The following is a 270325-nucleotide window of genomic DNA, read 5'->3' as shown; positions in this document are numbered from 1 at the left end:
TTGCAAGAATAACCCAGCTTCTGTTATATGCCTTCTTTTATTATATCTTATCATATCTATCTATCTATCTATCTATCTATCTATCTATCTATCTATCTATCTATCTATCTATCTATCTATCGTACAAATACCATTTTGGAATGCTGTTTCATTAACATAAGTACAAAACAATTCTCGGTTTTCATTGTTTTTGGGCACTGCACCATGGACTTTTGAACATGTAGGCTACCATGGTAATACAATGATATTCTTTTAATTTCCATAGAATCGCATGTAAATAATGTATGGTAGTCATTCAATAGCAAGTTCTATATCAAAGTATCACTTTACCATGGTATCACCACAACATAGCTTTCGTCACTCTATTTTGCACTATTTTGTTGTCATGTATTAATAATCAGCATTATTTTGTGCTGTATCGTTGACAATTTCCTTTGAACCCAGTGTGTTAGTACTGTTCTGTTCTATTCCACCATTAGGCCTAAAGGCCTGTTTTTTTGTTTGTTTGTTTGTTTTTTGCAATGAATGTGATTGTCTGAATGGAGTAGAGGGCATAAACCTGTGCAACGGGATAAAGATATAACAATGAAACAAGGTATTTCAGGAATATAGGCTGATAGTTTGACCTTTTTGGATTTGTGTAATCAGGATTATGTGAGGATCAGACAAAAGCAGACTAAAAATATTTGTTATTAATTGTTTGGACAATCAAATATCAGAAATGAGAAGAAAAGCAGGTAAGGCAATAAATAATTACAATGCATCAGATTAAGGCAAATATATTTCAATATATATATTTCTCAATATATATTGAGGTCATGCAGGAATAAACATAAAAAGCATACCTGTAAAGTGCAAACAGATTCATGTGGCATGCTTAAAAGAATTAGTTCAAATAATAAAAATGATGCACAGCAGTGGTCCCTAGTTACACACACATTCCCTCATCTATGGGACGATAATCTCGTATTTTGCCGCGATAAACCATTAATTTGTCAAATATCCCTCCGCACTGGTGAAACTTCCTCTGAACGAGGGTATGTGTTATTGCCATTCATCTTAAAATTGTATAAACTGTTTTGCTCATATGGATATGAGTCTCATGAACACCACTTACAATAAACATCTCGACATACTTATATCCACCTAATTCTCTCCATTTTATTACTGATCTGAAAATGAAGCTCGTTTGTCGGCTCGAAATGGAAGCGTTCAAACACAGGCTTTCATTTGGGCTCAATAAGCGTTGAAGTCGCTGAGCGCGATCCGCCATTTTGGCGCCGTTATTGCATCAGTTTCGTGATTCACTACCGCACTATCTAGTAACTGGCGTCGGCGCGCAATCTGTCCCCGGCGACTGCGTCCATTGGCGGAAGGATCTGATTAGAGCAGCGCAGAGTGCGTGATGCGGTAGCTGCTCGCTGCTGCCGCTGCTGCAGGAGGAAGACCGAACCGCTACCAGCACCACCTTTCAGTTTCGCCTTCAAATTACACCAACCGGCTCCGTCACACACAGAACACCGACTGAATTATTACCCCAAGGCGTCCCTTGTTAAGACACCGGAGGGGTTGGTCGCGTCGAAATTGAACAAGTGCTGTTTTAATCGAGTACAAGGCGGGTTTTGTGTGTTTTGACAGCAGTAACAGCACAACAATGGCTCTGAAAAGAATCCACAAGGTAAGAGAGAAGGAAGTCACGGGCGCCATTGCCCTATTCCGCATTGAACATGCACTATCCTTCCTCATTTACGCCAGAAAGGCGATTTAAGGGATGTTATTGAGAAGCTAAACGTGGGAAGTGTGGCGCTGGTGGGATGACAAGTGTAGTAAAGCTCGACGGTTCGGCCCGGGCTAACGGTTAGCATGATAGCTAGCTCCGTCGAACTGTGTGTGACTGATACGAAAGGTGTATTCGGTCATTGCTTTTGTATTTCCCTTCTAGTTTTTATCCTAAACGGATATAAACAGCCATTTGAAATTGAAGTCGGGTTGAAATGGCTCACTCGAGGATTTATGTAAGATCATGATAACGTGTTAGCATGCTAACCCCTCGTTGCCACCAATGCTAAAGGCCCATTTGGAAACCTTGAACAAAGATCGTTTATATCCACCACAACTTCATCAATTTACTGTATTGTTACTATTAATATATTAGTGTACGGTATTATTATATAATACTTCATTATTTCGTGTTGGTTTGTGTTGTTAACTGGCTAACCGCTCCGGAAGAGGCACCTGGCCTCAGTTTGCCATCGCGTTAATGTTTTAAATCATTTTCAGGATGTATTGGTGTTGTTTATATTGTATATCTGATTATCCTCACCGGCATCTAAAGATTTGGTCCTTTAATGCAGCTGTTTATTTTACATTATGTATCTGGAGATTTGAGGTTCGCTCGTGGCGCAAGCAAATTTACGTTATGAACCTGGTCTAAAGCATTCATATTCACATTTCAGACCTCTTATTGTGCTTTTCTGATAATTTTGAATGTTTCAATACTCTTGGGTTTCAGTAGAACAAACTAATCCGGAAAAATCTGAGTTACATAAGATGTGGTCACCTCTCATGTCATTACAGCAGCAATAACTCCATTACACAGACTGTTATGTGTCTGATTTGATATTGACCTCTTTATTCTCTAAATTATCCATCCATTGCGTGTGTTCTGTGTGTTTTACTGTAACTTTATCAAATGCACAGATATTTAGAGTATTGAGTTTCGGTGTCAGTTTCTCAGTTTCATTTTGGTGCTTCGTTGTCAGCAGCGTGCACTGCAGGTGTTTCAGGAAGGGATTGGGACAGGTGATGCAGAGCTTTACTTGCTGGTTTTAAAGTCTTGATAGGTGAACCATTTTTAAACTACTATTTTGTTTTTGGTGTTTTGCAGGAGCTGCATGATTTGGGTCGTGACCCACCTGCTCAGTGTTCAGCGGGCCCAGTAGGGGATGACAGTAAGTAACTCATTTTGCCCACCAATGAATTTGATATACTATTGATTTTTTATTTTTTTTCAAATTCGAGTTACAGGTATTTTGAAGATAATCATTGCTAATTTCAGCTTTGATGGTGTAACAAAAAAAATCCAAGTTTTAACTCTTGCTGTGCTGAAATTTCTTTAATTTCTTTTCAAAAAGTTTTAGTGTAAGTCTCTTATGCAATATTATCACCAAATCTAGGATTTAATGTTTTTGTCAACTTGTTTTCTTTCAATTACCACAGGTTTTGTATTTCTTTTTGGAATTGATTGGTTGTAGGCCTCATTGATCGAATCTTATGCATGTCAGTTGTTGGGTGAATATTGTCAAAATGAATCACAAATAATGCTTTTTCCCCCACTCAAACTGAGGTACATAAGCTGTAATCAGTGTTGTCTCAGTCAGTTCCAAAAGTAAACACAGAACCTCCACTGATTGAAGGAAACAAGTTAAAGAAAAGATTGTGTCCCAGGTAATAATATAGCATAAATTTATAAGATTTTATACTGGCTGGTAATTTATGACTGAGGAGCACCATGACTGTAACGAGACGTAATGTCCCTCCTTTTTCAGATCTTCTTTGTCAACCATATAGAATATGGTTATGATTACAATATAGTAGAGGCCTCTATATGTATGCATGTTAAGTTTGAGGAGAAATACTGGTATGTTATGGTGTAACGGCTAGTTACAACTAAGGGTGTGCGACATTGAAAAAAAAAAAACTTTTTTTTTTCGATAACGATAATTGGATGATATTTTGCAGAGCTAATCAGTCAGTTAAGAGAATGCACATTTAGGCTGTTACCAAACAAATGAAACCAATATCATCAAAATTAATTTTTGCAGAAGTTTACACACTATTTAATGCAGCTCAGAGGGACATGGAGTGCTTTAACCAGTTACAAATGCATAATTTTTTTTGACATTTTAAACATAAAACATTGAATACTGATATTTAAAAAATGAAAATCGACTTTAAATGTGAAATTTAAACTGCCAGTAGGTGGCAGAAATTCACTGGTAATAAGTGAGACATTGTGACTGGACCGAATCATTTAACAGTTGATTCATTCAGGAACGAAGCACCGTCATGTTGCTCAGAGACGCAAAACAGTGCTGTAGGTGTTTGGAATTATTTTATTGTCGGCGAAATGGAGCAAAAACGGGCAATATGGTGTCTAAAACGTAAGTCTCTTAATGTTAACTTATTATTTATTGAACTGTTGTATAAAATCAATATCACATTTGTAATCATGCTTATTTTTGAAGAAAAAAGTCACGCTTTGTGTGATTTTTAACTGTATGAAACGTAAATATATACATTTTCTACCCCCATATCTTGAATTTTGTGATCATTCTTAATGCGTTTTAATAGACTGAATCATGCAGTGAAAGAACACACTCTAATGTGCACGTACACTGTTTAACCCGCTTCATCACCACGTTATTATTTTTATTTTTTTAATTATTGCCTTATTTAATTGAATCAGCTCTGCAAGGTGTCTTATGTATACAGCACTTGTAGGAACTGAATGTCATAGTAGCTTCAAACACGTTGTCAGAAGTGCTTTTTCCTGTCTGATCGTACTGTCAGAAGTGCTTTTTCCTGTCTGATCGTGTTTTCTGTGTGTCCTGTGATAGATGGTGCTCATCAATATTTAGTGTAAAGCTCAGCCACAAGATGAGGGATTGTTTGAACCAACAAATAGCATATATAGCTTCCCTCAAAAGAGTCACTGCTTTATTAAACTGTGACTCAAACACCATCTGACCCACTTAGTGCCTCGGAGATTTGACTGAAATATGACAACATAATTGTACCCAAATTTGCTTCATAATATTTTATACTGTATTCGTCAGTGGACTCTTTTAATTCTGACAAGACTGATTCTAAGCTGGCAAGCAAAAATTTTACCTTTTTGAGTTGACATGAAAAAGACATGATGAACATGTTGTGACTGATATGCACTTTCCCTGACAAATTTTTTCAAAATTTTTCAGTGTTTCATTGGCAGGCCACAATAATGGGACCAGTAAGTATTTATTTTTTGTTTCCTATAGTAGACGGCAACATTACAGGAATCCCTTGGAGTATGATATTGTTGTCTTGAAATATTGAGTAAATGTAGATGTTTTTGAATTGTGATATATGCTAATTAAACGTGTTTACCCTACAGAATGACAGTCCTTACCAGGGCGGAGTGTTCTTCTTGACCATACACTTTCCCACAGATTACCCCTTCAAACCGCCAAAGGTCAGTAACATCCACACCTGTTTGACTCGGGCACAGCTTCTCAGGTGTTTTGGTTATTCTCAGGAGCTGCTTAATTATTTGTCACTGTGAATCCTCAGTTTACCAACCTGTACTTTCTTTGTCATGACGTAAGGAAATGTTTTTCTTCCCACTATATATTCAAATAATTAATCTTATCATGACTGTATATCATATGCAGTTGTAGAATGCAGGGAATCTTGTTGATGAATTTAAGGAATGTGTTCGAAGGAAGTCAGTGCTTGTTTGGATTACAATCTTCAGTAATTAGGACCTGTTCTAGAGTTGGCTGTAATTTTACTGTTTAGCCTGTAAAGGTGATTTGCAAGCTTATTTTTGTCTCGCTCCTTTCTCAGGTTGCATTTACCACAAGAATCTATCACCCAAATATCAACAGCAATGGCAGCATTTGTCTGGATATTCTGAGGTCACAGTGGTCACCGGCACTCACCATCTCCAAAGGTACACCTTAATTTTTTTAAAGATTGTTTTACAGCAATTAATTAAATGGAAATGTTTGTTTCTTAGCCTCAGTCTATATCTTCCCATGGTGTAGCATGTATGGGGTTTTAGTAGGATTGTATTGTTACCCACAAAATTTAGCGTGTAGACAAAATATTAAAATGTGATGTTTGAATGCTCAGGGGCTGTAAGAACTTATTTAAATAATCCACCCAGAATCCTATTTCGTATTCAGATTCGTTCAAAGTTCAACTAAAAATCTTTTGTAGATTTGTTGTTCAGAATTGTTACCTTTTAAATATATGAAATTATAGTTTGGATGGTTGATTGTCTGTATGTGCCATGAAGTAGTCTTTGAAGCTTTATATGGCAATAAACTCGCACACAAATTGAAATTTGTTATGCTTTTACACCAGAGGAGAGTGTAAGACACTGCCGGTTTCTCATTGACATAACATTTGCGGCGTAATTGTTTCTAATAATAATCTCATTCTTTAGTTTAAAACTCGATCTTTAACACAAACAACAACAAAAAAGAAAAGCTAGATGAAGTGATATTGGAGAATATTTTTTGAGTTTCTGAATTTACTGCAGTGTCTAAATGTAAATGCATGCAGCTAGCGCTGAATGTGATTAATTTGCTGCTATTCACATGTTAAGTGGTTATGTTAGGGACAGTTTGGTGTTTTGGAGAGTAATTTCCAGCTACATTGATTATATTTTTATTCATGTGTAGTTGAACAGGTTTTTGGTGCCTAAAATATATAAGAAACAAATGTCCTTATATAAGATGACAGCTGTTTAAACGAGTATATTGTTCTTTTAACTTTGTTTTTCTTTTTCTTTTAATGTTTTTATCTTGCGCTTCAGTTCTCCTGTCCATCTGCTCCCTGCTGTGTGACCCCAATCCGGACGACCCCTTAGTACCTGAGATCGCCCGCATTTACAAGACTGACAGGGAAAAGTGAGTGTCCTCTTCTGCACTAGATCTCTACCGCACACTGTGTTTGCCCTAATGCTGTTCCCCATAGGTGCTGTCATGCAGTCATTTGCATTATTAGCTATGTTATTTTCTATGCAGTTTCCTGTTATGACACTTGTCACCTTTCTTCCCTGGGGATGTTGTGTTTATACACTGAAGTCCTGTTTTGTGAATAATTTACTTTTACTGTTGCTGAGCTTTGAAGTTTACAGAAGTAGAGACAGCAAAAGTGAAAATGTTTTCAGCTTGCTGTAATTCCAAAAAGCAGGCTTCAATAGCTCAATGAGCAACAGTGTTTTATTTTATCTAAACCAGACTGAGCTGGCTGTAATAATTTGAACTGGAGGATCATTCTAATCAAATTCAACAAAAAAGGGAATTAAATGCCAGCAGACTCCCATTAGATCCTTATTGTTTTAAACTGGTGTTATTGGCAAATGTGGGTGGAAAAAGCAATTTGAGGTTGAGGGCTGGACCTTGTAAGAACTCAAGGGAATACTGAAGAGGTCTTTTGTAATAGATTTTAAATTATCGGCGATGCCCAACTTTTTCCAAATTTCCTTTAAAACATGAAGAGGGCTATTGACAGTGTCAAAGGGGACAACTTATGTTTTTCTTTTAGATAACTTTTTGTTCTTCACATACACATGCTCAGGGCTCAGAAATCAAATTCATTTGGCCCTTTACTTTCCCACACTGATATTTAGTTCCAATATAGTTTTACTGCCACATTTTTCAACATGTTGTTTGCATTAAACTTGAAAAATAAGAGTTCTTTATTGGCGTCTATGGTTCCAAGAACCTTTAGTGTTAATAGAATCCTTCTATTGTACAAAAGGTTCTTTATGTAGTGAAAAAAGATTCTTTTAGATTTTTAAAATCTTCACACTAGGAAGATAATGGTTTAAGAACTGTTCACTGAAAGATTCTTTGGGGAACGAAAATTGCTTTTGGAGTCTTTATTTTAAGAGCGTATGTGTCATGCAAATGCCTTTCTGACATGTGATAGTAATGTTTTTATTTCTCTTCCTTCACAGGTACAACAGAATAGCTCGGGAATGGACACAAAAGTATGCAATGTAGTTTTGGAGTTAGAATCATGATGGGAGAAAATTACACCTCTCCATCTTAAGGTTAGGGGAGATTTTGAACGTTCAAAAGATAAAAAAGAAAAAAGCTTAAGAAAAAACAGATCTTGTTGGTTTCCATTGGAGTGCTTTCTTTAAGCCACGCCTCCCCTCACCAGAGCACCTTCCCCCCCACTCTTAGCCCTCTGGCAGCCATGGTGTACATACTCAAACTACAACTGTAGCTTCTTTTCCTCCCCAAATGCAAACCTCCACTCCACAGCTCCTGCTTTACTTTCTCCGTTGCTATTGCGACGTACCCGCTGCTTAGGATCAGTCCGTATCAATTTTGCTGTAGAAGATGTTTATGGCTCTAAAAGCATTCCTTGTTGTTTTTAAGAACTGGGAAGGGAGGGCTATATTATTATCATTTTGTTTTCTCCCTTCAATTTGTGATAGTCTGGACATAGAGGGATATGTTGTTTTTTACAGTTCACTTTTTCATTTACATTTCCTGGGCTTCCAACTGTACATTGGATCAGGAAGTTTTTTTTGTTTTTTTTTTCATTATTGCAGAGTAGGGAGGGGTATGCTGGCTATCTTTTTTGTATAAAATCTATAAGGAATTCTTTTAAAATCATAGCAGTTAAAGGAAAATGGACCTCCTGTCCTCTCCTCCGGAGTATTCTAATGGACTTGAAAACTATGAATATATATATTTTGTTTCCATTTGTCATTGCAAAGACTCTCTACCCCTTTCCTTAGCCAAGACCAACTTCACAAACATTCACCACATGGAGGATTTCGGACCAGTTATTTAAAGCAGTCTCTATAACATGCATCTTACAGTTTTTTTTTTTTTTTTTTTTTTTTTTTTTTTTCTTCTCTCATTATTATCATTTTTAGTTTTTTTTCCCTCTCTGTCCCCCAAACCACCCTTGTAACTCTTAGGTTGCTTTTTTTGCTGTTTTTTTTTTTTTTTGCTTTTTCCTGCTCTTGTTGAATTTAGATGCTAACATGGTTCAGCCAGACTCGATTGGGTCCCTGGGTGAGAGGACACAAACTCCTCACAGACAAACTTCTGTATATTTAATTTCCTGACAGGCTCGTTGAGCTTTGTGTGTTGATTAAAACTGTGTAATAAAATGATTACTAAAGTCCGAAATGCTTTGTTTCTGCATGGGTTTTCTGTTTGTTTCTGTTCTGTTCTGCATGGTTTTACGTGTTTGTTAAACCGGTGATGTGGGTCTTGTTGTAAACACTGCATGTGAGGAACTTTATCCTCTTGGGATTTTAATCCTCAAGGCTTTCGAAAGCTCTGTTGAAAAAGGAACATTTCTCTGATCTCTTCTGCTTGTCCATTCGGTTGTTCTTTCGATAGAAAAAAAAAAGAGCAATGATTGCTTAATATGTGCCTCATGACAGCCACTGTCACAGTTACGGTACAATGGTAAAACAAAGTTGCAAGGGATTTTCGAGCAGCAAGTTGTACAAAAACCTTTTATAGGAGCCTTTTCCCTGTTTGCTGCGGTGGACCAACACACTTAAAATTACTGAAACAATTAAATGCACCATCTGATGTGAAATAATTATGGAAAGAATAAATGAATTATTGTTTTGTGCAAGTGAGTATCATGAAATGCTTTGTGGTAAATGGGCCAATACAAAATAAATTTATTTGTATTATATAACAAGTTATTTAATACAGGCTGTCAGTTCATGGACAAATTGTTTCTATTGAAATCTTTTCAGATTTCTTCGTTCTTTTAAAGGTTTTAAATGCATTATGAAACATTTAAATATCAGGGCTAAAAAGTGTATAATAAAGAAACCCTCGCTACCAAACTGCCTGGTGCACGCTAAAGGGGGATTTGGGCCTCATGTTTACATTAATCTGAGCTAGCAGTGCGAGTGAATCACGCTCTCCAGCCATTGGTCAGATATCCAGTGACGCAATCACGCAGAGTTTCCGCAGTGACGGCGCCATTCAGGTTCAGCGTCTCTCAGACCTTGTGGTGCACTTAAACTTGTAGTCCAAACAACTCTACCGTCATGGCATGTCAAGTGCCAGGGCTTTCAGCTCTGACTAAACCGGGGTTAATACGGGGTTTTAAGGTTTCTAAAGGTAAGAGTAGAGTTTTATTTTAATATAAAGCCCATTGCAACCTTGTTCGATTGCAGCAAGAATAAAGAATCATCACATATTTGTCAGCATGTTCGATTCTATGTTGTGTTTGGGAAATTGTCTTAGGTTATTCTTTCTAACATACTTTTATTCTGTACTGCATATGTTTTATAGTGCACTAAACGCTGTATAAGTGTGCTATAGATGTAATATTTATGTGCAAATCATTGATTTGATTGAAAGGTTGTAGACTGTGTTTCTGTTGTTTGGGCACTGAGTTTGTTGGTTTACTGATAAAGTTATTTTGTCTAAAGTAGTTTGCTCCAAAGGGCAGTATTGCTTTGGTTGTATAGCTGTTAGTTAATAACTACCTGGTGTGTTTAAGTGAAATTTATATTCATGTAGATTTTCTTAATTCGAGAAAATAATAAAGCAATTATATGGAGCTACTGGATCAGGCTGTTTGAAATAGAAATATATAAATGAATGATACTGAAGATAGAAAATCATAGCTTTGAAAGAATGAACTGGAAACAGGGAAATTTAAAATATGATCGCAAACTATTCAGATTGATTTTATTTATTTAGTCATTTAGCAGGTGCTTTTATCCAAAGCGACTTACAAATGAGGACATAAGAAGCAATCAAAAAAACCAACAAAAGAGCGACAACGTGCAAGTGCTATTTCAAGTCTCAGTTAGCCTAACGCAGTACAGATAAATATTATTATTATTATTATTATTATTAATTTTTATTTATTCTTTCTTTTTAATAAAAAGACATAGATAAAATAAAATTAGAATAGAGAGTGCTAGAGTTAGAGGGTCAAGTAAAGATGGAAGAGATGAGTTTTTAGCCGTTTCTTGAAGATGGGTAAGGATTCGGCTACACGGATTGAATTGGGCAGGTCATTCCACCAGATGGGAACAGTTAATGAAAAAGTCAGAGAAAGTGTTTTTGTGTGTCTTTGGGATGGTACAATAATGCGTCGTTCACTTGAAGAGCGCAAGCTTCTAGAGGGCATATAAGTCTGAATTAATGAATTTAGGTAAAGGGGTGCAGAGCCAGTGGTGGTTCTGTAGGCAAACATTAGTGCCTTGAATTTAATGCGAGCAGCTATTGGTAGCCAGTGCAAATTAATGAACAGAGGCATGACGTGCATTCTTTTCGGCTCATTAAAGATTAATCTTGCAGCGGCATTTTGGATTAATTGTAGAGGTTTAATGGAATTGGCTGGAAGACCTGCCAAGAGAGCATTGCAATAGTCAAGTCTGGACAGAACAAGAGCCTGAACAAGGAGTTGTGTTGCATGTTCCGAGAGAAAAGGCCTGATCTTCTTAATATTATATAATGCAAATCTGCAGGACCGGGCAGTTTTAGCAATGTGGTCTGAGAAATTTAGCTTATCATCAATCACAACTCCAAGGTTTCTGGCTGTTTTTGAAGGAGTTATGGTAGATGAGCCTAACTGGAAGCTGAGATTGTGATGAAGCGATGGGTTAGCTGAAACTACAAGCAGTTCTCTCTTAGCTAGGTTGAGTTGAAGGTGATGGTCCATCATCCAGCAAGAAATGTCTGTTAGACACGCTGAGATGCGAGCAGCTATCGTCGGATCATCAGGATGGAATGAGAGGTAGAGTTGAGTGTCATCAGCATAGCAGTGATATGAAAAGCCATGTTTCTGAATGACAGAACCTAGTGATGCCATGTAGACAGAAAAGATAATTGGTCTAAGAACTGAGCCCTGAGGCACCCCAGTAGTTAGATGTTGCGACTTGGATACCTCACCTCTCCAAGATACTTTGAAGGACCTATCAGAGAGGTAAGACTCAAACCACTGGAGTGTGGTTCCTGAGATGCCCTTTCTCAATAGGGTTGACAAGAGGATCTGATGGTTGACCGTATCAAAAGCAGCAGACAGATCCAGCAAGATAAGTAATGAAGATTTGGAAGCCGCCCGTGCAGGTCTTAGGGCTTCAACAACAGAAAGCAAGGCAGTTTTGGTCGAATGTCCACTTCTGAAGCCAGATTGGTTACTGTCCAGGAGGTTGTTCTGTGTGAGAAAGACAGAGACTTGGTTGAACACAACTCGTTCAAGTGTTTTTGTAATGAAAGGAAGAAGGGAAACCGGTCTATAGTTCCCTAAAAGAGTTGGGTTAAGAGTGGGTTTTTTAAGAAGTGGAGTTATACGAGCCTGTTTAAATGCTGAGGGAAAAATTCCAGTGTGAAGGGATGTGTTAACGATGTGAGTGAGTGCAGGTACAACTGCAGGAGAAATTACTTGAAGGAGATGAGTTGGAATAGGATCAAGCGGACGGGTAGTAGGATGACTGGAAAGGATGAGTTTAGAGACCTCTGCCTCAGAGAGTGGAGAGAAGGATGTGAACGAGTGTATGTTTGCTGGAACGATATGTTTGATAGATTGTGGTGTGGAAAATTGTGCATTGAGGTTTGTAATTTTATTAATGAAGAATGTGGCAAAGTCGTCAGCTGTTAGAGATGATGAAGGAGGAGGAGGACAAAGGAGGGAGGAAAATGTTTTAAAGAGCATGCGAGAGTTAGGCGAATTGTTAATGTTGTCATGATAGTATGTCCTTTTAGCAGTGGAAACATTAGCAGAGAAGTCAGAGAGGAGTGATCGATATAAATTAAGGTCAAAAGGATTTTGTGATTTGCGCCATGCCCTTTCTGCGGCCCTGAGTTTAGAACGATGTTCGTGGAGAACATCAGATAGCCAAGGGGCAGAAGGGGTGGTACGGGCTGGCTTGGAAGATAAGGGGCAGAAAGTATTTAAACAAGACGTCAGAGTGGAACAGAAAGTATCAGTAGCACTAAGCTATTTTCTGAGCTAAAGAGTCACTTATTTCTAATGCTGAGGTAATGCAGTATTCGGACCTGTGAAATAATTGCTTAATATAAGCTGAATGAAAGCCACTGTCAAAATTACTGTACTATTAGTTATAGTATTAACATTGTAAGTTTTTTCTCCAGGTGTGGAGGACCAAATTTACATTGTGATTTTCGATAAAGGCACAATTTCCAAATGACACGTAATGGATGAATCATGTTTTTAAAGATATTTTAACAAATGTATTTTAATAAAGCCTTTATTGTTACAAATAACATTTGGAAACACTAACTGTTGTGAAAAAAATAAAATATTGAAGTATGGTTTTGGGCAAGTGGATATGGTGAAATGTTTTAACGGTTGTTTTTTTGTAGGCTATACAGATCAGAGTGCTTTAATTTTAGATGTCAAATGCAAGGTTACACTACACAGTGCTTTTCCCATTTGCAAGTTTATATATGAAAAGCACTATTACTGTAAAATTTTCAATAAATGACTGAAAAACAGGAAGCATGGAATTTGGTGAGAAATAAAACAGAATGTGGAAGAAAAAAACAAAAAAAAAGATTCCGAAAAAAAATTTCAAACGTGATTTTTTTTTTTTTTTTTAACATTTGTTGTAAATTATGTTTGTATACATTTCATAATTTAAAATAGTTAGAAATGCACCTAGGTTATCATGTTCAAAATCCAGTTTCAGCATGGCTGGGCTTGACCCAAAGTTTAAACTAAATCTTTTCTAGAAAATTGTAATGCTCGTAGAATAGTGTGCAGGAACCTCCCGGCCCTGTCAAAAACGAGCGCCGCCTCATGTGTACATTTACAGATCAGCTGACCACCATCGTTCCTGTTGCAGTGGCCGCAGCTCTGAGCACCTACCTGCAGGGTCAACATGTCAATCAACAAAGACAGCCCCAAAGTAGTGCACAGCTTCGATATGGAGGACATCGGCAACAAGGCCGTCTACTGCCGCTGCTGGAGGTCCAAGAAGGTGAGTGAAACCGCCTCAGTGGATCACGTGTCTGAGTTCATATAGGATGGTGTGGTGATTCTTCATGCCTGCTGAATGATCCCGCTAGCTTGTTTGGAGATCATCTGTATAAACCATTTTTCTAAATTTGATACATGAATTTTAAGGCCTCTAAATTATTAACAAGATTAAAACTTTACTGAAAAACCTTTTATTATAAACAATATAGCCATATAGCTTTTATATTGTTAGAAATATTTCAAGATGAACGTTTGACGGACAAACAATTATCCATACATAATCATGTTAAGATATGAATATCACACATCAGACTTTTGAGGAACGTTTATTTGTTCATCTCTTAATCATATTTGATTACATAAATATCATCTTACTAAGACATATTATTAGGAGTGACAAAATATATTTATAAGCATTTTATGTAAGTAGTCTGTTATACTCATAAAAAAATCATTGTTTTACATAAGTTTTTTGCAAAATGCAAGTTTTTGCTTAATTTTCTAACTGTAAAAAAAAAGATACAAAGATTTTATACCTTGCTGCAAAGATATAAAATAATAAAATTGAAAAAATTATTAAAGTGGAGTTTATGCTTAAAACAAGAAAAAAAATGTTTGCCAAGACAAATAAACTTAATTCAAAGGAAAAACAAGTTTATTTTTCTATCCCCATTGGCAGACTGATTGTCTTGTTTTAAGCGTAAAGTCACTTAATTTTGATTAAAAAAAAAAAAAAAACTGTAATTTTGCTTCTTAATTGTATCTTCATTTAAGATAAGAAAGACAAAAATAATAAGAATATATATATATATATATATATATATATATATATATATATATATATATATATATATATATATATATATATAATTTTTTTTTTTGCAGTTAGAGCTTCTGAATAACATGGAAATGTATTTTTTCTTCAAGTATGAGCTCCATAATCTCACTATATCATATTATATTAGCCATAAAAATCCTGATGTATCAAATATGATATTCAACAACAACAACAACAAAAATACGTATGCAGACTTTTCTCTAAAGGTTCAATGCATTGTTCCATTTTAAAAAAGGTGATTTTTATGGCCATTATTCCACATGACAGGCTTTATAGTGTTAATGGTATAATTCCCCCAGAATTGTGATTTCTGTCTTTTATGCACCCTCATGTCACTGTTTGTCATATCCTGAAGCACCATAGTGATCAAGATGAGCTTCCTGCAGACGTACCAATGCAAAGTGTTGGAATAAACATTAAAACCGCAGGAAGTGTACAGATCCGTCATCACACACTCTGAATGATCATCATGTGTGCTTGTGAATTGTATGTATTTGTTTGTTCCCTGGACAGTTTCCATACTGTGACGGCGCACACACCAAACACAATGAAGAAACTGGTGATAATGTCGGACCTCTGATCATTAAGAAGAAAAACCCCTAAACACTCAGTGAGTGTGTGTGTGTGTGTGTTTGCATCAGTGTTTTCCATCCGCTGGCGATGAGGATTTAATATTACAATTGTAATTCTCAATGTTAATGCGTCTCATCATCAGCAAACATACTGTATTTCCTGTAAACATGCGGTTTTACCCTTGGTCTTTCTCTCTGCCTCTAACACAAACCATATCATTTAAATGTGCTTTAAATGTACTCAAAAATAAGTTTGCACTACAGCGCAGCTGAATGTGGATGAGAGGTCAGAGCTACTACGCACAGTTTGATGAACATTTTGGTGGTTATGACTTGAACATTTGTGTAGTTTTCACCATAGGTGTAAAACTAAACCAGGCTCCATTTAAAAACAGCATAGAGATATTATTTCTATGTGTAATCCGGAGGCCATGTGTATTTTGCTGTACGATAAAGATGTGCATTTTGAATAAACATGATTTGAAATGTTCACCCTTGTCATTTTGTCAGGGTTGGGATTTCACTCTCTATATTCAGTAAGCAGGGTTATAACAGCCAGAGTTTTAAAACAGGATGTGGGAGATAATGTGCTCTACTTCCTGTTTTGCTGCAAAACACAGGAAATTAGAGATCGCCCTGCTGCAGTACCGCTTACAGCCACCAGATAGAGCCACTGTATCAGTTCAGTGCTCTTGAGTTTATTTTGAAGGGATTTGGGGGCAGCGTCACTTCTTTGGCTCTGCAGGAAGTGTGATGTTTATAAATATATAGATTTTTAAATGCTGGACACCCCAATCTTGCATATTTATTAAGAGGTTCTTCTGTGTTTTTTAAATATTTATAGTCATTTCTAAAGTACAGGTACGTCTCAAAAAAATGGAATATCGTGAAAAAGGTCAATATTTTTTTGTCACTCATTTCAGAAAGTGAAACCCATATATTATATAGATTCATTACACATAGAGTGAAATATTTCAAGCCTTTATTTCTTGAAATTTTGATGATTATGGCCTACAGATAATGAAAACCCTAAATTCAGTGTCTCAGAAAATTTGAATATTACATAAGATCAATAAAAAAAAAAGATATTTTAAACCGAAATGTGTTCATTTATGCACTCAATACTTGGTCAGACCTCCTTTTGCATGAATTACTGCATCAATGCGGCGTGGCATGGAGGCAATCAGCCTGTGGCACTGCTCGGGTGTAAGGGAAGCCCAGGTAGCTTTGATAGCGGCCTTCAGGTCATCTGCATTGTTGGGTCTGGTGTCTCTCATCTTCCTCTTGACAATACCCCATAGATTCTCTATGGGGTTCAGGTCAGGCGAGTTTGCTGGCCAATCAAGCACAGTAACACCATGGTCATTGAACCAGCTTTTGGTACCTTTGGCAGTGTGGGCAGGTGCCAAGTCCTGCTGGAAAATGAAATCAGCATCTCCATAAAGCTTGTCAGCAGAAGGAAGAATGAAGTGCTCTGAAATTTCCTGGTAGATGGCTGCATTGACTGTGGACTTCAGAAAACACAGTGGACCAACACCAGCAGATGACATGGCAGCCCAAATCATCACTGACTGTGGAAACTTCACACTGGACTTCAAGCAACATGGATTATGTGCCTCTCCTCTCTTCCTCCAGACTCTGGGACCTTGATTTCCAAATGAAATGCAAAATTTACTTTCATCTGAAAAGAGGACTTTGGACCACTGAGCAACAGTCCAGTTCTTTTTCTCCTTAGCCCAGGTAAGACGCTTCTGACGTTTCTGTTTCAGAAGTGGCTTGGTAGCCCTTTTCCTGAAGACGTCTGAGCGTGGTGACTCTTGATGCACTGACTCCAGCTTCAATCCACTCCTTGTGAAGCTCTTCCAAGTGTTTGAATCGGCTTTGCTTGACAGTATTCTCAAGCTTGCAGTCATCCCTGTTGCTTGTGCACCTTTACCTACCCAAATTCTTCCTTCCAGTCAACTTTGCATTTAATATGCTTTGATACAGCACTCTGTGAAGAGCCACACCTCTCAGTAATGACCCTCTGTGACTTACACTCTTTGTGGAGGGTTTGTTTGTCTTCTAGATCACTGCCAAGTCAGCAGTCTTCTCCATTATTGTGGTTTCAAAGAACAAGAGATACCCAAAATTTATACTGTAGGGATGGTCATTAATTGAAACTCAAATGTAAATATTCTAATATTTTGAGATACTGATTTTTGACTTTCATGAGCTGTAAGCTCTAATCATCAAAATTAAAACAAAAACACTTTTTAAATGTTTTACTTACATGTAATGAATCTAAAATATATGAAAGTTTCTCTTTTTGAAATAAGTTAAAAGAAAAACTTTTTCACAATATTGTAATTTTTGGAGATGTACCTGTATATATATATACCCACGAATTGTTGTTTAGTGGGTTTATGTTGATATGTTTTATATTTAGCTGTTTTATGTATTTTGTGCTGTGAATTTACTTTCTACAGTGTAGAGGTGCAGTCACGTTAGTGAATATATGTTTGCACATAACAATTGCCTATTGTCAATGTATACTGATGTATGAAGCACATTTTACACAGAAGTTACTTTCAAACCAAGCCGCTTTCTGTTGGTCAGCATGTGTTAAACACGTTGTGAAATCTTCGATGGCTTTTCTGCATTGAGTTTTTTTTGGCCTCACGCAAATCCTGATCATGTGGATTCTTTAAATCCGCAGGTAAAACTTGCTCATCTCAATAAGAATCCGATCTGGAATTTTGTGAGATTTTCATGCGAGTAAAAAATGCCCCCTATGCAGATTTCGCACCGGATTCAAATTTGCTAAACTTTTAACATGGATATTCACAATATTTAGCAATATATTTATTAAAGCTGACTGGTTTATTAGTGACCTTTGAGTAAGGCATGTTTCCATATTGGTAAAGGGCCTTTCTTGACTCATCCACACAAAACCAGAGCTTTCCCTATTCAATCTTTTTTTCTTTGTTCTAAAAAAATTCCATTAACACTTCATCATCTCAAGAAATATCTGTGTACACACGAAACCATTGAAACCGACTCAAAACGATGTAGTATACATGCCAGACCAGTATGTGGCGCTGTAATTCTACCAGACACACTAAAAACAGAGAAGACTTGGAGCATGTGCGGCAGTGTTGCCAATTTAACTATTTTGTCCCTGCCCCTTTTAAGACTTTTTTCAAAAGTTTAAGGACAAATATAGCAACTGCTTGGACAATCCTTATCTAAATTCTCATCTGCTTACTGATGTATATTCATGTTTATATAGATCAATGAATTTGCCATTATGATGTCATCTAGTGACATTTAGCTAGTAGTTTTAGCTACTTTCAATTGAAAGCAGTTGTGCATAAACCTTGCGAGACATGGGGTGATGACATCGTTTCACAAAATCTATGGATTGGCTGTACACACGTTTTCAGATTTATCCACTCTAGGACCCGGTTTCAAAAAAATAGCGGTTTCAGGCTCCAAAAATGCCAGATCCATCCAGATGAACCATAGACTGTAAAAAAAAAGATGGACGACTCGTCTCCGCTTCCTTCCACTATAGAAAAGTGAAGCCAAAGCATCTCAAGTATGGCCGCTGCCATCATGAGTAAATGACGTCGTTTGGAGCCAGATTCTGCGCAGTAGATATTCGTTTGGAGCCAGAGTCTGCGTAGTAGAGATTCGTTTGGAGCCAGAGTCTGCGGAGTAGAGATTCGTTTGGAGCCAGAGTCTGCGCAGTAGATATTCGTTTGGAGCCAGAGTCTGCGTAGTAGAGATTCGTTTGGAGCCAGAGTATTCGTTTGGAGCCAGAGTCTGCGCAGTAGAGATTTGTTTGGAGCCAGAGTCTGCGGAGTAGAGATTCGTTTGGAGCCAGAGTCTGCGGAGTAGAGATTCGTTTGGAGCCAGAGTCTGCGCAGTAGAGATTCATTTGGAGCCAGAGTCTGCGCAGTAGAGATTCGTTTGGAGCCAGAGTCTGCCCAGTAGAGATTCGTTTGGAGCCAGAGTCTGCGCAGTAGAGATTCGTTTGGAGCCAGAGTCTGCGCAGTAGAGATTCGTTTGGAGCCAGAGTCTGCGCAGTAGAGATTCGTTTGGAGCCAGAGTCTGCGCAGTAGAGATTCGTTTGGAGCCAGAGTCTGCTTCGTTTGGAGCCAGAGTCTGCGCAGTAGAGATTCGTTTGGAGCCAGAGTCTGCTTCGTTTGGAGCCAGAGTCTGCGGAGTAGAGATTCGTTTGGAGCCAGAGTCTGCGCAGTAGAGATTCGTTTGGAGCCAGAGTCTGCGGAGTAGAGATTCGTTTGGAGCCAGAGTCTGCGCAGTAGAGATTCGTTTGGAGCCAGAGTCTGCGCAGTAGAGATTCGTTTGGAGCCAGAATCTGCTTCGTTTGGAGCCAGAGTCTGCGGAGTAGAGATTCATTTGGAGCCAGAGTCTGCGCAGTAGATATTCGTTTGGAGCCAGAGTCTGCACAGTAGAGATTAGTTTGGAGCCAGAATCTGCATCAAACTCCCGCAGCCCTAATCAACCATAATGACACGCCACGTTTTTATAGCCTCAAATTACTAGCTAAAATGAAACTTATCACAAAACTGAACAATTTAACATATATCAGCATGATAACAACTACCTTAAATGACCAAAACCATATTTCGGAAAATTGTATTGGAAGTGTAATTTTTATTTTTTTTGTTTTGACTAAAGTCCCATTCGTTTACATGGAGAGGGCGGGGTTTATGACCTGTACTGCAGCAAGCCACCAGGGGGCGATCAAAGAGCCTGCAGCTTCACTTTTCAGGACGTGTGAGGCACACTTGAGACAAACCGCTGATACGATACAAAATTTACGTTTGCGGCTAAATGTGTCTCTATGTGTATGGGCTTTTAGGCCCTGTCCCAAATGGCACACTTCATGTGCACTTTTGGTCTTGAGGACTTACAATGGCCGCTGCATGCGCATATCCGTTAAGTCCACAAGACAGTAGGGTGTCCCATTTGTCATTTTAGCTTTCGGATGGGTACTCGCGAGCGCCCGCTTTGCGGCTGCTATGCGCCCTCGATGTGCACTTCTGCTGAGCCCGTAAGCCTGTGAGCTATGCAGCCTTTTCTACCCAGCAGTCAAAGCACCATTACGTCACAAAAGTGCAGAATCTGCAGAATCTGAGAAGTGAGGGTTTAGGGTGCCATTTGGGACAGGGCCTTAGCCTGCAAAATCTGGCAAAAGTTTTGTTAATGTGACCAGGACTTAAAGGGATAGCTTACCCAAAACTGAAAATTCTGTCTTTGTTCATCTTCGGAACACAAATTAAGGGTTAGAGAGCTTTCTGACCCAAAAATGTAGTAAGAACATTGTTAAAGTAGTCCATGTGACATCTGTGGTTCACATGTAATTTACTGTAATTTTACAAAGCTATGAGAATACTTTTTGTGTGTAGAGAAAACAAAAATAACGACTTCATTCAACATGAGAGCACCATGATGCATGCGTGTGCATTCCTCTGCTCGTAAACAAGGTGCAGCGTACGTGTTCTACATCAGCAGGACTGAGAAAGAAGGTCCTACGGGTTTGTAATTAATGACAGAATTTTCATTTTTGGGTGAACTATCCCTTTAAGTGTGTAAGGGGATGTTCACACAGAATGTGATTTGTATTGCACTGTACTATTTTTTCATCTTTTTTTTTATGAAAGCATGCACTAGATGAATTTGTTTGGCTGTAGCACTTGTCTTGTGCAGTGTTTTGTGCATGATGCAACATTATAAAAATGTGATGCTAAAGTTAGGGGGTGTTCACAGAAAGCGTTTTTCCATTTCAGTGTTTTTCTATGAAAATATGTCAGAAGGATGTTTTTGACCACTGCATCTCGCGCATGACTAGGTGTTCTAAAAACTCAATTTTTGACTTTTCGACATTTAAAAAATCTCGAGACCTTTCTCTTCCATTCCACTTGCTGTATTGCATTTTTCAAAGTAAAAACACATTATAAGTGAATAGCCCATTAGAACTTAAAAAATTAGAGCTTAGAGCCCATTAGAGCTTAAAAAAAGTAAATATATCAATACATGATACACAAATGCGTTCTGTGTAATTTGCCCCTAGATACTAATATTAATGTATTTATGTGCACGCCAAGGAAAGTTTTTATTTTTTTTGCTACAAAATTCGGCACAGTGATCCTAAAGTACTGAAATGAGGTTGATATGGTGTTCTAAGTTGTTGATAGCATGTTGTGGGTGGTTGCTAGGTGGTCAAAACAGCTTTTAAGTCTTAAATTTTGACATAGGGCCGTATTACAGAAACATGTTACCATTATTAAGGATGGCAATCAGTGAGAGATGTTTTGGCCGAATTCAGGTGCCTATTTCAATGTAAATCTAAACAAATTTCACCATTTTATCATCTGCTAGGTGAAAATTGCATGTCTAATTGCTTAGAAAAATACCAGCATAACTCTCCTGAAATAAGAACACAATTTTGGCTACAATTCATCTCTGAAGCACAATTGGCACGGGACGAGTAAAGTCTCTAAACAAATCTCTAAAAAATAAATTGCTTGTGAAATAGAGACCAATAACAAGACTATTAACAGTCTGTAGGTTATTCCTTGTCTAATAAATCCTTCTGAAATAGTATGTGGATGGGGAGCCGTGGAGATATCAGTCATTGAAGAACAGGAAGCTCTGACAACATGGTGCCCAAAACCACAGGTAACTCACAGGAGTGAGAAACAGAAAGAGCAAAGAAATAGGGAAAGTATCTCATGGGGGAACGAGTCTATTGCATTTCTGCGTTCAAGAAGCAGGCTGACGGCATTCCTCAGCGTCTGAGAAAACCGGACGTTTGCTCCATCTCTTTCTCTTTTTTTCCCTCCTCCTCTCCCTCAGTCTCCATTCCGTCGTCTTTCAAGTGGGTTTTATCCCCTCCTGTGGAGCGGGTCATGTGTCTGGCTGCCAGAGAGAACCATGTGACGTTAATCCAACGTCCTCATCCACCCCCCCTCTTCCCACTCACCACCACACAATCCCCCCCCCCCCCCCCCCCCCCCCCCCCCCCCCAACTCAGAGAGGAGGGGGGCTGAGGTCTCAAAGTTATCTGGGAATTATGTGGCCACAAGGATAGGCAAGTGTTTGTTTATTTATTTGCACATTTTAATGATCTATCATGTGGCTTCATTTGGAGATGATCTGTTATCTGTCACATAGTAGGGACGTCTTGTCGTGCTCCAGTGATATATCAGCTCAATACTACAGGAACGTCCTCCAGGGTGAACTCAGGGTATGATGCAACTCAGGATCCAAAGGTCTGATCAATGAGCTCACAAACAAACCTGGCTCAAGTCAAGCATCCTGGAATAGTTCTCTGAATAGTCCACTTACACCCTGATTGGTACTAAATGCTAAAGAAAAACAATTATATTGATGTTTGTATTTATTTATAAAAATATTATTATAAAAACATTATAGTTTATCATTTTTTATTTGTATACAATCTATTATATATTTAAATATAAATATTGTTGCATAAATCTATTCATTTTTTCTTATATATTAATATATATATTTAATTATATAATGTTATATTTGTAAATGATAATAAATTATAATGTATTAATAATATTATATAAAACATGTTAGGTACTTTCAAGTGCCTTGTATATTTGATATGTGAATATGCTAATCATATACCGTGGTATAAATCAAATTACCAAAGTACCGTGTTTTTGGACACAACTAGGCTATGCTGTAATAACATGGTATTCATTGAAATACGTGCCATTCCTTACAAAAAGTACTGTGGCTGTACCGTGGTACAGTTGTGGTATGAGTTCCAAGAGTTGTATTATACTTCCAAGAATACAATGGTATTACCATGGTGAATGTCCACAAACATGGTAGTACCATGGTACTGTTTTGTAGGTGCTTTAAACGCTATTGTATTTTAATATAATAATCACATAGTAAGGTACATGATACCATGATTTAGGAAACTACATTGATATTTGTTAAAAGTATTAAAATGGTATACGGATATAACCATACATCTGAGCACAACCATGTATGTGTCCAAAAAATGTTAGTAGGATTACCATGGTACTTTTTAGTATATTTTTGTGATGTAAATACATAGGCTATATGGATATGGTAATCAGTGTATATTTGATAAGTCCCGTATCACGATATTTTTGGACAACCATGATGGTAGGCCTATTTCTGAATTGCCTTGAAGAGACATGTAGCCTAAATACCATGGTATATTAATCTGTTCATACAGTTTATACATACTACCATGGTATAAACACAGTCTTGTAGGTGAAAACTTAATCCCATACGCTTAGAATAGAGTTTAGCCTTTTGTGATTACAGATAGACCTAAATGGAAAAAAAAGAAGAAAAAAAACATGATGAGAAGTAAAGCCGTAAAGTAGTGTCACTTTACTAAACTTTCCCGTTAATGCAATTGTGGAGGACTGTAACACGCAGCCCCCTCAAACCCGCAGCCAGCAGCAGCGCCGGCGCTGATCGATACGCATTGATCGTCCCTGACGAGCTGCTCCACTTTCCAGCCAATGCACGCTCGCCCGTCTGCGACTGGGATGAAGCCCGAAACGGAGGAAAATTTCTGCCGCCCTGGCGGTGTCACTTCCCCACACTTCAGCTGGCCGCCTGCCAGACACACAGGACGCTCACAAGAGGTGGAGTGGACTCCAAGCGACGAGGAGGAGCGACTGGACTGACGGACAAATGGACCCACAGCACAACGGCTCCTCGGTCACAGAGAAAGTCATCAAACACTGAGAAACAGGACGACTGTGGTAACGAGTCCAGTCCATTTGATTTCTTCACAAAGATTAATGACTTTTTATATGCTGACTGTTAGAGAAACTGAAATGAATGCATTTTTAGGGGTAGTTTATGGGTAGCCTACTCGTATTAAATAGCCTACATTAATAAATTAAATAAATAATTAAGCAATTACTTATTCAAATAATTAATTTAAAATGATAATCAATTAGGCTAATATAAACAATATGGGTACTCCTATTAAATACATTAATAAGTTGCTTTGATATTCATTAATGATAAAAACAGTTAATAAAAAGTGAATATTAATATATGCCTAGGCTAAAAATAAAAGTAAAATAAACAATGATATACAACTAATACAATGCGTTGATTTTAAACGCATTTATAAAAATACATTTATAATATGAATAAAAGATCACTAAAAACGAATGTATGTTGATTTAATAATTAATGCATAAATTATTATAATTATTATTGATACGGAATAAATATTAATTTTATATCAAATATGCTACTAACAATAGCAAATTGTTTGTACACAAATAATAATAGCTAATTGTTGTAGCCTATGATTGCTGTATTATTGCTATTATTATTATTTTTTTTTTTCATGAACGTGCAATTATTATTTACAATTTGCATGTTATTTTCATTAACAGGGCAGCCAACAGGATTATATTTCAGATGAGTGAAAGGTTACTTGGGAGCCGTGTATTGCATATTAAAATATCAATCAGTCCCAAGTTCCTGGAAAGCGTGAAAATGCAAAAGTTCTGATATAATAAATCAGTCCCGAGCGCAGCCAACAGCCGTTAAGAATGGAGTCAACAATGGGCTGAGTGTCCAGCCCTCTCAAACTACACTTCATTCATTATTCCGCTCTCATATGCACAGAGAGACAGACAGCCTCACCGCAGAATGCCCTCGCGCTCATCCACACCTCTTTAAGGTTTATTTATTTTTTTCCCCGACGGAAAGTCCACTTCGGTTTTTGTATGAAGCTCCAAAAATCTATGAAATGTGTTTGCATGTTCTTCTCCGGGCGCGAGGATGTGGAGGTGGGATAGAGAGACGCGAGAGGCTGGAGGAGCGCACGCGCTCGCTCTCGGACAAAGTGCTTTCTGCGACTATCTGCCGGTGTTTGGGCTTTATTGAAGGAAACAGCGAGAAGAATTCAGTTTGGGTGAGCATTTGCTTTCGTTCGGCTCTTTTACCTTTTATTCTCTCTCTCTCTTTTATATAAATCTCCGCAGCGCGTGAGAGCACCGGACCGCTCGGACAGTCGGAACGCTCCCCTCGGCTCACGAGCGGCGCGAATGAAAAGACGCCTGTGTTTGCAAATACGCAGATAGATACCCTATGTTTATCACAGGGAGGGGAATGAGACTTTGTTGAGGACTGTTCAAAGTTACAATGACATCCAGCCAAGACGAATAAGTTGGCAGTGAAATAACAAGGAAATGTGCTTAACCAACGCGACGTGTTGGCGCATACCGCGCGCTGTCACCATAGACACATCGGTCGAGATGAGACAAAAGGGATTTTGTTTTACTTTCTAAATGATCGGCGTTACATCTGCTTGACAATTTGCCCATATGCATTAGATGCATTGGTGCAACTTTGTCACGCGTAACCAAATAGGCGCACAGAATAGTTGCATTTACTGGTAGCCTGTTTGTTTGTTGTTTTGCTGTACCGTGGTCACCGTAAACATACTATTGTGACATTTTCTGTTTTTATTGGTTGTCTGGATTAAAATATGAGGGATTTACCGATCGGGAATGTCTGAAATATTCAGAATTCCTCTTGGAGAGAAGTAAGTATGAATGCAAGTTATATGTGCTGTTTATTATTAATCCATTATGAGTTGCATGCAAACTTTTTGTGTGTGGTGCGTATTTGCATTCTAATTCTTTAAATAATCTAACCTGAATATTTGCAGTTAATCAAGGTCTGTGTTTGGGATTGATCTGGGAAGGGTTTAATTGAGGTGATTATTTGACAGAACATGTAGATCTTGATAAGCAGGTCATCTTGTTTAGCCACAGTTGGGCTATTTGTGCAGGTTTGGCTATTGTTCCCTGGTGATGTCCAGATCTCTCTGTCGCGCTATTGTCCCTCTGGCTTGCTGCAATACTGGACACAGCAATTTCCATGTGCATGTGAGCCTCCTATGTTTGACATGCATTTGACTTTAACCAGTTGCTGAATGGGCATTTTAACTGTTGCTAGGAACTTATTTATCTGTAAGCCGGGTCAATTATTTACTGAAACCCTCAGTAGATGCAGCTTTTGTCCTGGTTTACCTGCAGATGAGGGCTGCCTGTCTCCAGTAAGTTTTTATTCCCATCATGACTCCTTGATGTGGATGTGATGTAATCGTAATTGATATGGTCATGTGCTTTGCTAACGGATAGAGTGCTCTGTGAAAATGTTTTGGCAGGTAACTTACAGTAAAAGTATGCCTCATATTGTTTTAATCAGGTCAGATATATTATTTAATGACTAAATTAACCTTTAGACAATAGGATTCACCAATTAATTGATTTTTTATTTATTTTTTTAGATTAGTAAGAAATAGCCTAAAGGAATGACCAGGGCTAGTTATCACTATAAAGAGGTTTATTTTTGAATAGACACAAACTTTATAGTCTTTATTACAAAAAACAAAATAATAAAAAAAGGGGGGGGGGCTAAGTTTCCTATGTTGTTAGCTGATATTATCACGCTGACCTATTGTGACAGCATACTCCTGTAGTGGGGCATGTTGTCACAATGGAATCTGCCATTAAATAACAAAAGCCACATAGTAAAACAGTTATGAATCCAAAATTAATGAAACATCAAAATGGAAATGTACAATAGTATTAAACCATTGTTTAGACAACATGACTATAAGTTATACCATTTAAGACATGTGACAACTTACCCCAACTCATTTTTTATGAAAAATACTCATTTTGAACTAGATATTTGAAACCAACATTTAACACCTTATAGTCACTGAGACAACTAGCCCCACTCTCCCTTACATTTATTTATTCATTCATTCATTCATGCATACATGTTTGTATGAATGAATGGCCAGTTACCTCATCTTCATGGGCAGTCACTCACAACCTAAATTATTTTTTTCTGTAATTATTACCATTAGCATGATTTACTGAGCCTTGGCAGTTAATTGAAATGTTAAGTCGTTGACGAGCGAGTGTACGTGCGTCAGTGCGGCTGAGCTTGCACCTAGACATCCTGATTTCACTGTCGGCTCACCCCAGGGGCTTTGCGCTTGAGCTCACGATTCCGGTTTCGTGATAGAACAGACCGCCTGTGGACCCTGATAGACGTCTCTCACTGAAGGGGAATTGCTGTCACAAGGAACGGGCTTCTGCACGTAAAGGTTATGAAATATAACAATTTAACAGACTCAAACCGTCCAATTCAAAATCCACACAAAATCTTTCCTTTTTTTTGTCATGAGCTTCACAGTCAGTTTCAGTTCCTTGGAAGAACACCGAACAAAGTGTAATTGTCACTAAATCAGATATCTAGGACAGATATTATGTATGAAACATAAATGTTGGCTAAGGAATCAAAATGGGTCAGATGAGGCCACAGCGAGCAGTGGCATGATTATTATGGAAGAATTAGATTCGTTAAAATGTTTTTAGCAGTTAAGGATGAAGTGTGATGCTGTGCCGTGAGGAATCACGCAGATAATTCATTTTGCGGTTGATGGGTAAGGCCGATGTGACGGGTTCTCCATGCTCTTTAGGTTCGGATATACACTACTGATTAAAAGTTTGGAATAATTAATGGTAACACTTTTATTTTAAGGTGTCCTTGGTGTCCTTGTACTTACTATTATAATAACAATAAATTATGCATAATTGCATGTAAGTAACCCTAAATCAAACCCTAATCCTAACCCTAACCATATAGTAAGTACATATAGTTAATTAGTTAATTAATATTGCTCAGCACATAAATATATAAATAGTGTAACAAGCACACCTTAAAATAAAGTGTAACCTAATAAATTTTTTTTAAAGTAGTCTCATGCTCACCAAAGCTGAATTTATTTGGTCAAAAATACAGTAAAAACTTTAATGTTAAGCAATATTATTACAATTCATAAGAACTGTTTTCTATTTTAAAATGCAATTTATTCTGTGCTACCATTACTCCGGTCTTCAGTATCACACGATCCTTCAGAAATCTTTCTAATATGCTGATTTGATGATCAAGAAATATTTCTTATTATTATCAATGGTGAAAACAATTGCTGCTTAATATTTTTGTGGAACTGCAATACACTACCATTCAAAACTTTGCGGTAGATAAGATAAAAAAAATAAAATAACAAAAGATTTGTATTTCAAGTAAATTTTGTTCTTTTGAACATTTTATTCATCAAAGAATTCAGAAAAAAAGCAAGAAAATTGTTTTCAACATTTATTATAGTAAGACCCATTAATAATAATTTAGCAAAAATAATAATTGAGCATCTCAATCAGAATCATGTCTGTGACACTGAGAACTGAAATTTCAGCTTTGCATCACAGAAATAAATAACATTTTAAAATATTTTAAAACAGTTATTTTAAATTGTAACAATATATTTCATTGTTTTTACTGTTCTATTTTGATCAAATAAATGCAGCCTTGGTGAGCAGAAGAAAAATCTGAATTATTCCTCTCTGCATGTACCATACATTTATTCAAACCACTCTGGCTTTAACCTCTCTGTGCATTATCTTCCCTTTCCAGGATTCTCAGGCCTTAGTGAACGGATCCGTGAGATGTTCTTGAGGCTCAACTAGTGTGGACCGCCGCTCCAGTGGTCTGATTCTCCAGCTGTGCACGCATCAATCTCATCTTGGCTTTGGTCTTTGTAGGAACGTTGCAACTCTATCCCCTGTTCATCTTAAGCTCCCTCATCTCCCTCTCCCTCCCCCTCACGCCGCGGCCCATGTCTGCCAGCGGTGGGTCCATGGAGGGAAGTCGAGCCGTTGAGGATGAGGAGGCGCAGGACAGCTGCTGCGGGGACGAAGACTCATCCCCGGTGGTGGAACGGAGAAACCGCAGTGGCATCATCAGCGCTCCGCTCAGCAAAAGCCTGAAGCGCTCGAGAGCTCTCTCACAGTATATAGCGACCTGCTCGGCCGCCGCTGTGGCCAGTGTCGCTAACGCTAACAGACTCGCCCAGAGCTCAATGGTGGCGGCAGGCGTCAAAGCTCACACTACCGCCAGCCAGCACAGGTCACAAGTGGGGTACGCCAAACTGGACCGGGGCGCATTAGTGTCCGGCCTTCTGGACTCTCCTAGCGGCCTGCATCTCGCCCAGGCTGCCGAGCTCCTGCGACGGGCGGGGATGCTGCTTCCTGTCAGCGACCCGTCCAATGTCAGCCTGGGCGGGGACATGGAGACAGTCTCGGCTTCTGATTCATTGGGCAGTGTGATGGACTTCCCGTTGCTTGGCAACGGTGGAGTGGGTGGGAGTTTTCCGTATCACCCGGGGCTGTTTATAATGACGCCGGCGGGAGTGTTCCTTGCCGACGGGGCGCTCTCTCACATGACGGGCGCGTCGGAGCACCAGCAGACGCAGAGCGAGATTTCATCGGCCATCAGTGCCAACGGGAAGAAAAAGCGGAAGCGATGCGGCCTGTGTCCACCTTGCCGGCGCAGGATTAACTGCGAACAGTGCAGCAGCTGCCGCAACCGTAAAACCGGTCATCAGATCTGCAAGTTCCGCAAGTGCGAAGAGCTCAAAAAGAAACCTGCTGGCGGGCTGGAGGTAAGATGGTGAGCAATGCACAATAAATTCATAAATGTTTTCACTGAATGCTAGCCGGATGCAAGCTAGCATCATCTGCATGGGCACCACAGCATAATGCTTGTGCTAAATCAGTAGGCCACACTTCTGCGCTGTGATGCTCATGCAGGTGTTGCAAGTTTGTGTAATTTCTTGATTCTCTTCCCTCATCTCCTTATCGTTTAATCAACTGACAAAAGCAGCAAAAGTTGAAAATAAAAGTTGTGAAATACAAGCAGAGCAAATTTCTGTGTAAGTAATTTGTGGAATCAGTTATGTGTTATGATTTATTTGAGATCAGTGCAATCCATTGCATAATGGATTAATGGAAAATTATGGATTTTACTATGGATTTTTGAAACTATAGTTTAATGTGTTATTTTAGTGCAGTTAAATTAAAAAATAAATAACAGTATAAAACCATTAATACTGTAAAATCATGACCTCTGACACATGTAAAATCTGTAAGAAAGTATTTTCTACATTCTGAGCAATTTACACGACTGTTCCAACGTTTGAGTTTTTTTTTTAAGAAATTAAAACTTTATTTAGCATGAATGCATTAAACTGATCAAAAGTGATAGTAAAGACTCATTTTTGATAATTCACTTTCAAATAAATGCTGTTCTTTCCACAAGAATATTAAGCAGCACAATTGTGATCAACACTGATAATAAGAAATGTTTCTTGAGCAGCAATCAGCATATTAGAATGATTTCTGAAGGATCACATTGAAGACTAGAGTAATGATGCTGAAAATGTAACTTTGCATCACAGGAATGAATTACGTTTTAAAGTAAAAAACAAACAAAAAACAATAAAGAACAGTTGTTTTAAATTGTAATAATTTCTCAATATTGCTATTTTTACTGTATGTTTGTTTAAAAAAAATCAGACTTAGTAAGAATAAGAGACTTCATTTAAAAAAAAAAAAAAAAAACATTATGATCTCAAACTTTTTTGTCTCACTAAAAAAACTGGCGACCAAACAGGTCCATCTCACAACTTAATATCATGCAACTCCGTACATGACTCCCGAATCGAATTAGTTTGCCACAATGATATAATGGCTTTAATTTTTTCAGCATATATTGTGATTAATTTAGTTAATTAATCTGTGTATTTCGTAAATAATTTGATTAGAATATTTAATCGATTGACAAGCCCTAGTTTTTACAAACAGTCTACATAGAAATTAATGCTGCTTGTGTTTCATAAATGTTAGCATATGAACATTACTCATCCTGACAAATGGCAAGCTGAATGTAGTTTCCCCATCTCCAAGGCAGCATAACTTGAGATGTTTCTGCCTTGTTTACAGGCAGGTTCAGGTGTGGGAAAATGAGCTCTTAGTCTGTGCTGATGTAAGCTAATTAGGGTCTAACTTTGTGAGAATGGTGTGATGGTAAGATTGGTCTAGTTGGTTTCTTATTTTTTTCTTGCAAGGAAAATGTTAAGGCATCATGACGTTCCACAGGTAAGGTTCCCCTTCACTGTCTGCTATGATGAGATGATTCAGCTATCAGTTTCAGCTATCACATTTAATGAATCTGAATGAATGTGCTGAATATAAAATGTTGAAATAACACCATGTTCCAACCAGGCATAATGCACAAGTTTCCAGCATTAAGTGTTGCGCCTTTACTCAAAGTACTGAATGTGGGACTTTGGACAAATTAAATTTCACAGTGGGCAGGGCTTCACAACACATCAAGACAATAGAATATGGTGCTTTCAAGTCATGTCAGAAAGATTGTATTTACAAGCTCAACGAACATGAACTCCACCACAAAGTTGTAATTACAACTGGGAAACCGAGAACTGGGGGGTGTCAGTGAGTTTAAAAATCTTTTAATTTAATTTTTTTTATATATATATATTGTTTAGACATGTTAGTCCAAGACTAAGTAAAAACAAGACTCTTGAGATATATATATATATATATATACACACACACACACACACACACACACACACACACAATTTGAATACATTTGAATATAATTTTATATATAACAAAACAAACGAACAAACAAGCGAAAAAGTACATCACTGTCACTGTTACAAAGTGATTTGAATGCACTTGACATCGTAATTCCATATTTCCCAGGAGGACTTGAACACACCAAAACCATTTCTAAGGCTGACTTTGGAAATAGCATACTAGCATACCGCTCATATTTATTACATATGTTCTATTTCTATTCATTACATATCATGTATATGTTTGAAATGGAAAACTAGCATACTATTTACTGAAAAGTGCACTGAAAACTGTAGACATTATTCCACAATAAACAGTTCAATCAGTGGTAAGCTAAACAGTTGTCACATGACCTCATCACATTGCATATGACTGCTAATAAAATGGTAATTTTGACTATTGTAGGAAACTGTACCTAGTGTTTATAGTATACATAATATATACTAAATGGCCCCGCCCACAAGAGAAATCTCATTGGCTCAAAATTCTGCTCTGTATATCTGTATGATAAATATTAAATAGGTCCTGATATTGTTGCATGTGACCATATTTTTACTTAATGCTGGAGACTTGTTCTAAATATTTGACTCAGGGACAGTTAATGAAAATAATTTGTGAATGTACACATGGGGCCTTTCATACATGTTGTGTGACTGTTTGTTTTTTTTGACGCATGGCGGTTTTTATTTGCACATATGAGTTTGTTTTCATGCGTGTTCACATACATGCATGTGCATGTGTGCGTCTCTGTGTGCGTGTGGCAGCCTCATACGGTCCATCTGGCCTTTGCGTCTGTCATCTGGAGCACCAGGTGTCAATGTGTCCCAGAGCCCCTCTCTTTCTCGTCCTCCAGAGGCCCTGAACCGCCTGTGTGTGTCTGTTTGTGTGTACAGCGTTGCAGGAAGAGGCAAACACAGCCCCGGTGAAAGTCATTATGAACTGCGTGTGTGTGAGAGGGATTGTGGTTACGTGTGTACACTCCACTGACCAGCCCGGTTTCTTTGAGAATTACAGCAGTGAGGAGGTAAAGATTGAGGTGTTGGTGTGCGCCAGAGCTTAGAGGGCTCAGTTTGTGTGTGTTTGTGTTTGTGTCTCTATAAAGTCTAGGGCCCAAAATACACACATGCAAGCATGTTAATACAAAGTTTCTTGCTGTTTTCACACTTTGTATAATTCGTAATATATAATGTAAAACAAATATGTTGCCACAAGGGGCACTATAGAGCATTAGCATAAATCTATAGTGAGTTTTGGCTACCAGGTCAACTACTGTCATGGCAGGCAACAGTTTCAAGATAATCTCACTAAACTATGTAAAGTTAGTTAAACTGGACATATGTTTATGGATAGATAATTGTTAAGAAATCATTCACACAGAATATATATATATTTATTATTATTATTATTATTATTTTCCAAAAACATGGGAATCAGGGCAGTGAAATAAAAAAGATGCATTTTTAAAGCTACACTGTGTAATTTTTTGTTGTTCAGATTTAACAAAATTTAAATAATAAGTGAGCACATCTTAAAACTGTTTTTACCCTAAATCACTATGATAAGCCTATGTTAATTCATATTTTACAACACCTTCGAATCCCGAACCAAAATGAGTTTGCAAGCTGAAAGGCAAAGCGATAATATCCGTAATAAAACATGAATCAACATCACATTTGCTGTGCACTAGGTTCACAAAACAATGTTTTTGGTAACAGTGCCAGACTTTAAACCAGTTTCTACTTTGGTCTGTTTGCTTATATTTTCATATGGGCAATATTTTTTGCCTGCATATGAAAATATAGGCCTATATTTTTCTCAAACTGATAAGGCGATCGATCAGATCCATCAGATTCATCCGTGCAGAGCTGAAGCACAACTTGCATAATGACCAACACAATGTTCCTCTGTAAGTTAGTAGGTTTGTGCTTCAAAATTGCTGGAGGGCCAAAAGTAACATAGTGTAGCTTTAATTTCAGTGTCACATTTTAGAATGCTGTGTCATGCGCAAGCGCTTTGGGACAGTGCGCTTGTGATGTATTTGTACACTCATTTAGTGTATACCTTTTGCCTAAAACCCTGTTGACATGCTCAGTGATTATCCCTGCATGTTGCTAGTTCCTGTACTGCTTGGTCACTTGCTGGTGTTGAGTTCTTGTAGGTGTAACAGTAGCACTAGCAACATCAAGGTCATGGGTTCGATTCCCAGGGAATGCATGAACTGATATCATGTGTGCCTTGAATGCAATGTAAATCGTGTTGGATAAAAGCACCTGCCTAGTTTATAAATGTAAATGCAGTTACCCTAATAACACATATGAACATCACTACAATTAAGATGACATTACATGATGTCTTTGAATCAGTTTTTTTTTTGTTCTAAAAATTAATATTCTGGAGAAAGCAAACGCAAACAAATTGCATATACAGTTGGGCAAAAAAGTATTTAGTCAGCCACCAATTGTGCAAGTTCTCCCACTTAAAAAGATGAGAGAGGCCTGTAATTTTCATCATAGGTACACTTCAACTATGAGAGACAGAATGGGGGGAAAGAATCCAGGAAATCACATTGTAGGATTTTTAATTAATTAATTGGTAAATTCCTCGGTAAAATAAGTATTTGGTCACCTACAAACAAGCAAGATTTCTGGCTCTCACAGACCTGTAACTTCTTCTTTAAGAGGCTCCTCTGTCCTCCACTCGTTACCTGTATTAATGGCACCTGTTTGAACTCGTTATCAGTATAAAAGACACCTGTCCACAACCTCAAACAGTCACACTCCAAACTCCACTATGGCCAATACCAAAGAGCTGTCAAAGGACACCAGAAACAAAATTGTAGACCTGCAACAGGCTGGGAAGACTGAATCTGCAATAGGCAAGCAGCTTGGTGTGAAGAAATCAACTGTGGGAGCAATTATTGGAAAATGGAAGACATACAAGACCACTGATAATCTCCCTCGATCTCGGGCTCCACACAAGATCTCACCCCGTGGGGTCAAAATGATCACAAGAACGGTGAGCAAAAATCCAAGAACCACACGGGGGGGACCTAGTGAATGACCTGCAGAGATCTGGGACCAAAGTAACAAAGGCTACCATCAGTAACACACTACGCCGCCAGGGACTCAAATCCTGCAGTGTTAGAGAGCATTTGGATGATCCAGAAGAGGATTGGGAGAATGTCATATGGTCAGATGAAACCAAAATAGAACTTTTTGGTAAAAACTCAACTCGTCGTGTTTGGAGGAGAAAGAATGCTGAGTTGTATCCAAAGAACACCATACCTACTGTGAAGCATGGGGGTGGAAACATCATGCTTTGGGGCTGTTTTTCTGCAAAGGGACCAGGACGATTGATCCGTGTAAAGGAAAGAATGAATGGGGCCATGTATCGTGAGATTTTGAGTGAAAACCTCCTTCCATCAGCAAGGGCATTGAAGATGAAACGTGGCTGGGTCTTTCAGCATGACAATGATCCCAAACACACCGCCCGGGCAACGAAGGAGTGGCTTCGTAAGAAGCATTTCAAGGTCCTGGAGTGGCCTAGCCAGTCTCCAGATCTCAACCCCATAGAAAATCTTTGGAGGGAGTTGAAAGTCCTTGTTGCCCAGCGACAGCCTCAAAACATCATTGCTCTAAAGGAGATCTGCATGGAGGAATGGGCCAAAATACCAGCAACATTGTGTGAAAACCTTGTGAAGACTTACAGAAAACGTTTGACCTCTGTCATTGCCAACAAAGGGTATATAACAAAGTATTGAGATGAACTTTTGTTATTGACCAAATACTTATTTTCCACCATAATTTGCAAATAAATTCTTTAAAAATCAGACAATGTGGTAGAACTTGCACAATTGGTGGCTGACTAAATACTTTTTTGCCCAACTGTATTTCTGTGTGTGTGTGTTGTGTGCTTTTATTGACAGTGGGGTTGGTCTGGTTGAATAAGGCATAGAGGACTTATAGAGTTTAAAGAGCCGTTATTGACAGGTCACAGTCAGTGGTCTAGGGGTCTATTGATTTCTTGATGTGCGTTTGCGCGTGTATGTGTGTTTGGGATGGATAGATGTGTTTTCATATGTAGGGTCCTTTTATGAGTTTTGAGCCAGGTTAGGCGTGTTTTTTTTTGTTATTTTTTGTGCAAACCCTATTCGATTTCTGGCCATTGATCTTACCTTGCATGTCATTGCTTGCAACTTTTGTTGATGTCTGTGTACTGCATGATGAAATGTATGTGTGTGTGTTTGGGATGGATAGATGCGTTTTCATATTTAGGGTCCTTTTATGAGTTTTGAGCCAGGTTAGGCGTGTTTTTTTGTTTTGTTTTTTTTTGTGCAAACCCTATTCGATTTCTGGCCATTGATCTTACCTTGCATGTCATTGCTTGCAACTTTTGTTGATGTCTGTGTACTGCATGATGACATATCTCACTGCGTCCGTGTGGCAGCCAGTATCTGGGAAAGTCCCTGATATAGCTGGAAGCAGAAGGAGATTGAGTGGGTGGGGCCTCAGACATTGCCCGCCAGGCCCATCCCTTCCTCTTTTAGAGGAATCTCACTCTCACAGCCGGATGGCTAAAAGTATTTTAGGAACAGTGTGTGTGTCGGTGTCTGTGTGAGAGAGCCAAAAGACAGGCCGACACATAATATATCAACATATATCACTACCTGCTTACATTTACATTGAAAAACATTAAACAAATACTAGCAAGTCCTTAGCACTGCATAGCAACACCCTAGCAACCACCAATAACACCTTAGCATTGCAGCGATGAATTCTGCATTTTATCTACCGTATGTTCATTAAAGACAGACTTATAAATATTTCGACCATTTAAAAAAAACAAATTGGTCATTGGTCTAATATAATATTTTATATATTATAAGGTCTACTGACAAATGGCAACATTTAGTTGATCTCTTTAGAAAAAAACACCAAAAAAGTAGGTATTCATATAATAATAATAATAATAATAATAATAATAATAATAATTAGTTACTGTTGTCAAAAATCATAATAATTACAATAACAATGTAATTGCATAAACAAAGTAGTATTCCTAATAACAATTACAACAGTAATAATAAAAGCATAGTGTACATTCTGACTATTTTAATAATAATAATAATAATAATAATTATTATTATTATTATTATTTATAAATTATATATAATGTATATATTCAAAATACTTGTATTTTATTGCATAATAATTTTTGTCCTAAAATTTGAAATAAATACAATTGCATTAAAATAATAATAATAATAATAATTTATTATTATTATTGTTGTTGCTTTGTGTCGTTGTTGTTGTTATTATTATTATTATTTTTATTAAAATCTTATGATAAATACTGTTTTTATTTTGTATTACAGTGGTAATTTATTAATGTCAAAAATCTGAAATAAACAATAAATTTGACTGCAGAAATGGCAACAAAAAGCTATTATTATTATTATTATTATTTTAATATTCAGAATGCATATTGATATTTTATTTATATAGTATAATGATTTAGTTATTGTGTTAAAAAGTGGAAATAAAACAGAAATCAGATCTTATTATAGATTCAAATCAACTGTATCAGTCTCTGCCAGTTAAAAAAAAATGGTCTGTGTTTAATGTTTATGGTGCCCTTGATCCTCTATTCTTACTGTCATTCTTGAGTATTGGTGTGTGTTTATGTGTTTGTGTGTAATGTAGAGACTAAGGGATGATGGGTTAAAAAATAACCTTCGAAATTAATCTGGTGAGTGTTTGTGTGTGAGTGTGCGAGTGTGTGTCTGTCCATGCACTCACGCTCTGTCTGATTGGCCATGTGCATGGGCCGACAGCCCATCTGTGTTGGCTTGTCTATGGGGTCGATGAGGGAAAAGGGGGTCTGGATGCGTGTGTGCGTGCGTACAAATGCCAAAGCCCTGTCAGAGAGTAATGAGAGAGTGGGAGAGTGTGTTTGGGAAACAGAGAGAGAGACTAGGTCATGTAAGGTGAAATCATTGCCTGTGCATGTTACTTCATGATGAAGGGAACACTCCCCTCCCTCTTTTACTCCCTCGGTCTTTCGTTCTGGACGTCTTCCCAGGAAATGCTGCCGTTGTCTCCACTCTCCCAAAGTCCCACAGCCATAGACTACCCCTGCCCAGTCCCAAAGCAGGCTGGGAAAAAATCTGCCATTTGCACCACTGCGGTATTTCAGCCCTTTACGGTCTTAGCAAGTCTGGCTCTGCAGAAAGAGAGGGATTTGAGACTGAAAAGGGAAAAGGTCTGGAGATGAGGGTTGAGAGTCCAGTTTAATAAGACATTTCCCATTTTCTTACTGCTCCATTGTTGGTGTTTATGTCGAATTATCAATGACTCGCACTGTTTTCTTTTCCTTGTTTCCTGCCTCTGTCTTTCCTGTCTTTCCAAGAAGGTGATGCTGCCAACTGGAGCTCCTTTTCGATGGTTTCCGTAGGGCAGCTGGACCCTCCCCCCATGACTTCCATCCCATAATGAAGGACTCCCAATGGACGGCGACGCCACTCCCACTCAGAAAGCTGTGGCACTTGTAAACACTGGGTGCAAACAAACAAATAAAACAAATGAAGAGCGGAATGAAAGCACTATTTGAGAACGAACATGTCCTGAACCAAAAATAAACAGTGAATGGCGGAATGTCATTCCGTTTTTCTTTTTTCCAGTGTTCCATTTCGGAACCATCTGAGTTCTACTTTGGAATCTTGCCCTTTATTGGATGCTCTGGAACTATTTGCCGCCAAATGGAAAACGGACAATCATTTTTATTTGTGTGTTTAGTGGTTTTGTTTGTCCATGTGTGGAGAAATGCCGTAATTTCGTTTAGAGAATGTAATCCCAAGGCTCTGTTTTAAAGCTTGTGATAATTAAGGAGCACTATTGTAATTTAGCACAGGGGTTCTTACTGACTGCCTCAATGTTACGATTGCCTTTTTATGTTAAGATTTTTTTATTATTATTTTTTTTTTGGGGGGGGGGTTGTTTGTTTTTTGAATTGCCATTCAGTTTTCAAGTTGCTCAATATTTGACACAAAGATGACCATGAAAAACGCTCTAATGTAGCATCCCTTACTACAAACATGCCTGCAAAGTCCTTTTGGGTTTGACATTCTGTTTGTTTGTTTTAAATGCTGTAGGCCTGCTGGGATTGGAGGGAAGGCGAAGCTGATGGAACTACACTATGTAGACCAGCTATGCATAGGACCTGCCTCCTTTTTCTTGTAGCTTCATGGGATTAGTCAGATGGAAGACAGGGCCCTTAGCAGACCAGGACCTCCAAAATTCCGGAAATTATTGATGTGTAATGATAATATTTCTATGATTAGGATGTTTTATTGTTGAAATACCCCAAGACCTGATCTCCAGTACTCCTTTAAGTCCTTTTCACATGGTTTGCGTCATTGTACAAATGTTGTTCTATGATGCTTAAAGTTCAAACTATTTCAACTTAAACTCCATTTATCATTTGAGTTTTCATAATATAGACAAGGATTACCAGACAATACCCCAATTATGACACCTTGAGCTGTACGACACAACATCTGTCTAGAGCATTATGAGAAAAGTTTCATAAACTCTTGTTCAACCAATGATTTCCTTTCTGTTTTAAGCTCACAAACATGTTAGCACTTTCATTTTCATTGTGAATGGTTCTCTGATTTCCTTCTACCCAGCAACCATGTAAACTCACCCTTCAGTAAGATATTCGTAACGCGTTGCACATGAGCGTCAAAGCGCATTATGCTTTTGTTGAGACACGCACTGGCGCTATTCATGTGAAAGGGGCTTAAGGGCATCCATGTAACATGGACACCAAGATGGATAAGTGACTTTTTTAGCTGTAATTGTTATTTTGTATTGTTTTTTTTCCTTCTTCTTCATGCGTGAATCCTACTGAACAGGTTCGCCCCAATACTGGTCTAGATTGAGTGAAATGCACAATACCAAAATTATTTCAAGTCAAAATCCAACAGCACGCTGTTTCCGTGCTGTATGGGGCCAAAATGATCAGTCTGCGTAAAGGAATGCATGTATATGTGTCCAAAGCCAACCATTCTGAGGTCTTGGCAGTCCTCAATTTAATAAACCGAGGTGCAAACCAAACATTTCTCGAAATATGTCAATTCTATAGCATGTTTGCATGGTGATGGCCACTTGTAATGATGCTCTTTGAAACATACTTATTTTATATTTTGGTTTCATTTTGGGTTTGTGTTCACAAAGAAAGTCATGGACGGAGGAAGTCATGTGAGGAGAAATCAATGAGCACTCATAATTTTCCTCTGACTGAACCTTGCGCGAGTGTGAGAGTGAGTGAGTGTGTGTTTGTGTTGTGGGTGGGTTAAACCAGTGAACTGAGCGTGATATTTTTGTCCGTGGTGTAGGAGTGAATGAGAGTGTGAAAGCTTTTTTTTTCTTTCTGCAGGCCGCATCTGTCTGTCTCACTCCTCGTGGCCATCAATCCGATGAGAGATGAGAGCGAGCGAGCGAGCCAGAGGGCCGCATGGGGAGAGAGCAAACGCAGTGTGTGGGGGTTGTGTAGAGAGGGGGCCGAGCGTGTTTTGTTCTCCACCAGGTGCACGGCCATCAGAAACGATTTGAACGCCACCTTGCCCCACATGCAACGTCGAATCTGTATATCCGAGCAAATCAGATTCGTTAGCATGCAATTTAGGGTGCGTGTGCACGTCTGAAATGATGGCCTACGATCACAGAGCGGCTGAGGGACGCTGCAAAGGCTCCTTCAGTCTTATCAACATCACCCAGACCCTTCTGTGCTCACGTCTGCAGTTCTGTCCAAAACACACACACACACACCCACACAGACACACACATTTGCAGCTAGGGCGCCTGCTCTGGCCTCTCACTCAAGCAACGGGGCGCGCGTAGAGAGAGAGAGCGCTGTAACCAGGGCGATGGTTGATAAGATATTCGCTCCCCCACGGTTCATTCGTTCCAGGGGAACAGGAGCACGGCGCTACTATGGTAACGGCAGAGCGAGATGTTGCGCTATAATTGGTGCAGTGCTGAGAGCAGCATAGCGGCACTTCCAGGTGCGCGTGTCAGCGCGCAGGAGCCAAGATATTACACTCCCGCTGGGAGACGGCGGAAAAGCACAACGTGTCCGGTTCTCATCTCCTCTATCCTCCTCCTCCTACTCCCCTATATTGCTCATGTCCTCTTTATTTTAGTCACAAAATAATCGCAGCTGGTTTGTGATTAATTAAACTGTGTACATAATTTTACCCCCTAACCAAGTTATTGAGGACGGTCTTTTAACGTAGCTTAATGGGGAATAGCGTACCATTTTTAAATTCTCTCTTTTTTTTTTTTTTTAAATCATATCTGTGAGTACAATTTTATTTTTCTTTTAAATAGGCATATTCATTTTAAACTTTTAAATTACTTAAATAGTTATTTTTATCCTAAGCCTCTTTTACGGTTAACTTTAGAGCACAATTAAACTGTAGGCTAGTGTATTTAAAAATTCTTCTACTTCTTTTTTTTTTTCTCTAAATTGTTATACATCTGGACATTAATGTGACCCTTTGCAAAAACCCACCCCACTTCGTTACTGTTGCTATGTCCGACAAGCCATGCTGCTCTGACACTAGACACTTCTCATGCAGTGAAAAATACATCATGGAGCAAAGAGGAAACTGACAACGTGTCGACAGACAAGGCAGAGCAGGTTACTTTAGGTATGAAACAGAGTCTCAAATCATGTCATTTTTTTTTGTCATGGTAATTTTTTTTAAATAAATTGAAACGATAAATACAGCTTTGTGGCTCTTTAACGTGTCGTGACAGATCACTGTAGTGCCTCGGTTCAAGCGGCATGTGAACCACTTTACTAGTTATAACATGAAATTATCTTGAATGAACATAAGAAGGTATACCTATAGTTTCAACTGCAAAAAGATTCAATGCACTCAATTTTTCAAATTTAGGTCCACCTATGTTAATCTACTCTCCTGTCTTCTTCTTTTGTTTAACTGGCAGACGGCAAAAGCACATGTGGCCAGTATAGTTCAGTTTAATATAGCCTACTATAATCTACTTCTTAAAGGGGTCATATGATGCAATTTCAAGTTTCCTTTCTCTTTGGAGTGTTACAAGCTGTTCATGCATAGATAAGATCCCAGAGATATTCTTTATAAAAGTTAAGACTCGTCCACGCCCTCTGAAAACACCTCATTTAAACACGCCCCCACATGTCTACATCAATGTGTGGGATGATTTGCATAACACCACCAGAGCCGATCCTCCCTATATGCAGATTACGCAAGCTGCATAGGGCCCCCGAAACACCCTTGCCCTCAAAGATGTGTTAATTTTAATTTCGTTTTTGAATTTGGCCAGCGTTTATGAAAACATGAATGATAATTTATTTTAATGCGGTGCGCTGCCACGCTCTCTATGTAAAAATCAGCCAAATCGTCTAACGTGATTGGCGTAAAATCTTTTGATCTTACTAGAAAAAAAAAACGAGTTGAAAGCGCAGCCGCAGAAGAGATACTGTTTCTCGAACGCTTTCCGTGAGCGTGATTCGAGACAGAGTGAAACATGGACAAATGCGTTTCGTCCATTCTTTCATACCCCCCCCCCCCCCCCCCCCCTCCCCACCTCCACAGTTTTGCCTCGTTTATAATGGGTTTTATTGTTTTTGTCTCGTTGTGGGCCAAGGCATCACAATACGGTGAGGGGCGTAACATTTCCGTCACACGCTTGAGGTATTCGGCCAATCACAACGCATTGGATAGCTGGCCAATCAGAGCACACCTCGCTTCTCAGAACGATGAGTTTTGTAAAAATTGACGTGTTTCAGAAAGGCAGAGCATAGAGGAGCAACAATAATGTACAGTATGTGGAAAATAATGTGTTTTTCAAACCTTAAACCACATAAACACATTGCATTACACCAAATACACAAAATAATGTTCTTTTTAATAACATCATATGACCCCTTTAATACGTTTACCCCAAGCATAACGCCATCAGAACTAAGGTGTCAGCTAGCGCTGTGTTCAGCCCCTCCTGCTTTTACTCCCAAGTCTGGTTTGTTTGTCGGACAAAAATGGAGGACTCTGCATTATGATGGGTTAAATCGCCTGTTAGTCAAACCAATGTTGTCTCTGTTCAAACTCCCTGTGAAGGGTCAATTGGAATAAAAAAAACAAACATATTTGGGCATAAACGTTCATGTGCTCTCTTTCTCCATGCATGAATGAAGTATAGCTTCTTCCTGAAAATCCAGTTGAATAATTCATTTGGTCTGGCTCTGTTCTTTCTTGTCAAAAATCCTGCTTCATTTAGAAATAAATCACATTTCAGAAGAACTAGTTGCACCACGCTTGGATGACTGTTTCCAAACAGGTTTCCCTAGAGCAGGCAATGTTAGCAGTACCATTTAAATTATAGAAGCAGTGCATCTTCTTTATCAAAGATCTAAGAGATCCATCGTGACATCATGGTAAAACAACTAAATTGGCAGCAACCTTAAAAAGATTTACGAAAGCTAATTATGTACACAGTTCTATTTGATATGCCATTGTATTGTATTCACTATTATTTGATCTACTTTCATTGCTAAATGCAAGAGCTTAGAGGTCACTTTAATTTAGTAATGACTTATTTTACTGTAAACAACAGCAACAAAGTTGCACATGGATCCATGTTGGTGTTAGTTGCCATGGTATCAAATCATTTAGAGTCTAAGGACATAAACAGCCCTCAGCAGTATCTCTAAGTTCTTATTTTCCAGTAATTACGGTAATTCCAACAATGACGTGAATGCAACATAATTTTGGCTATTTACAGTGTCTCGTCCAATCAGAATATAGAGCCATTTTATGAATTTGAAGAATCAACCACTAATTCAGAGAAAAGGAAACACGCTGACACTGTCATTTGAGTTCATTTTAAGCACACATTGGAAAAACTCTGCCTTTTCAAACGGACGTGTAATTTTTTCTCTATCTGCAAAAATACAGATCTTTCTGAAGTGAAACCTCACATGATGACAGTGTTTTCACAGGCCAATCTACCAGAACGGAGGCTCGGGAGAGTACTATCAGCACAGACGGAAAGAAAGATTTCTTTTTCCTCTCCTCGAGATTGCCGGTCCCCCTCAACCCCCCTTTGTCCAGGCAGTGTCTGGCTTTAATTGCGTATGGTGGCAGAGAAACGCTGCTGGCCACGGTCAGGTCTCTTTCGGAGAGGAAGCCATCTAATTCACCCCCCCCCCCCCTTCCACGCCGCAAGCCGCGCAGCTGACGCCGAGCTGAATCTCCTGCGACCTTTTCTCTATATTTTCACTCCTTTGTCAAACATGCGCAATACACAAGACAACATCTTCCATGTTTGCACAAACAAAATATTAAATCGTGCACAAAATTTCAACATAGTATACTTTTATACTCCTCTCTGGCCTAGTGGGCACTTCTATAGAGATTCACTTTTTTTTTTTTTTTTTTTGGTGTATCAACTTTTACTCTGCCAATGTCCTTTTTAATACTGTGAGTGACAAATAGATTGAAATATAACTAGATAAAGTCCCATTATAATCAACAATGTGACACTGATTAACAGTGTTGTGCATTTGTATTATAGACGGATTTGTATTAAGACTTTGTTGATTATAACAGGAGCTAGTTTTATTGCCTCTTGACCTTTGGTCTTGGTGTGTAAATTGCTCTCATTGGTTGATTGATTTCTCCTAAACATATGGCTTCAGTTTCATAATGAGGCATTAAAGGGATAGTTCACTCAAAACGACAACATTATTCACCCCCAAATCATTCCAATTTTATTTATTCTTTATTCATTATTTCTGTTATTTTAAGCATACACTCAAGTACTTGAAAGCCAGATGTATGGATAGATCTGATTGGCTGTCAATGTTTTTATCTTTCATTAGCTGAAAAAAAAAAAAAAAGTTCTTAAAGGGATTTCAGTGATATCATTCCTCTGTGTCATTAACATTATAGTTATGGTGTAGACTATTGTCACTGAATTCGAATGATTATTAAAACTTTATAGTTATTGTTCATTCATCAATATTATCATTCTTAGTGTGAGTTCTTTTTTTCTTGTTGTTTTCACAATGGCTACTATAAAGATTGTTTGAATGTATTCCAAACAAAGATTCTGCATTTTTTTAACTTGTGTTGAGGTAAAATTGTCTAAAAATCCATCAAAATATCTTTTTTTTGCATCCCACAGAAGAAAGTCAGTCAGAGAAGTTTGGAACGGCATGAGGGAGAGTAAATAGTGACAGAACTTGTATGTTTGGATGAACTATTCCTTTAAAGGGATCATGAACAGAGATCTTTTGACATATAAGAGGTCATTGTACTATTAAAAAATCCCATTAGTTTCAGAACTCAAAACCTTTTTTTTGTCAAAACAGCTCATATTGAAGCCAATCTGCAAAAACGAGCGGTTGTAATACAATATTTTATGTTGTAATAGTGTGGCTAAACACCGCTTCCGCAGAAGAAGATCAACGCCTGCTTCTACATCACTGCCTGTTTAGCCCCACCCACTGATTTGCGCATGTAGTAGGTAAATGACAAGAGAAGCAAACAGTTCTACGCAGAAATCAAATGATAAGCTTTATTTGATTAACTTTATTTTTAAGGAAATTCGATGCAGGATTTTCAGAAAGATTGAAACTAAAGATGATGTTGTGCCGACTATATTGGATCCGACAATAATGTCGCAAGACAAGTGTGAGTAACTGTTTAATTACACGAGTAATTATGTGGTCACCATTGCTTTGTATGTTATTACAGGTTGTTTGATAAGTACTGGGTATTTATATACGTTTTTAACCTAAATCAGAGCAGTGTCCATCTATGAAGGATGTAGGCTGTAAAAAATACAAAACTCTTATCCAGTCATAGCAGTGGGTATTTACTTCCGAGTCTACAATCCGCCAGTGTTCTGATGAGGGGGTCAAAACAGGACACAAAATAGCCTATTACTTATAAATTATGATGTTTTTTGATGTAAAAATCTTGATAACATTATAAGGGGACCTCAGAGAACAGTGCAAAATAATAAAAAAGGCAGTTCATGACCCCTTTAAAACATACACTCCAGTTATTGGTGATGTGGTTAAATAAACTCAGATGTGCTCAGTGTTGAAATCACACATCTCGTGGACCCTTCACACATGATGATGTCATGTTTCTTAGCCACGCGAACTGTGAGAGGTCCATCTCACTCCTAATTGGACACGACCGCTATCCGACAATCTCCTCCAAACCAATCAATACACAACGTTTACCAACGGGAATTATGGCCCATTCGACAACCCTAACACAGCCAGACTCGCATACACACACAAATTGACATTAGTGTTGCACTGCTTGACTGCTGCATATATGTCAAAAACGGAGTGAAACCTGTTTCATGTTCACATTAACGTGAACTTTTCTCAGGGTTTGTGAGGTTACATTTGCTGGTGTTGTAATACAACATGAGCGTTCTTTCTCACTCGCTCTGATGGTATGGTGCAGGGCAATGGGAGGTGAGAGGGGCGGTCAGGCACTTCCCAGATCTGGGGGATGGGTGGTTGTGTGTGTGTGTGTGTGTGTGTGTACACAGTTTTCACCTCACTGCTCGAGTCACCAACAGAGCCTATTAAAGCCAGCGGCCTTCTCCAACAAAGAATGACTGCCAATTACAGCCGCCTGTCCTCTCTCTCTCTCACTCTTCCCTTCCTCTCTGCCAGTTTCTTGCTTTCAGTGTCTTGCTTTTCCACTCGCGGGCCATCATGCTTCTCTCTGTCTATCTGTCTTTAACATTTATTTGCTACAACCCATCAATGTGATCTCTACATGCCTCTCTGCTGTCTGTGGCAGCAAGAAACAGCTTTCCTCTTAAAACTAGATTTTACAGTGCTGCTTTCCCATTCAAAACCCTGACACAGTACTAGGGTTGGCTTTAAGCATATTGCTATGTGGTTTCCAGGGTGTTGCTAGGTGGTTTTCTATGTGTCTCTATGATATTCACCCTATTCTGTTGTTCTTATTGCCAGGGTACTGCTATGCAGATGCTAAGGTGCTCTGAATGGTTTTATGTTGCTATGTGGTTCTTAGGGCATTGCTATGTGGCTTCCACTGTGTCTCTATTAGGAGTATATTCCACCCAGAGCCGTTGAGAACCAGAATTGCGACATGCTTTGATCTCGCCACCACGCAGTCACGTGGTTCATGGAGCTCTCAATAGCTCCAAACCACTCAGCACTTTCAATGTGTTTGAATGGGATTAAGTATAATAGACAGCAGTTTCACTATATTTGCAGCAATTTCTGGTAATCATTAATACATAATGTGCATTGTTTGTGTATTGATAACTATGCTAACTTCGCTTTACAATCGCATTTTATTCTGGGGAGTGATAAAGAGAGAGCATTAATATTGTCTCATACTCCTTTGCAGTCAAATGTGACCCAACACCTAAAGTGTTTAATCTATTAAATGATTGTACTATACTTTAGTTCAGTTCTATTTAGTTAATATTTTGAGGAGATTTTTGGTACTAAATCATGTGTGCAATAATTATGGTCCATGAATGACCAATTAAAATATAATATGCTTATTATTTATATTACAATTAGTGTAGTATTTAGGGTTAAAATATAGAGAGAGAAAAAATGTAATTTCAGTGCAAATTAGAGGTGTTTGGTGACCAAAAAAAATAATATTCCTAATGCCAAGGTTTAACCATTAGATGTCCGTATGGTGGTTTAATATGTATGTACAGTAGCTCCAAACTAGTTGCTCAAAACAGTTTTGTCGGTCATACTTGCTTACTATTTTTTTAGGTTTTGCATTTTAATGTGTATTTAGACATGAACAAAACACTTGATATTTATAAGTTGTGTTTTTGTTTTAAATGTTACATTTAAAAAGGTTAACTACTCACATCTCAGTGTTATTTTATGATATTCACATAAGCATACAACATAAGTGAATATTACAAAAGACAAGCACATATGGAATTTAACCCAATAAAATGTTTAAAACAATGTGTGAAAACACAAGGCAACCAATTGCATTTAGCAAAATTATTCATTGCTTGAATGGGCAGTCTTTACTGAAACTCATTCAACCTCCTACATGGAGAGAAAGATAGAAAGACTAAAAACTTAAAAATATGACAACAAGCATATGGTTATTGTCGCTATTGAGGTGTTTCTCATAGATAAACATTAACTATAACGCACTTGAGAAAATACCACTACTGACTAGATTTCAGAGAGGTCAACTAATGTATTAAATAATGTCAAATAATGGTGTTATTTCTTCAGCTTTCTAGCGAGAGTGCTTGGAACTAGTTGTTTGGAACTATAGAGGGTATGCACATGATGTCACCGTCAGCTGGAGTGACTGCGGTTCAGCCACCTGTTGTGCTGAATTCTGCTTGTGAAACCCGTGCCAGATTATGCACCCCCTAGTCCTGGTAGGTTTAGGGTTAGGTGTGGGGGAGGGGTTAGGATTAGGGGTGGGGTTAGGATTATGCAATCATAGCGACTAGCGGTAGCGACTTCAACGAGGGGGTGCATAACCTGGCAGGGTGCAGAATTTGGCACAACACTGCCCACTGAGTGGTAAAAAAACTGAATGGCAGCATTGGTTTTCAGCATGAATGCTGCGACAGAACACGCAAAACATCTAAAATGAGAAAGCGCTTTGCGATTGACTGTACAAATAGATTTGACAGGAAATCTGAGGTATATTTTTACAGACTGCTTAAAGCTACAGAAAGGAGAAGCAAATGGATCTCTGCAATTCAAAGAAACAAATGGACTCCATGCAGCGAAACACGGATTTGTAGTTATCATTTTATGTTGATATTTAGAATTTTGCATTAAAATCATACGCTATGTAATTTATTGTTATATATCGTATTGACAACTCATCAATTAAATATTTATATACTTATATTCTGCATAACTGGATGTTTTTAATAAACAAAAACTATATAAGTTTTTGACTGAACGATATGACGATATTATATAACATTGATTTAAGTGATCAATTAGCAGGCAAATTTGTTTTATGTATTTCCCTGACGTTCAAATCAGACGTTCAAATCAGATTCCTGGCTGCATATCAATACTGGACCACTGGATCTTTGATAAATAGGAAACACTAGGTAGGAGCACTATATCAAGTCCAACAACCTTTAGTTTAAACTGATTATCAATTGTTTGACTCTCGTTTTTGCAGCTTCCTTATTAAATACAGTCATGCAGCAGGCTCTTTTGCCACTCAGTCCGACTGAGGGGATGTGTTCTGGGGGTGAGTTGCTGCAGGTGGAGTCTACACCTTGCTTGAGGGCCAAAATCTAACTGAGGATGTTTTATGCAGCTGTGCAACTCTGAAGCAGAAGCTGAAGTAGAGCTCAGGTTGTGAGGGGTGGAGGAAGGTTAGCCTAGTCGTAGCCTATGGCTGTGAATCTATCCAGTACACAAACAGTATTTTACCCCCTCTCTCTTTTTCTGTCCACCTTTCCCTCTGTCTATCTCACTCTGAATATTTCTACCTCTCTCTCTTATATTCTGTTAGCTCTGCTGATGTGACAGGGCCCTGACAGCACAGGGAATTCACCCAGAGTCCAGAGAGAGAGAGAGCTGCCACTGCATGGTGATAAGATGGTGGACATAAACCCTCAGGCACAGTCTGTGTGTGTGTGTGTGTGTGTGTGTGTGCGTGTGTGCGTGTGTGTGTGTGTGTATGTGTGTGTTTGGAAGATGGTAGCGAGGGTATTTGACAAAGGAAGCAGTACCTTGGGGAATTGACCACTGCAGGCTACACGACACTTCCCAGTATCCTGTTCAGTCTTTCTTTTTCCCCCTTTTCAGTGTCACTGGAACATATTTTACCTTCCTGTTGTGATCTCCTTGCCTGGAGTTTAAAAATCACATCCTCTCAATTGGTTTCATTTTTCAGTAATATTTTTTTTATTTTGTTTTACATAAGGCTAGTTGTCTTTTTTTTTTTTTTTTTTTTGCGATTTTGAAATAATAATTACCTTTTGAAAAGCCTCAGGCAACGTGCCCACAGACCGCCCACAGTCCGTTCACTGACTGTCTGATGCATACTGCACTGCACACAATGGCTGTGTTCAGAATAGCATACCATACTACCGTACTACTCTTACTGTTTCTGCACAGTACAGTATGCACACTAAACATAGTATGCAAATTTTCATACAACCTACTACATATATGCTGCATTCCAAATGGGATATTTCTGCCTCCGAAGTTCGCTCTGGAGTGAGAACAATCATGGCTGCCATAGTGAAGAGTTGTTCCAAACCAAAATGCTCAAAACTGGCCACTTCAAGGTGGCATTCAGAATTAAGGATAACAGATTTTGCACCCATGATTCTTTGCACATGTTTAATTCTTGATTGGCTCAGTAAGATGATGCTGATTTGGGTTCCAAGGACCAGTTATTTGGTCCCCTACACCCTTCATTCCTTTGAAGCTCTTAGGAGGGTAAACCCTTTGTAGGGATGAGCCCTTCAGAATGGAACGCAGCCGTAGAGTAAACAAAAGAGCGCACTGCATGGAAAGCTTTTTTCCCCCCAATGCAATGTGTCCAATTGGAAGTAGTATTATTATTTGATCAGACTATCAAAGCTTATAAATTGTTACACAAAACTGGATAAAAAAATCCCAATACATTTCCGAATATAAATTCGCCATCTGCAGAGTTAAACATAAGTGTGTCACAATTTACATACTTATGCACTATTCTTTGCCATTTTGTAGTGTAATTTGTACAAGTAGTGTGTTCACACTAGTGTATTGGATTGTGTAATTGGATTATTGCAGAAAGTAAGCTCTGTGACCAACAAACATTTGGGATCTTGGTAATCTTCACAAATGAACACAACTTTTTTTTGAATTTTGATACCTAAAAACAATCGCCAGAAGTTAAAAGCTAAATATAGGGATAAACAAATTATACCACAGTCACATGACTTCAACATCACCACCATTAAGCTCCCAACAACTCTTTCAAGAGCGTGATTATAAATTAAACGAGGCTCTAAAAATGGACTAGTGAATAGATATGTTTAGTTGTTCACCATAATGGGGTTTAATGACCATGAAAACCTGTCCCATTTAGCTTTTTTAAAAATCACATGACGTATCACTGATGTATTTTATGTATAGAATAAAACATGAAAATATTTTGGGCTTATTTTTAGGTATTTAACTAAAAACCTAGTAAAAAAAAAAAAAAAAAAAAAAAAACATTGACCTCAGGACAATGAGAATGGAAGTGCTAAATTGCTAAATTGTTACTGGGTTTTGGCCTACAAAAATATATCACTTATACAGTACTCTGTGTGGAAGATAGACATATACAAAACTATTTGCCAAAGGTGATTCTGTTGGCTTTTAGACCTTTAGAGGTTAGTTGTTTTTCTGAGGTTTTCGTTCAATTAATTTATTTTACATTCTTTATTCTATTCTTAAACTCAGTCTGCGGTTACTTCATTAAATCAGTTTTAACTTTTAAGTGTTCCTTTTTTTTCCTTATTCCCTGACTTCCAATTTTCCGCGTGAGTGCTCCCCCTCGGTGGTTCCCGCACCTCTAATTCTGCTTTTCCGCAAATCTGTGTCACCTGCTGTCCTTGCTGGCTCGTGCCCGTCGCAACACCAGCTTGCCAACGTACCAGCGGGCACTGCTGCCCAGCAGGATGAGCGAGCGCGAGGGAGAGGGAGGAGGAGGAGGAGAAAGAGAGAGTGCTACTGATTTGTGGAGGAGGATGGACCGATATAAAAAGCAGTATAGTGATGAAATATAAAATAAGGAAGGAGAGAGACAATTTAAAACTGGAAACTAAAGTAAGAGAGATGCGCCTAGTAGTTAGGAAAGTTTTGAGGAAAGAGAAACAACATGCTTGTGAGGGTGAGAACAGGTTAGTTACTGTCCATGGCAACAGAACCAAGGACACGTTTTCATATTGGAGAGAGACCATTCAAAGTTTGTGTGAGTGTAAGAGGAATACTGCATGAGCTGAGCTAAGGCCGGAAACATACTTTAGAGGTAATGAACTTCAGCGCTCAAGGGGGCGACAGTTTCCTTCAGATGTTGGTGTCATTAAACCAGATGTGCTCTTTTTCAGGTAGTTATTGCTTCAAAAATGCCAACAGTTTACCTAACCATAACAACAGTTGACCTGACAGATAAAAATGACCATACAAATGTATGAAGTTTATGTTAACATACCTGCAGCAATGCGCACTCACAGCTTGACACATGCGGTACACAAATGTCTTTGGCTATGTCTAAACAAGCCATGGTGCTCTCACACTACACGTCATATTCTCACACAGTGAAAAATACATCACGGAGCAAAGAGGAAACTGAGGGCACATGATGCGATCATCTCTTCCTCTGTGGAAAGACATCAATACACACCCTTTTTCAAATTCAAGTCCAGTGTCGTTAATCTACTCTTCTACTAAAAATGGTAGATTCTGTATTATGATCGGTCAGATTGCCTGCCAATCAAACTCCCTGCGAAGGGTTAATTGCAATGCATGGAGTAAGCATTTAATCCTGTGTTTGCTGCATAAATTTATCAGGACAACAACCAGGTATAATGTCCTGGCCCACTAAGGTCGTCTTTTATTGTATAACCTAGGGGTGTGCGATATGACGATTTTTGATCGTGGACGATAAAAATGTCTCCACGATCTGCTTTTGAAGAAATATGGTAGTATCGTGCTACAGCGCACATTGTCAAATACAGTTCTGGTGCCTCCGTCTCTATATACTGTACAACACGACATACAGCAGTCGAGTTACTCTGACAGGACACTGCACTTATTCGCGATCGCAAAAGTACATTATTTGCACACAAGCCTTGCTGGTTAAATGTTTCAATCGCGCGCTGGTCTGACGTGCGCTTTTTCTGATCGCATACACCTGAAGCACGCGCACTAAAAAGCCTGTCTAACAGCGCCTGATTACTCAACTAACTTATCTTTTGCGCTAATACTGTCAAAACACACAAGGTTTACATACAGACTCAGTTGGTTATCTCTAAAATAAAAGTAAATAGTTAAGAGAGAAACAGATGCGTGTCTGTATATTAGATGCGTGCAGCTCTTAAAGGGACAGGACACTAAACATGCTGTCGACTGTCATTAAAGGGATGCTTCACCCTAAAATTTCATTTCTGTCTTTATTTACTCACATGTTGTCCCAAACCTCTATTAATTTCTTGTGCTGAACCCAAAATAAGATATTTTGAAGAATGAGGGTAATCAAACAGTTGCTGGTCTACATTGACTTTGATAGCAGGAAAGAAAAATCCTATGGAAGTCACTGAGGACCAGCAACTGTTTGGTTTTCCACCTTCTTCAAAATAGCATTTATGTTCAGCAGAAGAAAGAAACTCATTCAGGTTGAAAACAACTTTTAAGTAAATGATGGTATAAAAATAAAACATTATGACAGAATTGACAGACAGATGACAGAATATTTATTTTGGGGGGGAAGTATTCATTTAACATTAACAAAACAACAAAACGCAAAAAGAAAAATCACTCACTATTCTTGACTGAAAAACTTTAATACAGTTGCTTTAGGAATCAGTCTATCTAGTGTTTTATTTTTATATTTGTTCATTCAATTTCATTGAATGCTCTGCTAAATACACCTATTGTACCTGAAAATAAAGCACTGTTTGTTTTATTTGTATATTATGTGTATTTGTAATGTGTATCTTTGTTCTTATTTTTTAATAAGAAAGATAAAATAATGACAAAGATTTTTATCTTCACCCACTTTGGCCTAAATATCTGCCATGCATCTTTGTCTTTCTAGTTTGGCTGCAATGCTCAGACAACTTGTAAAACCAAAATAGTAAAACTAACATGACAAAGAATCGTGATAAAATCGTGATATTTCTAAAAAAAATCGTGATATGATATTTTTCCCATATCGCCCACCCCTAGTATAACCTACTCTCCTGTAATAAAATATTATCCTGGGCTCCATGAATGTATGCGACGGCCCTGTGTGGGGCGTGTTTTTGGTCTACAACTGTCAAAATAGACTTTTAGTACAGTAAACTCTGTTGATCTGAGCACTGCATGTTTGTGTTTATATGTCTGTGTGTTGTGAGAGGAAGAGGAACAAAGAGAGAGAGCGTGACAGGAAGTAGAAAGCAAGCAGACTGGAGCAGGCAGATAATGTGTAAGTGAGTAAATGAGAGAGTGAGTGAGCGTGTGTGTGTTACAGTGAGACAGAGACGGCAAGATGGAGACAAGCAGATGCAGTCTAGGAGAGATAAAATGGATTTGTCTCAGGAGATGCAGTCGAACCGGGCTGAGTGTGTCACAGACAGCGAGTGTCACTCTGTGTGTGTGTGTGTGTGTGTGTGCGATTAAGATGGGGCGGGAGAATGCGTCGCTGCCGCAGTAGAAACCTGATGTTAATGATTAAATAGTTTGTGAAGGTTTGCTTCGTTAACACACCACCATGTGACTAATTCACTGAGCGCCAATGACCCCAGTGTGTGTGCGTGTGTGTGTGTAAGAGAAATCCTGCCACGCTGGATATCAAGACGTCATGGTCTGTGCGCGTTTGTGAAAGTCTTTCCTACAGGGAACAAAAGATTTCACCATCTACTTGGTTTTTAGAGTTGCAATATACTATTTAAGTGATAGTTCACCCAATAATGAACATCTTATCATCATTTACTCACCCTCATGTCATTTCCTCTTTGGAAAATTGGGCTTTTAATGTCCAAATGGCCAAAAAGCACTGTTTTTCTTATGTATGGTTGCAAAAAGCAGTATACCGCTTTGAATATGAGAAATAGAGAATGATATTTGAAAGCTGCAGCAGATATTAAGATTATCAGAGAATACGACTTACATTTTGGTATGTTAGTTGACTTGGAATATAGTACATAAAGGCCCGTTGAATACAAGAATAATAATTAGAATGTGTTAGCTATAATGATAACTATATTGCATCCACAACAGCAGAGAAGTGCACTCAGATTATGCCACTTTAAATGCTTGAGCTTTTTAATGGATTCTGACAGCTGCCAATGTTTTTATCATTCATCAGATGGAATAAAATCCAACGATATCATTCTTGTATTTTGTTTTAGAATTAAAATGACAAAAATTAACAGCTACAAATTACAATAAAAAATAAATAAAATTATTTATAAATACAGTTATCAGATACGATGTTTAAATATTTTTAGCATTTTTAGTCCAAGACTAAGTAAAAACATGACTGTGGTACATACATATATATACATGGTACATACATACATTTATATATATATATATATATGTGTGTGTGTGTGTGTGTGTGTGTGTGCGCGCATGTACACACATACACACACACACACACAAATAAACAAACACTTTTTACGTCTGTTTTTACTTAGTCTTGAGCTAAAAATGTCTAAACATCTACAAAACAAGATACTTATTTACTTTTTTACTAGAAGTCACACAGCATAAGAAATTAAGACTTGATTTCAGATAATGTATCTTTAATTAATGTGTTTTGTTATATTTTGGCAGATTTTTAAACTTGTTTTTAGCTTGTTAATGCTTAATACTCTCATATAAATAATAAACACTCATATTAAATATCTGAAAACAATACATTGTTATCCAAGTCAGTTAATTTGGTTTTAGAGTTTTTAAATAAAAATAGGATAAAAATGGATTTTTCGCCGTGTGTTTCATAGAAAAACAGCATGTGAGAGGCATGATGATGACAGAAATAATGACAGAATTAGGCCTACTCCTTATATAAATGTACAACGAAGCCCACAAGCAAAGAGTCCACACAACAGCATGACAAAGTCCTAAAATGCAGGATTGATTCTCCATACTCATTCTGTATGAGCTCAAACTAAGCTAGCGTGACTCTGATCTCTATCAGCACGGCATCAGGCCTGTGGGCTGGGCTGGGATAGCGTCAGCCGTGGGTAGCGTTGTGTAAAGACGGGGCTGTGAGGGGCCATTGTTCTTCTCACCACAGTCCAGTGTGCTGCCGTGCCGTCTGACGGTAAATAAGGGCCTGGCTTTATTGAATTGGCCTAAAGGCGAGCAGGAGAGATAGGGAGAGAGAGAAAGAGAGGGGAGGAGGGGGTTGTCTGATCTACTGTGTCTGACGCTGTCACCTCTGCAAGCTAACAAAGTTTACAGCTTTATCTCTAATCAGATTTCCGTCACATACTCATCAAACACACACACACAAACTGCTGTTGGTTGCTGATGGCGCTGGTTTCATTACAAAGAGGACAAAAACATCAGACGGACACCAATACTATCAAACTCTTATCACACTGTAGGTTTTTTTTGTTTTTTTTTTCGTAAATGTCAAATTGGGGCAAGTTGTCACATGTATTTTTAATATTAGAATATTATACATTTGATTAATTGGCCAAAACAATTTTTTTATATTTTGTAAAAATTTCAATAAAAGATTTAAAGAGTGCAGACCAACCTTTGTAATATTGTTGTATAATACCTTATTTTTGCTGTTTTTGTGCTTCATAAGAAAAATACATTGAATACATCAGATAGGCACCAATACTATGAAATGCTCATAAATATCAATATGAAGCAAGTTGTTTATTTATTGTCCTTCATAATTGTTTTTGTATAAAAAAAAATTGCGCAAAATATATTAAGTAATCCATAATACATTTAAATATAAATACAAATACTTATACAAATCGGGGCAAGTTGTCACATGTACTTTTAATTTGAGAATATTATAAATTGATTAATTGGCCAAAGCATCATGTTACCTTATTTTCTGACGTTTTTGTACTTCAAAGTTTTCCTCAAAACATGTTAAATAGTAATGTAATATAATATAAAATAAATAATAGGGCAATAAATATAATACATTTAACTATAAATAAAAATACTGAAATATTGTGGAAGATTGGTTTTGTTTTCTCAAATCAGTTTAATTTATACATGAATTCAATATTTTAGTGTCAGCAGCTTTATATTGTGACAACATGCCCCGCTGTTGAATCAGCGTGGCCAATGAACTATAGTTTTTTTTCTTGGGCAATATTGATTCAAATGTTAAACAGAGTGTTTGTAGCCACAACTATAAAGTTGGTGTCTATACAGAAATTGACTTTCAACACTAAGCTTTCCCTAAAAAATATTTACTGGAGTAAAAAGTGCGACAACTAACCCTTCTTTATATAACTAATCCCCTTATGAATCTTGAGTCAAATTATATGATGTCTGATATGCTCTTAAAGGGGCAGTTCAGATCTGAACTTTTTTATTTTTTATGTTATTATATGACACATTGACGTCCTATTATACTTTTTTAAATCAGCTGGTTTCTGGGTTAAAGCATCAGTATACTGATGGTTTTCTAAAGAATTTGAGAGTCTTTTGTAGAACTTGATGTTTCTTCTTGGCACATTTATTTCTTAGAATTTTCTGTCAAATTCAGATTCCGGTTCAGCTTTGAATCTGAGATGTGGTTAGAATCTGTAATACTATTGAATCAGTGATATAGTGTGTTGTATTGTATTCAGACCAGTATCCCTCTATATTTTGCACCATACATCCTTTCTTCTATCTTAACAAGATGTCCAGGTCCCTGTTCATAAAATGCAGCCGTACAATATGATGCAACTCCCACTATATTTCAGTCTTGGCATGGTGCTTTTTTGGTGCGGTGAGGTTAGATTTACACCACATAAATTGCTTTGAATTTTTACTAAAACGCTCTATATCTTGTTCTCATCTGACCACAGAATAATTTCCCACATGGTAACCAGGCCACTATTAAGCTTTTTGGCAAACTCCGGACGTGCTTTCACATGGTTCCTTTGAGTAATGGCCTCTTTTGTGCCACCCTCCCATACAGGCTAGTGTCAGAGCGTTTGATATGCTTGACTGGTGCACCTTCACTCTGTTCTCAGCTGCTGAACTCTGTAGCTCCTTCAAAGTGATGGTTGGCTCCTCGGCGGTTTCTCTCACATGTGCCGTTCTTGTTCGCACAGGGACGTCTTTTTATTTTTTTAAGCCGGCAACTCGGTTGTTTGATCTGCTTGATAATTGAACAACAGCACCCACTGGGACATCCAACAGCTGGGTATTGTTGGGTAGCCTTTTCCTAATTTATGCATTTGTTTTACTTCAGCGTCTTCAGAAGGCTTTTAGTCTTCATTTTCAGATTTGCAACCTAAATAATGATCGCTTAACTGTGGGGTTTTTGTCCAGAAAATGTGGTAGTTATTTTAATGATTCTCAGGTAGAAGGCATTTGTAAGGCAGTTGTGTCCTTGTTAGGGAAATTGTTTTTCATCTATGTAAACTTAGAGATGATGCAATGCAGGGACTGAAAACTTAAACAGTTTTTTTTTACTTTTACTACTTTTACTGATTAAATACTACATTTTTACACTTTCTAAAAAAAGTGCAAAAGTTGCTGCCGCAATGCTGCAGTGTTGTGGGTGCTATCCAGGGTGTTGCTATGCAGTTTCTAGGTGGTTATAAGGTTACTTACTAACCTAGATCCAAAAATCCCACCCTTAACTCTTTGAGATATTCTGGTAATTGCATACAGCTGATTTCTTCACTGTTCAAAAAAAAATCAAAAACCTTAACTGGGCATTTTAATTTTTTCCCCATAAATTCAAAATGTAATAAATCCATTGAAACAATAAAAAAAGTTATTTTTCATTTTGAAACTGTTGAAAATGCACAAAGTAAGTTGATCCACATATGACAGCCTCAATACTAATCTTATATGCAGGCACTGGACTAAAAATAGCCTACTTTCAATCAGTCATCGCTCCCAAAATTAATTCAACAGGTTTTCTTGTTCATGCTTTAAATTAATTAGAACAATAAAAGAACATTTAACAACACATCACATCAGACCACAGAAATTCCAAAATTTCCCTTGCATTCAACTTCCAAACGTGCATTAATCTTATCACTAGTGCTATACGCTGTATTAACAAAAACATTAATGGCATTAATAAAATCACACTGACAAACTACGCAATATCGCGTTCATAATCGAATGCGATTCATCTGCGATTATGAACACGATTTCTCATAGCTTGTCTGTGATCTACGACTCTGTATTAAATGCCGCTCCATCTGAAAACACTTGATGGAGATCACAGAAGCGGCTTTACTGACGAGATGCGCATGACAATCACATGAGATTTACCATGCAGCCCTAATTTTTATTTGTTTGTTGATCACAAAGTGATTTTTTTTTTTTTTTTAAAGGCGTTTATCGCGTTTTGGAAACAAACTCTATATTCTATTAATTATATTAATTAGGCCAAAGTTATACTGTTAAACGTTTACTCAAAAGATATTAAATAGTCATAATACACCAAGACCTTTTCAACGTAATTGCGTATTACGTGACGTCATGAACGCGCATCACAGAACAGAGCAAGGCGAGCATTTGTGCTTATAAAACTTAAACTTTTTCATTTATTTTTGAAATGACCGATCGTTTCGCTAGATAAGACCCTTATTCATCGTCTGGTATCGTTTAAAGCCCTTTGAAGCTGCACTGAAACTGTCATTTGGACCTTGAACCGTTTGGGTCCCACTGAAGTCCATTATATGGAGAAATGTTTTCATCAAAAACCTTAATTTCTTTTCGACTGAAGAAAGAAAGACATGGACATCTTGGATGACATAGGGGTGAGTAAATTATCAGCAAAAGTTTTTTTAAAAGTGAACTAATGAGGACGCGATATTCTCAGCTTCTTCAGAAGAGAGGGAACGATAAGGCAAGTAAACTTCATAATCCCATGTTATCAATTTTTTTTTATTTTTTTTACTAAGAGTAAAATAATGTATGTTGGTTTTTGTTTGTCTGTAGATGTTGAAAGCCAGAGACAGGAGAGCATCATTCTTTTGAGATTAAATGTAAGTTATTTTTAGAAAATAAATGTTTCTGTTGTCTCTTGCCTGTTTATTTCACATTTTGATGAAACAACAGTGTGATTACGTGTTCATATTTTATGTAAACATTGATGTCTGTGTTTTTCATTGCAGAACTCAAACCAACTTTGGAGTTGTCTGATTTGGAGAGTCATCATCCTTGCTCTTCCTTTCTTAAAGGAATAGTTCACACAAAAAAATCATATATTTGCCCTCATGTCATTCCAAACCTATAAGACTTTTGTCTGTCTTTAGAACACGAATATATTTTTAATTTTCTTTCATAATTTTTTGTTAATCCATTGAGAGTCTAGATAATCTGTATTTTCAAGCTTCATAAATACAGTTATTGTTGAAGTAATCCATTCCAATATTTATATATGAATAAACCTTAAATTATATGATAGCGAATATGTCTGTTCAGAAGAAAATATTGGTCTCCCAGACTTGCAATGGAGGACAAAAATTAAGAGAATATAAAATATATTTATTTGTGTTCCAAAAATTAGCAGAGTTTGTATGGGTCTGAAACAACATGGGGGAGAGTAAATATGACCATTTTCATTTTTTGGTGAACTAACCCTTTAAAGAGCAGCTCTCGTACATGGAAATTTGTGAGGTATGTGAATATCATGACTGTTTTAATGTTTCAGTAAAGAAGTAGCTTTCTGAAAGCAATATATTTATTTAAACAATATTACATGCCCTCACAGTAGTGCTGCCACTATAGCATTCTACAGCGCTGTGGTAGACAGACATTAAACAACCACATAAAGTGGATGAAATTATAAAACAGACTATTTACCTATCCTTACTGATGTGGATGCACCTCTATCTGAAAAAGGATATTTTAATAATGAAATGTTTTCTTTTTTCAAAAGTTTTTCCCTTTTTAGGCCACTGATGAAGAACAGGCGGTGACTGGGATGAATGCCGGTCAAAGAGGAGAATGGCATTTTTCCCAAAATGATGCAACAGTGGTTTTAAAGGAGGACGCTGCCCTGGATGTTGTAAAAGATGTCACATGCTGTGCTGATGGGGCTTCTTCATGACTACATCAATTATTCTAAAGAGATCATGAAAATTGACAGTGATGCATGATCTGTATTCATGGACTATGAAACAAACTGTATGTGTATAATTTGTAAAAACAAAATGTTAAATGTGTTGTTTAGTAGAAATGAAGTTTACACGCTGTCATACACATGCTCACATTCTTTCACACACGTGCATCTGCTTAATGTTACAATATCAGTGTTAATGTTGTGGTTTATTTGTGTACTGCCATGCCAGAACAGTTTGTAAAGAACTTAACTATTTAGTAATTGTACAATTATTGTATAATAGTGTTTTTGTATATTTTTATACAATATATAAAATTTACCAAAAGTCCAATTTGATCAGAAGTTATATTCAACAAATGTTCAAAGCTTTATTTATAAACTCTGTAGCTGTTACTTTGCTGCATTTCTTCTTACATGCATTTTTGACTGTTTTCCCTTGTTTTTAATAAATATTTACCTTTTGAAAGTCATTCTTTGTGTGATTTTAAAGTGAACAAGATTTGTAGGTGTAATGCCTAGCTTGATTTGGGATCATTTTAGCCTAGCAATGTAGTAATTTTAAACCATAAAAAAGCAACCCAGCATGCTGGGTTAAACATAATAACCCAACTTGCTGGGTTAAAATAACAGCGCTGGGTTCGTCCCTTTTTGACCCAGCGCTGGGTTGCCAAAATAGGTTGTTTTTAACCCAGCAGTTTTTAGTGTAGGCTATTTATTAACCAATGTTTCGGCTAGTAGCCTTTTTCAAGGTTTGAGGTTGGATGCCACAGACTTTTTTTTCTTCTTTTTTTGCGGAGTGTAATTTTCACATTAACTTCACACAATATAACATGATTTTATTATCGTAATTTTGACTTTATTCTTAAAATAGTATGACTTTAATCTTTAGTTATTTTTCAGCTTGACACTAAAATGCCACTGTAGGGTATTTGTACTGCATGCAAACACAATCTTGGCACAGCGGACTAAAAAACAAATCAAAACAAAAAAATTTAATAAATAAAATAGTATGAAGTCAAGGAATCTGACTCCCCATACATCCTCATTGGACGCACCTTTAGAGAGAAATGCATCTTTATGGATTACATAGGCTAATGAAAGAGTTTTTAATTTATGATTTGAATTATTTTGTTGTAATGTAGTAATTTATAGCATTGTATAAATATATTTATCATGTCAGTGAGGCAAGTATTCCCTGAGTTTTGGTTCAGTTTTTGTAAAGTGTTTTCTTTATTTTACAATAGCAAAACGTTTTGTTGATATTGTGAGTGCACACAAATAAAACTATTTGCAGCTACGAATGATGTATACTCTTACCTTTATGAGGAACAATTATGGCTTATTTTAATTTTCCACTCTGATTAAGAGAAAAAAAATTCAAGTGAACTGGCTAGGGCCTCCATGTCCTTCAAAGCGCACTTCCTTTATCACAAACGATTTGACATGTATCACACATTTATCTTACATTTTTTAATTTATATTGTGAACTGCATGAAGTTTATTATTTCTCAAATCGTGTTTATTTGAGAAGGCTAAACTGATCAAACATATGCTCAACTCACTGTCTGGCGCTGGCCGCTTGGTATTTCAAAAAAATTTAAACTTGAATTTAACAAACATAAAATGTTCCAATCATGTTTCTAAATTAACTTAATAAAGAACCGAAAGGAATTATAACTACTTTGCCATTAAAAATCAAAACTGAACTTTTTTTAATGGCTGCAACAGAAGAAAAGACTTGGGCGAAGAATTCTGATAAGCTGTCAGACAAGGGCTGGCCCGGGAAGGCCTCAATATTCGTTCCCTTGTTTCAATTAAAAGCTCCCCCTCGGCCCGGCAGGCCCCCAATCTGCCCGGGCCCATTTGCACCTGCATACCCTGCATACCCAGACACACACTTCCAACACATTTATGTTCAAACAACTTGTAAAGTGAATTTTGCATCCGATGACCCCTTTAAGGAGTCCTTGTTAAAGTGTACATTTAAGTGCTGAGTAATATTAATTAACTAATGTACTTACTATATGGTTAGGGTTAGGATTAGGGTTTGGTTTAAGGTTACTTGCATGTAATTATGCATAATTAATTGTTATTATAATAGTAAGTGCATGTAACGTGCAACAAGGACACCTTAAAATAAAGTGTTACCTCAGTTTCATTTATACATTATTGTCAATGAACAGCAAGTTTACATTGAGAAAACAATGTGTGCTACTTCTTCCATCCTAGGTAATATGGAAAATATTCAGTAGCTTTTTTTTTTAAGGTTGAAAAATATAAGAAATTGACTCTACATATGGCTCCTTTTAATGGGCATCTATGATATTTCTTCACCTGTTTTATCATTCACAATAAATAAATAAATCCAAACACTTTGTTGCACCATTCATGTCTTTAGCGCCAACTGTGCATTCACCACCGACACATAATACTTGGCATTGATTTGTTCAAATCTCTACCCCTATCTATGAGCAATAGTTATAAACAGCTCCATCACAGAGAGCTAAATTGCGATATTCAAATTGGAATTCTGTAAAATGACAGAATTAGTTCAGGATCAAAATATTTGCAAGGCAATTAAACGTTTGGTGGTGAGATTTTGCATGTATCACATGATACCTTGTGCTCAACCCTGCCTAATGCCGTGAGATTTGATACTCCGGCACTCTCCCACAGAGTGAAAACGTGTTTGGACGAACAAAAACGGCTCTGATGTATGGCGCCGTTTCTGCCTGTGCTTCTCTTGCCTCCTGTGCACACATCCCAGCATGCACCGGGCCTGGCTGCCTGCTCTAGGGACTGCGTGACCACCATCAGTCACGGTTCCGCGTTGTGCGCAAACACACACACACAAATGCACACGCACACACATCTAAGCCCTACTCCCCTGAGCAAGGGTGAAATACAGGTCTAGCTTGCAGTGACCTCTCGGGTTTCCATGGATACGCCGCACTATAAATAAAACAGGGTTTTTCTTCTAGCAGTTTGGCAGATCTTTAGGGGCCTGCTGGTGGTACGGTTCCTTTCCTCCCTCCCTTAATCTGTCTTTATCCGTTCGCTTGCACGTAGGTGTCTCTTGTATTTAATTTCCTCAGCGTCTGCCCAGCGTCGTTAAGAACCAACCAACACTAAAACACTATAACACTAAAACTAAAACCATAACACAATTTTTGTTATTTGAAATAAACATTAACTGAAATAAAATATGTAAAAAAACGCATCTCATTTTCATTCAGTTTATTGTGATGTAGAATAACTAGAACTGAAATAAAAATTAATTTAACTATTTAAAAAACAATGATTAATAAATATTACCAAAAAAAAAACCTACTAAAAATTTAACAAATTAAAATAAAAACAGAAAATGTAACAAGGTATTCAAAATACAAATATAAATGAACCCATGCAGTCAAAAATGTTTATTGTTTATTATTTTATATTTCAATGCATGATGATTAAATAAAAAAAAAATAGTGTATTAACTTTAATAATAATAAGTGTAAGTAATAATAATAGTAATAATAATTTATTTATTAATAATTAATTATAAATAATTTATTATTTATTTATTTTAATAATAGTAAGTGTATTTACTTGTCTCAGTGTTTAGCGCATTTGCCGTTGCTAGGAAACGCTTATTTTGTTTACTAGGATGAGAGTTGCTGAAATCGCGTTTGGTCTCGTACTGTATTGTGTATCTTGTCAGTGTGTGCACTTGCTTGGCCATTTGTAGTTGATAAACAGGAAAGTGGGTTCAAGCGCCAGCAGAAAGCAGTGTAATGGAAGTGGTCTTTAAGAGAAGCAGTCTATCAGCGGAAGTTTAAAATCAGCTCGTAAGTGTATTTACTTGTCTCAGTGTTTAGCGCATTTGCCGTTGCTAGGAAACGCTTATTTTGTTTACTAGGATGAGAGTTGCTGAAATCACGTTTGGTCTCGTACTGTATCGTGTATCTTGTCAGTGTGTGCACTTGCTTGGCCATTTGTAGTTGATAAACAGGAAAGTGGGTCCAGCTGAATTGAAATGATCATTTGTTAGATTGGTATAATAAAGGTTATTATACCGCGGCAGTCGTCGTGTGAAGCCCTCTTAGTGTGAAGACCAAAGAGTGTAAAGACCATCGACTCTACCGTGCGACTCCACCGGGCAGGGACACCGGCAAGGGATAGTAGTAGCTTTTTATTTAATTTTTTCATTGATATGTTTATTATTGAAATGTTGTTGTTATATGCATGTGTTAATTTTATTTAATTTCTTTATTTTCTTAAATATGTGGGTAGATAGTATTTATAGAGTTGTAACTTTTTAGTTTTAGTTACTTTTTCTTATTTGTAAGTCGCTTTGGACAAAAGCGTCTGCTAAATGACAAAAGTAAAAAGTAAAGTAAAGTAACTTTAACTCAATGCATTAAACTCATTTCTGTTTTGTTCTGATGCCAGACTTAATTTATCATTTTATGTTTTGGTTTGCATTCATCAAGTTCCTATTAAAAAATGAACATTGTCATATAATATAGCACCGTTAATTTGTAAAGTATTTAATTTAATTTAGCAGGTTATTGCAGAATAAAATAAATATTGCAGAAATATTTATTTTATTTATAATAAAATACAAATCTTTTTTGGGGGGGTTGAATTTCCAGCAAAAATAATTTATATTGTGATATATATGGTTACTGGTTAAATACTCATAATGCGATATAATATTTGTTCATGCTGCCCAAGTAGTGTCAGGCTGAACAATGGCAGCTCATGTATCGAGGTCGTTTGCGCTGAAGTTATTGAAGGAGCATTTAACACTTACTGTTGAGCTAAAATGCTACATACTTGTTTCTACTTAACGTCCTGCAAAAAAATAAATAAATAAATAACACAAACACAAGTATGGTCTGCAGTGTTTACAGCTTCAGTCACATGATTCACTCTTAAAGACCCCATCTTTTTCTTCCTGGTTAAATACATTGTATTTCCTATTCAAGTTGGTTCTGGACAAAAAAAAAAAAAAAAAAGAGAGAGAGAGAGAGAAAGAATTGGATACACCCCTGCTTGATTAATGCATTTTGTTCATTTTGCAAAAGAAAAAAAAAAAATTAAATGTTGCTTTTTCTAAAAATACTGTCCCATCTGTCATTGAGCATCAACAGGAGACAAAAAGTATTTACAGAACTGCCAAATGGTCACAGTGTTTGTTAATAGTTACATATTCTTCAATTTGTGACATCATAACTGAATTGTGAACCTATACAGTGTGATTTTTTTTTAGCTCTGATGACGCGTTTCAATAGTTGAATTGACCCCAATGGAGAAGCTTGAATAGTGATTGTAGTGAGCAGAGCAGAGCAGAGAATACAGCTACATTCACACAGCAACAGTGCTATATATACTTTAGTTCTGTTAGAAGAGAGAAACCCGATGATGTTCACACACACTTCAGCTATTAAAGAATGAAAAACACTTTATGTAACCAAAGTGACCACCAGAAATGTTCAAAACTGATTTAAAAAAAAATGTTTTATTGTTTTTTTAAAAAGAAAATAGAAATTGTATAATAGCCCACATACAGTGTTTAGCGTTATAATTTTGAGGATTTATAATAAAAAATATATAATATTAAAGGATGCATGTCTCTATTTGTCTTACTCTGTCTAGTCAAGAGCAAAATGTTATAGATTATATATCTTGAGAGCAAAATACAGCTAATATGTGTTGCATGAACAAAGCCTACAGCAGTATACTGAAAATGCTTTAAAAATGTTCGGAAATATACATTAAAAAATTCAGCTGAAAAAAAAAAATCACAAAAATGTTTTTGTGGAAATTGTGATACATTCTTCATAATTGTTTTTATAAATAGAAACTTCAAAAGAACAGCATTTAGGACTATTTGATTTACTGTTACTTTTGATCAATTTATGCATCTTTGCTGAATAAAAGTATAATTACTTCTAAAACAAATATTACTGTATATGTTAAGTGATCAAAAAAGTGGCAATTAAAGCCATAAAATGTAGACTAAAATCCCAATTTTGAAGTCAAATTAAAAAGGCGGGATTATGTCTGATTGACAGCCCTGCATCCCAATTTCCACTTGTGAATTTTCATCGCATGCCTTTGTGGACTCGTGATTGGTTTTCAGCATGATAGACATGTGATGTTTGTATTTGAAATAGTCTTTCTCACCTCTGTAGGGGATTTCTGTGTTTGTGCTGCATTAATGGTGTTGTCAGGTTCGGTTTTCCTCTCACCAGAGACTCAAGAGCAGATGTACACTAACGTGCAAAAGTTAGGGGGTGTTTTTATTTTTTTAAGATATATATATTCCTTTATTCAGCAATGAGGCATTAAATTGATCAAAAGTGACAGTTAAGACATTTATAATGTTTCAAACGATTTCTGTTTTAAAATAAGTGCTGTTCCTTTCTATTCATCAAAGAATCCTGATAAAATCACAGTTTCCACAAAAATATTAAGCAGCACAACTGTTTTCCACATTAATAATATTAATAAGAACTGTTTCTTGAGCAGCACATCAGCATGTTTGAAGGATCATGTGACACTGAAAAATAGAGTAGTTGTCACATAAATACATTTTATTTAATACAGGTATTTTAAATAGGAAATGTTACAATATTGCTGTATTTTTTACCAAATAAATGCAGCCTTGGCAAGCACATACAAAACTTATTTCAAAAGCATTAAAAAACAAACCATCAACACCAAAGTTTTGAACAGTAGCCACACTGATAAAGGTTTTCACTACATTACAAGAAAGCATTTAAGTGTTTTTGTCATTTAGTAGGCTTAGTGTTTTTGCATATAACCTATATTACTATGTCAAACAGTTTGTTTAGTTATTTATTTATGCAAAGTTGGTAGTGTTGGAAGTTTGTAATGTCACTTCAATTCAGAACTGATTGGTTAATTCCTGGCATAGAACTGTTTGTTGAACAATTGTTAAAAATCCAAATAGTAAAACCCTGTTACACCCTATTAGCCTAATCACAGATGGTGTTTGTGCTACAACCACAATAGTTCCAGCTAATTAGTTAGCGATCGTTTCAGTGTTTGTGATATTACTGGTCGTGTTTAGTGTGAATCTCCAGTCCGTGTGTGTGTGGGCAGTAAAGGGTTAAGCGCGTTGGAGCTGTCGCAGTCCCTTCGGCCCTCGGCCTCCTGCCCTCGCTCTGATTAATCATGGAGGAAAAAACGCAGTAGACCGTTCACTGCAAGACACGCTCGCACGGACACGCAGCCTCACGTATAGAGACGCGCGCGCGCGCACACACACACACACACACACACACAGAAGGGATTGTTTTCTCCGAACGGATTCGGTCTCACACACACACTGGCGCTTTCGCTGCAGACCGTTTCGCTCTTGCCTGAGGGGGTGAGGCTGCGTGTGTGTGTAGCCCTGTCACATGTTGCAGGGATACACACACACACAGTGCTCTCTCTCGCCAGGGGTCACTGGAGCCGAGGTTCAGCCTACACCGCCACACACTTTTTCTCTCTCTCTCTCTCTCGCTTTTTTCTCTCTGGGTGACAGCGGTGGAGGTGGTGATGGGTTTCTCTCTCTTCCCGCGCACAACAGAGTCTTTTTTATCTCCCTTCAGAGAATCCCACTGCAGCAGGGAATTGTGTGCGCGCGCGCGCGTTTAAAAGGTTTACTATGCCTGAGCACCCCTGTCCTCCTCGCGCTCAGAGAAGCCCCCCACCTTCCTCTTCCTCCAGGAAGCTTCTTCAGAGTGTAACGGCAAAACAGTCGCGGTCTTTGTAGAAGCTTAGAAGAGAGAGCGAGAAAGAGGGAAGCAGGGAGAAAGAGAGAGAGAGGGGGAATATCAATTCTCCTCTCATGTAAAAATTCTACACCGGTTTGGTCACTACAGAGACGACAGACATAAAGTATCGACAGCAGCTTCCCCAAAACTCTGCAGCGCCTCGCGTACAGCAATGCTACTGTTTATGAAATATTAATCCGTTCTCTCGCACATCAGAGGTGTTTCTACGGTAGGTAGCCATCATTAGTTGAGTTCTGAAAACACACATCCAGACCAGTTCGTTGCATCAGATCATTGAGAGAATCGGCATTAAATCTAACATATTACCTGGCCGCTATTTCTGAGTGATGTTTGTGCGGGTTAAATTAGAATGAAGTTAGTCACGCAGCCCACAAGATGACATTTATAATCCGTTTTACTTGACTCCAAGCGGAATATTCAAATCAAACGTGATTTTGGCCATTGGGAATTGACTGAATCATCAAAAGTGGGCGTTTCAGACCTGAATGCTGTTTGCAGTCGATGTGGATGACTAAACTCCCCTCGGCCGAGGAGGCGTCAGTCAGTAAATAAATAAGTAGCATAAAATAATTATATTAAATTATGGGGGCAAACCAAGCCAGTCCATTTGGTCAGTCAAACTTGTAAAGGCTCAGGCTGCACCAAAGCCACCAGAAGGCAAGCCTGCAGCCTTTAGCCAAAAAAGCGTAACAGCTAATGCTAATGCTTTGGCAGTATGTGTGAAAGGGGACCAGAGGCTGTTGTTTTGAATGGATGTCAATGGAGGAGAGGCTTCACTATGCTGAATAAACAGCATTTTAGAGGTAATGAATCGAATCGGCTAATCTTCAACATGTTTTACACTAAGCAATACTTTTGGATTGAACTATTTTTAAAGCTTACACTGAAAAAAATGGCCATTTTAAAAGAGAAGACTTTTTGCGACAGGTGGGATTCAGCTAATACTGCACTTCTCATTCATTCCATTGATTTTCTTACCATTGGGAGATGAGAGGGTCTGTATTATTTACTATTGGAGAAAGCGTAACGCTCAACTTGGATCACGTGTGCCTTAATAACCAATCACAGTACAGCGTTGAATTGAAGCATTGAATTTCAGTCAGAGTTGTGTGACACTAAATCGCCGTTTATGGATGTATTTGCTGAATCCCACCTGACGCAAAAAGTCAGAGACTTCTCTTTTAAAATGGCATTTTATTCAGTGTAAGCTTTAAAAATAGTTCAATCCAAAAGTATTGCTTGGTGTAAAACATGTTGAAGATTAGCCAATAGGCTGTCGATTCACTAAATGATAAGATGTTTCCTCTGTTTATTTAGCCTGGTGAAGGCTCTCCCCCATTGACATTCATTAAAAAAAAACAGCCTCTGGTCATAATTTTGGCCTGAACCCCAGAGTACCCCCACCCCCCCACCCCCCTACAGGTTAGAACAGGAATAGTGCGGAGAAGGGGTGGCAGAGGGATGCTGGAAAACTGTCAAGGAACAGAGGTAAGTCTGCTGTATATACAGGTGCTGGTCATAAAATTTGAATATCATGAACAAGTTGATTTATTTCAGTAGTACCATTCAAAAAGTGAAACTTGTATATTAGATTCATTCATTACACACAGACTGATATATTTCAAATGTTTATTTTAGAGATCGACCGATATATCGATTTACCGATATTTTCCCCGATATTTAAGCATTTTTCCATAATCGAATATCGGTTTTGTAATATCGGATTCCCCGATAAACACCGCCATCTTGTGGACGTTTTCAGAATTGCGCGCAGGATCGCAATTGCAGCGCATCTGAGGGGAGACGAGACAGCAACGGCGTGCAGGTACTTGATTTGCTGTAGTTAGTAAACTATTTAATATTACAGGCATTAATGCACAAATTAGATGTATTACATAAATTCCTGATATACAGTTTAAATGCAACTTGGCTCTAAGAAATATGATAAATAAGATACTCTGTCAAGCCCTGTCCCTATAAAGATAGGCTATAACTTTGCCTGAAATAACACAGCCATGAATTAGCACATGGTGGAAATAAAAGCGCTGAATTTAATTCTCTCTGTGGTCTATTAGTCTCGTGAAGTCGGAGTCACGTAGATAATCCGTCAAGTCCTCTCCCAATAAAGACGTAACTTTGCATGAATTAAATAATACAGCCATGAATGATTGCATGTTGGAAAGAAAAGAATTGAATGTAATTCTCTCTCTGTTGTCTATATGCTCATCATTAGTCTCGTGAAGCCGCTTTCATATTGCAGTTCACTCAGCGGGTTGATGCTCAAGAAATGCTCCAGCTCGGACACCGCATGTAACTTTTAACAAGATTCACTTTTTTTGAAGCACCCTAAATTGTATTAACACTTACTATATAACCATTATTTCGTTTATAAACATCTAAATTAATACAACTCTATGGAAATTAATTATTTATTATCTCCGCGATCGATCGCAGTTTGAGTAGCCTATAGTTCTGTGTAAAGGCATAGATAAACCGCGCTGTCAGCAGCATAATTTAGAGCATGTCAGTTGAGAAATGCAATAAAATACAATGCTTGTTATATTCCAATATTCCAGAGAATATTATTCCGTGAATTAACATTATCCAGTGAATTATTCTTCACTCTTTATCCTATTAAACAGCTTATAAACCTACTAAAACTGTAGTTAAAAATGAAGTTGATATGACTCCTTTCCTTTATTTTCTCCATTTGAAAACATTAGACTTTCTATGTTCATTTTGCTTACTGCTAATATTAGTGTTGCTGCTAAAGCTTTTTATAAATAAAATGTTTTTTATTGTTGTAATACGAAGATTAAATTGAACATGACAGGGCTCTAGACTGCGACCAAAATGGTAATTGTTTGCGAGTTAAAATTTGACCTGGTCGCATTTGTAGGAGTGCCAGGTCTGCGCTACTCCAAAGCGTCTGCTTCATACAGCGCGCGCTGCCAGCCGCAGCACATTATAGCAGGAGTCAGATTTCACTGATCACGTGAAGAGAGCTTTCAGCGCGAGCGCTTAGTGGGTAGAGCCTGGTTTATACTCGCCGCGTCAGCACGAGCGTGAAGGTGCGCGTCGCGGATGGAGCGCAACGGATGGATTTGTTTTCAAACTAAAGTAAAAGACCGCTTCTTAAACCAGAGAAGGTGAACGTGGTGGTATTCTTGTAGAAAAAACATGCAAGTCCTGTCAGCTACAGCCAGTTTAGTTTTACTTTTCTTTTTGTTTTCGTTTTGAGAAGCTTGTTATCTTTGCTGTTTACCTCAGGTTATGCTATGGAGGCTTTCCTTAATTAAAAAAATATATATTAATATTTATTTGCTTCCTCAGAGTTTGCTAAACATTCTGTAATATACTAGGTATATAGTACAGCATGTGATGTGTTCTATGCCATGCCTCTTCTTATTCGTTTTTGTTGATAAATGTTATGTAAGAGTTTGTCATTGTCAACGTACTGTTTTATTGTTGTTGCGCTTTTTAATTAAGAATAACAATGAATCCATCTTTTGTTTTAGTCTTAAAAAGTTAAAGGTGTATAGATATAAGCAAAACAGACAATGATCTTTTCTTGTAAAATGTGACACCAAGATCGCAAATTTGAAAGTAAAAAGCGCACGAAAAAAGGAATTCCTGTTCACAAAATTTAAATCACAAATAATACTGATGAAAAAGAACGAGTTGAATGTTGAAAACTTTCGTTACCATATAACTATAAACTATGATAAAAGTTCATCAGCATGCATTGATTAATCAAATGTTGTAGCAAAAACAAAAAACAAATTGCAACCAAATGATGTGCTCGTGTGCAAAAGTGAGATCAGTGGGAAGAATGAGTCTAGAGCCCTGCATGAAAGACTGCTAATTCTCAAAACATTTTTTGTTAAGATGACTGAAAGGAGGTAAAACCAAAGTGAAGTATGGACTTACTTCACGCAGTCATTTATTTACTTTATAACAGTAAATAAATATCGGTTCTGCATATCGGTTATCGGGCACATAGACATGCAAATAATTGGTATCGGTATCGGTTATAAAAAATCAATATCGGTCGATCACTAGTTTATTTCCTTTCATTTTGATGATTATAACTGACAACTAATGAAAGTAAAATTAGAGTATTGTGAAAATGTTCAATATTGAAGACACCTGGTGCCAACTCTAATCAGCTAATTAACTCAAAACACCTGGAAAAGCCTTTAAATGGTCTCTCAGTCTAGTTCTGTAGGCTACACAATCATGGGGAAGACTGCTGACTTGACAGTTGTCCAAAAGACGACCATTGACACCTTGCACAAGGAGGGCAAGACACAAAAGGTCATTGCTAAAGAGGCTGGCTGTTCACAAAGCTCTGTGTCCAAGCACATTAATATAGAGGCGAAGGGAAGGACAAGATATGGTAGAAAAAAGTGTACAAGCAATAGGGATAACCACACTCTGGAGAGGATTGTGAAACAAAACCCATTCAAAAATGTGGGGGAGATTTACAAAGAGTGGACTGCAGCTGGAGTCAGTGCTTCAAGAACCACCACGCACAGACGTATGCAAGACATGGGTTTCAGCTGTCGCATTCCTTGTGTCAAGCCACTCTTGAACAAGAGACAGCGTCAGAAGCGTCTTGCCTGGGCTGAAGACAAAAAGGACTGGACTGCTGCTGAGTGGTCCAAAGTTATGTTCTCTGATGAAAGTAAATTTTGCATTTCCTTTGGAAATCAAGGTCCCAGAGTCTGGAGGAAGAGAGGAGAGGCACATAATCCACGTTGCTTGAGGTCCAGTGTAAAGTTTCCACAGTCATTGATGGTTTGGGGTGCCATGTCATCTGCTGGTGTTGGTCCATTGTGTTTTCTGAAGTCCAAGGTCAACGCAGCCGTCTACCAGGAAGTTTTAGAGCACTTCATGCTTCCTGCTGCTGACCAACTTTATGGAGATGCAGATTTCATTTTCCAACAGGACTTGGCACCTGCACACACTGCCAAAGCTACCAGTACCTGGTTTAAGGACCATGGTATCCCTGTTCTTTATTGGCCAGCAAACTCGCCTGACCTTAACCCCATAGAAAACCTATGGGGTATTGTGAAGAGGAAGATGCAATACGCCAGACCCAACAATTCAGAAGAGCTGAAGGCCACTATCAGAGCAACATGGGCTCTCATAACACCTGAGCAGTGCCACAGACTGATCGACTCCATGCCACGCCGCATTGCTGCAGTAATCCAGGCCAAAGGAGCCTCAACTAAATATTGAGTGCTGTACATGCTCATACTTTTCATGTTCATACTTTTCAGTTGGCCAACATTTCTAAAAATCTTTTTTTTTGCATTGGTCTTAATTGATATTCTAATTTTCTGAGATACTGAATTTGGGACTTTCATTAGTTATCCGTTATAATCATCAAAATTAAAGGAAATAAACATTTGAAATATATCAGTCTGTGTGTAATGAATGAATCTAATATACAAGTTTCACTTTTTGAATGGTATTACTGAAATAAATCAACTTTTTCATGATATTCTAATTTTATGACCAGCACCTGTATATACACACACACCTCTTATCTTGTTAACTGGGTTGATTATTGTGCTCCTCTCGTGTTGTTAATTATCTCATTGTGCTCCTCCTGAACTTTGTTAATAAAACATCATATGTTGTAAAAGAAAAAGAAAAAGCTAAATATCCATGTATGCCATGCAACAGGTAACCAGCATATAACATGCTATTATCCACCAAAATGCTGATTCATCTTGCAAAAACTTCTTGCATAAATGAGACTGGGGAAGCCATTAAGTTTGGTTTTGTTTATTAAATTATTTATAAAATAACAATTTAATATATATTAAAGTAATTACATTATGTGCATATTTACGTTTGAGTTGAAAACATTAACAAATATTTAGTAAAATCTTTCAATCGTCAAGTTCCGCCCATGCTTGAGCCATTGATAAATGCAGACTAATGCAGTTATTTTTAGAGAGTGATAGAGAGAGACATTAAGGAGTCTGTGCATCTCTCATCAGTGTTTGGCAGCAGGGTCTAAGAGCAAAGTAATAACAAAACTGTAAGTTCATCTGCTTCAAGAACAGTGCCGTTCTTACGTTGTTAGTGAGAAATGGCATGTAGCTTTGAATTTGCTAAACTATTTTACCGATAAAATCATCAGAGCAGCGCTGACAACACGTTTGTGTGCTGTACTGTGTGTTTGAGTGGGAGAGAAAGCGGGAGATAGAGTAGGTACTTTTCATTTTTATTTATTTGCTTGGTCGGTGTCATTGTGGATTTTGTCTCTTTTGCTCTTGTAGGCTGTAATGACCTTTGAAATAACATGTAATGCGGTCTAGACTTGCCTAGAAATACTTTAGCTGTGTGTTTCCTTGAAAATAACTGCACACCTTAGAACGTTTATCCCATGATTTACTCTCTCTCAAAGCATCCTAGGTGTATATGAATTTCTTCTTTCAGACAAATCTAATCAGAGTTAAAATCCTGGCTCTTCCAAGCATTAGAATGGGAGTAGGTGGGTGTTTTTATTCAACAGTCCAAAAGTAGTCAAATAAAGCGCACACATCCGTAATAAAACGTGTCTCACACGGCTCTGGGGGGTGAATAAAGGCCTCCTGTAGCAAATCGATACGTATTTTTGTAAGAAAAATATCCATATTTAAAATGTTATAAACATTATCTCACTTCCGCTGACTGTCATACGTGCAAGCCATTCCTGGCAGATGATGAAGGACGTATGTATTGTGCACGCGCCTGTGAGATATGATAGTCTCGCGAGTTTGTTTACAGGAGCAAAGGAAGCAAAGTAGCCTACTTTAGCAAAGGAAAACCAGTCTCTTCTTGGCTTATATCAAAATCCTCCTACATTTTTCTTTACAAATCCTTGTTTTGTGTTTCTAATTCGTTACTGGTGTTTTGTTTTGTTTTGTTCTCTCTGTCGCGCTTCCGTGTTTGTCACTTCTCACCAGCGCATGGGCGACGTCCTATGTCTATGTCATCCAACGCAACGGCTTGCACGTATGACAGTCAGCAGAAGTGAGAAAAAAAGTGTTATAACTTTTTAAATATATGGATATTTTTCTTACAAAAAAACGCATCGTTTCGCTACAGGAGGCCTTTATTCACCCCTCGGAGCCATGTGGCATGTTTTATTATGGCTGCGCGAGCTTTATTTGACTACATTTGGACTGTTGAATAAAAACACCCACCTACTCCCATTCTAACGCATGGAAGAGTCAGGAAATTTTTTAATATAGCTCAGATTGGATTCATCTGAAAGAAGAAAGTCATATACACTTAGGATGCTTTGAGGGTGAGTAAAACACTCACCCTCACCCTTAAAAAAATGTTTCATTTTTGGGTGAACTAAATCTTTAAAGGGGTCATCGGATGCAGAATTCACTTTACAAGTTGTTTGAACATAAATGTGTGTTGGAAGTGTGTGTACACATCCATTTTATATTTTAAAATCCCCTTTCTCAAATCAAGCTGTTCTGAGGTACCTGTCAGAATGACATAGTTCTGTACAGGCCCCTCCCACAATAGTTGATTGACAAGACTGTCTTACCTTAGACCCGCCCTGAGTGAGCTGAGAGCTGTCCGCCATTGTGTCGACTCCAGTGCAGGGGAAGACAAGATGTCTCCGATTAAGTGATTTGAAGTCGTCATTTACTCCCGACATCAAATGAAGACGCAGAGGATTAACGTTATTTTCATTTTGAAGGGAATGCACCAATCCCCGATCTACATAAATGCGTCTATGTTTGCCCGAATCATTCGTGATCCAGCTTTATACAGAAGAAGTTAGTATAAGGGTTTTTATGAAAATTTGTAAAACGCCTTTCCTAATAATGTGCTAGTTAGCCAGTTTTGCGGCTGAAGTTTAGTGTGCTCCATAGATATATACCTAGATGCCTCATTATTGACTGTTTCTATGGGCTGCGATCTCTATGGACCGCGATACGTAAGCCATCCGCCATTTTTGGAATGGTCTGTGAATCTTTGAGTGCATTGACTGTGTGCGTCTACATCAGCAAGTTATACACTTGTATATCTTTGAATATTCATTCATTATTATGGTGAATGTGAGTTGGCTGACACGTCAACGTATCTGGAGCGGTCGAATAGGGAACCTACACATATCTATGGTCTGCTTGTCACTCCACGGAAGAGAAGGGCGGAGTCAGCAGAGCTTACTAGCATTTAAAGCAACATGGACTAGAACAGCGTGCTGAAAACAGAGCTGATTTTGACAGGGTAAAGAAGGTGTTTTTTACACTACCATTGAGAAAATTTAACCAAAGTATGTTATAGACTTTTCATTAAGACCCTAAAGAATGACCCCTTTAAAAAGCCTTTGTAAAAAGTCAGTCATTTTTTTTTTTTTTGCTCAAAACTAGCCTACATATAAAATATCATTATAACCAAATATGTTTATAGTTATATGTGAAAAGAATATAAAATTGTATTGAATTGGAAGACAAATATTAAAAAGTAAATAGGGTCAAATTTGAATTATGTTGATGTGTGTGTATACAAACTTTTGATATTGGAATTGCTGTCATACTAATTGAATATGGTTATGGTTATACACATTACTTGTATATTACTATATACATGTAATGAGAATTTTGTTGAATTGAAAGATATATGTGACCCTGGACCACAAAACCAGTCATAATGGTCAATTTTTTGAAATTGAGATTTATACGTCATCTGATATTTGGCTGAGATACAACTATTTGGGAATCTGAGGGTGCAAAAAAAAAAAAAATCTAAATACTGAGAAAATCGCCTTTAGAGTTGTCCAAATGAAGTTCTTAGCAATGTATATTACTAATCAAAAATTAAGTTTTGATATATTTATGGTAGGAAATTTACAAAATATTTTCATGGGACATGATCTTTACTTAATATCCTAATGATTTTTGGCATGAAAGAAAAATTGATAATTTTGACTTATACAATGTATTGTTGGCTATTGTTACAAATATACCCCAGCGACTTAAGACTGGTTTTGTGCTCCAGGGTCACATATGTGGCTACCACTTCAGCATCTGTGCTTTAACCATGAGGTCACAGCTTCAACAGAAGGATTCAGTCAGTACTGGTGTTACTTTAATACCATCTTAAAGAAAACTCACCTGCAAATGAACAACATTTTATGAGATTGAATGACCCATCCCCTTCAGATCACGTATACCTCCCCCCCATCTCCCTATGTTCTTCTTTCCATATCTTTTCCTCTGTATCTATGCTCTCTCTATTTCCATGCACCTCCATGTCTCTTTTTTTTCCACCACGATCCTTCAGAGGAAGCACGGAATGGAGGGAGATAAGGGAGAGGTCAGTAACTCAGCTGCATGAGCTCATTTGAGACAAAAGGGTCAGCATGACGGCCCGGCACTGCCGTCTGTCTCGACCGGTTGGACGCACAGATGATAACTATCCCAGCTGCTGTTTCACAGTCTGGAATGATGGACTGTCTCCATCATGAACCAGATGCCGCTGAGTTACCAAACATGTGGCGATAATATGGAAATACATTTTACATCTATTCATCCATCCATCCATCCATCCATCCATCCATCCATTCCACCCAACCATCTATCTATCTAGACGACATTGGAGGGCCTGGAACAGCATTCCTAGTTACATTAGCATTCAGCTTACAAAACCAGTTAAAACCAGTTGTTTTATTTAATACAATGTGACACCGTTATTTACAACCAGACAAAAAAAGATGAGCCATTATCTGTAAAAACATTAAACAATAACTTTGGTCAATCTCCCCTTAAGGAAGCAGTTTATATATATAAAAATAAACTATATAAGGCAGTAGAACAAATCTTGGAGTCCTCTGGAGACCACGTTCCTCTGTAAACAGTGTGAAAACTGAAGAGTGATGGCTCAAGCTGGGTCATAAGAAGTGTTTGATTTCCGTACAATGCCCGTCTCCAGCTGCGTCCACACCTGGATCTGCTCACACGCTCAGGTATGTGCAAGTCTTTCTATGTTTATATTTCGTTTTGCAGGTTTTTGGATACACTAGGATGTTTTTCAGGTGTTCAGTGTTGCAGTGTTGTGTTTATCTGACAGAGGGGGAGGCCAGTAGGTGAGCGGGCTTGCAGGGGATCGGTGGTTTGACACATGGAGTATTACTGGTGTTGAAGTTCTTCCTGAGCTGAGCCACACGACTGCCGCACGTCAGACCGCTATCCTTATCATTCATCACTCCTTTAGAGAGAAAGAGAAGAAGAAAGATTGTTAGATTAGACATGGAAACAAAACCTAGTGAGTTGTTTTGCTGTCTATTGGCAGCATACAATGTTAGCATGTTGCTAAGCTAACATGATACTCTGTTAAAATAAATTATATACATATACATATATATATATATATATATATGGTATTTTCTATATATATATATATATATATATATATATATATATATATATATATATATATATATATATATATATATATATGAAGATTTCATTTGCAAAAACAGTAACTCTGAAATTAAAATTGAGAAATTAACAATTCTCAAAAATCATGTTATTCATCATGCATTCCAATGAATCTCAATGAAACTGCAGTTGTTTTTTTTTGACTAGGTTAAAAAATAACTAAAAAACAGCTAACTAACACAATGAAACAATAAAAACATGATAACATAAAAAAAAATCAGTTACCTGTTTTTGCAAATAAACTCTTCATGTATACATATATATATATATATATATATAAACTTATATAACTTATGGTAAACATATATAACTTATATAAACTTTATATATAACATTTATTTATATCTGTAATATTTAACTATTCTGTATAAATAATATGCACTATTTATATTTAGAAATTATATTGTAAACACTTTACAATGTATTTTTTTTTAAATAATTGTATTAAATCATTTACATGTTTTAAATATATAATTAAATAATTTAAATATTTAATTTTTATATATATTTAACTATATATTTTATTTATTTATTTATTCATTCATTCGTTTGTTCATTCATTCATTCATTAATGCCATTTTGGATTTTTTTTTTCCCCCATTGAGCTTGTCACAATTCTTTATGGAATTGCCTTCTTTGTGAAAAATATATTAGATGCTGCCATAATAATGCTGCATACCATATGGAATAGCCTTTGTGCCTGGAGCACGCCTACGATGCCTTAAAATTCTGCTTATGTAGTCAGCTCACTGGGTTTTGGTTTAGCGCCACAATGACCTCATGAGAGGTCAAGACTAAGGAAATAATCAAGCAGAAATTCGTGATTACGAGACTTTGACTGTCTGTAAATCACTGCTGACTTTAAAAAGCTGTTAGACCCCTGACACAAGCCCGCCGGGGATTATAACACATCCACAGCTGTCTCTCTCTCTCCCTGCCTCTCTCTCTCTCGATCCTCCGTTCCACCCACTCAAGGCAGGTCTAGAGGTCACAAGAGGGAGAGCGACAGCAGGCAGAAGAGAAAAAAGTAAAGGACGAAGAGAGTACAAATAACAGGAGAGTGAGGTAGAGGGTAAAGGCTATGGGAGTGATGACTCAATTTGAATGTGTTAAACGGGGGGAGACAGGTGGTCAGGGAATAGGTGAAGGGGTGATTGAGGTAAAAGGGGGAATGGGGGGTAGAAACGAGACAGAGAGACGGGGGAGGACGCTTGTGGGGACCGTGGGTGACTTCAGAGACAGATGCTGTGGAGAGTGAGACTCAGAGGAGAACTGTATTTTTAGACTCTCCCTGAGGGGTCTAAGCCTGGAGTTCCGCCCCCTTCACACTTTTCCTGTGAGACCGGACTCTCTGCCATCACTTTTTTCCTTCTGCACTGATGCGGGGGTCTTTACTATGCCCTCTACTTGCAGTTTTTCCCTTGTATTCATGTGACGCAACCTCTATATCCAAGTTGCAAGCCACGGCACGGCCCATTATAATGACTGAAAATGTTCAACTACGTGCAACGTGGCAAAGCCATCAGCAATAAACTGACAATACAATGCACACAAAGACATTTTTGGGACACTGGCACTTAAAGGTTTAGGTTCAGCTTGACTAAAAAAATAATCTATCTGTAAAATGTAATATAAACAGCCTGTCAAATTTTAACCAATTTATTAATAATAATAATAAAAAAAAAAAATTAAGATAAAAAAAGCAACACATATGAAGACATAACACTTAGAGATTTATGAAGGGCTAAACAGGAAATGTTATATAAAATCTTAATATAGCCTATAGTTTTAAGCCTGAAAAAAAAAAATATATATATTATATATATATATATATATATATATATATATATATATATATATATATATATATATATATATATCATTATAATAATAATAATAAAGGCTGTCGCATGTTGAACATAAACAACTGTCGGTGGTTTGTCGTTGCAAACGCGTCGTGTAAACGGTTGCTGTTGATATAAATCTCATTTTAAATTAATGATTTTCGGTCGATTTGTTGCTGAAGATCGCTTCAACATGTCGCAATAGTGACGCAGGCAGTACCATGTGACAAAACTAGCTCGTTCATACTAGACAGCTGTGTTGATTATAATGGGAGCGATCTAGTTTTGTCACGTCTCTCTCGCACGAGCTGAGTTGATGTTCCTCTGGCCGTTCCCTGCAGCCGTGACCCCTGACTGCGTTATGCTGTCGCCATGGAAACGTGAGATCTGCGCAAATTCCCGCTCCGCGCGCGCCCGCACACAGATTGAATCACACACACGTAAATCATTTATCCACATTAGAATTAAATGAATTAACATGTATGTACAACATTATGTGAGGCGACACAAAAAACCCTGAGCAACGTCTGCCATCCCAAGCTGACAGTCAAGTACAGGTGCGTTAATATGTTTGAGTCCTCAGAGCTCGTATTTGTTTTCTGTTTCCAAAGAGGTTTGGCTGTAGTTGGTGTGTAGGTCTGAAGGCAGTGCAGCGTTTTAGTACGCAAAGAGCAGCGCAAAGTTCCTTGTTTTTAAAAGATTAGCCGCAGCTGGTAAACAAAGGAAAGTGTTGCTATGACTGGTGTGTCCTGTAGGAGGCGCTCGCAGTGGCGCCTGTGATTATCACATTAGTCCACTAGATGGCGCTTGCTCTCTATTTACATCGACAACAACATGAACGTTTCTTTCTACATTTTTATAAACCACACTTCAAACTAAATGTATACCAGATCATTTTTATCTGTTACTTTTCTATTATTAGGAAACATGTTTTAATCCAAATTAAGTAAATACCCCCCCCACACACACACACACTAAATAAATACTAGGCCTATACACATACACAAAGTTATTTATTTTATAAATTAAAATAAAAACAATTATTTTATAAATAGTTTTTAATGTTGAAAATAAATGTATTTGAGGAAATTTATTATCTGATATTTGTCTATTATGTTGGGCAAATAGTTGCTATAGTTATAATATCAAATGCTTAATATTTATATATTTAATTATCAATATATTATGAAATAATTAAACAATATAAGATGTATTCAATATTTATATAATATATAAAAATATATTAATATAAATTCTATGTACAATAGATGTTATATAATGTAAATGTTGATAATCTTGTGCTGTGCTGTGTTTTATAGTATGTTGTTGAAAGAATACCTTTTAATTTTTTCAGATACTACTGTGCTCTTACCTTTCTTACAATATATTACTAAATAATGTTAAGTAATATTATAATATTTATATAATAGTGTTTATATAATATAATTATAATTGTGTATATAAATATGAATATGTAATATTGTGTGTGTGTGTGTGTGAACGAAAATATTACATTTAGTAGTTTTAATTTTAAAAATGGTGTTTTTTTATTTTGATGTTTAACCAATGTTCAATGCTAGAAAACTGCAAAATGACAAACTTTAGACATGTTTAAACGGAAGAAGAAAAAGAGGCTAAAAACTAAATGAATAGTAATTATTAATAAATGTTAAGTAAGATAAATGTTGATAATGTTGTGTTTCTCATTGTTTCTTGTTCTGTGGTGTTTTTGTAGTATATTGTTGAAAGAATTCCTGAGATTAATTCAGATTCTACTTCTGTGCTCTTACCTTTGTCTGGTGTGGGTGTGTCCTGTGGGTGTGTCTTGTTGTTGATTGACAGCTGCTCTTTCATTGCTCTGTGCAGTTGAAGCTCTCTGAGTCTGTCTGCTACTGTTGTCTCTGTGTTGCTCATATGTGATCTGTAAAGGCCTGTGTCCTCCTCCGCGCTGCCCGAATCGGAGTCATCTGTTTGGCCCCTGGTGTCGTCAGCTGACTGATCAGAACCGCTGTCCTGCTTGGACTCATCTGAGACTGTCGTAGAATCACTGAGCTCCTCTGGTTTCTGTGGCAGATTGAATGAAACTCATTTGTAAACACTTAGAAAATCGGAGTTGACAAATTCAGAGACACAAAGAGAGATGGAAGTGTGTGTGTGTGTGTTTTGCATGTGTGTATTCCCTCTGGCAACGTGGCACTGATGCCATCTGATACCGTTTAATTCTCTGCCCAGGCTCTAAACCATCTGCTCAGGGGAGCCTGGCCTGTCCAACTACACACACCCATCGTTTTATTATTATTGCTGCTCTTATTATTAAATCTCACACACACATACATGTGCATCTTCTCACACATATGCGCATTCATATGTCAAATCACATGAAAGCACACTCATTTAAACACATGCACACTCACGCACGCGTTCTATCACAGTGGGCATTCAATTGAGGTCTGTTTTTATACCAAGCTAATGATATTCCTTATCCTCCAACCTTGTGAATCTCATCTCATGCTCTGGTCACACACATTATATGTACTGTAAATTCATAGAAGTGAGTTATATTATATACCAACATGCAGAATGTGACATTGCTTTATCCTGAAAAATCTAAAACACCAAAGGTAAAAGACAAATATGATTTACTATTCACTATCAGACTATGCCTCCTTAAGATGATTTGCTGATTGTATTCCTCATTTGAAATTTGCTTTAGTTAAAAACATCTGCTAAATTAATGTAAATGTAGAAATGTATCTTTTTCTTGGGCATATGTGCCTTCATAGCCATTTTAATTTAATTTACATTACATTTTTGTGTGATAGTTTGGAACTGTGCTGGGTTGCCACTATTTCTGAAGCAGAACCGGAAGCAGTGCTCTATAACAGTACCCCAACCTTCTCTCTTTAAATTCGATGAAGACATTATTTAGTACCCCCACACACCTTGAACAGTAGCTGGATCCCTGGTTCTGTGCTGGTTTGTTGTGCGCTGCTGGGTTTGGTCAGGCTGCTCTTTACAGGTTCTGCTTTTGCTCTGTGAACAAAGAAAAACACATTTAGCTCTATATGGTTTGAGAATAATTAGATTGCTATTAATTCCAGTAATGTTTGTATATTTGAGGAATAGTCTGAATGTTTTTATCTGCTCTTAGTTCAAAATACAGTAAAACAGTAATAGTATGAATATTATCACAAATTAAAATAACATTTGTCTATTTTAAGGTATTTTGATATTTTTTGCTGTTTTTTATTGAAAAAGTAACATTCTAGTAGTCTGAGTGGTGATGAGGAATATAAACCTTATAAATATTATCACTGTCACTTTTGAGCAGTCAAATATGTCGTTTTTTTAAAACATAACTTAATGGCCATATTTAATGTGCAGTCAATAATAATCCCTTCCATAGTGCATTTGGTCACACTTTATTTTAAGGTCCAATTCTCAATATTAACAAAACCATTAATTATGACCTTTGCCTCAATAAACTTCTAATTTGTTGCTTATTAATAGTTAGTAAAGTAGTAGTTAAGTTTAGGTATTGGGTAGGATCAAGGATGTAGAATATGGTCAGGCAAAATATGTGCTTTATATTATATAAGCACTAATAAACAGCCCATATGTTAATAATAGGCATGCTAAGCAACTAGTTAATAGTGAGAATTGGTCCCTATACTAAAGCGTTTCCATGTTTTTCTACCTATTATTGAGCGTGTTGTACCTGTTGATAGTATTAGGGTTGGCCGCTGTCTTGTTTCTCAGCTCGGACAGGATGAGTTTTGGAGATTTGAGCTCATCTGATTCTCCGATAATACACACATGCACGTCACCGTCACCGTCACTGCCCAGCAACCAGCTCACACTTTTACAAGGGCCTGAGGACAAAACAATAAACATGTCAAGAAAATCAATATCTGAGAAACAATAAATAAATGAGAAACACAGAAACAATTAAGTTACAAAGACAAAGAGGCACAACAGATGCAACAGCTCACGATTAGTCCTTTTACTTGCTCTCTGAACAAACATAGTGGGTATTTTTGAAGTTTAATATTCCGTAACTTCTTGTTATTTAAATCTTTACTCAACCCAAGGGGCTGAGGTTTGGCATAAAGCATATTTCGCCATTGACAGACTTTTAAAATTGCATTCTGCCATAAAGAAAATTATATTTTTTTTGGTTACAGACTTCTGTGAGATGTAAACCAGCCAAACCCTGCACCCTTGATTTCAAGTATTACGCTCTGTATTTTGTCCTTTTCACAGAGAGATGGCGCTGTGACATTACATGAAATTTATCTTGCATACTGTAGGTGGCCTGCTCTGGTTTAGAAGTGTGTAAATGTCATTCAGTGTCTAGATGTCAATGCCAGCGTTCATCAGGCTTGTATTATCGCCTTACAGATACTTACACCGACCCACAAAAGCTGTGAATCCTTCCCAGTCACCCTCATCATTATTTCAGTGTGATTTAACCTTCTCAGATTACACCAAATGTTTGAAGGCATGAAATGAAGTGTGATCAACTGATATGTGGTGCTTACGTAAGAGGCAACAAAGAGGATCCTTGTGCGGATTGTAGGGGATTGCAGTTCACCTCAAATAAATAATCTGAAAGTACATCATAATGCCATGAATATCACAGTGGGAGAAAATGTCAAGAATTTCCCATTATTAAACCGTTTGTTCAAGCAGGGGTTGATCTGTTTTTCTTTTCTGTTTTTTTTCCTTGCACGTAAGGGAACACCTAACACCCCTCAGTTCCAGCAGAAAAGGTTATGTAAAGAACCGGTTCTCCAGCTCGACAGAAGCCACACTACGACTAAGAGCGAGGCAGATCAAATGGCTTCATTTCCATGCAGGAATGAATTTAGGGTTTCTGCTAGAAATCTCAGAAATGTTCAGTATGTGTTGCTGAAACTACAAAAGTTACAAAATATAAAACTGGCACATCTTTATGAGGTATTTTTTTCACACTAATAGTTAGATCTGTGTGTGTTTGTGTAGTGCTTGTTGCCAAGGTCACAGGGTTCACCCACATATGCTGCTTAAGACATGGCGTGTGTGTGTTTGAAAGGTGATGTAACTGCATGGTGATGAATGTGTTTTTTGAGGACTGTTTCTTAAAGTGTTATGAGCCCACTTGAGCAGCCCAGGGCTGAATCCGTCCAGCGAGATTAGAGCTACACCTTGTAGAATATAGGAACGCAACTTATCAATGGTTGAGCTTCTCCTTCCTTTTATGTAATACAACAAATAAAAAGACAACAAGCCTTCAAAAATCTGTGTTCATACCATCCCATAGGAGAGTTTTATAGCTTGGATGTCGCTCCTTCTTACTCCTTAAAGGTACAGTTCACCCAAAATGAAAATTCTGGCATCATTTACTCACCCTCATGTTGTTCCAGTCTAGAATTTACATTTATGGTTGAACTATCATTTAAACTCCTTAAAATAAGCACAAATGAGACGATTGTTGACATAAATTAAGAGAACAGGCCAGCGGTTCTCAAGGGGCCCTCAGCAAACTTCTAATAGTATTCTTATCAACAATCTGTTTTCTCTTGAGGAAAAACCTAGATGCATAAGGAAGCCTAATTATAAAAGTGTGATTTCTACATCATGCAAATTAATACAATCCTGCCATTCCATGAGAATTTGGATACATTTCATGAACATATATGTTCTGTTTGCCAAGCACAAAATAGTTCAGATATATCAGGTAGATATTGTGAATAAAAATATATATTTTTAAATCCTTATCCTGAATATTTATCCAGTAAATCATGAACAGCTGAAAGGGTTATAGGTCTTTAACTGTTGTGCCTTGAAAATGTTTGGAGTTTGAACATGTTTCATTGCTCTTGTGTAGAGCAATGAAGTTGTGGTTCACAACTTCATTGCACAACTTCAAAACACAATTATTTATAGTCTTATTTGGATTTTGATAAGAGCTGAGTTCATGTTGAGATCTTTGACTTTAAAGAATGTAAACAAGTTTAAGACAAGCTGCATGCTTTAATTTGTCAGTAGTGTAGATTGTAAATGTTGATATTTTAAATGAATATGTATAATCCATTATGTATCAAAAACTAGGCATACAATGTTGTGCTTTAAAAAGAAAAAGAGGAATGTTAGCCTATGTTATTTACATTAGAAAGTGCATTCGAAATCATTAATGTAGATATAATATTTATGCAACTTGTTAAATGTCAAAAATTTTGTTCATTGTTAGTTTTGTTCATTGTTAGTTCATTACACCTTAACACATGTTACCAGGACTTATTGTAAAGTGTTTAATTTAGTCGGTTTAGCTCACAGACTCATTCCTTTGGCTGAGGATTTGCTGGATTAATGTGTGCTACTAAATGATTTGCACCTTTAGAGAACACATCGGGGAAAATAGGATGGGTCATGCTACAAAGACAGTGAGTGTCACATCCTGTTACTCATATTCATTGACGCATATTCGGTGTCAATAGTAATTCCGGTTTATGTCTAGTCTGACCACACCTCGAAGTCTCCATTTGCTATCTATTTAATCGGATTGCTGTCAAAGAGAAACAAGTGACATATTACAGAGATCTCATTGGTGATTTTTCTCTCCAGTGGGCAGCAATAGAGTCTCAGGTACAAAGTTCCAGCGATAACTCATAGTTTTGTTTGCTTGCGTACAAGAGGAACTGCCAACAGAAACTTCAACAGTATTTATCTCGACTGCCCCTGACGCAGGGCTGACACAGTATCAGCTAAGACGACTGAAACCGGCCACAAAGTGCTGGGTGAGAGAAAGATGGACACAGCTGCGTTTCACAATGCTGTCATTGACATGAGCTGTGAACCCTGTCAGTTGTGTGTCCGTGGAGAGAAAATTAAAAGAGATTTGACTGCATTCGTGTCAAATTTAAATAAATGAATAAGAGTTAAACTGCATGACTGTGACACAGCAGCTCTCTTTTGTGTCTGTTTGTGCAGCAGCTAAACATACTTCACAAAGGCCCTGTGTTACATGTGGCTCATGTGACTTGACGCTTTTTTGATGAGAAACAGAAGCCGGGGGATAATACCAGCACTATTGATAGGAACACCTACAAGAACATTTACGTCCTTGAGCAAATGCTGTTGTAAACGTCAATTCCTGTTCGGTTGGATTCCATCATCATCATCACATGAACTGAATTTTTTTCCCAGCCTGGGAACACGTTACGAGCATCTGATATTTTGAAATTCCATGTATATTTATGCTCTGTTACACAACTCTTGTTCTCAGTTTTTTCCTCACACTGTCATTTGCAAAGCACACTATTGGGTTATTTTTTTCTCTATTCTCTAAAGAGCTTTCATTTTTGAAGGAATCGTTCACCCAAAATGTACTCCCCTTTAGACTATCCAAGGTACTGTATAGATGAGTTTGTTTCTTCTTTGGAACAGATTTGAAGAAATTTTGCTTAGTCAGAATTCGAGTTGATAAAAACATCATAATAATCCATAAATAATCTAAACTCCAGTCCATCAGTTAACTTCTTGTGAAGTGAAAAGCTGCATGTTTGTAAGAAACAAATCCATCATTTAGGCGTTTAACTTTTACCCATTTCTACTGGCCAAAATAGTTCATAATTCATAATAATGCGTCCATCTGTCTTCTCGCACCAAAATTCAAATATATGTTTACAACCGTTTTGGACAGTTTTCAGTTGAAAACACTGCCTGGTCTGTGCATATTTTTCTTCTGATTCAAATGAGATATGCTTTTTCACTGGAGAAAGCAATATTATGGATAGAGGACTGTTGCTTTAACCAGAAGCAACTAATTAAAGTTAAAAACATGTTAATGATGAAAACATGCAGCTTTTCGCTTCAAAGATGTTAATTGATGGACTGGAGTCCTGTGGATTTTTTGTGGATTATGGTGATGTTTTTATCAGTTGTTTGAACTCTCATTCTGACGGCACCCATTCACTGCAGAGCAAGTGATGTAATGCTAAATTTCTCCAAATCTGTTCTGGTGTTTTTAGATGTTTAAAATGCTGTTTATAGTAAGACAAAAATGCTTCTTTTAAGTGAAAGACTCTTTTTAACTGTTCACTGAAAGGTTCTTTGGGCAACCAAAAATGTCTCTTTTATGGCTGCTTTGTTTTTGCATGTTGTGCTTCCTGAGAACATTCCATGCCCAAATCTCTGGCAAAGCACATCCTCAAGCATTAGTGTAAGAAAGCCCTGAAATGTTTAGAGGAATTTACAGCAGCAGGGCCCCTACGGCATTACAGGGGTTAGATCCCAAACAAGGCTCAACTCCTTACAAATGCTGATGCTATGAAGATAAACAGTAATCTACTGCAAGGTGATTTGCATGTGAATATTGTGTGTGTTGCAAGCTCAGTGTTGAAAAGCTGGAATTTGGCTCTGGTTTTACCCCTTGCAGCTGTAGCCTGTCTCTGTGGTATTGTTATGTGACTCTTTCATTCTTTCAGTTCACTTAATTTCCTTAGGCCTCAAAAATATGTGCTCACCTTGAAATGATGTTAGAATATTTCGCACAGGTATTGATTTTCTTGTTACATCAGTGAGGGCGTGCTAAAATATTTATTTTGAGTTCCTTGTAACACGCTGCTTTCATATAGTTTGATGGAACTGCGTAAAAAAATATCTGCACAGACGTTCATTAAACGTGAATCATTCTCTGATTGGCTATGTTCACACAGCAAGGGGTGAATCAGGCTCTAAATGTGTTGAAATAACTGACAGTATGTGAATTACCCTACAGTTTAAATTTTATGGTCAGTCACATTTTGTTTTTGAAAGATATTAATATTCAGTGACAGTAAAGACATTTATAATGTGACAATGTTATACTAAATAAACATTGCTCTTTTGAACTTTCTTTTCATTATATAATCTTAAAGTATCACGTTTCCACAAAATATGTTTAGCAGCACAACCGTTTTCAGCATTTAAAATAAGAAATGTTTCTTGCGCATGAAATCAGCATATTAGAATGATTTCTGAAGGTTCACGTGACTCTGAAGACTGGAGTAATGTTGCTGAAAATTCAGCTTTAGCAAATTCATCAGTTTTTATTGTATTTTTAAATCAAATCCATGAAGCCTCTGTGAGCATAAGAGAGAAAAAATCTTATACTGACCCCCAAATTTTCAAGTGTAGTGTAAATCGTTGTCATTCTTTTCAGCCCCATGTAAATTTGTCTCTATATTAGCTGAAATTACAATTGCAATATTTTTGCCAGAGCCTCGAGGAAAATATAATAGTTTTTTTTTCAAGTATAATTTTTCAGCATTTTAAACACTTTGCATAGACTATTATAAAAAATAATGAAAAATCTAAATGTACCTACATTAGTAATAAAATGGAACAAAAACTGCAGATATAATTGAAACAGGAATCTTGGGAAGTTATTATTGGTATTATTTATAAAAATAATAATAAAAATATTTAAAAAAAAGTATTTTGAAACCGTTTGAAGCAGTTATTTGGATTATATGAAGTGATTGTCACTCTTTAATAGCTGAAGTGTTTGAATTTTTCTCTCTTATAACTGAACTGAACTATATTCAGCTCTGCTTCTGTGTGAATGTAGCCAACAATCACTATTCAAAAGCTTCTCCATTGGGTTCAGTTCAACTATTGAAATGCGTCATCAGAACAAAAAGTAAACGTGCTCAATTTATACCGAATGGGCCTGTGAAGTTCAATTATGATGTCCCACACTTAAGAATGTGCAAAAACACTGTGGCGTGTCAGAGACACACAAAAGTATTTGACTGTTCTGTAAATAGTTTTTGTCTCCTGATGCTTACAGAATTGCAGACGTGGCAGTATTTTTAGAAAGGGTGTGAGTTCATACCTTTCTTTTGCCGATGCTTTTCTTTTTTTATCCCCTCCTTGCCCTCCTTCTCTTCCCGCTCCTTCCAGCGCCTGACTTGTTCCTCTCTCATTTTGAAGAACAGGATCTTCTTCTGTTCCTCGTTCAAGGCCTCTAGTACATCAGGGTCGATGTACATGTCAGCTAGGATTTGCTGCAGCATGTTGTGTCTGTTTGTGTGTTGTAGGCTTCTGAATAAGTGTGCTGGTATACAAAAATGCTCTCTGAAGAGTGCAGGTCCTTTTTTGGAATTCTTATTGTCCTTTCCTCAAACAAAAGCTTCCTCTATCTTCCAGAGATTGGCATTTTAGATGCTGCTGTTGAGTTCGTTCCTGTCCCACACTCTGGCCATGTGATTCCAGTCTGAAAGAGAGAGAGAAATGGGAGGAGGTGAAAAAGAAAGAAAGAGCCATTTAAGCATCTGTTGCTGTTTTTGTGCAGCCCCTCTTTATGGGCGACTCCTTTATATCTCTGCATAAATTAATCCTGATTTCACTCGTAAAACAACAAAGCTTCCCACTCCAATTTATTGTTCTTTCAGAAGGCTTAATGAAGCACTTAGAAGTTTTTGAGAATTTAATTTTTCGTGGACTATCTTAGGAAGAAATCATAAACACAAATTTTGACCTTTTTAGTGAAGTTCAAACGAAGTAACTCTTAAGATAATTTCTCGTTATTGATGATTTAAGTCATTTTAAATTGATCATATACAGTACACGTGTAAAAACATGTCTGACTGTGCCTATTCATAAAAAAGCCAAAATATGTAATATTATAAATACGTGTTTGGTTTTCACATAAATGTTAATAGGATTTTAACTTTTTTTTAAACAGATTCAGTGTTTATAGTATTATTATTATTATTATTGTTGTAAATAATAAATGTCACATATTTTTGCCTTTTAATGATACTTTGTTCTCTAAAGTTAGACCACCTTAACATTTTTGTCTTTAAGACTTGTCTGACCAAATCTTTTTAATATATTTGTCATTTTGTTGGACTAACAGAAGTCAATGAGTGTTGTGATATAATGTCTGTTTATGAACATCATAATTGAGCTGTGAAGCCATTCAGGTATAAAATGAATGCATGAAGCGAAAAATTCTCTTTTTTTTTCCAGATGACGCATTTCTGTAGTTGAACTGAACCCTATGGAGAGGCTTTTGAACACTGATTCAAGTAAGTAGTACAGTTTGAGATACCTTTGAGATCTTATCTGAAGCTTTTAAGGAGATACACTTGAGATAATTACACTCTCATTGCCGTCTAGGAGCAGCAGTTGTTATATTACAGTGATTCTCATTGTGATTGTCTCTCCTGTAGAGGTTAAAGGAGACTGTTGGGACAAACGTTCTTCTGAGCAGCTGTAAGTTTTGATGTTTTATGGTTTGATCCAGACTGCTGTTCAGTTGTGTTGACAATAGCAGTCTGTTTTATTCCAGAGCTCTGTGTGTGATTTTCCTCTCTCTGTTGACTTTGGCTAAATGAGCATCTATATTTCTCTCCCCATTCACTTTTTTATTTAAATATTTCTCATTCAGTAGCTCCATCCCTGTTGCTGTTTACACAGATTATTACAGCATTTCAGTTCCTAACTCTCTCTTTTTCTTTATTTCTCTCTGCCAGAAAATGAATCCTACTCCACTACCATTTCTTAAACAAAGAGCCTCTCTATTCAATACCAATCATGCACCAGGTCAGACATGTTTCTTCACCAAACAACTAACAAAGCCATTCAAACCAAACAAAGAAGCAATAAGTTCACAAACATCTGTGGTTTTCAATTAGAGTGATAGGGAACAAACACAACAACTGAGTTTACTCTATCAAAACTAACAACCTGAGCTTAAAACTAGTTAAAATGCAGCTGAAATAGCATGTTAAAACTGTGATGATGCACTCAGAGAAGACTTTGAATTTGGGTATGTTAAGGATGGACAATAGAGACAGCCAGGGACTGAGACATTTACACAAAGACTCACAGCACAAAAGACTCTGGAAGTTGGCAAAAGAGCAACTGTAAGAAACAAAGCAGGAGAGCAAGCAGCCGTTAGATAGATCAGGATCTGTAACTCTAACCAAAACAGTATCAGTTGTTCAGCACATGAGAGAGAGAGAGGATACAGAGAGTTCGAGAGAAAGAGAGAATGAAAAAGCTGAGGACAAAGAGACTGCTGAGTGCTGATGAAGTGTGCTGAGAGAGAGAAAAGTGAACTAGTACTCACATTCAGAGCTGGAGAAGTGTGCTGTGGAGTTGCGTTAGTGAAACAGGCAGCAGCGTGTGTGTCTTTCTCTCGGCTGCTTTTGTATTTGAGTGCACTACTGGTGTGACATCATAGCAGCATTCTTTCTCCCTCCCTCCCTCCCGCCCGCCTTCCTTCTCAGACTTCCTCACTACAACTCTCCTTCTTTGTCTCCTCCCTCTCTGTGTGTTTCAATGTGATTCATTGGCATAACAAAAACAGCTACATTTGAATTGCCAAATCAGCAGGTTAGAGTGATGTTGATATATGGGAAATGGTAATGATTTACAATATACACTGTAAAATATTATTTTTAAATATAACAAAGATTATACGAGTATGTTTTGCAATACTATTTTAGTCTTTCTACTTCAAAATTGAATGTTACTTGTCATTTCTTTGTAATTATTTGTAAAATTTACAAGTAACTTTCTACACTTTTTTCACTATTGCAATAAGTATCATGAACTATGAAAAACAATCTTTAATTGTTCATTAATAATTCACATTTGTTCATAAAGTTGTATAAATTAACATTAAATTCATAAATAATTAATACATTTGTAATATTAACCAAAATCAATAAGTGCTGTTATTTATTTATTTATGTTAATGTTTGCTGTAGCATTAACTGATATTAACATATAAAACATTGTTGTTACATTACTAAAGATCCTGGACTATTGAGGTAATGGTAGAGTACATTAAAATTCAATTAATTATGTAATTATGCATTTTGTTGTGGGAATGTAAGACAACTTCAGAAAAAATTAGCCAAAGTATCATTCAAAGGCAGAATTTCTTGAGAAAATAAGTGCCATTTAATAAAAATAAGCACTGAATCAGTTTTAAAAAGTTGAAATACTATTAACATATATCAGATATTTGGACTTTTTATGAATAGGCACATTTCTTCATTGACAAATAAAAAGTGTCTTAATATTTATGACTAAAAAATACATTTATTTCTATTTTATGTTCATCGTATTTATGTGTTTGAAAACTTTTTAAAAGAAATCTGTAATTTTGAGGTCATCAGTAGACGTAAATGAGTATTTATGGAACAGACAAATGCTTTTGTGTTTCTCACTGTCAGACTTGTCATTAAATCCACGTTCGTTTTGTGTGACTGACATCATAATTGAACTTTAAGCACACAGACCTATTCAGGCATAAAATAAGCATATGACGCAAAAAACAAAACTTTTTTTCCCCCTTGATGCGTTTCAGTAGTTGAAATGAACCCTACGGACAGGCTTTTGAACACTGAATGTCATCAGCAATGCAAACTGAGATATTGTTGAGATCTTATCTGAAACTCTGGAGACACACTTAAAATTTACTACACTATCTATTAAATTGTATTGCTATCTAGGAAAAATGATTCACATTGTTATTTTTCTTTCCTTTGGGGATTTTGAGACAGTTTTCATTCAGGTTTTTAAAAAAAAGGATATTAATTATTTAAAAATTCATTCAATTTGTAAATAAATAATTTAATAATTTAATCAAAATAATCATTAAAATATTTTAGAATTTTTATTTAATGGTTACACTAGATATCTTTAGGGTAATTTTTTTCTTTAAGAAAAAAGTTTAAATGTTTTTCACATATGTGTGAAATGTATCATGGTGTCTTCTTTTATTGATGCAATAAATGAGTCAGAGAACAATGGTATCCACACATCACAAAACCCAATGACTAGCATGTCTATAGAGCTGAATAGAACTGTGAAAGCCACAGGGGTGTTGGGCAGAGCAGAAGTGTAAAAATGTGAATTAAAGGCTATTCAGTAAGTATGGGAGGGAATCTCCACTACATGGATAATAAGAAAAAAAGAGGAAACTAGAAACAACTACAAGATTCTACACTTCTTTGACCTCTAGTGCAAACAGAATCATTACATATTTAGGTCTAGAAAATAATGGTGCTTAACAGGTGATTTCCCCATCAAGCCTTGCAAGTCAAGATTAATTCAACAAGGAAATTAACCTGTTTTACTACAAGCCTCTGATTCAATTTAAAAGGCCCATCTCATTTATTCTGTAAACAATCTCCTCCTTTTCCGCAGTCACCTGACTTTTGTTTTTTAACACAGTCATGACTTAAACATGTTACACACCCAATATGAAGGGAGTAGTCTGGTAAAGGGATATTTCATCCAAAAAAGGAAAACTTGTCATTTCATTACCCAGTATGTCTGTCTTCCTTCTGTGGAACACAAAAGATATCTTGAGAAGCATCTCATTGTTTTTTGTTCATACAGTGGAAGTCAATGGGGACCAGTGTTGTTTATTTCACATTTTCTTTTGAAAAAGTGAGTAAATGATCCCAGAATTTTCTTTTTTGGGTGAACTTCAGTATCTCTTTAACACAGATAACATTTTTTTAACAATCTGAACAAGTACACAATTAATTTTCACTGAGATTCAAATAGGAGTCACATGATGTTTTGTTTTCCTACAAGTGTGCTTCATAAATTTCCCTAAAAATTTCCTTTGAAATGACTTGACTCGTGAAATGCGGGTGTGTGCATTCTGAAAAACAGGAAGTGTCTGATTAAGTGTACTGACCTGTTTACTCTTCCCTGACTCATCATGCACCATGGTCATGTGACTTTCGCCACTCTTTTTGAAATGGACCAAATGGGTTCATGTGAATAACGTTCACTCCATGTGAGCCTGCATAGACAACAATGGAGCGCAGTGCAGGTTAGGGTTCAAGCGGTATATGTAAACACGTTATATGTAAACACACACACTCACACACAGCATATTTGACTTTCAAAGCAATCCCGCAGACTGGGAATGTTTGAACACAAGAGATTTCCATAGTCTGTTGCTGTTCCAGGGGTTTGGAACTGTGTTTGTGATCAGCTTCAAAATACACTTGAGGAATCTCAATGCAAAAAAAACTTTTTTTTTTTTTTTTTACACTGCATTGAACTCCTATGAGATCCTACAGCAGTTATTTGAACCCAGTAGTGTTAATGTTAAATGTTGCATTTCGGCATCTTCTTTGTGTATTTACATAAATGGAAATGTTTTTTAACTTTTGGCCAAATTAAAAATAGCGGCCTTGCAACTCTTTTTTTTTTTTTTTTTTTTTTAAGAGAAAGCAAAACCTCACAAAACCTTTCAAGGTCATATTTCACTCCAAAATAAAAATTAAGAAAGAATAAATTCTATTTTGCTTTTGAATTTTTTTTTATAATAATAATAATGCATATATATATATATATATATATATATATATATACATATATATATATATATATATACATGATATGTATAGCTATAATGGAAATCAGTCATCTGCACTGTAATTCTAAAAACAATGAAATATTTTATAAATATTTTATATATAAATATAAATATTTACAAAGCGAGTATTTGTTGTACTGCCTTTAATGCATGCTGATAAAAAAAAAGCAATATTTTTTTACTGCAGTTTAAACATGCTAATGTGAATCTAACGAGTATCACCACTGGGAGTAATTACTGCAAATGATTGTGGTAATTAACATATAAAAAATCCAGATTCCTTATGGTATTGAAAATGTACAGAATTATCATGAAAATTGTGTCAGCAATCAGGATACCGAAACGTTATAATCTTAATATTTTTTTAAAATATATGTTCTTATTTTTATAACTTTTCATTGTATTGTAAAACGTGACATGGACTTTGTAAAATAAAGTTTGTCAACATTATCTTATAATTACGTTTATTTTAATTAAACTAGGATATCTGAGTAAATATCATTATATATGAATGAATATACAATTTCAAATTAAAAAATATTTAAATATTGCAACATTTAAAAAAGTTGTAATATTTTTAATAATTAAATATTTAATAAGAAATAATAAAATATTTTGAACAATAAATATATTCAAGTTTTAAGTAAAATCTAAGTGATCTCTAAGTTACTTGACTACTTCAGCTCATTGCACTTTATCTTGCCAATTTAAAAATACTTAAAAAAATTTGAACTCTGAACCAAAATAGCAAATGACTTTAACAATTAAACACATAAAAGCAGATGTTGTTGTTATATTTATTTGTGACATTGACCTGCATTATGAGACAGTTGAAGGCATAATGAACTGCTGCAGTTTGTTTGAAACAGCAGTGATGTTCCTGTGTGTTTTCAGGCTCTAGATTGACGTGGAATTACACTCGTGCTGGTTCAGCAGTTATAGACCGTATCTGAACAACAGCAGTCCACAGAAAGCCTGTGTCTTGATACAACGGGTGATATTGCTGTAAACTGCTGCTCAGGGGTCAGAAGAAACATAGGCATGGAAAATGTTCAGAAAATGTGGTCCGATTGCCTCATTAAAGTCAACAGTACTTGTTCTTTGGTGAGGCACCCAGACCCAGATCGTTTCAGTTTCATGTTCAATGTCTGTCTAACTGGTCTTTTCCCACAGTCAGGGAAAGTTCATTTCTTTTCATCTGTTCATCTTTCGCTCAAATTGAGGACCTGACCTGCAGTGAAAACATAAACGTAAGAATGTGGGCGGTTTCTGGGTCAAATCCTTATCAGGGTTCATATAAGGTTCATATCAGTGGAAATATGTCATCTGTCTAAATTCAGATTTAAATGGCTTAGTTTAGGAGTTAAACATCTGGGCTGGCAGCAACACGATTTGAGGTTTGAACCCAACAATGGACTTCACCATTGTCTAAAAGCACCTTATCTCAGATTGCTTTCTGTAGTTAATAATTAGGTGAAAGTGTTCAATTAATTACTAAATAGTAATTCGATTAAAAATGTGAAATGTAGGGAAATTTATGATTAGTTCTAATAATAGTCCCACCCTATCAATAATTTATAGCTGAAGCGATATACAGTTACAGTTTATATGGCCGAAGTGTAATTCACTATTGAACAACGCCCCCTTGTGGTGCAAGAGGTTTTCGTTTGTAAGCGAGCAAATTATATTTTTCTTCCTAAAAAAACAAAAAAAAGATTTATGAACTGGCAGAGGTTGTTTGTTTAGATAGTTTGATTAATGTACAATAGATTATTTTGAGATCTGTGTGTGATACCAAACTGCAGCTTGTTCTTTAGATGTGAACTAAACCCATTTCTCTTATCAGAAATATTGCTCTCTAACGTCAGTGTAAATAGATGTTGCTTTTGCACCTGGTTGCCCTGTTTTATGAGGATTTATGGTGCTAATACAGAAACTGTCTCTTCTCATTTCTTCTGCATAGATCTTCTGAAGAGACTGGACGGAGTTTGATTTTGAATAAAATGACTGACTGTCCATCGCTGAACAATGCAGGACCTTCAAGCTTCACCGTCACCTTTGTGTCTCATTTTGGAAGGTATAGGACAACAAATTATTATTTCAAATGATCTTTTCAATATCTAACATACTAAAGTCTATAATAGGCTATGTGTTGTTACAGTACAGTCACTGTATGCAAAACAGTCCCTATGAGAGCCGACACAGAACTGGATTTATTGATGGATATCTATATGGATGACAGTAACTGTTTGAGCATTATTTGAATATTTTTTCTTTATAATTCAGTTTATTTAAATTAAACTAGGATATATATATGATCAAATATATGAATGTATATACAATTTAAAATTAAATAATTTTAAAATAGTTAAATTTAAAAAAAAAAAAAGTAATATTTAAGGATGAAATATTTTAAAAAATATTATCAAATATTTTAACAATAAAGTTTTAAGCAAAATCAAAGTGATGTTAAAGTTACTTGACTACTTAAGCTCATTGCACTTTATCTTGCCATTTTAAAAACATTTGATGCAAAAAAAAAATACTGCAACAAATTAAATAATAAAACATGTTTTACTGTGTGCATCTTGGCTGTCTGGATGAAGACCAAGCAAATGTTTGAAGCAGATTTGTTGATGGAGTGTGAGATCTGCTTTCTGGACTGACCGTATGGAGGTCAGAGATCAGATGTGATTTAGGCTTGCGATGGCCCATGCCAGGCCAGTTGTGAACGGCGAGGCACCCAGCCTGTGGGATTTTGGGTAAGCATGTAGAGTGTTTGTGTTGGAGAGGATGTTTAGGGATTGGTATAAACTCACACCCTATATGGCCCCTCCTCCACTGCATCATAGTGCCAACCTGACAGCTCGTGCACTCCAGAGAGCTATATCCGTGTGTGTGTGTGTGTGTGTGTGTAAGTAGCTCCTTCAACCACCAGCTGGCAAGGTCAACATTCACCAGTTAATCTCTCCCTCTGTCTTTCTTTCCGTTTGCTCTCCCTCTGTTTCTCTCTGTGTATGTTTGTATTACTCTGCAGTTTCACGAGAACCAGAGTTTATGTCTTTGTTGCAGTCTGGGACCTCAGTTCTCTCTCTCAGTTATAAGCAGGAACAGAACTAATCTTCATCACTTTTTCATGCACTGGTTTTAAGGGACTGTCTGCTGATTTCTGCACACACTCATTGGTCGCTGCTTTATCTACAAGTCAAAATATTTATATTTATATATGTATATGTACTGTATGTATGTGATGTCAAAGCAGAATTTTCAGCATCATTACTCAAGTCTTCAGTGTCACATGATCCTTCAGAAATCATTCTAATATGCTGATTTACTGCTCAAGAAATATTTCTTATTATAATCAAAGTTGAAAACAGCTTTGCTGCATAATGTTTTTGTGGAATCCTTTATGCATTTATTTCAGGGTTCTTGATGTTGAACTTCTTTGAAAGTTCAAAAGAACTGCATTTTTTAAATAGAATATAAAGCTGTCACCTTTGATCAGTTTAACATGTCCTTGTTGAGTAAAGTATTTATTTTGATTGGTATATAAACTAACTACATTTTTACATTTTCTGAAGAGATTGTGAATGGTGCAAAAGTTGCTGCTACAGTGCTGGGGCTTTGCCAGGTTCCTGTTATGTGGTTGTTAGGATATTCGGGGTGGTTGCTAGGTAGTTGCTTACTTGCCGTGGTTGTTCACCATTCAGCAATAAACTAAGAATTACTGAATTTGAATGGAATTTGAATTGAGATAGTAAACAGGATGCTAGAAACTTTAAGTAGAAAATCCACCATTATTTTGGATTTTAAAAAAGCCTTGAGGTTTGAATGTTAGTTATATATAGAGAGAGATTAATAAATAGGTAGACAGATTAATAGATGCTATAGGAGTGCCACATTTAAAAATTTAGAGTTAATTATATTCAAAGGGGTGGTCAATCAGCTATTTACAAAGGCTTTGTTGTGTTTATGGGGTGCATGTTAACATGTGTTCATGCTTTGTTTTTTTAAAAAAAACTTATCACATTATTTTTCACATATTTTACATTTTCCTAAAATGGTCTGTTGACTTCCTAGTTCTATGAAGCCCCTCCCTCAGAAATACGCAATGGGCTCAGATTGGTTAGTAGGCCCAGTGTGTTGAGATTCACTAACCGCCTAGTGCATGTTGTCTGGATACATCACGCCCCTTACCATTACGGGTAGTTGCATGTGAAACATGGCCCCACCCCCTCTGCTACGTGTTCCCGGGGGGCAGGGTTTATGTAAATTTTAGGGTTTGTGATGTCACAGACCCAGGAAGAAGCTCTTTAGCCTCGTTCAGACTGTCAGCGCAAATCTTGATTTTTGTGCAAATCCGATTGAAATCCGATCATATTTAGATAGTCTGAACGACCACAAACTGCATGAAATCCGATTTATGCAAATCCATTTTGAGCTACATTTGTATGTGGTTTGGAATCCTACTCAAATCGCATTCCTGGAAATCCGTTTCAGTCTGACCGCTCAGATTAGATTTAGCGTAGCTTTTTCACATCCTCACACCACGTAAAACATAAACACATCAGACGTTTTTGCAGAAAACAAGCTGAACATCTTTGCAGATACAAGCTTGTGTCATTGCGAAATGCAAGTCAAGTGGAAAAAAACAATATACTGCTAGTATACGTACCTCTTTGATTTTTGAATGTAGCGGAGACAAAAAAAAAAGTAAAGTAGCGGAGACAGCAGCACGGAATAAAGCCGCTCACTCAAGCTTCCTGAGTTTCTGCCGCTGCCTCACAAGATCAAATATAATAATACAGTGCAACCGCGACGGCAACATGTTGTCATGTCATAAGACAATATCTCTATTGCAAACTGTATTTGTCATGAATCTGGTCTACTATAGCTACTCTACGGAGCCCACTTAGTTGTCATAGTCTAGTCTAGTCTAGTCTTGCCTTGCCTTGCCATGCCTTGCCTTGCCTTGTGTGTTTTCTAGTGTTTTGATTCTTGCACGTGTTTCCTGGATTAACCCTTTGCCTTGCCATTCAGACTCTGTTTGCACCTCTCTTGGACTGTTGCTCTTGTACCTGGATTATCTCTCTGTCTTGCCCTGTTGGATATTGTTCGCCGATCGTCTACCCACGCTTGCCCTAGGATTACTCTTTGTCTTGCCTGTGATGTTCCTGTTTGCCATTGCATGAACCTTGCTTGTTTTGTGATCTCACCTTTGAATAAAGCCTTGCAAATGGATCCGCACGTCTCACGTCTTGTTCGCCCCGTTACAGTATTGCTGAAAAATTGCTGTTACTGTTGTTTTTAGCGTAGGCATAACAACGCAATGGCATTAAGCCTACTATAGAAACCAATGCACATTCTGTAAAAATGAAAGAGCGCTTATGGACATAAAAATTGGATATGAACAGTTGGACAGTCAGTTAATTAAATCAGATTCCATCCAGATATGCACAAAATCGGATTTGGGCTGACAGTCTGAATGAAGCTTAGGTCTTAAAAAGCAAATTCTGTAAAATAAACTATCTCCCTTTTGCATTGAACTTTGAGCGTCGTAACTTTGCAGATGCTGTTTATACTCAAAAAGCAACAGTACACGCTAACTAAAGTTAAAAAAGTTAAACCATAATCAAGGACCCATTTAATATATCAATTTAATATATTAACTTTTGGATCAGGGTAAAAGAACACTTCCCGGAATGCATTATCTGCATTGCATTTCTTTGCACTGCTGCTCAGTAAATTCTTCATTCCAGTTCAAATTCCTGTGGGGTGTAGCCAATTTAATTCAAATTCAAGTCCAACTCATGAATTAAAATTGAGCCAATTCTTCAGTTCTGAATTATGCACAACCCCATTACTGGCTCAAATCAGAAGAGTCCACCTTCAGTTCTCTAGATATGACTTGGGTAATAGTGATGCTTGCCTTTGCAAGAGCTGCTAATTGCATTATTTCATAACCTGGACCAGCACTGTAATATCAGTTCAACTCAGCCAGTAATGAGTGTGTGCATTTGTGTGTGTGAGATAATGGACGTGTTAATAACCAAATAAACCTTCAACCATCTTTCTCTCACACACACATCAGGAGTGTGAGGTAATTAAATAGATAAGTCTGCATGTCAGATTTGCTTCTTGTCCCTCTTGATGCTAACTCGTGCTGACTAGCTCATTATTGGACAGCCATAATCGCGTCCCGCCGTCTGGTCGACACTGGAAGTCACATGAACATTATTTTTATTTCTGCTTCCCACCGGGTTTTCTGTTGTTCTTGTCAATTTTCCACATGACAGCTGGAATCTGACATCTTTATGCGCTCTGTGTTTTGTGACAGCACGACAGCATGTCGCAATACTGTGTAAATGTCACAATGTGCAAACCAACGTGCTTCTGCTTTTTCTCTCACATGCACACATGGGCATTGCACGTGTAAACATGTCTGTGGCAGAGATCAGTTGCCCCTTGATATTTCAATGCAAACTAACCAAACACAATTCAGTTTAACCAAGCACTAAATGTGCTAAAATATCAGTGCTTTGTATTTAAATTAAGCCATTGTTCTTTTGATCCAAACACACCTTTCTGTGTAAATTAGCTTCATTATAGAATGAACGTGCTTGCCGCAAGCACAATTGCCTGTGAAAAACAAATGGTAAATAGAATTTAAATTCTAAGAAATGTTGTGATACACAGCTGTGTTACGAGCCCCTATTTTGTGTCTTGTAGCTTGTGTTAAACAGTGCTACTTTTGTGTCTTGTAGCTTGCTTTTGTGTGTTTATTGCATTTCTACTTTGTTTTTGTACTGTAGCATGCTTTTGTATTTAATGCATTGCTACTTTTGTTGTTTGTAGCATGCTTTTGTATTTGATGCATGGCTACGTTGGGCATGTCCTTTGGCTGCAAAGGTGGGTTTTGACCAATTTTTTGTGTAAATAATTTTTCAATGGCCATGGGCTGGAGTTGTTTCATGGGGTAAAATTCTTGTAGGCCTATTTGTTTACTTTTTAGTTTATAGTAGTTTTTCTCACTACTTTTTGTCAGGGGAAGATTTGTGATGGAGGATTTTGATTTGGAGAAGTTTGTGCAGTCTTCATTAGAACAGCTTTATAGCTGTAGGACAGCAGAGCTTCAATAAATTGTAGATTCTTATAAAATTGATGGTTCATGGTACTCTCAAGGCTGCCATGAGACAACAACCTTTATCTGCATTAGTAAATCAGGATTTTCTAGTGGAGCTGCTTCAAACTATTTGCAGACTACTTAGTTTGATTTGCCTAAAGATTCTAAGATTTGCTTTGGATAAAAGCGTCAGCTAAATGAATAAATGTAAAGAGTTATTTGATAAAGTCTCAGCGTGTGAAGGAACTTGAACTTGAATTAAAACTTAAAGAACTGCATGTTAAAGAAAAACAAACTGCAAGTGACTTAGAGCTAAAAAGGTTGGAACTGGAGTCAGAGAAATTGGAAATGGAGAGAACTGTGTTTGAAAGGTTTAGAACTTGGAGCAGTTACCTCAAGTCAAGCAGCTGTAACGTCTAAAGCTGGTGCTGACTCTGATGTTTGCAAGAACATTCGGTTGGTTCCTCCCTTCATAGAGAAGGGTTTGGATAAATACTTCACTCATTTTGAACGTGTAGCTCTAACTTTATGTTGGCTTTACTGCTTCAATGTGAAATCCTATGAAATCCTACAGATTTTGCCCAGCTTAGATGATAATTCTTGAGGAATTTAAGAATTGATTTCCTCAGATTGTGGCAATGTTCTTGAATGAACAGCAGGTACCCCAGGTATACAAAGCAGCTAATTTAGCAGATGAGTTCGCGTTGACTCCCAAAATTGTGTTTGTTCAGTCATCTTGTACAAAGTCTGATGAGAGTATTGAAAATACTGCAGGTCTTAAATCCAGCTCCTTCATTAGGGTAAGAAGGGAGTTTGAGAAAATGTGTCTGACTTTGATTAGAAGCTAGCTTTTTATTGCAAAAAGCAGTGTCATAAAATGGCTGATTGCTTTGTACTGAAGATGGCTAGTTCTTCTAAACCTTCTAGTCAATACTTGACTAAACTTCCATCTTTTGAGTTTGAAAGTGAAAAGGACGCTGTTTTTGAGGACTACACGCCATTCTTGATGGATGGGTTGGTGTCTGTAGGTGACTTTGAAAGTCTCTGTTAAGATTTTACATTGAGATGAAGTCCTTTTTAGTGTCTGGAGTTGCTGGGTCAGGCCTGAACTTCCTGTTGAGGGTGTGTCTTTAATTCTTAGTGGGAGACGCCATTACCAGAGCTATGTCCAAGCAAATGCCAAATAAGTCTTTTAAAAGATTTGAATGAAGTTGAGTTGACAAACATGTTTCTCTGATTTGGAGTTTCAGCAAAATTGAAGTTGTGTATTGGGACATTTGGTCAGTTTTCCATTATGGATGGTGAGTATTCCATTCATTAAAAAATAATTTGTTTAAATTATATTTAATGTTTTATGGGTTGGGGGTGTTACGAGGCCTTGCTCTTTCTCCTTTTTGTTTTCTCTCCTGAGTGCAGCTGCTAATTGGATGGGGGCGGAGACTATTAAAAACACCTGAGGCCCCTGCCTATTGAAGAGCTGCTGGTGGCACTTCAATGGCAGCTTGCCCTGGGAACTCTGTTTTTGTGTTTGCTTTTGGTCTTGTTTTTCCTTATTCTCTTTTGTTTAGGATGGTGAGTGATTGCTTGTTTAGTAACCACAGAGTACGTAGAAAGCATAGGTAAGTGAGCTGACCCGGAAGACTTTTGCTGTGTTTGATTTCTTCCTCGGGAGATAGGAAGCTTTGTTTGTTTATATACATTTCTTGTTGTCTTCTCTATTTTTTTTTTTTTTTTTTTTTTTTTTTTTTTTTTTTTTTGGTTATGTTATTTTACCCGTACGATAAAATGTTAATTCTTTGCCCTGGCCACTGTGGTATTTGTTGCCTTTAGAACGGCTTTCTTATGTTGGTCCCTAAACAGGGTCGTAACAAGCTGTTCACACTTATGCTCACCAAAGCTGCATTATTTAATCAAAACAGATGAATATATTGTGAAATATTATTACAATTTAATACAGTTATTATCAAACTTTTGAATGGTAATATATTTTCTATTGATCATTGCCGCAAACAAACACAGACAGCATGTGCAAATAAAGGGTGGCAACTGTGGGCTAGTGAAATTGTAGCAGACAGACAAAACGCCATAGAGGTACATTAGTTTAATCCACGTTTTTGCTGTATCTTTCTTTTATTTCAGCATAGTCAGCAGTCAGGGTGATGCACACATGTGCACAGAGGCATTTGTGCCATCTCAAACCCACTCTTACACAGAAGGAAATCACACGGAACAAAGCAGAACAGTGAGTGATCAGATGCATTGTATTTGCCTAATGAAAGTGTAGAGATTGCAGCAGTGGCGGCAAGATAAACGCTCAGGCCCTTTGTTTGGTCGGTTCGCTCTATTACGGCTAAACACTTTGACATTTAAGTATGACATTTCTGTAATCAGACGTCCTGGCAGTAATTTGCAGCAGATCAAGGAGGTGTTTAAACCCATCAAATGCTACATTTCTCATCCAAAACTCGTTAAAAGTGTTGAATTAAATAAATGGCCATAAATACCTCTAAGACGTAAGGGGACGCCAAGCAGATTTGTCATACTTGCTAAGGCACTATTAACTATTGTTGATACTTTAAGGGTTAGAAGCTTTTCAAATGAAATCATGTGGATTGTTCGGTGTGCTGTTACTTTTCTAAGCAAATGGACGATAAAACCATGATGGCAGTGAGTTTTGCATAGGTAAGCGCCACTCATGTTTTCTTCAGATAATGTACATGTCGTCTTGACTTTAATTGTGTAGATGGAGGTCTTGCATTAGACTATATAGCGCGCTCACACACACACACACACATTCTTTGCAGTGCTGCAGATATTATGGTCTTGTCAGGCTTTTCAAATGTCAAGGGATGACTGAAATTGATTATTAGTCTGAAATTGAAGACTTCAAGAATCAATTATTGAGAGGCTTTAGCTGAGAAGATGAAAACCAGTGATCTTTTGAACGTGAATATGCACAAAATGAGTTTTTAAATCCACAGCAGAATGGATTTTTCTGTGCATAACCATGTAGATTTAGAATATAGTGCAGAATATAGAACATTACAAGTCAAGTGATTTTTTTGAAAGAAGTTTTATTCAGTATGGATACATTAAACTGGTCAACAATGATTTCTATTTCAAATAAATTCTATTCTTTCGGATGTTCAACATCCAAAAAATGTATCACAGTTTTCACAAAAAATATTAAACAGCACAACTGTTTTTAACATTGATAATACTGTTTCTTGAGAAGCTAATCAGCATTAGAATGATTTCTGAAGGATCGTGTGACACTGAAGACTGAAATAATGGCTGCTTTGCATCACAGCAAAGAAAATCTGTCTTATAGAATGAAATGATGGTGAGTAAATAATTGCCGTAGTGCCATAATACTGTAACTACATTCATCATTCTATACATTTTGTACTTCCCCATTCCTTCTCTCCCGCTGACTCGGCTTCTTTTAACTACCTCCCTCACCTGGTCGTCCCCATGGAGTTTACCCACAATGCCTATGCTCCGGCTCCTCCCTGCTTCCCCAAGCTACACTAACTAGTTCTCTGAACGCCCCCAGATATCTTTACATTCACCCCGCTATCTCACAGGCTCCTTCTGTCCAATGTGTGTTTCTGTTTGGACAGTCCTGCTGGCCTCCAGCCAGTGTGTATTGTGTACTGAGAAAACAGTCCATTGGGAGCAGTGGACCAGGGTTCAGGAGAGGCCTCTGGGAAACCGGCTGCGTCTCTTTCATTCTCATCCCTGGGTTGAAAACCCACAAATGACCAATCAGATCCTGTCCATGCCGTCCCCTGGCTCTTACGGTCTCCGCTTGCTAAGTATCCCTGAGGCCAGTCTCCCCCTCCTCTTCCCACGTCTCCCGCCTCTGTCACACTCTATTTTCTACCTCTGTCCATCCATCATTCATTTCTTTCCATCACACCCTCCATCCATCATACATCCATCACTGAACCCACCCACCCATGCATCCCTCCCACTCACCATATCTTAATTTTCTTTAAAGGAATAGTTCATATAAAAATAAATTATTTTGGTAACACTTTTCAGCAAGGTTTCACGTGATAAACACTGGTTAACTGCATTAGTTAAAATGAACTAATAATAAACAGTACTTATACAGCATTTATTAGTCTTTTGTCAATTTTAACAATTACTAAATATTTAGGCCTAGATTTAAGATTTATGTCTTTGAATTGTATATAAAATTTTCATCCATTTGGATTACAGTTTTAAAATAAACTTAATGTGATGCATATTTGTCAGTCATGCATAAGTGAGACAGGTGTGATTTCTGTAACAGTACTATTAAACTGACTGTTTTAAGCATACATATATATATATTTTTTAATTAATAAATCCAATTTGTTTCAGTCTCATACAATTGAATGCAGCTTATTTTTTAAACTGAATTTGTTTCACAATAAACATTTATGCAGATTTTAAGCCATTTGAATAAATTCATTTTGAAAATATGATTCTTTAAATAAAATCAAATAGATGCAAATAGGTAATATTGAATGAGCTGACAAATATGCATAACACAAAATGTATTGGTTTGGTTAAAATACAAATGGGTGGAAATCTCATATGCATAAATCTGCATATAAATCTTTCATATGCATAAATATTACATTTAGGCATACATATTTTTAATCACAGTTGATTTTGTGTGTGTGTGTGGGTTTTTTGTGTGTGTCATTTATGTGTCTATCAAAACATAAAGCAACATAAATGTCCTCCATAGTACTTAGTAGTACTATTTTCCATGACTTCTGAAGCCATATGATGAGGAACAGTCCTAAAAGTCGATTTTAAGTGAAACATTCCCATCTGCTGCAGCTCTCAAGTCTCACACATCATTCTATATATTTAAACTGGTGCAATATGTTTCTTTACATCACAAGCAACCACCAATGCCATTTTATCGTTCATGTGTTAAGCCATTTTTTATAGTGAAAGATATTTAAGCATTATGGTGGAGCAGAATATTGTTAGTCAAATTTAAAATTTCAATCCACTATTTTATAGCTGCATTCAAATGTGTTCCACAGACAAAACTAAAGGCATATGGATAAGAACTGACATCAGGGTGAATAAACAATGACAGAACATTCATTTTTTTTAACACTCCTGCCTTATTATTTTCAAATTAATTTCTAACTGCTCATTTCACATTTCTCTTCCAATCTGTCTATCCATCCACCCATCCATCCATCCATGGTACAATAATTTCCATCTGTTTAAGCTCTATAACACCTTTCTTCCATTCTCACCCTTCCCCCCCAAAAAACACCTCTGTTTTGTCTCCTCTCATCCCCCATTTCTGTATAGGACACTCCACCTTCCTGCGACATTCCCAACATGGACACTCCTTCAGGATTCCTCCTGCTGTCGAGCTGGGATGTCCCACCCGCCCCCAACCTGCCTCCACCGGATCCCATGGGATGAAGGGATGGCCGAGGAAGAGGGTGGAAGTCTAATGAATAAGTGATTAAGATTGACAGTGTCTGGGGGTCTGCTGTTGTAGTGGTCCTGATCCCACAATTTTCATTTTCTCTCACTCAACTACACAAGCAGAGCCCATAAACCCACCCTTAGGTCCCTGAAGTATCATTAGCACAGGTGAATGCTATGTTTTAATACCGGTTTCCTTTCCAGTTTCTCCTTGGATGAACATCAGGATGACAGTGTGGGTGTTCACTGGCTCATTTTTATGCTCTGGTGCAAAATGCAAATTACACAAACAGGAGAGACCTGCCCATTAAAATCTAATGTATGGGTTCATCAAAAATTGACAGCTCCCAATCATTAGATTTTATTGAGTTAGTGACGTTTACACACTATTGTTTTCCTCTGACTTAAAAATGCAGAAATACAGCATCCTAAATTGCAATTGTCACATGATCCATTTATTGTATTTACGGGCTAGTTAGTGTAAGAATATAAGAACACCTTTAGCTGGCACTCTTTCACAGTAAAGCAAAGTGTCTCTTTACTGCTTAACTAAGACCATCAGAGGTCAAATAATTCAATGTATAGATCCATTAATACTCTTTTTTTCAATTGCAGAGCATCAGTGTTCCCCACTCTTATCACAGATAAAATATCAGACGTTTCTATCCATTACAAAAGGGTTTTTAAACAACATTACATGCAAATGTCACTTTTTGTAGTAGAAGGAGAGAACAGGACTAGTAAGGGCCATCTTGGTAACGATGCTATTTTTTATGAATATGCCAATATCATCATATATCTGTGAAAGATGTTTGGTACACTAGTGAACAGAATGGAATAAATTGGTCACAACTGGACAGTAACAATGCTACTGTTAATGGTCAAGTTAAAGGTTGTTTTTAAGGCAAAAACAAACTCCATGAGTCCATAAAAGTCCATAAAAATAGGGTCTGATGTAGGAATTTTCTGTATTGATTTTTAGAGTAAAAATTAAATGTCTTTAAACTTACCAGTACCTTTTTCGTTGTTCTTCCTTTGCTTTTTTTTTGCTTTTTTCTTACAGCAAAGTTGCTTTCAAGATTGTTCTGGACTTCTTTGGTAAGGTCCCCATTCAAATTCAGTAGGTACGCTTGAAATATTGCCTGTCTAAAAATCAAGACATTTTATTGAGGAAACAGTCAGGATTTTAAATTAACTACTAAATAGTTTACTACTACTACTACTATTATTATTATTATTATTATTATTATTATTATTACTGTCTCAGGGTAACAGAAAAGACTGTTATGATACACTTCAACATGCTTTTTTGTCATTTATAATTAATAATTTATAATATTATGTGATATTCAAAAAGCCAGATTATATTTACACATTTTTCAATTGTATGAAGAAATTGATAATAAATATCATAAATTGCTATAACTGATATTATTCATCATCAAATTCCTTATAGCCTATATATAATATCTCTTAAAAGATATTAAAATGTTTACAAATTAAAATGTATTCCTATATATATATATATATATATATATATATATTATATACAAATACACTTTCACTTGTAAACATTATATATATATATATTTTTGTTTTTGTTTTTGTTTTTTGTAAGCATACAGTAAAAAGCATGTCAGATCAACTGCTCATATTCCAATGCCCTAAATTTTGTTGAAATGTAAACCACCATTATTTGAAAATGCCTTTCCTCCTGTCATATTGATTTTGAATTGTCATGATGGCTTATATAAAACGAATGAGTCTGAATATTCTCTTAGAACCCCCCCCCCCAGTGCGCGTGAATTGTGCTTTATAATGTATTATTGATGTGGAAAGACTGTGAGCAACAGTCTGAAGTGCTCCTCGTCCAGCGCGTCGCGGGGGCAAGAGACAGCCGCCGCAGCTCGCGTGCTCACTCACACACACAACCGAGCTCTCGCGCGCTGCCGGTAGGTCTCTCTGTCGCTGTGCGCTGTCCACGCGGTGGCGAGAGGAAACGGCAGGTGTCATACTCGGTTCTGATAAGCCTTTTGCACAGCTTCCTCCTTAAACACAGCAAATCGATCCGCTCGGATGATATAGGGAGACAAGACGCGCGCGCTCGCTGCCAAAATTGCTTCATTTTCCGGAGGGATTTGTATTGCATTTTTTGGTGGTGAGTATCTTATATGTCATATACTCATCTAGGACGCTTATAATTGGGTTAAACCATACAATGCATCACAAACGGACTGTATGCTCATGTCAGTGCCTTTGCGCTTTGATGCACATTTAAAGCTTCCACGTTAAGTTGCATGCGTTTGCAATGCCGGCAGTTATTTTCTCTGTGGTATGCATGAAAATGCAACGTGTTCTCAGGTTATATGTGTGGCCTAGGTGGTTTTAAATGATAGAGAGAGAGAGAGAGAGACCCCTTCTGTTTTATATGGAGGACGAGGTGCTCTTGAAAAGCTTCTGGGGTCTATTTTGGAAGGAAGAAAGCACCAGCCGAAGCCTTTTGAGAGAGCGCAGTGTCTCCCAGCCATCCTGTTGTCATGGTTACTGCGCTGGGAGGCTGGGGATAATATGGCTGCGATTCAGGCTCTCTGTGTATGTGTGTGTGTGTGTGTGTGTGTGTGTGTGTTTTACTCCACGATGTCTTAAACACAAGGACCCACTGTATGTGTTAGACACAGGCTGTATTTAAGGCAAAACCTGAGCTGTGATGCTTTGAACAGCTGCAGAGTATCTTGCTTTAATAGCAGCTTCATGAATACTCTCTGGTTGCGAATGATGATGCATCTTAAATGCATGCAGTTGTATGTCTGACGATGCAATGCAATGCAATAGCAATGCTTATTGATCTATTGTTAGCCCAACTATCATAATGAAACAGCGGGGATATAGGCGTCAGACAACCAGACATCCCAGTGCCAGACGAGACACATGACGCCCTAAACGATCACTTCTTCTCTCTCTCTACCTGTTAAAAAGGTGTGTGCGTTTAAGCCTGGATGCGTTTAATGAGATTTATATCCCTGGGATGATTTATGTGAAGACGTTGTAAGTGATATGGTGACATGATACAATAGGACGTCTGACCTTGACAGCAGTGGAAGTGACAGAACGAGGTGATTTAAATCACATTTACGCACGGCTCAGTTGTTCACACTCGTTTATTCGGCGGTGGTCTCCTTCACAGGACCCCTGACGTGTCAGGAAAAACCCAGTCTGCACTTACTCTGTCATCTTGAAGCCTCTATTTTGATGTCCCGTAACCCGTTACGCACGGAAAGGCAGCATTACGCAGCCGGCTGTATATGGGTAAGGTAGACAGCATCGATATATTTAGCGCACTGCAGCTCCCGAGAGAGTTAAATACCGCGTGCTGATCGTTTGTAACGGTCAGTCTTTATGTGTCTGCGCCCGCGGTGTGCGTGTGCGGCGGTGTCATCTCGCGTCTGAAGAGGGTTAGTGGGTCACGCAGACATCCTGTATCCAGACAGCAGAGAGATGGAGAAGGGGATGAAGTGTTTGTTTGTGATATAGTGGCTCCCTTTGGTGTTAATAGTCCCAGACAGGTAGATTGGATAGGTCCGACTGTAGAGAGTAGGCTATGGATAGATAGTGTCTCATTTAACCCTCATAATTGTGAGAATCCCTTTTATTTTGCACTAGACTGTTTATACTTATTTTTATCACTGTATATACTTTTTAATAAAAAGTTTTTATAAGACAAGAATCCCTAACTGCCTAGTGCATAGTGCACCATATAATTGACGTGCAATTTAGCTGCATTCTGTGTTGTGACATTCTATAATTCAACGATTATGATTCAACTAAATTCTTCCATTTTTAAAATGTATATTACATATTTATAAAAATATATTTTAATATATGTATTATAATAATTACTATATTTAAATATCTTAAATATATTAATAAAATAATATAATTATAATTATATATGTATATTTGTTAAGCATTATAATGTATACATATTAATTTTTTATTTATTCATTTGTGACAACACAGGACAATTCACAATGACTAAAGGCAAATAGATTATTAGATTAATATTGAGGAAATGGTGAGAATGTAAAACTGAGAAATGGTTATAGGGCATAAGATATAGGCCTAAACTCTTACGTGTGTGTGTGTGTGTATGTGAATTATATTTAAGACAAAGACTGGTAATTATGCAGGAGTTTTTGTGAAAGGCTGTGGGTTTGTGATGCTTTTTATTGCACTGTAAAAGTGTTTTGTAAGATCCCTCAAAATGTGCCTTATATGGTAACCTGTGAATTACCTGCTTTATTCAAGTCAAAATGTCATGAATCAATTGGATTACATGAGGTTACATCATTGGAAGTCCTTTTTAAGCATCAAAATAAATGGCAATAACTGCAGATTTTCACATTTTTTCGTGAATGCAGCTCTCTGTTTTCTTCTCTGCCTCTTTGCACATTTTGTCAGGCCCTTGCTGCATGGCCAATCCATGATCCCTGAGGAAATACTGCCTTATTTTTATCCAATCAATAAAGATGTGAGATTAAGCCAAAGCTGTCGGAAGAAACTTGCAGAAAAACCAGCACACATAAAATGAACAAATGTCACCTCAAAATATCACAGGACAGCCAAAAGGTGGAGGCAGATCTCTCTGAAAGCATGTTGAAGTTTTTTTTTGGGTGGCAGTGATTGAGTAGAAAATTGTTGATTTGAAGATAGGGCCGAGTCTATCCGTGACTGTGTGTGTGTGTGTGTGTGTTTGTTAAGAGGCCAGTAGTCGTATGAGTGCCAGTGTGTGTGGTGTTAAGAGTGAAGGTGACGGACAAGTCCAGGGAAAGTAATTAAACAGAATTGATCGCCCTGAAGACCCTACTGTTCTGCTGACAATTCTGGAAGTCTCTCAGTCAATCAGTCAAGTGCACACACACACACACACACACACATCTAAATGAGACACACTGTAGACTTCTGGTCTTTTATATAAAGCTAATAATGATGGCCAAACCTCTAACTCCAAAGGAAATCTTTGTGTTTTTGGAATAAAAGGCATTATATTTATGAGTCATTTTGTACTTAAGTGATTAAGTGAAGTGAAGTGACATTCAGCCAAGTATGGTAACCCATACTCTGAATTCGTGCTCTGCATTTAACCCATCCAACGTGCACACACACAGCAGTGAACACACACAGCAGTGAACACACACCCGGAGCAGTGGGCAGCCATTTATGCTGCGGCGCCCGGGGAGCAGTTGGGGGTTCGGTGCCTTGCTCAAGGGCACCTCAGTCGTGGTATTGAGGGTGGAGAGAGCGCTGGACATTCACTCCCCCCACCTACAATCCCTGCCAGCCCAAGACTCGAACCCGCAACCTGTACGAGTCCGACTCTCTAACCATTAGGCCACGACTTCCCTTGTGTTCTTGAGGACATCCATGATTAGATATAGTGAACTTGTCCCCAGACTTGATGGCCTTTACAGTATAGATGATTTTAGGTTTTAGTATCATATTCAGGGCTCAACATAAAGTTGATAGAATGGTCTCTTGAAAAGAACATTTTCACATTTATTAATCTTTAACATTCATGTATTTGGTTTTCTGCTCTGTATTTGACATTGTGATGCAAATCTGTTATCTGTTGATTTAAAAAATTGATAGAGATTAGAAACACTAGTAGAAATTGACAAATTACAAATTGTTATGTTTTCCAGCTAAGGTGAGTTTATGAATTAGATTTTTTTATTTTTTTTTGTAAAACAATCATTAATTAAAAATATAAATATCTCAAGGAAATACAAAAATGCAATGCTAATAATAATAACAATAATAAAATTGCACATATATTGTTTTAGGGTGTGTGAATAAATACTGTGTGCACTGCATGGGTTCAGATTTAAGATTCAGAATAAAAAGTCTAATAATAATACATATACTACCTAATTTTGAGGTTGATAATATTTTTTATATTTTTGAAAAAAATATCTTATGCTCAACAAGGCTGCATTAATTTGATCAAAAATACAGAAAGAAACAGTAATATTGTAAAATATTATTACAATTTAAAATAACTGTTTTCTATTTGAATATATTTTAAAAATTAATGTATTCCTGTGATGCAAACAACATTATTCCAGTCTCCAGTGTCACATTATTCTTCAGAAGTCATTCTAATATACTGATTCAAGAAACATTTCTTATTATTAACAATTTTGAAAACAAAAAATTTGTTTAATATTTTTGTGTTTTTTTCTGGATTCTTTGAATATAAAGTTCAAAAGAAAAAGAACAGCATTTGAAACAGAAATCTTTTGTAGCACTAAAACGCACCTTTTTCAGTGTGCAGATAGTATTTTTTATAGATTGTTTATTTATTTATTTTTGGTGGATATGTAAAAATCAGCCTAATTGCCCAGAAAAATTCCTTATTGCTGATCCCTATTGTTGTTACTACCAATACAGGCATATCTTGACACATACACAGTCATACGTCACACTCATACACCCTCAGTGAGTGATCTGTCATGTTGTTTAGTGGGCGTGTGCTGCTGCTGTAGGAATTATGGGTATCTGGCAGTTACAGAGCGCAGAGGCTCTCAGGAATAGCCAACATGACAACAGGGTACTGCACAGCAGCTGAGCCTGAGTGTGTGTGATGGAATCATGCATGTGAGTCTAGATGTGCTTTCCGTGTGAAAAGATCATCTGCAGCTGGGATGGACTTTGGGTACTGAGCGCCCATGCAGAATGTCAAAAATTAACCATGTGTGTTTGAATGAAGAGCCGAGGTCAAAGGTAACTTTCTTTTGCTAAATGTCACATCAAAATGTTCTGTGTGGTGTGAGACAGTGTGTGTTTTTAAAATTCCCATGTCTCTAGTGTTTCGAAGAAGTAAATGGTACAATAATGTAATGTGTAACTGGTACGATTAAGATGAATTGGTGTATATTCTGTCAAACAGCACTGAATATAGACATGAAGAGATTTGATTTGTTGCCTAATGTAATGGTAGTTTGGGCCATAGAGCTTTAATGTAATGGAAACTTGGGTTTTACTGCGGTTGGATTCGATCAGATGTGCGGCATTAGAAAGCTTTAAACGGCACCGTCTGAGTCAGAGCTGCAGAAAAAAACAAAGTGGTTGAGCTTCACATTGAACTCTGAGGATGTTATACTGTTTCTCTGCCAGAGAGAGGGATTTTCTGTACATGTGTGCTGTTTATATTCCAGCCTGTGTTTGTGTGCCTGTCCATTTGGTTTCATCGGGTAACATTTACATTTATTCATTTAGCTGACGCTTTTATCCAAAGCGACTTACAATTGCTATATATGTCAGAGGTCGCACGCCTCTGGAGCAACTAGGGGTTAAGTGTCTTGCTCAGGGACACATTGGTGTCTCACAGTGGATTCGAACCCGGGTCTCTCACACCAAAAGCATGTGTCTTATCCACTGCGCCATCACCACCCCTCTAAAAATGGTAACTGAGTATTAAACATGTCATGATGTGCCACTAAGCATCTGTCCTGTTCACTGGTTTAATGAAGAGAGATAATGCTCTGAATATGAATTTAAAAGTCACACTTAAGTGTACTTCTCAGTTTAATGTGCAGAGACAACTGTACGCCATACTATTGTTCAAAAGTCTCATTTTTTTAATGAAAATAATACTTTTATATGGTAAGGATGCATTAAATTGATCGAAAGTGACAGTAAAAACATGTGACAAAAGATTTTAAATAAATGTTGTTCTTTTGAACTTTCTGTTTATCAGAGAATCCTGAAAAAGATGTGTCTCAGTTTCCACACAAATATTAATCAGCACAACTGTTTTCAACATTGTTAATAATAATAAAAAAAAATTATTGAGCAGTGATTTTTGAAGGATCATGTGACACTGAAGACTAGAGTAATGATGCGGACAATTCAGCTTTACATCACAGGAATAAATTGCATTTTAAAATATATTCAAATAGAAAATATATCTTTTAAATTGTAATAATATTTCGAATTATAGTGAGTGTATGAGACTTATTTCAAAAGTTTTGATCGACCAAATGGAGGTAGTGTTCTGGAAAGCTGTGTGAATTATTTTTGTCATTATTTTGCCATTCTTTTGGTGATGCTAGCAGCAGATTTCAGCTTCAAAGTCGATGTGAAATTAAAATAGACCAGATTTCTTTTGCAACAACACATTCCTGATCCTATTATGCCAGATTCCTTAAGGCACATTATTCTAAATGAAGATTGTCCAAAAAAGTTTGTTTTTTGTAATCTTTCATTAAAATGTAATAACTCTTTCCACCTGTGAAATTAATTTTCTTTTAGGCTGTGCAGGCTAGTGATGGATCGCTCATGAACTTTTCATTTTTCATCTGTCATGTGAAAAACGAGTGAAAGATTTGGATCAGAAACGCAGTAGGGACTGGGAGATCATTTCTGTTTTTCATAATTAGTCTTTGGATGCATTATCTAATTGGAGAGTATCTCAGGGAATTTGGATATTAAAAATAAAATATTCTAATTTAACTCTGCTCAAATGAATAAATGACTTGAATAAAGATTATTTTGCTGAATGAGATTCAAGGATCCAAATGAGTAAAATGAGCCGGTCTTCCCATCTCTAGTGAGGTCTATTGATTAATGTTCGGCAGATGCTATTCTGTCCACTTTTCACAATGCAATTAACATCTAATGGATAAAGTGAAGTCTTGTCTATTTGTATTCACTGAATATCCTGTTACACTCGGAAATATGTAACATTACAGAAGTAAAATGGGCTGGCAAAAGTTGCTGTAATGTGCCACTGAACATCTATCCTGTCCGGTGCTGCTGCTGCCCACTGAGTTTAGGGAAGATTCCCCAGAGCAGATGTTAGTAATCAGAGCAGCATTTAAAATTAGACTCAGACTGACCCTAAAATTCACCCTCAGCAGATCGTTCTGGTCTGTGTGTTGTATTGCAAGTGTGTGTGAGCCTCTAGCATGTAAAACATCAGGGGCGCTTCAGGTTTGCTGAGTCAAAGATAATGCATTCTCACCGGCCTGCATTTCTTCTGGGCTGATAAAACACAAGGATTACAGCAGATAATGGAGTCAGAATCGCTGTTTAAATTTTAAACTTTAAAGAAAATTTAAAGCAGAAACAGAATGGTCTGACCTTAGCTTTGTGAAATTATGCTAAATAAAACAAATCAGCATGAAAAATAAATAGCAGACGGACTGAATGAAAATGCAAATTCACTCTCTGACAGCAGGTGGCGCTTATGGAACAGCAGCGAAAGAATGTTTCATTGGTTACCTTTGTAAACAAAGTAACACTGAGCATTTAAAAACTACATTATTATATGGAGGTAAGATCAAAAGAAAATACCATCTAAACTTTTGTGAAGACAGTCAGTTTCTCTCAGAGATATATATAAACCCCCAATTTAGTATTTAGGATATTTCGCATATGGTGAACAGTGATCTTGCTCTGCCTGCTCTTTGCGTTCTTCTTCAGCATCTCTGTCTTCTGTTAACAGCCATTTACAGTTGGTTTGTTTGCTCAGTTAAAGAATTAGTTGTAGATTATTAATAATTTTCCAACCATTAGTCAGATGTGTATGCAGTTAAAAGAGATCTCCTTTCAATTCACAACGCTATCTATGTTGCTTAGTCACTTATACCAGTATGCTTTAGTTTTAAGAAAAATAAATAAAAAAATGCCTGAAAACTCCCATAACTTTGAGTTATGAACAATTTAAGCAATTTTTGATGGGATGAAAACAGATGGGATTTTATGCATTCTTTGCCATGGTGGTTTTTAATACATGCAGTTTTATCCATACTAATGAGAGCGGATTATGAATGGACAGTTTTTCTCAGTAGGTTCTTATCCTTTATTATTCAGGGCTCACCTTTATCCGAAATCTCATTGCTCTGTCTCACCTTCTTTCTTAATAGGTGTGAACTCTACCCCCTTCCCTTGTTCCTGACCCTGACCTTGTGACCCCAGGCTGCCAGGACACCGTGATTGAGGGGGCCACCATGAGTCAGGAGGGGCAGCATGACCCCCTCCGCACAGACACCCCACCTCCAGATACACCCCCAGCACCTGAGGGAGAGGAGGAGGCTGATGGCTCTATGGCAAGAGATTTGGAGCCCTGTAATGGGACAAAGACAGAAGAGGAGCAGCAAGGTGAAGCAGAAGACGGAGATACAGAGAATAACAGAAACACACAGTCCAGTGCAAAGGAGGATGAGAAGGTGACATTAGAAGAGGAAGGTAGAAACGGTGAGATTGAGGGCAGCTGCTTAGATCCTGTAACAGAAAACAGTAATAGGGACATCCGCGAAGGTGAAGACACACAGTTGCTGCTGCCTCAGACCCCAGAAAAGGACTCAACCAAGCCCCTGTGCTCTCTAAGGTTAGTAAAATAAGATATACTGTACATTTACATACATTTTAAAAGTTTGATTTCTGTCAGACTGAAGCAATAATCCTTCCTTTAATCCCTTTTTCTTTTTTTGCATAATCTCTGATACTTTTATTCAGCCAGGATGCATTAAATTGATCAAAAGTGACAGTAAATACTTTTGTAATGATACAAAATTCACATAAATGCTGTTATTTTAAACTTTCTATTAATCAAAGAATCCTGAAAAATGTAAGAAAAAATTGAAAAATACCAAATCAGCATATCAGAATGATTTCTGAAGGATCATGCGACACTGAAGACTGGAGTAATGATGCTGAAAATTCAGCTTTGCCATCGAAGAAATTAATTACACTTTAAAATATATTAAATTAGAAATCGGTTATTTTAATATTTAAAAAATATTACTGTTTCTCACTGTATTTTTGATCAAATAAATGCAGCCTTAGTAAGAACTACAGACTTCTTTCAAAAACATTTAAAACTCCTACTAACCCCAAACCTTTGAATGGTAATGTATTTAAGCCTTTAAATATTGCACTATACATCACATTTACTTGAACAGAAAGATGAGGACTGTAGTTCAACTGTGACTGCACTGGTAAACATACTTAATAATACATATCAGCCTCTGAATCAACATTTTAGTCCAAAGTAGGGATGCATGCTATTCAGAATGGAACTGAGAATCCTGAATTTGAATTGAATTTAAATTGAGGAAGCAAACAGAATGCAAAATTGCAATTTGGATGTAAGAAAGTAAAATTCAAATATATTTAAATTAAAAGAACATACATTAATTTTGTTTGACACATTATTTCTTTATTATTTCTCTGACACTTTATGTCAACTCTAATTTCAGAGAATTTTGTGAATTTTGCACTGGTCAAAAGTGCTAGACAAATAAAATTGACTTCCAAAACACACATCCTAATGATCTTCCAAAAAAGGATCAAGCTGTAGTGTGAACAGACCCCTAAAAGATCAATAAAACCCTTTGAAAGGCTTCCATCTTTTCACAATGAATTTCACAATGCCTGGCTTGTCATGTCTTACAAAATATTTTGAATATGAAACACATGTATTACAGAGTTTAGCTGTGCAATTTTCAATGTCAGGCTTCACAAATGATGTGGCACGCATGTTACAATGAGGGTGGGGAGATATTTTGGGCACCATACGTGGCAGGGGAGCTGTCCTGAATGATGCTCCTCTCTGCTGGGACTCCTCCACTGCAGTCGTGCTGAAGAACTGTGACAGCAGCCTGACTAAAGATAGGAATACGCACAGCACATGCCAACCAGGCTAAGAGTCTTTGTGTATAGTCTAAAGCCAGACCTCTTTAACCAGTTGTGTCTTTGTGATGGGTTTTTACCTGATATGTTTGGGAATGCATTAACTGGCATTTTTGTTACTGCAGGTTTGACAACGGGACTGAAGATGACAGCGAAGAGCAGGAGGATGAGGAGGAAGTCCTTGAAGAGCCTTCAGCACAGGGGAACCTAGATGCCTTCAGCTCCACGTTTGAGCTCTCCGTAGAAGAAGCAGATGCTGAGGTAGAGGACGAGGAAGAGAGGGAGGAGGGTGGAGAGGAAAGGGAGACCCGAAATCAGGACAGTTTTAGCTCTACGTTTGAGAGCATTGTTGAGCAGGTCGCCAAGATCACGGCTGTGGATGAGGAAGAGGACGACGGAGAGGAAGAGTACGACAGAACAAAAGAGAACCAGGACGGCTTCAGCTCCACGTTTGAACGCATCGTCGAGTCAGAGCTTCTGAGAGGCGGGACTTGCTACAGCAGTCTCGATTCACTGGATGTGCTGTCGCTCACTGATGAGACGGACAGCTGCGTCAGCTTCGAGGCACCGCTCACCCCTCTCATCCAGCAGAGGGCCCTAATGGGCCCCGAACCTCCGGAGCTGGAGTTGGAGACCGTGCAGGAAGGGGATGAGGGCAAGGCTGAGCTGGGGACGGAGATGGCAAGGGATGAAGCCAGCTCTGCAAGTCCGCTACGGACCACTATTCCAGGAAGCAGGTCGGAAAATGTCTTGAGCCACCCGGCACAATGGAGCATCCCTAATGGATTCCACATTGAGCTGCCTGGGAATGGAGAGAGTGGAGGAATGATGCCAAACTCTATCAGGTAGGATGCAACTAAATCTCCTTCTTGATCTGCCCAGTAGATGGCATGCAGCACAAGTTAATAACATGGTCTCAAACTAGTGAGCAACAAGTTTCATGCTTCACGCTTTCATCCCAGCACAGACAATGGCTCATCTGGAATGGAGTCAAGATTCAATCCACAGTCAATGACTATTTGCTATTTGTTACTCTGATCCAAACTGCATAAAAATTAGCACCAACACATACAAATCCAAATTAAATGAACTGTAGCAGGAGTAGTAGCACCAAAAACCTTCTTTTCACACAAATCATGATTATGGGGGCAGATTATTGATTAATAAATAGTTATTTTCACACACACTGTCTTGCACAATACTATGTTATGACCTCAAAACACTTTTACTATAGTGCATTATTTGTAAATTAATACATTATGACAGTTGCATCACATAACTCTCCCAAAATTGATGACGTTTCTAATGTAGTAAACTTGCTCGGAAGCTCACCTGGTACTCACTTATAGAAGTAAGCAAAATGACATGGTTGCTTCAACAGATGCATTTTTATCTCACATTTGCTTTTGTTAACACTATCCAGTAGGTTCACAGTCAGATTTAGTGTTTTCAAACACGATAGAGCATTAACCTTTTAGAGCCACTCACCGGAAGTTTCATTTCCGAATTTACAAAATACAATTAACAATGAAACATAGCCAGAATTCATTAAACTGAAAGTGCTTTTAGAGACACTCACTGGACATTTCACTTTGAAAGTGTCAAAAAACATGCAAGAAGCATCGTAATATAATTTTGCAGAAATGTCTGCATGTGCACGTTTTCTAATAAGCCTGGGTTGAAAATGAGAGCCTATGGTGTCTGTTTTGAAGGGAGTGTCACACTGCGACTTAGCTGACTGGAAACTTTTTTTATATTGCACGGATCTGAGCCAGTATCCAAGAGAAAAGATTTCCACCTCTGGGAGCCAAAGAAGGATAGGTCTAATATCGCTGCCGTCTCTCTCTCTCCCTCTCTCTCTGCATCCATCTGGACTGGACGCAGCAGCAGATGTTGTCGTTTTTTCCTCCCTAGTTTTAAATGACTAGCAGCTTCCTGCCCCCTAGTCTGCCTGAATGAGGCATTGTTTTTAGGGAGTGACATCATCGCCTTTGGCTTTCCTCTTTCACGACGGGAGCCTTGCTCTAGTTTTCAGTCACACTGTGCTTTATCCAAGTGCTGCTTGTCTATGCCTCCATTAGCATCCATCTGTATTAATGCAGTTAGTTTTTAGTCACTGACAGGGTCAAGACTACATTTGGTCATGTACAGTTGACCTCCATATTGCACACTATTCATTAAAACTACCGTCTTTTAGCATTAGAGGCTAACTTTATTAGCTTGTGGTGTACCAGAGGAAGGTAACGCTACACTAGCCACATGTGTTTTTCATTAGCAGTTCTTTGGAGTTGCATGGTGGTTGAATGTGGTTGATAAACTCATCACAGAGAACAACATGAGTGCTGCACAGTGTCTACAGCCACTAACAGAAGGAAAAGAACATATGCTGGTAATTATCAAATCCTCAGAGCCTCACAAGCATCATGATTACTAGGGAGTTACTTAAAACATAGTCTATTTGTATGAGTTGTGCTTCATTCAGAATTGCATTGAAAATGGATTTAACATTTCTGAATTTGCATTGAGGAAGCTGAATTTCAAATTTTAGTTAAAATGGTTTTAACTTCAAAATTCAAAAACTCATATGACATACAGTACCGTGAAAAGGTTTTTGCCCCCTTCCTGGTTTTAAAAAAAATTTTTGCATATTTGTCACACTTAAAAGATTCATATCATCAAACAAATTGTAATATTACACAAAGATAATGCAAGTAAATACAAAATGTAGTTTTTAAATGATGATTTCATTTAGTAAGGGATAAAAACTGTCCAAACCTACCTGGCCCTACGTGAAAAATTAATTGCCCCCTCCTGTTAAATCATGCAAGAACTGTGATCAACCACATTATTTTAGCTGAGTTAAAAAAAAAAAAATCTGAATTAAATTTCACTAGCCAAACCTAAGCCTGATAAGTGCCAGACCCGTTGAATCAAGAAATCACTTAAATAGAACCTGTCTGACCAAGTGAAGCATGCTTAAAGAGCAACACATCATACCACAATCTAAAGAAATTCAAGAACAGATGAGAAACAAAATAGTTGACATGTATCAGTCTGGAAAGGGTTATAAAACCATTTCTAAGGCTTTGAGACTCCAGCGAACCACGGTCAGAGCCATTATCCACAAATGGAGAAAACTTGTAACAGTGGTGAACCTTCCCAGGAGTGATCAGCCTACCAAAATTACTCCAAGAGCGCGACAACGACTCATCCAGGAGGTCATAAAAGAAACCAGAACAACATCTAAAGAACTGCAGGCCTCACTTGTCTCAATTAAGGTTAGTGTTCATGATTCAACAAAAAGAGACTGGGCAAAAAACGGCATCCATGGGAGAGTTCCAAGGCAAAAGCCACTCCTGACCAAAAAGAACAATAAGGCTCATCTCACATTTGTCAAAAAATATATCTTGATTATCCCCAAGACTTTTGGGCAAATATTCTGTGGACTGATGAGACAAAAGTTGAACCTTTTGGAAGGTGTGTGTCCCATTACATCTGGCGTAAAACCAACACAGCATTTCATCAAGCATGGTGGTGGTAGTGTGATGGTCTGGGGCTGCTTTGCAGCTTCAGGACCTGGACGACTTGCCATAATTGATAAAACCATGAATTCTGCACTCTATCAGAAAACCCTGAAGGAGAATGTCTGGCCATCAGTTTGTGACCTCAAGCTCAAGCAGGACAATGATCCCAAACACACCAGCAAGTTCACCTCTGAATGGCTCAAGATTAAGTTTTTGGAGTGGCCAAGTCAAAGTCTGGACTTAAATCAGATTGAGATGCTGTGGCATGACCTTAAACGATCCTTTCATGCTTGAAAACCCTCCAATGTGGCTGAATTAAAACAATTCTGCAAAGAAGAGAGGGCCAAAATTCATCCACAGCGATGTGAAATACTCATGGCCAGTTATCGCAAACGCTTGATTGCAGTTGTTGCTGCAAAGGGTGGCACAACCAGTTATTAGATTTCACGTAGGGCCAGGCAGGTTTGGATCGTTTTTTGCCTTAATAAATAAAATCATTTTTATTTCAAAACTGCATTTCATATCTACTTGGGTTATCTTTGTTTAATATTAAAATTTGTTTGATGATCTGAATCATTCAAGTGTGACAAATATGCAAAAAAAAAAAACAAAAAAAAACAGGAATGGGGCAAAACAAATTCACACCACTGTATAGAATTAATATAGCTAATGTTTTTTTTTAACTATAAAAGCAAACCCTGCATGTTGCCTGGACAAAAAAAAAAAACCCTATAAAAGGTTAATATATAATAACTTAATATAGATTTATATAAACATACATAAACATAAAAAAATCATCATATATTTGAATGTGCATGTAATATAATCATATATGCCATACACACACACACACACACACACACACATGTTGGTTTTTGTGGTTTATGGGGACTCTCCATAGGCGTAATGGTTTTTATACTGAACAAACTGTGTGTGCTATTGCCCTACACCAACCCTACACCTAAACTTAGCCCTCACAGGAGACTTTGTGCATTTTTAGATTTTCAAAAAAACACCATTTAGTTTTTTTAAGCCTTTTGAATTACGGGGACATAGGCAGTGTCCTCATAAACCACCTTCATATTGTAATACCTCTGACATACTCTGACATATGACATGTCATTATACAAATTTGTGTCCTCATAAACCACATAAACATGCACACACACATATATATGTGTGCGTGTGTGTGGTATAATAATGTATATATGATAACTAAAAATAAATGCAAACTCTGTTTATCTATATCCTAAACTTTTGTTTTTATACATTTGATCATATTTTTAACGTTATAATTTGTAGACCAGATGCAAAAGCTTTTGAAACAGGAGGTTAGTTTGGACATATAGAAGGTGTCCCTCTTTAAATAGCCAACAGCCTTTAGCTTACGTTGCAGCTGTAAACCTTGATTTGCTCCTTGCTATTGCTAGTTAAAGACAAAGTACGTTTGCATTCAAAAGGGCATTTTATTTGACAAAAAAAAAAAAGAACGCTAGCATTTTGAGGCCTCACTACCAGGACCATAACCACCATAGACATTGAAGGGCACACATCCACTTCAATATTAAGTTTTCAGTTCTTGATTTATTATATTTAATCACTCATAATCCTGAATACAGCCTATCATTGACTAAAAGCCATAAAACGTGTATTTAAAATATATTCATATTAGATTAGTGTTTAATGAAAATCCCTGTTCACCCCCAAAACTAGGATATAGCTGTGCATTGGAGAGGAAATGCAAGTGAATCCCAAACTGTTCATCAACAAATCCCTCAGTTGTTCAAAGCGTTCTTTGCAGAGCATGAGTGAGTGAGCGAGTGAATGCATTCTTTTATGTAAGATAGCAATGATTTTCTATTAGGAATTCACACTGCTGAAACATATAACACTCTCTCCTGCCATCTCAAGAGCAATCTGTTCATTTTCAGAAGGTCCATGCTTCATTACCTCTCCACGGAGACTGACCTGAGTTTAGACACGATTATATGATTGATCTGTCTGCTCTGACTGCCTTACAAAGGTCAATATGTGACATGAAATGTGATGCATTTTTATCTATTGCACTGCAGGCAGTCGCTAATTTGTGGGGGTTTTTTCACCCGTTTGGTGACATAGGCACAGAAACAATCATCTCAGCTGCGACCCCACCTCCTTTACCACCCCCATGCCTTTCTGAAGCCTGTACCTATGCACACAAAAGAACACACTCATTTATTCTGTCTTTATCAGACACTCATAATCTCCTACTTTATCTTTCATTGTCACACACATACTCATAAATCCAGACTCATAAGCACCCCCATCACACACACACACACACACACACGCAAACACACACGCAAACTTCCTGTCTGGTTCCGCTCCATCCTGGTTGTGTGTGTAGGAGCAGCGGGTGAGTGCTGTCTAGCTGATGATTATCCCTACAGGATACAGGAGAGCTGTACACACACACACACACACACACACACAATCTCTCTCTTTCTGAAATCTACACACTGTGATAAGCATTGCACACAAACACTCGCATACTTCCATACAACAAAGAGAAAGGATTACTATTGTAATCATTTGTTTTTCTCCAAAAACACAGGCCTTTTCTTTTTCAAAGGCACCTTGCTTGTGTGAAATCAATATTATTTACTCAATTACTATTGCAGGTATTGATGCTCACATCCTTTGATACCAGCATTTGTAGTCTATTAGTGTTTTGCACTTACTGAAATATGTCTTTAACCCATGTAGAATAAAATATGTAAAATATAGATCCTCAAGCTCTAATCCATACATTGTAAAAATCATTTTCTTAATCACTATCTTTGTCTTGTGTTCCAGTAAATATATCTAAACCTCTTTTAAACAAGAATTGAAAGTGCATATATATTTATTCATTTAATGTTATGTATTTCTTTGTCAATATGTACCTTTCAATATGTATCTCAAATGATTGCATTTTGATGAAAAAAAAAACTTTACAATTTATCAATCAGTAATATATTTATTAATATACTTTTATATAATAATATTTTCTATATATTTTATTATAATTTTTATATATATTTTTGTTTTGTGAGTATTTTCATGATAAAAGTATATATTTCACATTTTTATATAAAATGTATTAACGCGTGTGTGTATTCAATGTGTATTGATTCATTGTATTAGCTGGGGATTTTAACTGTACTTTAAGTCATACTTTGGACAGGAACCATGAAGAACCCCACAGTAAACCAGCTGACGTGCTTCAGTCTCTGATTGTTTATCATGATCTTGTTGATGTTTGGAGATAATAATTTCCTCAGGTTAGGCAATATACCTGGGTGAAAGTAAACGCCAATATGGTATCTGGGGCTAGGCTGGATAGGATTTATGTACAAAAAAGTAAAAGAGGTCAATTCTATAACAGCTGTATATTTCCTACTGCTTTGTCTGATCATCATTTCCTATATATTGATGTCATCACTGTAGAGAGCACTTTCAAGTATTCCTATTGGAAATTTAATAGCAGATTATTATTAGATCACAACTTTGTGCACTCTTTCACTCATTTCTGGGAGATCTGGAGAGAGAGAGAGAAATGCAGTATAAGTCCCAGAGCCAGTGGTGGGACATTGGCAAAATTCAAATCAAATTGTTTTTCCAGAGTTATTCTGTGTATATTAAAAGTTCTTTGGACAATAAGATGGCACAGCTCGAGCAAGAGATACTTCAACTTAATATTGAAGGGGACATTGTTAACACCACTGAGTCTTTGGAACGCAACAAATTTCTTTTGCGGAATCTGTTTGAAACTTCCAGAGGGGAGGAGGATCACTGATGGTCATGGGATTATTTCTTATTTCTGTCTTTTTATGAGCATCTTTACAGAGCTGAACCTTGCGACGAGGAGATGGCTGACCTTCTCCTTCAGGATTTACCTCAATTTTCAGAAGGGGAGAAATCTATGCTTGATAAACCATTGACTTTTGATCTGTAGCTGTTCAAGAGATGTCTTCTGGTAAAGCTCCAGGATTGGATGGAATTAATGGTGATTTTTATAGGCACTTTTGGCCTGTTATTGGAAGGGATTTGTTTTCTGTTTTTTTGGAGAGTTTTAAAAGAGGTACATTTCCAGTGAGTCTACGTAGAGCTGTGGTCACCCTATTGCCTAAAAAGGGGGATCTTGAAGACATCAGATGCTGGCGTCCAGTCTCTTTACTCGGAGTTGACTATAAGATACTTTCAAAGTCTTTAACTAACAGAATGAAACTCTACATTTCCTCAGTGATTCACGCAGATCAGTCATACTGTATTCCAGTAAGGACAATTTTTGATAATATTTTTTTGACTCGGGACTTGATTTCTTTTGCTAAGGTACACAATCTTAATATTAGTTTTGTCTCTTTGGACCAGGAGAAAGCCTTTGATCGGGTGGATCATGGTGGGTTCCTGTTTAAGTGCCTTGAGGTTTTCGGTTTTTTGGTCCATCTATTATTGCCTATATAAGACTCTTATATACTGACACTTATAGCATGCTCAAAATTAATGGTACCCTTACAAGACCTTTCAGAGTAAGCAGAGGCATAAGGCAGGGGTGTGGTCTCTCAGGAATCCTATATGCCATTGCTATTGAACCTTTTTTGGTTGCATTAAGGAACAAGCTGGGTGGCATATCAACAGTGTGTCCGTCTACTTCAGAACTGATAACTGCCAGACTTAGTGCCTACGCTGACGATGTTACTGTTATCATTAGATCTGCTCAAGATGTTATGCATTTGCGAGAATCTCTGGAGGTTTATCAGAGAGCCTCCTCTTCTCGAATCAATTGGCAAAAGTGTGCATCCTTTTTAATGGGTGAATGGAGGCCCTGCAGTACTTCCGCAGAACTGTTCTTGGAGTCTGGAAGGGTTTAAAGTGCTGGGAGTTTTCCTTGGGACTGACCAATATATTCAGAAGAACTAGGATGGTATTTTTGAAAAAGTTTCTGGACGTTTACAAAGATGGAAATGGATTCTGTCTAAATTATCATATAGGGGAAGAGTGCTCATTATTAACAACTTGGTAGCTTCCATGTTGTGGCATCGCTTAAATGTGCTTGACCCACCAAAAGATTTGTTGCAACGTTTGCAGAAGACTTTTGTTGATTTTTTCTGGGATGGCTACCATTGGCTTCCCCCTCCATTCCTTTACTTGCCAGTGAATGAAGGAGGCCAAGGGTTGATTGAATTGGCAGCCAAGGTTAAAGCTATGAGGTTAAAGACGGTTCAAAATCTACTCTACCCTGTTGTTTTTAGGCCATGGGTGTCATTTGGTCTGGCTTTGCTCAGAACTTTTGGTGGCTTCTGCCTTGATAGGCAATTGTTTTTAATGTCTTCTTATGATGGGAATTTTTCAACTAGTGTAAAATTTTATGGTTCTGTGCTAAATGTTTGGAAAGGTTTTAAACTGATTAGACATGAAAACAAGCATTTTGGCCTTGAGGAACCACTGTTTTACAACTCTCTTCTAGGAGATCATATTTGTACATCTAAGACAATTGTTAAAATTTTTATGGAAAAAAGATTGACTAAAGTTTCAGACTTGGTTAATACTTCGTCTAAAACATGGAGGTCAGTGGTGGACATTTGCAATCAGGCTGGTTTTAGATCAGTCAGGATGGTCGAGCAGCTCATATGTGGGTTGAAGGCAGCTCTTCCCTCCACACTCCTCCTGTTTGTTAATTGTTTTCTGTCCGGAGGCTCTTCTAGAGTGTCTTTTCCTAAGTTATTTGTGTCTCCTAAGGTTTGTGTTGAAGGTGGTCAGGAAGGAAAACTGTTGAAATTTAGTAGATTACAAGAGCTTGATTTTCAGGCTGCTGGAAAGAGAGATCTCTATCAGATGTGTATTAAAATCGATTATTTTCAGCATATTAAAGACAGAAGTGATACAAAATGGAGAGGATTTTTAACAGTACCTGCTGACCTTTCTCCTTCTTGGAGGCTTTTTTATAAGAGTCATCTACCTAAACGATGTGGGGATTTGCAGTGGAGGCTACTACACATGCCAATAATTCTCACATTTCTAAATTTAATTTGAATGTTTCGCCACTCATGTTTTATTTGTTTTAATAAAGTGGGTTAAAGTCAAAAGTCTCTCTCTCTCTCTCTCTCTCTCTCTCTCTCTCTCTCTCTCTCTATATATATATATATAAAAAACAGAATTCCTAAAATGTAAACAAATTAAAATGAAAACAGAAAATAAAAAAATAATTAAACTTATGAAAAATATTAATAAATACTTTAATAGTTTATAAATAATACTAAAATAGCACTGTCTAAGAAGAGAGCCAACAATATAGGCCTATATTCAAAAGGTCAGATGGAGTAAAGTAGAAATGTAGACAAATTAAAATACATTTAAAATACTATTTATTCATAGAAAGTGCTTTTAAGTGCAGATCAGTTTCTGCATCTGGAGCTAATCTGTTAACTCTAGTTGAGGTGATACTGAGATGGTCAAGTATAGAGAGAGAGAAGGATGATTATTAGTTCGGATGGTAGAGCGGCATCAGCTGTGATGATTATTGTAACCAATTACGATGGTCATCCAGCTAAATGATCTGATGTTTGTTGATGAAGGGACAAACATGTTGTGACTGCAGGTTACTGAAGCATGCAAATACCACAGATAGCAGACTACACTCGCACACTAACAAGGCACTTTACTGTATCATACATCATAGCAGTTTGGCCCCACATCCTGATCCTAAAGCGATAGCTGCAAATTTTAAAATATAAAGCGTTACGGGCGGATGAATTCAGAAGGATAGAGTGTTTTGTCATGAAGTGATGGTCTGTGTGTGAATGTTGGACGTTATCTGTATCCATTCTGCCTGTATGGAGGTGAGTCCCTGCTGAATGGAAATATTGTACATCTTTGGGCTGCATCACATGTTCCAGTTTGTTGTGAGCTCACATATTTTAGACTTGAAATAATCCATATTTTTCACATACTCAAGTCTCTGGAGTACATTCATAATTTATTTTCCAAGTAAACAGAGGCCTCTGAAAATGCAGAACTCTTTTAACATTTATTTTTCAAAGCTGTTTTAAGTTTAATAGTTTAACTACTGTAAAGATATTTATTTTGAGTATTTTAGTTTATTTTAGTATTTATTTCAGTGTTACTGGTAACAAATTGCACATTCTCAAACTGAATTCTTGGCTCTTGTGATTCTCAACTTGGCTGTTTGCTTCTGACTAGTATTTGTTGTTAGTAACAGTTTCAAACTTAGTCAGATTCCTGTAACAATCATGTTGGCATTTCATTTTACTGTGATAAACCACTAGTGTAAGTAGAAATAGGCCGAATATTGTTCCTTGTGATAATTACCTTTAAGGATTCTATCTAACAAAAAAACTAAAATGCATAATAGTAAATTGGATTGAAATATTTAACCGCCAACAGATCTGATTTCTGAATATGATTTCTATCATAATAATATTCATTAATTAATTAATTAATTAATGCTTTCATTAATACACCCTGAATTCCCCTGAGTATTCAATAGTGTCACATTTTTATGCAATATTCTAAAGGTCTCTTATTTGATGCCATGATGAATGGCTCCCATTTGCTGAAAAAAACAATAGAACCATCACAGGAAATTCTAATGGTGTTCACTACAAATACCATTACAAAGATTACAAACCATCAACTTTTAACCATTAAAACCATTAAAAAATAGTTTTCTGTAGTGTGTCTTGGGACATATTCTATTAGGATTTATAGGTTTTAACAAGCCACCAACAGAAGGTGACCAATTACCAGTAGAGACCCACAGGGTCCATTACAGTTTCCATTAAAACCAATACAAGTCCCATTTTAACCTGTAAAACCCTTACAAATTTTGGGATGGTGTCTATTGTTTTTTTGTTTTTGTTTTTTTCAGCAGGGATATAATTTCCATTAGCCTTTTTTGTTCTATTTATAGGCTGTTACTTGATGTACCAGGCCACGACGGTAAAATAGCCTAACTATTTTTTATTATTCGTCATTGTTGCTATTAGTTATGTTTTGATGAATAAATGTAATAGATTTTGGCATCAGTGAGCGTGAGGGATAACGAGAGGCAAACTCTGATAATAGACGCGTCGGCGCTCCCGGGCTCCGGTCCAGATCGCTACTTCAACATCGGAAATATGGAAATGTGGCTCGGGCAGGACTCATTGAGTAATCCAATCCATCCAGAGCGACTCTCTCCGCCCCCTTCCCTTGTGTCCGACTTTGAGGAACTTCACACTGGGAAGCCGTTGTCGCCAACGCGCCTGAGCCAAACGCGCGCACTGAATTTAGTCGCTTCCAAACTTTTATTTGTCGAAGAACATAAACGGGATGCGGTGACACACCGCCAGAACGCCCCTTTAAGCCGCAGCAGTGTCGAAAACTTACTCCATTTGGGAAAAACCTGATTACTCAATGCGCAAAGCGGCTGAAGGCGAATGGAGTTGAAGGGATTTTTCTCGCTCCGCGCGGGACCGATGCCTGATCTCCAGTGAAAGATGTGGAAAGATGAATATGAGGTGCATTTCGACTTTCTCCTGGGACTTCTGTAAGTTATTACTTAGCTTTTGTTGCTTCTTAATAATGTATAGCAGTTTAAAAGACCTGCAACTGGCGCAAAAGACTTAAAAATGTAGAAACTTGTTTTAATTTCTGTCATTAAGTATACGTTTTATTGTTTTTATGTTTAAAGTATTTATGTATTGACCTTACTGAAGTTAAAAGTCTTGGGTTTTCTTCAATTGTGTAATATATGCAGGCAGGGACTTTGGAACTTCGTTTGTTTGAACTTTTTTTTTTTTTGGTTTGGGACATCTTGCCCTCTGGTCTTTTGTGGACACATCTGTTGGTTGAGTCTCCTCTGTCCTATTTCTCTGTGTAGACTTATAAGTCTTTTTCTATAGATGCAGTCCTTGAAGTCTTCAAATAGGTTTTTGAATATTTTGACCATTATTTCCCAGAAATAAAGAAGTTTAACACTTTGACTTTTTGTGACAACATACCTCATTTGTGGGACCAGCTATTAGCCTGTTAGAAGCTATTCAATTACAATGTTAAAGCAGTTACAAAAAATAAAAATGTAAAAATATACCACCAAACAAATACATCAAACAATTGTTTTTACCAGCAAATATTATAATTGATGATTTGCATAAAATTACAACCTGTAAAACATGACACAACTTGTCGGAATAAAACTGCAACGACCTGCCCTGACCTGAGATTTATGATGGGGGGGGGGGGGGGGGGGGGGGGCTTTGTGCAAAGAACATCAATCTTTCAGTTATCTGCCTGTATTATATATTTGTCACTGGTCTGAATGTATGCCAGTGTGGTTTTATTTTATTCACTGTTTGCATATTTTTTTGTACCACTTTTTTAACTTAATTTAATGGAAAAATATTACATACATTATTGTACTTTAAAACTGTTTTGAGCTAGATACCAGCATACAAAACCACTGATTAAAAAAAAAAAAAACATTTATTTTGGAGTATATTAGTCGCCAAGTGGATTTGGGTTCCATTGAGTTCCATAGTATGAGTAAAAATACTATGGAAGTCAATGAGACCCAAAACTGTTTGTTTTCCAACAGAATTAAAAAACATCTTCTTTTGTGTTCCACAGAAGAAATAAATGTAAACAAGTTTTTAATGACATGAGGGTTAGTAAATGATTATAGAATTGTAATTTTTGGGTGAACTATCCCTTTAATCCCTCAACTCTTCCATCATTAAATGGTTTTTGGATAAATACATAGCCTGAGGTTCTATATATTGTGAGTGTGTGTTTGGTTACCTAAACCCATTGTAACCAAAATGTTTTCATTGCACATTCTGATGTGTAATGCATTTCTGTCCGACCCTGCTGGTTTGATGTATTCCAGTAAGAGAACACACAAAGGGGGATTTGTGTTTTGGCTAACTGACAAGGCCGCAGCAACTCCTTCACACCTCACTTTATTCGTCCAACACACCCTCTCCGACGGCATCAAACGGGCAGAGAGAGACGCTGGCATGTGAGTCATAGACAAGCAGTCTCATGTTTAATCTCCTGCCTGGCTCAGCAGCAGTGCAGGTCCATACAGAGACACGACTGCTGGCTTCTCTTACAATGTTTGTCTACCCTCTAGAGCAGGACATCTGGCTGTGATTTGTTTTTAACTAATGAAGAAGTATGTGTGTGTGTGTGTGTGTGTGTGTGTGTGTGTTGTCTAGGAATTAAAAAACCTTACAAAGAGTGCACTGGTGGTACTATGGTACAGTGGTGGTATCGGATGGTAATATTGTGGTACTTTGACATATACAGTGATACTAAATTACCATAGTCCTATACCATGCTACAAAAAAAATATAAACATTAAATACCAAAGTATCTATCTATCTATCTATATCTGTCTGTCTGTCTGTCTGTCTGTCGGTCTGTCTGTCTGTATCTATGTATCTATTTTCCTGTGGAGGATCTTGGAGAAAATGTATAAAAATAAAATGATAATACAATTATTTACTTAAATGTCATACAAACATAGCTCATTGGCTCCTGTAATATTATATGTCCATGGCAATGTCCTACTTAGGTTCCTTTAGGAATCGATAATACTATAACTGTGCAATCTATCATTATTATTGATCACAGCAGCCCGGTGGCAGATGGAGAATTATTGCTTTCCGATCAGGTTTGTTCAGTCATTATGTACACAGGACTAAAATACAAACAGCCAGCTGTTTTGACACCTGACTGCTGAAAGATTATGTCAGGGGCGCTGAAGTAGTCAGAGAGTCTGGCGATCTAATTCACACCTGTCTGTGCAGACACATGTGCTCACATACTATAGATGTGAGTCATATTTGTGATGATTCAGTGAGTGCTTGACAGGAAGAGGGAAAAAGATGGTTGTTCAACCTAAACTCAGATGACATTTCGTCATACCTTAATTTAATGTTGTAATGTATTACTGATGGATAAGTTTAACAACACTGGTCAATCAATCATGTGAGCAATAATTTAGCAGATACCAGATCATATGTACCGTATATGACACCATTTCTAATTCTTCAAAATTTTTAAGCCCCTTCATTAAAATGTATTTCTCGTAACTTAGTAGTAATTAAAAATGATCTATTCCATCTATGCCAGATGTTACAAGCCAAGATGTACAGTTTGTTTGTTCATAAGAACAGATTTGGAGAAATTTAGCATTACATCACTTGCTCACCAATCGATCCTCTGCAGTAAATGGGTGCCGTGAGAATGAGAGTTCAAACAACTAATAAAAATATCACAATAATCCACATGTAATCCAGACGACTCCAGTCCATCAATTATCATCTTGTGAAGTGAAAAACTGTTCATTGGTAAGAAACAAAGGTGTTGTAAACCATCACTTTTGGCCAAAATACCAGTCCATAATCCATTATAACGCTTTCTCTAGTGGAAAAGTCCATCCCCTATTGTCCTCTCGCATCAAAATTCACAGACATATAGAATAGTTTTGGATTGTTTTCATTTACAAACAGTGTTTGGTCTGTGCATACTTTGCTTTTCTGACTCAGATGAGATGACTGGAGCAAGCAGCATTATGAATAGAGGACTCAAATTTTAGCCGGAAGCAATAATTTGAAGTTTAATGCATTAATGCAGCCTTTCACTTCACAAGTTTTTAATTGGTGATTTGTTAATTATTGTGTTGTTTTATCAGCTGTTTGGACTCGGCACCATTGGTAAACAAGTGATGTAATGCTAAATTTCTCCAAATCTGTACTGATAAAGAAACAAATTTATCTACATCTTGAATGGCCTGATGGTGGGTACATTTTCAGCAAATTCTGAAATACTTTTGTGGTCTCTGAATGAAATTGGGAATCATTTATCACCTTGAACTACTTGAACTGCTGCTCATCACGTAGCGTTCCTGTTGCTTTGTTCTTCACCTAGAATTACAGTATGTACCCTGTGCAATCCTGCCTGCTTGACTGCTCGCTCTGTGCCATGTGAGATTTGTCGGGGCTTTTCTAGGACACTGTGGGTAATGCTGATGAAGGGGCCATCTGCTTGGGAGGGACACAAATTACACCCTCTTTCTTTCTCCCGGAACACCAGGTTCTACTGGCGCCATGGCAACCAACACATTACCGTTCCTTATCGAGTTTAGAGCTAATGCAATTGTGCTAATCAAATTATGCAAAACAATTTGACTCATCCACAATGAAAATGACAGCCATAATTTATTCAGATGGCTGTGGATATGCATCATGACTAAACTGTTGACCAGTAAGCATATGCCATCTGTATTCGCAGTGTGTTTCTCTTCATGTCTGCTCGCAGAGTGATGACAGCATCCTTTTAATTTGTCCTTTGCAATTCATTTGGTCTAGGCTGCATTGAGTTGATCAAAAATACAGTAAAAAATATTGTGAAATATTGCAGTTTATGTTAATATATTTTAAAATGCAATTTATTCTTGTGATGAAAAGCTAAATTTTCATCATTACTCCAGCCTTCTGTGTCACATGATCCTGACTTATTCTAATATGCTGATTTGCTTATTAAGAAAGATTTCTTATCATTATTAATATTGAAAAAAATTGTGATGCAAACATTTTTGAAGTATTCCTTGATGAATAGAAAGTTCAAAAGAAGAACCTTTCTTTAAAATAAAAATTTTAATTTCTTTTTCTTTTAACCCCAAACCGTTAAAAGCTGTATATAAAGTCACAATTGATGACTAGTTGTCCAAAAATATTTATTGTGCCATTGTGTACAAGAAGCTTGGCATGGTAAAACTCTAAGAGAAGTGTTTTAATGTCAAAGTGTCAAGATATCTTGCTTTCAAAAACACATCTCAAGACACATTACATTGCACTCAGTCTAGATATTTTTGAACACAACACATCTTGTATAAACATCTTGTGAGAAACACATCCGATCTGGGTCAGGTATCCCAAAAGCCTAAATTATAGTAATTATTCAGGCAACCCAATGAAAATATGAAGTTCTGTACATTCCTACACTCTTAAAAATAAAGGCGATTAAAAGGTTCTTCATAGTGATGCCATAAAAGAACCATTTAGTCAAAGGTTCTTTGAACCATCATCAAAGAACCACCTCTTACCTTTTTATAATCTGAAGAACCTTCTTTCACCACAAAGAACCTTTTGTGAAACAGAAAGGTTCTGCAGATGTTAAAGCTTCTTTATGGAACCATTTAGACAAAAAAGGTTCTTCTATGGCATTGTGAAGCTCCTTTATTTTTAAGAGTGTAATATGTTTATAATTGCAATGAAACACCACAAGGCACATTAGTTTATGCGCAGTTAGCTGTGTACCATAACCAGACATAATTTAATAAATAAATCATATAAAGCTTGGTGTCTGTCACTTCAGTAATGGCCTGCCTGACTCATGCAGGTTCTGTCCTCTCTGGGGCTCAGCAGTCGACGCAAAAACGCCTCATCCCAAATTACAGCTTCATTTAAAGAACATCCTAATGAGTCACTCGCCTCCATCGCAGTAATTGTACACATCGAGATTTTAATTAGTTGAATTAGATGTGCCGTTTCTTGGATGAAAAAAAAAGATTGTGTTTCTCTCAAGATGCTCTTTGCTACCCATGAGCTAAATGCTAATTCAGTGGCATGACTTGCAAGAGAATTTGAATGGGCTTGGATTGAACACTTATATCAATAGCCTAAATTTGAACACAAGTGTACACACTAGGATCTTTGCTGTAATGTAGGGTTATATAATCTCTGTCAATCTCTTATAGGATTAGCCAATAGCGGTGGGCTGGGGGGGGGGGATTTGGATGTAACAAAGTAACACATCTTATGGAAAAAGCAGATCAAACCCTGTTGGTTGGAACACAAGTTTACCATAGTGGTTTACCATCTCTAGTCAGCTCAAACAAAATGGTCTGGCATGTTGAACGTGGTCTCAGCAGCTACTATTTAAACCATCTAATGATAAATGGCTCACTAGAAACCATCTTAAACACTGTTTCTCATCCAGGGGGCCTCAGCAAAGATGACTTAATTTTTTATAATTAAATATATTTTTGTTGTTGTTGTTGTTGTTAATATATTACAAACAATCTAAATTAAAATACTAACAAAATATATATAATCAAGCAATCACAAAATGAACTGTGTTTAATTAATTGACCTTTATCACGTAAATTAAATGTTTCTGTTAATAAAATGTTATACTTAACGCGTTATAGTCATGGTTCTAATAATATTATATAGTAGGAGTGGAGAAAAATATTGATTCTCTGATGCATCGTGCTTCTGAATCGATTTTGTATAATAATAATCAAACGGCAAAAATGCTGATAAAAAGCAAAACATATTTAACTCTCCTCATCTGAAAGATTTTGCGATACTTTACTTTTTAGTTTTTTTTGCTTGTAATGTGTTTCTTTGTACCCTTTTCAATGTGTTCCCTTATTACATTATATTTGCTTATGTTTTAATTAGTTAATCATACTTAACATACAATTGTTTTGATTTTATTATTATGTAATTATTTTAAAATGTACTTACAAGTAATTTAATAAAAGTGCACAAATAAGTGTTATATTATTAGAAGTCAATAGTATCCTTAATTAATAAAAAAAATGCATATCAAGAGTAGTTTTAGAATTGGATTGTGATTCCCACCTCTATTATAGTGTCCTTTGAATATTATGTTGGACAGTGGGGGTCTTTGTGTCAAAAAGTTTGAGAAACACTGATCTAAAAGCATCCATCATCTAAAATCTTGGCTGTATTTTCCATCTGGGCATTGATGTTTTTTTCTTTTCCTTGTTTGTTTCTGCCAACCTAGTGATGCCAACCTCACAGATGTGCTGTGCGACTCGGACTCTGAGTTGGGCAGCGTGGACACGTTGGAGAGGGGCAGCACGGATACTCTTGCCAACGGCTGCCGCGTCGATGCAGATGCTGCCAAACGGCTGGCTAAGCGGCTCTTCTATCTGGAGGGCTTCAAGCGCTGTGACGTGGCACGACACCTGGGCAAGAAGTGAGTATTTGTGTGTGAATGAGCCTACTGTATAGGAAAGGGAGTGGAATAAAACAGTTTTCATTTATACCCACAATCCCTCTCTTCCTTGTCTCTTTCTCCTGCAGTAATGAATTCAGCCAGTTGGTGGCATCGGAGTACCTGAGCTTCTTTGATTTCACGGGGTTGTCATTAGACAGAGGGCTAAGGTGAGAACATTTCAACCACAAAATACAACCAAGATTGTTAGTGTCCTGAATAGTGCAAATACTTATCCTAACCGAAAACAAAATGACAAATGTACCAACGAAATCACAGTCAGACTGAACATATTTGATGTGTAGCGTGTAAGATTTCAGTGTGGGCAGGTCAGAAATGTAATATAACAATAGGATTCTGTTGTTGTGTAACGTTTTTTAAAAGCACGCCACATATGTAGCTGCTTCATTGTTTCTGTGTATTATTATGGTAAAGCTGCAATAAGAGGAAGAAGTTTATTTTAGATTAATACTCACGCATGTCACATATTAATGTCTCAGTTCCACAAATACCCCTGAAACTGGAAGAAGTTAAGCATGCCATTACTTAAATACCTGCATTGCAAGAAGAGGAGGAACTAAGTGCAGTTGCACAGCGCGGTTAAGAATATTTCAGTCCTGGACTAACAATAGTTCTCTGGATACAACGATAATTATCACAGACAGTGAATGGAAGCTCTGATTCGGGCTAGACTAAAGTTACTGGCCCGAAACACACTCTGTGCAAGTACATGAAGTACAAGTGCATGAAACTATTTTGGGGTGCTTATGACATGAATTTGAGAACACAACATCTGCCAATCATTAACTTGTAATGAGAAGAGCTTATAAAGATAAGCTTTAAGGGTGTCCTGCTGTTTTCCACCAAAATAAATGCTTTAATAATGATAATTATTATTATTGTTATAGTTTTATTGTCATACTGATATATGATTTTGGGGCCAAATAGTGCAATCTCAACAATCACAGCAAGACTGGAGCTTAAAATATGCATTTTAAAATGCAATCATGATTCATGTTTATATCGATTTTTTTCTGAAATTGTGGAGTCCTAAAACGTACATAAATTCTTCTACTGTTGCCATGCAAGCCAAAATTCATCTGTTGTTGCTTTTATTGAATGTCAGACTGCACTAAATAGCACAATGCAAGTACAATACATTACAAGTACTCTAAATAATATATATATATATATATATATATATATATATATACTGTCTATGGTATATATTTGTATTATAGCAGTACTAGCATATCTTCATGTCATTGCAGGAACTTCCTGAAGGCGTTTCCTCTGATGGGAGAGACGCAGGAGAGAGAACGTGTGCTGGTGCACTTCTCCAAACGCTTCTGTCACTGTAACACAGAAGCTCTCACCTCAGAGGGCAAGTGCATTTCTCTAGATTTAGCTTATGCTATGTAGCTCATATTTTATGATGGCAGCTCATAATGTATTTCAATTAACTTTTATGGTACATGAGTGAATTTACATCTAAAAGCTCTGGTAAGACAGCCTTCTAAAACGGCATCTTCACTGAAATGTAACCTCATGAGTGACTTATTGGAACTTTTGTTTTATGTTAGCATATTGCTAGCCTAGCAAATGATGCTTATGATGCTTTAAATCTCCTGTGATGTGCAACTATGCAGGTGGTTTGGTTTTGAAACAGTGTTTTAGTTTGAAAATATGTGTTCTATAGAATGTATGATTTCTTATTATCTAACTCTTGTTTTTCCTAACTCTTTTTTTAATAGATGGCGCTCACACACTGACCTGTGCACTTATGCTTCTTAACACAGACCTGCATGGACACGTATGTATTCAGCTCTTCTTTAGGTCATTAATGCCAAACATGTCTGGCACTAACAAGTTAATTAGCCTCATAATTTTAGTTACTGCAATAACTGGATCTACTAGCAATTACAATCCAGTCTAATTGCAGAAGCAAATATTGATTGATCTGGAAACAAACCATCTTCATTCCTGTCTCATATTTCTATATTCTGTATTCACACCAAAAAGTTGATCAGTACCCTGATGTTAAGTATTGATTTTGCATTAATAACTGGTTGACTGTACACCATCCAACATATTAAATGTCTAGTGGTCACTATACAAATATATTTGACTTCAGAAGGCCAAGACTGACGATTTTCAAGAAAGTATTAAAAAAATATAATATTTGAAGATGATGCTAATGAACCGTTATCAACAACTAAACTGAAAACCTCACCATATGCACTTCATAGTGTCATTTTCCTTAACAATCTTCTTCTTGTTGTGTTTCTCTTAGTAATATTACAGTTCTCTCTGACTTTGACCTAAGCATGTCTCTCTCTCTCTCTCCATTTTTTCTCTAACTCATTTTGCGGCAGGTGGTAAGTGCTTCGCTCTCCTCCTCTGTTCTTCTTTGTGTTTTTCTTCTCTTTTAATGGCTTCAGCTTTAATGTCTTTTCAGAACGTTTTCATCCATCATTCGTGGAATATTACTCATCTAAAGTAGATCTCTGTGGTAGGAGGGAGACAGACAGACTGAGATATTGATTTGTGTGGTTGGTCTGGTTTGATACTGCCATCTGCTGACAGCTTTGTCAACTGCATGGGGTTTAGAAATAACTGGTGTAGTTCTGAATATAGTTCGTTTTTTATCTCTATGATTTGATCTCTATATTGTTACATTTGCATTTTGTAATCACTCAGTTTTCAATATGGTAATGTATATTTACAAAAGATTGCCATGGGACTGTAGATTCTGCCAAAAGACCATACTAAATTCTCAACTACAGTTATTGTTACTGCTGTAAACCATAATAAATTAATATTATATCTCCTTCAAACTGTGAAAGAAGCTTTCACAATCTTCCTGTCATAAGTCTAAGGATCATTATTAATATCGCTCATGGATCTGAAAAGCATCATTTGTGCTAGACATGAGTGATGCCTTAAATGATGCAGTTTGTTGAGGAGAGGTTTATTATTACTTTTGTAAGTAAGCAGGCATATTTTTTTTCTGGCAGATGATAAACGAGGTGAAAACTTCACACAGATTTACACTGAAGTAGATCTTGAGTCATATTAGTTCTAGTCATTAGTTCTAGAAGTATTTTTTCCATTAATTTTTGTATATAGATAGATAGATAGATAGATGTAGATATACATATGTATATGTAGATATATAGATAGATCGATACACGCACGTCACTCACACACACACACACACATTTTCCCTCTATAAAAATAAGCTGAAAAATGTGAACAGATGGCTTCATCAAAAGGATGTACCATTGATTAACAACCTTGAAACTCACAGTATGTCTTTCTTTAAAGCTTTATAAGTTATTGTTAAAAATCTGTTTCCCTGTGGAGAAAATGAATTCAGTTTTTACTTCCAGAACCCGACTATTGCACTCTATACAACATCCTGGCAACCACGTGCAACAATTCAGTATTGCGTTGGTGGCTTGCATGTACAAGCATGACATACATTTAAAAAGAAATGCAGTTATGTGTAATATTTTGTTCTGTTGTCAGATAATGTTAGTTTACCACAGGTAAAGGTTTTTTTATTTTTTAATCAGTTGACCCTTCGCTAAGTGCGATATTAGAAATATTACTGACAAATCCTACTGCATCTTTGCAGTTGTTATTGTTTGTTTTGCTCTTTTCTAATGTAAGTAAATGTAAGGATCTCTTGTGTTTTGAGAGGTTTTACAGGAATTTAACAAAATATGGTTAAACGTTGTTGTCAGGGCCCTTATAATATTGACACTGAGAGGTTATAAATTATGTTTTGCCTCTTTTTCCAAATCTTTAAATAAATCTTGAGAAGTGGATGCTGTGGATTAAACAACCCTCAAGTCTTAGATGGCAACAGTTTTGAAGGATAGCTTAGCAGAGGGTCAGTTGTTTCCGTCAATGATATGATGAGCCTAATTGGCATATATGTCATTATTATTATTGTAACACAGTATTGTGTTATTGTATTGCAGAATATTGGAAAGAAGATGTCTTGCCAGCAGTTCATTAGCAATCTGGACGGCCTCAACGACGGCAAAGATTTTCCCAAAGAATTGCTCAAGGTAATTATTTGGAAACACGGCAGACATGTATTTGCTTCCTTTATTTCTGTTATATTATTGACAAGCATCAGTATGAAAAAGAAACATCGCTTCAGAAAAACACATGCATGTTTACTGATAGAGTGTGATTTCTCACCAAACCTGACTGATTTCATTAAAACACTTGCAGGAACTAAGTAACCGCATAATGCGCATATTGTAATTGCATTTTTGAATGCAACAAAAGACGCATTCGTGTTTAAATTGGATTCAAAAGCATATTGTTTCATATGCTCGGCCCCATAAGCCCGTCTGACTATATTGGTCTAGTTGTGGTGTTTGAGACGTACGGTATTAACAGTCTCATATGTCTCTGTCCTGGTTTAGGTGCTCTATAACTCAATAAAGAACGAGAAGCTGGAGTGGGCGATGTGAGTATCCAATATCATCCCCAGGAGTCAAGTGCGCTCACATTATCATGTGACTTCTGGGGCTAATCTGCGTGTAATGTGCGCAGTTCCTGCACACGTGCATTAATGCTGGTTAATCCGGTCTGTTTCTGCAGCGAGGAAGAGGAGTTGAGGAAGAGTCTGTCGGAGCTGGTAGAGGAGCAGTGTGAGGCGGGAGGGAAGAGGGTTGTCAGGGTAACGGACGGCAGTAACCCTTTCATCGCCATTCCGCTTTTACTCAACGCTGCAACGTACAAACACGGCATTCTGACACGCAAAAGCCACGCAGACATGGACGGAAAACGCAGTACGTGTCATTTGTTTGTTCTGCAAAATCATGCTTTTGGTATTCATTTCCCAGTGCTGTTTCCACATCATTTCCTGTAATTTTTCCTTTGTCTGTATCAATATAAGAGGCAAATATAACAGATAAATAAATTAATAAACACAAAGGTAAATCATGTCTCTCTTCCAACCTCCAAAACCTAGTGTGCTGCCTATTAAGGCAACATTTGAAGATATCAGGTATGTTCTTCCATTTTAATTACACTAAGATGCCTTCATTTGGCCAATAATTTGATTCCTCATTTTAGCCAAAATTACCAAAATTTGAAATTAAATTTTATCTGCAAGTTAACTATAATTTTTATTTCACTATTATTTTTAGTATTTAGTTTTTTAAGTGTTTCATCTAATATTTATATTTAGTTTGTTTCAGCTTTATTTCAGTAACTTGAAAAATGTTTTTAATAACTGTAGTTTTAGTTTTATTTGACAATAAACAAGCTCAGTGAAAAATAAAGATAAAAGAGCAGTTGAATATAAATATACTTATTTTATTAAATGTTGAAAAAGTTAGATGAAAAAAAATATGAAATATATATTTACATATACTTTTATTAAATTATCAGATGCTTTTACCCAAAGTGACTTACAAATTAGGAACATTGCAGGTAATTTGTCACAGAGCCAACAATATCTGTAGCATACAATTGCAGAGCTAGATTAGAAAACAAGTAAGAGAGTTATATATTTTATAAGCTATATATCTTTATAAATATAATTTTTATATTTTTATTATACTTTTTTGCATATTTAAGTATATTTTGCATATTTAATTTTTTTATAATTTATAAGTGTAAGTATTTTATGTTATATTTAATGAGTGTTGTGTATTTTATGTTGATTTGAGTTTGTGTTGTGTGTGGCAGCGCTTCTTATGTAGAACACTCCAAATATGTCAATTATCAGGTTCCATGATGGTTAGGATGTTGTCTTTTAAGGTAGCTGGCTACATAGGCAGTAAACAGCAGGTTTTGGAGCAGAGCTAATGTCAAGGAATGCAATAATTCAGCATTATTTAGGACTTGCCAAGATTTCCTTCTGTTTAATACTGCAGCTGCTTTAATTAAAACAATTAGGTTGTATCTTCCATTGTGGTGGAGTTCATTTGTGAGCAGTGAAGTTTGTTCTAGAGATTTTCTTTCCTCGACTTGTGTTGCTGCAAACAACAGCGGAGCTTATTAGTGAAGTGTGTCTTTAGTCTGTCTCTCTCTCACACACACTTTTTCTCTTTTATTCTGTCTCTCTGCAGCCCCGAGAGGACGCAGAGGCTGGAAGAAGTTTTATGCCGTGCTGAAGGGGATGATTCTCTACCTGCAGAAAGTAATTTAAATCTACTTCCCACACACTCTCACACACACCACACACAGTCATACTATATTTTGCAGTATGTGTACTATAATATGTGTAAGGAATAGTCAGATAACCAACTACATTTGCCAGAATGTCCAACAAGAGCCCACTACGCTGATTACTGTTTTCCACAGTGTGCAATGCATTTGATGTTTACAGTGTTCTTTTACAGTTTATAATCACTTTTTTAAACACATTATTTAATAAGACTTCCTAGAGTTCACATTTAATACACAAATTGTATTCAGAATGCAAAATAATAGGTACATTTATTACTCGACTCATTGCATTATGTATCCTATTGAATTAGATCATGTGACAACAGTGAAGTTTAAAATGTTACAAAGTGCGCTCTGTTTAAAATACATAAGGCAATATACATTATGACATACAATTTGCTAACAGTGTCTACTCTAGTATTCCAGTCTGAACATACAGTAGTCATAGACTCTTTTCCAAAACATAATGAGTTGCCTTGCTGTCTGCTATCTACATAGGCAGCTTTCTTCTAAGGTGACTTAATCAAACCTCATAACTGACTAATTTAATTTAATTACTCTTTTATACTAATATTATACTAGTTTTTAATATTATTTTATTACTATTTTTTGTTTTAAATTTTGTTTAATTACTAATAATTTTGTTGTCTGCTTTTATCATTCTTAGAATTTTTTATTGCAGTTTTACTTTACTTTTTAATTTTCAACAAGTTCATTCTCTAGGTAACATTTCATTCATTTATTTTTATAATTATTATTTCAATGAATAATGTTAATTAATTTAATCAATAAACACAAATAGTGGGTAACCAAGCCTGCTTTATTAGTACTTTTCAGTACTGAATGAAATAAATGCATTCTTCTAATTTATATTTTGCTCACTTTTTCACTTTAAAGGATACATTCTGTACTGTTTCACTATTTGACCAAAAGCAGATTTCTTGTAACAGCATAATTATCTAATCTAGTTATGTTGCTTGCTTTTGGAATTGCCTTTGTGGTGCCTTAAAATACCGCCTACTTTGGCAGCTCAGTAGGGTTTTGGAACGCAGCCATTGCCTCTCTATCATTTATTTTCATTTTTGCATTCACTCTCTGTCTCCCCCGTATGGTCAGGATGAGTATAAGCCTGATAAAGATCTGTCAGAGGTGGACCTGAAGAACGCAGTACGGGTTCATCACGCTCTTGCTACTAGGGCCTGTGACTACAGCAAAAGACAGAACGTCCTCAAACTCAAGACTTCGGACTGGAGGGTCTTCCTCCTGCAGGCCCCGTAAGCATCAAACCTCTTCAACTGCTCCGAGAATCTGTTGCTTTTACTGTAGTTGCTAGTTAACCGTCCACTATGTCACAGAGTACTAGGGTCAGATTGCATTAATTGGTTTCTTGTTTGCCTTTCCCTTTAAATGTGTGTGTGTGTGTGTGTGTGTGTAGGAGTGAAGAGGAGATGATGTCATGGATTTTCAGGATTAATCTGGTCGCTGCTCTTTTCTCGGCTCCTGCTTTTCCCGCTGCCATCGGCTCCATGAAGAAATTCTGCAGACCACTGCTGCCTTCATCCACAACGAGACTCAACCAGGTGTGCAAATATAACTATAAACCGTCTACAGACTAATGAACTTCATTACGTAGTGGAAGAATTTGGACATTTGATTATTATATTATTAATGATGGTGTCAAAGTAAACAATGGTGTTAAACTATTGCACAATACTCTATGAGAATACTGTATCCCATGATGCAATGGGGTCATATTGACCTTCCTTTTCCAGTTTGACAAATGTACTTGGAGCAATAACAAAACATGATTTTGTTTTATGTTCATGACATTGATTTAAAATGATGATTTTACTCATTCCTCATTCATTTATAAACAGATTAAAAATGCAACAAAAAAAAAAAACTTCTCGCCCTCATTTTGTTCCAAACCTGATTTTATATCATTATAAAATATTACATATAATTATTAATTATATCTTTTTAAAATCATATAAAATTTTTAATAAATATTTTCCTACTGAATTGAATAATGTAATGATGTAATGAAGGTTTGTGACAATGGTATAGTAATTATTACTAATGTAATGTATAGCATTGTATAAGCCTATTGTTGACTGTTCAACAAAAGTTGTAAGTGTTGTACAGTATTTACATAATGGTGGTGCTAATTTATACAGGAGGAGCAACTGAAGTCCCATGAGAATAAACTGAAGCAGATTTCTCTGGAGTTGGAGGAACACAAGAGGAGCCCACCAGATCTGATGCCCAAGAGCAAAGAATCAGAAGAGTATCGAATTAAAGAGCACTATTTAACCTATGAGGTCAGAACAATACAAAGTCATCTGTCTCAGAGCTTATATTATATGCTTTTTAGATGTTACAATTATGCTTTAGCTCTTGTATAGGCCTGATGGAACATGTAGGTTTGAGTCAAACTTGTTAGAAAACACATCTTTTAACCTTTGTTTTAGTTATCAAGTGATTGGTTTTAGCTGATTAAGTACTCATTGGTCATAAAATAGCATCTGTAAAACATCTTTATCAGTGGTCCCCAATTGGTGGGTCGTGACCAAAAAATAGGTCACAAGTCTGTTCTGATCATGGTCCTGGTCAACAGGGAAAATAATGTGAATCACCAATAGTAAAATGCAACTAACCAAAACCAATCATTTTAATTTAAAGCCATTTTAATCTTTTTTTTTTTCTGTGTCTGCAGAAATGTCGCTATGAGACGTACGTCAGCCTCCTGCAGGCCAAGTTTCGCACAGGAAGTGATGATTTGGATAAGATTGAAGCCAGTCTGTTCAGCGGGGAGGGCAAAGAAGGTTATCTGCGCAAAACTCAGTCCAGCCCGTCAATCAGCCAAGGTCAGGGGGTCAACGGACGAGCCGGTCATAAACACGCCCCAGAGCACAATAGCTGAAGAGCCTTGTTTGACCTCTGAACTCATGTGACACGCTCACGTCTGAGCCTGACTGCTATGGGTTCGAATACGTGAGACAGAGTCGAGAGAAATACAAACGTAGCATTATAATGCCCTTATTATTTCAATGTACAGTAAATTTATTATGACCATTATATGTATTATTAGTATTATTACTACAACAAAAAACATTGTTAATAATGCTATGAACATTATGTGCCAAAAAATGAGGAGACCATGACTGTATAAGTGGGAAGAAATGACAACACTGCATATAAAGTCAAGAGAAAGTGAACTGCGGCATCACAAATGTGTTGCAGAGGATGCACTGTGACATGCAGCCACGTTGTGATGTCATTTAGAATTTTACTGTGACATTACAATGACACACAAATTAGATTACATCAAAGGGACAGTTCAGCCAAAAATGAAAAATCTGATCCTCATATCATTCCAAATCTGTACAATTTTATTCTTAGGAACATAGAAGTTATTTTGAATAATGCTGGGGCCTAAATAACATCAGACCCCATTTACTTCCATTGGAAAAGAAAGGCCTGAGACATTTCTTAAAATAGCTTTTTTGTGTGTTACGCCATAGATGGAAAGCCATACAGGTTTGGAATGACTTGAAGACAAAATTTTCATTTTTTGGGTGTACTGTCGCTTTAAAAAGTTTTATGAAGGCAAAAAACATAACATCACATTGACATCACAAAGCAACAATGTAATGCTTTGGGATACTATGTGAAATGTGTGTTGTTTATTTCAATGTTTAAGTCAGTTTAATATACGGAGACGACAAAGTATTTAGTCAAAGTATGATTCTTACATGCTTTGTTCAACATCATAATCTTCACAAATGGATGAACTTTTTTGAATTTTCAAACCTAAATACAATCACTAAAAGTAAAAAGCTAAACATAGTCTATGAGCAAATTACATCATGGTCACTTAACTTCAACTTCTCCATCATTAACCTTCCAACAACAACAAAAAAAAACATTTTCCCTGAACGTTTGAGTTAGAATAGTTTGCTAGTGCGCAATAATAAATGCAACAAGGCTGTAAAGCGACTAGCGAGTAGATAAGCTTTCCTGTTCATCACGATGATGTTTAAAGGGATAGTTCACCCAAAAAATTCTGTCACTAATTACTTACCCTCATGTCGTTCCAAACCCATAAGTCCTTCGTTCATCTTCAGAACACAAATTAAGGTATTTTTGATGAAATCCAAGAGCTTTCTGGCCCTGCATAGACAGCAATGTAACTACCAAGTTCAAGGCCCAGAAAGGTAGTAAGGGCATTGTTAAAACAGTCCATGTGACATCAGTGGTTCAACCGTAATGTTATGAAGCTACGAGAATCATTAATTGTTGAATAAAGTAGTTATTTTTGTCACGTTTGCAATTCCGACGTGGCACAGAAATGACACATTTCACCTTTAAATAAATCATGACATTACTTTGCAGTGTTTGACATTCTTTACGACATCACAACGTGTTTCTATCCCAAGGCTGTGTGCGGTAATGGCTTCCTGATTGACAGGTCTGGTTTAGATGTAGCATTTGATGTAATTGTGAGACGCTCACAGTATCGGCCTACTGTTGGGGTGCATGTAAAGATTCATGTGGGCTGTCTGTAGTGCTATACAAATACCCCCTGTAATTATTTATTATGTTATATTTATTAATTGTAAATTTATTTTCTCTTTTTGGAGCCAATATAGCGGGAAGACGCTTGTAAAGATGACTACGTTTGACCCTTGATTAGTTTAACCTGCACCGTTGTTTTTTAACTCTCTTAACTGAAGAGCTGACAGCTGATTAATGGATCCAGGGATATGTCGGATGTTGGAAAATACAGTATCTTAACACGGGACAGGGTATGGGACATTGTAATTGTATGCGCACAAGCGAGGAAGGAAGACTGCAAGTTGAGTCTGAGTATGCAAAACAGTGACGAAGAGGAAAAACATTTCAGACTGAAAGCAACGCCCTCATTTTCTCTATTCAATGGACCACAAAGCCTCTATGTGTCTCTATGTGCCTGCAGAAAATTCAACCTGGACTGAATATTGAGCAGCAGGACTGCAAACAACACACCATGAACCTCCCTGCCTCTTCATCTGAATCGCTGTTGCGAATGGAAACGTCTTAATCCTGGAAACGTGTCAGTTTGGAGGAAGATAATTATTCTTGAGCCACCAAATAGGACTTTGAAACTTAACGGTACAAACTTCGAGCGAGTGCAAGTAGATTTTTATAGTCCTGTTGTAAAGCATGAGGACGTTGAAAGTGAGAGAATGAGCTTTTGGCTCTTTTATGCTTTATGGATGTGGAATGACGTAAGAGCTGCAATTTTATACATTCTTAGTAATGGCTTTCTTAAAGGGACCTCTATAGCCTACTTTTCGCTTTGGCTGTTGTGCTAACATGATTTTCCCGTTTAGGGTAGAACTCAGACGCTGTTGTAATAAAAGATTGTGATGATTATTTCACCATCTCCGCCTGTGTGGAAGGAGTCTGTGTGTTTCATCTTATTTAAAGTCCTTATTTCTGCCACACAGGTTAGTAGGAGCTCATTTGCCAAGTGCTGCATTAATCATTTCTTACAGAACAGCACTGGTACATATTTCTTCTCATATCTAATATCTTTATTGTAATACAAAATCATAGATTTTATTGGGAAATTCTATTACACACATTATGGTCAAGCAGGTATTACCAATAAATAAATCTAAGGCAGCAACTCTTCAAGTCAACATGAAACGGCAACCCATTTTACTTCCAGTTGGTGACATTGGTTGAAAAGAAAGTCACTTTAGTGGGAGCAAGTCTCCTCTGAAATAACATGCACTGAATAATCACCCACTATAAGACAAGGAATATGTGTTCTCAAAGAGTTTTTTTTTTTTTTTTCTAGTTGACTTAAGTTTAAAATGTCAGTTAAAATATAGAGCACTGAAAGAATGAGTATGAAAAACTAGCAACAATTCTGTATTTTTGCACCTTTATTTCCATCATCCCAATGTCAGTGGGTTTTTTCAATGAGGTTTTGGTTAAACGTCTGAAATATTGTATGTGTTTAATGCAAGCTTAACGGGTTAGTTCACCCAAAAATGAAAATTCTGTCATTAATTACTCGCCTTCATGTCGTTCCAAACCCGTAAGACCTTCATTCATCTTCGGAACACAAATTAAGATATTTTTGATCAAATCTGAGAGCTGTCTGACCCTCCGTATACAGCAATGCAACTGCAATATTCCCAGGTCCAGAAACGTAGCAAGGCCATCGGTAAAACAGTCCATGTGACATCAGGGGTTCAACCGTAATTTTACGAAGCTACGAGAATACTTTTTGTGCACAAAGAAAATAAAAATAATGACTTTTAACAATTAAGGTTGAACCCCTGATGCAACATTGACTATTTTACCGATGTCCTTGCTACACTTCTGAGCCTGGGAATATTTCAGTTGCGTTGCTGTCTATGGAGGGTCAGAGAGCTCTCGGATTTCTTCAAAAAAATATCTTAATTTGAGTTCCAAAGATGAACAACATGAGGGTGAGTAATTAATGACAGAACTTTCATTTTTGGGAGAACTATCCCTTTAATATCAAGTTAAGTCAAAATTATAGTTTTGTAGCTTTCAGTCTGTGTCCGTTAACACTGAAGTCATTTGAAAGCTAGATGCTGAAGCAGATGCTAAACAAACTAAATATACTGAAATAAAGGTCCCACTTTATATTACGTGGCCTTAACTACTATGTACTTACATTTAAATTAATCAATTGGTACATTGTACTTATATTTTAAAAATGCCTGCTTGTAATTACATTTTGTAATGAATTTCTGTATTTATATTTACACTGTTGACCCATCCATTACACCTTAACCCACCCTTAAACCTACCCATACCACAAAACCTGTCCCTAACTGTACCCATATCCCACCACAATATGATCAGGATAAGTACATTGAACTTATTTTTTGAAGTATAGTAATCAATATTTGAAGTGGATCAAAAAAGTTGTCTTTAGACAGGAACGCATTTTGGTTTTAGGAATTTGATTGAAGTATTTGAACCACTTCAAATGTTGACTAGTGTGCATAATAGTTAAAGCCACTTAATATAAAGGGGGACCAAAAATCATCCTGCACAGTCCAATCAAATGCTTTCTAGAGAAAATGTCTCTCCTGCCAATATGACCTAGCTCTGACTAGCAATAGGAAGTAGCATGTCTCTTGATTCTCAACTGTGGCATAAACAATAGAAAAAAGATTGTTCTCTTCTGCATGAAACTCCTGTTTCAATTGAAAGCACATGGGTTAAAGTAGGTTATTTTAAAGCAATTTCAGTTTTAAAAGAACTATTAGTTTCATGTTAGCATGTTCTGTACTAGCTTGATGCTTTGAATGGGCAATTTACCCAAAAATTAAAATTGTCATAATTTACTCACCCTCATGTGGTTTCAAACCTGTTTGACTTTCTTATGTCATTCACAAAATAAGATATTTTAAAAGTCAATGGGGACAGAATTGTAATTTTTGGGTCAACTATTCTTCTAAAGCGCCACTGGAAGTGGACGTAACAATTCAACAACATGAAAAACCAATCATTGCCAGGGAGGAATGGATGATTTATTGCAATTAGTCATTTTCAGACACAAAGGCTTTCCAACTCAAGAACAACATACGTACCTGTACAAAAACACACTTGTTACCAAGAAACATAAATCTGAATAAAGTTGTGAGAACACGCAAACAGCCAAGGGAACAAACAGAGGATGCAGAGGAGGAGGAGAATGGTTGTGGCAATGATGAAGAGTAGAACACGATGGATTTCTAAACCAATTTAAGCACCATATTCATGTTATAGGAAAGGCTGAACTGAATACCTTCGAATGTATGACTTAAGTTTAACATGGGTACACACATGAGAATAATCATCACAGTATTTTTTCATTAGACATTTTTAACCAACTAAAGAAAATAACAGTTGGTGCACTACTTAGTCATCATGCAATTTACTTTAGTAAACCTTCTGTAACACAGACAAAATAGACTTCAATATGTAGAACTTCATAGATTTCTGCCAAACAGCAATTGTCACAAAGCCTGGAAAGTAATTATAGAATCTTTGAATGTGAGGTCACCTATCAAAAATAATATGCTGATTTTTTATTTTCTTTATATATTTAAAGTGCAAGTATTTTATCCATTTGATTCAATGCTTTCTGTAAGTATAAAATACAAAGGAAAAAAACAGCAATATGCCTTTTCCTATATACATTTCCTATGCATATAGGAACACATATATAGGAATCGTATACATATTTATATATTTTTTATATATATATATATATATATATATGCTATCTTTTTTAATAAAGAGGAGCATCATATGTAACAAACCATATATACACACACATCACAGGTCATATATATATTTTTAAGTACAACACATTTGATAGGGAATAAAAAGGAAATGGTTGGTGGGATATGTGAATACCCTCCTTGTGCATTGACCCTCGATGCAGGACCCCTCCCAGACAGTCTGCTTAATACGCAAAACGCTCAGTTACATGCTAAGCAGGTCAAAGCCTTGAGCTTGAGAGACTGAAGGAACGTGAAGTATGAGAACTAACCCAAGTTGGTGACTGGCCGTGGTTTAACAGGGAAGGGGAACCGTATAATCACACACGCTTCATGAGATTAACAAGCAGATCAAGTTAAAAGGATGCACTTCGCTCTTTGTATTGGAAACTGTAGATACGTGAGGGCTTTAAGGTGTCTGTGCAGCTCCGTTAGTTCAATTATGCTCATTAAGGACAGGTGACGTTGGAATAAGCACCTGAAATTGGAGAAAAGACTGAAATTGCTCTTCCAATCCAGCATGTAGTCAGATTACCGTCTAATTTTTTGTCCCCGCATCCTGTTGTGCATCAAACCAATACTGGTCTTTGCTGGTGGAGAGCTCGAACACTATTACAAGAGAAAGTCTGGCTGAACAATGTCACCCGGACAGGACTGAGCCATTTAGTTCCCAATAGCACATTCACGATTGACTTAAAACGTGCGTATTCAATCGAGAGTGCATTTTTTCATCGTTTTGCTCTAGAAAACACCTTTAAATGTTACTTCCAGTTTAAATTTCGTACTGTGGCACGCATCGAGCAGTTTTCATAATCGGATCCGGGCAGTGATAGGAAAAAGATTTGCTTACCGGTCTCAAGAGGAAAAGAAATATAACAGTGTACAAATAGACTTAAAATAGCTCCTACAAGAGAAGCATGCTGTTTCAGATTCAGTATTGAAGAGACGCGAGGGCATATCGAGCGAGACAAAGTGCGAATGTATGCTTTAATATTGTGCAGTGGTAAACAAGAGACCAAACGCTCCACAGGAATAATGTTAACCTTGATCCCCTATAGACTTCCTCATGTGCTTAGCACGAAATGGGCCTTTAGCATGGGAGTCTGTGGATAGAAACCCCCAAACTGTCCGTAGGCTGGTGGCTTTAGTACATATAAAGGTCTCGTTTTTACAAAACCCCACATATCCGAGAATTTGTGACATTTGGGTCTGACAGCAACAGGCTTTTCACTGCAACGCTAGTGAGCTGGCTAATGTCGAGAGAGGGTTTGAGAAAAAAGTCTTTATCTTTTTTCCTTACAACATTCATAATATATTTTATCAAATAAATAGTTATGAATATCTCTGACTGAAGCATTGTGCATTTAACATTGGCTAAAAAAACCCAAAAAAACATATATATTAGCAACCGAGTATTAAACTACTCCAATCACCGAGAAGCTTTTTAAGTGACTACATCATTATATTTTTAGGTCACACAGGATTGCGTCTGATTGGCAGACAGCAGATTTGCCGCTGTATATGCAGATGCTTTCAGATGGTCCCTGTGTGTGGTGACTGGCTTAGTTAGTAGAATAAACCCTCAACTTTGACTTGGGCAGTCAAAAAGGTTAGTTTAATACGCAGAGACATGTTTCATTAGAGCGAGCCTCAAGCGTACATTTTTTGTCATTGCAGGTGACGATTATCCACACACACAAAATGCCGACATCACGCAAGATTCAACCGCAGAATCCAATCCCCCCCTCGGACCCCAAAAGGTAGCCATCAGTAATGTCTTTTCAAAAACATTGCATTATTGTCTTCTAGATACTCAAAGTAGTATTTCTGGTAATGCTTTTGTAGCGTTAACATTCATAGTTCGAATCATCTGGAATATATGACTGGATTAAAAAAAACTGAATGGCAAATGTTTAATTTGACTGTGTAGCTTTGATTATTTTTTATAGTTATCAAACCATCATTCGGCGATTTTGTAGGATTTCCAATCAGGCATTGAATAGAGTACCCATTATAAGATCTTTTAGGAAATAGTTTTGCTTTGGTGGTCCGAAGGGGAACATGAACCTGCAGTGGGACTGAATTTTGGGCAATGCCGCCATTGGCACGCAGCCTACAATATATTGCACACGATACTGAAACATTAGCACTGTAACTAAAGTGAGAAAAGTAAAATCTCAAGGTGTGATGTGACGAGGTTGACAACAAACTATTTCAGCAACTGATAAGACCGGCAGAAGTAAATCCCACGAATGGGGATATTAGCACCATACAAAAAAATCATACAGGCTACTGCCTCGGCCGTAAGTCTACTAATATAGGCCTACATTAGCATAATGCTGGGCTGTAGCGAGAAACATACGTACAACCTTATCACGCTGTTTTTTTTTTTTGTTTGTTTGTTTTTTACACGCAGCTTTTTCTTTATTTAAACCTTACTTTTTTTTAATTAATTTATATTTTTTTACACAGAGCATAAGGAGCAGACCTCCACCGCCTTTAGGTGACTACTGCTGCATTCACGTTGTGCCAGAATTACCAAAGTTTTTGACAAGCAAAAAAAACGTCTTAATCTTAATCAGTTTACGTCTTAATCATAATTTGACAAATTTCGCAAAGGCTGGCATCAAGGACAAAACCGCACATGGATCGATTTTGCCTTTAAGCACCACCACAGAAAACCAAGTAATTCTGATGCGACGTGAACACAGCACGTCCATGTTTACGTCAGTGCTGTTTGATTGCGACATCATCGTTCTTTTCCCAGTAATGTGGAGGGCCAAGAGCCCGTGTGCCTCTTTCTTTGATTGGCTTGTTGAAGAAGTCATCAAAGAAGCTCCACGAGTGGTACAGCAACTATGCCATTGTGACCCCGAACGACAAAGACAAACAGCGATCGGAAAGAAAATGATCGAACACGTAAAGCATGTAAACGTGTGGAGAATATAAGGCACCAGAGTTGTTTTTTGACGTTGTAGAGGATGCTCCGCGCAGATATTAATGCAACTCGCAGTGCGAGTCTCGCACTAGTGGACAGCTCCTTTTTGAGTACCCGCCCCCCTCCCACCCCATCCCCAAAAACAAAATAAAGAAAAATTCCCACAGAAAACGTGGGCAATTTCATAAGGATCTAAGTACATCTGATTCACAAAATCATAGTTTGTATATCTAAGTTAGCACTTCAATGAAACGGTCTGCCCAAATGTCAGTGGGCAATGGTGCAACAGGGTTCGTATTTAACAGGAACAAACGTCAACCGGTTGTTTTAGCAATGCCTTCGCTGTGCGGCTACCGAAGCACACATTGCATGACGTGTGCAAACAAACAATCTCATTTGCTTTGTGTATAGAGTTAAAAGGCAAACGAGTAAACAACATATCTAGTTTTCCTCATATGCATTTCAAGGTGCACTCTGTCATTTTTTGGTTTATGTGAGACATGAAGCTTCTTCTGTCATGATAAATTTATTTTGCAAATGAAAGTGACTAATAACATTGAGTTTATGTTGTTAATTAGCTGGTCATGTGATCTCAACATGGCGGCCCCCATGATGCAACCAGCGAAAAACTGTTTAAATAATGGAAAAATGACCAAGTGCACCTTTTAAGTCGAACCATAAGGGGTGACATCCATTTATATAAATTGGATAATCTAACAATAGTGCATGTTCAAATATTCACAGCACTCCCGCATTACTGTTCCTTCAATTCTGAAGTTCATTTGCATGTTGAACCTTTGGTTCAAACAGTTCCTAAATTATAGCTTTTGTGCTGGAAGTCAAAAGTGAGCACTAATTATATATTTCTTCCTCTTTTTCAATTTGCACCTTTGGAAATAGTATTACACGGCAAAAAATGTCCATCTTGTTTTCCAGTCAAATACAGAGCATCTTTAAAATAATTTAGATAATAATTGACAAGCAGAACTGTAGGAGTGGGGTCTGTTACTCCAAGAAGCAACAAGCCACAGTGACGTCACTCACTTTGCACACTCTTGTTAAAAACCCCAAATGTGCATGCTGAATATCAGCAGCATTTTCACATCACTTTGTACTTTTTTTTAATTAAGAAAGTACATTTTAAAACCTGCAAAAAACATTAGGTCATCAGTTTTTACACATGAAGCCGCTGCTGTCAAGTTGGCAACATGATTGACAGATGTCAGTGCTGAAGTGTTTAGAAAGCATATTGAATCGTACTACAACTGACCCCACTTGTATGTTTTTGTATAAAGTGTCATTTTACCATTGACTAGGCATGTTCATTTATTTCATTGACATTCTTTGCTGTGTGTCATTCATGAGTGGTCTGAATGTGCAAACTGTTGGATTTTACTTAAAATAATAAAAGTATATATATATGTTATTTTGATATTTATATACGTGGTCAGGATATTTGTACTGGAAAACAAGTGGTTTTTGCAGTGCATAAGAGCTTGGATGTGTCACACACGTGGGTAAAGAGGGATATACACACACTCCTGCACCATCCTGGACACGGTTCATACATCATGTTGTCGATAGCAGCGTCTTACTGTTAAATGGTGGGTAAGTGGGTAACTTCCGGCGATGAGTGAAGAGATGCAACTGTTCGAGTCTTGAGGGTTGTGTGTGTGTAGATCGATCCCGCATTACAGTAACGTCTGATTATCATGTCATTCGTTCTGTGCACTCATAGATGCATTAGTCCTCGTCCCCGTCGTCCTCGTGCAGGCCCTCCGGTAGCATCTCGCGCGCCCTCCGCTCCCGGCTCCGCTCCTGGATCTTCTTCATCTCGTCCGCGTACTTGCAGAAGGTCGTGCCGAATTTGGACCACACTTTGCAGGGCACCGTGATGGAGTTGCGGTAGGTGGGCTTCACCTCGCTGACCCGCATGAAAACGCCGTACTTGTTGGAGCCCACGTCGAAGAAGAAGCGCTTGTTGTCCACCGTCAGCGACGTGCCCTCGGGCAGCTCCGCGGGGTCCTCGTCCACGCCGAAGTCGTCGATGAGTTTGGCCAGCGCGTCGCGGAACTCGATGAGTCCCTGTGCGGGAAGCGCGATGGTCTGGCCTTGCGAGGCTGCCGGGCCGGGCCCGCGGTTGACGGTCTGCCGGATCCGGAGAAACCGCCCCCTCTGGTTCTCCTTCAGATCCATGTAGTACTTCCGATTCTCGCGCACAAGGAACTCGCTCTTAAGCGCCCTCCTGGGCTCGTCCTGAACCGTGTCAGGGTTGCTGGGGCCCAGCTGGGCGTAGTGCTCGATGAAGTCTCCTAGGTAGTCGCGGAACTCCACGGCGACGGACATGGAGAGAGTCAGGCGGCTCTTGTTTCCCCCGGCCCCGACCTCTGCTATCTTCAGAAAGCGGCCTTTGGCGTTCTGCTTCACGTCCAGATAGAAGCGTTTGTTCTGGATGTCCACCCGCTTCGAGGCGAGCTCCTCCGTGTCGTGCTGGAGTCGCGACGCGGCGCCCGGCTGCATCGGGCCGGGGCCTGTGGCGAATCCACCGTGCTCACTTTCACTGTCTCTGTCCGCCATGATGCAGCCTCCCCGCACCTTCTCTCTCCGTCTCCCTCAGCCCTGCTGCAAAAGCGACTGCTGTAGAGCGACCACGGAACTCTCGCGAGATCTGCTGCCAGAGACGCTTACTGAAGGAGGAGACGCAACCAGCCGTCAACTTGCATCAGATAAGCCGCGAAAAGATAATAAACAAAACCTTTTTACATGACATTCTGAAATTATCTAAAGCGTATTATATATTATTCTTATAATTATACCACCATTGGATTGTCTTAAAAGCAATTGTATGTTTAGAGTTAGCCTATGTAAAGGATTCAAATGTAGGCTATATCAATTCTGTCTTGACTTTTTTAAAATTATATTTATAATTGTATAATTTTGAAAGGAATCGTTTTTTAAATAATAATATGAAAAGGGTCTATTTTCAAAGAGTCACTACAAACAGGATATAAGACATTCTGTAACCATTTGTGGATTCCGATGTACAAAAAAGTAAAATGGCCTTCTCCTTTTTTGTAGCAGACTCCTAATTGTTTAAGATGCATGTGAATTATTAGCGTCTCGTTTATTTTGTGTCAGGATGTTTTTACAGAAAAGCGGTTTGTTCAGCCTTCTGAAGCATCAACTTCTCCACTGACTTCTATCCACACAGAATGGGCTCTTACATGCGTTTCGCATCTTTTATCTCATCTTGAAGTCTCCGTCTGGTGGAGGAGCTCTATTTCTGCAGTCCGTGAGATTCTTCAGATCAGGAGTGTGTTGGTAAAAGTCACATCAGCGTTACGATTGCGCATGAAGCAAAAAACTTCTTCATTTGGATCTTTTTTTTTTTTGCCATTCTTTGGAAATTTTTAGCTATTAGTTTTGTCTGTGTTCGTCACCAGATAATTACCTCTCATATTACCATGACTCGTGTGCATGTGTTTAATAAGTGTATGTGTGTGAAAGAGAGACAGGGAAAGGGAAACTCGAAAGAATAGGCTAATAAATGTCAACATGATGGTGTTTTATTATCCTCTTCCATTTATCTTGTTACAATAGTTGTGTAAGTATGTGTAATTGGGTAATGACAAGAATAAAAAGTGACTGTTCAGACTGGATTAAAACGAATAAGATGTAAAATTACATAATCACAGACAAAATGATAGGACTTAGTAATGGTGAGGATATGGACTAATAGACATACATGTCTGTTTGCTGTTCAGCACCACGGACAGCGACAGCGCCGCGCCCACAGTAGAGGCTGTCAACACGTGAATATTTCCAACTTTATTAATGAATGAATTAATTAATTCTAAGGTTGTTGCTCATTAAATGCTCTGCGGACACCTAAAAGCAAGAGTAAAAGTTACACACACACACACACACACAACTGTGCAAGTCTTAGACTACTAGTATTTTCGCAAGTAAAAAAAAAAAAACGTTTTTAAGCCTCTTTTGCTGTAGTGTCAGTAGGAAATATCAGTTTACATTTCCAAACATTAATTTTGCCTTTAATTGTAATAATCCATTGAGATTTTTGTTTGCATAAGGAGTCTGACAACAGCCAGTGCTTCACACAGAGATCTGATCTCATCATCATTCAGTCTGTCTGGGACGACATGAAGAAACAGAACAAACTGACAGACTAAATCCAGAAGAACAGTTGCAATGTCTCCAAGATGCTTCAAGAAACCTACCTGCAGTATAATCAAAAACCTACCTGCAGTAGAGTGATACAGTAGCTACAGTACTGTGAAAAGTTTTAGGCACTTGTGTAAAAATGCTGTAAAGTGAGGATGCTTTCAAAAAATAATGTCATCATAACTTGTATTAACTAAATCAAATCAACATTTGGTGTGACCACCCTTTGCGTTCAAAACAACTTTTGTCCTAGGTGCACTTGCACATAGTTGTTCAGCTTTGCAGGTACGTTTCTTTAAGTGTCTTGGAGACATTGCCACAGTTCTTCTTGATTTAGTCTGTCTTGGTTTTTTCTTATTCTTCATGTAATCCTCACTGGATTATTACAATTAAAGGCAAAAGGAATGTTTGCAAATGTAAACTGATGTTTCCTACTGACACACTACAGCAAAAGCCTTAAAACCTTCTTTTTTTTCTTTTTTTTGTAAAAATACTAGTGGTCTAAGTCTCTTGCACAGTAGAGTGTGTACACTGATTTGGGTGGTTTATGGAGACACAAATTTGTATAATGACATGGGTATGACAGAGGTATTATAATGTGAAGGTGGTTAATGAAGACACCTAATTCAAATGGCTTAAAAACATGCTAATTTTTTTTTTAAAATATATAAAAATGCATAGAGTTTCCTGTAAGGGTTAGGTTTAGGTGTAGGGTTGGTGTAAGGCCATAAAAAAATACAGTTTGTACAGTAGAAAAACCATTACATCTATGGAGAGTCCCCATAAACCACCAACGTGTGTGTGTGTACACCTACTTAACCATATTTTGGGGACAAATTTGTACCTAAAAGTGAGGTAAACCTGAAACCTCCCTTTGGGGACGTCCTCATTTGTCAAATGGGTTTAAAAATAAACTAAACAAAGTTATTTTGAAATTGTAAAAATGCACAGTCTCCTGTGAGGGCTAAGTTTAGGTGTAGGGTTGGTGTAGGGCAATAGCACATACAGTTTGTTCAGTATAAAAACCATTACGCCTATGGAGAGTCCCCATTTAGCTAAGTAAACGTGTGGGTGTGTGTGTGTGTGTGTGTGTGTGTGTGTGTGTGTGTGTGTGAGTTTTCATTTATTAGGCAACTGTGTAAGTTATAAAGAGGTGATAAAAAGGAACAGTCTTTTAACATTCTAGTACAAAGCATGTCAACGTCTTTTCAGAAATCTAATATTTGAATTCATGTCGGTTCTGTACATTTTAAAATCGTTAATATCATTTTGGTTTTATAAATAGCAATGTTTCCAAACATATTTTACTAAGTTATTTGATGAGGGTCCTCTATGTTGATTTTCTTGTCATATGACATCAATGGCTCCTGCAAGTCGGTTATGCCACAGTTACTTTTCATTTGTCAGTCAAAAATGTTCAAATATTAGTATTCTTAAACAAGATTGTATAAAAATAATTTCTGATCATTTTCCGAATTTTTTTCAGTTTTTGGTAAGTTATTTTGTATCTTTAATGAAAGGTTTTGTTAAGCTCAAATAGAGTAATTTATGGGTTTTAATTAAATGTTTCAAATAAATATAATCAAAATTATTTAAAAATACATATAATTAAATAATATACATTTTAATAAATATTAAAAACATATTAAAAATTTAAATACCGCGAAAATAAACGTTTTTGGATTTCAGGCTTAATTTAGGCTTAACTTTCAAAATTTTAATTTAATGATGGCCGTCATTAAACAACTGGCGAAAATGGTATAAACGTTTTTCAAAAATCCAACGTGAATACGAAGATTAGCCTACATTGAAAAAACTTGGTGCCTGTGTTTTCAACTAGATTTTTATCATCTCGAACATTCTTGTTCGTCATTGACCCAGTAAAGCAAACGCGAAAACAATATCGACGAGAGTCTGAAGCGAGACAGGTGTTCGCAGCGCATTTCTCTGTTGCGTTACACACTCGCGTTGTGACTGCAGATGTCGCCCTACATCAGCCTCAGGACAGGACGGCAATGGCACATTCGTTCTCTCGCGACGCATTTACGCTACGAGTCTGATGTTCAAGTTAAAACCCCAGTTCAAACCGTGCACAAAATAATCCTCCAGACTCTGGCGAATCATTCCTCTCACTAGTTTGACTTGTCATGACGGCGCAATGACCGGTCCCCTCCTCTCATTATAGAGCCCTGGGTACATGGCAAATACCCGCAGGACCTGTTGCCGGGGTAAATATGGCTGATAGGATGCTCGGTGGTTTGCTGTGTATCTGTCTTCTTGGCGCGTGGCGGATCGCTTTTTGGGGCAAAATGGTGAATGTGACCTGAATGCGGATTGTTCTCGAGTAGAAAATCACGGCAAACGCACTTTTCACCAAGCATCGATTGCATTTCCAGCTGCTTTTCGCAGCGTTAGTCATCGCATCAGCGGTCTGCCGCGGTGGCCCGACTGCCGTTTCTCTATTAGTTGATGTCGCGCGGCGTATTTACGCCAGCAGGTCGCCTTCTTTCCAGGGATTTCTTTCTACGGCTGGCTGGCTGGTCGGTCGGACGCTTCCGTGTCATTAGTGCACATTTGCGCCAGAACTTCCAGCAGACAGCTGAGATCTGCTCAAGTAAAAGCCGCTGAGCGGAGGGCGCGCGCTTGTTGCATCGCCCAGGCAAACAGAAGCGCGTCGTTTGTGCGGCGGAGCGCGTCATTGGAGCTGTTTCGCGTTTTGGAGCTGTTTTGTGTGCACGAGCGAGGCGTCTTTCTGCCCGTCCGCGCGATGTTGATGATGGCGATGATGACATTGGCTGGATAGATAGACAGAGAGAGAGAGAGAGGGAGAGGGAGAGAGAGAGATTGGGGGGGTGGGTAGCGAGAGAGAGAGAGGGAGTGTGTGCGCGAGGAGCGTCTTGCAGCAAAGGAGCGTCATTTATGCATGCATGCTTATTGAGTTTGGGGATTGTGCTTTGAAGGAGAATGCAGCAGCCCAGCAGTGACCGGAGCTGATTCCGGTTCCTCAGCGGCTGGTGTTTCCCCGTCACCAAGTGCATGGGGAAAGCGGCACACGCAGATGGCATGGACACTTGCGCAAGCCCATTCGCACTCAGTCCCCCAGCACCTTCTGCCCCGAGAGCACTGCAGCAGCGCCGCCGGCCGCCCCTGAGCCACAGCAGACGGCATGAGGAGGCTTGATCCGGTGCATTTCTCCATGCTCGTCATCGGGGTCTCCTTCGCCTGCTACGCCCCGAGTTTGGATTCGCTGCAGGACCAGGCTTACCGATCGGCCGTGGTGATTGAAGGCGAGGTGAGCTCGCTTCCCGAGAACGTCTCCGTGGAGCCCTACAGTGTGAACGTCAAAGTGCTGGACGTGTGGCCGGTGAACAGCGGCGGGCTGGAGCGCGAGCAGCTCGTCACCGTCGGGGAATTCGGCTCCGAGGCTCCGTGCGTGGCGGTGGAGAAGCACCACAGATATATCTTTTTCATGGACCCTACGGAGGACCCTTTAGTATTCAAAGCGTCGTTTGCTCCTCTGGACAGCACCGAGAAGACCCTCAAGAAAGATGTGGAGAGCATATTGTGTGAAGACTGCGGTAAGTTTATTCACTGTGACTGTGGTGGCTCTGGCTCTTCATTGTTAACGAATAACGGCTCGTTCCCGGAGAGCATCACAACGTTGTGTTTTGCTCTAGAGGAGAACGGGAAGATAGGTCGCTTGTGTTTGGGCGTCTCTGCAGTATTGTTCTAATCACCGTTATAAACATTTAGGTGTACACCAGCACACACACACACACACACACACACACACACACACACAAGAATACAAGCAGAGAGAGAGAGGGGCATTGACCACATATGTGGCAAGCCGCCTTAACATTTATTCTGCTAAACCAGCGAAAACTAATAGTGACTAATGAGTTCTTCACCTTCATCAGTTCAGTAGATGCTGGAAAGACATATGCGTTCTGATACACTGAAAAAAATTATTTATTGATTTATTTTTTTAGATTTTTGGAGTAGCCTATGTTTTACAAGATAATATTATTTCAGTCTTTCTACTTTAAAACTTCATGTTTAATTTAATGTTACTTGCTGTTTCTTTGTAATTATTTGTAAAATAGTTTCAAAGTAAATCCTACACCATTTTTTTCAGTAAAGTGACCAGTGTCTATTCAATTCCAGCTTTGGCTTTGATTTGCACAATGGTGACAAATATTGTACCATTGTTACTTGTAATACATTTTACTATTATTTTGTATGAGAATCTGTGGTTTAAGATATCAAGCATTTGCTATTCCTGTTGCCACTATCCATATTCAAGTTTTGCCAATAACAATTCTTCATTTATATCCCAATAGTTTATAGTAACTTTTTCATCTCATTAGTTGGAATTGTATGTTTTACTTGTATTATGTCAATTAGTCACGTCATAGTTACTCATTAGTAAAATGTTTTCTTTAAAAATTCTAATTATCACTAATGAATCAGTATGCACTGTAAAAAATAATAACAAAGCTCACCAGAGTCTTTCTGTGTCAAAATGTCACATTTTTATATGCGTTTTCTGAGTGAAAATTGTTTTAAAGTTAATCGTACACCAGCATTTTTGCCCAGTGTCATGTCTATACAAATAGCATTAGGAAAACTGTACTAAGACTAATTATTCGTATAGTTAACTAGACCAAATGAATAGCTACTACATTGGACCAGGAACCAGCAATGAATGGAATACATTAGTTTCAAATTATTAGTTGATATCTGAACCTCAGATTGCCACAGAAAATATTAACTACAAAAAAAAAAAAAAAGTTAATAATAGTAATTTTCACTATTGAGATTAGTAGAATAGGAATAAGTACTGTTATCAAATAAACAAATACAAATAATATTAAATAAATAGTTTTTAATCACTATTGGAATAAGTAGGCTATTAAAATAGTTAGAAATAATACATAGATACATACTAGTTAGAAATAAATGTTAAAACGATTTGCCACAAACATCAGCTTGACATGCATTAAATTACCAATTATTCTGTACTCTCAGGCAACGGAGTTCAATCAATATGAAGCAATGTACATGAATCTTCAGGCTAAGAGTCACCCATGTTCATCGGAAACACGTGATTTCACATAATGCAGCATGATGTGCCATGATTCATGCAGGTCTCTAACCTTCTCTGTGTATGTTTGATGAGAAGCATCGGATGTCTCTTGGCCATTGGGGTATGTGAAGTTTCGGGCCTCAGAATTGTGTGTAAAATAATGCAGACAGCAGCATATCAGTTAGCTTTGGGTTGGCATCAGGAAAACCACGTGATGGGAAACTGGAAATGTGCTGCCTGTGGTTGGTTCAGGATCAGGTGGCAGCGGCAAGGCCCCTACAGAAAGGGATTCCCATTCAAATGCAGATAAGATCTGGCATCACAGTCCGTCTCTATTATAATCTGACATATTGCTAAATGTTTTAGAGCCTGCAATGACATGTACGTGATTTAATTTAACATGACTTTTCATTTAATGATGTTTTCATTGTATTATATTTACATTTTATGAATTAGAAATGAGCATGGTCTCAGTGTGCTTTAAGAGCAGTGTGACTGTTTGAAACAATAGCTGCGTTTTAGTGCAGAGATATGTTTTATTTCTTCAAATTGCTTGCAGCTTGCCTTGTAAATCAGTTAATGGTTTTCAAGTGACCTTCAGAGGAGGTGTGGTTAAAATTAAGGGTTTTACATGGCACTTGATTTGTCGATTTGTTTGAGATATTAGCCTCAGCATTTTTACTTTTTCATTGTGATTTGTGATTGTGTCCATCGTCCAGAGACAGAGCCTTAAGTGTTCTCTCTCTTTAATTCCTGTGTCTCTTTCTTTTAGTCTAATGGCCTATTATTGAATTACTAATAATGTTACCCTAAAATGATATTACAAGGACTTTCTGTTTTTTTCCTGTCCTGTTCTTTACAGACAGTCATGGTTTTAGGAAACACTGTATATCTGAGACACAGACAAAAATGTGTAGTGCAGTTTATTGTAATGCATTTAATGTATATATGCCCACTTCCCCACTGTGCAAATGACCTCTTGTTATTATAATATATAATATAATATAATAACATTTAATGTAATGCAATGCATATGCAAGTATAAAAATACAAACAGGTTGCATATGCAAATATAATCAGGTTTTGGGATTATCACTTAAAATAACATCTAAATATAAAATATTGTTTTATAGTTTGGTTAAAATAATGGAGGCCATAATTTCAATCAAGCTACAAAATATTATATTTAGATAATTATATTTTATATTTACGTATTTGTTTTTAGAATGATGAATGACATTTATAAATATCAATTTTTTGCTGAGAAAATGATATCCAAGCCGGTGAAATTGGCTCATTGAATGTGTCGCTGAGCCGATATGAATGAGTTGACTTGTGAATGAATGGAAAATGGCTTTTGTTTACTCTTAAAAGTTTGGGGAAAGTGAGAGAGGAAAGAAGTATCATACAGGAATAGTGTATGTGAAGGAGGTCAGGTGATTTTAGGAGGATTTACCCAGTAAAAGCTGAAAGCTTAATGCATACCTTTAGGAAAATGTGCAGCGCCAAATCCTGTCACATAGCAAATGTTGCTGTTTGTTAGAAAGAAAATGAGAGCAGTCTTGATCCACAGAGACTGGTGCACTCAGAAACACAATCCAGCTCTGAGACTGAAAGACATGGCACATGTGGAGACCAACAGACTACAGAGACAGACAGACAGACAGACAGGGTATGAGTGAACATCTAGTCCAGTGTGACTGAACTAAATGTGACTGATCAGAGTGACCATACCTTGAACTCTGCAGAAGAAAGTGAGCAAGAGACACACACAGTCTGTAAGTTTGAATGTGCTTGCAGGAGAGGAAGAGGATTGAGAAAGAGTGTGTGTGTCAGTGCCGATGAGAGAAAGAGAGAGCGAGAGATCTGGAGCTCGTATGAATTATGCAGGCTGCAGTCTAGAGTGCAGAGTTTTAGCTGACCGTGTTCCTTTTTCTCTCATTTGCCTCTGATTTATATTTCACAGTAACTTCTCCATGTGCTCTTTCAAACACACAGAGAACAGAAAGCCGAGGGCAGTCAACCTGGCGTGTTCATGCCAGATAAAAAGCAGCCCGTATCAAAGGCGCTCAGATACAAAATGGGAAAAATTAATGAGCGTATTGATTGTGCATTGTTTTAGTATTCCGTCGCAACCAGCTCGCAACATTGTTGCTTTTCCCTCACTGCAGTCTGTTAAACATTCCTGCACAACCCCTGAAGTCATGAAGACATGCAGAACATCAGAGGCGGTGTCACAGAAACAGCCCCACCTCCTGGTCAGATTATGGTAATGCAGGCAAATCTCCCACCCGGGGGAGAGCAGCCCTTTTAGAGGAAGCTGGTGCTCTTTAATCTGACGTGTAGATGCTGTATGAAGTTGTGTTAGAGGAGCAATGAAGCTCCATAAGGAGCTTATAGAGACAGTGAATGTCCTTTAAGCTGCAGAAGGACAGTTGAGGTTTACCCAGTAACTGAATTATTGAACAGCACTTAGTTTATCTTCAGTCCTTTGACACATGCTCACAAACTTACTCGGTAGTCCAGTGGCTTCAGTTTGGTACACAGACGCTAACTACGCAGTCCTTGACGGCGATTCTTTTTTACTGATCGTACTGGATGGAGGAATGTAATTATATCTGTGAAGTTAAAGACTTCCTGTTTGGGTCATGTGGTACAGTGAGGTCCAAATGTATGCAGAAATAGTTTTATTTATAACATTGTATAGCATTTGTCACTGCAAATGAAATAATGCAATAGTTTGAAAAATGCAATCTTTTGCATTCAACTGAAATTCCTTTTTTTTCTTTACAAAATATCCACGTGAGAATTTGGGTGAAAAGTTAACATGATTTTTTTTATATTGTCACTATTTTACTTTAATGACAGAAGTGTGCAAAAATACTTATTTTACGGTTGATCATTTGCAATGGAAAATGTTTTAAATAAGAAAAATGGAAATATTATGATTTAAATTGTATTTCATTTCAAAACAGATTGTCAACATGAGAATTTGAGTAAAATTTAAAAAAAGAAAAGAAAGAACAGGAAAAAGAAACAGAATTGGAGAATCAACATTTTCTTAGCAAATTATATTATCATTGCAAGAATTTGAGTGAAAAAGAATCTTTTTTTTTAAATAACCTGAATTTCTTTATGATGCAGTTTTTGTTTTAACACAATTCAAAAGTCTGCAAAAATGCTTCTTTTTAAGATTGATATTATGATTGAAACATGTTTCAATTGCAAACATTTGTTTCTAATTTAAACCATATTTAATTTCTAATTATATTACCAACATGAGAATTTTTGTGAAAATTAATCAATAAAAAAATTGAACAAATGAATTTCTTCAAATTATGTACAGTATGTCAGCCTTTTTCTTTAATGACAGAATGCAAAAGTCAGCTAAAATGCAGATTTTTTCAAATTAAAATAAGCATTAAATTAAATAATTAACGTAAGAATTTAAGTGACAATAAACAAATGTTTTATAAAAAATAACCTGAATTTCTTGCTGTTTTGTATGTCGCAAAACATTTAACATTGCAAATGAAACATGACAATTTAAGTGAAAATTAAAAACGTATATTGCATTTTTGCTTTAATGACACCACTCAAGAAGCTCTCAGACTTTTAGACCCCACTGTATGCGCACAAGACAGAAGAATCTGTCTGTCTCTCCATTCGCCTAGCGCTCTCCTACTGTCACTCAGAGAGACAGAAATCAGATGGATCTGTCACGAGTTCAGCCGAAGCGCACGTGAAATGAAAATAAAAGTAATATATATTTTGTTCTATAGCCAGCACTCTCCTGATATCACAAATCTGTGGGAAAGTAGGAGGGGAGATATTACAGAAACAGAGAAAGGGAGCACGGGAGAGATGCTATTGCGGAAAAACGAGTGGAACAGGGGAGAAGGTAAGCAAATGAGAGTGGTAGAAAGAGAAAACCAGATGCACTGAAGGGGGAGGGGGGCTGCACACCAGAAAAAGAAAGAAAGAGAGGGAGGAGGGAGGGAGAGTAAAAGAGAATAGCTTTCCCCTTTCTGCTCTGCCTGCGAGCATCTCATCAACTATTCATCACTTACTGTGCCCATCTCTCTCTCTCTCTCTCTCTTTCACTTTGCTCTCTCTCTCGCTCAGCCCTCATTCACACTATCCTCATCTCTGAGAGATGTGTCAGGAATGTCTAATTAAAATGAACTGATAGAAACACATTGACTCAGGTAAGCAGGTCGATTCAGCCGAGCTCATTTCTGAGACAATCACACTAGGCCCCGTTTCACACATGCTGCATCTGTGTATTTTTCACAGCGGCCATATTAACTAGGGATGGGTCGTGATGCTCAGCTAGTCAATTAGTGAGTTCTAGATTTTTTGATATTTTTAGCACTTGTGTTTTAATAAGCACGCTGCGCTTTAGATGGTTTACACTGCAAAACCTGCATGCTCTTTTTTGAGGGTCCCAACATTGGCGTATTTAGCTTTTCAGTAGAAACTAGTCTAACTTTTTTTTTTTTAAGTATTTTGTGATCTCTGCACTCTCTTTGTTCATGTTACACATCCCATACCACATATATATTAAATGGAAAATGCGAATAGAGTTGCAGATTTATTACAGCATGTATAGAGCAGAATGTCACCAAATTTGGAATATTTTGGATGAATGAATCGAAAGTATGGCTGTACACTTAAATCGCAGTATGTACTAGTATCTTTGAATATTAAACTTCAAAAACACGTTTAAATGTGAAGCATGCATTGTCTCACTATATGAGGACATGTAACAATGAATTTCATCTCCAGAGCTGCTCCGAGAGTCACTTCACCAGCATTTCACCATTTCATTTGAAACTATTGTCAGATAAACAGAAATTCAATATAAAACTTTGGTTTAACTTGAAGAAATTATGACAGAAATATATTATTATTGTCCAATACAGTTTATTTCACAAAATATTAATAATTAAAAAAATCTAACTTCATTTTTTAAGGAATATCTCATGACAATTGTTCTTACATGTTTTAATTTTAACAACAATTCTTGTTTATCTTTTTATCTGATTTCATATTTAAAAGATTGAATTGTTAATTGTTGAGCTGGTACATGTTTTATGATTTTACTTTATTACCACAACTGATAATACATTTGTATTAAATCAGAAATCCAGAACAATTAAAACAGCCAACAGAAAGTTTCTAAAAAAAATAAAAATCAAATATTATTGTAAAAAATGTATTAAAATAAAAATGATAAAAAATTATTACATTGTTTTATAAATAATTTAAATTCAAATATAAGTTCAATGAAACCATTAAGAATCCTTAGAAATAAAAAAATTAAAAAAATAATTGGGGGGATATTTGTTAAAAAATAAAACAGAATTTGGGAAAAAATAAATTTCATAGGGCCGTAATATATTTACCCAGTTGTTTTGTAAATGAGCCTAAGAAATGCATCTGATCAACGTCAGGTAATAAACCTCTAATCATACAGGGCTTCCACTTTTCAATTATTCGACTAGTCACTCAGACAATCCACTAACTTGAAAATATATAGTGATTGCAGGGTTCACATGCAAATGTTGAAAATGCACTGGAAAAGGCTTTACCAACATGATACTTTGAAATATAGTCAAAAGAATATAAAAACACAAATTTAAAAACAAAATGAACTGGTTAGCCTCATTGCATGTGGGTCTGCTTTTGTGGGCGTTTGTTGGCTGGAATAAAATGCTGTTTACTAGATCTTTTCCATTTGTTAGCGGTCTGATTGCTGTAGTGGTAACAGACCTCCGTATTGAAGGGGGCAATAGAGTTTCTTTTAAATGTCTGTGCCATTAAACTGGATCTGTTTAAACTATATATATGTAAATGTAATGATTATTTGGCACAACAGCAGCTGAAATGAAAGCCCTTTCTGCAATGCATGGAAGTGTAGTCTGACACATTTTGAGCTTGTATAGTTTATGTTTGTGTTTATGTGCTTGAGTAGAGTATTTTTCAGGCCTTAGTGATTCAGAAGATGTAAAACATAGTTTACATGAGTGTCTTTGCCGATCTCAGGTAGTGTTAATATGCTGTGATGAGGTGCTCATGTAGCAGGGGTCTCTTCTCGTTTGGCTCTGATAGACCTGCTGTGTCAACTTTTTTTTCTTTTTCTTTTAATTAGCAGCTGTTTTTTCTCTGCGGGCTCCTTTGGGATTCAGTGTGTTATGGAGTATAGATCCCATGTGTAAAGCACATGCTGTACCTCATCTTACAGTACCGTACAAAAATAGGTCCTATAGATTCCACCAAAACACAACAGTTACTACAGGTATCTGTTCTCTTACTGCTGTAAAATAATAGTGCATTCATCAATAGTGGTTCTTTCTGTAATCAGTAAGATTTTTTAAAATATTTATATCATCATTTAAAACATTTATATCTTGTTACAAAAGATTCATATTTCAAATAAACGCTGTTCTTTTTAAAATTATTTTAATCCTAGAAAAAATGCATCACGGTTTTCCAAAAAATATTAAGCACAACTGTTGTTGGCAATAATAATAAATGTTTTCAAGCTCCAAATCAGGATATTAGAATGATTTCTGAAGGATCATGTGACACTAAAGACTGGAATATTAATGCTGAAATTTCAGCTTTGCATTACAGGAATAAATTGCATTTTAAAATATATATAAAAAAAAATAGTTGTTGTAAATTGTAATAATATTTCATAATATTACTTTTTTTTTACTATATTTTTTATCAAATAAATGCATCCTTTTCTATGAAAAACATTTAAAAATATTTCCAGCTGCAAACTTTCAAAATCACATCTTGAATAGTTTCAGCATTTTTTCACACATTGTGTTTTTATTTGTTTACTTATTTAATGTTGCCACTGTTTCTTTTTCTTTCTTCTTTGTGTGTGTGTGTGTTTGTGAATTAGTTGTTTTTAATATAGGGTTATTTTCTAATACATATATAGCCTGTATTGGGTCCCAATCCCATTTCCCCTCATTTTACATCTTTCACTATTTAAGGCAAGTTCATGTTGCGCATTTACTGAATGTGAGTTTGGGTGAACCAGAACACCATTGGCACCCAATTTGAGACGACTTTTTGACCACAAGATAGAGGATAAAATTAAACCTCACTTCTTTTTCTAATCTTTTACTATTTGCTATTATTCCTGTAAAATAGTATTGTGTTAACCAGCATTAAATTACTGCGGTAATTATCACAAAGTATTTTGAAAAACTGCAAAAAAAAATCTGCTTTCATTGTCTGAATTTGGTTAATGTTGTTTTTGTTCAAAAAAGAATGTAACACAGGTAGTCTTTGACACAGATATGCACACACATACATATTAAAGAGTGTGTTGCACTGAAATACACGCTGCTCTGGCATTTTCTACATAGTAAAACTGGAAATAGAAAGCGAGAGTGTGAATATATGGATGGATTTTGTAACACTAATGAATGAGGTGTGTGTATATTTGTTCGTGTGCGTTCAAACTCGCAGTCACAAGGGCTCTTGAGCGAAATTGCGTGCTGCCGGTGATATCAAGTAGCAAACTCTTATTTCCTCCATCCTGGAGAGGTGGCAGGAGACACGGAGAGACCAGAAAGCTGTTCGCTGAGCAATGTTGGTGTCAAAGGTCACAATTACACTCATTGTTCCTTTTAACTGTGAGACGGATGGAGCTGCAGCACCAGTGTCCACTGGAGAACGTTTTAGCTGCTCCTTTAATTGTTTAATTGTATAATTATCCTGTCTATGTCTCTCTCTCCCTCTCTCTCTCTCTCTGAAGAGTGGTTACCATGGTGACAGCTGCATGCTGCAGATATCACACTGATCTCACGCACAGATAGAGGTGTTTCTGTCTTAAAAATGAAATCGCAGTCTCATAATAATATTAAACAGGTGCAAATTATGATGATTATATATTTTCTGCTTGCTGTAATGATTAATTGCATTTATATATGTGTGTGTGCAGTCAGGCCTGTGTTACGCCGTTTGATTTGAGTGCTTCAAATAGCACGAGCTGAATAACAGCACTTGTTAAAGCAGACATGAGCGATCCGTTCGTTTCTAGAGGGCACAAAACCAAGTCGCGGGGGGAGGGGAGAGAAGTGTGTGAAAGATGGGGTGAGAGAGTGTGTGTATGTATGAGAACGGAGGAGTAAGTGTGTGTGTGAGTGAGAAAGAACAAGTCAGCTGACCTTCAGAGCGCAACCCTTGATGGAAGGCTGGAGGAGATCGGACGATCTGATTGGTTGATGGTGTGTGTTCAGTTCCAGCAGGGCTTGGAGTTCAAGCATCATCCAACTATCACATCACATCACATCTCTCTGTCGTCTTCCTCTCAGGTTTAATTTAGTTCGCTTTATTGGCAAGAATTTGTATGGTCAAAGCATTTGTAGTTGCATCCAGTTTGTGTAAAATAACAATAGAATAAACAAATAATAATAACAATTTAATAAAGCATTTTTCAATATGACTGACTTTTTTTTACACAACTTCAGGAAGTTCAGGTGCATCAAGATCTTTAGTAATCACTTCCTAGTTCATTTCCTTTTCTGTCATCATTTACTCACTATCAAGTTGTTCCAAACCTGTATGAGTTTGTTTCTTCTGTTGAACACAAAAGAAGATATTTTGAAGAATTGTTGAATGTTGTGGTGTCAAGAATATTGGTAACTAAACAATGTTGTTAACCTCTAACTTCCATAGTAATTTTCCATAATATGGAAGTCAATGGCTTCCGTCAACTGTTTGGTTACCAATATTCTTCAAAGTATCATCTTTTGTGCTCAACAGAAGAAAGAAACTCATGAGTAGGCTAAATGATGAGAATTTTTTTTTTTTTTTTTGGCGAAATATCCCTTAAATCAAAGTTTTCCAGGTTAGTGGCCTTAAATCATCAGTACTCAGATAATTTAAGAGTTTTCTTGTTACTATAGATAACCATTTCACTTTACTCTCTGAAATAAACAGTATATGGGAGTCTCTACTATGAATCAATCACAGTCAAAACAATCTGACATCTCAAAATGTACTGTAAAGTGTATTAACACACAGCTCTATCATGTATAAATTTGGATATACAGTATATCATATCCAACTTTATCCGGGTACGTGTCGTATACTCTTATAAATTACTTATAAATGCAGCTTTAAGATATTTAGATATTGTAAACATTAACATCACGATTTTCTGTAAAGCTGCTTTGAAATAATTGCGAAAGGTGCTGTACAAATACATATGATTTGGCCGTGCGATTATTTCACTCATTGTAGTATGAGCTAGGGATGGTCAATATGGCCAAAAATAATATTGTAATATTATTTTCTGTATCATTGGATATTGCAAATTTATCACAACATTCATTTTATACTGGGGAAGTAAATAAATTCCACACATTTATTGGACTTTGAGAATGAATGAAAATACAACTTTTTTGCTTTGTGTTTTTTGTTTTATTTACAGATACATCTCAAAAAATTTGAATATCATGAAAAAAATTTTTTTGTTACTTATTTCAAGAAGCGACACTTTCGTATATATTTTACATTCATAACATGTAAAGTAAGACATTTCAAAAGTTTTTTTGTTTTAATTTTGATGATTAGAGGTTACAGCTCATGAAAGTCAAAATCCAGTATCTCAATATATTAGAACATTTATATTTGAGTTTCATTAAACAACCATGTCTACAGTATAAATTCCGGGTATCTCTTGTTCTTTGAAACCACAATAATGGGGAAGACTAAGTCACAGAAGGTCGTTACTGAAAGGAGTGGCTGTTCACAGAGTGCTGTATCAAAGCATTTTAAATGCAAAGTTGACTGGAAGGAAGATGGTTAGGAAAAGGTGCTCAAGCAACAGGGATGACCGCAAGCTTGAGAATACTGTCAAGCAAAGCTGATTCAAACACTTGAGAGAGTTTAACAAGGAGTGGATTGAAGCTGGAGACAGTGCATCAAGGGTCGCCAAGCTCAGATGTCTTCAGGAAAAGGGCTACCAAGCCACTTCTCAAACAGAAACAACGTCAGAAGCATCTTACCTGGGCTAATGAGAAAAAGAACTGGACTGTTGCTCAGTGCTCCAAAGTCCTCTTTTCAGATCAATTTAAATTTTGCATTTCATTTGGAAATCAATATCTGGAGTCTGGAGGAAGACTGGAGAGGCACAGAACCCAAGCTGCTTGAAGTTGTGAAGTTTCTGAAGTCAGTGATGATTTGAGATGCCGTGACGTCTGCTGGTGTTGGTCCATTGTGTTTTATCAAGTCCAGAGTCAATGCAGCCATCTACCAGGAAATTTTGGAGCACTTAATGATTCCATCTGCTGACTAGCTTTATGGAGATGCTGATTTCTTTTTCCAGCAGGACTTTAGCACCTGCCCACATATCTTGTACGATACCTAAATAATTACAGTAATAAGAAGTATATTTTGTTCTACAATAACTTTTTCAAGTTAAATTAAACTTTTATTTTGGCAGTTTGTTGTGAAGACCTTTGATTTTCTCTGATTTTCTGACAATAGTTTTCTCAAATTAAATGGTGTAAAGCTGCTGAAGTGATTCTCAGAGCAGCACTGGTGATGAAGTTTGGTGTTCATATCCTCATATAGTGAGACGGCAGATGTTGAAAATACCACAGGTTTGACGTGTAATTATGTGTGTTATAGATTAAACCATGCCACTCATTCACACAGAGATTGGCAGAACATGCAGACCTTTTAAATGCTCGCTCCTGATTTTCTTGATGTATGCTAAATATCAAATGTTTTTTCCTATCAGTGAATCAAATTTTAGGGTCATGTTTAGGGTTGTCTTTTGTCTGTGCTTGCAGCCTAAATAATGTTCTTATCAACCTATAATTTCTCTCTGATTGCATTGGTTGTTAATGATTAAGGTAATGGTTAGGGATAGTGTTACCAAAGGACTTTGACAAGAATATTATTGCATAAACACCTTGCTTGGCAAACTCATGGACAGTCATAACCAGCTCACTCATATTTATGATGCACCATGCCCCAATTTGATATTCAAAATATTATATTCCCACTTTCCAGCATTCCCCATGTGAGGAATGAACTGTGACAAGCAGCACAGCTTCGGGAAAATAAACCCTGTCATGGCACTGCGGCTCTCATATGAAGTGGTTTATTTTCATACGTGTGTGCATGTCCCAGAGGTTGCCAAAAATAATAATTTTTCCAGATATCTTACTTTAGCGTAGGTTCTCTTAAATGGCAAATATCAGTGTTACAGTAAAGTCATTCCAGAGCAATTTGCAGTTGGTTGCTCTGTTCAGTAGTTCTCTAGTAAATCACGTTTCTAAACACAAGATACTTACATGGAACAGGGCTTTTGTTGTCCTAATCTAAATTATATGAGACAAAAATTACAGAATCTTAACTGCAAAAAGCATAATTTTAGCAAGCTAGTAACAAAAAAATAATATATATATATATATATATATATATATATATGTGTGTGTGTGTGTGTGTGTGTGTGTGTGTGTGTATATATATATATACACACACATATGTATATATTATGCCATGTCTAGCATTACTTCTTTCTCCCCACTGGCGGGCGCTGTTTGGCATAGGTTGAGTTAAAATCCAGTTCACAACTTCATAGCGTAAAAGCACTGAGGCCATTTCGCAGCAGGGAGATTGCGTGTTCCTTTCATCTTCTTCCAATCTGTTGTGTAAAACCCTTAAGAAGCTTTGCTTGTAAGTTTATCGTTTATATTAGTTATCTTTTATACTTTGTGTTTGTATTTTGTTAAGAGTTATATATGTAGGAAGCTTGCTAGCATTTCACGGGCATTATATTCGCATTCAAAAGATCGGCAAAACTAACGTTACTGCAGTTTACCAATATAAATGTTGTATAACGAGTTACTGTATTTTGTTTATTTTATTTAAGTAAGCATTTATTTTATTTATTTTGCAGTTTCAGAAAATAATGTAATGGAGATTGAACTACATGATTGCACTCAAGCAAAAGTAAAGAGAAAATTACTCTATCATCTGAGTGGTCATTGAAGCTGGTCAGTCATCTCCTTGAAATGTTTGGCTGTCTGTATATGCATGCTCGACACACACACATGCAGAGGACAGAATAGTGAAAAAGCATCATCGTGACGGGTAGAACACAGCACTAACAAAAAGAACAGCTATCCAGTTACTTCAGCCATCGCAAATGACTCAAGATGGATGTTAAAGAGAAAGCTGTGGAGCAGCCACAGACATTGAATGTCTCACTTAGCCAACTGGAAACCAGGTCAGCGATATCTGCGTCTTCCAAGAGCTCAAGATCATCCACAGCAAGCATAGCAGCTACCAGAGCGCGGGCTAAAGCAGAAGCAGTAAGAGCACGTATAACTTTCGTTGAAAGAGAGGCTGAGGTGCTGCTAGAAAAGGCTAAACTGGAATCTGAACTGTTATCGCTACAACATAAAAAGGACATTGCAGCAACAGCAAGAGAAGCAGAAATTCTGGAAGCAGCCGCAGCAGAGATAGAGTCTGGAGAAATTGATATGGCTATTGATACCACAGCATATCCACAGGAGACAGTTGAAAAGCTCACTAAGGACTATGTGGACAGTCTTTCTGGAACAAGTTTTCACTGTCTCCCTCCTGTTAAAGTAGAGCCTGACTCCCGTGATCACGAGCAGTTCATGACAACGCCTGCACTGCCCACCACGACTGCCACAAGCCATGTCCTACAAGACGCTGACAGATTGACCCGCATGTCTACTCCCAAACCATAACAAGTAAGTCAGCCTAGAATGCCCAGCACACAGCTATCATTTCCCCAGCACCTTCCTGATAACCGGCCATACATATTGTTTTCTTGTAACCAAGCATATGGACAAGTTCCGGTTTCCGAGAAATGTAACAAACCTCAGACTCCCTACCTCAGCAGCACAACACAACAGCCATCCTCCTCAGACCACACCGGTATATACCTTGTGCGTCGTGAGCTCGTTAACTCAGGGCTTAATCGGGGAAGTCTGCATTTATTAATGCTCTAGAAGGACTATCGCTCACTCCTAGTGAGGACCATAGTCTTCAGAACAAGTTAAGAGAGTAAGAGCTGTTTGAGAGTGCGGAAATAATTGAGAAGATGCTCTTTCATAAGCTGGACTGTTTCTCTAAAATCAGCAACAAAGAACCCCAAAAGTTAAGAGAACTTGTAGATCTTCTCAATGAGGTGGAGTCGGCAAAGCTTGGAGGCTTCTTACCTGGGCTCTCTTTCTTAGACACAGTGTGGGGTGTGGCACCTATTGTCAATAAGCTTCCTCCTAACCTCCAAGAGAAGTGGATGTCGCAAGGGTCCAAATACAAGCTTCAGTTCCTGGTACCTTTTCCTCCATTCACATTTTTCACAGATTTTGTATGCTGGGAAGCCTACATGTGCAACAACCCAAGTTTCACGTTCCACTTATCTTCGACTACCCCTGTAAAGCCAGAACTTTCAGTGGAAAGAGGTGGACCACTGAAAAGCTTAATCTCTACTCACAAAACTGAGATTGCACAAACAACCAGCTCTACCGATTGACTGAATAGTAAACCAGATATCAACAGACAATGCCCCATTCACAAAACACCCCATCCCCTCAAACAATGCAGAGCCTTCAGAGCTAAGAGTATTGAGGAACGGAAAATGTTTTTGAAGGAGCATAATATCTGTTTCAGATGCTGTTCTTCGAATGACCATGTGGCAAAAGACTGTGATGTTAGCATGCAGTGCACAGAGTGTGGCAGCGTCAAACATGTCACAGCCCTTCATTCTGGACCACCTCCATGGATGCTAAAAGTACCCAACGCAGAGCATGGCGGGGAGAATGAAAGTTCAAACCCTTCCATTAACTCTAAATGCACAGAGGTCTGTGGAGGTACTAATAGTTCACGTTCTTGTTCGAAAATCTGTCCCATCAAAGTTCACCCCAAGGGTGAGCCAGACAAATCACTGAACATCTATGCTATACTAGACGTTCAAAGTAATTGTTCACTTGCCAGGTCTGAGTTCTTCGACCTCTTCAATCTCAAGAGCACAGAGTTTCCCTACACCCTGCGCATATGCCCTGGAGTCTCAGAAATGTCTGGGAGGCGAGCTAGGGACTTCATCGCACACCCTCTAGATGGCAGCCTGTCAGTCTCACTCCCTACGCTCATTGAGTGCAATTGCATGCCTGAGGATAGGTTGGAGATACCCACTCCTGAAGCAGCAAAACATCACCCACATGTCAAATCTATTGCTCATCTCATCCCTCCTCTAGATCCAAATGCTCAAATACTTCTCCTTCTCGGAACGTGATATCCTTCAAGTCCATAAGGTAAGAGAGCAACGCAATGGACCACAAAATGCTCCCTATGCTTAAAGACTGGACCTTGGCTGGGTTGTGGTCGGCGAAGTCTGTCTTGGTGCTGCTCACAAGCCCTCAACTGTGAGTGTTTATCGCACAAACATTCTAGAAGATGGGCGTCCGTCCGGCTTTAACCCATGTTTAACTTAAGTCACTTCCCTCCATCAACGAAGCAATAAGTTTGCTTAAGGCTACCAAAGATATGCTCGCTATCTCAAACCTAAGACTCCACAAAATAGCATCCAACTGCTTAGCTGTGATGCACGCATTCTCTCCAGCCGACTATGCTAAAGACTTGAAACATCTGAATCTAGACACTGATTTGCCCCCTTTGCAGTGCAGTCTCGGCTTGAGTTGGGATATCCAGAACGATGCATTTACATTCCATGTCAACCTCAGTGACAAACCATTCACGCGCAGAGGAGTCCTGGCGACTGTAAACAGTTTGACCCTCTCGGCATGGTTGCACCAATTACCATCCAAGGAAAACTACTACTCCGTGAACTTTCAAACACAAAGTCAGACTGGGATGCCCCCCTTTCAACCGAAGAGGAAGTAGAATGGAACCTGTGGAAAGGCTCATTGCAAGACTTAGAGCTGCTCAGAATTCCCCGAACCTACACTCCAACGTCCATTTCACACTTAGTAAGAAAGGAGATTCATGTCTTCTCAGATGCATCTGTTCAGAACATATCTGCAGTCGCATACTTGAAAGTAACAGATCGGGACGGAATGTGTCATGTCGGGTTCATTATGGGAAAAGTCAAGCTAGCCCCACAGACATTACATACAGTTCCCAGACTTGAACTGTGTGCGGCCGTCCTTGCAGTCAAAATAGCAGAACAAATGATCCAAGAACTAGACATCAAACCTGACACCGTATTGTTCTACACGGACAGAAAAATTGTTCTGGGGTACATCTGCAATGAGACCCGACAATTTTACGTGTATGTCAGCAACAGAGTGCAAAGAATCAGAAAATTCATACACCCAGAGCAGTGGCGTATATTCCAACCTCACAAAACCCTGCTGATGTTGCTACTAGACCAGTCACTACATGCCGCCTAATTAAAACAAACTGGATCACTGGTCCGTCATTCCTGCAACATCCAGCATCCATCCATGTGAAAGAAGCTCCCTATAATCTTATCGATCCAGATACAGACATGGAAGTGCGCGCACATGCTACTACCTGTTTAGACCCTGATTCTGGTCTTGGTTCTCACCACTTCAAAAGGTTTTCATCTTTCCACACTCATTCACATTGCTCAGTCTTTCAAAAACAAAGAAAGATCATGTTGCGGCTGGCACCGTTGCGAGAGTTCTTACACACCTGAGTTACTACTCAAGCTGAAAGTGTCATCATCAGATGTGTACAGAGGGAGGCTTACAAAGCAGAAATTGTTCATCTGGAGAATGAAAAGGCCATTCCCAAGCAGAGTTCTCTCAAGAGGCTGGACCCGGTCCTGCAGGACGGACTCTTAAGGATTGGAGGCAGACTAGAACAGTCCACACTCCTCAGCAATGAAAAGCACCCTCTTGTCATACCCGGCCATAGTTACATAGCACCTCCTAACAAATTAGGAGGGTTGCTATATATCCATATATATATATATATATATATATATATATATATATATATATACACACACACACACTGAAGTAGAGACTATAATATAATAGAAATCTTGGAGTTGCTTTGACTTTGGCCAGTAAGTGACCCTGGCATTATGGTGGCACGTTTTACATGCACAACTCTTTTCTTACAGACTTCTTGTATAGTGTGCTTTTACCTCTGCTGTCATGCAGTGTTAATTTTGGCAGGCATTTTTGATTTAGTCTTAGTCTTTATCTTGAGACGAAAAAGCTTAATAGTCTTAGTCACATTTTAGTCATTTGAGTCTTTCATAGTTTTAGTCTAGTTTTAGTCGACGAAAAGTCATTGCATTTTTGTCAACTTTTAGCCATTACTTTTAGTCGAACTGCAGTTACCAACATTTATTTTGGTAGCTATTTTATATGTAGCATTCAAACAAAAACAGTCATTAATTATTCTCTCTTTAGACCAAATCAATTAAGCTTAGTTATGAGAAATTTGAATCAAGGATTGAATTTGAAAAAACTGTAAAAATACATTTTAATTTTTTGGTAGAGATATAAATTAAACTCATTTTTCAGATACAGTAGGTTTACTTAACAAGTATACATTTATTTAACATCTTTTGTTGGTTAACATTTATGACAGATAATTAGGAATGCTGTCCATTTAAGACGGAAGGTATGTATGTAATAGCCTACTGACATACATTCAGTTTTCACCCACCTGTTTAAGCTCACTTAAACCATAACGGACTGTATTTCCGTGAGATGCTCTACATAATGGACTGCTGTGTGTGTATATGAGCACTGAGAACTGATCGCACGCTGTGTGAGAACTGAAGAAGTGGAGCGTGCGCGAGAGAGAGCACTTCTATCAGCGCGTTTCCGCCTATCGCACCTTCACTAACTTTAAGTTAATCGACAATGAATTGTGACTCCCGGGAAAAACGGGACGTCTGGTCACCCACTCCCTAACCCTTCGGGTGCTGAGGCCATTGTTTCAGATCGCTAGTTCGCTTCTTGGTAGGCTATCCGTCCACTGCGGCTGCCATGCAAACGCACCTTATCCAATGACAGGCACATTTTGAAAGACAAGACAGTTAATTTAGCCTATAGGATGTATTCTGAATGTCCGGTAGTCCTCAAATAACATTTTAGTCCCGTCTAGTCTTGTTAATGAAGACGCGCATACATTTCGTCATAGTTTTTATCATCAGATATTAGTTTTAGCTCGTCAACGTCTCGTTTTAGTCACAGAAAAAAGGTTCGTTGACGAATATTTTTCGTCGTCGTCTTCGTCGACGAAATTAACACTGCTGTCATGAATGTAAATTTCCACATCGCCATAAATGTAAAGGCTTGATATGCTTTCAGTTCCCACCTGACAGTGAGAGGGCACATGTGTAGTGAACGTATGAATCACTTCCGGTTGAGTGAACACTGGCGTGTCTGTCTGCCGCTGCTCTCCGGTGTTCCCTTGCCTGGGTTTCGTTGCCTGTTCTGGATTAAACTCTGTGGGTACTGTGAATTTTGCACCCTGCGTATTTTTACCCTCTGTGAACTTTTGCATCCTGTTTTAGAGCACTTCAGAGTACCGTTAACACACGCTGGCTGGCGTGTCTGTTGCTGCCTTCCGATATTTTTTGCCCTGGTTTCGCTTCCCTTTCTGGATTGATCTCTGTGGACATTGTGCCTTTCTACCCCCGGTTTCTGTGGATTATATTTTATCTGTACCAACGACTAAGCCGAACTTTTGGTGTTCCCTCGTAATCCTTTTCCTGTCCCTCATTGACCCATCGCGAGCCTTGATCCCCTCATTACCCCCAGTTTGTTGCGTATCGACCCGTGGTTTCAACTTTATCTCTGGTGTGGTACCTGTTTACTCTGTTTTGGGTTTTTAAAGGTCTGGGGCATTCTTATCCGGTCTGCCCTTTTCCTACCCATTAGAGTGGTTTTGGGTGGTTTTTGTGTGGTGTACAGGCTAACATGTTTTCTATCATGGTCATGTAATAGGGACAGAAATGATGCGTTGCTTTTGGCTTAGCATTCTCTCCGCGCTGGTCAGTATTTTACAGTTTTTTTCAATGTGCACGCCATGTTGACTTCACTCGTTTTTTGGATCCTTACAAGTTTTTATCTACAATGGTTCTTTGCTATTCACCTGCCGAACTGGTTCAGTTGAACACATCGTCGCCTTTTACCAGAAGGAATCTATAAACTCTGTCGTGGGTTGGGGATTGCCCGTCGCCGACGCTATGTTTATCGCGGCTCACGTCGCAAATTTTGTACTGCCAGTCGTCCTCGTACTTTTGCTGATGATCAAATACCAGTTGTTTGGTCTCCTGTCCACTTCTCCCGTGCCAGGCTAAATACTGGGGTTAACTCTGGCAACCTTCTTTCTCTGGAATATTCACCAATACACCCACCAACTAGACTCATCCAAGATCTCTCTCGGAGTGTGGACCGTCCTGTTAAGTTTGGGCTAATAAATGTTAGATCTGTGTCCAACAAATCATTCATCTTAAATGACTTTTGCACTACTCATGATTTGGATTTTTTATTAATGACAGAAACATGGCTTAGTCCTGGTGAGTCTACAGCCCTGATGGAACTCTCTCCTCCTGACTATTATTTTTTTAATTCTCCTAGAACTGCTGGCCGTGGAGGTGGAATTGCAACAATTTTTAGGAACTGTTTTAAGTGCAAACACTTGCCTTATGAAATTTTTCATAGTTTTGAGGTGCAGTTGTTCAAGTTTGATTTTCCCACTTCCTTGCTCTGTGCCCTGGTTTACAGACCTCCGAAATATAAGGACTTCATCCAAGAATTTTCTGACTACTTGGCTTCTCTAGTATCACATTCTGATAGTCTTTTAATTATGGGTGACTTTAATATTCATGTCTGTTGTCACTCAAAACCTCTGGTCAAAGAGTTTTCATGTCTCATGAACTCCCTTAATTTTATACAATCTGTCACTGGACCTACACACCAGAAGGGTCACACGTTGGATCTAGTGTTTTCACGTGGTTTTCCTGTGAATAATATTGAATTATGTGATGCTGTTATTTCTGATCACTGTCTAGTTATTTTTGACTCTGTATTGTCATGTACTCTGCCTAAATCCTATCATTCTCCTCGTTATTTTAGATGTTTTAATTCCTCTACTGCCAAGTCCTTCAATGATGTGTATCTATCTACCCAAATTCCAACTGCTGTGAATGTTCTATCCTCTACTGTCCATCCCCATGAATTGGTTGTATTTTTTAATAGTACCTGCATTTCCACCTTGGACTCAGTTGCTCCCTTAAGGTTACATAGATCCAAGATTATGAAAAAAGCACAGCCATGGCTTCAGGGGCCTGTTCGTGCCATTAGACAAGAGTGTAGGCGTGCTGAGCGCAGTTGGAAGAAAAATAAACTTCAGATATCATACAAAATTTTCAGAGATTGTCTTAAACGGTATCAGAGTGCTGCTAAGGAAGCTCAGAGGAAATACATGTCAGATATAATTGCACAAAATGCAGATAGGCCAAAGATACAATTAATGCCTTTTTAATACAATTAATGCCTTTTTAAATCCTGTTCCTTGTGCTTCATTAGAATTCTCTATTGATTTGTGCGAACAGTTTTTAAAACATTTTATCCATAAAGTCAAGTGTATCAGGTCTAACATACCATTTCAAAATTATTTTCCTCTAGAAATGGCTTCTCATCTGAGCTCTCTATCTCTTTTTCAACCTGTGTCACCTTCACAGCTCTATGATATTGTTCTTAGTATGAAGCCCTCATTTTGTCACTCTGATGTTCTGCCTTCTCAGATTTTCAATGAGGTTTTTCCAGCCTTAAATCCAATTGTTACTGCTGTAACTCTTTAACAAATGGAATTGTATCAACCTCTTTTAAACATGCTATAGTCCAACCACTGTTAAAAAAGCATAATCTTGATCAGCATAATCTGAATAACTATAGACCCATATCTAAATTATCTTTCATCTCAAAAGTTTTGGAAAAAGTTGTTTATTCCCAGATTTCATCATTTCTGGGTTTAGAGAATTTCATAGTCCTGAATCTGCCCTGTTGAAGGTTACTAATGATATTTTATTCCTTTCTTTCCCTTGACTCTGGCTCTTGCTGTATCTTAATCATGCTTGATTTAAGTGCAGCATTTGATACAATAGATCATGACATCCTTCTTCAAAGACTTGATCAATAGCTGGTCTTCAGGGACCTGTTGAACTGGTTTGCTTCCTACCTTAAGGACAGATCTTTTTCTGTGAATTTGGGGAACTGTTTCTCATCTCGGGCTGAAATTTCCTATGGTGTTCCACAGGGCTCTATTCTGGGTCCTCTTCTTTTCTCCTTATATATGCTTCCACTCGGTTATATTGTTCAGAAACATAAATTATCATATCATCTCTATGCCGATGACACTCAACTTTATTTTTGTTAAAAACAATAACTGTTCTATGTCTACTCTGTGTGCATGTCTTCAGGACAGTAAATGCTGGATGGACTTGAATTTTTTACAGTTAATAGTGATAAAACTGAAATAATGGTTTTTGGTCCAACAACTGTGTCCTCTGGCATTGTCAAGCAGCTTGGCCCTCTGTCATCAAATGTACGTGATCGTGTTAGAAACCTTGGCGTTGTCTTTGATCCTGCGTTGTCTTTTGATAAGCAGATTAATACTGTTGTGAAAAGCAGTCTTTCAATTAAGATCAATTGCTAGAATCAAGAAGATGCTTTCCATGAAGGACCTTCAAACTGTAATTCATGCGTTTATAACTTCAAGGTTGGATTACTGTAACTCACTTTATTTGGGTCTGCCTAAATCATCCCTGAACCTATTGCAATTGGTGCAGAATGCGGCAGCCAGATTATTGACGTGACCACATTACCCCGGTTCTCCCCTCTCTACACTGGCTCCCGGTTCAGTTTCGTGTTGATTTTTAAGATTTAGCTTTTTGTTTTTAAAGCTTTACGTGGTTATGCTCCCAGTATATCTGTAATCTCCTCATTCTGCATTCCACCTCTAGATCTCTTAGATGTTCTACTCAATTTCTTCTTTCAGTTCCTCGTTCACATTTTAAAACGAAAGGCAACCGGGCTTTTGCGGTGGCAGCACCTAGGCTCTGAAACAGTCTTCCCCTCCACATAAGATTTTCTCCTTCTATTTCTTTGTTTAAATCTGCTTTGAAAACCCATTTATATTCTGTATGTTTTAATTCTGTTTGAGGGTGTAAAATGTTATTTGTCCCTTTGTTTGACTTGATTGGGTATGTTTTTACTTTGTTTTATATTTGTTGTACAGCACTGGTTGCAACACCTGTTGTTTTTAAATGTGCTTTATAAATAAATAAACTAAACTAGTGCTCTCTCAAACACTGTAGGCGGAAGGATCTGCGCTAAAGAGTCATTTAAAGACTCTACAGTCAATGGGCATGTTCTGAATGGCACACTGCCATACTTAGTCTGTTTTGCAATTTGCAATATGTACACTGTGCGCAGTGTGACATAAATCTGCCAAACGTGCAGTGTACAGTACAACCGGAACACACCGTGTGGAATAGTGTATCCTAATGCAATGCTCTCAGCTTGGCGTTCCACTCGAGAGTGATGACTAAAGTAAGTACTAAGTGATGATGGCTGTAATTTTCAAACATCTCTGTCATGACTCAGTGTTTGCTCAGATGACGTTTCACCAAACTATATAATTTTTATATATATGCATATTGATGATAATAAAATACAAATAAAATAAATAATGTATAAATATAAAATTTTTGTAATTATTCTTTTTATTTAACACTTTAATTAGGTGTTTGTATATATTTTTGCACATTTATTTTGTGTGTGTGTGTATAGAGGATAGAAAATACAGTTTGTACACTACGCCTATGGAATGTCCCCATAAAACACGGAAACCCAATGTATTTGTGTGTGTAATAAAAATAATAATAGTATAAATAATAAATGTTTAATTGTGTTTGTACATATTTGCGTATAATTTAAACTAATATTATATATTATATTACATTATAAATTAATATTATAATATTAGTGTGTGTTTATACATGAATATTGTTTAATATTATATTTGATAAAATAATATCAATAATAGAATAATAACTTATAGTATATGGTTAATTCAGGTAAATTATATTACATTTTAATTTCTTTGTTTCTAATTTTAGAGTGACATTTATATACATTTATAATAAGGGATGGTATTTATATATGGTTTTAGGTGAAGTAAATTTTTTATGGTTAGATATTTCGCCATGTACTGTAAATAGTCTTGGAGTGTGACGAAAACTATTTCTTATTTCTTCTGCTTATGTGTGATATTATTTGCATTTAACAGTACCTTTGGTTTTAAAGTGAACTCTGTGTGAATCATCGTCTGTCTGAGATCCGTAGACGTCTCATCGTCTATCATAAACTCATGCCAAACAATGATCAGTAGTTTAGACATGGAAACGGCTTTAATTGTGCGTGCTCAGATGAAGAAATTCAACCTCCAGTACGCTTTAACCCTTTCCTGCAGGATTTAACATCTAGTCCTTTTTGTGTTTGGAGGAACAGATAGCTACAGATTCGCTCTGACACAAATAGACGGAAAGAGTGAGGGAGACCGAGACATGCCCTCTTTTGGCTGTCAGTATCATTGTGTACATTCATTCTGGTCTGTTCTCTATGTGACAGTCTGTCTCTCTCTCACACACACACACACACAAGTGTCACAGAGAGCTGGCACACACTGCAACCAAGTCACGTATGCCCATAGGTCGACCTTATGTGTGTGTGAGCGACTGGAAGTGAACCGCTAAAATCATCTGCCAGTCATACCGTATAGCCATGGGACAAAGTTTGTCCCCAGTAATGAACTAAATCTTCTAAATATAATAACATCCTCAGTTTGAAAAGGTTTTTTTTGGTAAAAATTTACAACAACATTAGATAACTACATTAGTTAACATTAACTAAGAATGAACTACATCTACAGCATTTATTAATCTTATTTAAAGTTAATTTCAGCATTTGCTAATGCATTAGTAAAATCACAAGTTTTGTTTGTTAACATTAGTTAATGCATTGTGAACTAACATGAACAAACAATGAACGACTGTATTTTTATTAACAAAGATTAATAAAGAGTGCAATAAATGTAGTGTTCATTGTTCATTCACGTTAATTAATACATTAACTAATGATAACGAATGACACCTTATTGTAAAGTGTTACCTTGTTTCTTTATTTTTGCTCTTTTCTATTCTTTTCTTTTATGTGAAAGCTGTTTTTTATTGTTTTGGCTTTAAAGAGATAGTTCACAGAAAAAAATAAAATGTATAATTTATTCACCCTCATGATGTTCCAAACAAATCACTTTCTGTCTTTTATGAAGAATAACAACACTGGACCCCACTGACTTTAAATGTTTGGGAATTCTTTTTTTTTTTAAGAAATGTATTTTATTCAGCAAGGTCACATTAAATTGAATAAAAGTGGTATTGGTAATGTTACTCAAGATTTCTGTTTCAATTAAATGCTGTTCCTTTTGAACATTCTATTTGTCAAAGAATCCTAAAAAAACATGTATCACAGTTTCCACAAAATATTAAGTGACACAACAGTTTTCAACATTGATAACAATAAAAAAATATTTATTGAGCATCAATTTAGCATATTAGAATGATATCTGAAGGATCGTGTGACACTGAAGACTGGAGTAATGATGCTGAAAATTCAGCTTTGTATCACAGGAATAAATGTGCGTAACTTGCATACACACTTGGGTGAGTTTCACTTCATCCAAAGTATTAGTGTCAGTATAGCCCAGGTCTTAGATTGAAGGAAGAAGAGAGAAAGAGGATCTCAGGAGACTATTTTGGTGATCGAAAGAGTGGAAACCTAAACAACTCACTGTATCAAATATGTAAACAGATCACACTTGGCTGCTACATCACTGTGTGTTTCTCAAATCTCTAAGATGAAAAACAGTCTGAATAATCACAAATCCTTAATGTGATACTCGTTTTGCTCAGCGATATGGAATTACATTTGATGTGCACCAACTTACCAAGTAGCATTGGTGATGTGCAAAACCTCATCTCTTTTGCTTTGCATGCCATTACAGGGATGTTTTTACATTTTTTATTACAGTTTACAGTTTCATTACTATTATCTAACATAACACAATGATTTTTATAATTCCTTAAAAAATATTATTTTGTTCTGTCTCACCTTGATATTCTCGACCTTGTAGCTTGATTCATTCAAATTTTGCAAGCTTGTTAGTTACACCACTGTTACCTGTCACGTGTCTAGAGACAAAATTTAAAAAAATTATTTTTAACTCGACACATTGTCTTCAAATAGCGATACTTATTGTGTGAGGAGTGATGCAATGGCCAAAGACATCCATTTTTATTGTTGTTATTGTTGTTTTTATTTATTTACTTTATTCTTTTCGCTTTTGACTTGGCCTATTTTTGTGTGTTTTTAGATTTGTTTTTCAGTTAAAATATCTAAAAAATCTGTGAAACAAGATAAATATACTTAAGCATCTTTAATCTGAATGTTCTTTGTTTAACTGGACTGGCAGATTTTTGTTTTGCTAAACTTGTGAGGACCAGATGTCCCCACAAGGATAGTAAAGCTTGAGATTTTTAGACTTTGTGAGGACATTTGGCCGGTCCTCACAAGGGAAATAAATTATTAAAAATACTAAATTTAATCTTTTTTTTTTTTTTTGAACCAGCATGTTTATTTATGTTGTAAGCTTTACAATATATAGTATTGCATCACCATATAAATGTTACATTCAAAGCTTTCCACATTCGTTACCAAATATTGATATGAAAAGAAAAACAAAACATAAAACTAGAATAAAAAATAAAATACAGCAGAACAGTAAACAGAGAACGAATCGGCAAACTATTGTCCTATACATCTTAAATCAAAAGCCTCCACAGAGGAAAGAGTGAGGGTAATAGTGATAGTAATAATACATCTCTGTACCTTTATACACCAATACTGCCTTATAATGTTAAATTCAAGTAGTTAATCAAAGGGATCCACCTTTTTTTGAATAGAGTAGTATTTAAATTAAGCATAGCTGTAATTTTTTCCTAAATTTTATCTTAAAATGTAAAAATGCAAAAAGGTTTCTGTGATGGGTAGGGTTGGTGTAGGGCAATAGAAAATATTGTTAGGTCAGTATAAAAACAATAGAAGTCTATGAAAGTCCTCACAAGCATAGCAAAACAAAGAGTGTGCGTGTGTGTGTGCGGTTTTGTGACAAATGAGGATAAATTTGTATAATGTCACAGGTATTAGAAGGTGAAGGTGACTTTTCAGGACATTGACCCATGTCCCCACTTTTCAAAATGCTTATAAATCATACAGAGTGAGGTTTTTTGGGGAAAGTTGAAAAGCACAGTCTCCTGTGAGGGCTAAGTTTAGGTGTAGGGCAATAGCACATACAGTTTTTACAGTATAAAAACCATTACGCCTATGGGATGTCCCCACTTTTCACAAAAACAAACGTGTGTGTGTGTGTTTAAAGAACTATGTGTTTAATTTTAAGTACATTTCTTGGATTTGTGTGAAAAACATTGGAACAGTTTTAGGCATAAATTTAGAGATCAGTCCAAAAGTTGCTGTCTCTTTGAAGTAATGCACACTGTCAGGACAGGACACTAAACCCCTCACTGAAAAGTTGTATCTTGAAATAACATCCCATTTTAAACATCGCAAAATATTAAAGATGAAGAAAATATGAAACTATCTAGATAAACTAACCTTTTTGGACAGCTAGTTTACTATTCCACTCGTAGTTTGCATCTTTTGTGGAAGAGAGCGAGAGAGATAGGCAATGAGACACTAATGGAAATTGATAGCTAAATTGCAGAACGTAATGAGGACTGCAGTGGAGATGAGATCACAGATGTGTCTACAAGGTCGTTTAAGGGTTACCGAGGATAGGCCGCTTTTTTAACAGATGTATGAGGGTGACCTCCACACACTCTCTAGGTTAAAGCAGTACTGCTCACCCGCCTGTCCTGCCACTCTGCCTTGCCTGCCTGTGTGCCTGTTAGGATCAGATGTACTGCCAGATACACCAACACCCATACTGTAAACCATGTGAGGATTTACAGAGCTCTTTTAATGGTTTTGTGTTGGTCCCTGCTTGTAAATCCAGTTGCATTGGTAGCTGGTTTGTTATCTGGTAGCTGGTTTTATGTGTTTTTTTAAATTCCCTTGATCTTTTGACATGTAAGATGTCATGCTACTATAAAAAACATCCTGTAAGTATCAGAACTCAAAACTTGATCTAAAAATAGCTTCTGCCAAAATGACAGTTTGTAGAATGTGCCACTCTATGATGTAATAGTGTGGCTAAACTCCACCTCAGCAGAAGATCAACGTCTGCTTCTACATCGCTGCCTGTTTAGCCCCGCCCCACCAAAAACAGGACAGAAAATAGTCTATGATGTTTGTGATGTAAATAATCTTGATAACATTATAAACAGACCTCAGAGAACAGTACAAAAAAAGGCAGTTCATGACCCCTTTAACAAGTCGAATTTGTTTATTTATTGTAGCTGGTCTAAATGAAACCCAATTAAAGGGATGTTTTAAGTCAAATACAAATTAAACTCTATTGATAACATAGAATATTCTACAGTAACGCAGTAATGGAAGTCTATGGGTTAAAGCATAGGGTTTAAATGTAGAAATGTGACAACTTGCATGAATTATTCAGCAAGAAATGTTTATTATTTAGTCTTTAAAGTTGTGTAGATCGTCAGTTTGAAGTGAGACTAATGTTTTATGTGGATTAGCTTATGCATAACTAAGGAGTCTCAACCATTAAAAATTGCTTTAGAGAGTTGTTATTATTCAAAGGTTTGGGGTCAGTACAATTTTTAAATGTTCGTGAAAAATATCACCAGGCCTGCATTTATTTGATCAAAAACAAAGTAAGAACAGTAATATTGTGAAATAAAATAACTTTTCTGTTTTAACATATTTTAAAATGTAATTTATTAGTGTGATTCATTGGTGCTGACATTTCTTATATTAACAAGTTTGTCCCATTTTGTCCCAGGTTTTTCCTTTTGTTTTTGCAAACTTAACCCGAAATATCTATTAACCACCTAAAGCTGGTACAAGGTTGTTGTTCATACTTCTTTTAGCAATGTTGAACCAATATAACTAGTACGCACAACAGTTCTTAGCTAGTAAAGATTATCAACTAGCATGGTTATCGCTAAAGCGGCTCAAACCTGCAACCTGCTTACCAGCTTCAATTATTGAACCCATGAGCTTTACTAGCCCAATTTTGCATGTTATTTTGTTTCAGTTCTGATCCAGATCCATCTACAGGGCGTTTCGGCTACTTCTTTCCCTTGAGGGAGAAATACATCTAATGGACCCTCTAATTATCTCTTATCATACATGTTCCCTTGTCTACTTATCATACTTTCTCTCTGCAGCTTGGCCCTTTTGTTTCTTGCTCTTTCTCTGTTTGTCTCTCAGTACTCGGTCCTCTCTTGTGAGCTTGTAACTTGTTTCTCTTCTTTCCAACAATCTCCCAACACTCCCCACCCATCAGTAGGTGTATCCCTGCTGAGTGTGATGAGGGTTGGGGCTGTCCTACAGTTATAATGTGGAAACACACAAACACACACACGCTCACGTCTCGTCTTCATAGCTTACTCTTCATAATCCGGTCTTAGCATGAGAGAGATCAGCTACCGCAACTGCAGAAGGATGAGAGAGACAGAGCAGCAAAGGAGAAAGAGTGACAGGAGAAGGAAAGATGGACCACGGGAGGGAAAAAAGAGGGGTGAGATGTCTTGTGCACTGCTAAAAATCGTTTTAGTAATCAGTAGTTCTATTTTGATTTACAGTCAACATATCTAAACTCGAGAAGCAATGTAATACTTGTTTTATATTATATATTTTAAGCATAAATTTAGTTAGATTTATGCTTGAAATAAGACAAAGATGGCAGTGGGGTAAGACGAATACACTTAATTCAAGATTTATTCTTTGAAAGTCTTATTGCGCAGTTTAGCTTCTCCAGTCAATTTATCTTGTATTAAGAGTGTTTAGATATTTTTACTGGAAAACACAACAGAAATATAGATTTTTTTTCTGCTCTGTGCAAGTACTGTCATTAAGATGTGGAGAAGGAGTGGAGTGTGTTTGTGTGTGTGAAGGAAAGAGTAAAGATGTGTGATATCTGAAAGTGAAAACTGCAAGCCATCTAAAGCATGTTAAATTTGACCTTGTTTCCAGAGATTTATGGAAACTTTCAATCACAAGCTCTGCATTCACTGGTCACGTTCTGCCGTTTCGCACTATAGGATTTGTTCCTAGGGAAAAGTTATCTTTAGAGATTATTTTGCAACTTGGAATAATTAAATTCTGTTTTATATTAAGTAATGTTTGAAAGTTTGGGGTTGATAAGGTTTTGAAAGACTCTTGTGCTCACCAAGGCTGCATTATGATTTATTTGATTAAAAATACAGTAAAAACAGAAATATTATTACAATTTAAAATAACCATTTTCTATTCTATTCAATGTTAAAATGGAATTTATTCCTGTGACGCAAAGCTGAATTTTCAGCATCATCACTCCAGTCTTCAGTGTCACATCATCCTTCAAAAATCATCCTAATGCTGATTTGTTTGTTTTTTGTTGTTGTTTACTTTTTCTTTTGAACTTTTTAATAAAGAAAAAGTTCAAAAGAACAACATTTATTATTTATATTGTAACATTCTTAAAAGTATTAATTTCTTTAACTTAAAAAATGCAAAAAAAAGTGCAAATTAAGTAATTGCTGATATACTTAAGGGATAATGTACATTCAGACGATATTTATGGCAAAATAAAGATGAAAAACATGAACAAAAAATATTATATTTGCTTACTTGTAGAGTCTATAAAGAGACAGAACAGGATGAGCTGTTGATTATACAGAGTGGTCTTGGACAGCTGTCAATATTCAGAAGTATTTGACCTCTGACTGCACTGGACCAATCAGAATCGAGTTTCTAGAGAGAGATGTCATAAAGAGTGTCATTGTCATCTCGAAGAAAAACATAGAGCTATATAAGAGAGCTTATTCTTTTTTTATGGATGTGTGTTGTCTTCTGACTTTTTGCATCATATGAACAGGTCAAAAGTTGATGTAGACATCCAAATGGTTCTTTCTCCAGATTATGGACAGAGCTGTTTTATCGCATTATGTTTCATATTGCAACATCAGATTTGGCTAATCCAATCATGTTTTATTCTTATCTCTTTTTTTGCCACATTTGGCAAATGTGGGAAATTTCATCCATAAATATTTTTCAAACCAGAAACTGTATTTTGCTTTATTTCTTTAAAAGTTGATTTATTTTTGTTCCTGTGACAAAGGATTTATTTATCTGTAACTGTTGGCTTTCTATCGAGTGTCCCAGTGGATAGTGCTGTGTTTTATATCACATTTTGTTTCATATTGCAACATCAGGTTTATTTTCAGATTCAGATTTCCTCTCCACCGCTGGATAAGTTTAACAGTTGCTGCTTCGCCTCCATGGGTTTGTTTTTAATAAAAATCTGAACTGTCTTTTCTGATTTCATTCCAGCTGAGGGCCGTCTGGAAGAGAGATGCAGTTATGTGACGGTTACCAGCGATAGCTTAGAAAAAGTCGGTTAGTTGTCTGTTCATGTGTGTGTGAAGCTCATGATAAATGCTCTTGCATGCCGGTGTTAATGAGTGTTAATATTTTTCTGTGCCGTGTCATATGAGCGTCTGGGCTTCGTTCAGCTTATTTTCACAGTTTTCTTTTTAATGTGTGTGCATGACGGTGCGTGTGTGTGTGTGTGTGTGTGTGTGTGCTCCACTGGACAGATGTACATTTGAACCTTGAAGGAGAAAGAGAGAGGGGTGGTCGGTGATAAAACTCCATCAGAAAATGCTGATTTGAGCAAAAGCATTCATGCACAACTGCAACCTTGTGCAGCTTTACATACACACACACACACACACACACACACACACTTCTGTCTTGGGTGATGTCAGAGACTCTTACATTAACCTTGTACCAGCCATTTTTCTACATTACCAATGTTTGATTTTCAGCTAAAGTAAAAGTTGAGATGTATGACAACAAGGATGTTAAATATTCCAGACTAGTCATTGAAATTATTGATGTATTGATTGATTGTTTGATTGATTAATAACAATCTTTAGTAGGGTATTGGAATCTCTCATTCACTGAAACATGATAGATACAAATTAAAAAAGAAAATGCAAAAGTTTTAGTTCAATATTTTTTCAAAGACATTAATACCTTTATTCAGCAAGGTTTCATTAAATTGTTCAAAAGTGACAGTAAAACATTATTATACAATATATTTGAAATAAATGTTCTTTTAGCTTTATATTAATACAAATAATCATATATATATAGTATATATATATATATATATATATATATTTAAGAATGATTTCAAAGGATCATGTGACACTGAAGATTACGGTAATGATGCTGAAAATTCATTAAGCATATTAACATAAACTGTTCTTCTAAATTGTTATATTATTAAATGCACCCTTGGTGAGCATAAGAGACTTCTTTCGTTAGAAAAGCTTACCAACCATATCATTTTCAACAGTAGTGTACATGTTGCAGTTTTATAAATGTTAACTATGCTTGAAATGTGTTTTTAGATCTTGATTATTTGTTCACATGCTTGATAAGAAGTTAAACTAGTTTTAAAAGCGCACAAGTTTTTTTCCCCTTAATATTTTCAGAAACCGGTCTAAACTTGTATTATAGAGCGACAGTCAGTTTCATCTCATAGGCCTTGTTTCTGTGGAAGAAGGAAGAGAGAGAGGAAACAGGGACGGAAATACTATTTCTAATAAAAGACTTCCAGGACCATCAAAGCGAGTGGAAGGAGCATTGGGCAGAGAGAAGAAAAGACATCTTTCATGTGCGCTGTCATTATTATCAGTGTGTGCGTTTGTGCCTGTGTGTTTATACTTGGTTTATACTTGGATCAAGCAGAAATCAACTCAATGATTAACATGAAGTGCCTGGTATTCTTTTGTCCTCTGGACAGCTGTCCCCAATACTTCCCATTTTTGTGTTGCTGATAGTTTAGTGATTTATGCAAAAGAAACGTCTCTGTTATGTATGTAACCGTCGTTCCCTGAAGGAGGGAACAGAGACATCACGTCGGTAACCGACGAATTGGGATCCCAATTTGTCGGTCACCGACGTGACTTGGAGTGACCGACTGAAAGGGAACAACCTGATATACAATGTAACTGTAGTAGATGGGTTTAATATAGTGATGCTCTGACAAGTTTGAGTCTAGTTGGGGTCCTATCAATAAAAAGTGGCAAAAGCCCAAATAAACCCGAGAGAATAACCAGATCTTGTCTGCAGATTTTCTTCAAAATGAACATTTTTAGGATTTTTTTTCTTCTACATAATGTGACGGATTCAGTGAGAATCCTCACGGGTATTCAGTGAGAAAAACATTTAGGGACATTAATTTTTTTAAAATCTGGAATTGATCTTGAAAAGTGTCTCTTTGTATGATAGGGGGTTGAAAAATAAGTGGACTTGAAGTGAAGTGACATACTGCCAAGTATGGTGACCCGTACTCAGAATTCGTGCTCTGCATTTAACCCATCCAACGTGCACACACACACAGCAGTGAACACACACAGACCGTGAACACACACCCGGAGCAGTGGGCAGCCATTTATGCTGCGGCGCCCGGGGAGCAGTTGGGGGTTCGGTGCCTTGCTCAAGGGCACCTCAGTCGTGGTATTGAGGGTGGAGAGAGCGCTGGACATTCACTCCCCCGCACCTACAATCCCTGCCGGCCGGAGACTCGAACCTGCAACCTTTGGATTACGAGTCCGACTCTCTAACCATTAGGCCACGACTTCCCCATCCATTGATGATGTCATCCAAAAACAAACATTGTTTCAGAGCAGTTTTAGTACGTCAACTTATATACATTCATTTCAGTTAGTTTGCAAGGCACCAATTCTAATTTTAGTTTAGCTTTAGTTTTCATTTAATATATATATATATATATATATATATATATATATATATATATAATTTTTTATTTTATTTTTTAATTACAGAAAATTATTTTTAATAGTTTTCGTTAACGTTGATAAAAACACTGCAACAGAGTCCCAGTGTTTCAGTTTTTTTTTTTTCTGGAAAATCAGTCTTTTTAAGTTGTCCCTGCATGTTAAGGTGTTTTTATATTGAAAAAATGACCCACATCCTTTAGAGTGTATGTCTGTATGTCTTTCTCTGTTATCAAATTTCCGTCAGTGGTTTCACTCTCTGGTCAAATGAAGTGATCTGTAGTGGTGGTAGATTCATGGTAAAGTGTAGTTTGAGTTCCCGAAGCAGCAGATTGGGTGGTATTGATGAGTGAAGCTGATTGGATGGACTCAGAATTAAGTTTTTCACTGTGCTGTTTGTGAGCAGGGGTTCTGGGTTTTCAGTTAACAGAGCAATCAGCTGCAAGTCTCTCTTGGACATGTAAAGGTTTCCTCTTGTGCTCCTGAGTCCACGTGAGCAGAGTTACAATGTGCAAGCATGTGATGATAAGTTAAATGTGTGCGTGAGTGCTTCTGTACATGTGCATTAATTGTATGAGGACTGTATGTGTGTTTTAGTCAAGAGGTGTAAGTGTGTATTAAACATTTGGAGTGTATGTGTCTATGAAAAAGTGAGTGTGTGAGAGAAAGAGTGAGAGTGTCAGAAGCATCTGGAGATGAGAAGGTGTGATTTCACTGGATGTGACAGAATGAAGTATTGCTCTGAAGAGAGAGAGAAAGAAGGAGAAAACCACAGATGGAGCCACACTCAGTTAAACAGTGAACAATCAGCTATAACGTGTGTTCAGTCCAAATCTGTACCAGAAGTCCTTTGTTTCATGAGAATTCCACTTACAGGAATATTATTATTAGATTTTTGGAATTTCACCTAAAATCAAAGGAAAGATATGTTAAAACACATTTTGCATGAAGAAAGGAAAGCAAATTTTAGAACAATTAAGATTAAAATACAAATTACATATATTTTTATGAAAAATTACATTTATATTTTATTTAATGTTTTAATTATATAACTTTAAATAATTTATAAGGTATTATTATATATTATAATGTATAATATATATACACATGAAATATAAATAATAATATTGTAATAATGTAAATGTAAATTGTAAATAATATATATATATATATATATAAAATATCATTCAATAAAAATAGTGTATAAATATTTTAAAGTATATATATATATATATATCTTTAATTTAAGCTAGTTTAAATGAAAAGCATTAAAACTGGTTTAAATAAAACTAATTTTATTTTATGATGGTTTAAATAAAAAGCATTAAAACGTTCTGTTAGTAACGAGTGTTATGAGAATCACTTTTGAGAAAAATAAGAATTTCAAAAAAGTAAAACATTTAAATGCATTACAGTAATGGAAACTTGAGTGGAAAATGTAAAAAAAAAAAAAAAGGTAATCTTAAAGGTAAAAAAAATAGGTTTTATGTTTGTTATTTCAAATATAATTTTCATAAGTTTCCTTTCGAATTTGGTGTCGTTTTTGTTTGTCAGGGTTTTCTCATGAAAATTGAGGTGTAAAATAAAACAAGCTCTCTGTAGTAGCAGCATTATTATTGTGTGTGTGTGTGTGCGTGTGCGTTTTTGTGACAAATGAGGACATACATTTGTATAATGACACAGGTATTAGAAGGTGAAGGTGAATTTTCAGGACATTGACCCATGTCCCCACTTTTCAAAACGCTTATACAGAGTGAGTTTTTTGGGGAAAGTTGAAAAGAAGAAGTCTCCTGTGAGGTGTAGGTGTAAGTTTAGGTGTAGGGTAGGTGTAGGGCAATAGCACATACAGTTTGTACAGTATAAAAGTATAAAAATCATTACGCCTATGGAGAGTCCCCACTTTTCACAAAAACAAACGTGTGTGTGTGTGTGTGTAAACTGTGATCATTATTTGCTGCACTAAATGTACTGTATTTTTATTACTGCTCATAGTTCACAATATTGGGCTTGTTTCTCATTGCTATAGATGGATTACTTTAGCGAGGTAAACTGCAGAAAGATGAGCCCCATTAATCTCTCACACGTTCTTTCGTTTCTCACTTCTTTCCGCTTTCCCACTCTTCTATTTGCTTCTCTTCATCCTCCCGTCTGCATCTGTCTCTCAACATGCTTCCTTGAATTTTCAGCCATCATGCCGCCTTCTTTCTCTCCTTTCCTCCTCTGACAAAATCCATCCCTCCCTCCATCGGTCACTCTTCTTTTTTCTCCAGTAACCTCTCTTTCTTCTCCACTTGTCACCTCGGTCAATCTCACCTCCACCCCAAGTAATCTGTATTGCTCATAGTTTGCTCCAGTTGTTTTTTTTTTGGTCTTAAATGTTTCTCCTAAAATTCCTTAGGATAAATAAAAACAGCAGCAAATGGGACGAGTGTGCAAAATGTAAAATGAACGTGAAAGGAATAAACACCCCAGAATAACAAGCGAATATGTTTTGCAACACTATATGTTTTGTTGTTGTTTTTTAAATCAGTGCAAATCAAAGCGAAAGCATTGCTCATTGCTGTCTACGAGAAACAACTGAGGTATTAAAGAGAAAAAAGTGTGTGCTTTCTCTATCCTTTGGGCAAACCTGTATTTCTTTTCTGCTCACTCTCTGTCTGTTTTCTCCATCTGTAGCATCAGCTCCGAAGGTGAAGCCCATGGATTCTCCGTGGCTCCTGGAAGGTAAAAAGTTGACACTCAAGTGTGAAGCTGTGGGCAACCCGAGCCCCTCCTTCAACTGGTACAAAGATGGCAGCCAGCTCCGCAAGAGGAAAGACATCAAAATCAAATCCAACAAGTAAGACTCATCAAACACACACACACACACACAGAAATGCACAAACAAACACACTACTCATATGCTGGCAGAACTATTCTTGGCATCAGAGGTATTAAAAATACATCTCCCATGAACTCAAGCAGAAGATTGTCCCAGTTTGTAAATAGACTCAGAGATTTTCAGAGGGGAGAGAGATGCAGACGTCTTGTTAAAGGAGTAGTTCACACAAAATGAAAACTCTTTCATCATTTACTCGCTCTCATGTTGTTCCAAACCCGTATGATTTTTTTTTTAATGAAATTATGAAGAAAGTTCACGCTGCTCTTTCTCATAATGAAAGCAGTACCAAATAAAAAAACATCTTAATCTTGCCCAAAAAATGGTCCAAATGTGTTGTGCGCTTAATTCTAAATCTTCAGAAGCCATATGATAGATTTGTATGAGAAACAGCTATATTTTAAACCTTCTGTTATAGTGCTCAAATCTCTTTTGCAGGTTAATTTAGTCAATATTTGATCATGTCATATTCATTAATATTCATGGAAAAGTACAAAATTATTGAATACATAAATTCTCATAAATTCAAAAAGTATTCGCAAGTTTGTTTGTAAGATTTTTTTGCGTTTTTGAAAGAAATCTCCCCAAAGCTATATTTATTTGATCAAAAAATAGTCAAAACAGTCATTTTCTAAAATAATATTGCAATCATAAAGAAGTGTTTTTTGTTTGAATATATTTTAAACTGTAATTCACTCCTTTGATGCAAAGCTGAATTTTCAGCATCATTACTCCAGTCTTCAGTGTCACATGATCCTTCAGAAATCATTCTAATATGCTGATTTGGTGCTTAAGAAATATTTCTTATTGATATCAATGTTGAAAACAGTTGTGCTGCTTAACATTTGATCAGGATTCTTTGATAAATAAAAAGTTCAAAAGAACACACTTTATTAAAAGCTGTAACATAATGAGTAACATAATAAATGTCTTTGCTATAATTTTTCATCAGCATGTCCCTTGTTGAATGTATTAATTTCTTTTTTTTTAAATCCAAGCTTTTTAACAGTAGTGTAACTTACTGTACATACTGTACAAGTTTACTTGAATTAATGTCATTTTGTGCAAGTGGAGGCTGTAATTTTATGTTTATGTCGAAAAACAAAGTCATACAGGTTTGAAAGATATTGAGTAAATGATATTAAAATTTTAATTTTTGGCTGAATTATTCCTCTTCAGTCAGAATAAGTGATGCTGAATCTCCAGGCTCTGGTCAGCTATCTTAAGGAAGCTCCATCAGTGAATTGTGGGTAACTTCACCTTCATTGCTTTTCTCTGGCAATGGGACCGTGGGTTGCCGGCGCATCTGAGGGGAGAGTGTGTGGGCCAAAACACGCAATACTTTCTCCCTCAGTGGCGTCTGTAGGTGGAGAATGGAATAAAAAAAACCATATGACTAAGTTTATATACGCTTGGGGTCTAGATAAACCAGTCTTCAGTGAGAATTGCATAATCATGCAAATGTCTTAATATATGGGAAAGCTGCATTTTGTAAAATGGGATAAAGGATCTAATAAAAAGCTGCTGAGCTGTGCATGTTGCAGTAACATTGCCTCAATGTCATTTAGGCATTTGTAACACAAATCAATAATGCACATGTAGCTGTATATTCAGTCCGTATGTCACCATCAGACCGTATGTAGCTGCTCAATATGCCGGGACTGCAGGGAAGGGAACATACGGGAGAATTCAGGGCATTCCGTAACGCAACGGTCCTCTTCTGTTCTCCGAGAAAAAAGTGCTGAGGTGCACGTTTCCACAGAAAGCAGATCACTCTAACAGGATTGCCTGTTCTCTGGCCCCTTGTGTAATTTTGCAAATGTATGTGTGCTGAAACTGCAGATCCACAATCACGGAGACACGCGCTCACATCCATACGCACACTTACGCCGATGTGAGCGAAAGAGCTGACAGCGTGGACAGGGATGGTTTAATAATGATGGAGGTAAAGTAAGGACAGCTGCCATTTTCTCTGCGTTCGGCTCCAGAACGAGATCCTTCAAGAGCTTTGCTCCTCTAATGAGCTGTCCACATGCTGACCTGAGGAGAAGGCCAGAGAGACAATGCGAGTATCACATTGACACCTCTAGAGACCCCACGCATGATGTGATGAAGCCAAGTAGGACATATTCCTGGACTGACATCCTTTGTTGGTCCTGGAACAACATTCCTATCAAAAATCAGGTCTAACCCTAACTCTAGCCCGAAGTCAGATGTGGGATACTCCTACTCTGGATCTCTGATTCCAGCCATTCAGACTTTATTGCTTGTGATGTTCCTTATTTTTAAGTCGATTTTGATACTGCTAAATGAATAAATACAAATACACTGTTCAGAAGTTTGAGGCTTGTAAGATTTTTTTATGTTTTTGAAAAAAAGTGTCTTATGCTCACCGAGGCTGCATTTATTTAAGCAAAACACGGTAACACTTTATTTTAGGGTCTCTTAACTAGTTGCTTATTAGCATGCATATTACTAGAATATTAACCATTTATTAGTAGTAATTAAGCACATATTAATGCCTTATTCTACATGACCTTATTCTACATCCCTAATCCTACCCAATACCTAAACTCAACAACTACCTTACTAACTATTAATAAGCTGCAAATTAGGAATTTATTGAGGGAAAAGTCGTAGTTAATAGTAAATAAGTGTCCCCTATTCTAAAGTGCTATCGAATAGATTTTAAAATGTAATTTATTCCTGTGATGCCAAAGCTGAATTTTAGCATCATGACTCCAGTCTTCAGTGTCACATGATCCTTCAGAAATCATTCTTATATGCTGAAGAAACATTTTTTATTATTATCAATGTTGAAAATAGTAAATTTTTTTAGGATTCTTTGGTGAATAGAAAGGTCAAAAGAACGGCATTTATTTAAAATAAAATTCTTTTTAACATTATAAATGTCTTTACTGTGACATTGATGATTTACAGTGATGATGCATCCTTGCTGAATAAAATATTAATTCTTTAAAAAAAGAAAATAAAAAAATCACACCCAATACTTTTTAATGTAAATGTAAGGACATTTTATTGTACAATACTCTGACACAAAATCTTAATGCAAACATTTGGCAGGTGTAGGATTATCAGCAGTGGTGTGCACAAGGGAGGAGGCTGGGCCCCTTTGAGGTTCGACGGTAAAGTGCGGTCGGGTCTTCGTGGCCCAGGTCTTTGATTTCTAACGAGGGGGACCCTATCCTCCCGGTCCGCGATTGTACCCTCGTAACGCCATTTCGCCCCTGCCCCTACGGAGGTCTGTGCATACCACTGATAATCAGCACTGACAACAATTTATCATATTTTATACACCTGTCTCTTCAAACCTCAACAAATCTCCCAAAGGTTTGAAGAGAACAAAGAACAAAGGTTGCCTGTAAGATTTATATCATATCAAATCAGTGATGTCGCAACTTTGCTTATTATTAAATGGTTTTCGGTGCTGGCACATGTTTATGTGAGCTCATCTTGGCAAAATTGTTGGTATTTCCGCATCAGTTTCCAAAGTGCAAGTGCCATTTCATTGCACTTTTCTGAATAGAGTGTTGGAAATTCTGACTTTCGAGTTGGAACGCAGCATGTGATCCTACAGTCTGATTGGTTGATAGCAATGTTGTTCTAGCTCCAACAACATGGTGATCCAGGATCATGTCCTTCTGGGATAAATAGCAACTACACACACATACACAAACTCTCTACTCTCTACAAAGCCTTTATCAATGTTTTTTTTCTTCCCCTTCTCATCTGACTTTTTTGTCCCTCTTCAAATTCCTGCCCTCATATACCCCGATGTTTTTCTCAATTTCTCTCTTTCTTTGTGTCTCGGTTGCTTTTGTGCAGGAAAAACTCAAAGCTTCACATCAGCAGAGTGAGACTGGAGGATTCTGGGAACTACACCTGTGTGGCAGAGAACTCGCTGGGCAGAGAAAACGCCACCAGCTACGTCAGCATCCAAAGCAGTAAGAGCTCCATTATTTCCCTCTTTGCAAATGTCTGAGAGTCACAGAGGACCAGCGCACCTGCTCATCGTGAGGCAGATTTTGCTGTGTGTACTTTATATTTACAGCAGATATGCATTGTAAGGTGTCTGTACTGTGAAAGCACACAGGACCTGTCTTTAGCTCTGGTCAGATAAACTAGACTGTTCCAGTTTCTGAAGAAATACGTGAGTGGTGTTCTATTCAGAACTTTTTCCTTTAAAAAAATGGAACCTAATGATTATTATTTAATTTATCATTTAGCCTAAGTATTGGATTGCATTTATGACTCCTCTAAAAGATCAGTGAAAAGTTTGATTGTGCAAACACTTTTTTACAAGCATTATGTTACAACTGTTTCAGATTAGTTTAATCTACTCTGATAAAATCTGATCCTTTCATTTAAAAGCACACTACCGGGGCAGTAAATGCAATAAGAACAACATTTCTTTTTGGGTAACTGCTAGTTGGTTTCAAGCCCAAGTCAAAAGAGTCCATCCCTCTAATAATATGGCTTGGATCCATCCTTCAATGGATAGTAAGTCTATAGGATTGTTTTGCCTGTTATATTGGCCATTAGGATGTAGAAATGTAACAGCACACACCTATTTGAATGTGAGGATTTGAGGCAGCATTCATGTCTGTTTTGTGAGTTTGGGAGTTATTGTGGAGAACACACCTCTCTCATCTGCTGTTTTACTCACCGATCTCCCCACCTGCTTCAGTCTCTGGAGTATATCACATCAGCCGGGGCGTTTGATGTGCCGTTTGTGTGTGTGTGTGTGTGTGTGTGACTAATGTGAGCTCCATCCAGCCCATCTTAAGGGCAGTAATGGTTGAGTGGTTTGAGATATAGGGTCTTTCTCTCTCTCTCAACTTTGTCCTCTAGCTCTCCACCAAACCCTTCCATTATCTGATGTGTCAGCAGAGTCTCATGGACACAAAGAATGAACGAATTGACTGAGAGAATGAATATGATAAAAGAATAAATGAATGAAAGAATGAGTAAAGGAATCGATAGAATAAATTCGGGATTGTATGTGTGTGTGTTTGTGTATACACACATATATATATAAAATACAAATACATTGTTGGCCAAATTGTGCAGCCCTAGAAACAAGCATACACCTTTTTTAAATCTTTTTTTTTTTTTTTTTTGAGCAATTAGATTTTTTTTTTTCCCAAAATGTGCATCCAATGAATTCTGAGTGAATATGCATGTAAATGAAGATTTAGCGGACAGGATAATGAATGAACAAATTAATGAAAGATTTAATTTCTTTGTGATTATACAACAAGGTAAAATAACAATATTTGACTGACTGATTGAATGAATGAATGAATGAATGAATGAGTGAGTGAGTGATCAAAGTTCAGGCTCTTTATTGTTACAGTGAGATGAGTTGAATAATGAATGAAACAAACTAATGAATAAATGAGTGAACAGGCGAGTGCATGAATTGATTTTCAAGCTCAGGGTTTTCCAACTATGGTTTGTGAGTTGATGAAAAGCTAAAAATGAATAAACCATAAAAATATTAAATGAAAATAAGTATTTTTAAAATAAAAAAAACAATCAATAGAAAACACTTGCTAAAACCAGATTAAATATTTGATTAATTTAGTTCAAAGGAGTTCAGCTAACAAAAAAGTGTGGGAATCCATAGATTTATTTGGCTCCATAGACTATTTAACTCTTAAATGTATTTTTAAAAGTATTGATCAAGTGAATGAATAAATTATGGATGCCAATTTCTACAAATAAACAAAAAAGAAATAGTATTTGCAGCTTTTTATCTCGCAGCGTGGACTTTTTTCTCACAATTCTTTAAAAAAAATCTGAATTTCAAGATATAAACTCAGAATTCAAAGAAAAAATTTTCTGGGAAAAAAATCCATTGCACCTGTTCGTATTCTGAGGGACCCTTCACATGGAGTTTGATTGACAGGCGATCTGACCAATAATGCCAAATCTGCCATTTTTGTCCAACAGACAAATCAGACAGGAAAGTAGATTAACATCGATGGACTTGAACCTGAAAAATTGTGTACTGACATCTTTCTGTGGCTGAAAAGAGATACCTTCTGATGTTCATTCATGTTTATTTCATGCTATAACTAGTAAAGAGGAAGAGATGATCGGTTCATGTGCTGCTTGAAGGGGACATCGAAGAGCCACAAAACAGTTTATTGTTTGAATTTCTTAAAAAAATGACTCAATTTGAAAACTGAGACTTTGTTTCCTAGGGTGCACTGTCCGCTTTGCTGCGTGATGTATGTCTCACTGCATGAGAACATGATGTGTAGTGTGAGAGTGGCATGGCTTGTCAAGCATAGCAACAATAATAAAAGGGGGCGGGTGTTTGCAAATGGTCAGGTCAATTTGAAAGGTAAAACGGTCCTTTCAGGATGTGTGTGTGTGTGTGTGATAGATAAAGAGAAAGGGTGTGTTTACATGTGCTGTAGGCAAGCTTTGTGAGTCAATGAGGTAATGTTTTGTGTGTGTGTGTGTGTGTGTGTTCGGTGGAAATCTGCAGATAACTCTCTGTGCTTAATGAAGATAAACTGTGTCATTTTGGCAGATTCTGCAATCCAGGAACAGCAAGCATTTCAGTCCATAAGTGCACAGATATCAGCTATTTATAACAGCACAGACATCAGAGAGACAAAGAGAAAGAGAGAGAGAGATGCTCTAGTGGCCATATGGGGGGTCACCAGGGTAAAGCACTGCAGTATTTGAGAGCATAGAGTAAAGGTGTGTGCCTGTGTGAGTCTTAAAACAGGACAACAACTGCGCTAGCTAAAGCAGAACGTCCTTGAAGACGGGTCATTTAGGAGGAGTGTGTTTACATTTTTGTGTATATGTTTGTGTGTGACGGGAGACCCAGCTGGACTCTGGCCGCTGAATTCTTCAGCTGCAATGCCAAGAGCCTGTCAGATACAAGCGCCAAGTATACTTAACGCAAAATACACACATACACAGCCGCAACCACAGTTGACCCTGTTTGTGCTCTTAAAAGAACAGTACACCCAAAAATTAAAAGTTCTGTCATTATTTACTCACTTTCAAAGCCTTACATTCTTCTGAGAAACACATTTGGAGATGTGAGGCAGAATGTGCTATATATGGTCCATATGGGTCATATGGTATATTTCAAGTCTTTTAATAATTTTTTGCACAAATTTGTGTTGTTTTTCACTGATCATTTTGTCCTCTCCATAGCTCGCTCTCTCTCTCTCTCTCTCGCTCTCAAAAAAAAAAAAAAAAAGCACTACACTACAGTTCAAAAGTTTGGGGTCAGTAAGATTTTTAGATACATTATTTGTAAGGGGAAAACAATAACATTCAAATTTTTTCTTCCACAAAAATCATACAGGTTTGGAGTGACATGAGGGCAAGTAAATAATTTTAGGGTGAACTATTCTTTTAACAAATGGCCTTATTTTGCATGATTCATCAGTGCACATTATTTTAAAGAGAAAAAATTTTTTGTTTTCATAATCTTAATCATAATCTTTTCACAATACAATAACTTTTTCTGTCTCTGAAATAGAGTTAGAGACAGTCAGATAGTTATATGAACTAACATTATGAGAGACTAACAGTCATTATCCAATCAAATCTCAGTCTCCGTTATTCTGCAATAATTATTTTAAATCAGAAATACATATAATGGAAATAAAAATGCATTGCAGATTTTGTATTATGCTGCTACACATTTGTATGAATGAGCGCATCTCACAAAGGCATATGGACACAGGTCATGTTAAATTGATGATTCTGGATCCAGTGTTACTGTTGAGATAAATGAGGAATGAGTCCTCCGTCCAGAGCTCAGCAGTGCTGCCTTCAGCTTAATGAGTCTGATGCAAACGCAGACATAAAACACACTCCTGTGCATGCTGCTCTGCCTCCACCCCTGCCCAGTGTCTGTCAACCTCTGCCTGTGTTCACAGTGGAGTACTAGTGTGCTGCTTACTCCAGCTGCACAGTATGTACTGTTTACTGTCTGCTGCTCACAAATAGTTGTGAAATAGCATGCTATACACAACGTATGTTAAATGGTGCAAGCTGTATGCTACATTGTCACATGACCCTGGTGCACATGTTTAAAGGGGTAATTCACCGCTTGTAATAAATGTTGGCTGTCTGTGCGGTAAAAACGAATAGAGTGGAAATGCAGAAATGCAGAAGTCTATAGTTTTCACAAAAGCCCTAGAGATTTCCATCTAGTAAGTATAGTTTTGCTAGTGTTTTTTCATTTTGTTAAAAATGTCCCTGTCATTTTATGTATATATGTATATGTTGATTTAAATGATAAATTTTTTTTTAAGTATTTAGTTGAAAATGGCGGATGCCCTAATCCACTAAAATTTAAGAATAATACTGTTTTTGTGTCACGGATTGTAGTTTTAAGAGATTTTTTGGCGAGAATGTACTTGTTTAATCTTCAGATATGCAGTTTGTTAATAAATATAACGTCTATTTGAAAATTTGCTTCCACTTTTTTGGATATGTGAGCTCCAGATCGTCAGCAGCCATTCACAGCACTCGTGAAGCCACCCGAGAGCGCCTCACCTTGGCCAAATCTGCTGGAATTTACCTCTGATGTGTCTGTAGTGGTTAAACATGATATATATTTGGGTAAATCTAACGAGCAGTCATTGGTCTCATTAATCTATTATGTGTTCCAGAGAAATAGTTTTGGCAAAATCTCATCATGTTTATGTAACTTTAATGTTGTATATACAGCGCCTTTGTACGTTTGATTGAATTGCCTTGACTTATATGATGGCTGTTGTTTATTGAATATTATTATTCAATAAATATTATTTTATACAAATAGTAGTATTTTAGTATTGGCAAACTGTGTGTGTGTGTTCGTGATTTGTTACATTGTTCCACCATTATTCGGCAGTAAAGACTTTAAAGTGACTTTAAAGACTTTGAACAAGGAAGTTATTTTTACTTTCAAAACCAGCTTGCACACAGCCAACAAATGCACTGAGCAGCGCTGTCATCATGAATCACCTTTAACAGATGAAAGGATAGTACGAGTGTATGGAACATTCAAACTAATGTTTTATTGTAATTATGAGATTGATCTGAAAAATTAATGCTGGATCTGATGGAGGTAATCGCGATCGCTGAGTCAGTTTCTCTCTCGTTATACTCACCACTTTTGATAACACGATAAGCTTTTAATGAAGCAACTCAACGCTCCTTCCTTACTAGTTCTAAAGTGTTCTAAATTTGAATCTGTGGCGGAAGGAAGTAGTTCTTCACAAAAGAAGTCTTTTAAAGACAATCCATTGTTTTTTTTAAATGTATTTACACACTCATGCCATTGAACTGTTGTATAAAAGCAATATCACACTTGTAGACGTGAGATGAGGCTGTATATTGGCACGCTGTGCTACGGCACTCTGCCTTTTTCAAGGGACCATAAGTAATTGGAAAGTTGACTCAAAAGCCATTTCATGTACAGATGTGGGCTATTCCTTCATTATTTTCGATATCAATTAAGAAAGTAGAAGGTCTGGAGTTGATTCTAAGTGTGCCGTTTGCATTTGGAAGCTGTTGCTGTGAACCCACATCATGCGGTCAAAGGAGCGTTCCATACAAGTGAAACAGACAATTGTTAGGCTTCAAAAACAAAACAAATCAATTAGAGCGATAGCAGGAACATTAGGAGTGGCCAAATCAACAGTTTGGTACATTCTGAGAAAAAAAGAAAGCACTAGTGACCTCAGCAACATAAAAAGGCCTGGATGTTCACGGAGGACAACAGGATGATCGGAGGATCCTCTCCATGGTAAAGAAAAACGCTTTCACAACATCCAGCTAAGAGAAGATCATTCTCAGGAGGCTGACGTCTCACTGTCAAAGTCACGACTTTACAATCACCAGAGCAAATACAGAGGGTTCACCACAAGGCACAAACAAGGACAGATTAAACTTTGCCAAAAACATCTAAAAAAGCCAGACCACTTCTGCAAAAGCATTCTTTGGATGGCTGAAATTAAGATCAACCTGTACCAGAATGACAGGAAGAAAAAAAATATGGAGAAGGCTTGGAACAGCTCATGATCCAAAGCATAAAACATCATCTGTGAAACATGGTGGAGCAGTGTGATGGCATTAGCATGCATGGCTTCCAGTAGCACTGGGTTACTGGTGTTTAGTGATGATGTGATAGAAGCAGCTGGATGAATTCTGAAGTGTATAGGGATATACTGTCTGCCCAGATTCAGTTGAATGCAGCAAAGATGATTGGGCGGTGCTTCATGGTACAAATGGACGATGACCTAAAACATACAGCAGAAGCAACCCAGGAGTTTTTAAAGGTAAATATTCTGCAATGGCCAAGTCAATATCCTGATCTCAACCCAACTGAGCATGCATTTCACTTGCTGAAGACAAAACTAAAGGCAGAAAGACCCACAAACAAACAACAACTGAAGTCAGCTGCAGTAAAGGCTTGGCAAAGCATCACAAAAGAAGAAATCCAGTCTCTGGTGATGTCCGTGACTTCCAGACTTAAGGAAGTCATTGCCTGCAAAGGATTCTCAATAAAATATTAAAAATTAACTTTTTATTTATGATTATATTTATTTGTCCAATTACTTTTGAGCCACTGAAAAAGGGGGTGGGGGGGGGGGGTGTGAATAAAATGGATGATTCCATTTTATGTTATAGTTTTTGTTCAACCCCTTGAGTTAAAGCTTAAAGTCTGCACTTCAATTTTATTCTTGATTGTTTCATTTTAATTCTATTCTGGTGGCATACAGAACCAAAATTATTAAAATTGCCTCAGTGTCCAAATATATATGGACCTAACTGTATACACATGCACATTTATGTATATTCTAATATTTTTGTCCGCTTTATGATAATTTCCTCATTTTGGACATTGCATTAAAAAACAACAGTTAATTTAATGTAAATGCAAATGTGTAGTTTATGCATATGCAAATGTACAGTACACACACTGCATTTTCTTTTAGAAAGACTTTGTAGTACAAACATACCGTCTTTTTTAACCCCGCTTTTTCTCTCTCTTTCCCGTCAGTGGCTCTCCTTCTTAATAATCTGTCTCCTTCAAGTCTCTCTTTCCTCTATCCTGCTTCTATTCACTCCTCTTTTCATTAGCCTGTCTCTCCATCCGTCCTGTTTCCCCTCCACCTCCTCCCCCACATGCATTTTGCAGCGTGTGCATGTACGTTTCTGCGCGCGTCTGATCACTCTTGCGATGGACATGTCTGTGAATGGCATCTGAATAGGGAGTGCCTGTAAGTGGTTCGATGTCATTGATCGGCACCTGGTTGAGTAGAGTGGATCGGATGCCCCGTACAGGCCCCATGTGACTTACGGCCTTCCCCGCGACCCCCCTCACTGGGTCGTGAATCATGTTCTCCTGCCTGTCCGCATCCATCCGTCGGCTCAGAGCCAAGGCTAATGGAGCTAATATCCTGCCACACCAGGATGGACTACGGGACGGAGGGAAATATGTGCAGTCTTTAAAAGCCTCTCTCTGGATCTATTTAAAGCGGAGAACAGATGCACTGCTAGTGCAGCACCTGATCAACATTATTGTCTTTCAGTCATGATTGGATAAACTCACCATCTCCCCCCTGTGGAGGAAGACATATGCTGTTATGATCCAGGAATCCACACACACACACACAGCCACACACTGCAGAAAACATTGAACTGTCCAAGAAATTGATTAGAAAACAAAGGTGTATGTAGATTTTTTCACTTTTTCATGTCTTGTCTGCATGCCTGTTTATGCTTGGCATCAAAACTCATAAATGTGGTTTACTAGATCTATCTATCTATATCTGTCTATCAATCTATCTATCTATCTTCAAAACTTGTAGCTTTTTTTACTTTTTTTATTGTAATTTGAATTTCACATAATTCTAAGTCTTTATCGATTCAACACTTCACATTGCACTTTTATCTCCCATTCACTATACCTCAATTAAAATTCAATTGAAATTCAGAATTGGAAGTTAAGAACATTTTTAATTCAATTCTGAGTGGCACACAAGCTATCTATTTCTCACATTCAGTCTAATGTTTTTAGTCAGGATCAGTTGCTGTTTGTGATTGCTAAATCTGAATGATCATTATTACACTCTAAATGATGGGTTCTTTTTTTTTTACCCAAATGCTGGGTTCAGCTTGTTGGGTCATATTATTGGGTTATTTTGAATATTTTTACCCAGGTGCTAGGTAGGTTTTCTGTACCTAAGCTGCTGGGTAATTTTTAATGCTGGGTTATTTTTTTCTACCCAACTGCTGGGTTGAGCTTCTCCGATGAAACAACCCAGCTGCTGAGTTACAGTCAGAGTGCAGGCTTTTTGCGTCCTACAAGAGAGAGCGGTTCTCAGTGCCGCCAATGCTGATTTGGTGCACTTCTTCAGTGAAATAAAGGTTTGTATACGTTTTATTTCATTTCTTTCAAGTCTTTACTGTACTGTAAATTATATTATTATATGCAATGCAACATAAGGATGAGCCAGTCAGCTGCATCAGCAGCGGTCATTTCGCTCAATGGAAACACCTTTTGCCTTGATTAACATAAATGGATTTTATTCATTATAATATTGAGTTTAATTTAATTTGACATTAAAATATGTTCTCTAATCTCAGTACTGTTTGTTTATGAGCAGGTTTTGGAGTCAGTCACGGCATCTTTCAGCTATGAGTGAAACGCAAGGCCACGGTCTGAAGGTCGCAGTTCCCCCGCAAACAGCAGCCCTTCACCGGCTCAGATTTCAGCGACACACCGGCAAGCGAATTAGCACTATTTTGGTAAAAAGTGATTACAGAGAATGGTTGCATGCACTTAAATTAAAATGCTACTTTTAAATGTTAAATTTTTTACTTCTAAAATGCTTGTAAAAAGAGTTTAAATGTATGTAATATTGTAAACTATGCTGTATTCACCCAAATAAATTAAATTTGTCTCGTATTTTGTCCATGTGTTCTTGATAATAAATGTTCATCTTTTGAAGTGAAGTGACATTCAGCCAAGTATGGTGACCCATACTCGGAATTCGTGCTCTGCATTTAACCCATCCAACGTGCACACACACAGCAGTGAACACACACACACCGTGAACACACACCCGGAGCAGTGGGCAGCCATTTTATGCTGCAGCGCCCGGGGAGCGGACTTGTAAACCTTCGGATTACAAGTCCGACTCTAACCATTAGGCCACGACTTCCCCTTGATTATTGCTGTTGCTTCTAGTAATTCTATGTGTGATTTTAAATTTCCAGCCCATTTTAAGGCAGTAATATAATAATTTTTAAACAATAGTTGACTTAAATAAAACAACACAGCATGTTGGGCAAAACATTAACCCAACCAGCTGGATCAAAATAAACCAGCATGTGTTCTGTCCAATATTTACCCAGATCACCCTCGAGCTGTCCTAGGTGTATATGACTTTCTTCTTTCAGATGAAAACAATCAGAGTTATATTAAAAAATGTCCTGGTTCTTCCAAGCTTTATAATGGCAGTGAATGGTGGTCGAAATTTTGAAGCCCAATAAAGTGCATCTATCCATCATAAAAATTGCTCCATATGGCTCTGTGGGGTTAATAAAGGACTTCTGAAGTGAAGTGATACACTTGTGTAAGAAAATATCCATATTTAAAACTTTATAAACCATAATCTCTAGCTTTCACGAGAGACTGGCGTTCCAGCAGATCTCCGGTGAGAATATGCTAGTCTCACAATAACCAAGTTTTGTTTACAGCAAAGGAAAATCAGTCTCCACTTGTCTTATATCGAAATCCTCCAATATTTTTCTTTACAAATCCTCGTTTTGTACTTCTAATTCTTGACCAGTGTTTTGTTTTGCTCTCTCCTCTACGCTTGCGCATTCACTTCTCACTGGAGCTTTATACGCAACACCTACAACCTACATCATCCACCACTTTCTCATGAACGCGCATATGACATTTAACGGAAGCTAGAGATTATGGTTTATAAAGTTTTAAATACGGATATTTTTCTTATGCAAATGCATCACTTCACTTCAGAAGGCCTTTAGTAACCCACCAGAGCCATGTGGAGCTCTTTTTATGATGGATGGATGCATTTTATTAGGCTTCGAAATCTCGACCACCATTCACTGCCGTTATGAAACCTGGAAGAGCCAGGACTCCGATATAGTATATATTATATAATGGTCTGAAAGAAGAAAGTCATATACACCTAGGATGGCTTGAGGGTGAGTAAATCATGGGGTAATTTTCATTTACATTTATTGTGTATTCCCCAATGCTTAGAATGAATAGATTCAAACTAAATTTCTCTCTAGCTAACAAATATCTCCAATATTACAAACCTCATCCTCAGAATTGACTGAGATACAAAGGGGGATGGACCACTTTGTCTGTCTCACAGGAAACAGTTATAGGCTAGCAGCTCGATAGCACACGCTGTCACTGCAGAGAAGAGGACATATGCTTGAGACAGATGTAAGGTTGAATGTTATATCGTTCTGCTTTCCTCCATTTCCTGCTGGAGTGATCTGTGACCTTTAGAGACAGGCTATTTGTGCTCTGAAACATCTTTCGTTCTCTCTTTATGCCCCTCTGTTCTCTCTCTCTCTTTGCTGTGCTGTGTGTTTGTGTGTGCATGTTAATTAGTTAATTAGCTCGTAATGAAATGGCAGGGCTCAGGTGGTGGGCTGTCACTCCATGCGGTCTCACCAAAGTTGTGTCTGCTTTATACCTGACACTAGATACGTCACATAAAGCCAGGCTCAAACTACAGGATTTTTAGCTTGATTTCCCCCTCCTGAGAATCGGAGCAAAAATAAATCTGCTGAAGAAGTTCTTTCTTCTTCATTTGGAGTATTCTGATGTTATAATTTTGACTAACAAACTCACAAGTACAAACTTCCAAGGAACAGTAATTATCATAATTATCATAATTTTGGGTTATGTGCATATTATGCACATAACCAAGCAAACTTAAACCATCCAAACCTATTTACCATTGAGAAACTATGATACCTGGGTTGTTTAGTTGTGACGTTAAAGATGGTGGAAGTCTCTTAAGTGATGTTTTTTTGAAGTTATTTTTATTTATACTGCGGCATATTAATAATATTAAGATTTTGTATGCAACAAAGCTTATTGTCTTCTAATACAAGGCCAGTGACTAATGCTTGACGAGTATGCGTCATGCAAATTAATAAATTATTTGTAAGATACTATACCAGGGCTGTCCAAACTCGGTCCTGGAGGGCCGGTGTCCTGCAGACTTTAGCTCCAACTTGCCTCAACACGCCTGCATGGAAGCTTCTAGCATGCCTAGTAAGACCTTGATTAGCTCCTTCAGGTGTGTTTGATTAGGGTTGGAGCTAAACTCCGGACACCGGCCCTCCAGGACTGAGTTTGGACCCCCCTGTACAATACAAACCAAATATTTTGTTGACAAAAAAAAAAAATGGTACAAAAGCTATCACAAAAAGGCTAACATGTACTGTTAAAGTACTGATATGCACCCTTTAGGGTTAAATAAGGTACAAAAGTGTACCTTTTGAAAGGATACCACCACAGTGATACCTTTTTCTGAAAGTGTATTTATTTTTTCGACATGAATGCATGACATGTTGTAATAATAACTGAAGCAGAATCCTGTCAGGTGCATTTGTGTAACTCTCTGCGCTGTGAGGAGCCAGATTTACTGTGGATTGAAGTTAAAACTAGAGTAACTTTATGGCACTAGAACATTTTGTTGGCTCACTTTGACGTCACTAATTAGTACACAGGAGGAAAGAAACACTACGGCTTTGAAACTAATACACACACACACACATACACACTCAGGCACTATGCCCAGTACCACTGGTGTCTGGGAGGTGGACGTGCAATAAAATCAGAAGATTCAGTTAGTGTCAACTATCCATCCATCCATCCATCGTTCTATTATAGAAATCACAGACCTCTGCCACAATGTGCAGTATTCATCAGAGCACACTGTGTTCAATACTGCATCCGACAATGCCGAGCTTCTCAAACTAAGGGAAGCAGAGACATTGGAAGAGGGGTGTGGATTTTTTATGGGTGTGAAATTATTTATTGTTATCAGGGAAGAGCGACCATAAATACTTACACAGCATATCAGCAAATGTTTTCGGAATGTATAATTCCGATTTCCATAATTATTCAAAGACTTTCCTGTAACTATAACATTGTTTTGGTCAGTTGCCATGGATTTCATCAGAGTTGGTCCATTCTCCACAGACACGAGCGTTGCAGGCTGCTCTCTTGATCTGTGACTTGTGAGGGGAGGAGTTGTGATCATGACAGTCTGTCAACATCCACTCGTAAAAGTGTACAGAACATATGACGTCAGTTCAAGTTTGAGAACCTGTGCCACAATGCAGTGTGCTTGAATTTATTACAGCAATGCGATGATTAACTCTCTTCCTTGACTCATTTTTAATCAAACTTTAAAATTCAGACCTTTTTTCTCAAAATTGCATTTAAATGCAAAATAAATATGCTTATTTCCATAACAGGATACCTTTCAATTTCACACAAAAATAAAATATTTCTAAAAAATGTATTCACCCTCAGAAATGTAACATTACATCACTTGCTCACCAGTGGATCCTCTGAAGTGAATGGGTGCCATCAGAATGCGAGTCCAAACAGCTGATAAAAACAATAATCCACACCACTCCAGTCCAACAAATTCAGATGTTTTTAACTTCAAATTGTGCCTTAAAACTAAATTATCTATATGTCTTCTATCTATAATATGGCTTTCTCCAGTGAAAAAGTAATTTCATCTGAATCAGGAGAGAAATATGCACAGATCAAGTGCCGTTTACAAGCGATGGATGATGAATTTTCAGCACAATTTTATTTTTGAGCCATTTGTAAACCATTCTTGACTTATTATTTGATTAAAATTGGACACGTTCTTATACTGAATTGAATCAAAAGCAGAAAGCAATCTTACATTAACCCAATTTAACATGTAAGTGATGTAATGTGACAACATTGTACCATACTGTTGGAAATATTTCTGGCATACTGCATGCAGCTTCACATACTGTTTTTAAAGATAGCATTGCTGTGCAGCATGCTACTGTTCTCCCTCTCTCTCTTTATATCTGTCACTCTTAACCGTTTCTCTCTGACTATCTCCGTCTGGCTCTTTGTCCGAGCAGACGATAGGATCATGGATTCCCTGTGTCTCTGGCTGCAGAGATCCTGATGTGATGTGCTTGTGTTTGCAGTACGCAGCTTGATTCTGCGTGACTCTGACACACTGCAGAATATCTGAACCCTCGGTGTGGCTGTGAGCCAGTGATGCCTGCGAGAACATCCTCCCATCTGCCATGTGTATTTGGCAGTGTGTGTCTCACTCTGGTTTATATACAGAATGATACAGTGTTTTGTGGAAGAATGTGTGTGTGCGTGTGTGTGTGTGTGTGTATGTGTCTGCAGTTTCAGTTCTGTTGCCATATTTGAGAAATATTTAGCAGTGCTGTGTACAGATAGAAACAGGAATAATTCTGATCCTCCGATGTTAAATGAGGAGTTCATCCACATTTCTATGATATTTTAATCCTTTAGTGTCTTTATTCAAGCTTGAAAACTCAAGTTCCATGGAATAATAATAATAATTTGTTACATTTATATAGCGCTTTTCAAGGCACTCAAAGCACTTTACATACAAGGGGGGAATTTCCTCAACCACCACCAGTGTGCAGCATCCACCTGGATGATGTGACGGCAGCCATAGTGCGCCAGAACGCCCACCAGCTTACTGGTGGAGAGGAGACAGAGTGAAGAAGCCAATCAGTGCCTAGGGATGATTAGAAGGGCATGATGGTCAGAGTTAGGACCCACACAGACCACAGGGTGAGCACCCCCTGCTGGCCTCACTAGCACCTCTTCCAGCAGCAACCTAGTTTTCCCAGGAGGTCTCACATCCAGGTACTGACCAGGCTCAACCCTGCTTAGCTTCAGTGGGCAACCGGTCTTGGGCTACAGGGTGATATGGCTGCTGGCCGAAGAAAGAAAGTCATACGTGTTTGGAACAACACAAGGGTGAATAAATAATGACAGAAACAGTTACTCTGAAGTTTGAAATATATATTTAATAGCTTTTGAATGTTTAACAAAATTCTGTTGTCCAGGTTGGTAAAATTAATGTTTGATTTGCCTCTGCTCCACTTTTACAATCCAGTTTCTTCTTCTTTTTTATATAATGTTGGATGTTCTCAGAATGGTCTATTATCTACTATATTGTGAAAAAGGTACAATGCTGTTTGTATATTGTGTACATTGTGCTAATTTTCTTTATGGAATACCATATATTTCTACACTATTATGTTTTTTTTTATTAGCTTTTTTATGTTTTCTGTCTTAATTTTAATTTAGTTATTTTTGTGCTTTTGTTGATTTTTTTTTATTAGTTGTTTTTTTGTATTTCTATTTAGAATTTCATTGTAATTTAATTTTAATTATAATAATTGTATTTCTTCAGTTTAGTTTTTACATTTTAGTTTTTCATCTAATATTTATTTTCTTGTTTTTTTAGTCTTATTTCAATTATAGCAGTTTTTGTGGCACACTACGTGTAATATTGTATCCCACAATGCAATGCACTCAACCTTCCATGTGTGTTGTGATTTTTAAAGGGATTATATGTAAGAATTTTCATACATTAATCACTTTTTTATTTCCGATGTGAGCAGCTTATAATGTAACTTTAAAAACGATACCTTCCTAGGTTGTCTATGAAAAACTGTGGTTTTTATATGTTATGTGAGTTAAAAAAGCAGGACATTTTTGTCAAACATAAACTGGCTGCCACACATTGAATTAAACGTAGTATTGAGGTCATGTGACAATAATGTAGCATACTACAATTTAAGTGTTTATCATACTGCTTTCTATTTCACATTATTGAAAAATGGTAGGCAGTGTACAGTATATATACTCAGAAAAAGGTTCAAAACTGTTGCTAGTGTGGTACCCTTTCATATGTACTTTCAAAGTACTTGTATGTACATTTAAGATACTAATACATACCATTTAGGGTTAAATAAAGTAATAATATTTCAGCTTTTGTACCTTAGGGTACCACCACAGTGACAGCTTTGTATTCTTTTTTTCCATAGCGTGTACTGTGCAGTATACTTATATGCTAGCATTCTGAACACAGACACTGAGACATTTTTCACAATGTGTATGATGCTGATCTCTGACTATCTGTGTGTTTGTGTGTTTGTCCGTATGTTTCTATAGTAACCACTACATTGTCTCCGGGTTCAAGTCATGCCAGGAAGTGCAATGAAACCGAGAAGGCATACTGCGTTAACGGTGGAGACTGTTATTTCATACATGGTATAAATCAACTGTCCTGCAAGTAAGTTAAACACATTCAGAATACATTCATTTTATCTTATCTCACTTTGACAATCCCTTAACCTTATATTAATGTCATTGTTTATGGGCTTATTTTTACTCCAAATAGGGCTGTCAAATTAACATGTTAATCTATATAAATTCCAAATAATGAAACAAAAATTAAACGTACATAAGGTTTTTTCATTGTAGTTTAAGTTTTGTCATGTGCTTTTGTAATTTTATTGATTTATTTATTTTTAGCGTAGCTTTAACTTATCTTTATTTCAGTTGTAGTCATTTTAGTACTTCATTTTAAACATATTTATTTCAATTATTTGCCAAGGCAACATTTTCATTGAAGTTTTGCAAGATTTTCATATAATATTTATACTTTATTTGAATTTAGCTTTACTTAAATTAGAGAAAACTGCATCAGAGCAAATCACTTACCACCTTCTGTAATTGTGTGGATGTTATCATGTTTATGGGTAATCCATGCTGATAACTGATTACAGTTAGAACAGTTATGTCAATTTATTCAAATTTTATTCAGTTTTAATTTGACTTCCTTTCAATTCAAATTCAGAATACAGTTCTGCATTCTATTTGCTGCTTCAGTTCAAATTTGGGAATTTAAAAGACTAAATGCCACCCAGTGCTACAATGTATTGGCTCATGAAACTATGTAAGTTTAGTTTTGTTGGGACTTTGCTGAGAAAGAAGCCGACTCCTGAACTTGCCAGAGAAATGACAGTGAGGGTCTGGAGGAAGTGGACCAAGTTTACCGTGTCGCCTGTCAGCTCTGTCGATGTATACAGCCGCGTTATCAATAGTAGGCTGACTTACTGCTCCCCTGTGATCCCACGGACACAATGCTCTGTTCTTATCAGCCATTTTGGACAGGGCAGCGCAGATTTATGGTGTATGTGCCAATTTTTTAAAGGAAGAGAAACAAACCCATTAAAGCTGTTTAAAGCTCAAAACCTTTGGGGAGATGTCATCCTTTAACAGTGACTTGATGAGTCAATCTCTTTAATTTACAGAACAGAGCGTCTGAAGTGGCTATAAGGGTTAATAGCCCTCAGGGAAGCATGGACTGATTTGAAAACAGTGTGTGTTGCTCTTGGCTTTCTTGACACAGTGATTCACTTATCTGCCTGAGAGTTTTTCTTCATCAGCACTGAAGCTTTACTTCACAGTACAGGTGGGCGGTATGACCAAAATCCAGTAAGCAACTGTAAACTACATCCACACATCTTCCACATCTCTGTTACAGCTAACGCAGCCATATGCATATAATTCACATATTATACACAGGCTCTCAATAATAATGACGACTGATCAACAATTTCAACAGTAGCATAGATCGGGGAGGGTTAAATGCAGAGTAAATTTCCCTACATGGTCAGTAAAAGTAATCTGCCAATACACGGGTCACTATGCACATTTATGTCACTCTAAAATTATGACGCGCCCGCCCACGGCAGCAAAACTGTACAAACGCTGGACATCCACACACCACACCACAGTATTATCAATGCACCACGTACACTTCCATAAGACTGTGCATGATACAATACTCATCAAATAATAAAGCACTCACCTGTCACTTGTGAATAAAGTCCTTGGATCTGTCATTCCATGTCCCTTTACTCATATTAATGTAAGTAAACATGGCCAACAAAATAACTTGTGCTTGGTGCTAGCTGTTAGCCACTCGTCTTTGAAATGGCACATAAAAACTTTGCTGGCCTTTGTTTGCGAATTCGGTTTGGGTGTTGGTCTTCCTTTCTCAGTTATTCTCTTTTGTCTGCAAAAGAGCGCCTTGAAAAAGGCGTTTTTAGTAGATCAGCAACAAGATCTGGTGTAGGCGCCGATGACTGCGGCTGTCATTTTCTTTTCGTTGAGTTTCACTTTCGTACCTTGAAAATCCCTGACTAAAGGGGCAGTCTAAAGCTGGGGGTAGCACTGGGCACGTCGCTAGACCCAGAGGGCGAGCTGTCATTAAACGTCAAAATTTGATTGGCTGATGATTCTGTCACTAATGCTTGTAACAAATCAGATGTGACGTCTTTCAACAAAGGGGTAGCACTATCTGTGCTATATCTGTGGTATATGACTTAAAAACAAAAATAACAGAAAGGAGAAAAATCTGGGTGACATTAATGATATAGAAAAAAAAATGTACAAAAGACATACAGTATACTATATGACACAGTCTATATTAAATTTAATTGATTTATAAAGCTGTTATATCTTTAAAGTCTCTTTTTTATTTAAAGTGTGTCTAATACTGTTATTATACAGCCTGGTTTTAATATAACCTGGTATTATTTGATATTTTATAAATAGTTATAAGATTAATTGTTTAAATGTTTTTACCTTTTTTTGGAAAACTAGTGAAGTCAAAAATACATTTTCCCGCATTAAATTAAGGTTTTAAAGCACAAATATATATCGACCACAGTATAAAATGTTTAGCAAAATCTCTACCTTTTGGCACATTTTTACCATTGTACAGAATATATATCATACCTCCCAGCTCTATTTCAGAATCATTACTTTAACATACTTTAACTGTGTGTGTGTGTGTGTGTGTGTGTGTGTGTGTGTGTGTGTGTGTATTACTGTAGCTCCTGAGGCAAATGAAATGCAGCCTGTCCCAATGACCTCTGCAGTAAATTCTGCAGACAGACTGAAAGGTGAATTCCCCAGTAACTGAACTCTAAAATACCCTCAGTATATAAATAATGAAAACCTGTGACTAGACGAAGCTTTTGGCACTATTATGAAGCTTTTAGGGACTTTATTTTGCTCCTGTTTGTCTTAGGACATTCTCATTAACATGAGGTCTGATAGACGATCACAGAAGTGGAACTGATTGGCATTTTATGAGGAAGTAAAGATGTAAAGCTTCAGATTAGGTTGCATTATGTTTGATCTACAGTGGCCCCAGAGTATTTGGACACCTATGGCATGCTTAAAAATGGCCACACACAACCATCATGTTTATAAAAATAACTGATAAAAAATATAAACCCCACTGTATTTAAATAGTATGTTGAGAAAGAACGATAACTTTAATGATAGCTATATTAGCATGAGCACCAACACGCAATAATGTTTTGTTTATTATAAGAACATGCTGCAGTTTTGTTTTCTCACACTTTAAATGTTTGAGCTCTTTAAAGCAGGATGGATTGTGATTGGTTGTCATTGTTTTTAATCATTCATCAGCTGGAAAACAATCGCTTTAAATGTGATTCCAATAATATAGTTCCTCTGTGCTGTTATCGTTAGTTGTGGTGGTTCTTTTACATTCAGAATTATTTTTAAAAACATAGTTATTGTCTTTGGTGTGAACGTGCCTTACGAAAACATCTGAAATATTTGTGTATTTGACAAATGTTGCAGCTAATCCACAAAATATGCAAATGCAGGTGAAGCAGAAAAGTGTCTGACTTCATGTCTCCCTTTTCAACCCCTCCTCTGACTGTAAGCGGTTAAATCCAACTGAAGTCAAACACACCTGTTGAGTATGAGAAATATAAAAATCTGAATATGCATGTCACATATTATCATATCATCATATTATTAAGAATTCAGTTCCTATTAAACTCTCACTATCATCCAGGCATTACTTGAAAGGGATGGACTGATTTGACCAATAATTTGTGATGACAATAAATAATAATTCATACACTGAAAACAAATCACTCAAAAATACACTCTTAAAAATAAAGGTGCTTAAAAGGTTATTTGCGGCGATGCTATAGAAGAATCATTTTTGGTTCCACAAAGAACCGTTCAGTCAAAGGTTCTTTAAAGAACCATCTCTATAATCGGAAGAACCTTCTTTTGCCACAAGGAACCTTTTGTGAAACAGAAATGTTCTTCAGATGTTAAAGGTTCTTTATGGAACCATTTAGACTATGGCATCCTGAAACACCTTTGTTTTTAAGAGTGTACCAGTAAATATTTACATTTTTAAATTAAATATAAGAAATCATTTAAAAAATATATTTAAAATAATAAATAAATAAAAGTGAATCATTTTTACTCAGATATAAACAAGCATATTTTTGCGTGAGCAAATGTCTCCAGTAAGACAAAAAAAGGTATTAATATTTGATTGTGGCCCAATGGAGGACTATGGAGTTTTTGAGGCAGGTAAGCGCCCCCTTGAGGAATTGCAATCTAATTGAACCGTCTGAATGAATCTGTTCTATAACATTAAAATGAATCCGGCTTCCCACAATGCCTATATTTTTTAGACCCATCCTAAAAATGGCATGAAATGACATGGACCCTCTTTCCTCAGGTTCAAACTCGTCCAGCATGGCCACAGGCTGTGACATCACAGCAATGACATCATCAGGTGGAACAGCTCGCTGGGGTTGTTCTCTGTTGTTCTAACTGCATGTTTCTCTGCTCTCATCTCTCTCTCTCTCTCTCTCTCTCTCTCTCTCTCTTCCTCCTCATGTCTCTCTCTCCTCTACCCCTTCCCTCTCGTTCCTTCCTTCTCCCTCTGTGGGTTTGTTTCCCTCCATCAGGTGTCCAAATGACTATACCGGTGAACGCTGTCAAACCTCCGTTATGGCCGGTTTCTACAGTATGTCCATTTCTTCTTCCTGTCTATTTGTCTGTCTGTCTGCTCTGAAGCTGCATGCTGGCTATGATGTGTGTGCGCATGTACATGTCTGCCTCTGTTTGTCCATTCAGAGTTTTTATATTGGTTTATTATGTAGAAATTCATGGACGTAAAAAGATTTAGTGTAAAAATTGATATAAAAAAACGATTTTTTTTTCCCCAAAGGATAATGGAAAGTGGAGAAGAGTTTAAATATAGTGCAAATGATACAATAAAGCATGTTAAAATATAGCTTATGTTCCCATAGAACAGAGTTAGATTAATAAATGAATTAGTCCATTAGACAGATTCATGACATGTTTGACAGGCACTCATTTATATCATTTAAAGGATTGTTCTGGGTTCAATACAAGTTAAGCTCAATGATAGCATCTGTGTCAACACAGAAAATTACATCAGCCCAAAAATTGCATGGATGGTACTGCACTTGTGGTGTTTTAAAAAACAAGACAAAACAATATAGACTCTCGTTCAAAAGTTTGAGGTCGGGAAGATGTTTTAATGTATTTGAAATTCACTAATGCTCAGCAAGGCTGCATTTATTTGTTAAAAAAATACAGGGAAAACAGTAATATTGTGAAATATTATTACAATTTTAAATAAGTGTTTTCTATATTTAAAATCTAATTTTCAGCTCCATTACTCTAGTTTTCAGTGTCACATGATGCTTCAGAAATCATTAAAGGCAGGGTAAGCGATTTCTGGAAGCCAATGTTGATATTTGAAATCACCAAAACAAACATGTCCCTATACCCCAAAAGGGTCTCGCCCCTATTTAGATAGATCCGTCCCACATATACGTTGCCTACGCAACCCAGGCAACGATTAGTTCTGTGAAACATAAGCCGCTTTTCCACCGAAATTACCTGGAACAATATGTCCCAGGAACCTTTTTTCCCCCAGACCTGTTGTTGTCTGCTTTTCCATCGCGATTTAAACTACCGAGAAGATTAGGCAAATAGTCTGGTGTCATTTAAAAATAATAAAAGTCATTTAAAAATAATAAAAGCCGCAGGAATTACAATCAAACTAAATATTATCAAATATTGCCTGTTTTCATTTTCATTTTAACATATTAATAGAACAATAGAATAAAGACCAAAGATTACCTGTTAGATTCACCCAAAACGAATTATATCTTATGTTTAACCACTACAGAGACATCAGAGCCAGCGGCAAATGTCAGAAGGACTAGCCGAGGTTATGCTCCTCTCTTCGGGATACATGAGCACTGAGCGCCCAGTGATCGCATGGAGCTCACGTCTCCGAAATCGGCAAAGCACATTTTCAAATAGATGCTGTTTTTATAAATAAACCACAGATTTGAGTTTTAAACAACTACATTCTCACCTGAAATACACGTGTCCAGTGTATGCAGGCTTTAGCTGCTGAGGCGTCCGATCGCAGGCCTTCCGCTCCTTGACTTCTCTCCAGCGCTGGAAAGCTGATCCGATATTTACACGGGTCCTACTTCTTGCCTTATTGTTCCGCAGATGTTTTCCTCTTTTGTTTTTTATCCGCCATCTCTATCTTTCTGTCGCTCGGCTCGGCTGTTCACTGAACGCTCTCTCCTCCATATCATGAGTAGACACGCCCCTTACTGCTGATTGGCTACAAGTTTGTTTTGGTACTCGGCCCCGACTCGGTTTTCTAAAACGTTTTTGAAAAATTACATACCCCACCTTTAATATGATCATTAATTAATGGGATGATTTGCTGCTCAAGAAACATATCTTACTATTATGAGTGAAAACAGTGCTGTTTAATATTTTTGTGGAAATCATGATACATTTTCTTCAGGAGTCAAGTTTAAAAAGCATTTATTTGAAATATATATTTTTTTTACTGTTACTCTTGATCAGTTTAATGTGACTTTGCTGAATAAATGTATTCTTTTTTTTTTTTTTAATTGTACTGACCCCAAACTTTGAATGGAATTGAATGTCATCTGCTGTCTTTGCCATATAAAACTTAATACACAAGAATAACAGAAAGGGACTGTTCACATAGAAAAATAACCTCTTAAGACCCGAGAAAAAAAGTTTTAGGAAAAAACATTTTTTTTTCATGTCTTTCAATTGTTTAGAGCATTTAGAATAATGTAAAAAATATATATATTTAAAAAAATTATATTTCATTCATAAGTTATGCTATGTCCTCGGTTGAGGACGTCGGGACTCAATTTCTTTGATGGGCAAAAACAATAGATTTTTTAAATCACCAATACATTTTTAGTTTAAGGTTTTTTTTGTTTAGTTTTTTACCAAACTTTGTATAAAGATGACTCTCAACAATGTTATAACAGAATGATTCAATGTACCTTTTTTTCTTTATGAAAAATGTGTGTAAAATGGCCATAAACGGGTTTTCTCATTATATACAACTAAATCTAATTTGCATATTAATGTGTTTTTGGGGCAACATGTAATGAAAAAAGAAGTGTAATAATAGGAGTAATAATTGACCAGATTTTCATAATAATATATAGTCAATTAATTTGTTATGTCTCCCAAAATGCATAATAAACATGTTTTTAGTCCCGGTGTCCTCATATGAGGATATGTATGAAATCAATGTCCTGTTTCATAACAGAAAGTCCTATTTTCATTTGAAACCCCATAACATTTTCCTGAGATGTTGATTTATGACACACAATTTAAAAATTTGACAGATTTAAATGATAATTACAAAATATCATATTTCCATAAGATTGTCACTAAATTAATTTCAGACATTTTTGAAGACCAAGGAGAGGGAGTGGTCATGGTGAAACATCCAATTGTCTGAAAAGCCCTGAATGTGTTCTGTACAGGACATCCAGACTTAAAACTGTGACATGTATAGTCTTTCACTAAATTCACTAAAATATAATGTTCTCATATGAGGCCACAGGGTCTTAAGAGGATAAAAAATTTAGTCTTTTTTTCCAGAAGAACAGAAAGGGGCTGTTTTTTTTATTTTTTTACATCATACAATCTTTGTGTCATATATTTTGTATGGAAGATGTACAAAATGATATACAGTACAGTCTGTTTAGCAGACAGTATCTTGCTACTGTGTATCTTGGCGTTGATTGTTCTGCAGACAAAACAAAAATGTATGATTATTCTGCATACAAAATTGTATGTTTTATATGTAATATATTCAGTGGTTCTGCACAAGCTTTCAAATTCTCCATAATAGCATTATAAGGGCGTTATTGCAAGTGTAATTTCAGCTCATTTTAACGATGAGAATATTTCCATCTGCAGATGCTGTCGGTAAATCTTAACTTGCATTGAAACTGGAACATTTCTATCAAGTTCTGGTTGTTAATATTGATGCTTTTATTTTGTATGATCACTAACAGCGTTCTGAGCTTGAGGCATGAGGCATGACCCTGAACCTCTAACCTTTGACATCTAGAACCGCTAGAGGAACCCTCAGTATTGCCAGTATCATGCATGCCGTAGCTCAAGATGTGTTTATACCTTTGCACATTTGCAGTGGAAGTTTAAAAACATACATGAAAATGTAATACTGTGACTAAACCAAAGCCATCTGATTGTCGTTTTGCATATGAATCATTAGATGTTTGTCTACATTCATCTGTACTTGAGTCTTTTTGTGTTGTACATTGTGCTTTTCTGTTTAATGGTTTTGTTTGTTTTTGTTTTCTTAACCTTAAACCAGAAATGAGGTCTAGTAAATATGGCAGTAAGTGTGGCTGTCTATGTCTGCATGCATTTGTACGCTTGCTTACATGCGATGAATAAGAAAGGCGTGTTGTTTGTTTACTGGTATTTCCATTGGTTTCGTTTCTGTTTGATGGGGAATATGGAGTTGGCCAGTGTGTGTCTGCATTGTCTGTCTGTTACTGGAACGTACAGTCACTCACCTCAATGTCTCAAACAAAACCAACCAAACAACACCACTGATCGCATTCTAGTGAACCGCCTCTATCTGAACAAGTGGACATTTTTACCTGAAACCTGTTTTCTTGTTTTTTCCTTTTTTTTACATCGTCAACTTTCTGTATTGGCAGAGCATCTTGGAATTGAAATCATGGGTATGAAGTTATTATTTGTTTGATTCTTTAGTTTTTAAGGTTCATGACATAATTTGATGACATAGATTAAGCATATTCACATAAGGACTCGTCTCGTTCTATTTTGTCTGTCCTATATTTGAACAAGCAAACACATTCCCAGCTTCTGATTTACTTTTTCAGTTCTGACAAACCACTCATTTTATGAATATAGGAAACACATCAGTCAGGTAGATCAATATTTATAAAATGCATATTTCCTTTTCTGTGACTGTATATCAGTTGAATTCTACAATTATATGCCAAGTTGTGCTATTATTAGAAATGAAGCAATTTATGTCTTTTATCAAAACACCATTTTATAAAAGTGATAAGCCACTAAAGGCCAGGCGTTACAGTGATTTTACCACAGCCTTCCATGGTTTATTGCTGTAATAATTATTACATTTACATTATGCTAATGTGATTAAATTTGTTAGAGAAATAAGATGTCAAAGATAGCTTGTAATACTTCACACTGCAAAAAAAATATCTCTTAACCAGTGTTTTTGATATGTTTTCCAGTAAAATATCCAAACATAAAACTAATTTAAAAGAAAATGCTTGAGAAAAAAAAATGTGTGTATGATATTATTATTATTATAATAATACACAGGTCCTGGGCACCTCACAGTCATTGAGTCGACCATGAACTCTTCTTTATACCAAAGTATTGTAGAGTCAAATGTAATGCCATCCTTCCGACAGCTAAAGTTAGACCAAAATTGGGTCATGCAACAGAACAATGATCCCAAACACACCAGAGAATCCACAACAGAACAGCTTAAAACAAAATAATCTAGTTGTTGCAAAAGCCCAGTGAAAGTCCAGAGCTCATCCTGACTGAGATGCTGTGACTAGAGCTGTGCATAAACAAATGCCCACAACCCTTAATAAACTAGAGCAACGTTGTAAAGAAGAGTGGGTCAAAATTCCTTCAGAATGATGTGGGCGACTGATAAAGTCATACTGAAAATGATTACTTCAAGTTATTTGTTGGTAAAAGTGGATCTACAGGCAATTGAATCTACAGCCCTGCATTTCAGCCCGAGCCCGATAGGCCCTGACTTTTTTGTGCCCCTAGGGCTGGGCTTTGGGCCGATTTTCATGTCATAGTTCAGACGCGGACCTGGCCTCGGGCCTGTTTTAGGCTTCTCCTTATTTTTTATATTTTAGACATCTATCAATTAGTGATGAATTTTTTTTTGCCGCGCTGGTGGAAACAACACGAGACCGTGCTACTGTGAATGTCAAGAGCGGCGTGACGGTGTTTAGTGTCCCGCAGCAGAATGCGTGCCGTCAACACAGCTGAAGAGTTCTGCATTTAAATGCATGCAATTTGCTAAAGCTTGCCTCAAAGCACCGGCAAAAGTAATTACATGAATGTGTCAGAGGGAAACAGTAAAGAGATATTTTAATAATATATTAATAAACTATGGTTTTCTGAGTCCGTGTCGCAAGGATGAAGTTGATGATCCCGACTCGCTATCACCTTAAGAGAGATGTGCATCTTCAGGGATTATGATTATAATAAAAGAGTTTTTTTTGTTTTTGATTTGTTTCATTTCACATACAAAACTGAACTATTTTAATAGTTTAAACAGTAGTATAAGCATTATAGTATCAATATAAATAACTATCAATTATATGATAATATACAACTTTTTTGTTGTTGTTCAGGAACAGAAAGTTTATTTGAAATATACATTTTATATGTAGTAATAATAGAAGCATTAGAGAAAATTAAAGAGCATATAAGAGAATTCTTTCTAAAAATTAAAAAAACTAAATTATTCAACACTTTTGATAGGTAGTGTATATCTAATGCAATTTTGTTTCTCAAGTACATTTATCTTGTTTTAAGGACATTTTTCATAAAAATATTTTTGTTAGCTATTTTTTCCTGGAAAACAGCACAAATATACAAATTAAGAACCTTTTTTTTGCAGTGCATTAAAAAGTAATACAACTTTTATTTACGCACAACATATGTGTCAGGGAGCCGAGTGAGGAGTAAAATGAGTGTTGTCCATCTCTTCTCCTGTCTTCTTGTCTGCACCACTAGAGTACATTAGCCACTGGTCTGGGAACATCTCGCTCTCTGTTTTCTCTCTCTCTTTGTGTACTCTGATCTCTGTTTCCTGTAACAAGCATGCAATGCAATATCAGTGTCTGACTAAACCCCCCCCCCGTTTCTCTTTTATTACACTCTCATCCCCCTACTGTTTGGCCCTCAATTCTCTTCTCTCCTTCCTTCCTCCCGTCCGTTTTCTCGTTCCCTCCCTTCATGTTCTGTATGCTTCCTCTGTTGCTGCCCACGTTCAGCACCCCAGAGGATGTTTAGAATATTCTCATTTTCAAAAATCAGACCCAGATATAAAAATATGTGTTCAAGGCATCTGTATAGACGGTGTTCATAAAACCTGCTCATTAAAGCATTGGTTTGCTGTTTGCCAAAATGTATGTTTTTTACCCTCCAATCAGTTTTAAAGTCAACATGAAATGGTGTTAGCAAGCCTTTTTAATTAGTACTGTAATATTTCAGAGTGAAATAAAAAATTAAATGTGAAATTATATATATACAGTGCCACCATAAGTATTGGAACAGTAAAGACAAAATTGCTCTGTTGGCTGTGGAGTCAAGACATTTGCAAATATGATTAAAAGATGAATATTAGACAAAACTACAGAATGTCACATTTTATTATTAGCCGTTTCAACACACACATGTTTTAACAAATAAAAAGAACAGCACTTTTAGAGTTCTTCCCACTCATTGATGTGAGCATAAGTATTGGGACAGTTGAACATAAGGCAGATATAAAAGATTAAAAGCTATTATTTAGTTGCAGATCCCTTGCACACAATCACAGCAGTGAGTCTGTGACCCATAGACATCACCAGACTCTTGATCTCATTCTTTGAAATGCTTTTCCCAGCCTTTAATGCAGCCGATTCCAATTGTTGCTTGTTTTGGGGAGTTTCTGCCTTTACTCTCCTCTACAGCTGGGGAAATTCATGTTCAATCGGATTTAAATCTGGAGATTGACTTGGGCAATCTAAGACTTTCAATTTCTTTGCTCTTATAAATTCCTTGACTGAACTGGCAGGGTGTTTTGGGTCATTGTCCTGATGCAATATGAAGCACTTACCAATGAATCTGGTGGCATGTTCTTGAATATTGGTAGGCAAGATGGTTTTGTACCCTTCCAAATTCATTCTGCTACTGTCATCATACATTAAGTCATCAGTAAAGTTGAGAGGGCCTGTTCCAGAGGCAGCCATGCATGCCCATGCCATGACACCACCTCCACCATGCTTTACAGATGAGGCTGTATGCTTGGGATCATTTGCAGTTCCCTTTTTTCTCCACATTATTGCTTTCCCATCACTTAGATAAAGGTTCATCTTTGTCTCATCGGTCCATAAACACAGTTCCAAAACTCTTCTGGCTCACCTTTGTGCTTTTTTGCAAACTCTAATCTTGCCTTTCTATTTTTGGTGCTGGTCAGAGGTTTACATCTTGCTGTGTAGCATCTGTAATTCTGTGTCAAGTCTCCTGAGGACAGTAGATTGTCAGAGCATCACCCCAGCTTTCTGGGAGTTGTTGGTGATTTTACAGACACGTCTTTTAGGGTTCATTTTCACAGCTTTTATGATTTGTCTGTCATCAACTACTGTTGTTTTCTCAGCCGATCAGGTAGTTGTTGGTTGCTGGTGTCGCTGGTGGTTTCCAAACTCTTCCATGCCCTTTATTTTTGCTAGAGCTCTAATTGACTTCCTCTTTTCTTTTAGCATCCAAATTGCTTGCTTTTCTCTCAAAGTCAGCTCCCTCATCTTCATCCTGGTTTGTGTGTCATCTTCAAATGCAAGATTATAACTGAGATATAGATATATAGATACAAACATATAACTGATACAACACATTCCCTGCTTTTAATATCTGAAGAATTAATGCAACAGGACACAGCTGATCACTTAGAAAGACCTGAGAGGCAACTGTTCCAATACTTATGCTCACATCAGATAGAGGGATGAAACTCTAAAAGTGCTGAACTTCTTAGCTGATAAAATATCTGTGTTGAATCACCCAATAATAAAATGTGACATTCTGTAGTTTTGTCTCATATTCATCTTTTAAACATATTTGTAAATGTCTTGACTCCACAGCCAACAGAGCAATTTTGTCTTTACTGTTCCAATACTTTTGGAGGGCACTGTATATATATATATACGTATATAAAAAGAAATTAAATGTGAACTTGAAAATTTTTAATAAAACAATTTAAGATAAATTTATTTATTTTTTATTTAAATATTTTACATTATAAATATATTAATTTATTTATTGTAAAAAAATGTAGAAATAAAACAATAATTTATTACTTCACAATAATGTGCATTGATGAATCATTCACAAAAAGACCAGAAATGTGCATTAAGAAATTGGGTTATTTTTGATTTTTTTGATTTCATGTTGATTTTTAAACACATTTAGTTGTAATAACGAATATCCGAAAAACTGCTTGTGAAGTTTAATCAGGTTTTATGAATAACCCTCTCCAAAGAGCTCTTATAATGCAGTTTGTGTGTTTTAACTCTATTTTACAGGCATGCTTTACACAAGACTTATAAGCTCAGACTGCTCTGTCTTCAGACGTCATAGGATTTTATATATAGAATAATGCATGTAATGGGCTTTCAGAGGGGCGGAGATTTCATTTTATAAACACTTCTAGCCAAAAAAATTTGAGTTTCCAGTGTTGCACAGTATGGTTTCAGTCCTGGAGGTAGCCAAAAGTTCTCCCACTGTTTCAGCATAATGCGCTTTATGGGAAACCCTGGCAGACAGAGAAAGCACCACAGCTGTGCCCTTCCCATGCTGCCGAGCACCTTATATCAGCCATCTGAAATATGTTTTTAAAATGACATCTGATGCACCTCAGCACCCATTAAAAATAAAGATTTTAGGTTTAAAGGGAGAGTTCAACCAAAAAATGACAATCATTGTTTACTCACCCTCATGTCATTCTAAACCTGTTTGGCTTTTTTTTTTTCCGTGAAACACAAAACGAGATGTTTAGCAGAATGTCTGGAAATGTATCAAGATTTATGATATTATGATATTGCTATGTTACCTATAAGGTGATATATAATTTTCACAAACGTAATGTAAAATTATAACATATATAAAATCCCCATAGTGAAATTTGTATATGTTCATATGTACATAATACTATATGATGATGTGGCAACCATATATGTCAACAGTAGATTTTATTTATGTATGCATATACATCATATATGTAAAAAAAAACAATTTGTTTATTTTTTTTTAAAATACATGTCTATCTTTTATATTTGCTTGCATTTACATGCATTGATGGGTTTTAAGATGAATATACATGTACATGACATATATAGGCCTATTACATTTGTATATTGGGGTCCAAGCAGCTTTCTTTCACACAGTGGAAGTGAATGGGGACTGGGGCTGTCAAGCTCTAAAAAGGACAAAAAAGCACCATGAAAGCATCATAAAAGTCATTCATATGTCTTGTGCAATATTTTGCAAGTTGCCTGATAGCTTCAGATGTTATTCACTGAAAATCTTGCTTGACAGTCCCAGTCCCCATTCATTTTCATTATTTGGAACTTGTAGCTTGGACCTAAAAACTTAGCTTGGACTTAGAGCTTTAAACATCTCCTTTTTGGTTCCACAGGAGAAATAAAATCATTCAGGTTTGCAGCAACATGAGGGTTAGTGAAAAAAATGATAGAATATAAATTTTTAGGTGTACTGTCCCTTTAACTAAATAAATCTGTTTAGAAGTGACAAATATGGTTGCTTTCAACTATAACATGAAATGTAGACTGAAGTTAGAAAATGTTTTAGGCTGAATGAGTTAGTTTTGACATGGTTTAAAGGCTGCCACTGATGCAGCGGTTGTGTGTTTTGTATGTATGTGTGTCTTTGTGTTCATGGTCGTCGTGTACATGTGTGTTTGTCTCTGTGTATGTCTGTGCATATGTGTGTGCTTGTCCATGGCTCTCGTTCATTCAGAGGCTGAGGAGCTGTACCAAAAACGTGTGCTGACGATAACAGGCATCTGCGTGGCACTGCTGGTGGTTGGCATCCTGTGTGTGGTGGCATACTGCAAAACCAAGTAAGCCCCGGGAACTCTAGCGATCGCCAGAGCTGTGCACATTCACACATTAAATTAAAAAGCATACCAAAAAAAAAACACTTACACCCTTTGGCTGGTATAAGCAAAATTCGCTTTGTGAGGAAATTTATATCATTATATCTTTTTATAATACTCAGTACAATGTTTTTTTTTGTTTTGTTTTTATTAAATTAATAATTTTAATCAGCAAGGATGCATTACACTGATCAAATGTGACATTAACAACATTTATAATATTAGAAAAGATTTATATTTCAAATAAATGCTGTTCTTTTGAGCTGTTATATTCATCAAAGAATTTTGAAAAAATTAATGTTTCCACAAAAAAAACAATGTTAAGCAGCACAACCTTTTTCACTATTTACAATAAGAAATATTTCTTGAGCAGCAAATTATTTATTTATTTAGAATGATTTCTAAGGGTTCATGTGACACTGAAGATTTGAGAAATGATGCTGAAAATTTAGCTTTGCATCACAGGAATAAATTACATTTTAGAATATATTTAAATAGAAAATCATTATTTCAAATTGCAATAATATTTGACAATATCATTATTTTTACTTTTTTTTTTTTTTTCGATCACATAAATGTAGCCTTGGGGAGCATAAGATACTTCAAACTTTTGGACAGTAGTGTAAATACATTGCTGATATATAAATTATTGTATTTATTTAAAAAATAAGCAATTTAGCTTGAAATTCAACAACAACAATTTCAAATCTAACCAAATAAAATTTTATTATATGACCATGGCGAATGACTATTTTTCAATAATTCAAATAATTAATTATTGTTAAAATTATTATAATGAATTAATTTTATATTTGCTACTGGATACAAACTAAATGATAATATTATTCCTATCATTAAAACGATATATGTATATATGGCAATGCCATTTAGCCCTAATCTATACCAAATCAAAGTAACTTTTGTATGTTTCACTTAAGTGATCAGAAGGTTAGTGCATCTTGTTTGTAGATACTTGGTCATTTCCTGTTTTAAATATTAGAATATTTGCTGTCAAATCACAGATCAGATTTGAGATTGGATCTTTCTTTAGGAAACAAAGAAAGAAGTTGCATAACCACCTGCACCAGAACATGTGTGCAGAGCATCCGAACCGCATGCTGGCCAATGGACCCAACCATCCCGGCCCCGGCCCTGAGGAAATCCCCATGGTGGATGTGAGTTTGCCTGCCTCTCATTTCCTGCTGATATATCTTTTGGATATTCTGAAGATTTAGTCATTGAAGGCATGATAAAGCCTACAAGTTAAATAAGTGTTCACAGGTAGATTGCCTTAGAAAGCATTTGATGTTGCTTTTGGTACTTTAGGTGTAAAACATAGATGTGGGTTTGTTTGTGTGATTAGATTGAAAGTTCTTAAAGTCCAGTATTCCTGAAAAGGGTTCAGATTATGTGAACTGCAGTGTGGTTTCTACTGGATGGTACAGCAATTCAGAAGTAAATCGCAATTGATTACATTATTGTGATAAACTGCTTCTTGTGGTGCTCACATTGATGACTAAGCATTCTTCAAATGTAATTAAATTTAGGTTAGGCCTCAAGTGTTAGGCCTCATTTTACTCTTTATATTGCAGTATATATCTAAGAATGTCCCAGCAACTGAGCGAGTAGTACGACATGGAACAGAGACATCAGGCAATTTCTCGGGCAGCCGAATGTCGTCACGATCCCACCACACCTCCACAGCTTCTCACGCCTCCAGTCACCGGTACTGACTCTTCCCTGACTGATTCATCTGCCAATATATCCATATATAGATCCTCGACTTGATATATCCTCTGTCCATCTGTCAATTTAGCTGTTCATTTACTAACCTAACTAGCCAAAACTATTTACATACATCTATTTGTCCATCTGACCCCAAATATTTTTCAAAATGAAAATGAAAATAGCTCAAGTGGTTCCACTGTATACAACGGGGGATAGACACAACTTCTCAAATTAAAGGCCTGTTTCTTTACTTCAACAATTTTCCAAAATTCTTGAAAAATTATTTAATAATAGATTAGATCTTTTTTTTTTTTTATATGGACATAAATTAATTTCTGACAGTCAATACGGATTCAGACCAAACAGTTCCACATCAATGGCATTAATTGATTTGGTTCAAGAAATTACAAAAGCTAGAGATCATAAGCAGTTTGCAGTTGGAGTTTTCATTGACCTTAAAAAAGCTTTTGACTAATCACGATTGATCATAATTTATTAATTAATAAACTGAAACGGTATGGGATAAGGGGGTAGTATTGGACTGGGTAAAAACTTATTTAAGAGACAGAAAACAGTTTGTGAAGTTGAGGGAATATTCATCTTTGTGCTTGAGCATTGCTTGTGGCATACCCCAGGGGTCAGTACTGGGTCGTAAGTTATTTTTGCTTTATATAAATGATATCTGTAAAGTATCAAAATTAGTAAAGTTAGTTTTGTTCGCAGATGATACAAACATTTTATGTTCTGGGGGGGATTTAAAAGAATTATTAGAGACTATTACTTTAGAAATGAGTAAATTAAAAAGGTGGTTTGATATAAATAAATGATCATTAAATGTTAAAAAAACTAAATGTATGTTATTTGGAAATAGTAAAAAGAGTACATAAGTTCAGATACAGATATATGGTGTGGACATAGAAAGGGTTAATGAAAATAAGTTTCTTAGATGATAAATTAAGTTGGAAATCTCACATAAACCATGTATATAATAAATTGTCTAGAAGTATCTCAGTACTGAATAAGGCAAAGCATGTTCTGGACCACAAATCACTCTACATTTTTTATAGTGCATTAATATTACCATACTTAAATTATTGCTCTGAGGTTTGGGGTAATACATATGAATGCAGATTATTATCATTATCTATGTTGCAAAAAAGAGCTATACGGATAATTCATAAAATTGGTTATAGAGATCATATAAATTCATTATTTTTTAAAATCAAATATATTAAAATTTATTTATTGTTTCATTTTCAAACAGCACAAATAATGTATAAAGCAAAAAATAATTTACTCCATGGCAAAATTCATAAATTGTTCCTTAATGGAGAAGAGAGATATAATCTTAGGAGAGAGTGTCATTTTAAGCATCTTTATGTTCGTACAACATTAAGAAGATTTTGTATTTCTGTATGTGGAGTGAAATTGTGGAACAGACTAAGTCTAGTGCTCAAGCGATGCCCAAGTGTGACCCAGTTTAAAAAGCAGTATAAACGTATGGTTCTCAGAATGTATCTGGAGGAAGAACGGATCTGATTAGGTGTTCATACAGATTAATTAGTCATAGTTTTTATTTAGGTTTTGTTGATACTGTAAATACATGTAGGAAAGTCAAAAGAGTGTATTAAGACAAGGATGAGATGACAGAGTTATGAAGTTAATTTGATGACAATTGTTATTGATTATTGTTACCATGAAGTTGATTTGATGATAATTGTTATTGATTATTATTATCAACATGGAGGGGAGAAGGGGTAGGATTAAATAAGCTTATGCTTCTTCCTACTCCTTTTTGGACATGTATAAATGAAAATTATTTTGTATTGTGTTGTATTCTTTTATTTTGACTATATTTATTTACCTGTTCAAAATAAACGTTTCAATCAAAAAAGAACAATTTTTTTTTCATATACTTTGATCAAAGAGTTCAAAAAGAGAGATATTCTACTTTAATTAAAATGTCTTTATTGACAATTTTAACCAATTTATTACATCCTGAATAAAGGTATAAATCTCTTTAAAATAAAAATTCTATGAAATAAATAATGAAAATTATTTTTCTCACATATTGTCTATTTCCCTTTGTGTTGTTCCTGCCTGTCAGGCATGAGGAGCGCACATGGAGTATGGAGCGGACGGACAGCATGCATTCTGACTGCCAGTCGGGGGCCCTGTCTTCCTCTGTTGGCACCAGTAAATGCAGCAGCCCGGCGTGTATGGAGGCTCGTGCCCGCCGAGCAGCATACTGTGGGTATCCTGACGCTACACGGTGCCCCCTACAGTACGGAGACTCTTACGACTCCCTGCGGGACTCACCTCACAGTGACAGGTGAGTGAAATAGGAAACAATAGCAGCAGATAAGAAGTGTTCACCTTACCAGATAAAAGACACCGAGTATATTCATGGTCAAATGAAAGCATGCTGATTGTCCTGTTGGTTAAATAAGTTTGTAAGCTTTATGTGATCAGGAATTTGATATGTGGTGTTGAAGCATAGCACAGTATAAGCAGATCTCAGATATGTTCAGTAGCGTTGACAGTAGCTTAACTTACCTTGTCATGTTCTTCCTTTGTTGCTTTGGATAAAAGCATCTGCTAAATGATTAAATGTACCTCCTTTCAAAACATTTTTCCTATTTTTTCCCAACAGTAACAAAACACTACTGCTCTGCTTTTTCTACACCTACTTTTCTCTCTAAAGTAGAAGTCAGATTCATGAGCTGTTTTGGTTGAATGGTTGATGTAAACAGGCTGATTCAGTAAATCAAATTTCATTTTTGTGGGAAAATTTTTAGTTAAATGCTTTTGCGATATAAAATAATGCATTATTGTTTTGTAGGATTCTTTTGTATTTAGTGTAGTTTAGATATAATGCCATTATAACTGGTTGATTCATCATACATCATTGATTCAAAAACTATTTTTGTTCCCTATAAATATTGATCTGAATGTGCTAATATTCATATAAATTAGAACATGCAGGACATACACTACCATTCAAATGTTTGAGGTGAGATAAAAAATAATTTTTTTAAAGAAATTAATACTTTTTTATTATTAGGATTTCTATTTCAAATACATGCTGTTCTTTTGAACATTATATTCATCAAAGAATCCTGAAAAGAAATGTATCGCCGTTTCTAAAAAATACCAAGCAGCACAGCTTTTTTCAACACTGATAATAATAAGAAATACAAAAGATTTCTATAATTTTTTTTTACTTTTTAGTTATCAAAGTAAAATCATGTTTTTCACATATTTCTATTTAAAATTTTGTAACTTTTATTCATCAACATATAAAAAAAATCATGTTTATCACATATTAAGCAACACAGTTGTTTTCAACACAACATAGTAAACTGTTATTTTAAACTGTAAAAATATTTCATTTTCACTGGAATCATTTTGATTAGATAAATGCAGCTTTGCTGAGCATAAGAGTCTTCTCACTGACCCTGAATTTATTAAAGGTAGTGTGTATTTAAAAGATTTTTCCATCCCGTCTCTCACCCCATGTTTTTATGCATCTTCGCAGGTACGTGTCTGCTCTGACCACGCCGGCGCGTCTATCTCCGGTGGACTTTCACTCCTCACTGCCCCCGCAGGTGCCTACCTTTCAGATCACCACGCCCAACGCGGGCCACGCCCTCTCCCTGCCGCCCGCCGCCTTGGCCATTGCCATGGCAGCCTACACGCCCGACGACGACCAGCCCCTCCTGCACCGCTACCGGCGATCCCGATGCCCGTATTACGCGGCGGAGAGCACGGGCTCCCTTCCGTCCAGCCCGTACCGCTTCGTGGACGATGAGGATTATGAGACCACGCAGGAGTACATGTCCTCCCGAGAGCAGCCGAAGAAGAGCAGCAATGGCCACCGTTGGCGCAGGAGGTCGCGGCACAACGGCCACGTATCGCAGCGCACGCCGGGCCCCAGGAACTACAGCTCTCAAAGCTGCCTGTCGGACAGCGAGTGGGAGGACGATGAGGTCGGCGACCTCGGCCACGGCGAGAGCACGCCGTTTCTCAGTATGCAGAACATGAACGCCACCGAACCGGCCACCATCTACCGACCCAACGACACACGGACTTTCACCAACACGGGACGCTCGGGCTCCCGGGGAAACGTGCAGGCCAACAAACTGTCGCAGTCACAGTCCAGACCGGACAATGCACCCCTTTAAAAAAGAACGACGAGAGCAAGGACAAACGAACTTGCGTAGGCGTGAAAAACAAATGATATGCTATAGACCTGCACCTATGAGAAATATTTTTTATTTTATATAACAGACAGATATTCTAAACAAATGAAATATTTATTTTCATTTCAGCAAAAATTGTCTACTAGCTAGCAGCAAAGACTTTTTTTATAGGGGAAAACTATTTATATGTAATTCCTTTTTTTGATTTACAGCATTACGAAGAAGAATTACGTGCCAATTTTTTCACGAGTTAGAAATAGAATAATATTGTGGTGCCTTTTGCTGTTTGCCGACGAGGGAGGTTCAGTTGAATTTTTGTAGCCTTTCTTAAAAACAGACTCTTGGGTTTTATAGACATGTTTTTCTGTTTTTTCTTCGTTCGTTTGTTTCGTTTGTTCAGGATCTCCCCATTTGAACTGTGATATTATTCAGACACCATGCAATATTGAATCACTTCTGTGTAAGGTATTTGTTTACATGACTAGGATTCACACGCACACATAACCGACGTTAAATTGCATCGGATGCCGAATCGTTTGCGCCGTTTGCGTTCGTCTTTGGTTTCTACGTCCAACGTTTTCCTTTCTCTCAACTGGTTGTCGCATATTGTTTCCATTGAAACAGATGTACGCAGGAGTTCACAGGGCATGACGCTGGGTCGCAGTATCGGCCCTGGTGTTCAGGGTTTTCAAAACGGTGGTCTGTGCGTCCAATGAATGTGTTTACACTTCTGTCCGTGTGCGTGAGAGTATAGTTGAACCTCAGTGTATATGTACGTGTCTTTGTGTATGCAGTTTCGTGCGAGAACGCGTTTCGTTCGTGCGTTCGCGTTGTGTTCGTCTTCAGGTTAGCGTTTCGATCGCGTGTGCGTGTTGTGAGTTTCGACGTGCGCCTGTGTGTGTATACGTATGCTTGTACTCTTTTTAGGATGTTGGCTTTGTCGAAAGGGAGCTCTGGGTTAACACTAATGGGTTAAACCGGACCCCCTAGTGGTGACACGAGCTCATTGCACTGTAACCTTCCTTCCTTGTGTAGACATTGGCCTGCGGAGGAACCAATCCAGCCTGATTCTAGCCTACACAGACATACATCTCTCTCCCACACGTTCCCATTCCTATGCCAGCAGCTTTAAGCCGCACTGTGTCTCAGGACTTTTCATCGAAAACTGCATTGCCCATAAAACAGATCCATTACTGCCCGTCGTGTCTGCGTCATGCTGGGAAGACGATGAAGAACGATACGACCAGATGTGTTTATCTGCGAATGCTCCATGTTTTGTTGGCTTTCCTTCGTTTTGTTTCAGTGGGGCCGTTCCTAGTCCTCTTTTTTGACACATCTGTATGCAAGTTGGAGACTTGCTCGAAGCAATGCGTGTTCGGCTACTAAACTTGCTACTTTAGGTGTATTCTAAAGTGTAAAACCCTACTTCCAGAGCCCAGCAACCTACAACTACATTTGAAAAGACAAACCCGCCACCTGCACACTTACACTTAGACACACATGCAGATGCACACACTTACACACACACACACACAGACACACATGCTCAAGATTCATTCTGTGTGCACACAGTCGTTTAAAGCACCGCTCGTCTCACCGATTGATTTTCTTCCTGTCTTTCTCTCTCTGTTTCTTCTGTTCTTCCTCTCTGCCTGTGAAGGCGTCCCTCCCTCTGCATGTTCTAGTGGTTCAGATAGATGGGTGCATGGTAACCGCAGCAACTGAGTCGTATTCACACGGTAAAAGTGTAGTTTTCATTTGACATTCAGCAATAAATCCCCTTTTTTCATGTTCATTCTTGACTTGGAATATGCTAGAAATTTTTGCAAGTTTTCTCAAAAAATAGTACTTGTAAAAAAATTAAATAAAATCAAACCACTTGTTCATATGGAAAAAAAAATAAATCTTAATTCCTACCATTTTAAAAAATGAATTCATCAGGATGTATGTCTGTTTCTTGGAGTGATATATATGTCAACAGTTTATTCATTCTTTGACAGAACATTGACTGAATTGTATCAAGGATGCAACCAAATGTTCAGTTTTAATGGGGACTGGAGGTAAAAACTTGACAACTGGCCTTTGAAAATCTTATATTGATCAACAACTCATTTTAATATTAGACGATATATGTCCTCCTCTGTCTCTATGGTGTGTACAGGTCTGGATAATATTTTGAGGAATCAACTTTTCCTTAAATTTTAGAGATAAAAGTGCTTGAAAAGTACTGTGAAGTCCTCAGTCCAAAAAGAGCATTTATTGAAAATAATTTGCAAAAACTTTAGATGATGAATGCATTGAACACATGCAAAGAATAAACTTACATGAAGTTATTGATGACAATTGAGACATTTTAGAAGAGATTAAGGCCACATTAAGTAACACGGTTCCAAAAACTTTTTTTTTTACTTACTTTTTTAAGTAAATCTTTTCTTTAATACACTTTTTTAAAGACTGAATCTAATACATTTAACTATTCATCTGTATTGATCCATCTCAAGTTAAGGCCTAACAGGATTGTGTGAAAACATTTCAGTGTTTTAATTTTTTTTTAAATTATATATTTTAAATTGGTTAGATTAATAATTAATGTTAGATTAATGTGCAGGACACTTTGCTTAATAATAAAATGTATTTTATAGTTCATTTTATAGTTTATTTATATGCATGTTGTACCTATAATGTCCTGGGGACACAAATGGCACCCATTCAGTGGAATGACCCTGAAATTAATATTAAGTAAGGTTAATAAACACTTTAGAAGTAATTTTCATTGTTAGTTCATGTTAACTATAATACAGTTAAATAATGGCAGTTAATGTGAACTTATTACCGAAGTAAAGTGTTACCAGAATATTTAAAAATAAGTAAATAAAATTGTTTTCCAACATATAAAGCATGAAATATTCATCTTTGATTTTTTTAAATTATTAAATAAAACAAAGATTATTGAAGTACATTTTTACAAGAAAACACGTTTTCTACATGTTTTTCTACTTCCAAATGTAACTTTATTTCAGTGTTACTTACTGTTTCTTTGTAACTGATTTTGAAATTTTCTAGCAATTTCCGAATGTAAATTGTTGTAGTTTTTTTTTTCAGTGTACTTTCAGTGCAACTTCCAATAGTAATATTACTGCTTAGATGTTAAAAAACATATATATAAAATGAAGTAAGAGAGGGACTCAAAATTCTGAAACCCCCACTTAACTAGCTGGACCTGTCTCACCAAGATTCTGTCAAGGATTAGTTCTTCTAGTGGTGACAGAATTTTCAAAAATGCTTGGTATGGAACACATTTATCAACAAGCAGCCTGAAGAGTTTGTGGGCGAGCTGCCTGGGGAGAAGATGAGAGTGCTTTACCCATGATTGATTCCATACAAAAGGTCTGGTGAGCTCATACCAATATCATCATCAGCCTGATGAAAATATTTGATTTTAAAATCCAGATTCTCATCAGCATCAATATCAACAGTGATACTGGTATTGTTTTGTAATGCAGATCATCTGATCTTACTCCCTGAGGGGAGTGACTCTTATCTGTGGGGCTTTCATATGGCAACTCACCATACTTGTCAAACAAGAAGTCTGAGTGAATGAAACCACGATTTACAAAAACAGATGTGTGTATATTGTTAAAGTAAATAGGGTACAACAGAGCTTGGTATTGCATGTGGAGGTTGTTCTCAAGGTTCTTAGGTTAAAAGATAGACATTTATTTTATTATTTATTTATTTTATTTTTTAAATATTTTTTGTTTCCATCTGTTCGACAGATTTTCTTCTCTCTATTACGTCTTTCGTCACACGTGAGTATCTTGGGCGAGGCCTCGCGCACCCACACCTGTTAGCCTACTTCACACCTGAGGTCACTTCTCTCGCTCCACGGTTCACGAGCAACAAGGGAATACTTTTAAAATCATATTTGTTTTGTAGTAAGATGTTTCCACATATCTTTGTATTTTAGCTTCCGCGAACATTATGGGAATTACGCGAAATTCATCATAAAATAGCTACATCACCAGGAAAACACGGTAAGTTTAAAGCGATTCGGTAGTTTAGTAATAGCAGTTTTCTTTTCATTTCGTTTTTGAAACAATAAAATAATCACAAAGAGAGAAAACGATATCTGCGGTGCTTCGCTTTTTAGAGTAGATAGTCTCACCTTGTGAGTTGTTTCGTTAGTATAGTTTTAAATTAAAGTGTTTTTTTATTTAAATAATTTTAGAACAAACACTTTTATAATAAACTTTAATATTATTATTAATATTATTACTACTACTGTTTAAGTAGTAGACTATATATACGTTAGGCCTACTTCATTTTATGATAAATAATTTAATGTAAATGCATGAATTTATGTAAATAATATAATATGCTCTTTAATATGATTTTTGTCTTTGTCTAAATAATCTGTAATTACACCCAATGACGCCTGTGAACTAGTCTAAGTGGTTGAGGGGAAAAACAAACCATCACATTTGATGATCTATTAAACCTTCTTAATCTTTCTTTCCTCAGTTTATGGCTTCATATCTGCGTCGATACCGCCGGCAGATCGCCTTCATTTGTTTGCCGTGCATATTGCTGCTCCCAGTCTACATCTATGTCTCACTAACTTTGTGCTATATCATGAAACATGGGGCACCCCATGATGCACATGTTGTTCATTCTGTGCTGCCGAAACACTTTATCGCCAGCGGTCTCAATCACTCCAGAGATATGGCTCCTCATCCTGCGAAATCCTTCTGGAGAAGCGAGTTAGACAGTGGCGCTCTGTGGAACACCCTCCAGTACATGACGGACCGCCAGTATAACCCCATCCTAAGGCCTCATCTGGCTGAAAACCCATCCAGTGTTTCTTACAAAACAGAAATGTCCGGAAGGACTGAAGATAGATGTTCTCCAAATTATGAGATTAACAATATAATGTCAGATTACACCAAACTACCAGTCCAGATGAAGAATTTTGTAACCACCATGCACTGTCGAGACTATCCACTGGTCATAGATCCTTCAGATGTTTGTGATGCTCAAGCAAAGAAAGGGGCACCAACATTGCTCATGGCCATCAAAACTCAGTCTGCAAACTTTGAGAACAGGGAAGCCATAAGAGCAACATGGGGGCGTTCGGGAAAAATAAAAACACTAGGTGGAAGGAAAAGGATCATCCGCAGGGTCTTCCTTCTGGGGAAGTCCAAAGACTTGCATATTGAAGAGAGATTGCACTTAGAGAGTGAAAAATATGGTGATATCATCCAGTGGGACTTCATGGACACCTTCTTCAACCTCACCTTGAAGGACGTGCTGTTCTGGAACTGGTTTTCAAGGCGATGCCCGCATGCCCGTTTCATTTTTAAGGGCGACGATGATATATTTGTGAGGACTCCTGCTGTCCTAGACTATTTGCTGGCAGAGGAGGCAGACGGAGGCTCCTCAAATCGATCCAGGCAGGCAAATAAGATAGAGACGTTTGTTGTGGGGGACGTGATAAGCAATGCAGCACCTATACGCTCTAATAGTACTAAGTACTACATACCGAAGAGTTTCTATACAGGGCTGTACCCATCATACCCTGGTGGAGGAGGGGTGCTTTACTCTGGTTCTCTGGCACATAGGCTTTTGGAGGTGTCGCAAAGGGTTCATCTGTTCCCCATTGACGATGTCTACCTGGGTATGTGTCTTCTGAGACTTGGAGTTTACCCCATCAACCACCCTGCCTTCCTCACCTTTGACTTCCCCAAAGATGAGCCCAAGGAACCCTGTGTGAATCACACCATCCTCCTGGTGCACAAGCGAAGCCCAGTTGAGATGTTCCGACTTTGGAACGAAACGTCAGCACCCAGCCCTGAATGCAGAAATGCAAAGCTGAGAGTCAAACTTAGACCTGATTGAGTTCAGACTGAACTTTTTTTTTAGTTAACGCAAGTACTCATTCTTAAGGAACATGTTATGCATTGCAAAGTATTTTGTATAAATTTGTTTTGAATATTCTTGACTTTCACATTTTGCTGCAATAACTGCCTAAAGGTTTTATAAACAGGGTTTCTGCAGGTTCTGTGATGGTAAACGCAAGACTTTTTAAAGACCAAGTAAAGAAAATTTAAGGAATAAATTGAAGGGAACACTGTAACAATATGGAGCACACAATGGGTTGTATATGAAACACTTGAACATTTAAAATACAACTGATCTACAACTTCTGCTGCTCCCAATAACTAGAGTATTTAAATAGTCATAACTTTTATTGTACCTGCAAAAAAGTGATGTTCTTGCTCCGTTTTTGTCTTGTTTTCAAGTACAAATGTCTAAAAATGTAAATCTACATCTTGTCTAAAATCTTGTTTTAAGCATATTCACACTTAATTTGGTTAGATTTGTCAGAAAACAAAATTGTGTATCTTAATTTTGCACCTCAAGTAGAATAATCATACTCAAGTGGTGTAAAAAATAAAACACTGAGAAAGATTTTTTATTTTTTTTGCAGTGCATGCTACATTTAATGCCTTAACTTCATGCTTTTAAGAATTTGTTTCAATTGATGACCCTTTTGGGGCCTTGATTTGTGGAATTGTTCTGTGGTACTTTTTAATACCCATAGAAACCCTGAGAAAGACAAATTAAAAATGAAAATAAGAAATTCATTTCATGCTGACTTTGTCTTAGTTATGATTTTAAATCTGACTTCAGTGAGTAGAAACCAGCTAAAACGACAAGTGTACAAAAAGTTTATTACAACACTGTATTTACAAGAATTATAATATACAATGTTTCTTTTAATGAAACAACATGTGTTTGAGATTTGAAACAAATTAAACTAAAGCAGAAACTTCTGAAAGCCATCAGAGAGAAATCATTCAATGCAAAATTAGCTCAGTCTCAGGCATCACTGTAGTTTTTCCCAGGTTTTTAAGCCCAATTAAGATTCATATAAAACTGTTTTTGGTCATGCTGTGGTGGGAGCACATTCATTTGCAGTATTATGCTCTTCCTTCATCTTCTCCCTCCTCTTCATTATTGTCACTTTCATCATCCTCATCTTCATCAGTCTCGTCCTCACTCTCACTGTAGAGAACAGTGGCACGATTGGTGTTTACAAAAAGATCGCTGTCGTCATCCTCAGACTTGCTGTCACCCTCCTCCTCATCTGTTTTTCTTTCACTTCTTTCTTTCGGTGTTCCCTCGTTCCTCTCACTGGATGTGCGATCCTCCTGGAATACTTCTGGCCTGTGTGAAGAGTGAAAATGCTGTTTACTAAACATTTCAATTTTGTTTTCTTGAGACACAATCAAATTATTTTTAATTCAAACTGAACTTTAATAAAAATATATATATATCAGGTTTAAAGGGATAGTTTACACAAAAATGTTAACATTTACTCATCCTCAACCTGTCTCTTTCTTCTGTGGAGCATAAAAATATATTTTATAGAATGCTGGTAACCAAAATGTTTCTGACTGGTCCCCATGGACTTCTTCCACTTTTTTTTTTTTTCCATTCTTAAAAATATCTTCTTTTGTGTTCAAAAGAAGAAAGAAACTCATACAGGTTTTGAACAACTTGTGGGTGTCAAATATTCAATTCAAATATTAAAAAAAGACATTGCCTTACCAGACCCCAAGTTTTCTCAGGTACTGAATATGGTCCCTGTAAAGTATGAAGCTCATTTCTCCTTTCACCTTCCCTCCTTCTTTAATGGGATCAACAATGACAAAGTCTCCTAACAAACAGAAAGACCATGAAAACATTTTAGTGTCTTTAAGAACAGAATCGTTATATACCCACGAAAGGTAAAACACACCTCGTTTGATCCAGATGTTCTTGCGGACTTTAGTAGGCATACTGACAAGGAAGTGCTCCCCACTGCCAGTCACAGCTTCATGGAGGTTATTGCCATTACTTCCCAAAACCTGTGATGTGAAGATGTAGAATTATTAATATCGTATACTGAGTTCTCAAAGCCTTACAGATCTCAAAAACTGTAACTGTACCCTCATGATATGCTGGTCTTCAGTGGGTGTGACATAGTCCTCCAGAACTTCTTTGACTACATGCTTGCGTTTGGTTGCCTTTGACATGGTGGATATAAACCTCTGGCGATTCTGTCACCTGAATAAAGAAAAATATACATTTGTTTGAGAACTAGAGTTAAGAGGCGAGCATATGTGATAACGCATGACTACAAAGAATAAAGCGGCCAGGCAACACGGTTACGCTTAGAAATACATCAACATGCACACAAACTTGCTAGAACATACATAACTGTTAACAATATTACAGCATGGCATAGAAACATGGCCTTCATGCTGTGTTGGTCTGGACAAATAAAAACCCTGAATGACTAGATTTATTTAAATAGTAAAAGCGGAAATTTGTCATACTCACCTACCTAGAAACCGTGAATGAAACTCTGGATGTACTCTAAGTTTATTTACTAATGGCATCGAAATGAATTGCTAGCGTTTACTCGAGTCTTGTGTGAAGTTGGGATGCAACTAGATTTGAAAATTACAAACTAAAAGCCACACGAACACAGACGAGGGTGAGAGGATTGTTAACAGTAAAATGTCTATACATGAGCTGTTTAAATAATTTAATAATAATAATAGAAATAATAATAACAATAATGATGTCTTTAGCAGGGCCTTGTATTTTGAAATGTCATTTTCACGGGTCACATTTTTAAAACAACCACAGCAAGCCAGGCTAATAAAACACGGTAGAATATGTTATGAGAGAAACAGATAGACATTAAAATAATACGATAATCAGGGCGCACATGCAGTAAACAGTCATCTTAAAGATGTGGAGATGGAAAACCCTCCATCACAAAGCAAGTGGATCTGCCAATAATTTGGAGGAGTTCAAACACAAGAGAAGAGAGTTTGAGAAATGTGTGTTTCATCTCTCAGTCTATTTTGTTGATTTGATATACGTTTGCAATGTATTAATGTAGGCAAAATAATATATTATTTATGTTTTGGTCAACTCATAGCTCTTAGACAGGCACGGAGAGACAGACAGCTCATCAGTAAGAGACTCCTGCAGAATGTGGATGAGGAGGAAGAGGAGCAGGAGGAAGACTCCGTGGAGGCTGGCTCCACCCCTCTGTCACCTGAACAGGTCAGTCTCCAGAGAGAAATGCTTAGGTTTATTTCTGTACTGTGTACTGCATATATTGGGAAAGGAAGGGATCCCATTCTTAGCAAACTACAAATATTGCGTCTATGTCTTATGAAGCATGTGTGCTGTTTGTATAACATCAGGTCAGAAAGATGATTCGTGGAGTCCAGTCTGGGGGTGAGGAGAAAGCAGCTTGTCTTGCATCTCTACGAAAAGCACTAAGAAACCCAGAGAGCCAACTCACTTTCATTAAGTAGGACTTCAGTATCAACACAGAGTTTACTTTATATTATTTGCTGCACTGCATTATCTTGTTTATACGGCTCTTTTCTTCTCGTTTGTCTTAAATTAATACATTTTTTAATCAATTTTTATTTGAATTTTTAGTATTTAATTTTTATTGTTAGTTTTATTTCTTAGTCATCTTTTATGGTTAAAATCATTTTTATGCAAAGCACTTTGATATTACCTTTGGGGATACAATGTGCTGTATAAATAAACTTACCTTGCCTTATTTTAGGAGGTCTAAACTTATAATTTAATGTGTAGTACGAGTAAATTTCACAAAACAAGTCATATTTCAGCCCTAAACTAAACAGGTTGCAAAACTTTACAAGTTGCAAGCTTCTTTTAGGAAAAGCTTATTATTTTTTTTTTTTTTGCCATTGTGTTTGATTCTCATGAAAATAATGTCACATTTGTGCAATTTATTTAGCAATATATTTAATTATAATCCTTATTAATGATATTATATAGTATATAATAAAGCTAATATACTTAAATATAATTTTATATTATTATTTATTCTTATTTAATATTTCTATCATATATTTACTTATTTTAAATTATAATAATATTTTTATGTATTTTAATCAAATGAATGCACTTCTTTCAAAAACATAAAAAAAAAAACATTATTCCAAAGATATATAGATAAGCTAGTGTATTTACTAATGCATTGCCTGTGTTTTTCTTCAGATCAGAGAATAGCATGCACATGTTGATCGGACAGCTCAGTTCCCATAATGCTCAGTGTCAGCTGGAAGCGGCACGCTGTCTGCATGTGCTGTCTCAGTCCACTCACCCCAGTGTAGGTCAGGCCTGTCTGTCTGCTGGCCCCTACCTCCTCACTTACCTTTCCAGTCAGAGCACCAAGCTAACGGTCAGTGGGTTACCACTTTGAAGTCAGTGTCAGAGGCATGTAATCGATCATCCCTCATGAATTTGTCTCTTTTGTCTTTTCCTTTAGGAGCTTTCTTTATACACACTGGGAAATCTGTGTCCTGACAGCGATGTGGTTAGAGAGAAGCTTCTAGCTCAGGGAATAGTTTCTGCACTTGCAAATTGCATTCATGTAAGATCATTTAGGTTACTAATAGTAAACGATTACTTTTGTTAGATCTTATAATTGATTTTAAATCAAATCTTAGCATATATGCTGATAATGTTATTTTGTGTCTCTGAATGCATTCTCATAGGCTGAGTCTCACAAAAAAAAAAATCTGGATTATATTTGATCCTAAATCAAAAGATGCAACAAAAAAATGTAATTTTGCAAAAAGAAAAGCTTTTTGGACAACTGATAATTATGTGCATATTTACTCCAGCTATACTTGTTCTTGTTATTATCAATGGTGATTATTATCAGTGGTGATTCTCAGTACTGTAACATTTTTCTTTTATTTTTTACACAGTAATGGGAATTTGGGGGGGGGGGGGGGGGGTTTAACTGTCATGTAATGCAAAAATAATAATAATAATAATAATATCACAATGCAAAAAAAATTTACTAAACAAAATAAAATAAAATAAAAATCTTTAAGCAAAATCTTATTTATTAAATTTTTCTTTCTTTTTAATTTAAATGCCATACCACATCCAGACATTTAACTTTTGTGGATTTTTTGTTCTTATTATTCTCAGTGGTGATTCTCATTACTGTAAGAGTAATATTTTCCTTTTAATTTTTTATCAAATCTAATAATAATAATAATGTCATAATGCATTTTTTTTTTTTGTTGCAATAATATTAATATTATTAACTTTTCTTTCTTTTTAATTTGGGTTAAAATGTGACTTGGACGTGTTCTTGAGATCATGAAATAGTAAGATTGTTTTTCTGTTCTAGAATCAGAGGTATAATTTGGCCGTTGTGGAGGCGATTGGCTTCACTTTGTCTCAGCTGCTACAGGCAAAAGACGCAACTGAAAAAATCATCCCGTAAGTGACCACAACTTGTTTATTTATGTTCATTTGCAGTATTTGTGACACGTGAACTAAGGTCTTGGCACACTGAAATTGCTATAGTTTACTATAAATACTTAATGCTAAAGAAAATATTAAGATATCACAAATTTTTCTGTCCTTGTTTTATATTTGAAACCCCAGAGCGGTCATGGCTTCAGGAATAGTCCCTCATGTGATCTCAGCGTTGACTCCAGATCCTGAATTTGGTTACGGGCCAGCGATTGAGTGTACGTGGTGTTTGCACTATTTAGTCAGCAGGTGTGGTCTTTTCTCCTTTCATAAAAACTTACTAAACAATGACAGAGTTGTGCTAAAACTTGTTTAGTGCCACTTCCTCCATATAGCATGACTTCTCATTCAATCGCTATCTGGAACAAAAAGAGGCTAGTGAGTAAAACATCAGCTGAATTGTGACATGATGTTGTGGTTTGCAGTAATTTGGAAAACTCGATGCTGATCGCTCAAGGCGCCCTCTCGCAGTGCAGTGCTGTTTTGATAACACTAGGAGGCGCTGTTGCTCAAGGAAACCTGGAGGGTGGAATAGAGTTGGTAAGTCATTACAGCACAACATTTTATACCCACATCACGTACATACTGCACATCTGGGTTAGGGTGTGCGTAATTTTAAATGTTTGTGTTCACTGAATAGAAACACTGCCTATATATAATTCAATTATCAATGCTTTTATAATCAATGCTTACTATTACATTATTTTATGAATTACGAACAAGTCATATTTAATCTTAAAATCAAACACAGAAAAATATAAGAATATATACAGTAATTTTATATATATATATATATATATATATATGTGTGTGTGGGGGGTGCTATTTTATGAATGTCAAAAAATAAGTCATATTTAATATTGAAGTTGAACACAGAAAATGTTGCATAAATATTATTTAAAAAATATATTAAATATTACAGTACTTTGGGGGGAAAACAAATATATATATATATATATATATATATATATATAGTTTATCAGCAAAATGATCATGTGGTTATTATGGCTCTCTCATCCTCTAAGAACTACTTTTACCTGCTTTCCTCTGGACTGTGACTTTTGTTTTTGCATTGCAGCTCATTTGGCCTCTTCTGCGTTGCCTTGGTAACCTGCTGGTCAGTGGAGGTGATGTAATGCCAGAGGAAACTCGGCTCCTCGCCGCGCTCTGTGTCTTTAGTCAGGCTTACCTTCACCCTCATCCTGCTCTGTCCAGAGAGAGCCTGTGAGCGCTCAACAACCTCACCAGTGAGCAAAACATTAGCATGCATGTGCTTAAATTGATTAACACCCCAATTATTCATCCCAGTTAAAGCTCAAACTCAAATTAACTTGTGTTTATTGGAGAGAACACCATTCTCACAATTATAACTGTGATGCGCTGTCTTATGTTTTTCAGCTGGCTCCAGTGGGTTCTGCTCTGGCCTGCTGCTTCTTAATATGGTTCCCATATTAATCCAGTTTCTGTCTTTCTCTAGAGGAATTAACTCAATGGTGAGGAACCAGCATTCAACATATAATACATCAATCTAACATATCTACATTTTTGGGCTGCAACCCACTATGTACTATGAGGTGTATGATCTTACACTGGCCCATATTAAAGTATTGAAAAAAAAACATAAGTGAAAGATATTTGAGAATAATTTATTTGAGTTTTATGATTTTTGTAAAACAAAAGAATATTTTAAATCGATTACAAGTGACGGTGAAGACATTTATAATGGTCTAAAAGCTTTTAAACTTATTCATCAAAGTATCCTGAAAAAATGTATCACGCTTTCCACATAAATATTAAGCAGAACAAATGTTTTCAATATTGATAATAAGAATAATAAGTTCCTTGAACAACAAATCAGAATATTAGAATGATTTCTTAAGGATCATGTGACACTGAAGACTTTCTTGCATCACAGGAATAATTTTAAAATATAATCAATGCAAAGCATTTAATTAAATTGTCCTTTTATTTATAAATTGTAATTACACACACACACACACACACACACACACACACATATATATATATATATATATGATTCATATTGTTTTCATTAGTGGAAATATTTCTTCCTTTTGTATACTTGTTTGACTGTATTCACTGTTTCTGTCATAGTAAGTCACTGCTGATAGATTACTTGAATTTACTGTATTGTTTTTAAAAAGTTTTATATTCCTTCGGCAGTAATTCTACTATACTTGTATTCACTCACATCATCTCAACATGTACATTTTGATAACATGCACAGATAAATTTGAGTTCTCACACAATTATTGTTGTTTGGACAAGGCACTGAGAGTTCTGGGTAATATCGCCCATCATGGCACAGAATACTGTGTTGGTTTGACAGAAGCGGGGCTGCTGACTGCCCTGTGTGCCACACTCAAGATGGCCGAGCCAGAGGTGGTCACCCTGAGCCTGGAAGTGCTGTACATGCTGCTATCCAGCAGCCCACAGGTGAATGAGATCATTTAAGAATCCATTCTCGCTTCAATTAGTATTGCGATACTATAATAGTTTTTATTAATAATTTTAATAAGTTTTCATTTTAAATATTTTACAATTTCATTTTAATTTGAAACTTAGTAATTTTTAAGTTTTAAGTTTTACTTAAAAACAAAAAAATTAGTTAACGATAATAACCCTGCACTTCAAATCATTTTATATTGATATTTTTAAGAAACTTAATGATAGGCTTACTTAGAATGACTCAACAAGCAAATTTAATGTAAGTCCTCCTGCTTGTAACAGGTGGTGGAGGAGTTTACCAGGTTAAATGGTGTTCCTCTGCTGGAAGCCATTCAGTATAACAGTGAAGGAGAGCAACTGTCAGAGCCGCCTACATTCTCGATCATCACTTCCTTTCTTTCTCTGAGGTCAATATTGCATTTGCCTGCTATTTATGGACATATTAGATGTGAGGAATCACCATGACCAATATTAACTTTTTTTTTTCTTTTTGTATAAAGGTGGAGAGCCTTCCATCATAGCACGTCCAATGACAGGATTGCAAAGATTTTCTGTTTTCTTCAAAGCAAACAGAATGGACCTTTTAGCACTTAGTTATTCTTTCATTCTTGTTTTCTGCATTGGACAGAAAATAAATGCCTTTTTTACTGCACAAATGAAGCATGTTCATGTGTTTTTGCTGCTGATCCCACTAACCAGTGCATGCACAGAACAGCATTTTAATGCTTTTATAAGTATAGTGAATATATCTGTATGTTGCCATTTCTTCAAAAAAAATCACTACAGGGGTTACACAATCCTTAAGTATCAACAACACAAAACATAAAAACATGCATATGTGTGCAATTAAAACAGTGAATTTTTATCGAAGATGCTATTTATTCTGAAGTTACGCTTATTTCTCTTAAATACATAACGGTCCAAAAATAGTCCTTGTTTTATTTTAAGTTCAACTGTAATCTATGACCAATAAATAAGCGAATTCTCACTTATTATTATGAAGAAAGGCAACCAATAAATAAGTGAATTCTATTGTGAATTCTCATATTAAATAATAATTCATATGAATATTAATGCATATCAAGTTCTCTCTAAAATGTACAATTGTATTGTAGCAATATCATTATATTATTAATGTAAATAAAGGGTAACCCATTGAAAACAGGTAAACAGCTGCAGTATGTCTGATATGAAACACGTTGTCGTTTATGTAACAGCGCCGGTTAAGCGTTATGAAAGCAGCAGGACATGAGAGCAGATCTGCCCGTGTCCGTGAACGAAGGTGAAGCCCTTATTTGTGTTTAATCCGCTGATTTATGTCTCGCTAATGAGATTTACAGCGCGTTTGATCAATGTTTGTGTGCTGAGCTACACGCTTCCTTTAACTTTGTTGTTGTTGTTTTTAGCATTGCAGCTAAGCTAATAGCATAAGTCGACTGGAGGGTGCACTGTGTCAAATAAACTGATAAAACGCTACAAGACATTTATCAGACGGTTTTAAGATCGTGTCCTATTTGGCATGAGAATGCACTTTAGATTATTAATGATTAATGAACAACAACATTAGCTACCGTCTCATTTGTTTCACTGGTTGTGTCTCAAACCTAGTGAGCTGACTAGACAGCATTTTAGGGCTCATTTGCACCGGAACAGCCGTGTTTTGCGCCTAAAAGTACTGTCTAGTTAGCAGCCCTCTAGATTTTGACAGCTGCCAAGTTTCATTATTTATTGGTCATAGATTCCAGTTGTCTAGGTTTATGATGTTTTGTTAATGTAGATGTTTGGATAGGAAACACATGTATTATTGAATTGGTGTGTATTTTCACACAATGACAGTAAGATCCTGATAAATCTACATTGATTAATAATGTCTACACATAATAATTAGACTATAGGGTTTAGATTGTAGTGATTAGATCAATTCAAGAACTTCAGATGTCAAAGAGTGTCCTAAACTATTATATAAAACTCTGTGTGTGTGTGTGTGTGTGTGTGTGTGTGAATCTCTCGTGTCCATTCAGGATCTCTGCAGAGCTGCTGACCGGCTGCATTTCAATGAGATCCTGCTGAACGGTATGTAGTTGCACCAAAACACAACATGCATTCAACATGTAAAGCTTCAGTAAAACAAAACATGCATTCATCATGATAAAACCTTCCTCAAACAAAATGTGCATTCAGCATGATTAAGCGTTAAGCTAAAACAACATGCATTGAACACGATAAAGCTTTGTCCGATCACAGCATGCATTAAAGAGTGATAAAGTTTCATCTAAAGACAACATGCATTCAGCGTGCTAAAACTTAAACACAACATTATAAAGCCTGACCCAGACAGTACACATTCAACATGCTGAAACTGCAACAAAACACAGGATGCATTGAGCATGCTGAAATTGCAGCAAAATCTAAAACAAAACATCCAGAATACTAATGTTATTCCCATAATAATCCCCTTTATCTCACTCGTTCTTTAGATTCTCATCTCTGTTATAGTTTATTTCTACGGGCGCATCATGCAGTTGAAGGCTCATCTTCGTTTCTGTCAGAGTTGTTTGTGGTTCTGTAAAAGTTCTCAGCGGCTGTTCTCACTCTGTACTGCGCACAGGTATGCACCACCAAATTTAATTTATCTGTTGAATACAGATGAAACATTTTCATCTCAGCAATAACAATACATGGAGCTTTCCAAACCAAAATGCTTTAGCTCAGATGCTTAAAACAAATTTGAATCCCTGTGTTTTCTAGTATAGCAATACTATACGTAATGAAAGCCCACTTTTGCCACAGAATAAAATATATAAAAAAGATATTTGCAACTTAAGTTTACTTCTCACAAGTCTGACTTTTTGTCTTTTGTACTCAAAAACAAAACAAAAATACTGAGTAATACACAATTATGTAAATGCATCCTTCAGACCTGATGTTTTCATCTATAGACCAGAATATTATAGAGGCATAATTGCTGGCTCAGAACATCCTAGCTACTACTTAACAACCACCTTCATGTTTCTGTTAGAAAATATATAAATCTATTTTTGACTTATTGTTCTAATCAGGCTGTTATATTAGGTAACATTATTTTGTAAATTATCATCAAGGCCAGGAGATTATGAGATTTGGCTGCAGATATTATTTTTGTAGAGTGACTATTATTGTAGTTTTTCTATTCTTGTCATCATGAAGACAGTGTTGAGAAATGTTTTGTTTTTATTGCCTCTTTTTCTGTTTATAGGTCATCAGCCAATTACTATGAACTTCTCGGTGTGAAACCAGATGCTACGTTGGATCAAATTAAGAATGCATTTTTTGACAAATCCAAAAAGGTTATTTTCTAGGGATTTTTCTGTTATTTTAGAGTGATTTTGGCTGTAGAGTCTAGTGTTATGGCCACTTATATTAATTATAACATTATCATCCACCAGTTTGGACACTTTTATAGTTATCTTGGTAACACTTTACAATAAGGTTCATTAGTTAACAAGATTAGTAAACGTGAACTAAGAATGAACAATACTTCGACAGCATTTATGAATGTTAGTTAATGTTAATTTCAGCATTTACTAATGCATTATTAAAATCAAAAGTTATGTTTGTTAACATTAGTTAATGCACTATGAACTAACATGAATAAACTGTTTTTTCATTAACTAACATTAACAAAGATGAATAAATAGTGTAATAAATGCATTGCACATTGTTTCTTCATGTTAGTTAATACATTAACTAATGTTAACAAATGACACCTTATTGTAAAATGTTACCGTTCTCTTTTATAGTTATTTTAAAATTTTATTTTATTTATTGCGTCATCTATATGCTTTGACAATTGAAGAGGAGTTAGTAATATGGATGTTATCAAAGCATTTTGCAATTTGAATTAGTTTAATTTGTCAAAAATTGAGGCAGATCCTCAGAATTTCTTCTCTAATGCATAGTTTATCCTTAGTGCTAAAAAAAAGTAGCTTGTTGCATTCCTATAATATTGTATGGTTGTACAAAAATTATGCCTAGCTATACACTTCCTCACCCCTAGAGAGAGCTGTTCGATTGTGGCAGAGAGACTGTTGTCTGTTCCCATAGTCTTACATTTTTAGGCACTTATTCTGAAATGTTATCCTAGTTGTTGAGTTTACTAGGCACATTTGTTTTGTTGGATAATTTGTCAACATTTGTCAAGAGCTGATAAAATGTAAAACTGTAACTTATGTACAATGCAATGTAAGTCGCTTTGGATAAAAGTGTCTGCTAAATGCATAAATGTAAATGTAAACATGTCACAAATTGAAGCAATTAAATATGTTGGTGAGAGGACCTCAACAAACGAAAGTTGTGAGACATTTATGCATGTGTCTGCGAGAAAGAGAGTGAGAAACATCTGTTTATGGGTGAAGGAGGCAGAGTGACGGCAAGATAGAAGAACCACTGCATGCTTGTGTGTGTGACAGGAGATGAGGGTACAAACCGAGGATATGGGCGCTTTGTTTCCAAGTCAGAAGCAGATAAAAGCTTTATGAGTGATGTGACTTGCAGAACAAGTGAGAGTGGAAAGGTCATAAAGACGAGGCTTGTGCCATATTCCGTTCACTAAATATGAAACATGCATTAATCTGATGTTTTTATGAATTCAGTTCATTAAGGATACTAAATATTTTTGTGCAGGTGCAGTTCATGTTCTTTGAATTGTTTAAATTGATAAATGTATATAAAAGTGTAATGTCATTGATTTGATATGAACAAAAATGTCCATCTTCTCATCTTCAGTTGCACCCTGACAGTGACCCATCCAATCCCGGTCTGCACAGTCAGTTTGTGCAGCTGAACGAGGCATACAGGGTGCTGAGCAGAGAAGGGTCCAGACAAGATTATGACCTCAGGCTGCGGTACCAGTACACTGCAGGTCCGGCCTTCAGATCCTCCAGCTCCACCAACAGCCCCAGGTGACTGTTAGCTCCATTATTAGCCAACCTGATGTTATTAAATGGGATTTTACTGATGTAGGGCTGAATGGGAAAATAATCAATGGGTCTGTCCTGTAACTAATGATGAACGCGCGCAGTTTGCTTGCAGGGCAGCATTTCTGACTTAAAGGGGTAGTTCACCCAAAAATTAAAATTTTGTCATCATTTACACGCCCACAAGTTATTCCAAACCTGTAATAATTTCTTTCTTCTGTTGAACATAAAAGAAGATGCTTTGAAGAATATGGGTAACCAAACAGTTTCTGGTCTCCAATGACTCCAATACTGAAGACCAGCAGCTGTTTAGTTACCCACATTCTTCAAAGTATCTTCTTTTGTGTTCAACAGAAGAAATAACTTTATGCAGGTTTAGAACAACCTGGGTAAATTATGACAGAATTTTCATTTTTGGACCTTTAAAATGACACATCTGTGCTTCTAAAGGTATAGGCCTATTGTTTTATAAAATTTTAAAATTAAAATTTAGATAGTCTGTTAATATAATATTCCATAGATTATCAGAGCTTGGTAGACATAATTATTATATTTTTAGACCTTATTAGACATATGAATTAATAGATTATAATTAATGTTAAACCCTATTTATTAATTTATCATTTAAATTGATCATAAATACATAATAAATAATCATATGTCATATACATTTTAAAAAGTAAAAAAATAATAATAATAATTATCTAGATAAAAAATGTGACAAATAATGACATAATAATGTAATCCAAATTTAAGCAAATTATTAAAAAAATAAATAAAAATTCATCCCATCCAGGTAACGGCTGCAGATCTGTCAAAAAATAATAATAATAATTTATAATCCTTAATAATAATTAAGGATTATAAATAATCTAATTTTGTGTTCTGTTGCGAGTGTACATACTTGAGCGTGTTTTCTCATGGTTTATTGTTGAACTAAGAGTTCCTCACTGATTATTTGTGTCCTTGTTTTTTTTTAACATTGGTGCGTGAATGGGTGTCCTTTATTTTGCCTCACTGAAGGTGGATACCCTAGTCAAAACACCTTAGCAACTGCATAGCAACATTCTGAAAGCCTCTCAGAATGCTTTAACAGCTGCATAGCAACGCCCTAGCAACCACTCAGAGCATCCTCTCATCATGGTGACAAAATTTGCACAGACAAGCACCAGTCACAATTTCTTCAGAATGTGTAATAATGGTGGTTAATATTAATATTCTGTCATTTTAAAAGAATGTTTGTACAATTTGAGGTAATAGTATTAAACATTTTTTGTTGAATAAATATTTTTTAAAAGACGTGATGTTGACAGTGATAATTTTGGGTATATGTGTTACACACTTAATAATTAAGCTTCTTTATTGGCATTTTGGTTCCATGAAGAACCTTTAACATCCACAGAACCATTCCAGTGTACAAAAGATTCCTAAAAGTGGAATCTTTGTCTTCAAACTAAGTTCTTTTTAGAACTGTTCACTGAAAGGCTGTTTTTGGAACCTAAATGGTTCTTCTATGCTATGCCATCACTGCTAAAACCCCCTTTTGTAACTTTATTTTTATTTTTAAGAATCATGTTACAAAAGATTATGGTTCAGTGGCTGAAATCCAGTGTTGTGTCTCTGTTTGTCAGTGCGGAGGCTGCAGATAGCATGCGTTACTGGGAGCAGTTCAGACAGGCCCAGCCCCAGGAGAACACGGCTGAGGAGCGGGAAAAGAGCAAGAAACGTAACATGCGTTTGGTGGGCTACTGCGTGCTAACCATGCTACTCAGTCTCTCCGCACATTACTTTGGGTTCAGGTAAGCACTAATACATAGTATTGACATCAACATGCACAGCGTTCCATCCTAATATTTTCCAACACACTCTGAATGATGCTGCGCTGATAAGTGAGTGTTTTGGGTCTGTTTGTTTTAAACACAGTGCAAAATGTTTTCTTTTGTTCATGTGTCGATTTTCTGATGAGTGATGATAATGATGTTTTGTTTTTGAAACGCATTTCGACTGTCCCAGAGCCAGACAAACCCCAGTAGAGCGTGTTCACTGGTTTCCCATAATCCCTGATGTTTAGTTATGCTTTCAGTATCCGCTAAATGTTTTTACACCTTGAATTCAGGCGACTGAGATTAAGTATCTTCTATAAACAGACAATGCTCGCTTGACGCGTTGCAGAAGTGCACTTAAAATGTTTTGAAAAATGATCAAATGTTTTATTGGCCTGTCAGTACCCGTGTGCCCTTTTAAATGCGACCTTAAAGTTATGTGGGCACATTGTGGATGTCTGTTCACCCCTCCAAATATATATGTTGGCAGTAAATCTGTTCACCTTTGACCCCTGGGCTGGTCTGTCATGCAGGAAACTGGAAGAGGTCCATAATAGCTTCATGGATGAGAAGGATAGAGTCATCACTGAGATCTACAACACATCCAAAGAAAGAGCCAGGTGGGGAACGCTTTGAAGTTACACGTGTCGCCTCAGGAGGCACATCAGAGGTTTTGAATACAAAAGTTGTAGCATTTGAAACCGTTAGGGGATCAATTGTTAACATGTAAAGGAGAGATCAAGTATGATTATAGATTCATCTTATGTTATTTGACAGCCTTTATGGATTTGTTCTTTATTAGCAACTCAGTCAGCCCCCTAATGAGGTTTAAGTACTAAAGGTAAATGTAATTTGTAAGTCACTTTGGGTAAAAAGCTTCTGCTTTGGATAAAGGCAGAAAATTTGGAGGCAAAAAATGGTATTTAGGATAATGCTAAATTGCATGATGGCACTATATTGTGGGACCGGAATATTATGAATCAGACTTTGGACAAGTAAGTAAAAAGTACCCCCTAATGTTTTTGTCAGCCAAACCTCCTTAGATGTAAAATATTTAATTGAAGTACTCCCTGAGATTTTAAGTTAATAATTCAGTTATGAATTGGTCACATGATGTGCAAATAAATAGATTAGCTATTTATTAATTTTTTACTGTTGTTTTGACTTTAAAATACATTCAAAAATGAAGTGTATAGCATTAGTTCTGGCAGATCACCTATAGTAGTGATCCTCAAACCTGGCTCTAACCCATATCAAACACACCTGAGCATGCTAATCAATGTCTTCAGGATCATTAGAAAAATCACAGGTAGGTGTGTTTGATAAGGGTTGGAGCTCAATTCTGCAGGAATGTGGATCTTGCGAGCCAGATTTGAGGATAACTGACCTATAGGAATATGACGCCAATCACAGCATTCCTATATAAGGCCTATTCAGTATTATTCAGCAGTTTTATTGCTTGCTCAGGAGCAAATTACCCTTCTCCATCCCCAGCTCCTCCTTTCGCCACAGTCAGTACTTGGCTTTCTGATATTTATTGTTGAATCAGACTCCTTTTATCTTAATGTTGTTAGACTTAAATATCATTAAGAACATTTAATGTCTTAATGATTAAATTAAGACATTAATTTGGTCAGCTCTGTTTATTCTAAGGGGGTTATTGCTGCTCTCCCTGCTCATTCATGAAGACTGCATGGATGGGCAGGGAGTTTTTTCCCAGAACCATACCCCTAATCCAAACTCTATGCTAAGTGTCGATCATTTTGACGATAATGGTCCTGACAGAACTCTTTTTAATTGTGATAGAGTTTCAGTCAATATGACATTCTCATTGTGAAGGATAACCCATGGCTAGTTGTACATTAGATTATATTCTTGCAGATATGTAAGTAAAGTAAACCTATTGCACGTTGCCTTTCCAGACGAATGTTAAACTCTCAGAACATGCAGAGATGGAGTAAACTCTGAGATGCTGAAAACACTGGATCATTAGTTGCTCGTATGTGCACTGAACACAGTGCTGCTCTTCACTGTGTGAAACACACAGCACACCAGACTACAGTCTTTAATTCATAATTGCACTTAACTAGATTATCGTGCAGCCCTGTTTATTTCAATTTTACATTTGATATATAATTATTAGCATTTCATCAACCCACTGCAGTTCCCTCACAACCTCTCATTTGGTAAACCATGATCTTGCATAATGACAGTGAGTTTTGCATGGGGATAGCACATTCAGATTTTCTTTAGAAATTGTAAAAAATGTATTTACCCATGCAGCTTTCTGGTTTTCCTCAGAGCGAACGGCTTCAAGAAGCAGCAGGAAATCTTGAGACAGAAGCACACCGAGTTCCTGGAGAGATTCAAGACCCGTAGTAATGGAGAAGAGAAATAAAGCAAGGAAAAGACAGATCTATAAGAAGCTCATCGCAGAGGGTTATGGAGAGAGTGCAGGTTGTGGATGAATGTTGAAGAGTGAATTGTATTTTGTGTTCATAGTTTTGATCAGATTTTCTAGGGTCACAGTGTGTCAGATCCACAAATGCAGCAATATTTCAGCCCTTTCAGCCGAACTCTGTCAGATTAAGGTGTCACGGGGTGCAAGGCAAATCAGGCTGATTATAGGCCAACATGGCTTCTCATGAGGTGTTTTAAACACCTGTATTCTTACTGTATTGCCTGCATTTGCAGGCGACATTGTAACTGCACCTGGAAAGGGTATTATGAAAACACTTTGTTAAGCTCAGTGTGCGTGTGTGTGTGTGTGTGTGTGTGTGTGGGAGTGTGGGAGAGAGTTTCTCATGGAAGAATGTTTTACAGATGGACAGATCAGTGCTGTCCAGAGCGTTTTATTTCAGGTGCTGGTTATTTTCCAACTATACTGAATGCAACATCAAATAATCTTATCTTAAACAGGAAGTGAATGGGTCTTTGGCAAGTAATGAGAAGTTTCTTTTACCCATGTAATAGATCTGGGCTACATATCAAATGCATTTCCTACAAGTTATATTACAGCAAGAATATATTAAACAAGACCCTTATTCTGGATCCAAACTCTTCGCAGACCCCTGTTGTCACAAGTCATTGATCCCAAAAATGAAGTTTTTTAGATATCCAAGTCATTGCCTTTTTTGAAGAATGGAAAAGTATTTTAGGGTTTGACATTTAATGTAAATTCTGCATTAGACATTCACCAGAGCGCCTTCATCTATATAAATCAAATATTGATTTTGTGTGAAATCACTCTAATGCAAGACTTAATGTAATTGGGTTTTGAATTGATCGATTATTAAAGATGATATGGATCTCAGTTATGTAATGTTTTTCATCTGCATGTATTTTTGTGTTTCTATAGATTTTTTCTTCACTGTTCTAATACAAAACCATTCAAAAGTTTGGGGTTGTTAAGATTGTTTTATGTTTTTGAAGGGGGTCTTTTATGCACACCAAGGCTGCATTTATGCACAAAAATGCAGTTGTTTCATGACAATATTAATGTATTTGGTCTTGGTGGAATAGATCTGCTATGCTGCTGCTGAATTGCTGCTGCTGTTGGTTATTGCTGTTGTTGTAGATTATTGCTGCTGCAACGCAAGTACAGGAACTTGATTCTGCCATTACATGTGCAGATATGGTGCTGTGAGTATACTGCTGCTGCACAAGTAGCATATATAACCTGTTGCAGAACTGTACTGGTAGAGCTGGGGAAGGTGGAGAGTTTCAGAGGAACTCTGGAAGTGTGCTACAAAATGCTCTAGTGGATGCTAACCAGCCGTTCAAATGAACCAATCAGCTTGGGCCAGATAGTTTAATGCTGTGAATATCATCAGTTTCCATTAACGAACCATAAGCTTGTGCCTTGGCATTAAAAACATTTTAATATTGTGAAACAATATTATAGTTTAAAGAAGCTGTTTTCTATTTGAATGCATTTTAGTACATAATTTATTCTGTAATGCCAAAGCTGAATTTTCAGCAGTCATTAAAAAAAAAGAAACTTAATGACTCCCAAATTTTGATCCATAGCATATACTTCCAGAAGCATTAGTGATATTTGCTAAAATATGCAATAGCAACACTTTTGCTATTGCATATTTGATTTGACTCATGTTTTTCACCTTCCCATAGACTTGCTTTGTTTGTTATTGTTTATTGCCCTACTTTTTAACTCCTCTTAGCAAACAAAACCTCTACTACGTCATTCTCAATTTGCAATGTTCTTTCCTGACATTCTAGAATCCACTACAGTAGAAAAATGTCACAGAAGCCTCACATTCCCAAAGTCTGTGCAGATGTTAATGATCTGGGCTGTTCTGTGACTCCACGGCCCAGAACCTAGTCTGATGTGGTTTTCTGATATGGCATGGGCACATATGCAGGTGCTCCTCTCTGCTCAGGTCTGATCTTGGAGATACCAGCTTTCAGGAATGAGTCAGGGACAGTTTTGATGATGTTTTTTCTGCTTGTCTGTCTCTACAAGAGCACCTATCATTTTGCCGTTTTAAAACTAAACTCTTTTTGGGCACCGTCTATAGAGACTACACAGAAATAGTAACAACATCGCCCACAGTTCAACAGTATCAATGGTGAAATCTTGTGACCTTGGCCCGGTTTGTTTATTTGGATATATGATGGCTGGACCTTCTCTCCTGACCACTCTGGATTTTCCAGAAGGCCTTTAGATAGTCATACTCTGAAAGGGCTCTTTGCGGTTGTCAGCTTTAATGCTGTAAGCACTCCAGAGAGATAGAACAGCCTGCATTCCTGCAGCCCACATGAATTTTTTTTTTTTTTTTTTGCTCTGTATAACCCAAACATACCTGTGGGTGATGTTGAGGGTCTTCACATGCAAGCAAAGTCGAGTGGGTTCGGGTTTGTTAGTTTGTTAAATCATTCAGTTCAGATGCTGTTCAACCTAATTATTTTGAATTTACACCTGAAAATAAAGTCACAGTATTGACTTCTAAGAATGTGTTGTTTATAATATAGTCATCGCTGTTGATGCACAGAAAAGGTTTTCTTAATTGCTTTAGAAAATGGTTTTAAAACAAATTTTACAAAATTGTATTTATTTAATTTATTTGTTTGTAAACTCTGTCTAAAGTCATGGCTATTGGCCATTGTTAAGCATGGGTTTAAAACCGGTTTTCTGGTTTTAAAACATGTTTCTATTTAATTAGCAAGTAAAAGTTTGTCATTTCCACAAGTGTAACCAGCATTTGAATTTTAACATTTTGCAAAGATGAGTCATAACCACAAAATTGATTAGACAAAATTGTATCACATAAAACTAAATAATAGTTAAGTCAAAAATGTAAATTATCATTAACATGTACACAATTCTTTCAAAATCTGTTACTTTCTTAAATTTTGTAGAACAAATGATTTAAAATGTCCAAGCTGCTCTTTTCCATACTTTGAAGCAAATGCCGTGGCTGTCAAGCAAGATTGTCAAGGTAAAAAAAAATAAAAATTCCTAAAATTTCAGTCAAACTTTTTTTTTCATAATATTTAGATTTTTTTTATTTTTTTTTTAGCTTCAAATTTCCGGTCTCATTTACTTTATTACTTTGAAAACAGCTCACAAATTTTATTAAACTGATCATTTTTACAGTTTTGCGTAAGAAAGATTTGAAACGACAAAGTAGATAAATGAGGGCATGAACTGTTCCTTTAAGTTTAATTCTTCCGCAGGAAAATATAGTCCCGGTTGATAGTTAGTCTCAATAGTGCTGCGCAGTGAAAGGCTATAGTAGCTAGGTGAACAAGTGTTTCGCATCATAGCCGTTTCTATACTCTAAAAATGTTTTTAGTAACCTCAACATGTGATTCAAGTGGTAACTGGTTTTATTCAAGTCATTATTACATATGACGGAATCAACCGGACTACATTAGGTATGGAGCTTATAATATGACAAAACTATTTGAATTTGAATTGTGTAAATTTGAATTATTGACAGGTGTCATTTAACAAAACTGAATATAATGTGGCATTTAACATGGTTCTGAATTTGATTTTTTTAAACTTGAATAATGAACATTTGAAATGAAACAACTCAATTTTTTTATGGCAGTTTTTTTAATAGACATGTATTTTCAAACAGCGGATTTTTTGTTCTGAATTCTTTGAATGCAAATATGCAGTTTTAAAAAATATAGCTTCAAGTTTTCAAGATGAAGAAGAAATTCGGAACATTAAATTCAATATTTTAAATTCAAAGCGCAGAAATTCAGATCGTAAAGAAAGTAGGTCAGAGATCATTCACAGGGATCTCAGAAAAGTCGAACGAAGCATTTACTGCGACCGGGAGGGGATATATTCGGTTCACTTAGGCTAGTTTTGTCCTGGCCACAACATATTAACTCGTAGGAGTGTGATAATATGTTGGGGCCACCATATATATATATGTATGTCTATGCCTGCAGCGGTCTTATAGGGCGCCTATCTATGTCTATGGGAACAACATCCATTTCTCGTGGCCACGAGTTTAATGTGTATAATGTGGTCAGAAGTTACAGTGTTAATTTCTTTCTGCTGTAACAAAATGATCGAAATGACAGAATCTATCATTTTCAGAAACAGTCGCTAATGAGGCATTTAGTATATTTATGGTTGTTCCCTCCATAGACATACATATATATATATATATATATATATATATATACACACACATACATATGTATATGGTGGCCCCAACATATTATCACACTCCCACGAGTTAATATGTTATGATTACTGAACCATAATCAATTCTGGGATATGTGGAATAATCTGAGCACAACAAAACCTCAAGACTTGCCAATACAAGATGGAAATATTTGGACAAAACATTTTGAAAATTTATATAAAGAAATCCATGTTGGAATTTACAGTAGGCTATATAACCAATAATAATAATAATGAACAAATGTTATGGAAAAAGATGATCAGTTAATTGACTTTGGATGAATAAAAATGTTTTCTTGTAGGCCTATTTTATTTTATGTACTTTATGTAATTTATTCATGATAAACTTCATTCGAATGCTGTCTACATCGCACACAATACAGTCCGGCAGCCTAGGCCTATGGTTAAAATAATTCAATAATGTTACAATTTGTAATAATTAATATAATCTCTTCATTCAAAATTAAATGTTAATAAATCCATCTCTGATAATCCCTGGTTGCTATGGTCACGCAGGTTTGTTTATGCATTAAACTCGTGGCCATGAGAAAAATATGTGGTTCCCTCAACATAGCATCTGGAGGCAGAGTCCTGCACGGGACCTGTTTGAGACCCGCACCCACAGTAATTGACAGAACACCCAACCCATTATTAGAATTCGCATTGGATGATCCATCAAAAATGTTTTACAGAGATATAAAAAAAATCCAGAGCATGGTGTACGAGTTGGATTGCCAGGTAAAAATACAATTACATGTAAAATGTCATCGTTAACTATGTCTGACATGAAAACTACGCTATAAGCTAGTCCCATGAAATAAGAAATAGCAAATAACTCCTATAATAAATTTCCATTATGTTATGTTATGTAACTATGGCAATGTCTGCCCTGAGACAGCACAAAACACTTCCACTACTAGAGAAAACGGCACCCAGATAGCAAAATATGTCTGGCCCACATCCTTGCGTCACTTCTGGCTGGGTCCCCGGCCCAAAACTGGCCTACACACTAAAAACCGACTCAAACAATTTCCTCTGGCCCAGATGCGGCCCACACCCTGTAAAATGACTCTTATTTATTGACATGGCCCAGATCTGGCCCGCATACTGTAGAGTGACTTCTATTATTTTATGTGGCCCAGGTCTGGCCCAGACAATTTAAGCCAGATCCGGCTAAGACTCGGCTTGGTCCCCGAGCCAAATGTGGCCCAGAACCTGCTAAATGTAATTCAGCAGTGAAACACAAAAACAACCATTTAAAAACATTAAAAAGGCTCTTATTATAAAATTACCAAATACTTTAATACAAATATATATTAACAATGAACAAATGCATAATTCAGTTCAGTTCTTATCAAATGGCGTCAGTGCAGTCAAGTCAATAATATTGCTGAATATTAAGTGTCTTCAACTAAGCAAGACAAAAGGCAACAGTGACAAGGAACCCAAACAACACTCAGTCAGTCAGGAAACCAGTTCTCCTCTGGCCAAACGAATGAACATGGTGTGATTATTCCAGGCTGCATCACAAGTCAGATTGTGTATTGATACCATTCAGAATATTTCATCCAACTTCTTCTGCTTGAAGAAACATCATGCCAGTAGATGAAGCTGGTAAAAAGGGTCTGTGCAGAGGGCTTGTCTGGTTCTCGTAGTCTTTGCTGAGGATCTGTGCTGTGGCCATCAATGAGGTCTTCACAGGGATCTATCATCTAGTTGACATGGTCTCCGCTGATATTCAGGGATGTGTTGTGGTCATTCCCAGGAGCAGGTCCACCGTCTGGTCTGGATACCGGCTGGATCAGCTGATTACTGTAACCTAGGGATAAGGGTGAGACAGTAAATAAGCGACTAATATAAGCATTGATGTCATTCTTCTTACAAATTAACAAGTACATTAGATATTATGGGAAGTGTTTCACCAACATGTATCCTGTCCAACTAGAGGACCAAACACACTGGATCATTGCTACACTCAGTTCAAGAATGCCT

The 270325-nt window shown here is 36.9% G+C and overlaps 10 protein-coding genes and 2 pseudogenes across 22 annotated transcripts; 9 read left to right on the top strand and 3 right to left on the bottom strand.

The window, feature by feature from the left end:
- Positions 1-1385: 1385 nt before the first annotated feature.
- On the top strand, positions 1386-9385 carry LOC306853504 (ubiquitin-conjugating enzyme E2 D2). Of its 2 annotated transcripts, XR_013782743.1 has the most exons (8): positions 1386-1678; positions 2888-2951; positions 4980-5011; positions 5156-5233; positions 5608-5713; positions 6584-6677; positions 7733-8610; positions 8714-8924. XR_013782743.1 is itself a non-coding variant. In XM_079390981.1 (7 exons), the coding sequence occupies exons 1-7, from the start codon at positions 1655-1657 to the stop codon at positions 7776-7778; spliced, it is 444 nt and encodes a 147-aa protein (XP_079247107.1). In that variant the 5' UTR covers positions 1386-1654; the 3' UTR covers positions 7779-9385. The 2 variants fall into 2 exon arrangements, 1 of the variants encoding a protein (XP_079247107.1); XM_079390981.1 differs by having other exon boundaries at positions 7733-9385.
- Positions 9386-9814: 429 nt separating this feature from the next.
- Positions 9815-15927, top strand: LOC306853505 (CDGSH iron-sulfur domain-containing protein 1-like; annotated as a pseudogene). The gene is made up of 3 exons (XR_013786052.1): positions 9815-9887; positions 13562-13726; positions 15077-15927. The product of XR_013786052.1 is annotated as a CDGSH iron-sulfur domain-containing protein 1-like (transcript).
- A 7865-nt stretch (positions 15928-23792) lies between these two features.
- On the top strand, positions 23793-39844 carry LOC306853500 (CXXC-type zinc finger protein 5-like). Of its 7 annotated transcripts, none has more exons than XM_079390971.1 (3): positions 23793-23930; positions 28690-29716; positions 38127-39843. In XM_079390971.1, exons 2-3 carry the CDS (start codon positions 28892-28894, stop codon positions 38169-38171), a joined length of 870 nt encoding a protein of 289 aa, XP_079247097.1. In that variant the 5' UTR covers positions 23793-23930; positions 28690-28891; the 3' UTR covers positions 38172-39843. The 7 variants fall into 7 exon arrangements, with proteins under 7 accessions (XP_079247097.1, XP_079247096.1, XP_079247099.1 ...); XM_079390970.1 differs by lacking the exon at positions 23793-23930 and adding an exon at positions 24969-25105 and having other exon boundaries at positions 38127-39844; XM_079390973.1 differs by lacking the exon at positions 23793-23930 and adding an exon at positions 24969-25105 and having other exon boundaries at positions 38130-39843.
- A 37832-nt stretch (positions 39845-77676) lies between these two features.
- On the bottom strand, positions 77677-93090 carry LOC306853127 (uncharacterized protein). Its single transcript, XM_079390323.1, has 6 exons — positions 92987-93090; positions 90743-91123; positions 84602-84755; positions 83826-83916; positions 82674-82947; positions 77677-78806 (listed from the first exon to the last, which is right to left on the bottom strand). The coding sequence occupies exons 2-6, from the start codon at positions 90921-90923 to the stop codon at positions 78658-78660; spliced, it is 849 nt and encodes a 282-aa protein (XP_079246449.1). The 5' UTR covers positions 90924-91123; positions 92987-93090; the 3' UTR covers positions 77677-78657.
- On the top strand, positions 81127-109858 carry LOC306853128 (uncharacterized protein). 2 transcript variants are annotated; one of them, XM_079390324.1, is made up of 5 exons: positions 81127-81440; positions 91882-91940; positions 92085-92127; positions 98232-98345; positions 108723-109858. In XM_079390324.1, exons 2-5 carry the CDS (start codon positions 91913-91915, stop codon positions 108880-108882), a joined length of 345 nt encoding a protein of 114 aa, XP_079246450.1. In that variant the 5' UTR covers positions 81127-81440; positions 91882-91912; the 3' UTR covers positions 108883-109858. The 2 variants fall into 2 exon arrangements, 1 of the variants encoding a protein (XP_079246450.1); XR_013782711.1 differs by lacking the exons at positions 98232-98345; positions 108723-109858 and adding an exon at positions 92388-93942 and having other exon boundaries at positions 81256-81440.
- Positions 109859-115412: 5554 nt separating this feature from the next.
- LOC306853632 (PH and SEC7 domain-containing protein 2-like) lies at positions 115413-150757 on the top strand. Its single transcript, XM_079391181.1, has 15 exons — positions 115413-115625; positions 118772-119235; positions 120665-121384; positions 138908-139102; positions 139210-139290; positions 140392-140504; positions 140875-140933; positions 143110-143199; positions 143566-143609; positions 143744-143934; positions 145222-145292; positions 146438-146595; positions 146757-146901; positions 147499-147642; positions 148038-150757. The coding sequence occupies exons 2-15, from the start codon at positions 118856-118858 to the stop codon at positions 148242-148244; spliced, it is 2598 nt and encodes an 865-aa protein (XP_079247307.1). The 5' UTR covers positions 115413-115625; positions 118772-118855; the 3' UTR covers positions 148245-150757.
- A 2119-nt stretch (positions 150758-152876) lies between these two features.
- LOC306853619 (transcriptional activator protein Pur-alpha-like) lies at positions 152877-159627 on the bottom strand. Its single transcript, XM_079391162.1, has one exon. It carries the CDS (start codon positions 159134-159136, stop codon positions 158303-158305), a length of 834 nt encoding a protein of 277 aa, XP_079247288.1. The 5' UTR covers positions 159137-159627; the 3' UTR covers positions 152877-158302.
- Positions 159628-163782: 4155 nt separating this feature from the next.
- LOC306853157 (pro-neuregulin-2, membrane-bound isoform-like) lies at positions 163783-242922 on the top strand. The gene is made up of 11 exons (XM_079390359.1): positions 163783-164319; positions 200596-200758; positions 204644-204762; positions 220086-220206; positions 224741-224799; positions 228863-228886; positions 234969-235071; positions 236159-236282; positions 236700-236833; positions 238943-239167; positions 240374-242922. The coding sequence occupies exons 1-11, from the start codon at positions 163908-163910 to the stop codon at positions 241017-241019; spliced, it is 2130 nt and encodes a 709-aa protein (XP_079246485.1). The 5' UTR covers positions 163783-163907; the 3' UTR covers positions 241020-242922.
- A 1974-nt stretch (positions 242923-244896) lies between these two features.
- Positions 244897-247659, top strand: LOC306852992 (N-acetyllactosaminide beta-1,3-N-acetylglucosaminyltransferase 2). Its single transcript, XM_079390133.1, has 2 exons — positions 244897-245071; positions 245559-247659. Exon 2 carries the CDS (start codon positions 245562-245564, stop codon positions 246930-246932), a length of 1371 nt encoding a protein of 456 aa, XP_079246259.1. The 5' UTR covers positions 244897-245071; positions 245559-245561; the 3' UTR covers positions 246933-247659.
- On the bottom strand, positions 247506-249554 carry LOC306852993 (putative RNA-binding protein EIF1AD). Of its 2 annotated transcripts, none has more exons than XM_079390135.1 (5): positions 249427-249554; positions 249029-249146; positions 248839-248947; positions 248649-248757; positions 247506-248264 (listed from the first exon to the last, which is right to left on the bottom strand). In XM_079390135.1, exons 2-5 carry the CDS (start codon positions 249113-249115, stop codon positions 248018-248020), a joined length of 552 nt encoding a protein of 183 aa, XP_079246261.1. In that variant the 5' UTR covers positions 249116-249146; positions 249427-249554; the 3' UTR covers positions 247506-248017. The 2 variants fall into 2 exon arrangements, with proteins under 2 accessions (XP_079246261.1, XP_079246260.1); XM_079390134.1 differs by having other exon boundaries at positions 247751-248264; positions 249423-249530.
- Positions 249555-249730: 176 nt separating this feature from the next.
- Positions 249731-255406, top strand: LOC306853315 (transmembrane and coiled-coil domain-containing protein 6-like; annotated as a pseudogene). Its single transcript has 13 exons — positions 249731-249931; positions 250033-250160; positions 250304-250413; positions 251139-251322; positions 251410-251514; positions 252289-252380; positions 252549-252665; positions 252842-252956; positions 253495-253663; positions 253815-253909; positions 254706-254873; positions 255168-255292; positions 255386-255406. The product of its transcript is annotated as a transmembrane and coiled-coil domain-containing protein 6-like (transcript).
- A 654-nt stretch (positions 255407-256060) lies between these two features.
- LOC306852833 (dnaJ homolog subfamily C member 4-like) lies at positions 256061-267124 on the top strand. 2 transcript variants are annotated; one of them, XM_079389932.1, is made up of 8 exons: positions 256061-256167; positions 256907-256958; positions 257363-257493; positions 258121-258211; positions 259650-259825; positions 261472-261639; positions 262197-262283; positions 263965-267124. In XM_079389932.1, exons 3-8 carry the CDS (start codon positions 257402-257404, stop codon positions 264059-264061), a joined length of 711 nt encoding a protein of 236 aa, XP_079246058.1. In that variant the 5' UTR covers positions 256061-256167; positions 256907-256958; positions 257363-257401; the 3' UTR covers positions 264062-267124. The 2 variants fall into 2 exon arrangements, with proteins under 2 accessions (XP_079246058.1, XP_079246059.1); XM_079389933.1 differs by having other exon boundaries at positions 256070-256167; positions 257382-257493; positions 263965-266632.
- Positions 267125-270325: the final 3201 nt, after the last annotated feature.

This window comes from Barbus barbus (assembly GCF_936440315.1).
Source record: "Barbus barbus genome assembly, chromosome: 33".
Classification (NCBI taxonomy): Eukaryota; Metazoa; Chordata; class Actinopteri; order Cypriniformes; family Cyprinidae; genus Barbus; species Barbus barbus.
Note: the sequence above shows the minus strand (reverse complement) of the source record. Positions and strands in the feature narration are given on the sequence as shown.

Excerpts from the sequence above, each read along its gene's own strand:
- LOC306853504 (XM_079390981.1), top strand. The coding sequence starts at position 1,655 with ATGGCTCTGAAAAGAATCCACAAG. Across the intron at positions 5,012-5,155 it reads AGGCCACAATAATGGGACCA|AATGACAGTCCTTACCAGGG; the intron begins GTAAGTATTTAT and ends TTTACCCTACAG. Across the intron at positions 6,678-7,732 it reads TACAAGACTGACAGGGAAAA|GTACAACAGAATAGCTCGGG; the intron begins GTGAGTGTCCTC and ends CTTCCTTCACAG.
- LOC306853127 (XM_079390323.1), bottom strand. The coding sequence starts at position 90,923 with ATGCTGCAGCAAATCCTAGCTGACATGTACATCGACCCTGATGTACTA. Across the intron at positions 82,948-83,825 it reads GGATCCAGCTACTGTTCAAG|AAACCAGAGGAGCTCAGTGA; the intron begins GTGTGTGGGGGT and ends AATCTGCCACAG. Across the intron at positions 78,807-82,673 it reads CACACCCACACCAGACAAAG|GAGTGATGAATGATAAGGAT; the intron begins GTAAGAGCACAG and ends TTCTCTCTAAAG.
- LOC306853157 (XM_079390359.1), top strand. The coding sequence starts at position 163,908 with ATGAGGAGGCTTGATCCGGTGCATTTCTCCATGCTCGTCATCGGGGTC. Across the intron at positions 204,763-220,085 it reads CTACGTCAGCATCCAAAGCA|TAACCACTACATTGTCTCCG; the intron begins GTAAGAGCTCCA and ends ATGTTTCTATAG. Across the intron at positions 220,207-224,740 it reads ATAAATCAACTGTCCTGCAA|GTGTCCAAATGACTATACCG; the intron begins GTAAGTTAAACA and ends TCCCTCCATCAG.
- LOC306853500 (XM_079390970.1), top strand. The coding sequence starts at position 28,892 with ATGTCTGCCAGCGGTGGGTCCATGGAGGGAAGTCGAGCCGTTGAGGAT. Across the intron at positions 29,717-38,126 it reads AACCTGCTGGCGGGCTGGAG|AAGGTGATGCTGCCAACTGG; the intron begins GTAAGATGGTGA and ends TGTCTTTCCAAG.
- LOC306853619 (XM_079391162.1), bottom strand. The coding sequence starts at position 159,136 with ATGGCGGACAGAGACAGTGAAAGTGAGCACGGTGGATTCGCCACAGGC.
- LOC306852993 (XM_079390135.1), bottom strand. The coding sequence starts at position 249,115 with ATGTCAAAGGCAACCAAACGCAAGCATGTAGTCAAAGAAGTTCTGGAG. Across the intron at positions 248,758-248,838 it reads GAACATCTGGATCAAACGAG|GAGACTTTGTCATTGTTGAT; the intron begins GTGTGTTTTACC and ends TCTGTTTGTTAG. Across the intron at positions 248,265-248,648 it reads CTGAGAAAACTTGGGGTCTG|GCCAGAAGTATTCCAGGAGG; the intron begins GTAAGGCAATGT and ends CTCTTCACACAG.
- LOC306852833 (XM_079389932.1), top strand. The coding sequence starts at position 257,402 with ATGCAGTTGAAGGCTCATCTTCGTTTCTGTCAGAGTTGTTTGTGGTTC. Across the intron at positions 258,212-259,649 it reads TTTTTGACAAATCCAAAAAG|TTGCACCCTGACAGTGACCC; the intron begins GTTATTTTCTAG and ends TCTCATCTTCAG. Across the intron at positions 261,640-262,196 it reads GCACATTACTTTGGGTTCAG|GAAACTGGAAGAGGTCCATA; the intron begins GTAAGCACTAAT and ends TCTGTCATGCAG.
- LOC306853632 (XM_079391181.1), top strand. The coding sequence starts at position 118,856 with ATGAGTCAGGAGGGGCAGCATGACCCCCTCCGCACAGACACCCCACCT. Across the intron at positions 139,103-139,209 it reads GCACGACACCTGGGCAAGAA|TAATGAATTCAGCCAGTTGG; the intron begins GTGAGTATTTGT and ends TTTCTCCTGCAG. Across the intron at positions 147,643-148,037 it reads AGCACTATTTAACCTATGAG|AAATGTCGCTATGAGACGTA; the intron begins GTCAGAACAATA and ends CTGTGTCTGCAG.
- LOC306853128 (XM_079390324.1), top strand. The coding sequence starts at position 91,913 with ATGGAGAGGCTTTTGAACACTGATTCAA. Across the intron at positions 91,941-92,084 it reads GCTTTTGAACACTGATTCAA|AGGTTAAAGGAGACTGTTGG; the intron begins GTAAGTAGTACA and ends TCTCTCCTGTAG. Across the intron at positions 92,128-98,231 it reads AAACGTTCTTCTGAGCAGCT|ATCTTCTGAAGAGACTGGAC; the intron begins GTAAGTTTTGAT and ends TCTTCTGCATAG.
- LOC306852992 (XM_079390133.1), top strand. The coding sequence starts at position 245,562 with ATGGCTTCATATCTGCGTCGATACCGCCGGCAGATCGCCTTCATTTGT.